This window comes from Arvicola amphibius, chromosome 7 (genome assembly GCF_903992535.2).
Source record: "Arvicola amphibius chromosome 7, mArvAmp1.2, whole genome shotgun sequence".
NCBI classification, from domain to species: Eukaryota; Metazoa; Chordata; class Mammalia; order Rodentia; family Cricetidae; genus Arvicola; species Arvicola amphibius.
In genome coordinates this window covers 112,131,130-112,360,572 of record NC_052053.1, presented here as the reverse complement: position 1 = coordinate 112,360,572, position 229,443 = coordinate 112,131,130, and the positions used below count along the sequence as shown (strand labels likewise).

The 229,443-nt window shown below is 40.1% G+C and overlaps 4 protein-coding genes and 2 non-coding genes across 10 annotated transcripts; 4 read left to right on the top strand and 2 right to left on the bottom strand.

Moving 5' to 3' along the window:
• The first annotated feature begins 3,676 nt into the window (after positions 1-3,676).
• Positions 3,677-26,562, top strand: Prpf39 (pre-mRNA processing factor 39). 5 transcript variants are annotated; one of them, XM_038338286.2, is made up of 14 exons: positions 3,677-3,809; positions 7,916-8,259; positions 8,718-8,843; positions 9,491-9,609; positions 11,983-12,150; positions 16,778-16,943; positions 17,574-17,681; positions 19,312-19,476; positions 19,790-19,916; positions 20,477-20,745; positions 21,778-21,962; positions 24,215-24,289; positions 25,586-25,700; positions 25,838-26,562. In XM_038338286.2, exons 2-14 carry the CDS (start codon positions 7,945-7,947, stop codon positions 25,892-25,894), a joined length of 1,995 nt encoding a protein of 664 aa, XP_038194214.1. In that variant the 5' UTR covers positions 3,677-3,809; positions 7,916-7,944; the 3' UTR covers positions 25,895-26,562. The 5 variants fall into 5 exon arrangements, with proteins under 5 accessions (XP_038194214.1, XP_038194217.1, XP_038194215.1 ...); XM_038338289.2 differs by lacking the exon at positions 3,677-3,809 and adding an exon at positions 9,200-9,362 and having other exon boundaries at positions 8,237-8,259; positions 8,718-9,096; XM_038338290.2 differs by lacking the exons at positions 3,677-3,809; positions 7,916-8,259 and adding exons at positions 9,028-9,096; positions 9,200-9,362.
• On the top strand, positions 20,795-20,881 carry LOC119820150. The gene has a single exon (XR_005286415.1). It is a non-coding gene; the product is annotated as a small nucleolar RNA SNORD127 (small nucleolar RNA).
• A 255-nt stretch (positions 26,563-26,817) lies between the features above and the next one.
• Fkbp3 (FKBP prolyl isomerase 3) lies at positions 26,818-39,734 on the bottom strand. The gene is made up of 7 exons (XM_038338293.1): positions 39,577-39,734; positions 36,476-36,577; positions 35,676-35,783; positions 32,400-32,535; positions 31,253-31,320; positions 28,672-28,769; positions 26,818-27,150 (listed from the first exon to the last, which is right to left on the bottom strand). The coding sequence occupies exons 1-7, from the start codon at positions 39,682-39,684 to the stop codon at positions 27,096-27,098; spliced, it is 675 nt and encodes a 224-aa protein (XP_038194221.1). The 5' UTR covers positions 39,685-39,734; the 3' UTR covers positions 26,818-27,095.
• Positions 39,735-41,091: 1,357 nt separating this feature from the next.
• Positions 41,092-94,314, top strand: Fancm (FA complementation group M). The gene is made up of 24 exons (XM_038336815.1): positions 41,092-41,569; positions 42,199-42,371; positions 44,221-44,298; positions 46,900-47,058; positions 50,346-50,477; positions 52,801-52,930; positions 54,575-54,700; positions 56,085-56,171; positions 56,986-57,170; positions 58,591-58,797; positions 60,389-60,593; positions 62,015-62,160; positions 62,939-63,094; positions 64,086-65,865; positions 70,785-70,870; positions 70,976-71,038; positions 72,240-72,368; positions 73,870-74,023; positions 76,378-76,484; positions 77,849-78,433; positions 79,495-79,867; positions 81,101-81,392; positions 84,349-84,576; positions 94,162-94,314. Exons 1-23 carry the CDS (start codon positions 41,092-41,094, stop codon positions 84,503-84,505), a joined length of 5,988 nt encoding a protein of 1,995 aa, XP_038192743.1. The 3' UTR covers positions 84,506-84,576; positions 94,162-94,314.
• Positions 72,694-72,855, top strand: LOC119820159. Its single transcript, XR_005286422.1, has one exon. It is a non-coding gene; the product is annotated as a U1 spliceosomal RNA (small nuclear RNA).
• On the bottom strand, positions 88,880-125,404 carry Mis18bp1 (MIS18 binding protein 1). The gene is made up of 16 exons (XM_038336814.1): positions 125,258-125,404; positions 121,290-121,910; positions 117,678-118,132; positions 114,375-114,448; positions 113,502-113,632; positions 110,767-110,854; positions 109,463-109,611; positions 106,390-106,493; positions 104,755-104,851; positions 101,065-101,857; positions 98,396-98,568; positions 96,391-96,551; positions 94,152-94,297; positions 91,878-91,971; positions 89,319-89,373; positions 88,880-89,156 (listed from the first exon to the last, which is right to left on the bottom strand). The coding sequence occupies exons 2-16, from the start codon at positions 121,819-121,821 to the stop codon at positions 89,062-89,064; spliced, it is 3,147 nt and encodes a 1,048-aa protein (XP_038192742.1). The 5' UTR covers positions 121,822-121,910; positions 125,258-125,404; the 3' UTR covers positions 88,880-89,061.
• Positions 125,405-229,443: the final 104,039 nt, after the last annotated feature.

Here is a 229,443-nt window from a genome sequence, read left to right as displayed (position 1 = left end):
TTTAAATTCTCACCAGTAGAATACAAGTTTGTTTTTTTATCCCTCCACCTCTCTTGTCTTTGGCAGAAAGAATGCCAACGGGATTGATGTAACAACTCATTGTGGTTTTGTTCGTTGTCTCCTTGTATGACTTTGAGATAGGATCTAGCCTTGAAGCCTTGATCCTTCTGCCAATTCCTCTCGGTGTTGAAATTACAAGTATGAGCCACTTCACCTGATTCTCCATGTGTTTAAAATGTATTTCTTTCATGACTAGTGATGTTGGCCAATTACTTGTTTAAAATTACACTTCGTGTGTGTGTGTGTGTGTGTGTGTGTGCATGTGTGTGTGTGTTGTATGTGTATATACAAACACAAGCTGCAGCATGCATGTAGGGGTTGGAGCATAACTTGCAGGATCCATCATTCTTTCACTCTGGGAGCTCAGACAATAGAACTCAGGTTGTCTGGATTAATGGCAAACGTCTTCTGACCCCTCTCGCCTTCCCACCTATTTTCTTCTGCTGTTGAGTTGTGTGCACATTTTAAAAAATAGTGTTCTTGTTTTCTTGCTAGATTTTTGAATTTCCTATCAAAGTTGGACCTTAATCCTTTATCAGCATTGTGATTTGGAAGTATTTATCTCATTTCATATGTTCTCTCTTTACTCTGTTCATTGTTTCCTTTTCTGTGTGGAAGTCTTTTGGGGTTTGGTTTGATTTGGTCTGGTCTGGTCTGGTCACAGGATCTTGATACCTAGCCCAGACCAGCCTGGAGCTCCCATGTTGCTCAGGCAATTCTAGAATGTATGGTGACCCTTCTGCCTTGGTCTCCAGAGGGTTGAGATTATGGGCACGTGCAGAAGCTTTTTAGTTTGATGCATGTTTATGTATTTGTTTTGAGATCTGTGATTTTGAGATCATATTTTCAAAAACCTCCAAGACTTTAATTTTTTAAAGATTATTTTTATTTTACCTGCATGAGTATTTTGCATTCATATATGCCTATGCACTGCGCGTGTATGGTGCTTGAAGGCCAGAAGAGAACCTCAGATCCCCTGGAACTGGAGTTAAAGATGGTTGCTAGCCACTGTGTGTGTGCTGGGAACAAAACCCAGGTCCTTTGCAAGGACAAGTGCTCTTAAACCCCTAGATAGCTCTCCAGCTCTCCAGCTCTCAAGCTCTCCAGCTCTCCAGCTCTCCAGCTCCCCAGCTCCTCAGCTCCTCAGCTCCCCAGCTCCCCAGCTCCCCAGCTCCCCAGCTCTCCAGCTCTCCAGCTCTCCAGCTCCACTTTCATGAGATTTTTCTCAAGAAAATGTGGAAATGGCTGAGCTTGGAACATCATGCTAAGTGAAAATAAGCCAGACCGAGAAAGGAAAATACTGCATGATCTCACACTGAAGGAGTAAGCCAAACCAAAATACCCGAAGACGTAATTATAGAAAATAGAGCAGGCAGGATGGGGGTTGGCAGTTAGAAAAACAGTGGTTATAGGGTTGAAAATATGAAATAGTGGATACAAATCATGAATAGATGTAGCTGGCTAATGTACAACAGGAGGACTGTAGTTAACAGGACTGCGTTAGTAGTTTATTAAAATCATTTCGGATTCCTGTTGAATGAATATGCTCCACCTGCTTCTGCTCCATACGTAGACACCAAGGAAACCCCGTGAGATAATGAGTGGTGAATTTGCCAGAGAACCACTTTCCTGTCTATGAAACCCATCATATACTAGAAGAAGAGGATGAAGAGGAGGAGGAAGAAATGGGGGTGGTGTTCACAAATGCTGAGATTACATGACTGTGCCACCACAGCTCGACAATGTTTTGTTTTGCTATGTTTTGAAAAGCATAAAAAATAAACCTTATCCTGAATAGTTCAGAAAGAACTACTTTTCTCTTTTACCAATCTAGATCTTAGAAAGAAGTAGAGAAAATACCAAAATCAGGATTTGAGAAGTTACTATTTCAAAGACGGGCTTTAGGAAAATCTGGGGTCTGGAAGCAGCAACAGCTGATGCGGAGACAGGCACGTTCATCAGACCTGAGACCCCTGAACAGATATGGAAAAATGAATATCCCGCTTCACTCCTCCAGGCCATTCAGGCAAGGACAAATGGCGGAATCCAACAGGAGCCAGGAGCAAGGGAATTCACCGATACAGTGTGTAAGAGTCAGTCTCTAGAGAACAGAGCAGGCCGGCTTAGAATTGGTCAGGAGGAGGAAATGTGTTATGGTAATAAATAACCCTTTCCTCTTTAGATCTTCTTGTTCTCAGAGTCTAAGATCAGTTGACTTTAAGCACTGTGTTAAAGATACCGGACTAGACTATAAACCAAAGTATTTGACCTAATGCTTCTTCTTTGTAATGCTCGTAATTGGGATACGCAATTTATTTTAAGGTAATCTATGGCTCAGTCTGTTTCGAAAGTGGCTTATGTGGTTTTTCCCCCTTTTTGCTGCTCCTGTTTTGAGTCTTGTGTAGTCTCTGCTCACCTCAAACTCATGCAGTTGAATATTACCTTGAACTCCTGGTTCTTCTGCCTCTACCTCACCAAGAGTGGTTATAGGCATATTCTACGATGCCTGGGTAATTTATGTTTTCAGTGGTGATAAACACATTTTAGGCTAACCATATGCAATGTTTTAGATACTTAAGAACTCCGGTGCTGTGAATTATTGGGACTTCGAGGAAAACAGTGTTTTTGTGACTGTTAAAGACTGCCCTCTTTTGGCCTCCCTAGGAACTGCAAGCATATAGGTCACATACAAACATGCAGGAAAGCAGTGTAAAATACATCTTAAGAAATATAGTGCCGGGTGGTGGTGGCACACACCTTTAATCCCAGTTTGCAGATTTCTGTGAGTTTGAGGCCATCCTGGTCTACAAGAGCTAGTTTTAGTACAGGCTCCAAAGCTACAGAGCAACTCTGTCTCGCAAAAAAAAAAAAAAAAAAACCAACCAAACAAATAAAAATAGTGCCTTCTCTTGAGTACTCCTTCAGATGTTAAACATTTAGTGAAAAACTGCTGATTTTTAGAGAATCCCAAACTGCACACCGCAGAAGCAAAGGGAATGTGTGACCATTCAATGGAATGGAGATGTAGAACGAAATAGCTTTAAAGCCATCTTAAAAAGAAACTTTTCCGGAGTCCGATTCCAGAGGGCGAGCTAAATCCAGTTGTGATTTTTATTGAACTCCAGACAGGAGACTGGCGATCACTCAGTAAACGTGTGCTCGCTCAATGGTTACAGTCTTACTGGGAGAAGACAGAATTTTCAAAAGATATTTAAAGGTGGGGACCAGAGTATATGCAACTGAAGACGGCTGCTAAGATCGTCGACACAAAGCTCCTCTCTTTACCCAGAGAGCATGGTACATAAACCCTTCAGCGCCTCAAACTCTCAAGTCCAGAGATTTCTACTTTCAGATTGCTTGAGTTAATTAGAGCCCATAGTGTCTTGAGGTTTGGAGCTTCTAGGCTGAATTTCTGCCCATTTCTTGATAGATTTTAATGGTCAAGGTTGGGCAGCTAGGAAAAGATATTTTAGAGGTTTTCTTGGAGGCTGAAGTTGGACAGCAAGTATTTGGGGGGTGGGGAACACACTCTGTGACCAGAGACCGCGGAGGGCGGGGCCTACGGTATGAGCACCACGTGACCGCTGCGCCTCTGGAGTCGCCAGCGCCTGCGCAGTGTGTCCCCGAAGAGGCGGCGGCGCTGGCGGTGGCGGCTTTGGGAGCTGCGCGGACTGAGGCGTTGGGAGGCCCATCTTTGGCGAGGTTGGCCCAGGCTTCGGCTCATGGCAGCGAGCGGCGTCCATCGTGAGGTAGCTGCGGCGGGGCGCCCCGAAGCGGGTGGCAGGGGAGGCGGCGGGCCGGGAAGGGCCGGCCTGCCTGCCCGCGCCGCCTCAGGCCGCACCGGGCCGCGGCCTCGCCTGCTCGTCCGGCTCGAGGCCTGCTGGCGTGCGCCTGGCGCCGGGCTTTCCTTCCCGGTCCCACCTGTTGGGAGGAGCCGGACCGGGGTCCGCGGCGGGCGAGCCTCCGGGCACCCGGCTTTGCGAGCCCGTTTAGCGTTGAGGCTCAAGCTCGTGCTGGCCTGGACCTGGGACCCTGCGTGGCCGGGGCGACGGGAAGCGGAGAGGTTCGGTCACTGCGAAACCGAATCCGTAGGCTGGCGTGGGTTTTTTTTTTTTTTTGGGGGGGGGGGGGCGGACGGATAGACACGTGAAAGAGCCAGCTAGAACCGTTTTTAACAATCTGCTTATGTGGAATTTTACGTTTCGTGGTCAGGAGCCCGCACTGACTTAACGTTCGTAAATACTGCTCGAAGCTCCCAGTGCTGTGTAAGGTGTTGGGTAGCGATGCAGAAATAAAAATAATAATACGATGTGTAGCCTTCTGCCGGTTCGAGTGTCCCTTTTTGGTTTGCTATTGATATGGCCGTCTGTTCACGAACTTACACTAGGCAGCTGATGTACTCAGAAATTCCTGAAAATTTTCAGCTGCCGGAAAGGATGACGCTAAGAATGCAGGGCTCATACGAGGAAGCAAGCTAAGGTTGGGGCTTCCGTGCTTTGGGCTCCATGGCAGCCTTTTAAGTCATTTGAGAAAAATAAGCAACGACTGTTCAGTCCCTCACGCCCCTCATGTTTATAACCCCGTTCTAGAGTTAAAAAAACTGGAACTTAGCACTGTTCCTCTGAGACATGGCTGTTAGTGCCTTTACCTGCTGAGCCATTTTGCAGGCCCCACAAGATTTGAAAGACTCCACACTTGGTGCTGTTTGTATTTTATACTTGAGTTGAGAAAAAAAATTTGTACATTAAGTTAATTTGATTCGTGGGATTTTTTTTTTTTTTTTTTTTTTTTTTGGTATTTTTTCAAGACAGGGTTTCTCTGTAGCTTTGGTGCTTGTCCTGGAACTAGCTCTTGTAGACCAGGCTGGCCTCGAACTCAGATCCGCCTGCCTCTGCCTCCCGAGTGCTGGGATTAAAGGCGTGCGCCGCCACCGCCCGGCTTGATTCGTGTATTTTCAAGGAGGGGCAGAATCTTGTGTTACGTGTTAATTATTCTGTGTAAGACTTGAGCTCTGAAGATTGTGCAGACGTTGTAAATATATAAACAAAGTTCAGTTTCTGGGACGTAATTGTTTAAAATGAGGAAACAAGGTCTGTCTGTGAACATCCTACTTACTTAGTCTCTAAAAACCGGTTGCCAAACCACTTGTTATAATAACCCCTTTTCTTCCCCCAGCCTAGGTGTTCAGATGACTCATCTGGGCTGAGACACAGGGTAATTTGTGGATTGTAAAGCTAGCTTGCTAGTTAACTAATGACTTCAGTTTATATATATTACTTAGGTGGTTTATGGTAACAATCCGTGATAAATAGTGTTTCATATGACTCCGTTGGCATAGGAGGCATGTAAAACATCAGGGAGAAAAAAATGTTTGGTCAAATGCACCATGTTTAATGAGTTTTCATCATTTAAGTTATTTTCTAAAATTCCTTTAACTTTTTAAAAAAATAACATGCTGAAATTACCTGTGTTTTCTGGTAATACATGCTTAGTTTTTTTACTTCACATATTTGGGCCTATCATCCTTATTATTTTATTTAAAAAATTGTCATAGCATCGAAAGTCTGCTTCGTAAACCATTAGTGCAGTGAGTTGTGGGGATGAAGAGTTTTGTTAGTCTGAGAAATGGCATATTGCCAAGTTAGGACTGGCTATGTCATCTGCTCAAGGGTTTCTAGGGATACAACATTGAGTAAAACAGTTTCTTTTTCCCTAAATTTAATAGTCTGTAAGATTTGCTCATCTGTATCAATAGTATAGCAGTATTTTAACTTTTTTTTTGACTGCACCCAAAATGAAGGAGTTAAATTGTGTGTATTTCAGCATATTCCCTTAGTGTATGTCTGTACTCTTCTTGTTCTGACTTTTTCCTCCGTATGTGTGTCTGTGTGGTGGTATGTGCATGTCAGTGAAGATGGGTATAGAGGCCAGAAGTGTGACCTGGAGATGGAATTGAAGGCACCATGAAAACAGTAAAAACTAAGCCACTTCTGCAGCCCAAATACTAGGTCTTCTATATAGCTCCAGCTCTCTGTATGAAACCCAATCTAATCTCTGAGTACTGAGATTACCCTTGATCCTGTTTCCCAGTTAGGGTCTTCCTGTGGAGCCTGCTGTAGAACACTTTCTTCCTACATCTGTTTCCCAGATGCTGAAGTTAGAGGCTTGTGATACCATACCTGCCTGACTTGGATATTTTTGGTTTGGTTTGGTTGCTTCCTTGTTTTTTTTCTGTTTAAAGAAATCAGAAGCTAGCTTGAAGCAGTATTTAGTTTGAAAAAACAAAGCTACTGATGTATAGGAGAGAAAGTGATTATTACAACAGCAGTATGAATGGAAGTGCTGCTCTGGTAAGGGAACCGAGTTTGGTTCCTAGCACCCATGTTGGATGTCTCGCTGCTGACTGTTAAGGTTCCAGGATACTCAGCGTCCTCTTGGATCTCAGGCACCAGCGCACTATGGTGCCTGTACGTGTACTCAGACAGACACATGCTTGTGTAAAAATATGGGCAAATATTGACTGGAACTTCTGGATCAAAGGTAAAACAAAGATCAGGGATTATGCTGAATTCTTCTTGAACAGTTGTGTGATATCTGGTGGACAAGAGTTACCTATTCACTACCCGTCTTACATCGTCTTTACTAATAGAATACTCATTTTGTCCAGAGCAGCAGTGTACCTAATTCCAGCTGAGGGATTAGGAGACTGTGAATGGTGTAGGGCTCTGGGAAAACTTTAGCTTTTCTCATTAAAAAAGGACAATATTAACTAGTGTACCTTTGCTGTTCATTTCTTTCCTGGTTGAATTTGAACATTACTTTAAACAACTTCAGTCTATGAAGTAGTCTCTAGGGATTAGCCAAGGATATTAGGTGCCAACATTGACAACTGCAAGCTGCTAACACAGTGGTTCTCAGCCCTCCTAATTCTGTGGCTGTTAAATACAGTTCTCATGTTGTGGTGACTCCCAACCGTAACGTTATTTTTGTTGCTACTTCATGACTAATTTTGCAAGAAGAGAAAAAAAATGTGAATATATTTGTGATAGAAGACCCCTGTGAAAGGGTCATTCAACCCCAGAAGGGGTCACAATCCACAGGTTGAGAACCACTGTGCTAACACAGTGTCTGCTACCTATTGCATAATGAAGTACCATGTGAGCATACACATTTCTTCTAGATAGATATGTGCAGGGTATGGTCTTTAGGACCATATGTGTCTGGGGATAGCTGTGAATGCTGTCTAACATAAAATAGTAGACTTAAAATATTATGTGATTTAAATTTGTAAATTTGAGGGGGGCAGTGATTAACTCAGTTGCAGAGTTCTCCAGCATTATCTTTGTAGATGATAACTTTGTGTTACGATTTCAAAAGGTTGGGCACACCTGAACTATTGGCCAGGTATATCTGGCCATTTGGCCTTTGTTTGCAATCTCAGGTACTTGGGAGACTATGGCAGGAGGATTGATAGTTACCATTATTTGTAGACAGATAATAAAATGTACTGATTTTCCTACATATGTTTTCATTAGGCAGACAAGGCTTTAAAAAGAGCTGGTAAGATGGGTCAGTGTTTGAGAATACTTGCCGCCCTTACAGAAGATCCAGATTCAGTTCCTGTCCTCCCATGTGGTGGCTCATAACCATTTATAATTCTAGCTCCAGGGAACCCAGCATTGTCTTCTGACCTTGGAGATTAGGCATGTACATGGTGCATATACATGCATGCACATACATGCATGCAGGTAGAACATTTGTACACATAAAATGAAAAAAAAATGTTTGGTCATGACAAAAAAGTTTACTAGCATTTGGAATCTGTTTCTCTTTGTGTGTGTATGTGTTTCTGCAGATCATTAACTGAAGACCAAATAAGTAGCTATGCAAAATTCTCACATGGATGAGTACAGAAACTCTGATAATGGCAGCACAGGCAGCAGTTCAGAGGTAGTAGTAGAGCATCCAGATTTTAGTACTGAGATTATGAACGTTACGGAGATGGAACAATCACCTGATGGTTCTCCCAGCGTGAACGCATCTGCAGAAGAAAATGAAATGACAAGTGCTGTGGACCTTCCAGTGACAGAAACAGAAGGAAACTTCCCTCCAGAATTTGAAAAGTTTTGGAAAACAGTAGAAACTAATCCTCAGGATTTTACGGGCTGGGTATATTTGCTTCAATACGTAGAACAGGAGGTTAGTAACTATTTAAATGGTGTATGTAGGGGGACAGAATAATCCAGTAGTATCAATTCAAGCCTTTCTGTTTTGTAATTAAAGTTTAATCTCTTAAATAATCTTCATATTAAGTTCAGTAATGCTAGAAGCATATATTTTAGTTTTGAAAATTACATAGCATTATGCGTTGTGGAAAGTATGTAATCACAATGCTGAATATTGTGTAATAATTGAGGCTTGTGTGTGGATATGTAAAATTAGTGAAATAGTTACCTTGGGGATAAGGGAGTACACTTAAGTAAGGTAGAGCACACTGGCCTAGTAGCTGTGAGAGACTGGGTTTGATCTCCAGCTCTAAAAAAACAATAAGCTACCCTGCTATTTGACCAAGTTAATACTTATTCTTTCTTTGTTTAAAAACTTAAGATAAAAACTTATTCTTTCTTTGATAAAACACCTTGTTTTATTTTCATCAGAATCACTTGATGGCTGCCAGGAAAGCATTTGACAAATTTTTCATACACTACCCGTATTGCTATGGTTACTGGAAAAAGTATGCAGACCTTGAAAAGCGACATGACAACATTAAACAATCAGATGAGGTGCGTACATCAGTGAATGCAGTTTTCTCTGTTAGGTACTGTAAGCCAATTGATAACAAGCAGACTCTTTTTTTCTGGCTGGCAGTACCTACCATTTATGATCAAACTTTTTTTATAGGGTATTTTATTTGCATTTGTCACTATTGTGGCATTTGTAGCTAATATTTTCTCTCTTTGTTGGCAGGTGCGTTAAACCTCTACAGTTTGTCAAGCTTTGCAGTGCAAGCCTCTGTATTACACTGCAGCTTAACAAGTAGGGCAGGGCTTTTCTCTCACTTACATTTATTTCTCAATTTCCAAACAATATAGTTGGTTTGCTAGTCACATTTGCTACGTCTTATTGCATTTTTGGTCAGACGCTGTCATTGATGCTCTAATGGGTCTGTGCCCTATGGTCTGTAACCCAAAGCCTGCCCACACAACCCGGTCAGAATGCAGGGACTGCTGCGCTTTGAAGATCAAGACTCTGCACGTGGGGATCAGAACATTGCCATGTTCTATCCAACCTCCACCCAAATGGTAATGGTAGATTATTTAAACAAAATTCCAGTAATTAGTATTTCTAAGGTTCACCGGATAACACAGTGTTGCCTCTCTTTTAAGAAATAATTAAATATTTGAGGTACAGTTTATTGTTTTCTTCTTAGGTTTATCGACGGGGGCTTCAGGCAATACCTCTTAGTGTTGATCTTTGGATACATTATATAAACTTCTTAAAAGAAACACTGGACCCTGGTGATCCTGAGACAAACAGTACAATAAGAGGGTATGTTAAATATTTTATTCTAAATATGTTTGAAGACTTAGATGAGTATTCAAATATTGATAAGAGAAGTATTCATGAATGCTAAATTGGAAGTTAATATTTATTTGCTTCATTCCTATTATTTAAAAAATAGCACATGACATAAACTTAAGCTTTATTGCTTCACAGATACAATCTTCCTCTTTTCCACACCCCCTTAGCTTATAAGTCTCTCTCTAGGTTACAAGTTTACATTTTGCTCACTTGTGGTCAGTGTCTAGTCTTGATTTTTTGAAATAGGATTTCTCTGTGTAGAAATCCTGGCTGTCTGGGAACTTGCTCAGTAGACCATACTGGCCACAGATTTAGAGATCCTCATGCCTCTGCCTCCTGAGTGCTGGCTAAGGTAGTTTGTTAGCTTTCTTTTTTTTTTTTTTTTAATTTTTTTATGTCTGCATGTATGCCTATATCGCCTGTGTGACTGGTGCCCCAGGAGGCCAGAGAGGTTATTGGATACCCTGGAACTGGAGTTATAGACAGCTGTAGGCTTCGATGTTGGTGCTGGTAATTGAACCTGGGTTCTCTGCAAGAGCAGCAAGTGCTTTAACAACTGAGCCATCTCTCCAGCCCCACAGTTACATGTCTTAATGTTGATGCTTCAGATATTATATATGTATAAATTTGTATGTGAATTTTAAATACTGTTTTTGTTTTTATTTAACAGGATGTTTTATATCTCCCATTCTATTAACTTGCAAAAATATAGTGTTAAAGTCCTATTTGACCAGACTTTTATTATAGGAATAGTGCTGCAGAAATGTTTCTGAACATATATTTTCATGGAGTGCACTAAAAATACGGCATCTGTTTGTAAAGACATTTTATCAAATGGTACCAATTTTACATTCCCACAAATGTATGAAAGTAGTAGTGTTTTTTTGTTTTTCGAGACAGGGTTTCTCTGTAGCTCTGGAGCCTGTCCTGGAACTAGCTCTTGTAGACCAGGCTGGTCTCGAACTCGCAGAGATCCACCTCACTCTGCTTCCATAGTACTGGGATTAAAGGCGTGCGCCACCACTGCCTGGTGATCCTTTTCTTTCTTGTTTATTCATATCTTGTAGAAGTATATAGCCAGTAGCTTCTTTATAGAGGATACTTGAAATAAAAAATAATTTAAAGGCCATTCAGGTTTTTTTGTTTTTTTGTTTGTTTGTTTGTTTGTTTTTTTTTTTTTTTGGAGTAATCCTGTTGGTCTAAGGCTTACGCTGAGCTATTATTACTTCAGAAGGGGAGCAGCTGATCTGTCTGATGAACCTAAACCTAAGTTCTGAAATCTCACAGCTGGCCAGAGTTAAAGATTCCCTACCATAGATTAAACGGACCTTCTTCTAAACCTTCTCTCTTTATTCTCTGGATTTATTGAGTTTGTTCTAGGGTAGTAACATCTCTATCTTTTTACATACAAACATGCATGTGTATACACACGCACACTTGGACACTTTCAATTTATCTTTGTATTGTAAACATTTCTTCCAGTATTAATATGTCTTTAAACTTTGTTTTGTGCATGGTAAAATGGCTCTTCCAAGGACAGACAACTTACTGACTGAAGTGGGATATCTCAGTTGAACCCAGAACTTGCTACTTAGGTTATTTAAGCTACCTATGTTGCTCTGGGGATTCCGCTGTGTCTCCTTTCTTCCTGCTGCTGGAATTATGCCCAGGCTACTATGCCAGTCGCCTAGAACAAGGGTTCTGGATATTTGAACTCTAATCCTTGCATTTATGTAGTTAGTACTACATAAATTATACCCCCATCGTGAAATTTGTTTATTAAATATCAAATCTAGTGATTAAACAGATAACTCTTTAAATTAGCTTAATATCATAAAAAAAATACTTGATTCCACAATCAGCTCTTAGAGTTGAAAGGTGCTTTTCAGGCTTATGAAGTCTTTGTGTACTTCTCATTCATTTATGTAAGAGTTTGAGTTTCTTGTTTGAGTCATTTTTGCTAGAGTATTCCTCAAATTGAGGTACAGTTTGTGTATAAATTCTTCAGTTTTATTCTCTGTCCTAAAAGAGTCATTACATTTGCATTCCAAATATATAACAAGTATTTCGTCTACCATTTCCTCTTCCATCTTTGGAATGTGTGTGTTTACATTGTACTTACGTATTGGGTAAACTGCGTTCATCCTTTCCCTTTGTTTTTTTCACTTCTTCTTCCCTTAAGCAACTCTCCTAAATTCCTTCTACTTTTTAATCCTTTCTTGCCCAGGAAGCAACTGTATATAACTTTGATTTCAATATTACTTTCTAAATTTAGTAGTAATATGTAGAAATGATTTTATTATTTGGGGAAGATAACTTAAGAGCAATTTAATTTTTCAGAACTTTTGAGCATGCTGTTCTAGCTGCAGGAACAGATTTCCGATCTGATAAACTATGGGAAATGTATATAAACTGGGAAAATGAACAGGGAAATCTGAGAGAAGTTACAGCTGTATATGACCGCATTCTTGGTATCCCAACGCAGCTGTACAGCCATCATTTTCAGAGGTATGGTGAAAGATCTTTTCTTTGAAGTAGCTGGCTATTTAGGTGATCAGTTCCTAATATTGAGCATTATAGTTTATTTTGAAATAGTATATAGGATCTTATTAGATGAAACCAATTTTTTAGAGACATTTTTCCCTGTATTTTATGAAATGTTCAAAAATTTACTAGTTTTATATGGAAAGCTTTTGTTGTCTATTTTATATCCAAGGTACTTTAGAGCAGTGAAGAAATGAGAAAGCAAGTTTTATAAATGATTATTTGTAATATTAAATTTATATGGTGCTTGACAAATATTAAGTGCTTTTTTTGTATTATTTAATTTTTTGAGATGGTGTGTTGCTATGTTTCCCATGCTGGCCTAGAGTCTTTAATCTTCTTACTCAGCATTCCAAGATCTGAAATTATAGACATACCTTACTTTGGGTGCTACTTTTTTTTTTTTTTTTTTTGCAACTTAATGATTTACAAAATGTACATTCCTGATGTTCAAAAACATATCCAGAACAGTAAAGATTATAGTTTAAGTGTTCACATCTTTCTGTCTCTGTTCAAATTATTAAATATTATTCTATTTAAATTTTACACCCTAGTTGTTTTGGTTATGTCATACAAATAACTATAACTTTTCAAAGTTGTAACTATTAAAAATTCTGTGTACTGTATTTTTTGTTTTTTGTTTTTGACATGGGTTCTTGCTAGGTAGCTCTAGCTATCCTAGAACTTAACTGTGTGGCAGTGGTATGCCTTGATCTTGCCTTACTTCCTCCCTGTGCTGCCTGAGTCCTGTGGTTGTAGGTGTGTGCCACCATGCTCAGCTCCGTGTGTCTTTTCCTGCTGCAAGGTATTCTACTCATCAAAACCCAGAAAGTGAAAAAGTATGAGATTGTCTCTTTGCTGTTTTTTTAAAAACTCCATAGTACATGTGTGTGGTGTACTTTGAGTGTGATTGCTTTATCTCAGCTGGCCTTAAAGTTTTGATTCTCCTGTCTCACCTTCTAACTGCTGAAATTACATCTGTATATTACCACACCCAGCTGTTTTGTGGATTTTTATTAATTGTTACGAGTAATATTGTATATTGAAAGTTTTACATGATACTATGAATTTCACAAGTAATGTAGTGAGATATTTGTAAGCTACTATGGATATATCTGCTAAAAATAGAAGTTACATGGACGTGTTGGAAATAGGAATTAGAGAAAAAATATAAATAGAAACATTGTAGGTCAGTTTCCTGTCTATTATTGATGAGCTAAAATAGGTAGACAGGTTTCTAGGATCTAATGAGCTAGGCACACATTTGCTGAAGTAAATTATTGACACAAGACGTGGTATTTGGCAATGCTTATTAAATATTCATGTTGTGAAAATGAAGGCCAAAGACAAGGCTTTTTCATAGACCAATTCTTGTCTAAAATGTGGTAACATTTATAAGACCTTTATTAAGGAAATGCTAGCTTTCTGTTGCTGGAACAGTTGGTTTTTAAATTTATTATTTTTTGAGAGCTTCATACATTGTATTTTAATCATATTTATTCTCTAGCCCTCCCAATGAGAGAGAAAGTTTTGTCTGTTTTGATTTGTTTTTCTTTCTTAATATATAATCCATACTCTCTTGGCATATGAAGTTATGCAGTTGTCTGTGGAGTCCAGAAGAAGGCATCAGATCTCTTGGAATTGGAATTAGAGGTGGTTGTGAGCCACATAGCATAGTTCTGGGGACTGAATTCTGATATTCTGTGACAATGGTATGTGCTGTTAGCTAGTGAGCCCGTTTTCCAGCCCTCTAACTCTTTTTTTAAAATGAGTGTCCTGCTAGTTCTATTTATTTTTTGTTTGTTTGTTTTTCGAGGTGGTTTCTTTGTGTAACCCTAGCTATCCTGGAACTCATTCTTTATAGCAGGCTGGACTTGAATTTACAGATCGACCTGCTTCTCTCTCCCAAGTGCTAGGTTTTTAAGCTTGAATATATGTGACCTGGCAAGATGGCTCAACGTATATAGGTTCTTACTACTAAGCCTGATGACCTGAGTTCAATCCTTAGTACCCACATTGTGGAAGGAAAACAGTGACTCTCAGTGTTGCTCCCTGACCTTCAGATTGATTCACTGCTCCCTCCCAAAATAAATGAATGTAATATTTTTGATTTTGTGTTTATTGTATGAATATTTTACCTACACATATGTATATATGCCATGTGTGTTAGGTACCTGTGGAGGTAAGAAGGTATCAGATCCCCTGGAATTTGAGAAATAGACAATTGTGAACTGCCATGTGGGTGCTAGGAAATGAACTTGGGTCCTCTGCAAGACCAGCAAGTGTTCATAACTGCTGAGCCATCTCTCCAGCCCAGTAAATTTTTGTTTGGTTGGTTGATTTTGTTTTGCTTTTTCATGAGATAAGGTCTCACTGTGTAGGCCTGGCTAGCCTGGATCTCGATCTGTAGACTAGACTAACTTTGAACTCACAGAGAATCTACCTGCTTCTGCCTTCCAAGGACTGGGATTAAAGATATACACTACCACCCTCAGAAAAATTGGTGTTTTTAAATTAATTACTTACAGATTGGTGGGAAAATATCTGTGTTTGTCAGAGTTTAAGAGGCTGAAGTCCTGTGTTTTTCTGTCTTTTAGAAATGATTTTTTATTTTATGTGTGTATTTTACCTGCATGTATGTCTATGTACCACATAGGTTCCTGATGCCTATGGAAGTGGAAGTAGAATTAGGATGTTGGGAGTTGAACCTGGGTTCTTTGGAAGAGCAAGCAGCCAGAGTTCCCCAGCCCTCCTGTGTTTTTCTTGATCACTCTTTACCCTACTCTTTGAGTCAGGTTCTCACTGATTTTGAGATCATCTTTTGGCTAGGCTAGCGGGCCAGCAAGCCCTGGGGAATCCTACTGCCTTCCCAGTATTGGAGTGCTGCCTCCGCAGTGCTGGGATTAAAAGGCATATGTCAGGACCACATTCTACTTATGTCACTTTTTTTTAAACATTTTTAGTAACTTTGAAGGAAGGGAGTTACATGATTTGAGGTTGAAAGACACCTTCATGTAGGTGAAAAGTTAGGTCAAAAAGTGTTATTTAGAAAATGGAATAATAGAATATTATCCCATGGAATGTGATTGATAAGCTAACTGGGAAAGACTGGAAGATAGCATGTGGTGGTGGGGAGAGGGAGATCATTTCATGAACGGCTTCAGGTGTTTAGTGAGTTCTGGGCAGACTGGGAGGCATTGTGAGACATGCCTTTAGCCCCAGTACTGGGGGAGTACAGACAGGCAAGTCAAGAGTTCCAAGCCAACCTATAGGCTATAGAATGAGACCTTGTCTCAAAAAAACAAAAACAAACAACCCCCCCAAAAAAAAACAAAAAGCCAATAAATAAATATTGTACAGGAGATTCCATATTAAAATCAAGATGGAAGATACTTTAGTTCTTTGGTGGTTCTAGTTAAAATTTGGGGGTGTATGTCATAGTCTGTTTAGATAAGGTAGTGAAATGACAGTTTATTGAAAATGTGTTAACTGGATGTGATGGTACGAGGCCTATAATCCATGATGGAAGTACAAAGATTTTAGGCCAGCTTCAGCTAGTGAGTCAGTTTATCAAAAGACAAAGTTTAAGTTTTTTATATATTAGTTCAAAACTAATTTACGTTCGTATGTAAAAATACATTTTCTATAGACTTTGCAATTGGATATAGTAATCTGCAGTTTTAAAGTTTTGGACTTGTGTTATAGTTTTTTTGTTTGTTTGTTTTTGTGTTGGTTTTTTTCAAGACCTGGCTTTTTCTGTGTGTAGCTCAGGCTGTCCTGGAACTTCCTCTGTTGACCTGGCTGGCCTGGAACTCATCTGCCTCTGCCTCTGCCTCCCGAGTGCTGGGATTAGAGGTGTGTGCCACTACTGTCCGGCTATAGTTTTGAGTTTTACTGATACAGTAATCACTTTACGCTCTGTTAATGACTTGAGCGAGAAAATACATAAAAGTATGAGACTAAAATAGAATTCTTGGGAACATAGCTTTAATGCAGGTATTAATGGAGACCCGAGAGATAACACAGAAATCAAAAAGTGGCTTGGATGAAAACTAAGAAAGTGGTACATCAGAAACCAAGCTGTGACGAAAATTCTAAAATTAGAAGTCATGGTTAGCAGCCTCAGAGGTTGAAGATAGAAGGTGTACTGGAGCGCAGATATCCACTTAATTTTGCATGTATGGTAACTGGTGGCCTTAATGAAACCAGTGTCGATAAGTTGTTAAACAGAACTATATGGAGGAATAATTGGTAGGATGATAATGCAAACATTTCATGATCACTTTACAATTTTAATGTGCATTGGCTATGGTTATTTAAATTTACAGAGAAAAATCACTGATCACAGAGAACACTAGCGTTGAAATTTATGTATCTGTTCTCTACATTCCACTGCAAAGACAGAGTGGAAGCTAAAGATTTTGTGTGTGTGTGTGTGTGTATATGTGTGTGTGTGTGTGTGTCATATCAAGTGGTAGGATTTTAATACAGAATAAGAAAAATGTTAGGATATTTTGATTTGTTTCTCTATTTATTTGAGGGAGTAATATGTAGGCACTACCTAATATGTGGTTTTAAATTCTTCCTGTAGATTTAAAGAACATGTACAGAATAACTTGCCTAGAGATCTTTTAACTGGTGAACAGTTCATTCAGCTCAGAAGGGAATTAGCTTCTGTAAATGGACACAGTGGTGATGATGGACCTCCTGGTGATGACCTTCCATCAGGAATTGAAGACATCACTGATCCAGCAAAGGTAACTTTTAAATCTTATGTTCAGTGCATGTGAAAAACTAGGTAGTATATGTGGAAAGGTGGGAAGTTCTGGGCATTTCGGTTAATATGATTTAAGTATGCATTTAAAGGACATAGTCTTACCATGAGACAAATGGAAGTAATTTAGAAAAATATTTTAATTGTAATCTACTATTCTTTTTTGTTTTGTTTTGTTTTGTTTTGTTTTGTTTTGTTTTTCGAGACAGGGTTTCCCTGTAGTTTCTAGAGCCTGTCCTGGAACTAGCTCTTGTAGACCAAGCTGGCCTCTCTTTTTTTAAAAAATACATGAAAAATTGGTTTTTTGAAGTACTTTTATAGATCATATTTAAAGCTGGGTGTGGTGGCAGTTGTGAGGCAGAGTCAGGTGGATCTCTGTTAGCTCTAGGACAGTCTGGTCTCCAAATGAGTTCTAGGATAGCCAGGATTATATGTTACAGAAACCCTGTCTCAAAAACCAAAGCAAGCAAACAAAGATTATACTTAAAATAGTAACATCTAACAATTATAAACTTCCCACTGAAGACTGAAATTTCTATAGAAGATACTTAAATGTGTGCTGTTGAGAATATTCATTATGTAACTTACAAGATTAATTTTGTTTTTTCCTAAGCTTATTACTGAAATAGAAAACATGAGGCATAGAATCATTGAAATTCATCAAGAAATGTTTAATTACAACGAGCATGAAGTTAGTAAGAGGTGGACATTTGAAGAAGGTGTAAGTGTTTTGTTTTATTAGTTTTCAAAAATATAAAAATAAGATTTCCTATAGCAGTGAAACGATTTTAAATTTTTGTATAAGTAATAACTCAAGGTGTGCATCTCAATTTAACATTTTCCATGATCAGTTTTAAAATCTTACTGCATTCAGATTTCAAATGCAAGATTCCTGATGAAAATGTGAATACTTTTAAAAGTCAGCTTTGTTGAGTTATACCTTATGGACAACAAAGCAGCTGTTCTAAGAACAGGGGATTAGGCTCAGTTTGTAGACTGCTTGCCCAACATGCGTGAATCTCTGGGCTTGATCCTAGTACCACATTCAAACCAGGTTTGGTGCCAAATCTTATAACTCAGCACTTGGAAGCTAGAGATAAAAGGTTCAGAAATTAAAGTCATCTTCAGTTATCTAGTAAGTTTTGTGCCAGCATGCACTACATCAAACCCCATCCCAAAAATTAAAAATAGAATACACCCATCCACTCTAGGTGAATAATTTCTTTTCTTAAAAATTTAACCATTTTCTGCCTGCTTTTGTAAAGTATATGTCACATGTCGAACAGTTGGCCCGTTTGAAGTACACAGGTTATTAGATCGTTGGTGTGTACCATCAGCATAGTCAACTTGATTATATTTTTCTCACCTTTCCTCTTTAGTTCTTCTTACCCTACTTAGTAATGTGCGGCTTAGCTTGCTTAGCCCTAGGCTTAGGGTTAATGTAGCTTTATTTTTGTAAATTACCTATCGTGGTCTATACTATACCTAGGTAATGAATGGAGTTATATATCTATTGTGCTGTGTCTTGACTGTAAAATAGTTTTGATAAATATACAATATAGTTTACCTTAGTAATCAAAATAATGATTCCTTTACCTTAAATGATCTTAAATGGGGAGGGAAGAAGGGGAGTGGGGAAAAAATGTATACCTCAATTAAAAACAAATAAAAGAAAAAAATGGTCTCTGTCCATTCTCATTCCTGTCCTTATATAACTATGTTAAAATGGTTTGATATACAAATATGTAATAAAGAATAAAATTCTCTTTACAGAAAATTTTCAATATTATAAAAATGACTAAATGGGACTGGTGTGATGTCTCATTGGTTAAGAATGCTTGCTGCTCTTGTAGAGGATCAAGTTTGGTTCTTAGCACACATGTTGTGGTGGCTCACAACTCTAAATCCAGTTCAGAGGATCCATACTCTGTGGACTCTGGATACCTGTAACTGCATGCAAGTAGTGCAAGTAAACTCATGTAGGTACACACTCATATACACATAAGTAAAAATAAATACAGATTGTTTGAAAATGGAAAATGTCTTCTTAAATGGAAAATTTGTTCTTTTCCATTGTCAAACTCATGGAGGTTGAATAATTTTAATTAAAATATTTTATGCCAGGTATAGTGGCATAAGCCTTTAATGCCATCAGTAGGAGACAGAGGCAAGCAGATCTCTGGGAGTTTCAGGCTAGCCTGGTCTTCAGAGACCCTGTATCAACCCCCTCCACTCTGAAAAATTAGTAATGAATTTAAAATTTTTTTCTTGTATTTGAAATTATTTATATCATTGTATTTAAAATATTTTGTTTTGACTTTTATTACCATGCATTAATTTTTTTCTTGCAGATTAAAAGACCTTATTTTCATGTGAAACCATTGGAAAAGGCCCAACTGAAAAACTGGAAAGAATACTTAGAATTTGAAATTGAAAATGGGACTCATGAAAGAGTTGTGGTTCTCTTTGAAAGATGTGTCATATCTTGTGCCCTCTATGAGGAGTTTTGGATTAAGGTAAGAAAATGATATAGTGTTTAACTTGAATATATTATAAACATTGATCTAGTGACTAACCTTTTTTGTACTTCTGTTGAATGTTGTTCATATAACTATATCTGTTGCATTAGGAGATGGTCTGCTTGCAACCAGATTTGACTGCTGCATTTGCCAACCTCGTTGCCTCTCTTCGTCCTTCCTTACAGAAACTAGTCTAGTGGTTCAATAAAGGTGCTGAATGGGTTTACAAATAGAATTTTATCGTTCTGTCACATATTTAATCACGTGTTCAACTGTAAATTATTCAGTATCTCCTCTTTTCTGTATGTAGTATGCCAAGTACATGGAAAACCATAGCATTGAAGGAGTGAGGCACGTCTTCAGCAGAGCTTGTACTGTTCACCTTCCAAAGAAACCCATGGCACATATGCTTTGGGCAGCTTTTGAGGAGCAGCAGGGTAAGAAGGAGAATGTTCAGTTCACTTATGTATTTATATGTGAATGGGTGTTTTGTCTGCATGCATATCTTTGCTTAAATGTTTGCAGAGACCAGAAGAGGATATAGGATCCTCTAGGAGTGCACTTAACAGATTGTTTTGAATACTGAGAAGTAAACCTGGGTCCTCTGCAACAGCAGCTAATGCTTCTAACTGCTGAATCTTACCTCCAACCTATCCCTCAATGATATTTTAGCACTTTATCAGTATGGAATTAAAGGAATTGAGTACTGAGGAATGTATAAAGAAGAATTGGAGTAATTACTTCTATAAAAACTATGTTTTTTTTTTTTTAACAATTCTATCTGCCATATCCTATGATCAGCCATAGACAATACAAAATAAGTAAGCATGGGTACTTAAAACCTCCCTAACCCCCTAAATAGAAAGCTAGATGTGGCCTATTGACTAATGCTTTTTTTAGTTTTGGTACCAAGTCTATTTCAGAAACTTAAACAAAAGTGATGTAAAGTCATTTTAGAAATTTAAAAAAAATTATAAATACTTAATTACTGTTTTAGGGAACATTAATGAAGCCAGGACTATCTTGAGAACATTTGAAGAATGTGTTCTAGGATTGGCAATGGTTCGATTGAGAAGAGTAAGTTTAGAACGACGGCATGGAAATATGGAAGAAGCTGAACATTTGCTTCAAGATGCTATAAAGAATGCCAAATCAAATAATGAGTCATCATTTTACGCTATTAAACTAGCCCGACATCTTTTCAAAATACAAAAAAATCTTCCAAAATCAAGAAAGGTACTTTTGGAAGCAATCGAAAGAGATAAGGTATGTGTATTTTAAATATCGTTCATAAAAAGCTAGTACTTTTTCACTTTGGCAACCGTGATGAATGATTTGGTCTATACAGTAATATATTTTATTACTAAATGAGGACAATAGTCCCTCTAAACTGATGTTGCCATCTTTAACATTTTTCTCTAATTACTTTGAATTTAAAACTTGAGAAAATTATTACTGAGTTAAAATTATAAATATTTTGGTTTTTGTCATTAACTTTAGAAAATTTAGAAACTTAAGATTGTTAAATAGGATAAAGAGCCTGGAGGAAGACTTTAGGAACAAAAGCATAACTGTATCAAACAAAGCACTACAGCGTGACTTTCCTTTTCAGAACAGTTACTTTTATGAGGTGGTGGTAGCACATACTTTTAATCCCAGCACTCAGGAGGCAGAGGCAGGTGGAACTCTGTGAATTCCAGGCCAGCCTGGTCTACAAAGTGAGTTACAGGAAAGCCAGAGCTGTTAGACAGAGAAATCATGTATCAAAAACCAGAACAAAACAAAACAAAATACCAACAACAAGAAAGAATCATCCTTTTATGTAACAGTTACTAAAAGCTAGTGTAGTGGAAGTGTTTCATTTTCAGCTTTATTGTACCTCTTGAAGATACAAGTTTATAATTAAGTATTTATCATCACAAGTAGAGATGTAACGTACTTTTTGTATTTTAATTTACAGTTTTCATGCTAGGCCAAGTCCAGTTAACTAACATAGGATTAAGAACTTTAATTGGTTAGCATGTAGCAACACAGTGCAGTTTCAGAAATAACAGAGTGGTGTTGCAACCCACTAGTATTGCTAAAGGAGCATTGTGATTGTGACCCAGTCATAGTGTACTTACTTGTCTACTGTTCCCAGTGCCACAGGACAGGGAAAAATACTTCCTGAAGAATATGTTTCACTTCATTATATACATGTTGAAATCTTTGACATGAGTTATATTTCAATCTTAAATATTTATGCTTTATTAAAATATTGTAGGAATATTATTAATTGATACTGCTTTTTATACTTAGGAGAACACAAAGTTATACCTCAATTTACTTGAAATGGAATACAGTTGTGACCTCAAACAAAATGAAGAAAATATCCTCAATTGCTTTGACAAGGCCATACATGGTTCATTGCCTATTAAAATGAGGATTACATTTTCCCAAAGAAAAGTGGAATTCCTTGAAGATTTTGGTTCAGATGTTAATAAGTAAGATATTAAATTCATCATATTTTTGACTGGAACATTGCATTGTTATTTTGTCATGGGACTTTGATGGTTACATTAACACACTGCTAAATTTATTTAAAAGTATTTTTTATTATGTTTATGATGGATATGTAATGGGAAAGGGTACATGTGTTCCAAGATGAGGTCAGACGACAACTTCATGGGATTTTCTCCTACCTTTTCATGGGCGCTAGAGATTAGACTCTGGTCTTCAGTCTTTCCCAGATGTGCATTATGTGCTGAACCACTTGTTCAAGGATCTAATGCTAAATTTAAAAGTGTTTGTTAAGGCTGCTTTTCTTTCAGAGATAAGTGGAGGTAAATTTCAGTTTTGTGTGTGTATACTTAATTGGACTTATTAAGCTTTATCATCCATTCAAAACTTTTCCTGTTTTAAGTTAATTTTATATGTATGTGCATATTCTGTGGTGCACAGTTCTCTCCTTCCACCATGTGGGCCACACAAAAGGAGAAAGGAAGTAAAAACTGAACCATGAGGCACATGAAGGTAGGTAGGTGGGGTGGCTGTAGCTGATGTTAAAGTTCAGTGGAGTATGTGTCTGTTGTGTACAAGGCCTGGAGTTCAGTTCTCAGCAACATGTTCAAAGCTAGGATAGGATTAATCTGGAAAAGGAATACCATTTTATCTCAGCTTGGAAAAGAAGGGAGATGTCGTCACACAGATCTTGCTTACTGGAATTGTCTTCCTGAATCATAAGACTCAAAATTGAGTATGATGTAAAGGTTTTCTGTAGATTGGGGGTCAAGATCTAAATTTAAGATTTAAATCTGATAATCCAGAAAGTAGAAATACTACCTAGAACATTATTTGGTAAAGTTCCTGTCTTTGTCTCTTGCTAGTAAGTAAATATCCCAGTACCTAATAGGTATGTTTGTGCCTTTGCTGATATGATTTACAGTGATTTCCACTGAAACCATTCTAAACTTGAGTGTTTATATATGTGTGCATGTTTTTGATAAGTTTTCAGCTTGACATATCAACTATTTCAGTTCTTGAAATCGTGCTAAGTATTTTATATTTATATAAAATTCATAGCTTTTAAATGAATACAGGTATTGTTATTTTAGTGGATAGAGAGAGGCTTACTCAGATACCTAAATTTTTTAAATCATATGAGTATGAAATTAGAGCCTAGTTCATAGTTTGCTTCTAACTCCCTTATATACTATATAGTTAGTGTTTTATACGGAAGTAGGTACACTGAAAAACTGACTTTATGTAATGCTGTCTTTTCATTGGGATAGTTTGCTTCTTGTGTTCTACAAAAGTATATGAACTGGCATATACTTCATCTGTATGGATTAAAATAGATTAGTTGTTCTTCCTAGAAGAGGTTGTTTCATTTAGCTCCTGCTGGATTCTGATGAAGAAGAGAAACACAGTGATGGAAACAGAATACATGTTAAAAGTAATGTGCATGAGTAGAATAGTATGTGATGTAGTCTTAAGTATTGAATCCAAGGCCTTGTACATGGTAGTTACGTACTTTACCCACTGACCCAGTGGTTCTCAACCCCTTTCATGGGGTCACAAGTCAAAATCCTGCATATCAGATATTTACATTATGAGTCATAACAGTAGCAAAATTAGTTATGAAGTAGTAATGAAAGTAATTTGATGGTTGGAGGATCACCATAACATGAGGAACTGTATTAAAGGGTCTATGCACTGGGAAGGTTGAGAACCACTGCACTGACCTATTGAACCTACTTCTCCAGAACAAAGTAGAGTTGTTTTGTTGTTGTTCGTGTGTGTGTGTGTGTGTGTGTGTGTGTGTGTTTGTTTAATTGTAGCCCTAGCTGGCTTTGAATTCAGAGATCTGTCTGCCTTGTGAGTGTTAGGGCTAACAGCATGCATAACACACCTGGCCAGAAGTAGCATCTTGATTGCATTGCACCCTGCAGTTCAGAGCCTGCACTATCAGCAGTAAACAACAAATCCTTAGAATTGGCACCTACAAAATTAAATAAACTTATCATTTTGATTTGGTAGATATATCCAAACAAATTACTGGTTCAATGAAAGGTACTACGTAAGTTCTTAAACATGGAGCATCTGGATATCAGAACTAAGATTTAAGCCTTAAAAGATAAGGCAAAGAGCCCAGTTAGAAATTTATATAAGCTGTTTTCATATTTGGAAGTAACTAAATCTTGTTTAAAAAAAAAATTTATGCATCCCAAAAGATTTTGTTTTCCTTTCCCTTCAGGCTTCTGAATGCATATGATGAACATCAAACACTCCTAAAAGAGCAGGATACCTTAAAAAGGAAAGCTGAAAATGGGTATGTAACTTCTTGATCAGGAAGAAATGCTTAAGAGAAAACATTTCAGTATGAAGATTCCCTTTAAAACATGTACTTTTGAGTGTTACTTCTATATTATGATGTATGTACGTATGTGTGCACGCATTATTTATTTATTTATTTATTTATTTGTTTATTTATTTATTTATTTATTTATTGTGTATGCAATAGTCTGTCTGTGTGCCTGCAGGCCAGAAGAGGGCACCAGACCGCATTACAGATGGTTGTGAGCCACCATGTGGTTGCTGGGAATTGAACTCAGGACCTTTGGAAGACCAGGCAATGCTCTTAACCTCTGAGCCATCTCTCCAGCCCCCTATGATGTACTTTTTTATGGCTTGAGAAAAACATGAATGGTTGAACTTAGAAGCAAGTATAAAGGCTGCCATTAGCCTACCACTCCAAGACCCAGAATGAAGATTCCATTGAAGCTGGAGATGAGACTGAGTGTTGGAAAGCCATGAGGATGACTAGAGTTATGTCACTGGCCCTAAGTTGAGAGTTGTAGTTAAGGAAATCCTCATAGATAGGATGACAGTTCAAGGCGATCTGATGGCAGTGAGTGGGCTTGTGTTGCTATAAGGAATTGGAGGTAAGTTTGTGCTGCCAAGTTTGTTCATCTACAGCATAACTGCTTAGCTTTAACAAGTTATGCTGAAACATGAATATTCTGTCCGTAGTTTTTACTTAGTCAGGATTAAAGGCATGTACCACCATGCCCGATTTACAAGTCTTTTAAACATCAAGGATAAATAAAACACAGGTCACATCCAGAACCTAGACCAGTTTGCCACATCTGGCATAAAGAAAGAACTGAGCATGTAATTTCTCACACTGTATAAATGGAAAGTTGTAGATTTGTGGAGAATAAGAAGGCCAAAAAGTAAAAGGCCAGATTGGAAAGGGGTTTTGTCTTGTTGAAAAATCTGAAATCTGTTACTTGGAGTGGCAGACTGCTACTTTTGGTCCTTTGGAGAAAGGGATCAGTACTATCTGTGCTCTTGGCAGCTAATCTAGAGGGAAACTCATAAATGTATTAGAGCTCACATTCCCCGGCAAAACAGAAGTTTCAGTACCATAATGAAAGGTAAACCAAGTTTAGCCTTCAGTGTGTTTACAATTTGTCTAGCTAGGCCTTTTTCCCCTACTTACTTCTTCTGAATAATACCTTGCTCCTAAAAGATGGTTGAAAGCATTAATTAAAACATAGTGTAGTCATCTAAGAAAGTTCCTATCTCTGGGAATTTTGAGTTTCTATTTTGACCTTTTATGCAGTTCAGAAGAACCAGAAGAAAAGAAGGCACATACGGAAGATATGTCATCAGCACAGATCATTGATGGGGATTTACAAGCAAATCAAGCTGCATATAATTACAGTGCCTGGTATCAGGTAAGTGTGCATAATTTATTCTTTGTAGTGGTTCTATATTGTATATTTCCTTTTCTGAGTTGGTGAAATTTTATCAGTTTATATGCAGGATATAACTTCAATTCTAGTGTGCTGACATATTACTTTTACCTTTTCAGTACAATTATCAGAATCCTTGGAATTATGGACAGTATTATCCTCCACCTCCAACGTGATGGAAAAACAAATTTCAGATTGAGTTATATGAAAAATGCGGAATTATTTTTTTTGAAGGATGTAAACATAGCATAAGCTTGTTGTATTTGATAATTTGTCTTCCCAGTTTCTGTGTAACATTTGTTTAGTTAATAGTAGAAAATGTCAATTAGTAGTGTACCATGAAAACTTTCCTACCACTTTTAAAATTTACTTTTTATTGGAGAACTATTTTTTTTATTTTTATTTTATCTTATATTCATTAAGTGGTCTAGAATTCTTTTGCAGCTCATGCAAGAGATTTGTAGCCTTAAGTGTAGAGAAAAAGACTGACTGCAAATCATGTCAGTTATAAAATTCTGGGAAAAAAAAATAAGGGCTGGTTATTGAGAATTTTATCCCCTTAAAAAAGACTTAAAAGATTTAAAAGATTTACCTAAGGTTGTCTATGTTTTAGTTACACTTGGAAATTTGGCTCTAACTGTAAGAAAGATGCACTATTAACATGCTCTGCCTTGGAATAGATTATAAATGAGAGAGTGTAACATCAGCATCCCCTTAAGAAATGAAGTGTCAAAGTATGTTTTGGGAGACTTTGTATCTAGAATATTCATGTAAAACTTGTGAGCAAGCTTACATTTTGATCATACTTATCGTCCTTTTTGTAATAAAAGTGAAGACTCATGCAGCAATTGTTTATGAATTCATTTGGGGGAGGTACACCTAATACAGATTAAATTTACTATCTTCCTACCAGGATGTTTTAGTTACTTTTAATTTTCTGCTTGAAGATCTATGCCTTTGACCTTCTACTATAGAGTAATATTTTTAAAATGTCCTGGACAAAGCTAGCCACTTTTATTAGCAGTTATACTATATTTGGATGAACTTCTGAGTCCTGTTAGTCTGAACATTAATACAGCAACAGAATAAGTCAGTCAAATCAAGACAATCCATGACATTTTTATTGAGCCTTTTAGTTTATAATGAGGTAAAAGAAAACTCAGTTCTTTTTAATACTTTACACAACTATAGTAAAATATCTGAGACTTAAAGGGTGTTCCAGGGGATAACATTTCTCATAAATTGAGACCAAGTAAACAAGCTTTAACTCCTTGAATTTTCCAGTTGACTCTTCCCTTAAAATAGTAACAATCTCTAATTAGTCACATTAAGTTTCAAGGCCAAGTTTTTATTATTGATGTCTTCGGAAAACTGGTTTCAGTCAATATCTACCAATTCCACTTCAAAAATGAGTTTGGCATTTGGTGGAATTCTGTGGGAAATGGTCAAGGTAAATTTGATGGTAAGTACCTTTCCCCCACCACTAAACCATAGCATTATACTAGAATTGTGAAATCTGACTGTTAATATAGTAATTTAAGCTGTGCTTGGAGACAGAATTAGTTCCAAGGTGATCCAAAGATTGTCCCAATAAATTTAAGAGGAAAAAATTTGTATTTGACTCAGAGGCTAGCTTGAGTTTCCTAAAAGTAACGTATCCTTACTGATTAATAGAAGCCATAAAGGTCTGTTTTTAACAAACATTCTTCTTAACCGAATGCCCGCGAATGCTACAGAATCAGCCAGTATCTTATGAAAACTGCTACATGAGAACACGGTACCTACTGTGAATTAAAAGCTAAGTTCAGGTTTGCTTGGTTTTCAGAACTTTAATGCCAGCACTGGGAGGCAGAGGCACTCCCGGATAGCCAGGGCTACACAGAAAAACCGTCTCCATAAAAAGAAAAAGGAAAATAGAAAAAAAGGTAACAGGGTTTCTTCATAAACATCAGATTAGGCTTGATGTTTTCACATTAGATGGAGCTGAAATGAATTAACACTACAGAGGACTTCCAACCTTAACCTCAATCCTTATCCCCTATAAATCCCAGTATCAAAAGCAATTTTGCAACAAGAATGCAATCAACAGCTAAAAATCACTTCCCACTTAAATACTGGATTAAAGTCTAAATGGTCTAGAATTATTGCCTTTCTGCTTTTTGTACATGTTGACAAACCAGTTTGTCATAGAGGTACTGTAATCATTAATAAATGCTTACAACATTATTTATCTTGTGGTCTCCTTCATTTTACTCGTGGTAACCATTGCTTATTCCATTTCTAAGCTCTGAATTCTCTTTCTTCAGTTAAATGATACAGCAGCAAAAAATTGTCCTGTAAATGTGCTTCCCCCCCCCCTCCCCGACACACACTGGCCAGCACAGAAGACCCTTTCTCCAAAAAGGGAGAGAGTTGTGTCTGAAAGATGAAAGCTTAATTAACTGTTAAGACTTCCTGGTACACACCTTTAATTCCCAGGACCTTTGGAGGCAGACACAGGATTCAGTACTTATCTACACAATTCCAACCTGGCAGGGAAACATAGTAAGACTTTCATCTCAAAAAAAAAAAAAAAAAAAAAAAAAAAAAAGCAGATCAAGGAAGATCAGTACAAAGTTTGACTACTTTGCATCAGCAGAAAGTATCAGCCAGGCAGTGTCACATTACTGTGGCCTCAGTAGCTATCTTATGATCATCTATCAGGAACACTTTCTCAAAATGATTCTTGATTGACAGCTTGCTTACACAGCATCTTTCACACCTTCAGGTAGCTTTTAAGAAAAGTTACTGTGCATGTGTGTCTGTAAGCACATGCTACACCGTGCAAATGGAGGCCCAAGAACAACTTGTGGGCATTCTCTCCTCCACCATGTTGGGTTCCAAGAGTCTAATTTAGGTTGAAAGGCTTGGTAGTTATCACACTGACCCAGATCTTAAAAACAAAAAAGGATACTTGGCATCAGGCTGTCCTTTCTTTCCATAGGCCCATTCTGGTTCAATCTCCAGTCTAGCCTTTTCTCCTTTACTCATAGTCAGGAGCGCTTCATCCCACTAAAAGCAAAAACAAAAGACATGGACTTACAGAGCAGCAAATATACATATTTTTTTTATTGGTGCTGGAGAGGTGGCTTAGAAGTTAAGGGACCTTAATGATTTTGCAGAGTTCAGTTCCAACACTCACATCAGGCTGTTCCTATCTGCCTGTAACACCAGCTCTTGAGAAACCCCTTTCTGGCCTCCATGGGTACTCATATGCACATAACATACAGAAGTCAATAATTTGTTGTTTGTTTGATACTGGTCTTTCTATGTGGCTGTGGATCATACATAACTTTGTATGCCAAACTGGTCTTGAACTCATACAGAACCACTTGCCTCTGCCTTTCAAATGCTGGATTGAATTGATTAAAAAATACATTAAAATACATGCCACCATGACTAACTATAAAAATAATTTTTAAAAAATTCTACTATTGCAGGGCAGTGGTGGCACACACCTTTAATCCCAGCACTTAGGAGGCAGAGGCAGGCAGATCTCTGTGAGTTCAAGGCCAGCTTGGTCTACAAAGCGAGTTCCAGGACACCCAAGACTGTTACACAGAGAAACCCTGTCTCAAAAAACAAAACAAAAAAATTCTATTATTGCTATAAGGTAATGTGTTTGGATGAATTCCTAAATCTGTCTTCAATTCCCTCAATATGAAGTCTCAAAAGCAAAGCTCCAGCCTTTTTGTTTTTTTCTCCTTTTAGGTTGGAGAGCACGCCTTGTACATGTCAGTCAAGCTACACCTTCTACTAAAACCTCTGACTTGCTATTTCACCTTGTTTTGAGTTCTACATATGAGTCTTTTTTAAAAAAATATTATGTATACAATATTCTGTCTGTGTGTATGCCTGCAGGCCAGAAGAGGGCACCAGACCCCATTACAGATGGTTGTGAGCCACCATGTGGATGCTGGGAATTGAACTCAGGACCTTTGGAAGAGCAGACAATGCTCTTAACCTCTGAGCCATCTCTCCAGCCCTACATAGGAGTCTTTAAGCCTCATCTTAGACTTACAGAAAGCAATACATCATATTTTTGTAGCTACACTAAGTAAACATTTTGGATGTCACCATTTGAGTTTCTTAAAAACTACAATTTAAACAGATAGTCCCTAACATGAAAACATATTTTGAGAAAATTATCAACCCGACTTCTAATCTCTTCTTAAGCCTAACTTCTTAAAGTTTACTTTGTTACTTCTCATATGCTTAGGCAAGTAAAAGCATGTTGATATCTCAGAGATATTTTAGAAGAAATAAATTCCTGTTTCTACAAGTGCTTCAGTAGAAGAGATTTCAGTATATATGACAAAAAAAGCTTGTACTATTTTTTTTTTAAATTTTAAATGTGAAAGGCTGTTTTCTGACAGTTAACTTTCAAACTAAGCTTATACACAAACTACTGTATGAGTTCCCATTACATTAAATTATACTTCCTGAAGCTTAGAGCTCTGGTCTTTGTCGTTATTTTCTGTTTATTTTTTGAGACAGTCTCTAGGTAAGCCTGGCTATGCTGGAATGTGATGTGGGTGGAGGAGCCTCCAACTCAGATCTAGCTGCATCTGCATGGAGTGCTGGGATGAAAGGTATGAACAAGCATGTCTAGCCCAGGATTTTTACCTTACAGATGGGAAAATTGACACCTAAAAAATTTGTATTGGGTCAGCCTGTAAGGATACTACAGTCTTGTCTAACTTCAAAGATTATTTTCATTACATCTCCTAATTCTTAGACTTTTATAAAATGTTTTTCATGTTTTGGTAGTTTGAATGATAATGCCCTCATAGGTTCATATATTTGTGAGCTTAGTCTCCAGTTGATAAACTGCTTTAGAGGATTAAGTAAGGCTTTACCATGTATGGTGGTGCTCACCTTTAATCCCAGCATTTGGTAGGCAGAGGCAGAAGGATCTCTGAGTTTGAGGCTGACCCGGTCTACAGAGTGAGTTCCAGGACAGCCAGGGCTGATAAAGAGAAACCCCATCTCGAAAAATAAAAGTGTGAGGGGGGGAGGAACTTGGAACCCTTACTGCACTCTGGATAGGAGAGGGAGGGGAAGTGGAGGGGGGTAAATGGGAGGCGGAAATTTTTAATAAAAAAAAAGAAAAAAGTGTGGCCTTAGAGGAGGTGTGTTGCTGGGGCTGGGCTTTGAGGTTTCAAATACCCATGCCAGGCCCAGTGTCTGCCTGGTGCCTGCAGATCAGGATGCAAAGCTCTCAACTACTTTCCCAGCACCATGCCTTCATGCTTCCTACCATGACATTAATGGACTAAGCCTCTGAAACTGTATGCAACCCTCCAAGTCACTTCACAGCAAAAGAATAACTAAGACGTCCACAATATAACCTAGCTAGGACCTTGCATATGCTAGTCAAGTATTCGATCACAAAGTACTCCCCACCCCACAATCCAAACTTTTTAAGAGCTTTTCACCACAAGCAACATCTGTTAGAATGTCTAGGGATTCATTTGCCATCTTTATTTACTTACTCCTCTGATAACCTTGCCTATTCCAACCTTGAAGCTTAAAGGCTTGGCATTTTTCTTCTTCTTTGAACCTGCAAAACAGAATTTATCTTTATATCACATACTGTAGTTTTTTGGTTTTTCAAGACACGGTTTCTCTTTAGCTTTGGAGCCTGTCTGGAACTTGCTCTGTAGACTAGGCTAGCCTCAAACTCACAGAGATCCACCTGTCTCTGCCTCCAATACTGTAATTTTAATTACCTTCTTCTAAATTATAGTATTACATATTTAAGAACTTCCCAACAAAGTTACAAAAGTAATCTTTAAATGTGTTTGAGGTATATGATTTACATCACATATATACATAGATAGCTACCTATAGCTGCATATAGCCTCAATATGAACACACCCCGGAAGAGGATCAAGATCACTAATAACGTGCTACATTGCCTTTTTTCTTCCTTTGAGGTAGAAGCTCACTATGTAGTTGTCCTAGAACTCACTACTTAGATCTTAAACTTGCAGTGAATTTCCTGCCTTTTGTCTTCAGAGCGCTGGGATTATTTTTATTTTCTCTTTTACATTAAAATCCTACAGCATTATGGGACATTGGTAGGTTCGAATATTACTTTTCCTTACTAACGTTGAGGCTTGATCCCCAATGTCGCAGCATTGCGAGATTAAGACAACTTGTAAGAGGTGATTAGATGCATAAGGGGTATGAATGCTTTTTTTTATAGGAACAAGCTCCTCACTCCTGTGGTGCTTAGCAGTTAAATGAAGAATGAACTATTAGCATAGCAAGCAGAGCACTGACCTCCCTCAATCATGGCCACAAAGGTACTTCTCTTCATGTGGTCCACTTTCTGAGGACAGACAGCACGTGATACCAGGAGCAGAGCAGATGCCACTTCCATTGTGTTCTGGAGTGCCACAACTAATAGCCAAGCTAAAACTCTTTAATAGTCTCAAGAGTTCTACAACAAACAAAGCTTTCCTCAAGTCCCACATTCTTTGCTTCCCAAAAGATCAAGATTAGCCAGCCAACAAGCCATGAATGGTAGACCACCACCAAAAACATCTTGGTACAAAAGACATCAGGGAAAAGGAACAGCAAAGAAAAAAGAATGGCCTTTTGCTCACTGTCTACTGCACAAAAGATAAGACTTACTTGTTTGAATATTAGTATCAAAAACAGTTCCATCCAGGAGTGTTCCTGTATACCAGCAGTGAACAACATCTCCCTTTTTGGGGAAGTTGGTTTTATCTCCCTTTTTTAGAACAGATTTTGTATATTTTGGTGGGCCCTAAAAATAAAATACATAGTTATTTATGTCCTTTTAAAAGGATGACATAACTTATAAATAATGGTTACCAAAGTTAGGTCAGGAACAAACTACTTGTAACCAACATGAGTTAAGAAACCATCTCAACCCAATAATGAGACTATTATTCATATATGAGGTCATAATTTAATGTCAAATAACTTACAGCATCTTTGGAAACTAAATTTATTAAGGCATGACTTTGTTAATCATTCAATACCATAAATTCTCAAAGTTAGAAAAACAATACTAAATTTCCAAGGTATTAATGACATCCCTACCCCCACATCAATTATGTTACTAGATTTTTTTTTAATCATAGCCAATGAAAATGAATACAGTGATGTTGCCTCCATCTACAGCCTGAATATGACTCCTTAAGAATCTTGGATGGAACCAGGAATGGTGGCATACAACTTTAATCCCAGCACTCAAAGAGGCAGAGTGAAGTCAAGGCCAGCCTAGTTCCAGGCCAGTCAGAGTTGCAAACTGAGATTCTGTCAACAACAAATTTTGGAGGGGAAAAATACTCATGAAAATAAGTGGTTTCTGTATTCAGAAATGTATTCATCACATTATCCAAATTGATTTTTGGTTTATAAACCTTTTAATGCAAGTAGCAAGGCTAGGAATCAATGATTTAAAATTTATTTTATTCCTGAGTTTGGAAATGAGAGAAATAGTATTTTTATTCTTCCTTCCTTACCTATTTGCAATTGGTCAAGTCATGCATTCAACTGTCTGCCTCCCTTGACTCTAGATTCCTGCACTTTCCACTGCTAATAGTCTCTTCCTTTGATAGAGAGTTATTGACCAAACTAGTTAAGGGTTTTATCCTCTCCTGGGCTAGGTCTGAATCTGCGAAGACTGGAGGCGCAGTAATAGTTTCCAATAGTTCAAGGGCCTTATTTGAGGCCAGTGCAAATCCCAGCACTTGGGAGCATGAGGAAGAAGGATCACCATGTGCTTGAGGGTAGCCTAGTTACACAGAATTCTGGGGACTCTGTCCCTGCTTCCCATCTCCTTGGAGCGCTAGAATTACAATCTACTACTCTATCTGCCTTAATATGGGATTCAAGAGTCCTCTCCTGTAATGCAAAAATTTTTACCAACTGAGCCACTGCACCAGTCCATCATTTTCTTACGAGAAATGTATCCTGTGAGCCACATGATTACCCAAAGAGCAATAAAGTGCATTCTGATTTTCAGAATATTGTCTTGTGACTTTGGCCACAAATTAGCCAAACTAATATGAATTCGGAACAGGCCTAATAACACTTCATGCTTGTTTCTTCACCATTTTCCCTCTGTAGTTCCAAAGTACAAGCATAGAAAAAATAACAACAGGGACAAGTACAGTATCACTAAGAGACTACAAGATCCAGGAAGAGAGCGTGGGCAATTGACTTCAGTGTTCCTGATTTAATAAAATAAATGAGAGCCTTAGTCCTAAAGGCCCAGGAAAAGTAAATGGAGAGTTGAGTATTCATAGGATTTCTAAGCCAAAAAATAATGGTCAAAGCTATAGGTCTACACAAAAATTACCATTTAAAATTCTAATTCTATGGATTATTTCTAGGTCTTAAGAAATTGTACTTTGTTGGGCAGTAGTGGTATACACCTTTTATCCCAGCACTCAGGAGGCAGAGGCAGGTGGATATCTGTGAATTCTAGGACAGCCAAGGCTACACTGAGAAACCTTGTCTCGAAAAACAAAACAAAAAAATGTTTTTACTAGAAATTCTTTTTCTTTTTTTAAAGAATTTATTTATTTGTCTGAGTGCTCTGTCTGCATGTTCCTTTGCTTGCCAGAGGAGGGTACTGGATCCCATTATAGATTGTGAGCCACCATGTGGTTTCTAGGAATTGAACTCAGGTCCTCTGGAAGAGCAGCCAGTGCTCTTAACAGCTTAGCCATCTCTCCAGCCCGAAATTCTTTTTCTTATTTTTTTAAGAAACAGGGTTGTACTACATAGCCCTCACTGACTTGGTACTCACTATGTAGCCCAGGCTGGCCTCGAAGTCACAGATCTGCCTTCCTCTGCCTCCTGAGGGTTAGGATTAAAGGTATACACATTACCACCACCGCCTTTCTTAACTTTTTAACATTGTATTATCTTGTCTTATAACGTGTAATTATTTTCATGAGGATACACTATGCTCACTGCTTTTGAAACCCTGTAATATAAATTTATTTACTATGTAGCTATTTAATATTTACTCAATAGATAAAAGTCATCAAATAGTTATGATAAAATTCCAAACTGTTCTGTGTGTATATACCCACAAACATTGATTTGTGCTTTATGAAAAATATTATGTAAAATTAACTGGCTTTAACCACATAACTGTCTGACTTCACTACACAATAATTTACAGTCTGAATACATACATACCCAAATGCTATAAAAGTTAATGTAGATTATCATCATTGATACTGACTGCTTGCAATAAATGAGCTTAAAGCTGGTCCTACAATTCCTCTCTTAGGTGGGTGAGGCAGAGAAAAAAAAAATCAAGAGTTTCAAGCCAACCTAGACAAAACGCAAAACCCTGTCTTCAAAACAAATAAACAAACCTCCAAATGATTTACCAGAGTCTTCAAACTTTTTATAAGAAAATAAAACCTAGGCTGGGAAAGGTGAGACATGAACCCGTACCCTGAAGCCAAGCATGGACTGTTTCCATAGCCAGGCACATCATGTTCATTAGAAAAAGCTAAAAATAACTTAAAAGGAAGTTTGTTTAATTCAGCCCAACTTGGCTACAGAATCAGATTCTTAAAATAGTTCAGAAAGCCGGGGAGCTCTGGCCAAAAGCTACTAACTCTTTGGTTTATTTCTATTCTAGGGAGTCAATACACCCCCAATCAAAGCTTCCCTCTGGAAAAGTAGCTGCATCAACCACGCCTAGTTTACTTAGAGATATAAAGCAATGTTAGCTGGGCTGCGGGTGAATCCCACGGTGATGGGGGCCAGCCTGCACAACTTAGTGAAGCCCTTCTGAAAACTAAAATAAATAATTGGAAGTAGTTTAGTGGTAGAGCACTTGCCTGGCCATGCATGAGGTCTTGAGTCATGCATGTACTAGAAGAAGAAAAGAGTAGAAACTGATTCACAAACCTCGTCCAGAGTCTCCTCAGACCTGCTTTCTCGGGGCTTCTCGTCATTAAGCTTCACATTCTTCACTTGCTCAGACACTTTACTCACAGTCTCTGTGCCTTTGAAACGCTGTAAACACATCTAACGTGAGTACTGATGGCAGCCCTACTTACTACCTAGGCAGTGTCAATAACCACCCTGCCAACTAATGAGCTCCTGCCCGATGAAGACAAGCGCATGTATCAACAACTCAAACAAAAGCAAATCACCCAAGGGAATCATCTAAACACAAAGATATTACTGATTTAAATATTTAAAGTAAATAAACTATAATCCCCAAACCATTTCATGATATAAATTCTAAACAAGCATCATGACCTTCAGATAAGGCTCCTTCAATAAAAATCCTTTTCTGTGGGTGGTGGTTACTTTGTAGTAAACAAATGTTATTAAAGAATTTCTTTAAATCTCTTCTTATCATCTAAACTAGTTTAAATTCTTTCATGACATAGAACTCACATAACATGTGATAACAGTATAGAGAATGTAAAGGGGTTTAACATTAAGATTTAGGACGTAAGATTTGTGTACTGTTTTATACGGCTAGGGGTTTTTCATCTGTTTTTAAAATCTGGTTCCTTTAAAAACAACCCGAAACACTACCAAGTTGTAAACTAGCCTTGCTTGATATGACAGAAAGTCCAATTATGATCACAGTGGGAAAAAAATGCAGGTGGGAAACCCCAACTTATTCTTCAAAAGAGGTGCATCGAAAATTTGTATGTGGAAATAAAATATTTCTAAATGATGTTGTCACTTACCTTACTTTCAAAAAGATGGTTATAGGCTGTAACCAAATGGTCCTTATTAGCAGTCTTAGCTACATTTTTAATGTTTCCCAACAGTTTATGCTCTGCAAGAAACTACAAAACAAAACAAAACAAAAAAACAAAAAAAGCTCATTAGTTAAAAACAATTTCCCTCCATTAGGAAGGATCTAAGAGTAGAAAATGGAGTCTGGAGCTGAGGATGTTGTCCTCTAGGTAGAGTGTGTCTGCCTGGTATGCACAAAACCCTGGGATCCGTTCCACACCCTACATAAACTGGGTTTGGTGAAGCACACCTGAAATCCCAGCATTGAGAAGTATCAAGGCCATGGCCAGACTAATGAGTTCAAGCCTAGGCTGAGATACATGAGACCCTGTCTCCAAAAAGAAAACAGAAAATGGAACTTGGTGTGATGGAACTGTAGTCTGAGGCGAGAGGATCCCTTAAGCTCAGGAATTCAAGACCAGTCTGTACAACAGTAAGATCCTGTCTCAAAACCAAGAAACAATCTTTTTGTGCTAACTGCTACGTTTTCAATAGTAATAATGAACAAATAAACACTGTATTTTATATCCCATTCTTAAAAGGCACCTTTTAAACAGTAGGTATTAAAGGGTTAGAACTACAGTATGTATGGGAGGCAGTCACTCTAGCCCCTCTCCCACTACAGAATACACAGAAGACTGTCGAGACACGAGCATACTCTAAGCGGCTGCTCCTGGGAGAACGCCACTGGCACACCTTTAGCAGCCTACCAGTTGTCCTGACTTCCACTACTGTCATGGCCCTCAAGCCTACACACAGTAAGCCAATAAATAAATAATGTAAAATAACAAAGCACCTGCAAGGCTAAGCCAGAATGGAGTACTAGGCCATCTTATGCTACCCCACAGTAAGACTATCTCAAGAAATAAAAAAAGCAGTAATAATAATAATAAAATCAATTCATAGTACGTTTACCTTAAAATCAGGTGAGGGTTAAAAATCTTGTGTAAAAATTTAAAAAATAATTGTGTTTGTGTGTCTATTGTGTGTGTGTGTGCTGTGTGTGAACACACAAAAAGCATGCATGGTGTGCTCAAGGCCCTTTCTTTCCACCTTGTTTGGGACAGGGTCTCTCTTAGCGGCCAGGAGGTCTAAGAGCTGCCAGGGATTCTCTAGGATCCTCTTCTCGTGCAGCACTGTGCTCTAAGTACCACTACCTCTTGTCCTACCTCATGGCGTCACACTGTGTGGCAAACACTATACCCACTGAGCCATTTCTCCAGCCCCTTATTCTAGTCTGCTTCCTTTACTGTATTTGGAAATTACTGGTCTCCAAACTTTCTTAAAGTTGATTTCAGCACCTAAGAGTTTTATTTTTAACTACCTTTTATCACTACTGCATTTTTCCCTTTGCTTCCCTACCCCCTTTTTGAGACAGGGTCTCAATATGTAACCCTGGCCGGCCTAGAATTTATTATGTAGGCCAGGCTGATCTGGAATTAACAGAGATCTACCTACTTATACCTCTGGGATTAAAGGTATGCACCACCACCTGTGCTATAAGTGGGTGACAAGGCTGAAAACTGCATTAAAAGAGGTATTTTAAATGATAAAAGACTGGCAAAAGCAAAAAGACATACAAGTTGGCTATGTAGAAGTAATCAGTTATTTCAGCACTCTTATGATTTCTTTGAATGAGTCTAGAAAGATCTAAAATACAACTATCTAATATTTTAATTAACAATAATAACCATCAACTAACTAAGGTAAGAAAATGATCACTGGGGTCCATGCATTATTACAAAATATTATGATGTTCTATCTGCAAGGTGTCTTTTCCTTTTCATCCTCGTATATTCAAAGATGGAGCATTGTTCTTCCTACTACAGATGTTATATAAATACTGGCTGAACTATATCCTGATGCCAGATTAAGCATATGCGAGGAACTGGGAGTATAAGAGTTCTTTGAATCTCCCCGTCAAGATCCTAAGTGAAAATACAATCCTTTCATAGGAACCCAGAAACTTTTTAAGTTATGGTGATAGCACGACTGGAAAAACACAGGCCTGAGTGTGTACGTGAGTGATCACTGGAAAATATGCACTGAAATGGCGTCACCAAAGGCACGTTCATACTTTGGAATACACAACACTCGCTACTTGACATTTTAGAATTTGAAAAACTAAGAAAATCAAATTTAGCTGCACCTTCTGATTTTAAGTGGTAGACATACGAACAACGTGTACCATCATTCAGCAATTTAGAGATAAGGAACACGACGACGACATGGTGGCGCAGGCCTGCATCCCTAGCACTTGGGAGGTGAAGGGAAGGGAATCGGGTTTGTAGGTAGAATGGGCTTCGTCAGACGTTGACCCCCAAAAACATTAAAAAGGGGGTGATGGTGGTGGCTAGAACGAGTGACCATTTCTGGAGGACAAAATGTCAGGTGTCTGACGAAAATAACCTGTGACTTAAAAAAAAAATGGATGGCTGAGATGGAGACAAGGCCGAAAACTGCATGAGAAAACAAATTTTCAAATATGTGTTTATAACCATAGGAGACAACAGTAATACATTTCACATTTAATTCTCCTAAGTATAAGGGCAAAAGGATTTTGTAACAAAAGTTAAACCGTAGTATTATGCGTTTTTGAAAAATCACGGACTAGTATAGTTCGGTATTTAGTAGATTGCAAGACAGGTAAGACGCACACACGACTCCCCACATCTTCACATCCCTCCCATTTCCCAGCGGCCAGCACTGCGCCCGGGAAGCCCGCATTCCCGATTCCTCGCCCCCGCCTCAGACACCAACATCTCCGGTTCCTTTCTCTCAGTCCTCGGCCCTCACAGGTCCCGACTGAGATTGAAATCTAGGGCTGCGCTTCGCTCGCCTGCCCCGGGAAACGAGGCCGATCCCCTCGGAAGCAGGGGCGGCCCAAGGGGCGGGAGGGTGGGAGCTCACGCAGGCCGCTCAGGCCTGGCCAGCACCGGCCACAGCAGGCGAGGGCGGGGGCACCGAGGAATCCGGGATGTAAGGCATCTCCGGGGGGGTGGAGCGGCCCTGGGTCGCCCCGGCCCGGCCGCCCAGCTGCCTCTGGTACCGAATCTGAACCGTGATCCTGCAGAAACTTGATAATGTCCTTCTTGGGCAGCTGCTCGCTCCGCAGCTGCTCCACCGTCCATGCACGCTGGGGAACAGCCGCCGCCATCTTCCCCCGCTGCCGCCGCCGCACTGAGCCAGCCCGCCTCAGCCCAGCGAGGCCCCGCCCCCGGGGCGTGGCCTGAGTTTGCGCCACTCACTAGGGGTGGGACCTCCGCCTTTCTGAGCCAGCCCGCCAGTCCTGCGAAGCCCCGCCCCAGGGGCGTGGCCAGGGCATGCGCTGTGCGCGAGGGGGCGGGGTCTCCGTTTTCCCTAGCGAGCGACCCTAGGTCCAAGCCTGGCCCAGGGACCTGAAAGCACTCAGGGGGCGGGGCCGCCGTGATCCTTAAAGGACTCACGTGATATCAAGGCTACCCTGTGAGGACTCTGTTGAGTAGAATGAGAAATCTCTGGAGCTGGCTTCGCCAACTGGTTGCAGTGATGGTATCAAACCTCCTTAGTTTGATGCTTTGTGAGGCATTCTCTGGGAAGTCATTACCCACGCTTGTTTACAGCCTACCACGTCTTTAGAGGTACAGATAGCAAACCGTTTAAAGAAAATAACTGCATTCGGGTTTGCATCTCATTTTAGCTAGTTCTACCCTCATCTCATCGGAACTGACTTAGTCCTGCCCATCAAAACATTATTTACACAAAGGTTAATGCAAACCGCCCCCAAACCAAATGGCAGATGTTTGTGTACAAACGAAATTTAGAAACCTGAATAAAACACGGTAATGAAGCTCCAGCTCCACTTAAAATACCTCTTTCTGATAGTGAGGGTGGCGTACAGCAGTATGATGTGCTTGTGCTTTGCCTCAGTAATTGACTGGCCCTATTTGTACCGGTAACCCAAGTCTGAAGTAGAAAGCTATAGCCACCAATACTGCACAGGGATGCTTACTGCTCTAAAGCCTGTAATTATTATGTAATAGTGTGGATGCATAATGCATGCCTGTAGCACTTGGCAGCCCCTAAAACCCCTTCCAAGGTGAGGCAGGACATGGCCAGTTCAGTCATTTTGATCTACACGGTGAGTTCCAGGCTAGAACGGGCCTCAGAGCAAGCGTGTGTGAAACAAAAACATGAAAGAAGAAAATAAAATCCCAAGACAAAAATCATATTTGTTTTAGTTTTCCAATAAATACAGGGCCAGAGCACCTTCGCTTTCTTTAGACAGGCAACATCCAAAAAACACGCAAAAGGAGACCAAATTCGACACCGGACATCGCCCTTCCCCCTCCATCCCCCCCCCCCCGCGCACAATACGCATGCGTTTCATCAGGTTTCCGGACTGGCAGCCAATCACATCCCCGCCGCAAACTAGACGGCGGCGTTTTCAACCCGACGGGCTGCGGCCAGTCCCGCCCTCGGGTTCCGCTGTGTCGCCGGCGGAGCTTGATGGGTGTCCGAGCGGCGGCGGTTGCGCTGTCAGCTGGGCGGGTGGGACAGCGGAGCCCCGCTGCGGGTGGGCACCATGAGCGGACGGCAGAGAACGCTCTTTCAGACATGGGGCTCGAGTCTCGTGCGCGGCGCCGGCGCTGCGGGCTGCGGCCAGGCTCGCTCGCCCGCCGTGGCGGAGGCGCTGCAGGAGGAGGAGGACGATGACGACGTGATGCTGGTGGCGGCGTACGAGGCCGAGCAGCAGCTGGATCCCGAGGACGGCGGCTTCTGCGCGGCTGCGGGCGGCCTGTGGATTTACCCCACCAATTGCCCGGTGCGCGACTACCAGCTGCACATCTCCCAGACCGCGCTCTTCTGCAACACCCTGGTGTGCCTGCCCACCGGGCTGGGGAAGACCTTCATTGCTGCGGTGGTCATGTATAATTTCTACCGCTGGTTTCCTTCCGGCAAGGTAGTTTTCATGGCACCCACGAAACCCCTGGTGACACAGCAGATGGAGGCCTGCTTCCACGTGATGGGTATCCCGCAGTCTCATATGGCTGAAATGACAGGTATCTGAGAAAAACTCGGCTCCGGGGGTAACGCTGGCTCTCGTGGTGATAACTATCCAGGCAGAAGAATTCCCCAATGCAGATATGTTCAGCTTACGTTCTTGCCCATAAAAACGCCGTCTGTTGGTAGCAAAGACAAATCTGATGCATTGACTTGCTTCGTTACTTTCAGAGATATCTTGTAAATTGCCAGAGTTTTTAAACAATTTTGTGAGTTTTGAAACAATTATGTCTAAAGACATTATAATTACAATCTTAGATAAGAACCTGCTTCCACCTCTGGGTTGCATCAGAGCTCCAAAATGCAACAGTATAGCGAATTGTCCCGTTGTTTTCATCTTAAGTGGAGTGCCAGAGCATGAATGTATTCAGAGAAGAGGCCAGATTATTTTTATTTACAGTTTACCAGTGAAAGTCTGAAGTTTCTGGATAGTCACTATCTTGGTGTGTGTTTTCTTCTGTTTTGTTGTGAGGCAAGGTCTTGCTGTATAGCCCTGGCTGGCCTGGAACTCGATGTGTGGAACAGGCTAGCCTTGATCTTAAGAGCTGTCCCTCTACCTCACTCTCCAGAGCGATGGGGTTACCCAGGGCTGCCCCCACGCCCTGCTCCACTGTCACTTTCTTCATAGGTTCAACCCAAGCTGTCAACAGGAAGGAGGTGTGGTGCAGCAAGAGGGTCCTTTTCCTTACACCTCAGGTCATGGTGAATGACCTGACTAGAGGAGCTTGTCCTGCTGCCCTCGTCAAGTGTCTAGTGGTTGATGAGGCTCATAAGGCTCTTGGGAACTACGCTTACTGCCAGGTAATCCGTTTGTTAAATGCTGTTCTGTAGAGGAGGCTATATCGTTAAGGAGCCTTTGGAGGAGTAAGTCTGAGTGATAGAAAGTATTGCTAGTGTAATTATGACAACTCGACACATGTAACGGTTTGGTAGATGTCTTGGGGGCTGTGATTCAGAAGGTTACTTGATGCCAGACTTCATTGTCTGAAAGAACTACAAACCCTGGTTCTCCTAAGGCAATTTCTTTCTTACTGGAGGTACTAGGGAAAGCGCTCTGGGCCTCAGCGTGCCGGACAGGTGGCTCTCTACTGACCTTCATCTCCACCCTGAATAACTTGTTTAAATTTTTTTGTTGTTATTCTTATTAGAGATTAGGACTTGCTGTGTGGTCCGACTATCCTTGAACTTGCTGTAATCCTCAGTTTCCTGAGAGCTGATGTTGAAGGCTCCCGCCACATTTATCCTAGAAAGAATTTTTTTTTTTTTTTTTAGACAGAGTTTCTCTGTGGAACAGCTCTGTAGATCAGGCTGGCCTCAAACTCACAGAGATCCGCCTGCCTCTTCCTCCCGAGTGTTGGGATTCTCTGCCCGCCTAGGAAGGATTTTTTTTTTAAAGCCCTAAGTATGGTATGCTTACATCTCCCTTGCTGTGGCCACACCTTTGCTTTTAATCCTTCAGCAATGTCTGGGGGCTTCAGCATCCCTTCTAGCACCCTGCTGGCTAGTTTTTGCCAGCTTGACGCAAAGTAAACTCACCTGGAAAGGGACCTTCGATTGAGGAATTGCCTCCATCAGATGGGCCTATGGACATGTCTGTGGGTCGTTTTCTTGATTGATGATTATTGTGTGGTGGCTAGGCCCCCCAGAGTGCTGCCACCCCTGGCAGGTAGTTCTAAGTTGTATGAAAAAGCAAACCCCACAGGCTCCTAAACTGCATTCCTCCACGGTCTCTGCTTCAGTTGCTGCCCCGACTGCTGTCGTTTTTCATCTGTAATGAAATGGACCTCCATCATTCCAACCATCAACGGAAGCTTGTAAAGATGAAATAAATCCTTTTGCTCCCTAAAGTTGCTGTTAATCAATATTTCATCACAGCAACAAAAACCAAACTGAGATAAACAGTAAGACAGAATCGGTAATTGAGGATATTTTATCCTCCATAAAAGTCTTTGTTTCTGTCCTCCTGGGGACGAGCCTTAGGGCCTCCCTTGTGCATGCTAGGCAAGCACTCCTCCTCTAAGTTCCATCCCCAGGCCTTTTATCAGTGCTGGTTTTCCCTCCATTTTCTGGACCTCCATCTGAAGCCCAGGCTGGCCTAGAACTCATTATGTAGCCCATCCTAATCTTGAGTTTTGGCAGTTCTATATCAGCCTCCTGAGTTCTGTGATTATAGGTGTGTCCCACCCTGTCCAGCTTCATTGGTTCTTGGCTTTGTTTGTTTTTGTTTTGTTTTCGAGACTGGATTTCTCTGTGTAACAGCCCTGGCTGTCCCAGAACTCACTTTGTAGACCAGGCTGGCTCTGAACTCACTGAGATCTGCCTGCCTTTGCCTCCCAAATGCTGGGATTAAAGGCATGCGCCACCACCGCCCGGCTAATGTTACACCTTTATATGTGATGTCTAGGATCTTTTTTTAAAAGGATTTATTTATTATGTGTTGGTGACCACAAGCATTACAGACTAAAAGTACAACTAGCAAATCATTAAACCTAATCAGTTGTTGGTGGGTTGGAATGATTAATGTTAGCTCCATGCACCAGAATATCAGTGGAGGAATAACCATAATAGACCATAAAGACCTTGATTAACTGAACCATTGTTATTTTCACTTTGAGCAGATGATATTAAAGTATTTTTTTTGTTTTTTAAGGTTGTAAGGGAACTGGTCAAATACACAACTCACTTCCGAATCTTGGCTCTTAGTGCCACACCAGGTAGTGATGTCAAGGTGAGTACCACGAGTTTCTGTTGTTACATGTAAGAAAATACAGATTTTTATATGGGGACAGATCAGCTTTCCATTGTGGTGTTGACCTGGTTTGATGTGAGCATTTCTGTGGCATTTCTGCAACTCTAGAAGTTTCTTTGTATCAATAGCATCTGCCCCTTGCCCTTCTTTTATTTCAATCTCTGTAAGACAGCTTCTGGCCATGTTGCCAGGCAAGCCTTCAGCTTCCTGCTCAAGGGATCGTTCTGCCTCAACCTCTAGCTTAGTAGCCACTGCCAGCTTGAGTCTGAGCTATGACGGATGGGCTGGACCTTGAACCCAGAGCCATAAGCATGCTTTGTCAATGCTTTTCCTGCCCCCCGTGTTCCTATTTTAATCTCTAGTGAGTCGTGCTCTTGCTAAGTAAGTAGCCAAGCATGCCCCATCCTTGTTTTAGCCTCCTGGGGATTGTAGGCCCATTCCGCCTTGCCAAGCTAGGTTTCTTTTATAAGTTCTATTTTCCAATTTTCTTGGCATTTTACACAACATCCGTTGATGCTTCCTAAGATTGTTTTGCCTCTTCTAAGCTGCAAGGCTCTTTTTTTTCTCTGCCCATAATCTTCTTGTGCTTATTCTTTGAAAATTCCATACTTTATACATAGTCTTCAAGATAGGTAGAAACTTCTCTCGTCTCTTGTTTTCCTCTTATTTTTTTTTATTTAAGCATGCTTAATTTTTCTGTCAGATATTAAATCACTGCTTAAATATCTCCTTAAAAAGGATCTATTCTAACTAAATTATCAAAAGTCAGCTTTCCTTATGTTAGTTTTTATTGTGTGTGTGTGTGTGTATTCGTACGTACATGTGCATGCATGTCTGTATGTGTGTGTTTCTTCTTGTGCTCAAACATGGAGCCCAGGGGAGGATGGCAAGCATCTCCTTCTACCAATCTCCTCCTTATTCCTTGAATCAGTACCTGTCACTGAACCTGCTGGACTATAGTGGCTCTGCGGCCCCAGGGCTCCTCTGGTCTCCCCACTGAGTTGTAATAATGTACATAGAGTCACACCCAGCTTGTAATTTTAATAAGATACTGGGGTCCAGATGGAGGCCCTTGGGCTTTTATAGCAAGCGCTCTTAGCCACTGTATCATCTGTCCAGCTTCAGGCTCATTGTAATCAGCCTGGTTTTTTGTTTTGTTTTGTTTTATCTTTCTGCCCCCACTAAACTATAAACTATGTGCCTGCAGTGCCTAGGCCTATTATCGCCATAGTTGATCACTGAATGCCTGGCCTCTGGAATTTACTCAGCTGTCTGTTGATCTGGTATGGTAGGTAGCTCACAGTCATGATCCCAGCACTTACAGGGCTACCATAGGAATAGTGCCTCTAGTTTGAGGCTACCCTGCGTTTTTTAGTGAGATCCAGGCTAATCCGAGCTACAATGAAACTGTCTCAAAAAATGAGAGAGAGGGCTGGAGAGATGGCTCAGTGGTTAAGAGCATTGCCTGCTATTCCAAAGGTCCTGAGTTCAATTCCCAGCAACCATATGGTGGCTCACAACCATCTGTAATGAGGTCGGGTGCCTTCTTCTGGCTTGAAGGCATATATTGTATGCTAAATAAATAAATAATTTAAAAAATGAGAGAGAGAGAGAGAGAGAGAGAGAGAGAGAGAGAGAGAGAGAGAGAGATTATGGGACAACAACAAGAAAATTCTTGAATGAATGAAATATAAATATTGCTGGGTTTTGTACATGCCTTTAGTGCCAGCACTGAGGAAGTAGAAGCAGGCAGATCTCCATGAGTCTGAGGCAAATCTGGTCTATGTAATAAGTTCCAGGCCAGCCAGAGCTACACAGTAAGACCCTGACTCTAATAAATGAAAGCCTTGGTTTTATTAAATGGTTGCAGATTGTAGTGCTTTGATCCATGGACCTTACAGTAAGTAGAGCGGGTGTATTTGGCACTATGCCAGGATGTAGGTACAAAGGTGATGGAGATGTGGTTCTTGCTTTGCAAAATTATTTTATCATTTTATATGTGTGAATGCTTTGCCTCCTTTTATGCCTGTGCCCCGGAACTGTCATCACTAGCCAATTGTGAGCTGTCCTGTTAGTGCTGGGACCTGAACCTGGGTCCTTTGGAAGAACAGACAAAACTCTTAACCACTGAGCTATCTCTCCAGACCCTAAGCTGTGCTTCTTACTCCAGAGTATTTTTTGAGTTAAACTAAGTCAGAATTCCTTTCATTTTGTTTTATGTTTGTGAGACAGAGTCTCACTTTGTAGCTCAAGGCTTGGTTGAAGGTTGTTACAAAGGCCAGGCGGACCTTAGCCTTGAGACGCTGTCAAGCACACAGTTGCATCCCTCAGGGCCAGGCTTTTGTCTTCTCTTTAGCTGCTGATCATAGTATCAGTGCTACGGTCTTCGATACAGCAGTTTTAAGTTCCTCTGTAAGCTTTAAGTGGGGGAAATTTACCCCAGAAAGGTATTACATCATCTATGTATTTAATATCATTGTATCATTATGTTTTTGAGGCAGGGTCTTGTGAGCAGGCTAGCTTCAGATTTAAAACTCAGTGTGCTATCTAACTTACATCCATACTTCTGATTTCACATAGGCCGTGCAACAGGTGATTACCAACCTCCTTATCGGGAAGGTGGAGCTTCGTTCTGAAGACTCTCCGGATATTTTGCCTTACTCTCATGAAAGGAGAGTAGAGAAGCTCGTCGTTCCCCTGGGGGAAGAACTTGGAGCCATCCAAAAGACATACATTCGGGTAAGCCGTTTTCTTCAGTTTGGAGTTCTGATAAATGAACCGGGAATGGAATTATTTCAGTTAGAATATAGCAGGGTGTATATACAGTATTTCATTTTGTATAATTATGAAATTGGAAAACATCTCTGAAATTGAAAGTTGGGGTCAATCAGCCCTATTTTTATATGCACTAAACCATTTTTTAATTTGCAAAATGGACCATTTGTAAAACAGATTAATAGCATTCAGCTGGATGTCGTGGTGCTGGGTGACACTGTCTGCCTAATGAACATATATTTAAATGGCTCTGGGCCTTTTTGTTTCCCCTTTAGTGAGACAGGGACTGTGTAGCCTAGGCTGGACTTATGAGCCTCTTGCCTCATCTTCTTGAATATTAAGATTACAGGAATTGCCGGGCAGTGTTGGCGCACGCCTTTAATCCCAGCACTCAGGAGGCAGAGGCAGGTGGATCTCTGTGAGTTCGAGGCCAGCCTGATCTACAAGGGCTACAGGACAGGCACCAAAAACTACAAAGAAACCCTGTCTTGAAAATCTTTAAAAAAAAAAATTAAGATTACAGGAATTGTGGGAAGTTCCTGCAGGTTGTATAGCCTACAGGGTAATGATCCAGATGATGAAAGAATAAAACATGGTTCAGCCTGATTTTAGGTTAACTGGTTCTAGGCTAAGACTTCTAGAGTCTGACATCAGCTCGTTTACTTTTGCCATCTTTAAGCACAGCACAGTCTTGGAATAAAGTTTCCAGGTAACAACGCAGTCCCATGAGTACAACAATGCATGTTTGCATTGAAGCTCTTTGCAAAGTCCATATGGCTGCATCTGTAAGATGGGCTCTTGTTGACGGAGAAGCAGTGCTCAAGAGAAGGGTCCATGGCATCCATTCTCAGCCTGTAGGTTTGACCCCTTGGGGTTGCAGATCAGATTATATACATTCCAGTTCATAAGAGTAGCAACATTACAGTTATGAAGTAGCAACAAGATAATTTTATGGTTGCAGAGTCACCAACATGAAGAACCGTGTTGAAGGTTGCAGCGTTAGAAAGGTTGAGAACCACTGCTCTAGGGAGAGTGACTGACTTACCGTATTCTCTGTGGGAGTCAGTCAGTCCTGGCCCCAAGACGACATACAGGCTACTTAGGCTGTTTTAAAGTACAAATGACGTCTCTCGCGAGGATGAGTTTTATGGACTAGAAGTAATGCTCAAGGTTTTAGGGGGGAAAGGTCTGAGGAAAGTAAAACATAAATTCTCGGAGATTGGGGCTCATCATACAGCAAAGGATCAGGCTTTTCCCAGCTTTATTGGAGGACAGCCAGGTATCTTCCCCCTTTGGAGGGATCAGCTGTGTGTTTAACTTCTCCTGGCTTCTCTAGTGTTTTTCTATGTGACAAGGACCTTTTTGTCCTCTACAAAGAATGTGGTAGAGAGAGAGGAGATAAATACATAAATACGCCCTGCTCAATTTGTATAGTGTTACTTATGTGTGTGTGTTTTCATGGCTGACCATTTTGTGTTAGATAACCAGTTGGTGTGCTCTTCCCTGGGGAAGATTATTTCTGTTGCTCTCAGCATTCCTTAGTTGCCTGTAGTTCTTTGTCTAGGGTTGGGGCCTAGTGAGATGAATATTTGTATACTGATTTTTCTTTCTTTTTTTTCTTATTATGCATACAATATTCTGTCTTTGTGTATGTCTGCAGGCCAGAAGAGGGCACCAGACCTCATTACAGATGGTTGTGAGCCACCATGTGGTTGCCGGGAATTGAACTCAGGACCTTTGGAAGAGCAGGCAATGCTCTTATCCACTGAGCCATCTCTCCAGCTCTTATATACTGAGTTTTCAAGACAAGAGTTTCACTATGTAGCCTTAAGTGTCCTGGAACTTGGTCTGTAGTCCAGGCTAGCCTTGAACTCAGAGATTTGCCTGCCTCTGCTAGGACTAATGGCGCTGGGATTAAAGGCATGTGCCACTACACCTGGCTTGATTGTATATTTTTTTGAGTGAATCTTTGAACTTCAGTATGAGATACACACATGCATTAGTGTATGTTAGCACACAGTATGAAATGCACACATGCATTAGTGTATATAAGCACACAGTATGAAATGCACACATGTGTTGGTGTATATAAGCACACAGTATGAAATGCACACATGCATCGGTGTATATAAGAGCATTGCCCACAAACTATGGCTCTGAGTTTTCACAAAATGAACTTATCCACTATTCAGCCAGACGTTTCTTTTTGTGTTTGAGACAAGGTCTCTTCATGTAGCCCTAGCTGTCCTAGAACTTGATGTGTAGACCAGGCTTGCCTGGAACTCACCGAGATCTGCCTGCTTCTGCCTCTGGGTGCTGGCAGAAGTTCGTTTATAATATTCTTATAATATGGTTCTCAAATGGAAGTGATTTTTCTTACCAGATGTTGTCTGGCAATATCTTGACACATCGTTGTTTTAACTGGGAGGGGGACAGAGGAGAAAGGGTATCGAGTGCTGCGCCGAGTGTATAGGGACCAGAAAGTGACTAGCATCCTGCAGCGGACACCTGAGCCACCTCAGGTGTCTGGCCCCGTTCCATGTACCAGTACTGTAGCCACTGAGAGACTGCTAGAGTTTGGTTTGAGGCAGTTTTGTTTGTCTTCATAATCAGTCTCACAGGCGAGAACTGTTTTCAAACTTTTCATCCTCATGGATTAACATGGTTTCTGTGTTTTTCCCACTTTGGGGTAAAATTTCCCTTTCCTCAAATTTGGGCTAGCCCTGATTTAGAAAGAAGCTAGTAGGCCAGGCGTGGTCGCACGTAATCTTAGTCCCAGCACTTGGGAGGCAAAAGCAGGCAGACCTCTGTGAGTCTGAGGCCAACTTAGTCTATATAACATGTTTGGAGCCACCAGGGCTATGCAGTGAGAATTTTGTCTAAGAGGGAGGGAGGGGAGAAAGGAAGGAAAACAAAGAAATAGGGTTGGGGGTATTGTTCAGTGGTAGAGCACTTGCCTGTCTGGCTTGTGCAAGACTTTGAATTCAACTCCAAGTGCTGAAAAGGAAATGAAAAGAAATAAATATAGTGTGAAATTATAGTTGAATATAGTTGAATATATGCTTCTGCTAACTCTTAGGTGGATGGTGCCTAGATACAAATGCCAGTGCTATGGAATTTTGATATTTCGTGCTTATTTAAAAGTTACTTTCATGGTATATTAAATAAAAAACTTAATTTATGACAAAGTCATTGCATTTGAAAAAGGATTTAAAAGTTAGCTTGAACAAACTTTCTTTTTAAATTTGCAGATTTTGGAAACATTTGCCAGTTGTTTGATTCAGAGAAATGTTTTGATGAAAAGAGACATCCCCAATCTAACAAAATACCAGATAATTCTCGCAAGAGATCAATTTAGGAAGAACCCATCCCCAAATATTGTGGTACGTATTTTAAAATAAATTTTGTGACTGATTAAATCTTTACTGAGTGCCTGATAAATGTAAATGATAAATTCTTAGGTTTATAGTAATTAGTTCAATAAGAATTTGCATATCATTTATTGCAAGTATGCTGGTGGTTCACATTTGTAATTCTTATACTTGGGAAGCTGAGGTGAGAGAATTGCTGAGATCAAGAACAGCTTTAAAAAATAAAGGAGCAGAGGCAAGGAGATGGCTCAGCAGAGGTTAGCGGCACTTGCCACCAAGCCTGAGACCCAGGTTCAGTCGTGGAGACCCATTTGAGGGAAGCAGGGCTGTTGTCTCGCCTCCTATGTGTGCCACAAATAGTCTTTGTATTTATTTCTCATTAAAACTTTAGGCCACAACATTTAGTCCAATTCTTTTCGTGTTGTTGGTTTGTTTTGTTTGTTTTCAAGACAGAGTTTCCTTGTTTAGAATTAGCTCTGTAGACGAGGCTGGCAGACTCACAGAGATCCTCCTGCCTCAGCATCCTGGGTGCTGGGATTAAAGGTGTGCGCCACCACTGCCTGGAAATTTAGTCCAATTCCTGATTTATTTGTTTGTTTTTTTCAAGACAGGCTTTGTTTTCTCTGTAGCTTTGGAGCCTGTCCTGGAATTAGCTCTTGTAGACAAGGTTGGTCTCGAACTCACAGAGATCCTCCTGCCTCTCCTGAGTGTGTTGGGATTAAAAGCATGCACCACCACCACATGGCTAGTCCAATTCTTGATACCAGAAGTCATGGGAAGCATTCTAACAAGCTTCTTTAAAAAAAAAAAAAAAAAAAAAAGAAAGAAAGAAAGAAAGAAAGAAAGAAAGAAAGAAAAGAAAAGAAAAAAGAAAATACAATTACACTTATTTATTTGTTTGCTTATATGTTTGTTTATTAATTGATTGATTTTTGTGTGTATGTGTACCTGTATGTGTGTGTGTGTGTGTGTGTGTGTGTGTGTATACGCACGTGTATGTCAGGGCGTGTGTGGAGACCAAAGGACAACATGTGAGAGTAAGTTCTCTTCTACTGTGTAGGCTTAGGGTTTGAACTCAGGCATTAGTCTTTATGGCAAGTGCCTTTAGCTTCTGGGCCATAATGCTGCTGGTCCACATGCTTCTTGTTTAATCTTACTAGGAAAATGATGGATAGGAAGATTTCTGTCAGACTATGTCTAAAGTCAGAAGAGACGTTCACCATACAAACAGGCTGAGTCCTTTGAACTGAGAATAAATTGGTATACAAAGTCCAGAGGCGATTGAAAGAGGACAGAAACTGATGTGGCCAAGAAGGGTTGGAGGTCATTAATCTAAATGTGACCACATGGGACTGGTTTGTAATGTTATGGCAAGAAGCAAGGGGGAAAAGGTGGATTGAGTTGGATGTGGTAACTGACGCTCATAATTTCATCACTGGGGAGGTTGAGGCAGGAAGATTGCGGGGTTGCTCAGAGTTCTGAGACAGCCTAGGCTGCAGTTGGGGAGCCTGGGCTCAAACAAAGTAGGTAAGTGGAAGGAAGAAAGGGAAGAATGGTGGGAAAGAGGAAGGAAGAAATAATGTCTTGGTCAGCTATAGGAAAGTAAGTCTCAGTGAGCTTTCAACACTCACTGATGTCCCTCTTCATTTCTGTAAAGTGGCCATAGCAGGACCTGTCACTGCGGTGCTAAGATTAAACAAGTTTGTATAGGAAGAGACTTAGAGCACTGCCTGACATCCAGTGTGACCGTGATGACATGTTTTCTTGGCATTAAACACTCTGAATACCTGTCCTATCTGGGTGGCACATATCTGCAATCCCAGTACTTCGTAGACAAAGGCAGGAGGATTGCCTTGAGTTTGAAGCCAGATTGGCCTATATACTGAGTTCCAGGCCAGTTTGAGCAAGAACCTGTGATACACTCATGTGCACGTGCGGGCGTGCACACACACACAGATTAATAAAACAAAATATTCGTCTTTCGTGAAGCTTAGTCTATCCAGTCGGTCTCCATTCCCATCATATCTCATATATATTTGCCTCAGTGCTTGACCTATGATAGGTAATTATTGATGGCTTTGAAAGAACACATGAACCTCTATATTACAAATAATTTATCTATGAAGATAAGTGATAAATACCAATTTTCTTTTTTTAAGGGACAACCTTACTTCCACAGCCCCATCCTGAAACATGACCCTCAGCAGAACCATCTAGTTATAACCAGTGTAAAGGGCTGGTTATTCCTGTCTTTTGAACCTGTGTGACAGTAACAGTGGCATGGAGGGTGTATCTTCATTTTCTTCTCTGGTTAAATTTGACATGTTTCTTCCAGGGAATTCAAGGCGTAATTGAGGGGGAGTTTGCCACGTGTATCAGTTTGTATCATGGGTATGAGTTACTGCAGCAAATGGGAATGCGATCCTTATATTTCTTCCTTTCTGGAATCATGGATGGGACCAAAGGTAAGTTAAAAGAAATTATTTTAAAGAAACAGTGAAATGTGTTACTCTGGTTTTAGGCAGTGAGTAGTTTGACTCAACTTAAACTTGAGTTAACTTTTTTTTTTAATTGAAAATAACTTTTTTCATGCAATATATTCTGATCACTGTTTCCTCTCCTTCATTTTCTCCTAGATCCTCCCCACTGATCCAACTCCATTCGTTCTTTCTCTTTCTCTTTAGAAAACAAACAGGCAAAAAAAAAAAACAAAGAATAAAATTAAATTAAAAAAATACAAAAAGGATGAGAAACACATATACACACAAAAACAAAACCCCTAAAAATACAAAATCAGAAGCTATAAACAAACAAAAGACCAGTAAGGCAAAAAATACCCTAACAAAACAATTTGAGACAAAAATCTCCAAAAAATGCTTTTGAGTTCATTTTGTGATGTTATCTATCAGTAGGCATGGGGTCTTGCAAGTGTGGTTTGTATATATCCACTGAGACTACACTGGAGAAAATCAATTTTTTCTTTGCAAGCTGTTGTCAGTTAGCGGTAGCTTCTAGGCTAGGGGTGGGAACTGTGTCCACTTCTCCCCTCAGCACTGCGTGAGTTCGTGTCTGTCAGTCCTGTGTGTCCAGAGGCCTTGTGTTCTTGGTGTCCTCCCTCCTCTCAGGCTCTTACACTCTTTCTGCCTCTTCCTCATAGTTCCCCGCTCCCTGGGGGGAGGGTTTTGATGACGACATCTCATTTAGGACTGACTATTATAAGGTCTTTGATTCTCCTCACATTGTCTGGTTGTGGGTCTCAGTGTTAGTTCCCATCTACTGCAAGAGGAAGCTTCTCTGATGAAGGCTGAGCAATGTTCTGACTCTGGGTATACCAAGTGTTCTTAGGGGTCATTATATCACTATGTAACTTGAGCTAACTTTAAATACTTTGTTTTTAAAAGCAATGGTGTAGTCTGTCCCACCCGGTCCCACAGCATTCAGTCCCAAAGAAACACACAGAGGCTTATATTAAACTGTTTGGCCTATTAGCTCAGGCTTATTATTAACTAGCTCTTACAGTTAAATTAACCCAGAATTCTTCTCTATGTTTAGCCACGTGACTTGGTACCTTTGCTCAGTAAGGCATTCTCATTTTGCTTCCTTTGTGTCTGGCTGGTGGCTACAGACTGAACCTTTCCTCTTCCCAGTGTTCTCCTAGTCTGGTTGGCCTGCATATACTATCAGCATTTATTAAACCTATATGAGTGACAGATCTTTACAGTGTACAAGAACATTATCCCACAGCACAATGGACTAATGTAATGAAGTTCATATTTCATTATTTTGCCACCTTGCTAGAAAATAGTACATTATAAATGTGGAACTAGGCCAGGCAGTGGTGACACACACTTTTAATCCCAGCACCTGAGGCAGAGGCAGGTGGATCTCAGAACTTAAGGCTGACCTGGTCCAGAATAGCTAGGGCTATACAGAGAAACCCTGTCTCAAACAAACAAACAAAAATGTTGAACTAGAGCAAATTGTTGACTTTCATGTTAAAATTTGGTAATTTTTCCTTCATAGTTAAAATTTAATTTCTTTTTAATAAGCAATATATGTCGACACCTTCGCTCTTGTTTATTTGTTAAACTTTTTCATGCTTTCTAAAGGAATGACACGGGCAAAAAATGAGCTTGGCCGCAATGAGGACTTCATGCAGCTCTACAGTCGCCTGGAGAGTATGTTTGCCCACATGCAAGATCCTGCAGCCAGCAATGCTCTGGCCTTCCAGAAAGGTGCGGTGCGTCCCTGGGAAGTTGGTATTTAACTGAGTACAGTGATGGCTGCTTGGGAGGCCGAGGTAGGATCACGGTAGGCTCACGGCAGCCCAAGATTTTAGGCCACCCTAGGCAGCATAGCAAGACCCCTTCAGAAAAAAATAAGCACTGTTTATATTTTTCCTCAGTTAAGATTAGTGTTGAAACTTACCTATGTACACTCGTCTATGCTTCCTTCCTGTGCAGCAGCGGCCTGCCTATTAAGTGCAGCAGTTCTTCTGTTAAGGAAGTTAGGATATTAAGATTGATGAATATAAGTTTGTATAAGACTAATACACTAAGTAAGTAATAAACATCCGTAGTAGTTACTGGTCGTGAAAATTCTCAGAACTACTTAACATTGAAATATGGTTTAATATTTTTAATATTTTTCCCCTTTTACTTTGCCGAGTCCATTTTAATTCTCTCTCAGAGTGAAATTTTCATGAAAATTGAAGTTGTTGTTTTTTTTTTTTTTTTTTTGGTTTTTCGAGACAGGGTTTCTCTGTAGCTTTTTTAGAGCCTGTCCTGGAACTAGCTCTTGTAGACCAGGCTGGCCTCGAACTCACAGAGATCCGCCTGCCTCTGCCTCCCTAGTGCTGGGATTAAAGGCATGCGCCACCACCGCCCGGCTTTGAAGTTGTTGTTTACACTTACGTGCTGTCAAGAGGGCACTCATATATGACAGGCAAGAAATAAGGATTGTGTTTGGGGCCTTTTTTGAGGCAGGGTTCACTGAGGCTAATCTCAAAGTTCTAATTCTCCTGTTACCTTCCAAGTGCTGAGATTACAACTGCGCACCACCACACCGCCATTTATTTATTTAGTTTTGCTTTTCAAGACAGGGTTTCTCTGTGTAGTCCCGGCTGTCCTGGAACTCGCTCTGTAGACCAGGCTGGCCTCGAACTCACAGAAGATCCGCCTGCCTCTAGTACTATGTGCTTTTGTCTTTGTTTTAGATTTATTTTTATTACTTTTAATTGTGTGTGCGCACGCATGTGCACGTGTGTGCGTGCATGTGCCTATACCTGTGGAGGCCAGAGATGTAGGACCCACCTAGAGCTGGAGTTACAGGTGATGTGGGTGCTGGGAACTAATCTTAGGTCTGCAAGAGCAGTATATTCTCTTACCTACTGAGCCACCTCGCCAGCCCTAATGTGTGTTTTCAAAAAGATGTTACTCCACAGTAAGATAATTACTATGAGTTGTTCACGGTGGCCTACACTTTTATTCCCAATACTCCAGAACAGAAGCAGGCAGATCTTCAGGAGTTAAAGACCATAACTGATAAAGAAAAACATACAAAAAAAGTTTTTCTTTTGTTTTTTTTTTTTTGTTTGTTTGTTTTTTTGTCCCTTTTCAGGAAATAAAGAGAAAACATTTTTCTATAGTCATCCAAAGTTAAAGAAACTGGAAGAAGTTATAATTGAACACTTCAGGTCATGGAATGGTGAGTAAGTTTCAGAGCAAAGTAGTTACTGAAAAAAACCAAAACTTGAGGGAGAAGAGGGGGTTCTGATTACTCTGGATAAAGGTATTTAGAATTTCTGAGAAAGTTTGGATGGTTAGGATGTCGAGAAATGATGGAATTTGAAAAATAAGGTTTTACATGAAAAGTTTAGTTTGGGAGCAGCACAGGGGAAATAGAGAATCAAACAGCGTCAGTAGATTTATTAAGTGCTGTGGTTCTGGGTCACTGGGAGACACCAGGAGAGCAAGTGGCACGGCCAGGAAGTGTTGCTCTTCCCAGTTCATTCCACCCCTCCCAAGCACCAAGACACTGCGGTGGTGCCCTAATGAACATCAGCTGCAGCCTACGGTCATCCCTGGTGAAGCTGGAGGACTAGCAGGTTTGGAGCGCCCTGGCCGCCTTTGCCAGGGCCTGTAGTGAAGATGGGGAAGGTTGATGCAGTCTGCTGGAGCTCTCCAGTGCTTCTGTCTGCGGGGTTTGTAAAGGGAGGTTGCGTGCATGTTCTGGAATTGACAGACTAGTCAGGTATTGGCCCAGGTATAGAGTTGATTTCTTGATCATTATTTTATGATAACTAATGAGAAATAGGGAGTTCAAACTGTCCTAAATACTTTTTGAGATGACACGTGAGTATGTCAGTTTAGGCTTTTGATTGCTAGAGGTTCCTCCCCAATGCTGTTTTGCTTTGTTTGGCTGTGGTCCTGGGGGTTGAACACAAGGCCCTGTACATGCTAGGAGATCTACACTGAAGTGTTTTCTTAGCTTTAAATACTGTGTATTTCCTGTTGCACAGCTAAAAGCACCGCTGAAACAAAGTGCCCTGAGACCCGAGTTATGATCTTCTCCTCATTCCGAGACAGTGTGGAGGAAATTGCGGAAATGCTTTCTCAGCACCAGCCGCTCATCAGAGTGATGACTTTTGTTGGCCACGCTTCGGGGAAAAACACAAAAGGCTTTACCCAGAAGGAGCAACTAGAGGTAATTAATTATGTAGTTTGTAGGTAATAAAACAGAAATAGAATGGATTAGCAGTGTTAGAACCCATCTTATAATCGGTTACTTAAAGATAATTTTATAAGCAGGTCCTGGTGGTGCATGTCTTTAATCACAACACGGGGGAGGCAAAGACAGGCATTCTCTGAGTTCAGGGCCAGCCTGTTTTACATAGTGTGTTCCAGGCCAGCTAGAGTTACGTAACAAGATTGTCTCAAAAACAAAACAAAGCAAAACAAAGACAAAAAAAAAACCCCAGCAACAACAAAAAGATAACTTTAAAATTAATATGCAGATAAAAATAAGCATGTTTGAAAAGATCAGGTAATGAGTTTTATATAGTTTTGAAACATTTATTCATTCATTTAATTATTTTTGGTGTTTTTACGTAGGAGTTCATATAGTTGAGGTTTGCCTTGGCCTGCTATGCTCCTGTCTCTAACCCCCAAGTGTTAGGACTTCAGATGTATTCCTTACACCTGGCTAATGTTGAATGAGTCTTTTCTTGTATCTCTAGCATGTGGCCCGTGTTTGCCCCTGGGGTGGTAGAGTTCTAGGAGTAATAAAACATTATTTTAAATTTTTTACAAAGATTTTTATTTTAAAGTGTGTGGAGGGTAGCAGGGGGTTGAGCATATGATCAAAGTAGAGGGCAAAAGTTGTCAGATACCTTGGAGTTGCAAGTGGCTTTGAGCCAGCTTGATGGGGGTGCTGGGAACCAAACCTGCAGGTGCTTTTTGTTGCTGGACCGTTTCTCCAGCCCTTATTTTAAACCTTTTATTCCATTTCGTTATTTCCTGTGTTGCGGGAGTGGGGGTGGCACATTCATGTCACAGCATTGTATAGAAGTCGGAGGACAAGTTGAGGATGCCAGGGCTTTCCATCCACCGTCCCAGAGATGACACTCGGGTCATGTGCCTTGCTGGCGAGTATCCTTACATGCTGAGCCATCTTTCAGGCCTGCGACATTCTTTCTGATGTGCATATTTATGTAGAGACAGGCTTTTACTTGGTAGCCCTAGCTGGCCTGCAGCTCATAGATCCCTCAGCTTCCTGAGTGCTGGGAGTAAAGGTGAGCACTGCGATGCTGGGACCAAATACCTTGGTTTAGATACAGCTAACAACACTTTTAGTTCTGAGATATGACGGACAGGAGTAATTGCCTCAGACTTTTTACCTGCCCTCTTCTCCTTTCAGCGATGCTAAAAGTGAAACCTGTTCATCCTCACAGACTGAGAAACAGAGCTATTAACAGGGATAGTAATTATTAAAACAAAGGCATTGAACCTGTGCTTTCTGTTTCGTCGCTGCTCTTGTCGTCCTTGGCTTATTTTGTCATTTTATGACTCCTCCCCCCACTCCCATTTTAATGATTTAAAATCTAATTGAGTTGCTTGTGTTTGAGGTCGTGAGGCGGTTCCGTGACGGCGGGTATAACACGCTGGTTTCCACCTGTGTTGGAGAAGAAGGCTTGGATATAGGGGAAGTCGATCTTATCATATGCTTTGATGCCCAGAAGAGCCCAATCCGCCTCATACAGCGCATGGGCAGAACTGGCCGCAAGCGGCAAGGAAGGATCGTTGTTATCCTCGCGGAGGGGCGGGAAGAGCGCGTAAGTGGACATTTGAGAGGTGACACAAAGACAGCTGTCCTTTAGCATTCAAACTTCAGGCATTGTAGGTAAATGTGGCCATTTTGTCCCATTTTTATTAGATTCTTCATGTTTTTGCCTGATTATAAGAGGTTTTTTTTTTTTTTTTTTTTTTTTTTTTAGCAGAATTCACTTTCCTAATTTTTACTCATTTGAAGAAATACATTTTGTTTTTTAGTGTAGCTCAAAGACACCTTCATTTCAACATCTTCTATCTACTACTTTGTATTACTGGTTCCCTACAGCACTTCTCTCTTCCTTCTTTCCTTCCTTCCTTCCATCCTTCCTTCCTTTCTTTTGTTTTTTTGAGGCAGGGTTTCTCTGTATAACAGCTCTGGGTGTCCTGGAAGTTGCTTTGTAGACCAGGATGGCCTCAACACACAGAGCTCTGCCTGCCTCTGCCTCCCGAGTACCAGGGTTAAAGGCGTGTGCCACCACCCCTCGACTTCAGACTTGTTTTGAATTCCCCTTATAGCCTGGGATGGCAAGGATGATCTTCCTGCCTACACCTCTTGAGCACCACAGTGCCGCTGCCACAGTCTGTACGGTGCCTGGCGGTGCCTGGCTCCTGTTTGCGAGGCAAGCACTCTACCAGCTGAGCTGTACATCAGCTCCTCCCTGGCTTCCTACGTGTCTGTGTGCTTAGATTATTTTCCTTTAGCCATAGAATACAGTAAGCTTTGCATTTTACATAATTAGCTAACAACTCAGGTGACAGAGCTTCTTAAATATTACAGTAAGATATCGACATAAAAGGTTAGGACCAATTCAGTGAGCAAATGTGCAGATCCACACTACAGATTCTCTCATCTATGATAGTTTTTAGAGACTGATTTAAAACGTTTTATTTACCCTTCAATTTAACCTGAAAAGTTAGTTCCATTCGGTAGGACGGCTCGTGTGGTTATAATGTGTGTGAGGCCCAGAAAATGATCCTAATGGACGTGATGTTGGTGTGTCAGGTCATAGCGGTCTGTGGTCTGATTTTATCAGGTGGTTGAGCCACTGAGCGCCGTCCTCTAGGTGCGTGTTTTCCTAGCGGTGAGGTAGCACTTCCTTGTTCTGCACAGCGCTCAGGTGTCCTACACTAGCTGTAGTATCTGTCCCGGCCATGCCTGGGAGCAAAGTAGAGACGGTGAAGAAAGGGGAAATGTGGACGGGTGAACACGGTGAAGTAACGCGGCATTTCCTCTCTCTAAATCCTCTCCCTTGCACTGGATATAACCATACTCATAGGTCCAAATGTCAGCCATATCAGAAGCAAAAAGCCAATCAAAATAAATAGGTCTATGAAATTCTCACGGACATGCATAGATATTTCCTTTTTGCCAATAGTTGTTAAGCTTATCTAATAATAGTGTAAGATGGGTTTTTTTCTTAAGTATCTAACCGTTTACTGGTTTTCACACTCGAGACCATAGGAGTTCTGTTCTCTAGTACTTAAGTGAATCAAAGTTTAATTTTATGTTTAATCTCAAACAAAGTCATTGCTGATATAGCTAAATGATTATTATAAAACAATGAAAATTTCTACTGTGTATTTGTTTTGCAGACATATAATCAGAGCCAGTCCAACAAAAGAAGCATTTATAAAGCCATTTCAGGTGATAGACAAGTGCTTCATTTTTACCAAGGAAGTCCACGAATGGTTCCTGAGAATGTCAATCCCGAGTTGCACAAGATGTTCATCACACATGGTGCCTTTGAGCCCGAGAAGGCTCGGGACGTGCGGCGGAAGCCCGCCTCCTCCAGGACTGGTACGTAAACTTCTGCACTCCCTCCTCCCTCTCCTCTCTTCTTAGTATGCCCTGTTTTTGTTTACCCTCTAGGTCTTTCGTTCCCATTGGTACATTTCCTACACCAGGAATTCATGGGGCACCGGCTCCAGCAGCTCAGGCTCCTTTCTGTTACTCCTCAGAGTGCTTCTCTCGATGAGCAGACCTGGCGCCTCGGTTGAACACACATGCCTTCCCTGGCTTTGTTTCTGTTCTGGTCCTTTCCTTCATCCTTCCCAGAAGGCCATGTTTGGCTCTTACCATACTGCGCTCACTGTGCTCGGGACTCTCTTGGCAGGAACCTTGCCCTTAGCATGCTTGTTTACAGGACAGCCAACAGCGTGCTGAGTGGTGGTGTAGATGCTCCCAGTTGTTGTGGCAACAATCATGAGGCATTCCTTTGTGAATACTATCTAACCCCCATAATAGTATGGTATGTAGTTTACGATAGATACAGTACATAGGTAACTGTTTTCTAAAGGCTTGGAGAACACGCGTCAGCACCTCTCCTCTGTCCTGTCACATGTCATTTTGGAGGACACCACCTGAAGGGAGCAGAGCATTCCTAGTCTTTTTTGTTGTTTGTTTTGTTTGTTCTTGTTTGTGTGTTTTTTCAAGACAGGGTTTCTCTGTGTAACAGTCCTGGCTGTCCTAGAACTCACTCTCGTAGACCATACTGGCCTTGAACTCTGAGATCCGCCTGTCTCTGCCTTCCTAGCCCTGGGATTAAAGGTGTGCTCACCACCACCTGGCCTATCCCCAATCTTGATAGAGTATTTCTTCTTTGAAAAGCTGAGTGTCTGTTCTGAGATGTTTCGAGTATTCTCTTGGGAAAGATCGATATTGATGTGACGGGAAAGACATGGTGGTGTGGAGTGACAGAAGCGGAAAGAGCCAGAGAGAAAACAGCTGCAGAGTAAACATTGAGTTAGAGCTCCATGATCATTTCCCACCGTCTATGGCCTGACAAGGGGAGAAGGAAATTCTCCCCTCTCTGTACATGTGGGTACAGCCCTTCCGGGCACATCCCCAGGAGTAATGGCAACTCGCCTTCATACCAAGGACTAGGTATAAGTTTTAAATAGGGAACAGATGGGAGGAGAAAAAGGCAAGGGGACAGAGAGTGTGAAGCAGAACTCAGGCAGAAAAAAGTTCAAAGGTTACTAACCTAGGAACTCAAAATCTTCGGTCTGCTTTATTCCTCAAGACTGGTAGGAAGTTATATACAATGCAGTTTTCTGAAAATATAAAGTTAACAGCTTGAGCCAAATGATCTTAGGGCGTCTCTGACTTTTTTTGCTTACATGTAAGTTTTTACATAGAGTTCAGTTGGTATTGTATGTGTGTTGTTTGTCTTGCCAGTCACTTTAAAACTCCTTTTGACTCATTGTCTCGACTTCCAGGAGTGAAAGCTATTAATAAAGACGGGTTCTTATCAGAAGAGGAGTTTAACCTCTGGAAGAGACTCTACAGGTTGGGCGACGGTGACCAGGTGAAGGGAGTGGTGCTGCCTGAGCCTCACTTCCCGTCTTTACAGGAGGACGCCATGGTGAGTGGGCTGGGCCCATGCAGTGGGTGGCAGCAGCAACAGGCATGCGATTGGAAAGCCAGTCCCTAGTGTAACGATCAACCTCGAGCCGTGAAGAACTACTCTTCCTCTTGTTTGCTTTCACGTGACTGCTTTTGATGTAGGTTGTGCTCTGATGTCATGTGACTTGGTTATCATCATCCCACAGGGTAGCGCAGTGTGTGTGCGCGTGACCGTTTCCCTGAGGAGCTTAGGAGTCTCAATATTTGACCTCCATAAATGGTACTGTCCCATGTGCCTCTGTGCACCTGGTTTTATTTATTGGTCTATTTATTTGAAATTGTCTTCAAGACTTTAAGTTGGATGCTCTTGCCTCCATGAGTAGACCCAGTGAGCTTGGTTACGATGGAGAACTGCCCCAGTTGCGTGCTCTGAGAGCTGGAAGAGGCTCGGGGTGACTTCCTCATCTGGCTGTGATGTGTTCTCATCACTAGCGTGGAGAATGACGAGCGGCAGTAGGCCGTTATGGATGCCGCCTCATTATATTCTGGGATTTATATACAGCAGAATATAGTAAACCGCAACTCAAAGGACAGTTAGTTTTAAGTGTATTTAAAAGAGCAACTTTATATTTTATAAAATCATCTTCCTTTTTTCCCCTTGAGAATTTTAGTTGGCAGCGCCTATGTGAATTTAAATGATTTACATTAACCTTATTCTTTGCAACTAAGCGTATTTTTTTAAAATCAGCTTGTGAAATTTCCTTTTTTGTTACTTTTTTTTTTAAATCCTAATTAAGCCTAAAGAACCAACTGCTGGAATTCGTCAACTCTCACTCTCTGAATGGAGGCTGTGGCAAGACCATCCGCTTCCTACACATCAAGTTGACCATTCGGATCGTTGCCACCATTTTATAAGCGTCATGCAAATGATAGAAGAAATGAGACAAGAAGAGGTAGCGCTTTCTCCTTCTCCCCCTTCTCTTTTCTTCCTGCCTCTGTCTCCATTTCTCTTTCCCTCCCTCTCTCTGTCATTTTTTGGAGACAGGGTCTTGCTCCCTCGCTTCAACTCCAGACTAACTGTCTCTTTCTTCTGAGTACTGGGGTTACAAACATGTACGGCCTGCAATCCTCCTGACTTGGGCTTTCTCTCGCTAGTGTGGATAAGACTAGAAAACTGGAATACTAAACACTTCCTCAGTTCTTCTTTCTCTTCCTGCTCTTTTTTGTCTGTTTGATGTGTGTGGGGATAGGGTAGGGGTATCATGTGCTCCAGACTGCTTTGACTTCCCTATGTAGCCAAGGATGACCTAGAACTTCTGAAGCTCCTGCTTCAGTCTTGGGGTCCTGGAACTAGAGCCCAGGCTTCTTGTATGCTAGGTAAGCACTCTACTACCTGAGCTACAGTCTCAGTCCTTGACCTTCATAATGAATGTGAAGTCACTGTTATAAGAAACAATAGTGCTTGTTATAATTAATTATAGATAGAATATTTGTCAAAAAACAGCTGGGCAGTGGTAGTGCATGCCTTTAATCCCAGCACTCGGGAGGCAGAGGCAGGGGAATCTCTATGAGTTCGAGGTCAGCCTGGTCTACAAGAGCTAGTTCCAGGACAGGCTCCAAAGCCACAGAGAAACCCTGTCTCGAAAAAAACAAACAAACAAAGAATATTTGTTTTGTGCAGCCTCTTTCATCTCAATAGAAACTAATTTTCTGCCTTAAAGGAAGTATATTTCTGTGTCTTGAGTACTGATATTAAAATATTAACCAATGATTTCACAGTGATGTGATTTAGATTTTTTTCTTGATTGGTTAGAATTTGGGTAATTTAAAACAAAATCAATTGAGTGATATTGTTTTTTAGAAAAGTAATACAGAGTGAAACTCATTTCTTAGAGTCAACTTAACTTTGGTTTTTGTGACTTTTTCTTGTTTCTTATTTTACAGGATGAATGCAGCTATGAGCGGAAAATTAAGCCTTTTCTACGAATGGAAGATGTCAGATCAACATGTAATACCCCTAGGAATGCATATAAGAATCTAGCCAGTGTCACCACGAATACTCACAAGACATCAGTTAGACTGAGTGGAGGCGAAGGCTGCTCCTCCTCGGTGACCGTGTCTGATGACGAGACTCCTCCCAAGTATACGGAGGCTGCTCTCAGGGACAAGGCTTCTGGAGCAATGGGGAAAGACCTGACTCGGGAAGAAAGTACAGAGGCTGTGGCTTCTCCCAACCCCTGCGGACATTCCCCTGCAGAAGCTGTGTCCTGCATAGACCCAGCGAATGGGGAAGGCATGGCAGGTGCAGGTGGCTTCACCGCCGTGGGTACTGCTGGTGATGATGATAACCACCTTGGAACATTACTAACGGAGCGTCAGGCTACCGATAAATCCCGCTCATTTGCCAGGTATTCCTTAGATTCTGGTTATAGTAGTTTCAGTGATGAGAAATCTATTTCGTCAAATTTGTTCCTTCCTCTGGAGGAGGAGCTGTACCCAGATAAAGCAGCTGATCAGTTTTCTAATTGTCATCCGGTGACAGAAGAAGTACGAGCCAATGTGGAGAGATTTCTCTCCTATTCTCCTCCTTCTCTCAGTGGACTCTCAGGCATGGAGTGGGAAGTCACTCAGGATTTTGAACCTGACTGTATGTCCTGCTCACCCAACTCTGAGCGTGAACACAGTCATAAACCTGCTTCTCTGACATCACACTCGGCTGTGAATTCTCAACAAAACTTAGAAAAGAATTCAGTTAAACATGTTAGTCATCCTCCTGAAAATTATTGTGCCTTTGGCAAAACTGATAATAAGATTTCTGATCAGCTCTCCTGTGGCTCTGACAGTAAAGCCTATAATAATATTAAAGATAAAAACTTAGTATCTAACAATTATGCAAATCTTGCAAAGGATTTGGTTGACGAAAATAGCCATGAAGATGATAGTGACCCCCCAGTATTCGCCAATGAGGGTGAAAGCTTACTATTATTTGAAGATAGTATTGGAGAATTGGATGATATGGGCCTTTCTCCCTGCAAGAGTAATAGTCAGCCCCCATATGTGTCAGATGAAACTCTTATAAGTGAAATGCCTCCAATCTCTCGCTTCTTAATTTCGGATGAGCTTTTGTTAGATGATGATTCTGATTCTGAGCCCGAAGACCCGATCACGTGTGATACCAAGAGCTGGAAATCTCATGAAGGTTTGAAAGACAAACATGAAGGACCGAAGAGTGAGGGGCAGACTTTCGATTGCTCTGCGGATTTATTTTCCATTACCTTCAATTTAGGATTTTGTAGTTCAGGTTCTGAAGATGAACTCCCAGGCCATGTGTCTGGTAGGAGTAGCAGGCAGGAAGCAGCTCTCTCTGGAAGGCATTCTGATAAGGAAATCAGGGGTGCCAGTGACACTGCAGATCCGCCAGGTGGAGCCCTATCACCAATCCGGGCAGAAAACCTGCAGTGCCCACACTCTGGGGTGAATCAGGAACCCGCCTCTCCCTGCTTTTCCCCATGCTTGCCAGTGAGGGAGAGAGTTATGAGTACGCCACTTTCTAAAGCAAACGTGTGGACAAGAGCAGGCGTGCGGAAGACAGCAGGTTCTACCGAGGAGAAAGCCGATGTACAGAGGCCCAAAGTGACATTGAATCCAAGAGTTGATGATTTAGGAGAAGAGCTCAAAAGCAGTGATCATCTCTTTTGGCTTCAGTCCCCTCAGCGTACTGAAGGTAAGAACCCATGCTGTGAAATCTGTAAGGTTCTGGAAAACACTCCAGAAATAAGTTTGTACTATTCCCAAACTAGCTTTTCTCAGTGTATTTGTGTGTGTGTGTGTGTATACTGAGAAAAAGTATATATATTGGTATCCCTCCTTAAGGTGATGCAACCAGAATGCTTTATGCTCTTTACTGTCAAGTGTACAAAGAAGTATAATTTGGCACAATTATTTGATTGTAAAACTCAAACGATCCGGTCGGTGGTAAAACACGTCTTTAATCCCAGGCAGAGGCAGGTGGATCTCTGTGAGTTCAAGGCCAGCCTGGTCTACAGAATGAGTTCCAGGACAGCCAGAGCTACACAGAAAAGAAGCCCTGTCTTGAAAAAAAAATAAAACCCATAAACAATTACATATATGACATTTGAAAAATGCCAGTAAAACATAGCTCTAATTACCAAATGGCCACACAGTGGCCATTTAAGAAGTTCAGAAAAAAATGTTTAGTGAAAAGATGTTGAGTTAGATTAGATTGGAAAATATTCACAGGTGTTGTTAACTTTCGGTTTCTTTCAGTTTTTTATATATATTCTTGGGAATATATGTTATATATATAGATGTAATTCAGATGTTGAGAATAATAAAGAATTGGGATGTTAAAAGTAATAAAGCAAAGGAAGGAAATGATAAGCCTCTGTGGGGGGAGAATTTGAAATGTCTAACATATTTAGAAGGCTAATATCAGACCATGAGATCAAGAGAAATGTCTGGATTCTATGGCCTAACGTTACAGTCACAGAAAAACTAGATTAGGAGGATAAATATTAGGTATTAGATAACTTAAGCTGGAGCCAGGGTGGTGCTGCACGCCTTTCGTCATAGCCCTCTGGAAGCAGAGGCGGGTGGATCTCTGAGTTGGAGGATGGCCTGGTCTACATGATGGCTTACAGGTCAGCCAGGGCTATACAGTGAGACCCTCTCTCAAAATGACTTAAGATGTTTGTGGAGATGTGTACTTAACAGTCCCGGCATTCAGGAGATCAAGGCGGAAGAGTTGTGAGTTGAAGACCAGCCTGGGCTGCATAGCTGATGAGACCCTGTGATATTTAGTGTCTTTTAAGTCCTAGTGTGACTGTCAACTCTAATTTACTTATAGACTGTTTTATCGGATTGTTTATGACCTTCCCCCATGATCATAAAAACAAGAGTAGGTGTAAGAAAAAATGGATTTCCTCTAATCTTGCCTTTATGTTATTCAAGGTAAGAGCATGTTTGAAGGAACAAACTAAGTTCTTTGTTTGAAAAACAAAGTTTTTCTTTGTTTTGTTTTGGGAACTGTGTCTCACTGTGTAGCTTAGGATAGCTTAAATTTGAGTTCCTCGTGTGTGTATCTACCCCTCAAATGCTGGGGTTGCAGGCATATTTCACCACATCAGTAAAACCTACCTTCAGGAACTCTGCTCTATCTGCTCACTAGTCCCTCTGAGCCTTCAGTTCTTTAATAGCGTCTTTATTGCTTCTCATTGATGGTTACCACCCTTTTTCCATTTTGTATGAGATCTAAATTAAAACTTCTCCTTGCCTTGTACTTAACTCTTCCTGATGTGTAATGTGATGAACAGTATGTGGATAAAAGAATTAATAAGGGAATCTGAAGCTAGTCCTGTTTGCTTCACCTAATTGAAAGAGGATTTAGCATTATTTACCATACTGTATGTTTGGGGGGGGTCCTTAAAAACTCCACTGAGGCAGTTAAAAAGTAAGCTTCCTGAAATGATTATTGCTAGAGCCTAACAGTGTATTTAACTCTGGCTTCATTAGAAGATAATGAAAGTGCCAGGCATGGTGGCTCACACCTTTAATCCCAGCACTTGGGCGGTAGAGGCAGGTGGTTCTCTGTGAGTTCGAGGCCAGCCTGGTCTACAGAGTAGTGAGTTCCAGGACATTCAGGGCTGTTATGTAGAGATACTCTTTCTTTAAAAACAAAACAAAACAAAACAAAAAATTAAAAACCAACAACAACAACAATAAAGAAAAAGATAATGGAAGAGAAAGCAATCAGAATATGCAGTGTTTGGTGTCTCGCTCCATTTTAGTAGTTCAGCAAATCTGCAGCTTTTGAGCGGATTGGTGTTAGAGTCAGAATTTTGATTAGAGTTGGGTTTATCTGGAAGCTCTTTCGAAGCAGAGACACTCCTCCTTCCAACAGGGTGCTTCAGGAGGTTCAGCCACGAATGTGCAGTAATCATCCACTCATGCCTAACCTGCTGGTGGAAGGTACTAGATCTGGGATCGGGGCCTGTGACTGTTTCCATGTTTCCTAGTACTGTCTCATTTATGTAGACCCTGTGAGGTTTCTAAGCCTGATTCCTCTTGATACAGTCTTGGGGCTCCAGGGCCAGGGATGTAGTTCACTGATAGTCCATGTAACGGGGCTATCGGTTCATCCCTAGCCCTGCAGATATACCCATATGAGCAAGCTGACCATATGAAGGCCTCAGTTATTACTGTCAGTTTTTCCCCTGACCTGTGCAATCTTGTCAGCTGGACCTGGGATCTGAGGACCTGAAAGAACGGACAGACTACAGTCTGTGCTGTGGACAGGCAACCTTAGTCCAGTTTCAGCGCACTTTCTACAGGAATTGAAACAAAGACATCAGTGATCCAAGGAAAGTTGTGTGAGTTCAGAAAACCTTGTAAATAAATGTCAGTAAACATGTACTAAATATTAACAGAACAGCCCATTCCCAGAACTTAGGACAGACCAATTTAAACACGATTGCCTGTCACAGTCTTTAGATTCTATCTGGGAAAGCACAAAAGCAAGGCAGACGGCCATATCCAGATTCAGGGTCCACTGACCAGATGGATTCTACAGCTGTGATCTGCCATCCAGTAAGCATGTCTTACAAAGTGAATGTTGAACACAGGATAAGTGTTGAACTCACATCCAGGGAACAGAGTGCACCTGAGGCGGAAGGCCCTCTGCCCTTTCTCCTGAGGGTCTTTCCCACAGTGCCATGTGTCTTCGTCCGTTACCCTCTGCTTAGTGTTTGAGGCAAGTGCTCGCTGGGCTGTTTGAGCTAGGCAGACTGGTTCTTGGGGTCTGCTTTCCTCCTTCCCTAGTGTTGGGGTTACTTGTACACACAACCATGCTTGACTGTTTACTTGGGTGTTGGGAATTCAAAGTCAGGTCCTCAAACCTGAGCCATCTCCCCAGCACCCTGGAAGATGTGCTTTCCTTATTTTTTTCATGTGCATTGTTTGTTTTGTCTGTGCGAGGGTGCCAGGTCCCCTGGGACTGTAGTTAGACAGTTGTGTGCTGCCGTGTGGGTGCTGGGAATTGAACCCAGTTCTCTTAACCACTGAGCCATCTCCCCAGCCCCTGGGGGATGTGCTTTCTTAAGACATCTTGCTCATAGTACCTCTACTGGTGGGAGACTTGGGTTTCTTGCTTGTAAACCTCTTCGTAGGGCCTTAGCATTTAGCATAGTTGTGAATGGCTGTGGTGCCATCTACTCAGGAGGCTGGCGCGAAAGTGGGCCTCACATGACTTTGACTTCTAAATAACCCGCATTCACTTCTAATATATTCCTTTTTAAATTTCTGTAAGTGTGTTTGTCTTACTTTTCTCCTTTTCAATTGTGCGAAGACTTGCCAAGGCAACGTATAGGAGAAAGAGTGTATGGAGCTTACCGTTTGAGAAGTGAGTCCATGACCATCATGGCGGGGAGCATGGCAGCAGGCAGGCATCTTGCTGGAGAGGGAGCTGGAAGTTCTACATCCGGGGCCGCAGGCAGCAGGAAGATTTAGGATACTAGGCCTGGCTTGAGCTTCTGAGACCTCAAAGCCTACTCACAATGACACACTTCCTCCCACAAGGCTACACCTACTCCAAGACCACACCTTCTAATAATGCCGCTCCCTGATGGCTGAGCATTCAAATGTATAAGCCTATGGGGTCGTTCTTATTCATATCACCACACTTGGACACATGCTTACTCTGCATAAACACACACATGTGCGCTTATATGCATACTTAAAATCCAGCAAATCCATCTGGGGAGACGGGGTTCAAAACAGGGTTTCCTTGTGTAGTGCTAGCTGTCCTGGAACTAGCTCTGAGACCAGGCTGCCCTTGAACTCACAGAGAAGCATCTGTCTCTGTGCTGGGATTAAAGGCATATGCCACCACTGCCCAGCCCAGAAGAACCTTTTAATGTATTTGTTACCTATATTTTCATGATGTAATTGTTTTGGCTGGAGTTATGTAAATCATGGGCACACAGGGCCTATGAGATGGCTCAGTGGGTAAAAGCTCTTCCAGCCAAGCACTGTGACCTGAGATTACCCCCAAGAAACCACATGAAGAAAAGAGAGAATAGATGCCCACAAGTGTCCTCTGATCGCCACGTGTGTTCTCTACCATGTGAATGTCCCCTACACACACTGTAAATGTTTTTAAAAAATGAACATGGACTAGTTATATATTATAATACAATATAATTATATTTGCCTTTTTCTCTTTATATTTAATTTTTTTAATTTTGAACCTCATCTAAATATATATTTTTAAAGATGTGTTTTTATTCCATGTATATGAGCTGTCTTATAGAACTGTGTCTGGATGTTGATTATGCTGACTCAACTTCTGACTATCTTCTGTTTATTTTGTTCTGTTGAGACAGGGTCTCGCTATGCAGCCCTGACTGGCCTTAAACTTATTTATGTAGGTAGACCAGACTGGTATCAAACTCACAGAGATCTGATTGCCTCTGCCTCCCAAGTGCTAGGATTAAAGATGTGCGCCAGCATGCCTGGCCTGACCACCTGTTACAAAAGTAAATAATGAGATTGTCATTAGGAAATTTTATTGTAGTCATCGATGAAACGGTTTCTGATTGACCAGATTTACTTTTCAATTAATTGTAGTTGAACACTTAACTAGTGAAAGTGAAGATGATGTTTTCCTGAGAAAAACTAAAAAACCCAAGACGAATGTCCTGAAGTCCCCTGAGGTGAGTCATTCGTGTCTCACAGTGATGTAATCAAGTGAAGGCCATGCTCTCCCTTTCCAGACTCTGTGTCACATTTTAATTAGACTGTTCATCTGTTCTATCCAGGATCAGAAAAACAGCGACATTGATTCTCCTGTTCATGCTGTGAAAAAGTCCAGGGTTCTTAGGGTACGTAAACTACTGGCAGTATTTAATACCTCAGTTCTTTTTACAAAAAGGTTTGGTTTTTATTATTTCTGGGTTTATTCTCTCTCTCTCTCTCTCTCTCTCTCTCTCTCTCTCTCTCTCTCTCTCTCTCTCTCTGTGTGTGTGTGTGTGTGTGTGTGTGTGTCTGTGAGAGATACTTAACAGATAAATTGATATTATATCTTATGCAATTAGCATTTCTACTTCTGCTAAAGAAAAGCATTAATTATAAACTTTCCTAACTATAACAAGCGTAAATAAGGCAGAAATGGAAATAATAGAGAAGAAAGTAGGTCACTGAGGTGGGAATTTTGAAGTTGTGATGAGAAAAGGCAGCCTTTGGCCTAGGCTTGCTGAGAGAGGAAGGGACCCGTGTCACAGCAGATAAGGGGGCGGTGCAGCAGCAGAGTGAGCAGCTCACACAGCGGCCCACGAAGAATACTGCGCCTCTGCACTACGAGGCTTTGCACTGGAGAGTTTGTCCTGCCTACCCCAACGCAGGAACTTGTCACTGCTTCGTGTTTAAAGTGGTTCATTCATGTTTTACTGTAGCGGCAGACCCCACAGATGATGCGTTACGGATCTTGTGTCTATCCTAGGGTCATTTGGAGAGTTAAGTAAAAACTCAGCCAATCCATCCTAACCTGGTGAACTCATACCATAAAAATTGCTTTGATATTGTGCTGAATCTAAGATGACTGGTGGCTTATGAAAAGTAAACTAAAATCCCGACAAAGCTGATTGTTATGCCGGGTGCAACAAAAATTATTTCGATTCCTTGAAGTACTGATAAGCTTTTCATTCTTTTACTGACTTCATATTAAGAAGAGGTTGTAGGTCTCAGGTATTTTTAAATTTGTTACTGCTATGTTATTTTCGTGGTTGCAGAGGTTTTCTTTGTGTTTGGATGGACTTTATCTTTTGTGAAATCCTTGGAAATCTAAAGAAAACACTGTAGGTTTTCATCAAATGCTTTTGGTGAAATACTAAGTGGGGTGAACACATACACTAACATTCGTGTTACCTGATCTGACATTTGTGGGTCTAACTAGTGAGAACCATTTGATTCTAAGAGAATGTTGAATCAAATACTTAAATAAAATAAATCCCTCTTAAGAAATGCAATCAGTTAAATCATTACAGTTGGTTTTTTTTCCTTCTGTGTTGTGTTAACTCTTTGTAGTCAGAATTGTCATCCAGTGACGAGAGTGAGCATTCTCTCATGCCATGTTCACAATTGGAAGACTTCAAGGATTGTGAGAGGAATGCCAGGAAAGGCTCCAAAGTACGAAAGAAAAAGAATCACGTAAAGGTAACCTTTCCTTAGTCTCTTTAATGTATATAATATTTATTATATATACACATACGCATGTGTATTAGTATACATGTATATGTTGAATATCCATTAGATGCATGGATGGAAGGAAGGTAGATGTTTTGCTTGTACGTGTCTATGCACCATATATGTGCCTGGTACCCACACAGGCTAGAAAAACCTATTGTTATAAACTATTGTCATCTACCATGTGGGTGCTGGGAGGTGAACCTGTGTTCTCTGGGAAAAGCAGACAGTGCTCTTAAGTGCTGAGCCATCTCTCCAACCCCTCAAAGCACAGTTTGTAAAAAAGTATTTTCCCATCCTGACCTGGCAGGAGAGATGCCATGATTTCAAAGGTGGTTTTCCCAGGACGAGGCTTATCCGTGGCACTCCGGATCTGCTGACTCCTGCCATTTCCCCAAATGCAGGAAACTTGACTGCAGAATTTATGGTAGTGGGGGACTGTGTTTGCTCTCCCCTGGAAAAAGGGAAAAAGAGAAGTATTTTCCCACCAATTTTTTTTTTCTGGAATTAAAAAATCTCAAAGTGCAAAGTGCATTGCTTCTTTCCTTTGTGTGTATTTTTTTTTATCTTGTTAGTGGTATGTTATTTTGAATGATTAAATGAAAAAATTGAAGTATATTGAGAACATATTGTTCAAATTGAAGGAAATGTAAAGACAGACCTGAGTTTTAGAAAATTTGCTTTTATAGTGTTTGCGATTTCTTAAAGCAAAGAAAAAAAAAGAAATTCTTGCATCATTTACTTTGTATGTGAGGCCGGAGTTGATGCACGCAGCCACCACGAGAGAGTGGAAGTCAGAGAACAAACTGCAGGAGTCAGCCTCTCCTCCAGTGTGCGGGTCCCAGGGATGGGCTGCAGGTTGTCAGTGTTGGTCACGTTTGCCTGGTGAGCTGTCTCACTGATGATCCCATTTTTTCCCTCATCTTTATTCATTATTTTAAATATTCGCCAAGAGTTCTCGGCACCTTTCCCTCCCGTCAGTGCTTCTGATACTCTGTCTTTCCATGCCAGAGCTTAACTTTTGGAATCTCTGTAGACGGTCTGTTGGAAACATCCAGCAAGACGACTAGTGTCTTAAATGTTGTTTGAAATTATTATCAGGAGAAATTTTATATAGGACCCTCCCCCTTTTTTTTTTTAAAATCTTATTTTGGCTCTTTGCTCTTGAAAGCATCGACAAGAAAGCCGCTACCTTCTTAAGAGTATAGAGTGGCCCTGGCTCATGTAAACTGTGTTGTCGAATTTTGTTCCCCACATCAAGAATGCATAAGGTGCTGGACATGCCTTGATCTCAACATTACACACTGTACACATGTATTGAAATGTCACACTTTACCCCATAAATATGTACAGTTACATGCCAGTTCAATTTTGAAATAAAAACCTCAAAATATGATTTCCAGAACAAAAACTGTGAGAGAGAATTATTTTCATTTTCTGGGATGCCTTCTTGTTCCTTGTTTCTTCATAGAATATAGCTCGGATGTTTCTAGATGACGAGGCAGAGGTTTCAGAAGAGGATGCAGGGAGTGTCTCATCAGATGAAGATGAGTTGGAAAATGAGCAGAATTCGTCTCTTCTCGGCTTTGTAAATGACCAGACCCAGCTTTCACAGGCTATAAATGGTAAATGCTGTCTGTCATGGCAATTCATAATTATTTCCAGTGTGTCTAATGTCATATTTAAATATGGTCTCTTTATTAAAAGAAACTTGGCTCTACAGGGATTAAATTCAGTATGTGCACAATCTTTGTTCATTTTTATTTAAATTCTGCAGTACTTGGCTTCTGGTTTACCTAGGCAGCTCAAACACCAAATGTTCATTTAGCTGGCGTTCAGTGCCTTCCTTTGCTGTTAACGTAGAACAGCTAAGAAAGAGATGCTAGAGAGCACAAACAATCTATAAAGTCATATATATATATATATATATATATATATATATATATATCAACTAAAGTGTGCAGTGTTTTATATGATGAAACAGTTACTGAGAAGTAAGCGAAGTGGGGAGGGAGAGGGAGACTTGAACTTGCTAAGGTGGGAGGCTTTGAACGCAGGCCACTCGCTGTTATAGTTCAGATGTTGTGAGACTAGGTCTTAACTACGTAGCCCAGGATGACATGGACTCTATAAGCCCCCTTCCTGAGCCTTCTGATTGCTGTAATTATAGAAGAGTGTATTCCTGTGCCAGGTAATCAAGTTGCCCTTGTGAGGCGTACGCCTCACTGAGAATGTGGCATCTGATCGGTGATTAGAGGAAAGTCGTTCAGCACTGTGGATGAATCAGACCAGCTGAGGAAAACACTAACCCTGCTAAATGTATCCGCTAAGGGAGATCTGCATGAGCATGCCCAGTACATTCAGAGCCCATGATTCAGATTGCCTACCACCTAAGTGAGAAATGTTCTGATTGACTCATCAGTATTCTGGCCTTTTTGAGATCAGGTTTTGTCAGTCTTTCTGTTTCTGTAGATTGTGATATAATTTAGAGCTGCAAAGTTTCCGAAGGACCATGAGTTTAAAGAAAAAGAAATGTGTTTATGAACAAACTTCTCCATACCGTAACCCTGAATGCACAGTGTCTAGAATCCAGTGTAGTGCCCTCAGTGGTTGGTAATGGGTGTGTCTTTTGCAGATTTTAGTAAAGTCTGGTAACATTCAAAGATACCAGCAAATTCAGAGGCCCTCGGGCAGCAGCGCTCTAGTCTTTTGAAGGACGAGCGTCATTGCAGAAGGGAAGCAGAGACAGCAGTTAGGCCGCAGTCTGAAGTAGAGCTGCTGCCGTAACACAGAGAGTGGCGGCTACTGTAGGGATGGTACTGATGAGAGGAGAAAGGTCAGATTCTGGACAGCTAAGGTGACGGGGCTCTCTGTGGGCCGGAGTCGCAGAGGGCACAGGTGGACTTCTGCTCGGCCAAGAAGATGGAGTGGTCTGAACAGAGAGACATCCAGTCTCCACTTAGACACAGCACCTTTGAAAGAAAAGACTTCAGAGCTATTTTAAAAGTACAAAGAAATTCTTATTTTCATGTATTAAGTATCCTTTGCTATGATTTTTTTAAATGATAAGCATCAATAAATAAAAACCCATGTTTTCCCACTTTGTCCTTTACTAGAAATTATGACCACTTTAGTCTCATAGAAGTTTTTCAGTACATTTTCCTTTCTGAGAGACTGGATCCTTCTGCTGTCGGAGGTTTTCTTTAGTACTTGTGTAAGTCAGGTGCAGTCCTGAGAACGTTATGTGCTTTTGTTTGGAGTAGAAAGCTGTGGTCCTACAGCAAGTCCTGGTCCTCTTCCTCCTTCTCAGAACAGAGTTAGAGAAAGCTGTCCACAGTCACCCAATAGGTGATGATTCTCAAAGACAAAACTTCTGGCGTTGCCGTCATTGTTATCTTTAGGTTTGGTTTTTGAAAAGACAGGCTCTCCCTACGTAGTTCTGGCTTGACTGGAATTCACTTTGTAGGGCAAGCTGGCCCCAAACGCAGAGATCTGCTCACCTCTGCCTACTGACTATAGGATTAGAGCCGCACGCCACCACATCTGGCCTCTGACAACATTTTAAATAATTGTTTTTAGGTTTCTCTCCACGTTTCTTTTAAATTTTAATTTTTTCATAAAACATTTTAGTCTAAAAATTATAGATGGATCTTTAATTTCTTCATTGGAGTTTTGCAATAGGATTTCAACATGTATCCCAGAAGGGCTTCACGCTTGCTATCTATCCAAAGCACCATATGTAACCAGAGATTCCCCTGCCTCTATTTCTGGAGTGCTGAGATGTATTTGGGTTTTGGGTGAGATCTTGCTATGTTGCCTAAGCCGATCTATACATACAAACGTGTATGTATGTGTCTGTCTGTCTGTCTCTCTGTCTTCTCCTAATGGTGAGCCATGCAAATTTGGAGTAGTCAAACTTAAATGAAGACTTTCATGTAAGTGATTTTGTACCTGTTTTTCACCTCTCATCCTTACACAGATTCTGAAATGAGAGCTATTTACATGAGATCCGTGCGGAGTCCACTGACGGGCACTAAGTACAGAATGGCCCGTGAGAAGCATAACAACATGAACATTTTCTCTCAGGTACTTACTACAGAAGTAACCATGGAGGATTTCCTGTCACGATTTGAAATGCTGTAATATTAATAAAGCTTCTGTTGTGTTTTTAAACTTAGAAAGTCAGAGCTGGCTCGGATAATTGTACTGTGGAATTTTTTTCCCAACTATGAGAATTAGTTTAAAGGAGATGAATAGAATTTGATCGTCTATTAGTTAATTTTTTATATGTCATACTTGTTTTAAAATGTTTTATTTTTTATAAAAATGTTTCTAGAGATTACAGATGGAACTTTTATTTCTTTGTTTACTGATGCTTTCTGGTAGGATTTCAGTATGTAGCCAAACTTGCTACGTATCTAAGGTGCCACGTGTAACTAGACATTCTCCTGCCCCACTCTCATCCCTCTGGGGTGCTGGGATGTTGTTGAGTTTTGAATGAGATCTTACTGTGCCCATGCTGGTCTCCGGCAGATCTTTTATTTACTTACTTACTGATTGTGGTACTGGCGTTGAACCCAGTGACTCCCATATACGAGGCAAGTGCTGCAAAATGCTGCAACCCTGTAACACAGTTCCTCATATTGTGGTGACCACCCCCTGCCCTGCAATCATAAAATTACTTTCATTTCTACTTCAGAATTGTAATTGTGCTACTGTTATAAATCGTGATGTAAATATTTTTTGGAGATAGAGGTTTTCCAGAGGGGTCATGACAGGTTGATAACCACTGTTTTAAGCTACTACCCCCCCCCCCCACATTGGCTTTGAACTCAGAAGATCCCTCTGCCTCAGTCTTCCATGTGCCTAGGATTATAAGCACACCATTGGACATGGCTAGGATGGCTTTCATTTAAGGTAATATTTTCTCTGTCCATAAATTGCCTTGTTCAGCTTAATAATAGGGCTATTCAGATCTGTATTTAACATTGTGAGTATTCTTATAGCACTTGCCACAAGTTTTTCTTACTTTTCTGGCTGCCTGCATTTGACTGTAAATTTCTAGAGGGCAAATTGTTTCCTTTTTTTCTTCCTTCCTTCCTTCTTTCCTTCATTCCTTCCTTCACTTCTCTTTTCTTTTGTTTGTTTGTTTGTTGTTTCAGACAGAGCTTCTCTATGCGTAGCCTTAGCTGTCCCGGAACTCGCTCTGTAGAGCAGGCTGGCCTCAGACTCAAAGAGATCCACCTACCTCTGCCTCCCAGTGTTAGGATTTAAGGCGTGTGCTACCACCTAGCTCTTCTGTTTTGTTTTTTAATCTCTCAGTCCTCATTTTTCCCCATGGATGGCTAAGATGGCTTTCATTTATAAGGTACTGAGTAGACGTTCATGAAATAGAATAAAGATTCAAACTAGTTATAAGATAAATTTAAATATTTCTATTTTTATTATAGATTCCTGAGCAAGATGAAAGCTATTTAGAGGACAGTTTTTGTGTTGATGAAGAGGAGTCTTGCAAAAGCCAATCATGTGACGAAGAAGTCTGTGTTGATTTTAACTTAAGTAAAGATTCCTTTACTGAGGGGAACGTAAGATATAAAACCCGGTATGCAGTAAAGCTGAAGCAAATGAGCATGAAACAAAACTGTCCACAGCCAAAAAAGAAGCTGTCTCGTATCATCTTACTAGACGATGACTCGGAGGAGGAGGTTAGCACCGTGAGTGACAGAGAAGACCCCAGTGCCCATGGTGGCACTGCAGACAAGCACACACAGCAGGGCCAGCAGGGCCAGCAGGGCCAGCAGGGCCAGCAGGGCCAGCAGGGCGGTTCCGGGCTCCCTGGGTCTTCAGCGCAGCCCCAGGTCCTTCCTAATCCACCAGCTCATCAGAAACCCACGCAGAGACATCAGGTGGTGCAGAGTCGAATGGCTGCCGTCCCTGAAGTCGTGAACCTCGAGGCTCTACACCATCATACAGTCCCATCTACTTCGTCTCCATGTGCGAGAGCTGAGTCATGGAAACGTCCAGCAGAGTTGAAGGTGTGTATGAAAATGAAGAAAAACGAGTTGTTGGGGGCAGGGGTGCTTTCTTTTTTGTTTTTTATCCTAAATAACTCAAAGACAAAAGTAGTGTTTTGTTTTGATTTTTTGAAATGGTCTGGAGATTAACTGGCCTGGGGTTAACTGGCCACCAGCCTCACTCGAGGTCCCGTGAGAGATGCTGTCATGACAAAGAGTGGTAGAGCGGAACCCTTGAAGGCGGTCTGGCTTCTGCAAGTTTACAGACCCGCTTATGTCCACAGATGTGCATATACCACACATGCATAGCACATACACAGAGCGCTCATACCCAAAGATTTCTTACTCATTGAATTAATCACAAATAACTGCTCCTGTCTGTTGATTTAACATAGGGTCTTGCTATGTAGCCCAGACTTGCCTCCAACTCTTTAGCCTGCGTTGACCTTGAACTTCCTACCTCAGTTTCCCTGGTGCTAGGATTACAGGTGGGTGCCACTGCACACACATGGCTCCGATTTGCCAGTAGTTTTTGAAGGATTTTTACATTTAACTCATAACGGATATTGGTTGTAGCTGTCTTAAGAGTGTTTGTCTGGCTTCATAGATCTGATCTTGTAGAAAAATTAAGAAATCCTATCCTCAATTTTTGAGTAAAGTTTGCAAATTATCAGCATTACTTGTATAAATGAAGCCGTCTCTTCCTAGGCTCTGTAGGAGGTTTTTAATTATTGCCTCTCTCTCTCTCTCTCTCTCTCTCTCTCCCTCTCCCTCCCTCCCTCCCTCCCTCCCTCCCTCTCTCTCTCTCTCTCTCTCTCTCTCTCTCCTTCCTCTCTCTCTCTCTCACAGGTTTTCTTTGTGTAACAGCCCTGGCTGTCCTGGAACTCGCTTTGTAAACCAGGTTGGTCTCGAACTCACAGAGATCTGCCTGCCTATGCCTCTTGAGTGCTGGGATTAAAGTCGTCCACCACCACTGCCCGGCTACATCTCTCTTTTCCGGTCAGATTGCCTGTTTATCACTTGTGACATTCACGGCCCTGATGCATGTTCAGCTGGGCAGTGACCGGTGCTTTCTCTTTTAGGTTGATGACCCGGAGGAAGGCAAGACCTCAGCAGCACCCTGTTCTAATTCACCCCTACATGTGACTGAGGTACATCCGACCACGAGCCTTCCACACGAAGGAAATAGAGCTTGCATCCTTGTGGACAGTCGTGAAATCACTTCTGGTTTAGAAGTAATTTCTTCACTAAGAACCGTCCATGGCTTACAAGTAGAGGTTTGTCCTCTTAATGGCTGTGATTACATCGTCAGCAACCGCATGGTGGTAGAAAGGAGGTCTCAGGCCGAGATGTTGAATAACGGCAGTAAGAACAAGTTTATCGAGCAGATCCAGCGCCTGCAGGGCATGTTCCAAAGAATATGTGTGATTGTGGAAAAAGACAGAGAAAAAACAGGTTTGGATTTTCAAATGTTTATATGGCTGTAAACAAAATTGACTATTATTTAATTCATTCTTTGCTGCCCGGGTGGATCATTTCATACTTAATATCAGGATGTTTTTCATTAGTCATTGTGTTTTAATGAGGTTTATGAAAACTGACCAGGGAGAAACCAAAGGCAAAGCACACTTGTCCTAAGACCTTTCCAGGAACATCAAGCAGGAACACTGCAGCCTCAGGGAGAGATAGGAACCTGGTGCGTAGGAGCCAGGGCTCACAGGGTCGGTGGGAAGAGCTGAGAGTTACCCCACCTCAACAGCTTCTTTGTTACGGGTCAGTAAGGGAATGGTATTGCTTGTTGTCATTCTGAGTGTCATTGAAGACGTACGTGAGGGGCAAGGAGGGTTCATTCTGAACATGGTAAGATGGGGTTTACTTAAGTCACTGAAATGGTGTCTAGGTTGCTCCTAGAAATGCAAGATTGGAATTTTTGCTAGAAGAGTGAACAGATTATGACGTGTAGAGCCAGCAGATGCATTGGCTTCTGGTTTCTCTACAGCTCTGTGGGTGTTTATTTGACAAGCCACTGCCTCTGAATAACAAGTTGTTGGCAAGATGCTTGCCCTGCTCATCTCATGGTGCTGTAAGAATGAAATAGAACCATGTTGTGGAAAGCCATTATGGAAGTACTGAAAAAATTAAGTAAAGGAAATAGTGGTTTGTATAAAACATTGGTTTGGAAACTGGGCAGTATTTTTCCTTCCTCATTCTGTCCTTAGTGAATGATAATGAACCTAGGTAAGTCACTTTATTTATTTTCCTAACTGGAAAAGTGAGGAGTAGAGTTTAAAACAAAGTGGAAATCTGGTAGAAGTGATGAGGAGGCGTGTATAATGGGGAATGCCACAAAAGAAGAGTAGAGTTTAGAAAGCAGTGAGCAGGAGCGGTAAGGACTGATGAGGTAGCATTAGAAGGCCCTCCCGATACTTATTCACCCACTCATTGGGATCAATGCACAGCTTTATTATATCAACTAATCCGGTATTTAATGCGCTTCTTCATAGGTTAATTTCATTTGAAAACACAGATGTCTGTCGGATGTTGGAGAATCACTTTACAGCTTAATTGTAGTTTCTCGTTGGTAGAAGGCACCACTTCTTAACTCAGTGATGAGAGGCTAGAATTTAAAGTTATTCTCCCTGATTTTAGTCAGTAAAATCTTATTTTCACTGAATATGAAAATTTCAGGAGACATATCACGAATGTTTAGAAGAACGAAGTGTTACGACAGTCTGCTAACCGCCTTAGTTGGGGCCGGAATCCGAATCCTTTTCAGCTCTGGACAAGAAGAAACAGCAGATTTACTAAAGGAGCTGTCATTGGTGGAGCGAAGAAAGAATGTTGGTATTCATGTTCCAGCAGTGCTGAGTCCTAGTAAATGTGAGGCCCTGCAGTTCTATCTGAGCATTCCCGGTATAAGTTATATAACTGCCTTAAATATGTGTCACCGGATGTCATCTGTGAAAAAGATGGCTAACAGGTATGTCTGTTTTACTGGTATTTTTAAATGGTCACTATTATTTTTTTTTAAAGTCTTTGAATTATTTAGTATGTGTGTCTGTGTGTGTGTTTGTGCATGCACGCACCCGTGGGCACATGCATCCATCCCCCTGCCTGCCACAGTGGGCCCATCAGAGTCACAGGATAGCTTTTGGGAGTTGGTTCTCTCCCACCATTGAAGTCTCAGGGGTCAAACCTAAGTGGTCAGACTTGGTGGCACACACCTTTAGCTATCTTGCCAGCTACTCTGTTATGATTGTTGTAAAATTATTTTCTATGCCTTTACAGCTAGATTCTTCTTTCTATATGCTTATTATCTGTGGAGCTCATATTTTAAAAGTTTCTAGAATTGCTACTAGTACCTTAGTATCTTTTATATCACTTTCTCCCTTATAACCCTTCCCAGCTACCTTCCCTCGTCTACCCCAGGAACTCCCCAAGCCGATAGCCTCTTTTTCTCATTGTTACGTACATACGTTATGTGTATGCACAAATAGATGTAAGCATCACGTGCTGAGTCCATTTTTATGTGCATATGGTTTCAAGGCTGACCATTCTACACTGGACAAGTAAGGGGGCTCACCCCTGGGAGAGGCTAATTCTCCTTCTCCCAGGAGCCATTAGCTGCCTGTAGTTCTTTATCTGCAGATGGGACCCTGGGAAATTTTCCCCTTCCACATTGACATGTCCGCTGGTGCTGCCTTGTTCGGGTCCTATTTATGTAGTCATTTCTGCTTTATTTCTGTCTCGGTTGAACTGTTCCGGTTTTTCCGTCTTGTCCTTGTGATCACTGTCCTGGCCCTTCCAGAAATATTAGTAGTCTGTTGGTATGACTTCTTTAGGTCTTATTTAACAATGTTTTTGAGATATCATGGGTGTAGCCTCCCTATCATTTTTGGATACACAATCTCACAACAGATTTCCTGGTCCTCTGGCTCTTTTAATCTTTTCACCACCTCTTCCCTAAGCCTTCAGTGCAGTTGTATTGTAGATGTATCAACTGGGTCTGGTCATCACAATTAGGTGATCTCTGCACTTTGACCTGTTGTGATTTTCTGTAATGATCTGCTACAAAGAGGAGCGCTCTCTCTCTCTCTCTCTCTCTCTCTCTCTCTCTATCTCTCTCTCTATATATATTTGATATTTAATATACTTTGTTGTTATAATTGTAGCATGAATAATAAAAACCCAAAGATAGATATTAGGGTTCAAACTGAAGATCAGAAAAGCAAAGCAGCCAAACCACTAGAGAGATCTTAACCCCTACCAAGGCTCAAACAAAGGAGCGGTCCTATAATGCCCTCCACCAACCTTGTTCCTGTCTCTTCCCCTTTATCTTCCTCTCTCTGCCCAGTCATATCGCTCCTGGCTCCACCCCCCTAGTGCTGGGATCACCTTTGTGTGAGCTCTGTTTCTCTTTTAGACAGTCAATCTTGTGTAGCCCAGGGTGGCCTTGAATTCCCAGAGATCTGTCTGCCTCTGTCTACTGGGATTAAAGGTGTGTGCCACCACCTCCTGGCCTGTGTGTCTGACTAGTGTGGCTGCTTTGCCCTCTGATCTTCAGACAAGCTTCAATTATTAAAACACAAATAATATACCAGTATATGTGTGTCTGTGTGTGCACACGCATATGTATATGCTTTGCTTGCATGTATGTTCAAAAGAGGATGTCACATCCCTGGCCATTGGAATTAAAGACAGTTGATCCACCATGTTGGGTACTGGGAATTGATCTTGGTTCTTCTGGAAAGAGTAGCCAGTATTCTAAATCATCTCCCCATTCCCTAAAAGCAGCTTCTTTGTTGAAGACTGAGAGTTATATTTATCTGTGGGTATAGGTTAAGTTTTAGAATGTAGTTAGGAAATATGCCTTCCTAATAAGGTGGTGGGATCTCCGCTGAGATCCATGACCAAACTAGCCACAAGTAACTGACTGGGTTTAAAGCATCCTGTTGAGTATGTAGGTAAACAGCTATTTGTGTCACAAATAGGTAGAGCTACTGATTGTTTCCCTCCCCCAGCCGCTTACAAAGCACTGTCTGAGCCCTAATTGTGTGGTGCCTTCAGCATCAGAGGCTTACCTTAAACCTCTGAGAGGCAGTCAAATGCCTTCAGCATGAAGGGCTTACCTTAAACCTCTGAGGCAATCAAGGACCTCTATTGTTATGGGAGTCTCTTGTCTATCCTTAACTACTCAAAAGCTTGTCATGCTTGCTACTGGGGGGTTCTGTTAGTCTATAGGTCTGTGGGAAGCATTGCCAGCCAAAAGTAGCATAACTTTATTAAGTTTTATTTATAAATATATTCAGATATATGTATTTATGTCATGTTAGGTAAATATTAAAAATAGTTAATTCCTTAAGGCTTTTTGCAAGCATCCTTCAATTTATAATATGTTCCCTTGTCCTAAATTATGTGAAGTTGACAGCAAAAACTGGCCTGTGTGCCTTCTCAGTCACCTAAGGACTTCCCCAGAGGCCCACCTTTTAAAGATCCAGTCTTCCAACACTGCCACACAGCTTCAGGTCCCTACAAATGAATGTCTTGGGGAAGATTTCATAGATACTTGTTCCATTGCAGATCTGAAGTTTTAAGGTACCGTAGGTGGTTGTTTGAACGGTCCTACTACACACCCGAGGACCTAGGACTAGGCTTTTTCCAGACTCGAGAGCTGGCTTTCCTCTGCCTGAATACTAGAACTAACTGAAGAGTGCCATGCCCAGGATTCTGTCGGTTTAGAGAAAACAGGTTTTGTTCTGTTTATGCTAAGGACATACTAGCGAGAGGCACAATGGAAGAGGTTTCGTGTACTGGGAACTGAGTGCAGTGCCCGTGCCTGCTAGGCAGCTGCTCTAACCACTGAGTTACAGCTCTATCCCGAGGCATGATAAAAACAGTAAATTTCATGAAAGCCAGATTCACTGTTTCTTTTTCAGCTCACCTGAAGAAATCTCCGCGTGTGCTGAAGTAACTCACCAAAAGGCTGAGGAGATCTACAGGTATATTCGCTGTACATTTGACATTCAAATGTTACCAAATGATCTCACCCAGGATAGACCGAAACTTGACTCATGCTCAGCTCTCCAAGTGTGATGATGAAAGAACTCTCGAGTACTAAACATACTTCACTAATCATTGTAGTTCGTGATTACCAGTTTAAATAGGTAAATATTTCATCTTTATATATTGTATACTGTTATTTATAGACTATAATTTATTTTTAAAAGGAAACCTTTGATGTTTCATAATCATTTTGATGAAACTGAAACAATTTTTTATTGAATAAATCAAGGCTGATGAAACGTTGTTCAGCCTGGTTTAAGCATCTAAGAAGGCAAGCCAAGGGGCTGGGAGACGACCAGCTCCCTAAGTGTTTGCTGCACGGAACTGAGGACCTGAGTTCATCCCAGTACCCACGCACAGGCCAGATACAGTGGTGTGCACCTGGAGTCACAGTGCCGGGGATGCTAGAGACAGGAGATCGGGAGCTTGCTAACCAGTATGGCAGAACTGGTGAACTAACGCCAGGTTCAGTGGAAGGAAGACTGTCTTAAAAATAAGGTGGCCCAGTGGTGGTGGCCATGCCTTTAATTCCAGCACTCTGGAGGGCAGAGGCAGGCGGATCTCTGTGAGTTCAAGGCCAGGCTGGTTTACAGATTGAGTTTTAGGACAGCTAGGGCTACACAGAAAAAGCCTGTCTCGAAAAAGGAAAAACAAAACAGAAAAATTCAGTAACAAAAAATATCCTGTGGCCATCTCTGGCCACCACACATCTCCATGCTTACCTGTGTGTACAAATCTGCATACACAGAGAAGATGCATAGGACTCTGACAGTACACACCTAGAACACCAGCACACCGTAACCCATGGCAGCAGGCACATGAGTTTGAGACTAGCCTCAGCTACAAACAAGATCTTGTCTCAGAAATCTAAAAGCCAATAAAAGCAAAGTGTATTTTGGGATTTTTCCAAGAGTACTATGATTTGTTGGCATATCTATATAACTGGTAAAAAAAACTTTATAAATAGCTTTTACTGTTTATGAATTGTAATATTTAACATTTTAAGTGTACTAAGTCTAGGACCTCAAAGAGATGGCTCAGAGGTTAAGAGCACACACCACTCTTGCAGACTCAGCATCACCATCGGGTGGCTCACCAACTGCCTAACTCCAGCTTTGGTGTATCCAATTCTCTGGCCTCCTTGAGCAATGTACTCACATGTATACATACACACACACACGCAAAAAATAAATGTGTTTAGTCTAAATAATATATACTGAGTAAAATGTGATATGTTTTTAGACAAATGATCTAATTAAGGTCAAATATTTAAGTAACTATATAATTTCCACCAAATGTATCCAAGTAAGATCCAATATTGTCTTATGCCATAAATATTTTTAAATGGATCTACATTTATATCTGCATTGTGAGTCTGTTTCTCCTGTCGGTGGCTTTCCTCACCCCCATTCATTCTCCTGCTGAGTAGCTGAACCAGTCACAAGAGAGCTTTCCTAACCTGATACATGACAGGAACTTCAGGCCGGGCGGTGGTGGTGCACGCCTTTAATCCCAGCACTCGGGAGGCAGAGGCAGGCAGATCTCTGAGTTCGAGGCCAGCCTGGTCTACAAGAGCTAGTTCCAGGACAGGCTCTAGAAACTACAGGGAAACCCTGTCTCGAAAAACCAAAAAAAAAAAAAAAAAAGACAGGAACTTCAGAATGCATCTAAGTCAACCTGGTTTTTATTGCCTATCAGATCATAAAAATGAGCTCTTGAAACAAGTAGCTTATTCATATTTACACTGGCAAATTTAGAAACAAAACCCAGGAAGAAGTTTTTTTTAACAAAAAATTACTTAATTCTGAATTTCAGTCATCTGAAATAATTTTAAAACCCAATATCCTAAAATCCCACAGATGTACTTGCTGTTCAGAATTATGATAAAACCAGAGAAAAAGTATCCAAAAATATGGGCCAGTATGCAATTAGCAATTACTTCATTCCACACATTCTGATTATCTCTTCAGTGTAGGCTTAAAAAAATACTGCTAGGTGTAAAGCAGATTTAGTGGCCACCTTCTAAAATACTGCCTATTAACCTCAGCCAGCTTCACATTAAAGATTGACAACTCATTCCATTCTGTCGCACCAACCAATACCTGCTGATTATTGCCGACCATTTCGGGGAGGGTGTTACTGGGATTGAACCTGGCACCTTCTGAATTGAACCTGGCTGTACCTGCTACCTCCACCATGTTAGGAACTTTATTTTGAAAACATCTTTTTATTAGTTTTTTAAATTATGTATATGTGTGTATATGTGCACATTTGAGTACAGGTTCTTGTGGCATCCAGATGAGAGTATTCCATCTCCAGAGCCGGAATTACAGGAATTACTGTGTATTGTCTAACAGGTGCAGGGCACAAAATTCATGTCCTCAAAAGGAGCTGCAAGTACTCTTTAACTGCTGAGCCATCGGTTGACCCCCTTAATTTTGTTTTTGAGATGGGTCTTTCTTAATAAACTGCCTAGGCTGGCCTTGAACTTGCAGATGTTCCTCCTGTCTGTTTCCCGAGTAGCTGAACCATAACTGAAACACCAGGCCTAGCAACTGCTTAATAAAAAGGCCCACTCTACAAACTGAGTTCCAGGGCAGTCAGGACACACCGTGAGACTGACTGGGGGAGAAGAGACAGAAATAAAGAGAAGGAATAAAGGAATGATTTTTGTACTATGTGTTCCAATGTGTTTTAGGAAACTTAAGAGGGAGCAGTAACTTTAAAGCCCTCTAGGCTCAAGAGTGTCCAGGTCCGTCCCAAGGACCTCCATGTCTGCCTACAGAACAATCTTAAGAGCTATATAAGGCTGGACCCAGCCCCTCTTGATGTAGACAACCAAGCTCCACCCAACAGAGTAAAAACCCAGTGGCACATGCCTTTAATCACAGTGTCATGGTCCATTTGGGTGCTGGCCTGGACCATAAATTATTTCTTTCCGGACCAGCATGGAGGCGCAGGAATAAAGACACAACTCACGTGGCTTTATCGGGAGGGAGATTCTTCGTGATCCCTCATGAAATCCTGAGTTCACATCCTGAAAATTCCTCTGCATTTATTCTCCAAACAGCCTTTATACCAAAACATAAACTGAGGGGGAAATACATTAACATTCTGTTTCCTAGGTAACCAGGTGAATGGCTTTTAGTCACCTCCACATTTACCTATGTCTCCTCTGTCATGTCTTCCTGGTCTGCATGTTAGCTCAGTCACATAGGCTTGAATTAGCATCTCTATTCAGGCATACTCCAAATTACAAAGAAAGGAGCAAAACATCCCGACCTTTTGTTATATTAGAGACAGCCTGTCTGGAAGGGTGAGTGACCACTTCAGGTATGAACTATGGCCTGAGAGCCTGGGTGCCACACCATATAGAAATATTGGGTCTACATCACAGCACTCAGGAGGCAGAAGCAAGTGGACCTCTGTGAGTTCGAGGCCAGCCTAGTATAAAGAGTAAGCTCCAGGACAGGCTCCAAAGCTACACAGGGAAACCAAAAACCACAAAACAACAAACACAACTTGAAATCCCACTAGTTGATCCCGAAGAAATCCTATAAAAACCATTATTTCTCAGTTCTCTGCTGCTTGCCCAAGCAGAGGCAGCCACCTTCCTAAGTTTTTCCCTCCCACTAAACCTTATGTGAGGTTTGTTGTGTGGTGTGACTATGCAGTATTCCTTGGCTCCAGCTGCTTGGATATCTTTATCCAAGCTTTAAAGTTTGCATTGGGAAAACCTTCCTCCTCAGAGCTGTAACACAACAACAAAATGTATTATTTTTCTATTAAATAGTTTAAAAAGGAAAAAAAGAATCCAGAAACACATACTACACAAATCTAAAACTTTATTTGAACAGTCTAATTGGATGTAAAAGGTAAATGAATACGTAATGTAACCAGAGGACAAATAACTTACATTAAAACAACGGCAAAATAAATGTTACTTTCTAAAGGGGCTGTCAGAGAGGGAAAACCTGTTTATTGTGGCATAGTAACACCTCATCAACTATACACAACACAGTTGTAAAATACAATAGCACCTGTCCTCTGGTTCTGGTTAGAAAAGAGCAAAGAGCAATTTCACAAACAAACCAAATTATGATAAATTTTAAGTAAAACTATCAGAAGATAAAAACATGTAAAACATAAAAAAATAAAGCAATTTGAGTAACATAATTTAAACAGTCTGTGATACCAGGTGGCAAGATTTCATTCTAGTATCCACCAATGCAAACTCCTTAACTCCAGCCCCTTTACCTCTCCTCACTTCAGGGTTTTAAAATTTATTAAGACACCTTTTTGAGACATGATTACTAAAGTAAACAGACTTGTGTAGTCAAGAAACTTAAGCTTTATGTATATTAATATTACAAATAAAACTTACAAGTATATACAAAGACAAAGTACTTTTACTTGTATTTTATTGCAACACTGAGGAATGCTCTATAGGATGTTAACCTTGCATACAGACATATCTTTTGGAAACAAATTCGTATTCCCTTATTACAAAGAAAATACCCATTCATCAAATGAGAATATAAGTCTGCTCTGCTTGAGGGTAAAAATCCTGCAAATCATATTTACTATCAGTCAGAATTTGAAAAATAATAATCTTTCTCTTCTTCGTCTGATTCTACAGCATCATTGAAATACTTTGTGATAGCAGTGTTTTCACCTAAATCTGTAAAGACAAATTTAATGAAAAGGATTAATATATTTCCAGTAATTTTAGCAAAACTAAAACCAACAAACTAAAGTAGTCTGCTACTTGAGAACCAGTTAATCTTACACCAGCAAATAGAGACTGTATTGTAATGGAATTAAGCTACAAGAAATGCAATACCTTTGTTAAACAGGGCTTTTCGTATTGATGTTGTAGGTGAGACATCATTTTCAACCTATAAAAGAGTGTGTGTTAGTAGCATATCTGAATCTCCTGTGATACCTCCTAGATGAAATCAAGAATGTTTTTATTCCCAGAATACTTTAAACATAGGCCTGTTACATCATTTTTAGTTAATAAAGGAACCAAATTCTTGAGTTTATCCAGAGCAAAATTTGTAATTTGTTATATGTATACATACATGCATATATATGTGTGTGCATATATATATATATATATATATATATATATATATATATATATATATATATACTAATGCTACAGTGTCTATATCCTATAAAAGTTGCCAAATGTACTCAGTACATATCTTGGTTTAGAATACTTTATTACTATTCTTGTGAGATGACATAAAGACATAATTTACTTTTCATAACCACTCAGGAACAAGCCATTTGCATTGTTTACTTCTAACACATTAAGAAAACCAACCAACTGGATGGTGGTGGTGGTGCAAGCCTTTAATCCCAGCACTTGGGAACCAGAAGCAGGAGGATTTCTGTGAGTTCGAGGCCAGCCAAGACAGCCAAGGCTGTTACAGGAGAAACCCTGTCTCAAAAAACGAGAGAGGAGAGAGAGAGAGAGAGAGAGAGAGAGAGAGAGAGAGAGAGAGAGAGAGGGAGAGAGAGGGAGGGAGGGGGGGAGGGAGGGAGGGAGGGAGGGAGGGGGAGAGAGAGGGAGGGAGGGAGAGAGAGAGGGGGAGAGGGAGAGAGAGGGAGGGGGGGGTGCCTTTAATCCCAACACTTTGTTCCCAGAGGCAGGCAGATCTCTTGAGTTCTGAGTGTGAGGTCACCCTGGTCTACAATGGGAGTTTCTGGACAGCCTAGGCTACACAGAGCCACAGCCCTACCTACAACAACAACAACAACAACAAAAACTAAAAAAGACAGGGAAAAATGTATATCTAATAGAAGGACCCAATGATATATCAAAACTGACCTCTCTTCATTTAGTAGAGAAAACAATCAAGTGTATTAATTTACTGTGCTGATCCATGGTCGACCATGGATCAAAAGAATGGACATCACCTGAGGAACATTAGAAATGTAAATTTCTCAAGTGTGCTGCATCAGAATCTTGACTGAACCAGATCCTCAAGTGACTTCTATGAACATTTCAACTAAGAAAACACTTAGAACTTTATTAACACACACACAAAGACTATTTCAAGGCTTCCTAAGGATGTTAATTTCAGGTTGTTTTAACAGAATCAAAGTTTCATTCTCATTCAGAAATGCGGAGATGGAAAACCCAAGTTTACTAAGAAGCAGTCTGCCTACATGTATGAAACATTTTGATTTCTTTTTAAGAAATGAACCAACCACTAGATTAATTTTATTACAATATATCTAATTCCCACTAGATTAATTTTAAGCCAAGCTATTTCTTGTGGCTAAGCCCATGAAGGCAGAATGATTATAAAACTCCAGTCTAAGGAGAATGTTACATAAGCAAGTCTCAAGTGTAAAAGTTTTAAAGAGAAGAAGTGACCATATCTAGCCTGAAGAATTATATTCCTAAATAGGTAATCTCACAGTTCATCTATGAAAGTTATTCTCCAAAATTACTATTTTGAAAACAATCTTAGGTGAATTACCTTTTCTAGAATCTAAGTATTTGGTTATGTTTTATTCAAACATTCAGAACTTAATCGTTTAAAAATTTGAAAGTAAAAAATTTAAAGGCAATATAAAGAGGGAAGAGAAAAAAAGGCCCTGAATTTGAAAAAGGGTATAGTAGGTTTTGAGGGAAGGAAGAAGGTGAAATAGTTACATTATAATATCAAAAAAATAAGTTTTTTTAAAACTTGTTTTTTGAGACTAAAGACTCCTGACTTCAACTCCTGGTCCTCTAGCCTCCACCTCCCAGATGCTGGGACTGTAGGTCTATGCCAGCTAAGGTTATTTTCTAAATAGTACTGCGGACTGAACCTACTGCCTAAGGGCATACTAGACAGATGCTCTACCACTGAGTCATGCTTCCAACACTAATAAAAAAGATGTTGCTTTTGTCCAGGCTATAATCCATTATGAAGGCGATCTTCAAGTAAAGTTTATCTGTGTTTGGATTTTAAATACTGGAATGTTAAAACAAAAATGGAGTCACTAAATCTAAAAGAATCTCAATCCATTTCAAAGTTGTAAGAAATTAGATGAAATGCTTATTCTATAAAGGCCATACATAAATTAGTCTAGACTAACAGCTGTTGAATAGATAGAATATTTTTGTATATTGCTTAAAATGTCCTTACTGAACTGCTATTAATTTCCAAATGAGAATTCTTAGCCATTCTCACCTTGGTTAAATTGATTCAGTTAAGAGCTGTCATCTATAATTCTACAGGCTTATGTATTTATTTCACTAATAGCTTCATATTATAATCATATTAGGTTGTAAGTTCCTAGAGGGTAGAGACTGTTATACAATTTATAACTACCACAGTTTATCAAGTATTATAACTGTTCTACATAAAAGCGTCGAATAAATAATAAACATACTTACTGTTTTTTTCCTAACGTTGCCCCACACAAGACCACACTTGCCATACTTTTTAGCATTTTTTTGCATATGGAAAACATATTTATCATAATCATCACTGTATGAATACAAAATAATATCAAGATGTCAAGTCAGCATTATCATAATTTTATCCATATACTGAATAGCAATTAATCAAATCTAAAATTTACTTTTCTCAAACATCCTAGGAAATTATGGTTTGCTTATTGGTTGCTTTCCCACTGTGGTGGCTTGAATGAGAATGGCCCCACAGGCTCATATATTTGAATGTTTAGTCATCAGGGAGTGGTACTACATGATAAGGATTAGGAGGTGTAGCTTTGGTGGAGGAAGTAGGTCACTGGATATAGGCTTTGAGGTTTCAAAAGCCTAAGCCAGGTCCAGTGTACTCTTTTTGCTGCCCATAGAACACACAGTTAATTTTATGCACTATGTCTGTCTGCATGCTCCCACCATGATGATAATGGAATAAATCTCTGGAACCATAAGCAAGCCCCAGCTAAATGCTTTCTTCTATAAGAGTTGTAGTCACAAAGTCTCTTCACAATAAAACAGTAACTAAGCACCCATATAGGTTTATTTCTAAAACTCTTGTCTTCCTGCCTTTGGTATTTTTCCTGTTCACTTCCATTAATCTAAATCAGATATTACAGTTGATCAATTTCAGGCTATGATGTACAAAAACTATCAATTTACATCTTCCAATTATATCAACCTTTCAATCCAACTTACCAAGTTATGTCTTTCTAGATAATAGTGTTTCTTGTGTTCCCTATAGTCACTATGAAGAGTTTAGTTTAGCAAAGATTGACCTGCATTGTATACACAGAAGCTAAAGTCAAACAGATGGCTATTTGCATCCTCTTCCTTGGCTTGAAGATCTTATCTGTATGGTCTATTATTTTTTTCCTTATTAACTATTTTAGATCAGCTTCAAAGATATAACATGTAAATGTTTATAATCTATGATTCTAAATTAAGATATTTTATCGTAAATGTTGCTGTGCAAATAAACCCACCAGCTGCTAATATACTGCTTAGTGAATGATAGGTCTACTCTCCACAAGATTATTTTTTACAACATAGATTAAGTTTTTCACTTTAGAAGAGCTGGGATTAAAGGCATGATCAACATGATCATGCAAACTAATTTCTAGCCACCTTCAACCCTGCAACACTAAAGTTGGACTCCTAGGTCAAAGTTCATAGTAATATTAACAGTTGCCAACAAATGCAGCTGCACTGATAATACTGATGTGTATTTTTTCACTAGATTGCCATAAAAAGGTTACTGATTTATTGTTAATTGGCAGTCATGCTTAATAATTAGAGAAATGAACATTTTTGTGTTTTATAGTATTAGTTTTAATTATTTGTGCATGTTGAAGTGGTGTAGAAGTTCTTCTGTTCATCTGTTGCTTTGGTTAATGAATAAAGAAACTGTTTTGGGTCTGATAGAGCAGAACTTAGGTAGGTGGAGAAGACAGAAAGGAATGCTGGGAAGAAAGGCAGAGTGAGAGATGCCATGGATCTTCTGCTTGAGACGGATGCTGGTTAGAATCTTGCCGATAAACCACAGTCACGTGGCGATACACAGATTAATAGAAATGGGTTAAATTAAGATGTAATAATTAGCCAATAAGAAACTAGAGCTAATGGGCCAAGCAGTGTTTTGATGCATACAGTTTCTGTGTGGTTATTTCTGGTGTAAGCTAGCTGGGCAGCCGGGACAAAGAAAGGGCTCCCTCCTCATGTAACAGGAAGTGGGGAGGTTATACACATGCATGCACTGCTCATGGAAACCAGAAGTAGTCAGAACTCTGAAGCCACAGTTAATAAGTTAGTTGAGAACTGCGAGACCTGGGTGCTAGGACCTAATCCAGGTCCTATGTAAGAACACTAAGTGCTCTTTGACACTGAGCCATTTCTCCAGACCCAGTAGAACATTCTTTTCTCTGTTTTTATATTGTTTACAGTGATTGATAGCAAGTAAAACATAGTGATTTCTGGATTAGCAAATTACAAAGACTGTTAACCTGCATGCATAACACGACTCACTAGTTTTTTTCTCACTAGTCCTAATATTATGTACTGAGTATAATCCCTGACTTGCTGAAACTTAACTTTTTGAAGTATCTATTCTTCAATTTTTTAAAATGATAACTCTTCCCCTTGATGCATCTGTGTTTATCATGTCACAAAACGTTTCAATGTTCTTAAATGAATCAGAAAAAGTAACATCACATTCACATTTACCTTTTTATAGAGGCTAGCATACCAGGACTGACATGCTGACACTGTGGAGTGTCTGTCAATGGCAAAGTAACTGATGATGGAGATGCTGGATTCCTGTCAACATCGAGCTGAAAATCATCATCTTGACTGTATTGAAAACTTGGCAGCTAGGAAACAAATATTTTCACCACGCATACTCAAAATTTTCTCATCACAAAATAATTGTGGATTAAATTGTTTTCCTCTATAATTTTTTCAAGTTTTAAAATTAAAAATAATAAGGCACAGAATATTCACTACAAAAACAATTTTCTCTTGTGAAAAATACAAGTACACCTATTTCCAAAGGCCACGGCGAGCAGAGATAGTCAAGTATTTTCTAAGCACCTTTCAAGCTTTAGGCTTTATATCTATACAGTCTTTCCCAAATACTTGAGCTTCTTATTTAAGTACGAAAGCTGTGATATACAATATGAAAGCAAATGATTATAGTTGTATTCCAATAAAACTTTGTTTATAAAAAGAGGTAAAAGGGGAAAAAAAGGTAAAAGAGTTAACAAGATGGCCCAGCCAGGAAAGGTCCTCTCGAAGCCAAGTATAATCCCTGGACCCATGTAAAGTTAGTCACTGAGAAGTGATGGAGATGGAGCCTAGGGCCTGGCACACTGTGGTTACAACTGCAGAGCGACATCCCTAGCCCCATACATTGGTGGAAGGAGAGAACTGACTCCATGAAATTGTCCCTACCTCCACAAGGCACACACAATTTTTTTCATTAATTTTTTTTTAAATAGGTGAGAAGCTGAATTTGGCTCATATGTTGCTAAATTTAGATGTTACTAGAACAAAACCTAAATTCATTCACTATTGTTTTGGCACTTACTGGCAAAAGTTTTACACTTTTTGTGTATATTTCCAATAACCAATTCAATGCTTAAGGTTTTATTTACCTTTACAGTAAAATCATAAAGTGAACAGTCATGGCTATAATCACCCAGGAGATTGAAGCAGAGGATGTGAATTCAAGGCAAGCCTGGCAGTATACAGCAAGAGCATGTCTCAAAAATGGAGGGGGGACATATAGAAAGTGGAATTATGGTATAGAAAAGGAAATTAATTAACTGCTATCTATGTCTCTTTGGTTATTTGGAGTTGGGATTCTCTCGGATATTCTGGGTCTTTTGTTTTTCTATGAACTTTGTGATCTTTTTTTCCTAATTCAATGAAGAATGTCATTGGAACAGTATGGATATTTTAACAATATCAAAAAATATCAACTCTTCCACTGTATACATATCTTTCCACTTATTAGTGTCCTCAATGTTTTTTATCAGATTTGTTTTCTAAAATCACTTTCATTGTGGAGACTTTACCCACTTGATTAAATTTCTTTCAGTGCCATTTTTCCTGAATATTGCAAATGGAAATGCTTTTTCCTTTTCTTCAGCCGGTTCACTGAGGGTGTATATAAATCCTACTACTTTTGCAAATGCAGGTTTTGTGATGATAAAAGATAAAACACTGGGCTTGACGTGTGTAACCAGTGAGTGACATCCCTAGCCCCATATGTTGGCTCTAGATCCTGCCATTCTGCTTAATTTATTCATGTAAATTTTTCTACATATAAAATCACTTTTGTACCACTCATCCCATCTAGCCTATAGATTCTTCATGAGAATTAAGTGGGCTAATTATATTATACAGATCCCGTAAGCACAACAATTCATTTGTTATATGGGAATCACTTAAACTCCCACAGCTGCACCATCTGTCTGCTGTAGTGCAGACACTGAGTACTGAGCGAGTGGCACTGCTGGGGCTACTCGGTGAGTGAGATGAGCCCTGTTCTAATAGTGACATCTGTGAGGACCCAGGGATGGAGATTCGGAGGCCTGTATCCCCTAGAGCGGTATGAAATCCAATTGGTCTACAAATGTTCAACTTGTAACTCTAAGATTTGACAGTGCAGCTGTCTACCCCATTGCTTTGGGTGTCATCTATCTTGTACTGCCCTTGGCCCGTCTCTTCATTTTGTATTCAGTTAAAGCGATATAACTGAATAACACCCAAGAGCAGACCCTAGAAACTGACAAGACAGCATAGATCAGCAGATCTCTTCCTATATGTATGCATGTATGTTCTTGGATGTAGACTACAGATCCTTGACTTAAATATTAGTGATAAACACTAACAATGCATAAAAATGAAAAATATCAAGATCAGTCTAAGAATGCAGCTTTCATGCATTCAGCACTCTTACCATTATTCTTTGTTTCTGCATGGGTGTTGCAGTGAAAAAGTCATCATGGTTGTCTTGTGGCAACTGTTCCAGATAATCCCTCATTTGTCGTTTCCTTTTTAGAGTTCCCGCTCTGGCAGTTATCTTAATAGTATTTTTCTCAAGAGCATTTTCTTTCTCACCTAAGAGTTAATAAAACATTTTGATAACGATCTGGTAATTTTACCTGCTTTATAAAACTTAAAACCCTCTCATTTTGTTTCGCACAGAACAAATACATTTTTAAGAGTTCTTTTATGTGTACATGTGTTTTGCCTCATGTACATATGTGCATTGCATGCATACATGAAGCATGTGAAGGTCAGAGGAGAGCACTGGAGCCCCTGAAACTGGCATTATGAATGGTATGAGCCACCATGTGAGTTGCTGAGAACCAAACCTTGGTCTTCTGCAAATGTAACAAATGCTTTTAACCTCTGAGTCATCTCTCCAGAACCACTCTCACTTTTTAAAAAACTGTTTTAAGAATGACTTAATTCCTACAGACCAAGGGTGGACTAGCAAGATGACTCAGCAGGTAAAGGGACCTTTCTCCAAGCCTAACCACCTGAGTTCAATCCCTGGGACCTGCATGGTGGAAGAGAACAAACTCCCTAAAGCTGTCCTCTGACCTTCATTCTCATGCCTTGGCGCGCACGCGCACGCACACACACACACACACACACACACACACACCAACAAGCATAGACATGCACACATAAACAGTGAAAATTTAAATTAAAAGACCAAAGGAAGGAGGCAGCTTCCCATCTAAAACTTTTAGTCCTGAAGCCAAACTCCTAACAAAGCCCACTAGGCACGGCTCAGACCAAAAACAAACAAACAAACAAAACAAAACAAAACAAAACTTGGGGGCTACAAAGTTCAGTCTGGGCAACAAACTGAGACCTTTGTCCCTAAAACAAATAAATAAATGCTACAAGGTGCTCTGTGGTGCTTTTAATTATGTCTCAGGCTCTTGACCTCTTCAGACTTATTGCTGGGCACAGGCAGATAAAAAAGTTCTTGGTCATATATAGGCTGAGTCTGGTAATGGAGGCATCACAAATAATTCTTCCCACATTGAGATAAATGCTATTAGTTCCTGTAATACTCCTAGTGAGTAGGATGTATGAGCTAAGGTGGTCTACGTAGTGTGTTACCACCAGGGCAGTGGTGACAGCCAGTTAGTGGTGGCTCACACCTTTAATTTTATCACTAGGGAGGCAGAAGCAGGTGGTTCAAGGCCAGCCTCCTCTATGGAGTGAGTTCCAGGACGGCCAATGCTAGACAGGAAAATCCTGTAGTGTGAAACGGCAGGGCTGCGTCCCGCCACCCAGCCACCGGCTAGCTTTACACCCGAAATAATTATATGGAAACTGTATTTTTTTAAAACACTGTCTGGCCCATAGTTTTAGCCTCTTATTGGTTAATTTTCACATCTTTTTTTAACCCATATTTAGTAATCTGGGTAGCACCACGAGGTGTGGCTTACCAGGAGAGATCTTAACCTGCGTCCATCTCGGAGAGGAGCAGCAAAATCCTGCCTCAAAAACCAAACAAACAAACCAACCAACCCACATACGATAAAGTTATTCTGTGAGATTATTTATTAATTGCTATTATGTATGGACATTAGGTACTCTATGGGACCTCTCTGACATATAGGATTGAGTCTCAGATTACAAAAACAAAACTTACTAGTTTTTTTTTTTTTTATAAAAGGACTGTATACAAAACACTCAAGTTAAATTATGTCCTCAGATATTAAAATATTTATCCAATTTCAAATTTATCTGAGCAAAAAGCCTATTAAACTATTATTGGTAAAATTAGCTACATTGGTTAAGACTTAAAATATTATCTTCAGTTCTAGATTTTATAATTTGAAGGAAACAACTGATACAAGATTCATGAATAAATATAAAAATAATTCATAAGCATTTAAAAGTATACACTAAGCACTCAGAAAACAATGATAAGTTACCATTTTTGACCTTGAAACTGGCTTGCTTTTTCTTAGAGACTTGTTTTTGGGATCGTTTGCCTTGGGAATCTTCTATGTATTTCCTCTGGCATTCATCAGCAGTTCGAGAGCCTACTGCCATAGCTACATCTGACCAAAAACCAGGCTTGTGCTTTGGAAGAGATGTAAAAGCACTATGGGAGATCAAAATCAGTTAAGAACAAAACATTCAAGTCAATAAAAAAAAAAAAGACCTTCTGAGGGCAAACTGAATCAGTGATATTTACACAGCTGGATGAGTATTTTGAAACCAAAATCATTCTGAATAACTGTTCATAAAAAAGATATCAATCTCTCTCTATTCCATAACTTTCTTATTATAATCTAAATACTATATGAAAAAGACATAACTGTACATGGCTAGTAAAATGCTTTCAAACTTTCTACTAAATATGAAAGCTTTTCCAATCTTTTAACATTTTTCTCCTTGAAGCTCAACTATTCAATGACTTGATATTTGAGGGAATTCTGGCATTAATATAACTTTTATAAATTGTTTACCCCGTATTACTAGTTCTAAATCTGCCAGATGAACTCCTAGTTCTTATGTAGTTTTATGGTATGGGGTGAACGGACAAGGTCATGTACAATCAATGCATGATATGTGCATATATAGAAATATGATACATTAATACATACAAATGATGTTTTAATACTTCTACCAATAAAAATGAAGCTGGAACACACCTGTAATTCCATCACTAGAGAAAATGAGATAAAAGAATCAAAAGGAAAGTAATACTAACAAGATATAAATACAAGGTGGTTCCAATTCACCTATAAAGTTCATTTGCAAATAACTGTATAATGCCTACCCTACTATTTCCACCTCCATATATAGTTTCATAAACACATATTCTCATATGTGTTACTTGTTACAATGATTACTATATATGCTAAATATCTGCCTTCTTGGCTATAAACACAAAAAAATTACAAAGCAATAGGCTGAATATTAATAATCACTTGAAGAATTCAATTCACGAAGTCAGACTGGGAAGTAATTTGCATTTTCCAGATAATCATCAATCATTGGGGAGGACTAGAATAGGTTTTTGTGTGGGATCACAAGGGGACTGAACTACAGAGAAAAGAGAAAAGCAAGAGAACTGAGACTTAGAATGGGGAAACTTAATTTGCTTGAGGGCCCATTACTTCTAACCTTAAGTCTACCTTAGGTGGGGACACAAAAGGGGTCAAAATGGACATTCACCCCGGTTTGGGGGATATGTGACATTCCCGACTTTTCCAATTGAGCCACCACTGTTTACTTTCCTAAATTGACAAATGCTGCCAAGCATTTTGTCTAGGTTTTAACTGTAGAGCTCAAACACCTAACACACTGAATCTGCCTTATTGAAAATCAAGTCTTTACAGTCCAGCAGTGCAGAGATGTGACTGTCTTGAGTGGTGCAGATTTAGCTGAGTGCTAGAATGCTTGCCTAACAAAAGGAAGGCACTGACTCTGATCCTCAACATGGCGAGGTGAGGGGGGGAGTTAAAGAAAAATTTTAAATTCTTTAGCTGTTTGAAATATAAAACAAAGGCTAAGAAACTATATTATAAGGAAATAATGAGATACAGCTAGAAAGGGTAAAACTACTAACATGGTCTGCTTTTGATGTAAAGCAGAATATAAAAATATGAAGCTATATTATTAAATGCAATGGAATTTCTGATTTTTTTGATATGTCTACATATGTTGTCCTATCTCTTTATTCTTTCCATTTAGGCTTCATAACACAATTATGATTTAGTTTCCATACTAACACACTATTGAAACTCTTAGTCTCTGTAGTCAAACTCAATTTTTTTTTAATAAAAATTTTTATGAGTATGTGTTGGGAGCAGTGAGACCCCAGATCCTGAATTTCTTGTAATCCCCTGATCTGAGTGCCTACAGCTGCTCTGAGCACGAGACCTTCAGGAGTTCCTGATGGCAGAGTGGTTTCTGGTGGGTTTGGCTGGGGCGTGGCTATCTCTATATAATCTGCCCCTGAACACAATAAAGGGGGCATTCTTGGGGAATTCAAGGATGACCCGTGTCGCTGTCTCTCTGTGTGTGTTTGTGTATATTAACCTCCTGCCCCTTGCCTGAATCTCGTGAACTGGGTGCCAGCGCATCGAACACAGACACAGGGGTGTGGTGCGCGGAAAGTATGAGTGTTTTGGCTGCATCTACATATGTGCATAGAGGCCAGAAAAGCAGATTCCCTACAGTTACAGAAGGCTGTGTGAATCACTACAGGGTGTCAGCTATCAAACCCAGGTCCTGTGGAAAAGCCTGTAACTGCAGGCCAGGAGGACACCAGATGGCATCACAGATGGTTGTAAGCCACCATGTGGTTGCTGGGAATTGAACTCACGACCTCTGGAAGAACAGCCAGTGGTCTTAACCTGAGTCATCTCTCCAGCGCTCAAATTCAATTCTTAAAGAATGTGATTTTTTAACACACAGAATGTGTGTTAAAATTAAAGAATGTGATTTTGTAACAGACAGAATAATTGCTCATTTCTTCTGAATAGATCACTAACATCATTATACTAAGACTGATGAGGAGTCATTAAGTCAGGCCTTTCCTGCTGTTCTGTAACCAGTCTGCAGATATTCCAGAGACAAAAGTACTTACCAATGAAGCTTCTGCAATTCTTGCTCATTCCATTCTTCATTATCAATGAAACCAGGTGGACAACGGCCTAACAGTTGCCTGTTTGTTGTATCAAATCGCTTAACTTCAATTGGGAACTTCCTGCTAACACCAGATTTTGGAAAAATTTCCTTAGCAGATCTAGATTTCGGTGATGTGATATGAGAACCATTCTCACCTTCAGATTGTGAAACCAGCAGGATATCTTTTGTGATAGTGCATGTGCTTTTTCTCTGGTCCATCAGCCTTTCTTTGCAGTTTCTTGTTCTGGCTTTCCTTCTAATCTCTGTTTCATTCTCTTCACTTGACATAAGAGATGAGGACTGACTGAACGATGATACGGCTACTCGATTTTCAGTTTTCTCCAACTTTGAGGGCAACTTGATATTCTTAAAATCGTTGGTGACCATTGCAGGACAAGGTATCTGAATGCTCTCTCTGACAGTGAGTATATCACATTCACTGAAATCTTCCTTGGGGCTACTTTCATAACCCACACTATGTTCAAAGATCTCTGAGGACTTATGGGTAGAACTTACATGCACATCTGACTCACTTTCTTCTTGATGCCTTGGTTTGAAAATCTCTGTTACTCCTTTGATAGAGAGATTGAACTCTTTACATCTTTTCTCTACCCGCTTTATAGTTTTAAGTGGTGTTACTAAAACACAAACTTCCTTCTGATTCAGAGGCAGGTGTTCTCTTTCTTTGTCAGAGGTAGGCTGCTCCAGTGAGTTCGGGGTACCAATCAGTACATTTGACACTTCAGTTCTCTCTTTATTTCATTGGACAAAACCAAAACCAAAATCTCTTAAGTATAGAAATAAAACAATCCCCCCCCCAGGTTACACAAAGCACTGATCTACTAGATCAGTGTCACTTCGAATGTAAGCATACAGTTATTTATACAATCCTGCCAACGGCTTCCCAGTTTACTGGCATACATGTAAGCTTTCCCACAAAGCCTCCAATATAGCTTCAGTCTTTCACTGACCTCAAATTAGATCCATTCTTTATGGGTATTATAACATATTTCTCAAATCTGCTTGGGCCTGAACTTTCGATGTTTACTCTCCCTGAAAAATTTCCTTTACTTACCTGTAAGAAGAACTACTGCTTGATAGAGCCTATTCTTTAACCCACGGTGAACTGAAAGCTCTCCATCCTTTAAATTTTCAGAATACTTTTTAAAACGCCACTTTGGTGTCCTGTTTTAATTACTACCAGTCATCTTTTAGATAAAGAAAATAACGTCAAAACTTTATTTTCATAAACCCCGTTATACTGATATTATAATAGACTCTCAAATATTAGTAGACACTAAATAAATGTTTTAGTAATCAATTATCAGCCGGAAGATGGTGGTACACACCTTTAATCCCAGCACTCGGAAGGCAGAGGAAGGAAGATCTCTGTGAGTTCGAGGCCAGTGTGGTCTACAAGAGATAGTTCCAGAACAAGCTCCAAAAACCAGAGAAACAGAGAAAACCCTGTCTCCAAAAACAAAAACAAACAAAACCAAAACCAACAACAACAAGAAAATCTCTTCTCAGAATGTAAAACAGAAGACATAAGGAATCTATTAGGGTCACTAACCTAAACCAAACCTAAGCAGGCATATAAGATTAAAAAAAGAAGTTGCATTAGTTAAGGATGCAATCAGGAAAACATGGGACTCTATGCATACTGGCAGCTCTACTTTCATCTCCAATGTAGCCAAAGCAGGACCTTTTTACAAATCTCTCCTGATCTCCAAGAATTATCATGGGAGATAACAAAAATTGCAGAACTTAGTATCTTTATCATCTTATAGGGGAAGAAAGCAAATGAGACCAGCTGTCTAATCTAAAAATTGAGAATCCAGAAGCAAATCTACCTGAAATTTCTAACTTTATTAAATTATGCTTATTGTGGTGGTTTGACCCAGAATGGCCACCATAGGCTACATGTTTGAATGTTTGGTCTTCTAGTTAGTGGAACTATTTCAAAGGATTAGTAGGTTTAGCTGTGTTGGAGGAGATGTATTATTGAGGAACAGGGTTTGAGGTTTCAAAATCCCATGCCATGACCAGGGAGCTCTCTGTCTCATGCCTGGGAGTCAGACTGAACTCTCAACTACTGTTCCAGCACCATGCCTACCTAATGCCATGGTGGCCATGGACTAACTCTTTGAAAATATAAGCAAGCCCCCCAATTACATGCTTCTTTCTAGAAGCTGACTTGGTCATGGTATTTCTTCGCAACAATAGAACAGTAACTAAGACACTATTAAGAATCACAGTTGGGCGGTGGTGGAACACGCCTTTAATCCCAGCACTTGGGAGAGGCGGGCGGGGGGGGGGGGGGGGGGGGGTAATCTCTGTGAGTTCAAGGCCAGCCTGGTCTACAGAGTTAGTTCTTGGAGAGCAAGGGATACACAGAGAAACCCTGTCTCAAAAACAAAACAAAACAACAAAAAAGAATTGTAAATCATACCATGATAACAAAATAGTAGACTAACTAGACTATGTACATATATCATGCCATAAAAGGTAAGTAACAAAATAAATAGTTAACAGTTAATAATGGTGGGGAAACTTCAAAATTATAATTTGTGGATAATTTATTTGATTAGTACCACTATCCTCATGAAAAGAAACCAAAAATGTTTCCACAAGATTTTTCATGAATGTCATAGATTTACAAAGTGTCTTCCAATTCCTTACATAAATCAAATAAAAAATATTCAGGTAGAAATTTTTATTTTTCTTTGTTTCTTTTTATTGTTTTTGTTTCTCAAGACAGTTTCTCTTTGTAGGCTTGGCTGCCCTGGAACACAGAGATACACCTGCCTCAGCCTTCTGTGTTCTGGGATTAAAGTGCACTGCCACCACTGCCCAGCTCAGAAAGTTTTTGAAACCTGAATATTCTCATTTTGAACAAAATATTTCTAGTGAGAGTATTTTTTTTTTTTTTTTTTGGTTTTTTCGAGACAGGGTTTCTCTGCAGCTTTTAGAGCCTGTCCTGGAGCTAGCTCTTGTAGACCAGGCTGGCCTCGAACTCACAGAGATCCGCCTGCCTCTGCCTCCCGAGTGCTGGGATTAAAGGCGTGCGCCACCACCGCCCGGCTAGTGAGAGTATTTTTATCATTTCATTTTATTTAATAATCTCAAAAATATTCAGCCTCTTTCAGGTACTTGTTTGACTCTAGTAACCTAGACAGTACTATATTCCTCCGCACTTTTATGAATTTTGATAGTTGTTCTTCATTTTCACTTTTCAGTTATAGTAAAAAAAATACCACTAGGACCAAGGATTTATCATAACATGAAATCTTGAACTTGTTAGTATTTACATAAAGGGCACTTTAAATTTAGCCTATAATTACTCTGAGAATTAACACTTATCAAACCTTAATTATGGCATTAATTTCAAAAAGGAAACATTCATATGAGCACATTTAAAGCAATATATAACTTTATAAAATAAAGTTACTTAGAAATCATATTAACCTATAAATAGTATTATTTAAATATGTTATTTCATTAAATGATCATTTTATGCACAAATAACTACTTTAAACCACCAATATATTTACCATTTTATATCAAAAAACTTAAAAAGATAATTCACTATGTTAAAATTATCTTAAAATTACTATCCTAGTCATTGCACAACCACCAAAGAGATTACCTTGCTTCTGACTTCGAATTTTCCTTTTATTTATTCCTTCAAAATTCTCAAAGTTTTTTGAAGGAAGTTTTCTGCAATCCCCTTTTCCAGATAATTCCTTCAAAATAAACAATGTACTTTTAAAAACTGTAATTTATAGAAATGATCTTGAGCATTTCCAGAAAAGCATCACACATTAAAAAATTCTAGGTATTCCAGGTGGAGGTGGCGCACACCTTTAATCCCAGCACTTGGGAGGCAGAGGCAGGAGAATTTCTATGAGTTTGGGGCCAGCCTGGTCAAGGCTACACAGAAAAACCCCGTCTTAGGGCGGAGGATGGGGTGGGGTTGGGGGGGTGATGATGATGATGATTTAGTTACTTGCTACTCTACTAATTTCATGAATAGAACATTCAGGATGTCCTGTTGGAGCTGTAACTTTAGAAGTAGGACACAGGGTAATAGGATCCGTCAAAAGTCTTATTTGCAGTTTTACTTTTTAATTTATGGGTATGTGTCTGAGTATATGCCAGGTGTATAAAAGTGCCCAAAGAAGGCCAGAAGAGAGCATCAGACCCCTGGAGCTAGAGGTAAATAAAACCTAACTGATCCAGGTTCAGGGAAACGAACTATGGTCCAATGCAATACAGGAAGCACTTACAATCACTAAGACCATTTTGTACTTTTTAAAGTACTTTTTTATATGTTTTATTTAAGCCTTTACTTTTGTTATTATTGCATGTACTTTTCAAAAGAAAAGCAGAGAACCAATAAAAATCTCAAAGGGCTAAAGAGAAGGCTCAGCAAGTGAGAAGGCTGATCCGCAAAGCTCAAGATGGAAGAAGAAAATTGCCTTGTGTAAGCGGTCTTCTGAGGCCCGCCTGCTTGAGGGAGCACACGTGTGCCCCGCCCCACCAAATAAATAAATAAATGTACATTTTAAAACATAATAAAACACTATGGGAATTAAAGTTAAAATTAACAGATTTTTTTTTCCAAAATGCAGTGGAGGCCTTCAAAGGAGAAAGACTTATACAAATTTTTTCTGCTTTCTATAGATGTTAACTATGGTTAGTTGACTGCAGGCAGTTATAACAGAAAATTATATAGTATCCAGACATTTAAGACGCATAAATACATCAATAAAATTTTATCCTATGGACATTTTTGAAAGCTAAATACTTAAAAAAAAATTAGGAGTACTGGGATCAAACTAAGGGTGTATCTCTCATACATCACAAATACTCTACCAATGGAAGTATATCCCATCCTATGTTCTTTTGTTCTTTCTCATTTATTAAACATTATCTCTGTCACAAACAGTTGTTTAACTTTAACAGCAGTTCCATCAAAAAGTAATTTGTACTGCTCAATGTAAGCTTCTTCTTTTCTAACCTTCTCTTAAACACTGACTTAAAGATATCTATCGAAGTCTATTTTCCTGAAACAATTCTTCCAATTCTTAAGCTATTAAATAGTCGTTCGACTTTTGCAGTTTCTGAGTTAGGACTGATCAATATAAATGATACTCATCAAAAAGAAAATTGTATCTTTTGATGCAGCCCTTAAACTTCTCAGGTACCACATTATGTTCTTAAACGTACCTCAACTAACTGACTAAATCATATATGCCACTATTTGAATACTATCACTTACTTGGTTATGGAGGAGTCTTAACTGTGGCTTATTTTGACAATTATTACATCCAATGTTTATTTCTGTAGCTCCTGAGAACCCATTGTGCTTATTTTTCTTCATTTCTGTGAATTCAAAGATAGAGGATTAGATAAAGATTCTGTGTTTTTCCAGGAGATTATGGTGGTTTGTGCCTGTATTCCCATTACCCTGGAGATTAAGATGGAGTGTTGGCAACATAAGAGACTGTCTCAGGGAAAGGAGGCAGGGAAAGAGGAGGAAAAAAAGAAGAAAAGAAAAGTGGAAGAAGGACAAGAAGATAAGTTGCTTTTCCACATTAAAAAGCTAACTGTGGGAAGAAAAATCTGTGTAATGAAATGTCAGGTATATTCACTAATTTGATTATAAATAACATTTTTGTAGGACAGAAAACTCAATACAGGATATGGCTTAGTTCAAATCACTTTTATTTTCCTTAAAAAATATTAAAAATGAACAAGCATATTGCTTATACCTGCTTTGAATAGCTTATTATATCTAAAAACAGAATAGTATAGTTAATTTTGTGAGTTTATACATCCTATACATTCAAACTGCACATCAACTAAATATAAAACTAGTGTTTATTTTTCTTATGTGTACGAAATTATGTTTCAATTAATTTATATACTTCAATGCATAATTAAATCACATTATTTTTGGCAAAATTTTGTGGAGTTTTATTTTTTCCTCCACAGGAGTGTCCTGGCTCATGGGCACCCACACTGACACACAAACACTAATTTAAAAATTAATTAATTAAAATAAGAACTTTTGTTTTAACTGCTACTATTGCTTTTGCAATACCAGATATTCCTGATTTAGTCTCCTAAGTGCTGGGGTTACAAGTATATGCCATAACATCTGGCCTAAAAGGTATTTTGTTATCCCTTTAGAAACTGTAAAGATACACAATGGATGGGTATAACCCTTGAGATTACTATATAGTATAGGAGGCTGACACTACAGCAAGTCCTTCATAAGATGCTTATTAAGTGTTATAAAGAGTTTTTTAAAGTACAATACTATGATATAATGGTTATAGCACTAAATATGAAAAATTATATTAGGTAAATATAATAATCATGTCATCTTAAATTATCATGGACTGAGCCATTTACATCACCTTAGTTGTTTAATGTTAGGCACATTTAAGGTTTTTTTCCCCATTTAATTTTTAATTGTGTATATAATATGTGTTGTGGGTTTATGCGCATGCAGTGGCTCCTGAAGCCAGAAGAGGGTATTGGAGTCCCTAGAGCTGGTGATACAGGCAGCTGTGAGCTGCTTGATGTGGGTACTGGGAATTGAACTCAGGTTCTCAGCAGGAGTTATGTTCTTAACCACTGAGTCACCTCTCTGACCATGGTTTTTCATTATTTTCTCATAGAAAATGTAGTGATATATTGGTAACAATAAAAACAACCAATAAGAGAATAGAATCATCAATCAAAACAATTTATGAAAGATAATTTGTAAGTAATAATAAAGATATCATAAAATAATTAACATAACTATATTGGTATATTATTTATGTTTTAATAATAAAGCTTGCCTGAAGGTTAGTCAGTGCAAAGCAGTCACACTAGTTAGTCTTACAGGCCAGGCAGTGGTTGCACACACCTTTAATCCCAGCAGACACACTAGTTTGTCAAAGACTTGTGGTGGTGGTGCACACCTTTAATCTCTGCACTAGTGAGGAATATAAAATGGGAGGAGACATGTCTGACGCTCAGACTCATTCTGAGGATTCATGGAGGCAGGACTGCCATTTTGGTTTGAGGTAGAGGTAAGAGCCAGTGGTTGGCTGCTTTGATTTTCTGATCTTCAGGTTGAACCCCAATATCTGTCTCTGGGTTTTTATTATTCATGCTACATAAATTTTCATAAAACAAAAGACACAGCAAATCATTTTAGAAAAATAATGAAATCATAATAACTTAGTATGTGCCCTTAAACTGCACTTGCTAAAAAGAGAAACCAAGCCATATTCATCCATAAATTTCTAATTTGAAGCAAAGTCCATGAAGATGCTTTAAAGCTGTTTGGTTTTTCATAAGTGCACAGACAGCATTTTAAATAGTTTACCAAACTTTGGTGTTTTAAATTTGTATTCCATTCCACTTGCCACATGTCTAAAACATTTGCAACAATCATATTTACAATTCAGCTCTCTTTCCTAAAAAAAGTTATTCAAGGTTATTTTTCATTTAGGAGTTAAAAGTGGGGAGGGCTGGCAAGTGCAAGTAATAGCCCCACAACTCCTGAAGTTCTAATAAAGTCAATAACCAACCTGCCAATCTTAAGAATGGATGACTTTTGTAAAAAGAAAGGGTTGAGAAAGATGTAAAGCTTTAGTAAATGAAATTTTTGAAATCATTTACATATTTAAATATTGCTTTTTGTGAACTAAAAATGATACAGAAAATTTCAAGGAGAAAGTTCAAATGACATACCAACATTAGACTGAGATGTATTATTTATATCTAATATGGTAGGTAATACATACCTTTAGCAAAAACAATTTGCAGTTCTCACAAGTTTTAAGATTATATAAAGCCCTTAGCTACAGAGTTAAGGTAAAATTCCAAGAAATGTACACAAGAGATTTCAATAACTTTTATCATGTACATAATTGAGAAGACTGTAAGTTAATCTTCATACATTATTTGTGAGAGTGGGGTGGTGTGAGATGTAGAGTATATTGTTAGAAAAGAGTGGATATAGAGCAGTTCTGTCAACCATCAGTCAAGAATATATGCCAGTTCTTCCACGAACACAAATATAGATATTTATCTCTACTACATGATTGCTGGTAGCCTCAATATAATCCTTTATTGGAATACTCATTGGGGTTTTGGCATTGTGATTAAAGGTTTATTCCATGAAATAAAAGGAATAATGATGATGAGCAGCAGTCTCTAGAGTAGTGGAAAGGCAGGAATTTCAAGGTATTATTTACTCAAAGAGCACCAGTCTACATTATATACAACAAGCAGTGTTAAGCTCATGTAAGACTCTACCACTGTTGCAACAAAGAAAAATTCAAACATACCCAAGGTATCATCAGTAAGGTCATAAGTGTTGCTGGCTTTTAGGAGGACATCTGCTTGTGTATCTTCTGCATCATTTTTCATTGATTTTTGTTTTTCATGAACTCTTGCAGTTTTCTGTCTGGTCTTATTCCTGTCCTTTTCTCCAGCCCTAAAACAATTGCATTATTTTTTTTTCTCTAATATTGCTTCTCAAAAAAACTGAAAAGCTCAACCCATAAATAATAGGATAATCAAGGAGTTCAAGTACAGTCTGGGCTACATATTGAAGCTAACCTGTTACACGAGTCCCTTATCAAAACAAACGAGCACTCAAAAAAACAAACGAGCACTCAAAAAACAAAACAATTATTTAAGCAGACTTAAGAAAACCACAGGACAAAGAGCTACCAGTGGTAGAGCACTTACCTAGCAAGTGTGAGGCCAGAATTAAACACTGTTGGGCATTTTTGTAAATAATGTTCACTGAAACACAGCCATGCTCATTCAATTTACACTACCTATAGTTGCTTCTCTTTTGAAAATACAGAGCTGAGTGGTTGAGAAAAGTAACATGTCTGGAAAAATACCATCTGGGGGGCTGGAGAGATGGCTCAGAGGTTAAAAGCATTGCCTGCTCTTCCAAAGGTCCTGAGTTCAATTTCCAGCAATCACATGGTGGCTCACAACCATCTGTAATGAGGTCTGGTGCCCTCTTCTGGCCTGCAGGCATACATGCAGACAGAATATTTTTTTAATATTTATTAAATATAAATAAATATTAAAAAATATTTAAAGAAAAAACCATCTGGCACTTTCCAGAAAAAAACAGTCTCAATTCCTACTATAAATTACTTTGACTTGGATAAAATTTAAAGCTCTGTATCTCCTACTGGCTCCCAAAGAACAATTAATAAATTTTTTCTCTCAATGTCTGCTAACAGCATGTGACACTCAAAAACTACTAAAAATTAATGGAGAAAAATTAATCAAGAACTTCAAACCAATATTTGACAACTATGTGCCATCCAAGGGCAGGTGATTGAAGAATTCTTGAAAAAATGGCTAGGATTTTATTTTCTTTCTGAACTCACTCAACATGTCAGAAATTCTAATAAAGCGTTATGATTTCTAAAACACCTAAGATCATAAAAAACTTCAACACTAGAAATAAACACAAAACCCCAACAAACCAGTTTACATTGATTACAGAAGCACATACATCTGAAAAGGACCATTATGTTCTGTATCTAAAGTGAGTACATTTTAGGGAACATAACTTATACCTTGATAAAGCTGATTTTAAAAAACATTAAGGACACTTTACCTTAATTGTTCTAGAAAATTATCAATGTGTTCCTTCCAATTTTGAGGGAATCCAAACATAAATTTTCTTGTGAGATGACAGGGATATCCTATTTAACAAAAAGCAAAATAAATACATAAATATTTTAATTTACAAAAGAAAAAAAAGATCCAAAAGCCTAAAATTTTGAGGAGGCATCTCCAGGCCAGTGTCAGTCAAGAAATGCATACTTGCTCTACTATATGTTAAGCACTGCTGGAGACACTGAGGACCCATCAGTAAAGCAAATGAAAGTCCCGCCACTACATAGCTGATGTCTAGCGTGTAAGAAAAAGTGAAGCCATGAGGTAAAAACTCCTTGCTGGACTATTGTTACAAAAAAACTGGGTAAGAATTTTCATGGGAGAAAAGGAGAGGACAACAATTTAAAAGGATGTAGCTGAGAAATTCTACTGAACTAGGAAGCCAAGTTCTGGGAACCTGGGGGAATGAGTCATGGCAATATGGAATTTGAATATTCAAATTAACAAATTTGAATATTCAAAATAACAAAGAAAAATATCCATAATCCATTTTTTGGGAATGTCAGCATAGTGTTCCAGGCTACTTCCTGCTGATTGAGGGTGCTGATAATCTTATGGGGACGTAAAGAAAATTTAGGATTATGGTCAAGTCCTGACTGAAATATTTTGTGAGGCTTGATTTTCTTAGCCAGCAGTGTTGAGGCTGTTCTGAATGTAGAACTCAGAAGACACTCCAACAGAAGTGCTCTGAAATGTTGAATCATCTGGGCCATCAGCTCCTATCAAAGATTTTTTAGGGGGTTTTCTTTGATCAAACCTGATTTTTCTTAAACCAGAATTAATCCACAGCTTCTCATTTCCTGCGGAAACAAAAGCAAAACCTCTCCTTCAAAGTAGCATATCTTTTGACTCAAATTTTGAAGTCAAGGCATTTTCAAAATATATGTTAGATTAATCCAGCAGCATTTATAATCAAATGTCTTTTAGCAGCTTTTGCTCCTTCCTCAGCCATCAAACAATTCAAAGTTAACACAATAACATACAGTATCCAGACTACGTATTTTCCATCTTTATGTGGCTTTAAATTGTTGTGTCTTTTAATTTTATTTTTAACTTTTTGTTTTTTGAGTTAGGTTTCTCTGTGTATCTTTGGCTGACCTGGAACTCTCTGTAGACTAGGCTGTCCTTGAACTCCCAGAGATCCACCTGCCTCTGCCTCTCAAGTGCTGGGATTAAAGGTGTGTGTTACTACACCCAACTACTCTTTTTCTTTTTCCTTTTTTTAAAGAACTTTATTCTTTTTTTTCTCTCCCAAACCTACATATATTTATTTTTAAAGACAATGTAAACTGTTTAAGTTTTTTTTTTCATCTGAATCTATCTTTACTGTATATCTCTCTTTTTCTGATCACATGACTCTAATTTGCTAAGTGATGCGGCTAGGATTAAAGCCGTGGCTTTGACAGTATTTTCCCCCCAATTCCTTAGATTTCTGAGTCTAGCTTCATGGCGGAGGTACTGGTAGGAGCCATGTTTACTGCCACAACTCTATAGAGTTTCAAGATCCCTGCCACTATCAAGAAGCATGCTGTCAGCTATTCACAAACACCATTTAAATGTTTGGTGGTAGGGCCTCTTAAAATAGCTGCAAGGTTTTTACAGCTAAAGCTAAGTCAGGAAGCCTCTCTTAGATGAGAGGCACTTGCCTCTAGAAAACAGAGCTCACCTGAAAAAAAGGCTCTTACTAAGAAGCCATGCTTAACCCTGTTCTTTTGTGTCTACAATTACTTTGCAAGTTCTCTCATGTTTTATGTGGATGTAGTTGTCCACATTAGCACCATTTGTTGGCAGACGGTTTCTGTCCCGCCCAGTCCCACAGTCGTTCAGTCCCAAATAAATACACACAGGTCTACATTAATTATAAACTGATTGGCCTATTAGCTCAGGCTTTCTTATTAACTAACTCTTACATCTTACATTGACCTATAATTCTTATCTGTGAAAGCCACATGACTTGGTACCTTTATCAGTGAGGTATTCTCATCTTGCTTGCTCTGTAGCTCGGTGACCACTGCAGACTGAGCCCTTCCTCTCCCCAGAATTCTCCTGTTCTGGTTGTCCTGCCTATACTTCCTGCCTATACTAGCCAATCAGCATTTTATTAAACCAATACAAGTGACAAATCTTTAAGGTTATAAGACCATTGTCCCACAGCATGCCAGGAAAAGTTAGCACTAGGCATTTACTGAAAAGGATAATAAAGGTATGAGGTATATGGGACATTACAAGGGTTAGGGTCAGTTCATTAGCTTGGGTGTTTTGGTGAGGGAGGACCTTCTGACTATGTGTTGTTAATGAATAAAGCTGTTTCAGCCAGTGAATTAGCAGAATAGGGCAAGGCAGGAGTTCCAAGCAGATAGAAGAAGAGAGAGTAGGTAGAGCCAAAAGAAGCCATGTAGCCATTGCAGGAGACAGGCACCTCCACCGGAGCCCACTGAAGTAAGCCATGATCTCGTGGTGATGCACAGATTAATGGAGATAGATTAGTTTAGGATATAAGAACTAGTTGGAAATAAGCTTAAGCTATTGGCCAACCAATATTGTAAATGATATAGTTTCTGAGTGATTATTTCAGGTCTGAGCAGCTGGGAATGAACAAGCAGCCTCCATCAACAGGTATTTATTTAAGAAAAAGGAGAAGCTATGGAAAGATTAACTAAGGAACCTATTTACCTGCTTCTTTCATGGAAATCCGGTCTATTAATCCTTTTAATATATAAATGTTCCCCGATAATGTCCTAAGTTCATTGTGTTTAATTCGCTCTACAATTACATTACTATGCCAATAAACGTCAGTCATATCCCTAGGAAAAAAGAATAAGTTTATTAAGGTCAACATATTTACACTTAACCAGGAGCTGTATAAACATATAGAACACAAAAAATTATAATAAAGTAATGATTTTGAGCCATAAGTTGAAAGTCTTGCTCAAGCACATAGTAGTGTAAGGCCAACCTCAGCTATATGAGATACTCTCAAACCAGGAAAAGTCATCCCACAATATTGGGCCATATTATTATTATTGCACTAATGAAGAAATTGAGCCTCACAGAGTATAAGTAACTTCTTCAAGTAACATTGGCAGTAAGCAGCATTAACTGGATTCACAAAGGCAATCTATATTGCATCTTGAACATTATGGAAAAGGGAATAAGATAGGCAACAAGACTCTACATATTCAATCTTAGAAACCAGGATACTTTATATTATTTTACCACAGTCGTTTTACTTTGAAGGAGCTGATTCTCAAAAGTAGAACAGTAGCTGAGTTAGCCTACTTGTCTAACAATGCTTTCACTTTTGGGAAAACCAAAAAGTATCAGTTACTTAATATGCAACTACTTGACAGCTTTAAATAATTTTGATCCTTTGATGGATCAATAATTTACATCAGATAACTAGCAAGGAATTGGCATCATGTTGTGCTTTTGCCTTCAGTTTACAACCTCATGAGAATATGTTTGTAGGAATATGCTATTTGTCACTGACCACATACATAAAACCAACTTAAATGTTAGAAAAGAACAATGAAATGTTATACTTACACCAGCTTTCCTTCTATGCATATAGCTGTATTATTATTGATGACTTTAATCATCCATTCCTGTAGCTGGACAACCTAATCAAGCATAAAACAAAGAACACATTTCTTATGCTACTTGCATGCAGAATGATAAAATTAGCATTAAACATTAGAAAAATCTGAACTCCAAGAAAAACCCGAAGTAATCCTAGTTTTTTCTTAGTACCTATCATTATCTAAGAACCAGCCCATTTTAAACAGTAATTCTTAAAACTACTGTACTGAATGAAATAAAAAATAGACATGTACATGAAGTTGTACTATACTGTTTGCCTATAATGCAGAAAGATCTGCATTTCAAATACTCATACAAAATGACTTAACCTAAGGGGGAGAATCGTAACATATACACTAAACCATCAAATCTTTTAGAAAACACAGTAATTTTGAAGGAACAACAACAACAAAAAATGCCAAATATATTATATAACTCGCCCCCCCATTAACTACATATTTGCTAAACTGACTTAGAGCTATATTTTCAGTTTCTATACACCATGAAGGTCACAGCCAGTAATAAACATGCAATACCATTCTATTCCAAAGCAAACAGCTGAAGAGCTCAGAAAATGATTTTAGTGTAAGCAAAATGTCATTAAAATATAAAATTTTCTATGAACACTGACAATAAAAACATTTATAGTTTGGCTGGGCAGTGGTGGCACACGCCTTTAATCCCAGCACTCGTAGAGGCAAGCTGATTTCTGTCAGTTCGAGGCCAGCCTGGTCTACAGAATGAGTTCCAGGACTGGCTCCATAGCTACTGGGAAACCCTGTCTCAAAAAGGGAAAAAAAAGAAGAAAAAAAAACCTTTAAGTTCATAACAATTTAGTAACATACATAATTAAAGTGTTTCTGAAGAGAACTAAAGCAAAATTAATACAACTAACGAGTGTCATTCACTTTAAATGAAAGTATGCATTTATATTTAAAGACAAGTTCCTTGGTGACTTTAAACTGAACCAGGAAAAGATGCTAAAATGGACGGACGGTGTTTGGTAAGGCATTTCTTAATTACTCTTTTAAAATATAGGTATTTTGGGCATGTAGCTCAGTGGTATAGCACAAGTCCCTTGGTTTGACCTCCAGAACTGAAAAAGAGGTTAGAAGACTAGGATCAATGCTATTTTCATCACATGTGCATAATACCAGCAGGCTACAGGAAACATGAGAAAGTGTTCCGTAGTGCACCTTAGGCTCACTAGTTCATGTTATCTTTACAACTCGAGGAAGCAAGCACCATCTCCATTTTACAGAAAAAGAAATTATAAAATAAATCTAAATAACTTTCCTGTAATATATGACTAGAGAAACTGAGGGGTTACTAGTCAAATTCTAGAATCTTGCGCTGTTCTACTTACTTAAAATATGCTGTCATCAAACATTTAAGCTATAGGCACTGTTCTAGACATTTGAGATTTGACAAGAAATAAACTGGACACAATTATAAACACTGCCTGTATGTGAGAGCTTACTGGGAAGAAATAGATGCAAGAAGAAAGGAGATGGTACCCAAACAAATATATACATAGTTACTATGAATAATAAAGGTATATAGTGGTGCCTTATAAGATTTTTCTAGTCAAAGAACAGGCTAAAAAGCCCTAAGCAGGTAGCAGAAAAGCACGATTCCTTGAAAGGGGTAAGCAAGAGGAAATGTAAGCAAGTAAGCCAAGACCACTCCATGATTAATGATGTGGAGAGGGTAAACTAGAATAAAGGCATGGATCTGAGAGTTAACATATAATGGTTATAATGGTGGACCACAGGAATCTGCAGGGGATGAAAAGAGCAATGAGCACATGGGAATGTAATGAACTAATGGCTGTCCTAGTGGTGTCAGAATATGGAGCATGAGGTAGGTATAAAGATTAGTGAAAGGGAATGACAGTAATATGTGATTCATCGGCATTGAGAATCTGGTACATGTAGTAGCAATAATGAGATTCAATAGGCCTTGAGTAGACGATGAATGAAAAAAAGATCATTAAAGAAATTGCTGGGTGGTGATAACAATCACACCAGCTCTAATCCCAGCACTAGGTAGGCAGAAGCAAGGGATCTCTGTGAGTTCGAGACCAGCCAGATGGCCTACAAAGGGAGTTCCAGAACAGCCAAGACTGTTAGAAACAGAAAAAAACAAAGAAAAAAAGAAAAAGAAATCAAGGAGGTTGTTTGTATAAGGCCCATTTCAGTTAGCACAAGTTAAAAAATGTTCCAAGAACATAGCAGAATACTGATGATATCTATCTCTGAAGTTGAAGACCTAAGAATGAGTGAGAGATTATGTCAGAGTTATGGAAGAGACAAAAGTACCTATGAGTATGAGTCCTGGAAGGCTTGAAGTTCTTATGGTAACTGGTATAAACAATATGGTAGAGATGAAGTATTAGGAAATCTAGAATACTTTTTCAAACTTTCTTCTATAAGTCAATAGTAATTAAATTTAAATATTTGTAAATGAAACAATTTCTAGCAAACACACTGAGATATAAAACAGCAACTACTTCATTTTTAAAATTTAAGATAGAATTAAATACCTTCTCAATTTGATACTCACTATCATCTACTTAAAAGTTAATAGACATACTTTTAACAGTTGGGAATTTTACATTGTCCTTTTCCTTTTTTTCAGTGCTGGAAGATTAAGTCTGGGGTTTATACATGCTTTTATTTTTTTTTCTTGAACTGATATTACATCTTAATGTAACTTAATTTGATGCTTTAAAATTTTTAATTACTCATCCCATATAACTTTTTATCAGGAAAATTCTCAATTCTATTTTTTTATTTTTTTAAAAAGATTTATTTATTATATATACAGTGTTCTGTGTGTGTACATCTGCATACCATAAGAGGGCACCAGGTCTCATTATAGATGGTTGTAAGCCACCATGCTGGGAATTGAACTCAGGACCTCCGGAAGAACAAGTGCTTCTAACTTCTGGGCCCTTTGTCCAGCCTGAAAATTCTCAACTCTTTAGCTGTAAAAATTCCTTTCTATTTCAAATGTTGTTAATAATACCTCAAAAGTCATGAGAACAGAAGTAGTAGCAATGTCAGCATTCATATATGACAGTAAGTAAATAGTTGAAATTTATAACTAGTAATAGAGAAGACAAGAATTAATGACTGAGTTACCTTACTTTCAGCTCATTCATCTTTTCACTAGGCTCATAGTTGAGTAAAATGAGAAATTATAACAAGGGTTTAGATAAGGGGACAATTAAAATAGAAATAAGCAGCGCCTTAAATGTCTTCCTACCTGGTATTTTTTAGCTTCACTTGCAACAGCTTCAAGCTTTGTAACGTTTCTTTGAGACCGGCCAGGTATTGTTAGATTAAGTCTTGGACTTGCAAGTATGATTTCACATGTATTTTCCATGGAATGACGAGTCGTTCCTCTAGAACCCGATTTTTTATTTTGTTCTAAAATATCCTCTTTTGCAGTCCCTTCTGTTGACACATCACTCCCAGAAGTCATCGAGTCCAGAACAGGAACACAGTCAGAACTCACAGTCTTAATGCCAGTATTTCCAAGCTTTTCATAAGTAGAATTAACACCTTTCAAAACAAATGTGTCCTTTTTGGACACAGTGGTTTTAACAGTTTTCTCTTTTGAATGAAGAACTTGTCTAGCAAACTGAGCTCTAGTTAATGCCTTGCTTGAGATGTTTGAAGCTGTAACACTTTTTTGTTCTTGCTTCAGAATTGGAAGCTCTGTCAAAAATACAAAAAACAAAATTTATATAAACATCCTATGGAAAAAAATTGTTTTAAACTATATTAAAAATACTTATATTAAAAATTGAGATTAGGAATGCCCCACCCCCCATGCTCAATTTAAGTGTCTCTAGTTTTTGTTTTGTTTTGCTTCCCAAGACAGGGTTTCTCTGTCTAACATTCCTGGCTGTCCTGGAACTTGCTCTGTAGTCTAGGCTTGCCTCAGAGATCAACCTGCCTCTGCCCAAGTGCTGAGATTAAAGGTGTGCTCCACCACACCCAACCTGGTTTTTTTGTTGTTGTTTTTGTTTTATTTTTTTTTTTTGTTTTTCTTTTTAAGAAAGACAGGGTCTTTCTATGTAGGTATGATTATTCTGGAACTTACCATGATATAGGCCAGGCTAGCACCAAACCTACCTCTGAGAGCTGAGATTAAAAGCATGCATCACCACACCCACTTATTACAAGTGAAGGTTCAGAGTTCTTACTGCCCACTGGTAACTATCTAGAACATTTAACAATACTTCGATGTAACTAGAAAAAAAAAAGAAGCTGGGCAGAGGTGGCTCAAGCCTTTAATCTCAGCACTCAGGAGGCAGACGCAGGTGGATCTCTGTGATTTTGGGGCCAGCCAGCTGGTCTACAAGAGCTAGTTCCAAGACAGGCACAAAAACTACAAAGAGAAACCCTGTCTAGAAAAACCAAAAAGAAAAAAGGACAAAACTGCAAACATATAAAACAATCAAATAAGTCACAAGTGTTTACCATAACTTAAATTGTGCCTTTCTGCTTTCTTTCCCTACTGGTGTTAAATCTTTTGTTTTTGAGTGTAGTGATTTGAATAAGAATGCCCCTTACCCCTAAAAGCTCAGAGAGTCCAGTGCTTAGTCACCAAGGAGAGGCCCTATTTGAAAGGATTAGAGGAGAATAAGAGTGTCCCACTCTGCCCGTGCACTAGGATGTAGACCTCAGTTACTGACGACCACTCCAGAGCCTGCCTGTATGCCACCGTGCTTTACCACCATGATGAGAATGGACTAATTCTCTGAAACTGTAAGCAAGTTCCCACTTAAATGCTTTCTTTTATAAAAGTCGCTGTGCCTTTTCACAACAACAGAACAATGACTAAGACAGTGAACGCTTTATGATTCCAGAGGAACTTCTTGTAGGCTGGCATATTAGAGACAGAGAGAGAGAGACAGAGAGAGAGAGAGAGAGAGACAGAGAGAGAGAGAGACAGAGAGAGAGACAGAGAGAGAGAGAGGGAGAGAGCGCCTTCACTTCACTCTCTATACTTACATTATGCTGAGGGAGAAAAAAAAAATCAAGTATCTCCAAACTACAATTCTCCTTTTCAAGATAAAAGCAACTATTACGTTTTCTGTAAGCGTCTTTGACCTGATTCCTCCTTTTTTACAAGCAGCACCAAGGACTGGGTGTAGTCCATCAAAAGCCATGGCAGCTATCTGGGCAGGCTTTACTCAAAATTCCAGATTAGCAACACATTCCAGACTGCTGTGTACAACAGGATGCAGGTCCTTCTCAGGTGGTCCTGACAAAGGCCATGAACAATTAATGACTTCCTACCTACCATTTAAAATTCAAAAATATTGAGACCTAACTGCAAATCCTTTTGACTTCTGTTTGTGGTCTCATGTAGTCTAAATTGGCCTCAAGTATGAAAGCCTTGTGAATACTGGCACTACAGGAATCTATCACCATGCCCAGCTTTTAACATAATTTTTAGGCCTTCAAAGAAATGAAAGTTTGTCAACTAGACAAATATGGACTAGTCATACTATTTCCATCTTATTCTGGTTTATATTTTAAATCTTTACATTTAATACATTTTTGAATACAGATGTGAGCTTTTCTTCATACATAAAAGGAATAATACTTAAAATTTGTGCCAGAGAAGAGAAATATTTTTTTAATGTGTGCATATTTGGATAAACAGTCATAGAATCTCAGACAAGAACTTCATCTGCTTTCAAATCCTATTACTGACTCATGTACTCATACATACATGCATATACACAGTGTATATATAACATATATAACATATACATGATATACACACACATGCACATATATCATGCTGAATTATTTCATTTGTTCTTTTACCCTCCTACTTCATATAAGAAACACTGTTTTGTGTACTCTTTGATCTGTACCCCAAATTCTCTTACATCTCTTAGGCCTTGTGGCAATACCTGCAATTTAGCACTTAAAAGACTAAGGCAAGAATCTCTCAAATTCAGGTTGGCCTGTGTTACACAGCAAGCCCTTGTCAAAAACAAAACCTCCACAAGGCTAGTGACAGTATTTACATAAAGTAGGTGGGGCCTCAGATTTAATCCCCAGGGAAAGGGAGGAGGTTCCAGTTTTCACTTCTCTGTTTTTCTAGACCACGCTATCAAATCAACAATTATTCCTATCATAAGACATACTCTCTTTCCCTTCCTCCACCCCTCACCTCTCTCTAGATAGGTTTCTCTTGGGCTCATTTTCCTCAGTGACTTTCTTATCTATCACACCCCCTGAGCCGCCTCTTCACTCAGCATGCACTAAACTCATTAGTCCCTGGACTTCGGTTAGTTGTTCTGATATGCATGTATTACCTCACACACCCGTGCACCTAAAATCTCATCTTCTCATTGAAGCTTATTCGGACTATAGCACAGCTTTCACTTATACCCATTGTTTTTACTACACCTTTCAATGTTTTTTGAGACAAAATTTCATTATATAGCTCAGTAGTCCAGGTTAGTCCACTATATAGCCCAATAATCCAGGCTAGTACTAAACAACACAAAGCAATGCTCCTGACACCCTCTTCAGAGCTGGAATTTGCCACTATGCCTGCCCCCCCCCATGTTTTTTCTCTTCTATTGGACCAAAAAAATTACTTTTAAAGTCAGAATGAGAGAAGCAGATCTGTGAGTTCGAGGCCAGCCTGGTCTACGAGAGCTAGTTCCAGGACAGCCAGGACTGTTATACAGAGAAACAATGTCTCAAAACACACAAAAAAAAGTTCTCTAGAATGTGAGCAGATATTTTGGTACTCCCTTCATTATGCTATCCCAAGAACTTAAAAGTGTTTAATACATTAAACAGTGAAAAAGACATTGTTTTTAAATCCACACGTACTAACCTCCTAATGAACTATTATTGGATTGGGATGATTTTTCTTTTTCCTCACAGAGGTAGGTTTGTTGCAACTGAATTTTCTTATCTCTGTTAGAAGTGAAGACTTTCTTATGTTCACACTGTGGTGGTCCCAACATGCTACTGCTGCTTGATGCTTGTTCTTTGTCATGCTGTATTTTTTCTTTCATTCTTTGAAAGATTTTTCTTGGTGTTTCATAGTTCATTTCATTTCTTAATCCATTCATGTTGCACTTTATAACACTGATATCAGGATAGCTGTTTGAAAGGGTAGCCTCTGATAGCATGGTGGAGTGACATTTCTTTTTATTGTTAGAAGCTGCCATTTCTATTAACTGATTCTTGTCATGACCATTCAGTTTTAGAGAGGACTTCTGATATTTTGCCAATTCTTTCACAGGAGTAAGTGTGTTTGAAGGAATGTTGTCAATAAAGACTGCGTCTTCAGGCATATTTCTTCTTTGAGATTTCCCAGAAGACAAATGAATTCCTGAATGGTTCAAATATGTTACATTCATCTTGATAAGGCAGTGGCAACAAAATTCTTCTTATAGAAGTCAATGAATACAAATTTCCAGGCAGAACTTCAACAGGAGTCCAGAGAAACCTGTAATAAAATCAACTTTTTATATTATCTGGTAATTTTTAAATACACTGATTTTCTGTAACAACATTATACCACTAACAAAGTTTAATTGGTTCTTATCAACCCTGGATAATTTATAGCTCACAAATCAGACTAATTGTTAATGTTTTTATTAAATTACAATTTTCATCATTTTTTTCATGAGAAAAGCAGTTTAGCATTTAAAACTGCCTGCTTACAAAAAAAAAAAAAGGAAAAAAGGCACCATTCAACAAATAACTTAGTTAATATCCCTAAGTTCTGACTTATAAATATCAAATATCTGTTTTTGAAATTTACCTGACAGCTGTGGGACTGTGTTTCTTTAAGGGATTTTAGAGTCACCCAGGAAGAGGTTCTCTGTCCATTTTTAATTCTGATGCTAGAAAACAAACTCAGGACCTTGAGCATGCTCTACAAGCATTCTACTGCAGCAGTGAAATGTATTCAAACATCAAGTCTTTAAGATTCCAATCCAGTATTCGCATAAAAAGGGAATGACATCTGCATTAGGGACTACATAAATTAACTAGCCAGTCGGTGGTGGCAGGTGGTGGTGCAAGCCTTTAATCCCAGCACTGGGGAGTAGGATGGGGGGCGGGGGAAGGCCGTCAGATCTTTGCAAGTTCAAGGCCAACCTCATCCACAAGAGCTACTTCCTGGAGAGGCTCCAAAGCTACAGAAAAACCCTGTCTCGAAAAACCAAAAAAAAAAAAAAAAAAAAAAAGTTAACTGATACTTCCCTTTATGCACTTACAATTTTCAGACAGCAGCTACAATGCTCCTAATGAATACTGATATATCCATGTCATCATATAAATAATCTGGCTCTATCATATTTTAGAATATTTAAATTGTAAGATTTTAGTTAAAAACTTTTAATAAAGGAATTTTAATTTATCATAATTCCTTAAATGTACTACTATTTAGAATTTTTAGAAAAATTATTTATTTAAATATTTATGGTCTTAAACTTGTTTTGTCTTTCTTTTTCGAAACACATTCTTGCTTTATAGTCCAGGCTGGCATCAACCTTGAGTTCTCCCTGCCCTCACCATCTCAGTGTAGGAATTACGAGCACTTTATTACCACGCCTGGCTTTCTTCTTACGTGGAAATTGTATGTTCCATAAATAGAAATAAAAATTCCAAGTGTAGTACTATGCATTGTGGAAAATTAATATTTCAATCCTAGGTACCTGGAACTTACTAGTCAAGATTTATAGCATCTCTTACTACTGAATTTATTCTATTAACTTTTTACATCATCTAAATGGCAAAGAGCTATCATGGGAAATACCAATACATATGAGGCATGGTGGTGCATATACCATATCCTAGCACTCAGGAGGCTCAAACAAAACAGAAACTTCATGGCCAGCCTGGGCTATGAAACATTGTCTCAAAACTAGTCTGCTAGTCAAAAGTATTTTCAACAGCTGACAAACCTATCTTGTAAGTCTGGCCCTGTGACAGAAAAGCCATTGTAATTTTCTCACAAATGTTTGCTCAACAACTATGTATTAATATGCTTTATTCATTAAGGTATCTATTTTAGCGTTGCTAGAGACTGAACCTAGGGCCTCAGGCATGCTAGGCATATGACCTCGGAGCTACAGCCCTAGAGGGGTTAATAATATCCACTAACAATATCAGTGAAACGACACGCTCAGAAAGAAAAACGAATAGACTGTACAGTCGCAGGGGAAACTGGCAGAGTCTGGTCAAGGTGACCTAACCTGATCATCTGCCTGATGAACGGCCTCAAATAAAAATTGCAAGTAAGCTGAAAACAAGCCCAATCTATGCCAACAGAAAGACATTTCCAGGACGGATAAAAGTTGGCCTGAAACACAGGCCCAAAGTCCTCGCTAAATATTTACACAGCAGAAGGATCTTAAGTCCCAGTCCTCAAAGGGGGTTACAGAGCCAGGTCAACAACAGATCCTCAACTTTTCAAACAAAAGGTAAAACAGGAGGCTACAGGGCAGCCACAGATGCTAGCAGCCTGCCTAGCCTGGAGGGCACTAGGTTCAAACACTTAGCCTGCAGTAACAATTAGCAAACCACGAGTCAAGGTGAAGGTAAGCCTATTTGTGCACTTTGAAATAGTGGTGGCAAAAAGAAAACAACGCCACCGGAAGTTCAGATGCCCAGTTCAGGACAGGGCAGATATGCTAATGAACCCCAAGATGCTACTGACCTGCTAGTGAATCAACCCCAAGCTTGAGCCCTAAGAGAGCTAGCTCCAGCACGCACACTTCCGAAGCTTCCCCACCAGAGGAGATTCCCCAGTAGACCCCTGCAGTTGCATTTCTGCCCAAACTGTTGCCCGCTTGAGGAAATGTCTGTTTAATTTTTATATTAGCACGATATCAAAAGAAATGTTTGCGTGTGGATAAAACGAGCGTATTCGAAAGACAAATCTTGCGGGGACATCCTAATTGGCTGGGCCGTGCTCTCCCCGTGACAGCTCATTTATAAAACTCAATTCAATGTACTCAACAACAAAAACGACTTTCAATGTTTCCAGCATTAAAAGGCACGTTATAGCACGTTTAAAAAAAAAATCGAAGGCATGCGCTTAGGAGAATAAACACTTAAGAAACCCGTAAAACAACAACAAAAACAAAATAGGTCGGCCCTGAAAACACACACACACACACACACACACACACACACACACACACACACAGATAACATTACAAGGACTCGGCAGGTTGCATCTAGGGATATAAAAGTATATACATATATGTATACAACTGTGACTGCCCTAAAAGGAACCACTTAATTTCAAGGAGAGTAGGGAGGTGCGTAAAGGAGGGTTTGGGGGAGGAAGGGGAAGGGAGAAATGCAATTAAATTATAACCTCAAAAATACAAACAAGCGGGGCGGTGGCGGCGCACGCTTTTAATCCCAGGACTCGGGGAGGCAGAGGCAGGCGGGTCTCTGGGTTCGAGGCCAGCCTGGTCTAGAGAGCGAGTTCCAGGACAGCCAGGGCTACAGAGAAACCCCGTCCCGAAACAGCAAACCCGAAACAAAACGACGACACCAGTGCACCTGACGGTAAACAGCCCTATCCTTTCAGGGCAGGATGGGGGACTTCCTTCCCTTCCTCACAGTTTTTCTCACATCTATGCCTGCAGCAAGCACGGAATTTAATGCTAAGTCAGCACAAGCGGCCCGCAGACGACGAGACGGCCTCCCGGCTACTCCTGCGTTTCGAACCCTCGTCCACAGCACCGAGGGCGGCGCGCGGCTGTGCGAACCCTGCGTGATCGTGGCCTCGGCGGGGGCGGGGAGCTGACGGCGGGGACCCAGCCGACCTACCTGGGCGAAGGCAGCAGCACCAGGCTGTGGCGACCGCTCGGCCACCCCCCGAGCCCAGGGAGGAAGCCCCCGCAGGGGCGACACGCGTGACCGCAGGGACACGGACGCGTGCGAGCTACGCTGCCCTGCGGGGCTCGCTTCCGCGGCACAGACAGCAGCAGCGCTGGAATTCAAATCACAGAGCCCGCCCCCCGGCGCCCGGGATTGGCGCGCTCGGGAGTGACGTCAGCGAGCGTCTTCCGCGCCTCCAGGACACGGCGGAGCGCACGCCGGCGTCGCCGGGACTGGGCGGTGTGAGCGGACGGCGAGTGGACCGGGCGGCGCGGGGTGACACGTGGAGTTTGTTTCTCTCCTCAGAGGGAGGCTGCCCAGCAGCGCCTCGCCACTCCTCCCGTAATGCTCTGCGTGGGAAGACCGGCGACAGTTGACGCCGGAGTTCTCTCAGAGCGGCGGAGTTGACTAAGTTTGACCCTTCCCGGCCACACTCCTGAGGCTCGGGCTGCGCTCGCCGAGAGGAGCTTTCCTTCTTCCTCAAGTCCGCTTCTGAGGAGAAAAGATGCCTAGTGATTTTGAAGGAGTTTCTCGTTCAGTTCACCATCCAGGTTTTGGTTTTGGTTTTGTTTTGTTTTGTTTTAAACCAGAAAAAAAATTGTTCCCTGGAAGTACACTGAACATAAAGTTATATTCGCATTTTAGCGTTTAATTTGAATTATCCCGGCCGGAAATGTAATTCTCTTTCAAAGAATCTAAGCCCCGTGGTAGAATAAAACACTTTTCCCAGTGGACGTCGGTAGCAGTGGCCGGAGTCCCTAAGTGCGCCTTACCAGCTGGAAGCCTGTTCCCCCAACGCTGGAAGGCTGAGGCAGGGGAATGAAGAATTGGAGGGCAGCCTGCAATACACAGCGTTTCACTTCCTAATTTGGGGAGGAGACGGGAGATCAGGAACACAGGGGTGAGCCGGGACGATAATGTAGCTTTGTTCCCAGTGGCTTTTTCGATTTTTTTTGAAGATTTATTAATTTTTTTCTGTATGAATTCCTGCATATAGGTATGCGTACTGCTCCCATGGAAGTCAGAAAAAAGTGTTGACTGCCCTGGAACTGGAGTAACTGATGGCTGTGAGCCACCATGTCAGTGCTGGCAATTGAACTCAAGTCCTGCAGGAGCAGCCGGTTAACACTCTTAACCAGTGAACCAGTTTTCCAGCCAGAGGGTTTTTTCTTGCCTTCTGTCTGATTTTGGAACTCATGGATGAGGGTAAGACTCTGCCCCTGAGCAGTGCCCTAGGGCAGTGGTTCTCAACCTTCCCGATGCTAAGACCCTTTAACAGAGTTTCTCATATATGGTGACTTCCAACCGTAAAATTATTTTCCCTGCTACTTCTTAACTGTAATTTTGCTAAGTGTTCCTGATGGTTTTAGGTCACCCCTGTGAAAGGGTCATTTGACCCTGGGGCTCACGGCCCACGTTGAGAACCGCTGCCCTGGAAGTTAAGGGAAAGAATAGGGCCTTAAGTAAGGTCACAAACGTCCAGTCCTTAAGCCTGCGTCATTGTTATTTTAATATTACTATCTGCAGGTGGGGCTGGAGATGGCTCTGGTGCCCTCTTCTGGCCTGCAGGGATGCATGCAGGCAGAGCACTGTAAACGTAACAAATAAATAAATCTTTAAAAAAAACCAACAAAGCCACCTACATGTGAAAGGAAAAGTGACTCTGTCTGCAGACTCCACAGCAAAGAGCAGTTATTGCTTCTCAGCTGCTACAGGCTTTACCCAGACTCCAGGATAAGGGGCTCCTTTGCTCTCCAAGCTTTCTTAACTCAAATGGTCTTTTTCCTTCTTTCCTCCCTCTTTCTCTGGGCAACTGCTCAGATTTACAATTTGCTTACCCTGAGGTTTCTTTCTTTTATAGGCTAATAAAAATTGTCCTTGAAAGATTATATTATTCCCCCCTTCCCTTCCTCTCCTCCAAACCTTCCCATAAACCTCCCCTTCCTTGCTCTCTTACAAGTGGCCTCCTTTCCATTGTTATTACAAGTATACATGTATGTCTGTGTGTGTTGAAGAGTCCAAGAATAAGAAAATAAAAATGCAGATTCCAGAAATAAGAATGTAGAAGTAAAGAAATGTAGAGTTATAAGTCTAGGAGAAGGAGAACAGACTGTCAGCAGCTTTCTCAGCAGATCAAGGATCAGTTATTCACAGTGAGCTATTTTCTTGGATGCTTGGGAAGCCTCCATCAGCTTACAACTGGCTGTTCTGTTTACAAGGCCAGAGCTTCTCCCTGCAAACTGAGATTAGTGTCCTAGCCATCCTTGATAAAAGACAGATGTGAACTGAGTTAACCTTTAGAAGACAGAGATATGTGACCTCTGGGTTAGACACTGTCTCTGTTATGGAAAACTGGCACCACCAAAGGGGAGGCATGGGACACCAGTGTACACTGCCTGGAGGTACTAGGACAGACAGTGGACAAGGTACAAACACCATCTAACTAATGAGCTCCAATAATGGAGGTTGTAAAGTATGGCAGTCAGTATCTGAGTTTTACCTTGAGATAGTGTGAAAAGCTTTCTGCTATCTCCTAAATTCTCAGCCTAAGAACAAATTAATTCTAATTTATTAGCCTTCTAATATTACTACAAGTCCCTTTTTTGACTATTGCTAAAGACATCTGTTTTCTTGCAGTAAGTGACTTTCTGTAATCTACTCTGAAACATATTTCATGATAGCTGCCTAGTTACCCATTGACATTAAAACTCACTCCCCTCCTTAGGGTCAGGGTAAGATTGTAAACATTCCTTTGTTCAGACCTAATGCTTGGTGCCCTAACTATAAAAGATGTGTTCAGAAACCGGCCGTTTGCCACAGCCTGACAAACACCATCTCTGGCTGTGATCTCAGCTAGCTGATAAGCTTCTGTGTCCCGGAGTGTTTTTTTTATTTTTACTTTTTATTTTTAAGTTTGCCTCTGGTTTTCCTAGGATTTGGATTCTGGAATAAAGTTTGCTTCTGGTTTATTAGACTTGGTGGTGTTCTCATCTTTGCGCGACCCAACAGTGTGAATATACATACATTTCTAAATGTAACCTGTTCAAAGTAGTTTTGATTTATATTCTCTGATGGCTCAGGATGTTAAACACTTTTTTTAATTTTAAAAATTTATCTATTTTATATATATATATATATATATATATATATATATATATATATATATATACAGTGTTCTGCCTGCTCTCCAGAAGAGAACACTAGATATTATAGATGGTTGTGAGCCACCACGTGGTTGTTAGAATTTGAACTCGGGACCTCTGGAAGAGCAGCCAGTGCTCTGAACCTCTGAGCCATCTCTCCAGCCCTGAACTTCTGTTTCTTGGCTATTTGAGTTTCCTCTTTTGAGAACTCTCTTTTTAAATCTATACCTTTGTTTGATTGGTTTGTTGTTTTGTTTGTTTGTTTTTTCAAGACAGGGTTTCCTGTGTAGCCCTGGCTTGTTCTGGAACTTGCTCTGTAGACCAGGCTGGCTTCGAACTCACAGAGACCTGCCTGCCACTGCCTTCTGAGTGTTGGGATTAAAGCCTGGTTTCACCATGGTTCTATTTTATGAAATGGTATGAGGAGAAGTGGCATTAACTTTTCTGTGACAGTCTGGTAGAATGCTTCACTAAAGCCATCTGGCCCTGGGCTTTGGTGATGGTGGGGGGAGACTTTTAGTTACTGCTTATATTCACTAGAGGTTATGGGTCTGTTAAAATTGCTTATCTTGATTTAACCTTGGAAAGTGGTATTTATCTGGAAAATTATATTTTACAATATGCTGGAGCACAGATTTTTAAAGTACGTATGTCCTCATGATTCTCTGGATTTCCTGGTGTCTATTGTTATGTCCCCCTTTCTGTTTCTAGTTTTGTTAATTTGTATATTCTCTCTCCACCTTCTAGTTAAGTTTGGGTGAGAGTTTGTTAGTCTTACAGATTTTCTCAAAGAAACAACTCTGCTTTATTGATTCTTAGGTCCATTTGGTTTATTACCATCGGTGAGTTGCAACATTTCTGTTTAGTTTTTGTCTGTATGACCTGTCTGTTGGTAAAGTGTGGTATTGTAGCCTCCCACTGTCAGTGTGTGAGAGGCAATATGTGATTTAAACTGTAGTGGTATTTCTTTTACAGAGGTGGGTGCCCTTGGTTTTGGAACACTGAATTGAAATACCCTTGTGGTGAATTTTTCCCTTGATAAGTATGCAGTGTCCTTTGCTATGTTTTCTTTTGATTTGCTAGTCTGGGATTATTTATTCCCTATGTTTTCTTGGGTGTAGTTAATTTCATTAGATTGGAGTTGTTTTGGTTTTGGAGTTTTTTGTTTGTTTGTTTTTCCTACTGCCTTCTGTATGGCTGGATTTGTAGTTAGAAATAGCTTAAACTCATCAGCAGTGACAAACCTGGATTCTATTATCTTTAACAAAATAGATTATTTTTTTTTGTTTTTTTTTTTTTTTTTTTTTTTGGTTTTTCGAGACAGGGTTTCTCTGTGGCTTTGGAGCCTGTCCTGGAACTAGCTCTTGTAGACCAGGCTGGTCTCGAACTCACAGAGATCCGCCTGCCTCTGCCTCCCGAGTGCTGGGATTAAAGGCGTGCGCCACCACCGCCCGGCCAAAATAAATTATTTTAATGCATTATGCATAGCATGCTCTGAGTACTGCAACATAGGTGAAGCCCAAGAAAAAGACCCTAAAACAGCCTTTGTGAATATGATAGCGGTCCTTCAGGAGGAAATGAGTTAATCCCTTAAGTAAATCTATGAAAACACAACGGAAGGAAATAAAGAAAAAGTTCTCTGGTCAGTGGTGGTGTATTGACTCCCAGCAGTTGGGAGGTAGAGGTAGGTAAATTTCTTTGAGTTCAAGTCCAGCCTGTAGTGATATTTCATTTGTATGTTGATAAATAAAGCTTGCCTGAAGATCAGAGAGTAAAACAGACACACTGGACAGCCATATAGACAGACCAGGCAGTGGTGATACACATTTAATCCCAGTAGCCACACTAGTTAGCCATAGAGGCTGGGCAGAAGTGGTATATGCTTTTAATCCCAGCACTAGGGGAAACATAAGAGGGGAGGAGACAGGTCTTAGCTCAGTCTCATTCTGAGGATTTGTGGCAGCAGGATCACCATTTCAGTCTGAGGGTAAAGATAAGAGTCATTGGCTGGCTGTTCTGATTTTCTGATCTTAAGGTTGAACCCCAATATCTGTCTCTGGGTTTTTGCTATTCATGCTATAGTTGGCCCCACATGGTCTACAAAGCGAGTTCCAGAACAGCTAGAGCTAGGCTATACAGAGAAACTCTGTCATGAAAAACAAAAAACAAAAAACAAAAAAAAAAAACAAAGAAAAAAAAGTCAAGACCTGAAAGTAGTGGAAATAGAATCAATAGAGAAAACCCAAACTCATATTTATATGTATGTATGTATGTATGTATTAAATATTCCTGTATTTAACCACCCTGATATTCACCACCATCATCTCCTTCCTTGAACAGAATCCCGATTTGCCACCTTTATGCCTCACCACTCATTCCTGGTTCATTTTCACACCATGTAAAGCCCAGTTCACCCTGGCTCTTACACACTCTGCTGGGCAACCCCTCTATGCAGACAGCCTTCTGTTGTGGAACATCTGATCACCCTGTGAAACCCCAAGAATGTGTTCATAAAATCAACCTTGGATCAGCGGGTAGAACCAGTGCTTAGTTGACAAAAATTAGCCATAGAGATTATGCTAGGAAGGACCCAGGAAGGAATGCAGGACCCATATAGAGGACCCAGGAAGGTGGATGAAGAGACTCACAGGAAGGAGTAGGGAAGGACTTAGAGGTTTGATGTCCTTTGGGTTTGGGGCAAATGGAGCAATGTTGGGTCCCTAGTCAAGAGGAAGGTCAGTTGGTTGCTTCTCGGCCCCTTCTGAGCTATTGAATTTTCATCCCAACCTCTGACCCTCAAGTCTTTATTGGTAGAATGATACTTAGTTTAAAAACTGCATTTGGCAGTAGTGACAGAGCCGGTGCTGGTAGGACCGGAAATGCTGCCAGACCACAGCCTGAGTGGCAGAGCGCTGACTGGGCAGCAAGGGGCCACAAGGGTAGTTAAAATATCAATAGATTCAGGTGTAGCTGCTAAGCCAATGGAAAAACAGTATTCTTCTTGGTCTCCTTATGCTTTGTGATAGTACTTTTAGGAGCATGGCTAGAGTAAGTAGAGTAAGGGATACCTGGATAATTGGTAAAATATGATCTCTGGATATGCCAGTGAAGGCCCTTTAAAACTCAGTTTACCTTTTTCCTTCAGAACTGGGAATTGAATTTAGGCATTGTGCAGGCTAGTGAGTGTTCTACCCCTGAGTCCACTCCTACCCTCTTAAAACAAACAAACAAACAAACAAAACCTTATTTTGGAACATTATTTCACTAAATTCCACAGACTGACCTTCAACTTGTAGGCCCTGTGTCTCACACTAAGAGGGGATGTTTGATTGAGAGCCCGAGTAAAGGAGACGCAACCTTATTCAGTGGAGGTAGGACTAAGCAATTGGTTGAGGGGCCAAAGGGAACTAAAGGACAGAGTAGAGGAAAGATGGACATTCATTTCCTCCTCCATTCCTGTAGCTAAGACACCCTTGCCTGTCTTGGAACAACAGAACTCCAAATTCTCTGACTTCTGCACACAAGTACTGCTAGAAGTACTTCCTAGTCCTCAGGTTTGCAGCTTCAGAGAAAAGTTACACACTGGATTTCCTGGTTGTGAGGTCTTTGGCTTTCTAGACAGCCTACTATGGGGGCTTCACAACCTTAATGTTTGAATGGACCAGTTAAAATTACCCTAATAATCCTTCTCCCATTATTATTCTACCTACCTACCTACCTACCTACCATCAATCTATTCAATTGGTTAATTTTCCTAGAGACATTCACTAATACGGATGTTGGTGCTAGGAGTGATTCTAGAGAAATGTAGTCTTAATGATGACATTTCTTCATTGTTTTGTAGTTCCCAGGATGGGTTTCACAACATCCTTTGACTTAAAAAATACTGACAGCTCTGCTTTGAAAGGTCCAGATAGTATTGATGGTGTATGGCTTGGGCTGTTTACGGAGATACATGAATTATCTGTATTGGAAATTTTTAAGCAGCTGCTGGTAAGGAACTCAGTGACATTATGGCCATTCTGAACATTTGTGGAAACTGGGGAATAGCACAATGTCAGTTCCACGATGCTGCTGTGGCTGGACAAAGTGATGAAAGAAAAAGATGAGCTGGAAGATTCCATTCCCAGTTCAAGCTCCACATACAGGATTTAAGAGTTTCAGAATACCCTGAAGCACAATAATCTCTCTGAATCTCGTTATAGTCACAGGGCTACATTTTTGTATGTGCTTGGTGACCTTAAAGTAAGACACTCTTCTCACCTTCCTTTGGCTCTGACATTCCTTGTCATGCTATCCTGCCATGGGGTGCTTGGTGCATCCAATGAGATTCTGAGTCATTATCAGACAAGCGCTCTTATATACTTCCTCATTGTTCTACTCTGCCCAATCTCAGACAGCCTGCACCAGGGGCTCTGCTCTCTCAAATAGCTTAAGAGTCTCAGTATTCAGGAAGGGAAGCTAAAGAAACAAAAGGCTCGACAGGAAGCTTGCATCATCTTGTTTCAGGGATTGTCTGTAGTGCAAGAAAAGATATCTATCTATCTATCTATCTATATATATCTATATATATCTATCTATCTATCTATCTATCTATCTATCTATATATATATATATATATATATATATATATATATTGTCTGTTCCTTCTCTTAAAAGGGAGACCAGTGCAATCAAATTAGGGCTCTACCCTTATGATTCCATTTATCCTTAATTGCCATATTAAAGGTTCTGTGCATGTAGTATTTTGTTACAGTAGTTCTAGTAATACAGGTCTCCTACATATGAACTATAAATGGGAGGTGGACACAATTCAGTTCTTAGACTGTCTGAGATCTAACAGATGAAAAGTAAGATTCCAGGAGATTCTCTTGTCGTGTCCTCTCATCTTGCCATTAGAGTGCTGAGATTGCAGATGCTAACCACATTAAGCTTTGAAGCTGGGTTCCATGGGTTGAACTTAGATTGCCAGGCCTATGGAGCAATCACTTGTACTCACTGAACCATTTCTTCTGCCTGACCCTGACTTCATGATCCCCCTGTCACTGCCTCTTGGGTGCTGGGGTCCCCATCTCTGGCTGTTTTCTTAATGACTGCCATTTTGATTGGAGTGTTATAGAATCTCAGGGCGGTAGTTCTGGTTTGCATTTGTGTGTTTGTTCTTTTTCCTGCTGCTATGATAGATACCATGGCAAAAGTCACTTAAGGGAGAAAGGGCTCATTTTAGCTTACAGTTCAAGGGATGTTCATCATGGCCAGGAAAGCATAGCATTTTATGGGTCCATTGACAGTAGTGTATCTGAATGTCTCTGTGATTGTTAACATTAGTGTCAACTTGACAAAGTTCAGAGTCACCTGAGAAGGTAGTCTCAATGAGGAATTGCCTAGATTGGGTTGGCCTATGGGCATGCAGAAAGGATCCTCTTGAATATGTTAATTAATATGAGAAGACCTATCGTAATTCTGGGTGGACTGGTGATCTTGGACTGTATAAAATAGAGAAAGTAAGTTGGGCTCAGATACTAGTTGCTCTATTCTATATTAAAAACACTTTTACCAGCTTTTCATCCTATAAGCAACAAACTTTGGGATACTTCTACAACTCATATACTGGGTCATATAAAGACTGAAAATTTTAAATGGGATCCAAAGTAAGAGAACTCAGATAGGTGTGGGATAAGGTGCAGGTGAACTTACCACTTGACTTGTGCAATGTGTAGAGTATCATATATGATACTAGAGCTTTTATTTTTGTGAGACAGGACGCTGTGTAGACTTTGTGGCAAGTACTGGTAAGACGCGTAGAATGTTAGCTCCCTCAGATCTGCAGGAAGGCAGTGCCATCTTCAGTAGAGATGCATGTTTCGTTGTCGTCGTCTTCTTTTTTCCTTTTTTGTTTCCAAGCCCCAGGGAAGACAGGAGGCCTTGCCATGAATCCTCAAGTGACTGTGTATAAGAAATCTCATTTTGAAGTAATCCTGTCAGGATCCTTGCCTGGGTACATCTTGTGCACTACGAGGTGCACTGGTATGTTTGGGAGTCAATACGAGCACAGTCAGACAGCACAGCACAGCTTCATGGCATAGTGGAACTTGAGACTTCGTTGGTGCCTTTCCCTCTAACATCTGTGGGTCCGTGGAACATCCCACCGGAAAGACAGAAGCCATTAAGCTTAGTTATAGAGCTGCCCACTGTACAGACTGACGTCAAAGCAGCTTCATTCAAGCTGCCTTTTCTCTCTGCACAAATATGTTCACACCTTGCTTCACTGGCATATTTTTCCCGGCCGACCTCGGCTTCTGGCTCATTATATTTTAAAGCCATTAACCTTTCAAATAATTTTTATGGAATCTACTTCCTTGCCTCTTTTGAGAGTTATTGCCTATAACTTTGTCAAGTCCCCTTCTTTTGCAAGCAGGAATCTTATTCAGTGTTAGATTAGTGACCATTCTGACCCAAGAACTGTACATCATCGCCAGAGTTCTCAACCCTGCCTTTATAATTTGTTTCTTGAGATATAGGATGTCTCACAAGACTTAGCCACTTTAGACTTTTACTGCTATGGTGATTAAAAGTTCAAACTAAGCAAGGCTTACTAGAGGGAATACTCTGCTAGGAGGGAAAATTGTTTAGAAATTTTAAAAAACTGTTTTAAATGAAACAGAATCTGACTATGTAGCTCAAGTTGGCCTCAAACTTACTACATTGCCCAGGCTGGCCTGAACTTGTAATGCTCTTGCTTCATCTTCCAGAGTGCTATTGTAGCTATGTACAAATACCTGGCTAGTATTGTGTGTGTGTGTGTGTGTGTGTGTGTGTGTGTGTGTGTGTGTTAGTCAAGGTTGTCTAGAGGAACAGAATTTATAGAATGAATATTGTAGTGGTATTCCATTTTTATTTTAATAAATAAAACCTGCCTGAAGTTCAGATAGTAGAACAGCCACACTGGCAGGCCTTACAGACCAGGCCGCGATAACACACACCTTTAATCTCAGTAGCCACACTAGTTGCCATAGAAACTGGGTAGTGCATGCCTTTAATCCCAGGGATGCATACCTTTAATCTGAGCCCTGGAGGGGATTATAAAATGGGAGGAGACAGCTCTCATTCTGAGGCTTCCTGGAGACAGGATGGCCATTTCGGACTGAGTTAAAGGTAAGAGCCAGTGGCTGGCTGTTTTGATTTTTGGACCCTCAGGTTGAACCCCAATTTATCTCTCCGAGTTTTTATTAATTGTGCTTCCGAATATATATTATATATTAATATCATATGTATAGTGTATTTATTATAGTGTAAAATATATTACAGGCTGCAATCCACCTAGTCTGAAATAGCTGGATGTTTCAGTTAGTCTTCAGTATGTACCAGAATTCCAAGGACTTTTTTTTTTTATTTCTTGAGACAGGGCTTCTCTGTATAAAAGCCCTGGTTGTCCTGGAACTCACTTTGTAGACCAGGCTGACCTTGAACTCACAGAGATCCGTTTGCCTCTGCCTTTGCCTCCTGAGTGCTGAGATTAAAGGCATGCACTGCCTGCCTGGCCAAGAAGTAGGTTCTACTGCCAGTGAAAAAAATGATGGCTCAGAGGTTAAGAGCACTGACTGCTCTTCCAGAGGCCCTGAGTTCCATTCCCAGCAACCACATGGTGGCTCACAGCCATCTATAATGAGATCTGGTGCCCTCTTCTGGCATGCAAGCATTCATAGAAGGAATGTTCTATACATAATAAATAAATAAATCTTTTAAAAAATGAAAAGTGAGAGCAAGCAAACAAAGAGAGTGAGATTCAGTCATCTATGTCCTCCATGTAGGCTGATGGCAGGAGGTATGGTCTAGATTACAGGTGGATCTTCCTTTCTCAAAAAGTCTGGCTTAAAGGTACATTTTCTACTGGATGTTGTGGCTTTCATCTTTAGTCCCAGCTCTTGGGAGGGGGAGGCAGGTGGGTCTCTGTAATTTTTTTTTTTGAGACAGGTTTCTCTGTGTAATAGTCGTAGCTGTCCTAGAACTAGCTCTTGTAGACCAGGCTGGCCTCAAACTCACAAAAATTCACCTGCCTCTGCCTCCCAAGTGCTGGGATTAAAGGTGTGCTCCACCACCACCCGGCCGGGTCTCTGTAAATTTAAGGACAGCCAGGTCTACAGAGTGAGTTATAGGACAGCCAGAGATGATACATAGTGAGAATCTATTTTGTAAAAATCAATCAAACAAACTAATAAATAAATGTGCATATCCCACTGCAAAAGATCCAGAGTAAAAGTGGATTTTCCCACTTCAAATTAATTAAGAAAAAAATCCCTCACTAGTGTATGCAGCTATTTGGGTTTTAGTTAATTTCAGGTGTAGAGTAGCCATCAGAAGTTTACCCCTAAGCCAGGCAGTGGTGGTGCACGCCTTTAATCCCAGCACTCGGGAGGCAGAGGCAGGCGGATCTCTGTGAGTTCGAGGCCAGCCTGGTCTACAAGAGCTAGTTCCAGGACAGGCTCTAAAAAAGCTGCAGAGAAACCCTGTCTCGAAAAAAAAAAAAAGAAGTTTACCCCTTGTCAGTTTGCGACACAATCATATCTTCTTATGTCATGCATAATTTCCAAATGAAAACATTGACAAGGTCATAATTACACCTAACATGTTATAACTATCCCTTAGATAATGGTATAATTATGAGAGAAAGACAGAGAGAGAGAGAGAGAGAGAGAGAGAGAGAGAGAGAGAGAGAGAGAGAGAGAGAGAGAGTGTATATATATGTATGTATGCCTATATGGGAGGCCAGAAGTTGATCTCACAGAATCTCTACCTCAGTTGCTTCTCTGTCTTATTTTATTTATTTTTATTACTGGGGAGACACTCCATCCTTTTTTTTTTCAGGCAGGGTTTCTCTGCATAGCCCTGGCTGTCCTAGAACTCACTCTGTAGACCAGGCTGTTCTCTGACTCAGGGATTCAGAGATTCTTCTGCCTCTGCCTCCCAAGTGCTGGGATTAGAGGTGTGCACCACAACTGTCAGGCTATTTTTTTAAAAAAAGATTTATTTTATTTTATTTTATGTGTATAAAGCGTTTCACCCAAATGTATGTAAATGTACTGTGTGTGAGCTGGATGCCCACAGAGTCCATAAAAGGCTGTTAGAGCCCCTGGAACTGGAGTTACAGATGGTTGTGAGCTGCCATGTTGGTGGTGCTGGCTATTGAACCCAGGTCCTCTGTAAGAGCAGCAAGTACTCTTAGCCGGGTGGTGGTGGCGCACGCCTTTAATCCCAGCACTCAGGAGGCAGGCAGATGTATATCTGTGAGTTCGAGGCCAGCCTGGTCTACAAGAGCTAGTTCCAGGACAGGCTCCAAAGCCACAGAGAAACTCTGCCTTGAAAAACCAAAAAAAAAAAAAAAAAAAAAGAGTAGCAAGTACTCTTAACCTCTGAGCCATCTCTCCAGCCCAGCCTTCACTTTATAGCTTAAGAGATTCTTTTCCACTTTGTTTAGCTTTTTTGTTTTTTGTTTTTAGAGACAAGGTTTCTCTGTAGCTTTGGAGCCTGTCCTGAAACTAGTTCTTGTAGACCAGGCTGGCCTCGAACTCACAGAGATCTGCCTGCCTCTGCCTCCCAAGTGCTGGGATTAAAGATGTTTGCCACCACCACCCGGTGACTTTGTCTAGACTTGTTGCAAGGAGAGAGCCGTTTATTCGTCCCAGCTGCCCTGAACAAAAATATCCACACAAAAACTATTAATTATTTTATTATTAATTAAAACCCTGCTTGGTGTATTAGCTTTAACTTCTTATTGGCTAACTCTTACATCTTAATTTAACCCATCTCCATTAATCTGTGCATCACCACGGGGTCGTGGCCTACCAGCAACATTTCAGCATGTCTGTTAGTGGCTCCATTGCTTCTCCCTGACTCCGCTTTTCTTCCTCCCAGCATTCAGCTTAGCTTTCCCTGCCTACCTACATTCTGCCTTGCTATAGGTCCAAAGCCGTTTCTTTATTCATTAACCAATAAAAGCAACACATAGACAGAAGGACCTCCCACACCATAGACTGGCTGGCCAGCTAGCCCCCAGGTCTATCTGCTTTCACCTTCTTGTACTGAGGATGCACACATGTGCTACTTGGGTGCTGTGTGTCAGGAATTCAACTTTTGGTGCTTGAACAACAATCACTTTATCACACTGAGCCATCTCCCCAGCCACAGGATGGTTTGGACAATAAAAATGAAAGGTTTTTTTCGAGAGATAATTTAGGACAGAACTTTATGAAAAGACTTTTATCTACAAATAAAATACAAATGCAAAGAAAAAGGAGGTAGTTTGTAGAAACAAAGAAATGAGTTTTTGAATCAGAAAGCAACCTGGATGCAGGATTCTATTCATATTCTTGGACGTCCAACAATTCTTAAACAAGTAGATGTCTTTATAATTGTTTAATTTTCAGGAATTGATTTTCAAGCTTGGCTTGTGGATGGCATGATAGATATATCCTTTTATAAAGCAGATACCCTTTAATCAGAGGAAAATTCAAGTTTATTATTATTGTTGTTTTTCTCTGATAAATACACAAAAAATACATGAAGGAAGCATAGTCAAAGGATATTACAATGTGAACAGTTCATTTCAATCCAAGAGTTTGTATTTGTATTAATTCAAGAACTCTGTCAGAGACCAGCCTTGACAGAAATACCATTTACCAGGGTAGGACCATGGGGCTCAGAAAAGTTAGTAACGAGTGTAAAGACACGAGTAAAACTAGTAAAACAGAAACAGGGATACAACTGGGAGGGGGTTCTAGTCAATACTGAAATTGCCCACATTTAATTTTTCATATACTTTGATACCCTCGTGCAAAAGGGGGGAAGAAGGCAACAAAAGACTTCTTTAGCATGATACAAAGGGCAACTCGACAGTTAATTGCTTCAATACTTTGAGATATCAAGTCATTCTGTTGTTTAGGCAATGAACCCACCCTAAACCAAGTATCCTGAAAGCAGCCACTACCCAGGTGACCTCCTATTACAAAAAAGGAGCAGAAGTATGCTTGTATACCTGACCATCTGTCAGGGTGGAGTGGATCTACCTGTATGGGCCATCTTAATGTCAAAAGAACCAAGTAACCACATTTTGGGTCAGGATCTGTATTCCTGGTTGTTGTCAACAATTTTTAGCAACCTCTGACCATCAGACAAGGTGGAAATAGGCTCACATTTTTGGACCTCCACAGAACTCAATGGAGGTACTGAAATTTAACAGGTTTCCACTAGATGGCAAGCGTAGTCTTCCAATTTCTCTGTGGAGTCTGAGCTAAATAATTGTTGCCGTTTAAAAGTTACATCTTTGCATGCAACAGCTGCATTTGTTTAAAAAAATGACAAAGGCACCAATCTGCAAATTTAGCCAAATTTAGAGTCAAGTCAATTGAAACTGAAAATACATTGTGATATTTAAAAAAGTTTCATTTTGAGAACATTCATTCATTCATCTGATACACTATTCATACTGTTTTACTCACTATTGTAGAAAAGATTAAATGTTTATTTACTGTCATTTTAGAGATTATAAAACTGATGTTGCTGGGCAGTGGTAGCACATATTTTTTAGTTCCAGCACTCAGGAGGCAGAGGCAGGCGGAGTTTGAGGTCAGCCTGTTTTCCAAAGTGAGTTTCAGGACACCAAGGACTAAACAGAGAAACCCTGTCTTAAAAAACAAAAAACAAACAACAAAAAACAAAAACAAAAACCTGATGTCTGGAGAGATTAAATAATTTATTGACCAAATACACAGGTTAAAACTCTCAGTTCATCCCAGAGCCTGTTTACCTATCCACAGCATGGTGGTGCCTACCATGACTAAATTACAGTGAACCAACTTACTTGCTTAATACAGTATATACATACATAGCAATATTTGAAAGTATCATTTATTAATTTCTTCTTCTAGACTTTAGCAGGGTTAAATCTTCTGGCATTACCTTTATGGAAGTGTGTAATTTTGAGTTCACTGTGTTAAAGAACATAATGCTTGAACAAGATTGCCTGTTTTAAGCACATACAAGATGCAAAGAAATGGCATAGAATCTGCAAATGGACTACAGACAGAGGCACTGGTCAGGGAAGTAGAGAGTCAGAATAGGCAATACACACATGAAAACATGTGAAAAAAATCTGTAAAAATCCATAATTTCAATAATGAAAATTTCCTGAGTGCTCCTTGCTGTGGAAAAATTTTTATATAAATAAAAAATCAATGAAGTAAATGTTAAGAGGCAACTTCAGATGAAGAATGGCTCAAATCAGATGGTCATGTGGCCACTGTAATGTTCTGTCCCATCCCTTTAAGAGACAAACCCTTCCTCTTCCTCCCCTGTCCACCTCTGAGGCAGGAGGATCTTCCTTCTGCTTCCAGTCTGAGCTCTTCTTTTCCATCTCTCTCCCAAAGAGGTAGCTGCTGCCGTGGCTCCTCTCCCCTCCTTCTCCCTCCCTCCCTCCCTCTCTCTCTCTTTCTCTCTCTCTCTGCCTCTCTGCTCTTCTCTCCTCTCCCCTTTCCCTTGCATAACCCACTAAATAAATATCCAACCTCACTCTGCATGGTGTGCCTATCTGTCTCGGTCTCTCACTCGCCATGTGGCCCCCTATCTGGGACTGGCTGCCTTCGTGGCCCACCATGATCTCATGCCCACTGCTGCCACTTGGGGAACAGCACCGTTTTACTTTTACCATTACAACCATGCCTGTGAGAGGCATCTTCTTAATTACTGCTTGATGTAGGCAAGCCCAACCCACTGTGGCTCTAGCTGTCGCTTGGCAGCTGAGCAAGCCAAAGGGAAATATGTCAGTAAATAGCATATCTCCTGTGGCCTCTGCCATGACCCTGGAGTATAACAGTACACAAAACCCTTTCCTCACCAAGTTGCTTTAGGTCCTGGTGTTTTTCACAGCAATAGAAAAGCTAACTAGGACAACCCTGTTATAAAATAAAACACTACAAGTCACCATTCCCTGCCCTACAAAGACACTAGTTCAAGGCAGCATAAGCAGATGTGAGACAGCATTTTTTCTTTTCTTTTCTTTTTTTTTTTTTTTTTTTGGTTTTTCGAGACAGGGTTTCTCTGTGGCTTTGGAGCCTGTCCTGGAACTAGCTCTTGTAGTCCAGGCTGGTCTCGAACTCACAGAGATCCGCCAGCCTCTGCCTCCCGAGTGCTGGGATTAAAGGCGTGCGCCACCACCGCCCGGCTTCTTTTCTTTTTTTTAAAGATTTATTTAGTTATGATGTAGACATTGTTCAGCCTTCACATATGCCTGCAGGCCAGAAGAGGGTACCAGATCTCATTACAGATGGTTGTGAGCCACCGTGTGGTTACTGGGAATTGAACTCAGGACCTCTGGAAGAGCAGTCAGTGCTCTTTACCTCTGAGCCATCTCTCCAGCCCTCCTTTTCTTTCCTTTCCTTTCCTTTCCTTTCCTTTCCTTTCCTTTCCTTTCCTTTCCTTTCCTTTCCTTTCCTTTCTTCTTCCTTCCTTCCCTTCCCTTCCCTTCCCTTCCCTTCCCTTCCCTTCCCTTCCCTTCCCTTTCCCTTCCTTCCTTCCTTCCTTCCTTCCTTCCTTCCTTCCTTTCTTTCTGGTTTCTTTTTGAGACAAAGTTTCTCTGTAGCTTTGGAGCCTGTCTTGGAACTAGCTCTTGTAGACCAGGATGGCCTCAAAATCACAGAGATCTGCCTGCCTCTGCCTCCCGAATCCTGAGATTAAAGGCATGTGCCATCACTGCCCAGCTGAGACAGGATTTTCAATCTAGTACGTATACTGGAAAATAGAGAAAAGATGAGACATAGTTAACTTCAAATTAATGTGGTGGGCAAAATTAGTAATATCATACTAAATGACAGTGACGTGTGGATGGAAGCAATTAGAAGAGGTTGATAGACGTGGATAATTGCCAAAACATTGGCATCTCAAAGAAGACAACAGATGGAAAGGAAAGGTTTTCAAAGATATATAATAGAAAATTTCTTTAGTAAGAAAGTACATGACTCAAATAGGAAATATTGATAGTAGATTGTCAACATTTCAATGTGCTCTTGAGTATTAATGAGAGAGAATTGTTTAGGTATCAAGTAGGAAAAATTACTTTAAAACATGAAAAAATCTGGCTTGCATCAGATCTTTTTGTTTTGTTTTGTCTTTGAGGCAGGATTTCTCTGTAGCTTCTCTGTAGCTTTGGAGCTGGTCCTGGAACTAGCTCTTGCAGAGTAGGCTGGCCTTGAACTCACACAGATCCACCTGCCTCTTCCTCCTGAGTGCTAATATTAAAGGTGTGTGCCTCCACCGCCCAGATGCATCAGATCATTTTTATTTGTCTTGTGAGGTAGGATCTCAATGTGTAGCACAGGATGACTTTGAACTCTATCTTCCTGCCTATGCAGGTATTCCATCAGACTTTTGCAGAAACAGTTCTGGAAAAAATACAGATGCCTACTATATTCATATATATGAATATATATAATTTTTCCCATTCAAAAATTTCCATTTCCTCCCCTCCTCCCATTCCACTCCCGCTCCCCCACTCACCCTGCCTACTATAGTCTTAGACAAAGTACTATGCCCACTGTTGTGGTTTGAATGGGAAATGCCTTTATAAGGGCCATGTTTCTGGACATTTGACCACCAGCTGATTGCATTATTTTGGAAGATATGGAACCCTTAGGAAGTGGAGCCTCCCTGGGGAAATGAGTCACTACAAGTAAGCCTTGATGTTTTACAGCATGGCTCCCCTTCCTAAGCATTCTCTGCTCCAGTCCATAGAGTCAATATGACTAAAACACTATATGCCCTTGTACAAGGAGACAAAATAAACTCTTCCTACCATAACTTGCCTCTTGTCAGGTATTTGGTCCTAGCAATAAGAAAAATACATTCCTGTTATTCAAATACAAAGGATTTGAGAGTGGGAAGGGGAAGGAAGAAGAGGAGAAAGGAGAGAGGCACTAAGTTCTTGTCAAGTGAAGTTTTACTAATCAAGTAATCAATTTAAAAAATTAGAGAATAAAGAAATGCGGAAATTATGGTAATTGTCTGGTAGTGTAGTAGGTGCTAAGATTGCAGAGAGAAAACACTTCTTTCCTCAAGGAACTTAGTGCAGTAGTGATCTAGGAGCTATTAATCAGAGTACACCCAGTAAATGCTATTTTCCATGAGCGAAAATGAACCACAAGATATACAACAAAACTCACTTTAATAGTTTTTATGGTAAAGAGTGGGGAAAGGGAAAAGGAGGGAGTACACAGGCCTGTCTGGAAGAAACATGGTGGAGGGAGGGAGTGGAGCAAGTATGTCTATGTCTACTATTAAAGGTAGTTCAGGGCATGCAAATAGATATGTAGCCACACTGTGCATGCACATAGATTATGTAAGGTGTAAGGCCCAGTAAATGACTAGGCATTTTGCCTAAATGTTAATGATACATGCACGACTGTGTGAAGGTATAAGTCACAAAACAATTCCACACCAGTTTGGAATTATGATTAATAAAAGGGTTATTTATTTAAGGGGAAAAACAGATCACTGTCCTAGACAACAGCCCTAGGCACGACCAGGAACAGAGTCTAGCAGCTGGAAGCAGGAGCCAGAAGCAAGAGAGCAAGCACATGGCTACCACTGCTTTTTAAAGCAAAAGAGATCATGCCCTAGTGGGCTGGTATCTTAAAGGCTATTTGGCTGAAAGAGCAGAATGTGCTTCCACAGCACCTCCCCCTTTTGTTTAAATAAGAGAGTTCCAAACCCAATACAAAACTATATACATTAGGAACAGAGCCGTGTTTCCTGAGTGCCTAGCAATAGGCACTGTCAGAGGCCCTGACTGTGTTTATAGCCTGGGGGGGGGGGGAGGGGGGGCGCGACCAAGTAGTGTTTCCTGAGTGCCTAAAAACAGGCGCCTTCAGAGATCCTGATTGTGCCTAGCCTAAGACGGATGACCATGCAATGTCAACTGTCAATGGATCAGAAGGCCTGGGTGTGGGGAGGGTTTATAAGTTTTTCCCTAATGTTAAATAAACGAGTCTTCTGTGTGCCTTCTCCCTGACTCTCGGAGTCTGAGACGTTGACACTGAGCCTTCTCTCCCCTCCCCCTGAGGAAGATGTTAGGGTCCAGCAACAGTGATGGTTGTTTGTGCTGGTACACACCCGCCATGGGATGCATGTTGAGGCCAGGAGACCACTTTTGTGGGCCAGTTCTGTCCTAACACCTTGAGTTTCAGGAATTGAACTCAGGTCATCAAGCTTGCACTAAAAGTGTTGCTAAATCAGCTTTCGGGACCCTTTCCTTTCTTTCTGCTACTGTATTAACTATTCTGCAGCATAGCTGTTAAAAACCCTCTCTGGTGACATCTTGGAGAGATTGAAGACTTTTGTACAAAATGTAGATGGGGATAATTGTGTGAATTTGCTTAGGAGCAGTTTTGTCCAGAGACAAGGCATGCAGCCAGGGTGAGGCAGAAGGACAGAATGCCTCCATGTTCTGAACAAGTCTGTTTCCAAGTTCAAATGAGACTTTGCTTTGACAATGATCTTCTTGTCTTTTTCTCTTCCTTTATTTCTGCGTGGTCATTTCATTTTGTCTTGTTTAGTAGCTAGCATGTTTCTCAGTTTTAGAAGAGAGAAAATGTGTTCTCATATCTCTGACACTTCTTTCCTCTCATCAATTCCTTTTATGTAACTTCCATTCCTGCCACCACAGCCAGTTATTTGTTCATTATTTGACAACTCTCCCATTTTTTTAAAAATTACAGTTAATTTAAACAGAGCACAAACCTAAATACTGTATCTATTATTAATGCGCTTAGGTATTTGAACAGGACTAAGGGATTCTGCCTATGGAAGGTTGGAGCTAGAAAACACTTCCAGTCTACAGTGATCATATTTCTCAAACTTTAGTGTGAATATGAGCCACCTGGGGTTCTGTTAAGAATGCAGATGTTGAGTTAGATGGTGGTGGTGCACACCTTTAATCCCAGCACTCAGGAGGCTGAGGCAGGTGGATCTCTGTGAGTTCAAGGCCAGCCTGGTCTACAGAGTGAGATCCTGAACAGCTTGGATCACAGAGAAACCCTGTTTCAAAAAGCAAACAAACAAGTAAGATTCTGAATTTTAATTAATTTATTTACCTCATCTGTTTTGGCACTGGGGATTGTACATACTAGATCAGCATACTACCACTGAGCTATCCCCTGTCCAAGAGAGGCCAATGCCACTGACTTAGAAACTACACTCTGGTAGCAAAATACTATGATACAATTCAAAATACTCAAATGCCCTTTGATTATATGTAGCCAATGCAAGCACTGAAATGTAGTGTGTATATGACTTAGACACGCACGCACACACACACACACACACACACACACACACACACACACACACAGAAACAGAGCGAGAGACAGAGAGATTGAAAGAGGTTGAAAAATAGAATTAATTACTGACACACTTTTTTTTGTTGTTTTTAACCCAAGTGGGGTAGCTACACTTGAACAAGAGGCATTTAGAATCCATTTTTTGAGATGTTTATGGTTTAGCATAATTGGAGCACAGTGTCCTCATCTCTGATTTAATAGCTAAATAAATAAACAAACAAATACGTGGTTTGTTTGAGCCAGCAAAGTGCTACTTCCAGTTTTTCTTTCTCTTGTGAATCAGTCTCCCTCCACAGCCTTCGGGTTAACAGTAGCTGTATGGTAGGTTGGTGACCTGGCTCACTGATGGGATGGGCGCAGTATCTTCCCTTGCATGTGTGGCTTTTGTCACATTTCAAAAGGCCTCAGGAAAAGTGCTGAGTGTACATGGTTTCTCCAGGATGTGCCATGTGCCTTGATGCCATGCATTAAGATTCAGGCAGAAAGCAGCATTCTCTTTAAAGTCCAGAGGACTGTTATTTTGGTCTTACTAGTTCTTCTTTTTCTTTTTTTTTTGTCTCTAAACATCTGTGACTCTCTCAGGATTGTGCTGTGCACTAAAAATATAACTACAGCTTATGAGTCACGGTGTTTTCACTGAGGCAAGGCTGTAGATTTTAGGGGAGAATCAGTGGCAGGGGAGGTGTTGCAAGAATGGTAATAAAATGGCTCAATCTGAAATGAATTCTGAGCAGGATCATAGAGATGAGTGCATGCTGAAATAACAAACCTACAAGTAGGAGGCTCAGACTTCTTCCTGATGCTATACATCCAGAGGTGATACTGCTTGGATGATGGCTGCTGCTGTGGTTGCTGGGACCAGTTTCCACTAGATAAGCCCATGTAGTCACTTAATTTCTTACTGCAAAGAAAATCCAGTAACGTTGTAGACATAAGAGTGAACAATCAGTGTATAAAATCATTATATCACATGATTTCACTGTTTTAAATTCATTCAGAAGAAAAACAGTTGTATCATACAACCATGTTCTAAGTTCAGGATTAATTTACCTTTATCGATATTTAGGCTGTGTAGTAATTTGAATGTAACTGGCCTCCAAAAGCTCATAGGGAGTGAAACTATCAGTAGGTGTGGCTTTGTTGGTGGAGGTGTGGCCTTGTTGGAGGAAGTGGGTACTGAGCATCAGGACAGGATACTATGGTTCAAGAGTTCTCTGAAATGGGTGCACTTCCTTAGGGATAGTCCAATATCATGGAATGTTCAGGTCCTCATAATACTTGCCAACTACTTATCTAGGATCTTGTGGATCATAGGAAATGTAGGATGTTTATGCTTTTTCCTGTTGTTAGTAATCATTCTTTTGTTTTTGTTTTTGTTTCTCAAGACAGGTTTCTCTGTAGCTTTGGAGCCTGTCCTGGAACTTGGTCTGTAGACCAGGCTGGCCTTGAATTCAGAGATCCCCCTGCCTCTGCCTCCCAAGTGCTGGGGTTAAAAGTGTGCATCATCACCGCTTGGCATTAGTAATCATCTTTGAGGACATCATGGTACACTCAACAGTGGATACAAGATAAGTACTGGGAGTCAGGGAGGGGTAATGTGAAGGAGAGGAATCATCTCAGTAAGGGAACTGAACAGAACTTGGCTATGTACTTGTTGATAAGCATCAACTTGCATGGCAGCTAGGTTGATTTTTTTTTCAGGGATTTTGCCACAGCAATGAGAAAAGCAGCCAGTACAGTAAGCTTTTGCAGTAGAAGAATATTCATTGGAATGCATTAATGAGGAGAAAAGTGGGTCAGTTATACTGAAAATCTAATGGTGGGAAATAGATTCTCTCTCTCTCTCTCTCTCTCTCTCTCTCTCTCTCTCTCTCTCTCTCTCTCTCCTCTCTCTGAAAATGTGGTTACAGCTTAATCATGTAAATCCAAGCTTTACCGGTTTCTTAACATTCCCATTTTCACATCCATTTACAGCAGAACACTCAGCAAATTTCATTAAAAAAATCCTCCTGTTTCCCCAAAGACTGTGCCCACAGTCTGGAGATGAGAGAATAAATTTAAGATCATAAAAAATTACCACTGTTTTCTTCTTATTCACACATATTTGTTGTTGTATCTATTTATAGATGAATATTCCCTTCTTCAAAAATATTATTTTTACTGTCTTGCAGCGGCTTATGCCTGTATTCCCACTTGGGATATTGAGTTAGGAGAACAGAAGGAGCTTGAGTCTAGTACTACACAGCTGTATAGTAAGTTCCAGACCAGCCTGGAATACAGAATGAGACAGCTTCTCTGTCTCTGTCTCTCTCTCTCTGTCTCTCTCTCTCTCCCTCCCTCTCTCCCTGCCTCCCTCCCTCCCCCCCTCCCTCCCTCCCTCTCTCTCTCTCTCCTTTCCTCTCTCTCTTTCTCCCTCTCTTTCTCTCTTGCACACACACACATTAATTGTTAATAATTTCTTCTTTGCTTCATCATGAAATATACTATTTCCTCTAATACCATAGCTAACCAGGGGTAGAGTAAATGCATAATCTCAGCTCTTAAGAAACAGAGGCAGAGGCAGCCTGAACTACCTAGCAACTCCTAGGCCAGCCGGGGATGTAAGATCTTGTATCTGAAAAAAATAATGACCTAAAACAGTGAAATAAGTGCTGGATAGGGCTGGAAGTTCTGATCTCAGTGGCATCTAACTGGCTCTTCCTCATATTACTCTACAGCAACAAAAATAGCTGTCTGTAGAGGTTTGCTTCTTTCTAGCACACAGTTTTATTTAGTGGGCAAGCAAGGGTTTTCAGAACTACTACTATTTTGTGCTATACTACAAGATTAAAGAATAAGTCCCCCAAATCAACTGAATCCAGTTTATTTTGGTCAATTGCTCTTGACTGTGGGGCTTGCCCTAAGTATAAACCAGAGGTCATACCATTAAAGGAAACTGGTTCCCTCTCTCCTAGTAGCTATTATATGCCTAGTTCTCTACATAGGTCTGAGGCTTCATGCTTTCCCCTCCATTCTCATCCTGGTTGGTCTGGCTAGAGTTTATGCAGGTCTTATGTATGTTGTCACGGTGTCCGTGAGTTTATATGAGTGATTGCCCATTGTGTTCAGAAAACATCACTGTTTTGAAGATATCATCACATCTGGCTTTTAAGCTCTCCCCCCACCCCCCTGTGATTTCTTGAAGATCCCTGAGCTTTGAGGGGAAGGGTATGATGTAGACATCCCATTTAGGGTTAAGCACATTGAAGTCTCTTATTCTCTGCATGTTTACTTATTGTGGGTCTTTGTGCTAATTGCCACATATTGAAAGAAGCTTCCTTGATGAGGGTTGAGAGATGGACTGATCTGTGAGTAAAGCAATAGGAGCAGTTTTAAATATTATGTTAATTTAGTGAGATAAAATTAGTAGGCTTCCCCCCAGGGCCTATGAACTATCTAGCCATGTGTTCTTGGCCTCATTAACAGCGCCAGGTAGGGATCCATCTCATGGAGTGGGCCTTAAAGCATAAAGTGGTTAGCTACTCCCATAACAGTTGTGCCATCATTTTGTAGCTTGCAAGATTCACAACTGGGTGAGATTGAGATTGATAGTTATTTTTCTCTGGTAGCATGCCTAGCTCCTTCCAGTCCTATGAAATCTAACCAGTAGGGATGAAGCTTCCAGGTTAGGATCAGTTTGATTTATCTATGTTCTATGATTTAAGTATGTGTCATCTTCAGCAATAAAGTCTTACTGCCAACTTCTGGTGGGTAAGCAAGAACAATGGCAATAGGCTGTAATGTTTATGTATCAATGGGGCCTTACTGTCCAACAATTCAAAAAGAGGTAACCCATTATTGGTAATGGGGTTTTTATTTGGTAGAAAGTGGTATCTAGTTTGGTATTGTCCCCCTCTTTTGTGGTTTGGATGAGAACCATCCCTATAGGTTCATATATTTGAACAGTTGGTAGAACTGTTTGGGAAGGATTAGGAGGTATGGTCTTGTTAGAGGAGATTTATCACTGGGGGTGAGTTTTGAGATCTCAAAAGCCCAAGTCATCCCCAGTTAGCTTTCTCTGCCTCATGCTGAAGCTCTCAGAGACTACCCCAGCACCATGGCTGCTTGAAAGCTATCTGCCATGATGATAATGGACTAACTCTCTGATATGCAAGCCTTCAATAAACTCTTTCTTCTGAGAGTTGCTGTCTTAGTTAGGGCTTCCACTGCTGTGAAGTGACACCATGACCATAACACCTCTTATAGAAAAGTATTTAATTGGGAATTTGCTTACAGTTTCAGAGGGTGAGTCTATTTTCATCATGGCAGGGATCTTGGCAGCATGCAGGCAGGTATAGTGCTGCAGCAGTAGTTGAAAGCTTTACATCCTGATCCACAGGCAGCAGGCAGAGAGAGGGGCACTGAGACCAGTATGGGCTTTTGAAATTTCAAAGTCACCCCCAGTGACATACCTCTTCCAACAAGGATGCACCTCCTAATCCTTCTAATCCTTCTCAGACAGTTCATCATCAACTGGGAACTAAGCATACACACATGCGAGCCTATGGGGGTCATTTTCAACCAAGCCGCCATAGTTGTCCTTGATCATTTCTATATTAGGAGTGAGAAAATGAGTGACCCATAACTTTGTAAAATGCAGGTAATTAAATACAGGAAAACATTAAAATCATGAGTTATATTGGATCCAGTTTAAAAGATTCTCCAGTGATTAAATTTAGTAATCCCTGTTTTAAGTGGTAGGTGACTGTTAGCAGTCTATGATTCATAGACACTCTTATCCCAATACTAATACACAGGTTTTTCATTTCTTTGAAGCAGTATACTAAGAAGCATTATATGCAAATTGCATTAGACCACTTTCTTTACAGTTAGTATTTCATGTGACAATTCATGAAGAAAGTATAAATTTGTAGATAAAAGTGGAATATTCTGCTCATTTGCTAAAAATGAAGTTTAATAACCTAAAATAATTAAAAATTAAACTCATCTTATTAGCTACCATTAGTGGTAGCATTGCTTTGCAATAAAATTGCTTGTTATAATAGATGTGTGGAATGAAATTAAAAATAACTGTAATCTGATAATACATTGGCTATGTTGATATCTTGGGAACATAGCTTAGTATTTTGTGTCTTTCTAGATTCTATAAATACACAATTGTATTGCAACAAAGTCTATATTTGATAAATTTTCTTTAGTAGAAGGTAAATGTTGAATAGATTTAATTTGAACTGTTGAAAAACATCTTTGATAGGCCTAATGGATGTATATAATACAAATTTAGCAAAAGAACACTGCTTTCAAAATTGTGTTAAGGATTATATTTTCTTTGGCATTGCTTGTTTTTCTAAATCTAATCTATTTCTAAATGAAGAAATTGTCAGCTTCACAGTAAGATGTGGATTTGTTACTAGTATCTTTTGAATGTTTATTTCATTAAAAATGATTACTTTTGTTCAAAACTCATTACGAAAGCACCCTCTGTTATCCCTTATGCATTTCAAAAAAGAATGTATTATTTTTAGCATTTGGCCTAGTATTGATGCATAATGTACTTTAAAATACATACTTTTTATGCGATGATCTCTCAGTTGGTGGGATGTTCTTGGCAGTATGGTGCTGGCAGGCTAAATTGGAGTATTCTGGACCAAAGCTAATTTAGTAATTTTCTGTGGATTTGCTCAGTGTTGCCCTTTCATAACTGTGGGAGGATTTTCTTATTCCCACAAAAGTTAAACTAAATGTAAAGCTAAACAAGACAAAACAAAGTAGATTTTTAGAAGATACTTCTTAAATCCTGAGATGCCTATTAGGTATGAAAGCTGGAGAGCACTAATTCCTCTGTTTCCCCTTTGAGTCAGGCTTAGATATGAATAATCTTATGGTTCTCTATGCAATAAATTGTTCTAATATATTAACACATCATGCCTTTGTTAAGAAAATAGTGTTTCCTTGGTTTTAGAGGATTCCACATTGATTATTAAATTTCGTTTTGTGGTGTTGTAGAACAAATTCACAAATTCTTGAATACTGGTTAAACACTTTACCATTGAGCTGTATCTCCCTACTCCATGTGTTAGTTTTTTTTTCCTTTTTTTTTTTTGGTTTTTCGAGACAGGGTTTCTCTGCAGCTTTTTTAGAGCCTGTCCTGGAACTAGCTCTTGTAGACTAGGCTGGCCTCGAACTCACAGAGATCCGCCTGCCTCTGCCCCCCAAGTGCTGGGATAAAAGGCGTGCGCCACCACCGCCTGGCTTCCATGTGTTAGTTTTAATATGGAATTGCAGACAGCCAATGCCAGTCAGTAGGAACTTCATACCAGTTCCAACCTCTCTGCTATCTTGGAGTGTCAGTGAATTTAGGAATCCTCAGCAGATTACCCAGACTTTTATCAGAATGAAAGAAGTTAGATATCTGGTTAGTTTCTAGTTATCAGGTACCAAATTCAGCGTTATCACTGCATTAATGTAATTCTCATAGCATTTGTATACATCAGGTTATTCCCATTTACAGATAAGGAAACCTTAGGCTCAAAAGAGTTAAAGGGGTGCTGGAGAGATGGCTCAGAGTGTAAGAACACTGGCTGCTCTTCCAGAGGTCCTGAGTTCAATTCTCAGCAACTACATGGTGGCTCACAACCATCTGTGATGAGATCTGGTGCCCTCTTCTGCTGGGCAAGCATACATGCAGACAGGACAATGTATACAATAAAAAAATAAAAGAGTTAAAGATAAACCGGCCCAAAGTTGAAGAGTTAGTAAGTTGGTGATTCCAATATTTAGACTATGCCTGGCTACCAGAGGTCTGAATCATTGTTCGGCATAATGGTTTGTTTGTTTGTTTGTGCTTGTTTGTTTTTTCCACACGTCTGATGACATGTCAGAACAACTGTCTGTCTCTATCTTGTGCCCAAGGTATTCTTTTTTTCTTTTTTTTTTTAAAATTGTTTATAATTGAGCTATATATTTTTCTTTACTCCCCTCTGTTCTTCTCCCTTCCCCTTCTACCCTCTCCCATGATCCCCACACTCCCAATTTAGTCAGAAAAAACATATTGTCTTTTTCTACTTCCTATGTACATTAGATCCATGTATGCTTCTCTTAGGGTCCTCTTTGTTGTCTAGGTTCTCTGGGGTTGTGAATTGTAGGCTCTTTTTTTTTTTTTTGCTTCATGTCTAAAAGCCACTAATGAGTGAGTAATATGATACGCCCAGGTATTCTTATATAGAAATAACTTGTTATGTGGTAAAAGTGGAATGGACAATCTCACTTTTTTTGTCTTGTTTCTGTGAAATAAAGAAGCTAACTAGAAAACACATTAAGATGATAACTTCTGGTAGCCCAGCACTGGGAACTTGGTCTATCTTGTTTTAGAAATTATGCAGTTTTTTTCTAAAATATGAGAACACAGTTGCCTTTAAGCAATTATAATATTTCCTCACTTTAAAATGTATCTCTATTGGCTATTTCAGGAGAGAACAAGAGAGAGCGCTTAATCAGCATTAAACACTACCTTTTAACGTGGCTTGAGAACTACAACAGAAAATGCTGTTATAGAACTGATAATGTATATTAGTGTGAATAGGTTTGGAAAATATTAATGCATGAAGAGTAACAGTTGTTCAGCCTAATATTTCATTGTCACAATTAAACATTCTACAGGATAGTCAATGGATTATTTTACCTTCCTAGAAAAGGACTGAATGCTCAGACTTGCTTACCAGTTCTCGAATTTATATTACATAATGAATAATTCTTTTAAAGATTTAAAAACTCATTTATATTTCAAATGAGGGTATTAGATATTTTTAAAATTGAAAATTTCTCTTAAATTATTGTTAACTGAAGTTTTGGGGTTTAGCCTTGTAAAATTTAAGATATCCATGCAAAGTATCATAATTCTATTTAATTCTTTTATGAACTAATATTGTTACTTTCCTTCCTTCCCTCCCTCCCTCCTTCCTTCCTTCCTTCCTTCCTTCCTTCCTTCCTTCCTTCCTTCTTTTTTTTTTTCTTTTTCTTTTTCTTTTTTTTGAGATTGAGTTTCTCTCTAGCTTTGGAGCCTGTCTGGGGACTTGCTCTATAGACCAGGCTGGCCTCAAACACACAGAAATCTGCCTGTCTCTGCCTTCTGAGTGCTGGGATTAAAGGCGTGTGCCACCACCGCCCAGTGTTATTTCTTTCCTAAGTGTGATATTACTGAGTGGTCCATATGAGAACGGAAAAACATCACATGACCCAATTTTTGCCTATTAATAACTGTTTGGCTCTTTCCCTTTTATGTTTTGTAAGTTTTGATTTTTTTCAATCTAGCCTTTATTTTTCTCTTGATGCTAATTAATGAAACTTTGGTACCAGTGGTAAAACTGCAGGGACCCCTAACTGCTGATGAAAATCTCAGCAAGACGGCTAGAACACCACTCTTTATTTCTGCAGAAACACCGGCACAACTTTATGTTTGTCATAAAACCATCTTTGGAAATTTTATTTCTAACAAAGGACTTTTATAAGATGCACAGATTCTGATCATTGTTGCTCTGCTCTGCGAAAGCAACCTGCAACCTCCAAACATTTGTGATTCACTTGCTCATCTGACTTAGAAATTTGTGTTCTGGGAATATTACTTAAGCTAACTTTTTTTCTCTGAAAGGTAAAAAAACATGCTCAAATGTTAAAAAGCTTAATGCATAAGTCATGGGAGATTTAGTGACATTTCTCTTAACTCTTGCATGCTGAGGGCAGGGGAAATAAAATATGTTGAATCGTTTATTTGAATAAAAAGCTTGAAAGCCTAACCTATTTGATTGGAACTGTGTGCTAAATTCATTGAAGGGCATATACCATTCCTGAAGAATACAGAGAAAAGATATTTGTCATTTAGTTGGTCTGTGGGACTGAGGCATAATTTGCTAGAAATTACTTCTTTGAGTAAGTTGGGCTGCCACTTAGCAAAACCCCTTATTACATGTCAGGCCAGTCGGACTGTGAAGCAACTGTGAGGCAGAGATAGGTACAAGACTGGAAGGCAGGGGTCCTTGTGTAGATGGGGTGGGTCCTGAATGTTGAACCATAGCTGACCCAAGAGGCTCTACAACTTCTATAAGCCTTGGGTATAGTTGGCATTTGGGAGACTACTGTTGTTTAAAATTATTGTTTCTGATTTTCTTCTTCCCTCCTCTAGCACCAACTATCTTCTTTTTTATATGTAGAGTGACTATATTATCCAACCTTGACCTTTGAGGACTTCTTAATTCTTTTAAAGAAACATCTTTTATTCTGATTGTATGTTTTTAATTGAGACTTGTCTGACTTTGGGCTTGCTTTGGAGCAACAAGAACCCATTTCTTCTTGAGTACTGGGATTACTGGCATGTGCCACCATGCCTAATTACCATTCAGATTAGTAGCTTCCCTCCGCACTCCCCATAAACCACTGGGAAAGCAAAATTTAAAGCATGAAAGCTATATTGAGACTCTTCCCTTAGGGAATGATTGATAACCAATTCCCCCTTTTTCCTTGAGATTTTAATGAGTTGTGAATTCACAGATTTCATTGCATGTGAGCCTAATGTGGGTAACTGTAGGTGGGGCATTCTAAAGTAGGAAACACTGAATGCACCGTATTTTGTCATGTACTATTCGATCTGTGTATCAGTTTTGCTCCACACATTTTCCTATTGGATAATAGAAATCAGAAAGAAAGACCATAATTTTAGATCCTGACATTGTGCTTTTTTTTGTGACAACTCAGGTTACCATCTTTATTTTTTTAATTATAAAAGAAAATGAACCAGAGTTATGGTCTATAACACAATATGGCCTCAAACTCACAAACCTTCAGCCTCCACATCACCACTACTAAGTGATGTGGGCCCCCCACACAGCTAAATGGTCTTTTCAGTCATTTCACATTCAGTGTTGCTGAGCACACATCCCTATTCCTATTACATCACTTGGCTGTGGAAATAGAAACTCAAAATTGTTAGGTGCAAAGCAGTAGCTAAAAATGGCAGTGCTGCTGACATTGTCCTAAGCAGGACTGTTATCAGACAAACAAACCTCAAGGTTTCAGTTTACTTACTTTCCCACCAGTTTGTTCTTCTCTCTGTCCCCACCCCAGAGTCTTGGCACTCTGATCCCCAATAAACCTTTCTATCTGTCCATGGAACAGTCAAGTTCAATGGTTTCACTGTGTCCTCACTTACAAAAATGATCCATATATACATGGCCAACATGAAACTCAACATGCAATTTCAACATTATTTATTGGCACAAATACTTTACAAAAGGTTTACCACAGGGTAACTTGAAGTGTTCTGTTCTTAATTTACTTTAACTTCTTAAAATAGAAAACATATTTAGAATATAAAACAAAACCCCTTTCAAATAAAAGTAGTATTTCTATCCTGAAGACTAAATCATTTCATAAAGTGACTAATCACTGATATAGTAAAGAACCGTCAATATGAAGCTTGGGGATATAGCTTACTGGTGGCTTCCCTCCCTACCATGCCCAAACCTGGGTTGCATTGACAGCTACCCTCTTCCAATAAATATGCTAAAAAATGAAAGATAAAGCCTATGCTGATTGCTATTGTAAAAATATTTTACCCACTGATATTTTCCTTATAGATCATGATCACTGTAAATTTAGGTTGAAATTATGGAATGTTAGTGTGTATGTTGTGTGCAATTTAGATGTATTATTCCTGGGAATTTGCTTATATTACTAAACCACATTGTATGGATTTATAATTGCTTGGAGTCAACAACAGTAAAAATAGTGAAACAAAAATAAAAAGCAATGAATCAAAGAACCCAAAATCTAAGTAGAACAGCAATAACAAACACCATGGGAGAACTGGACGGCACTTTAAACATTCTGGGAGATATTACACATTATTAAATTAGACAAAGGGATAACTCAAAGTTGCTATTTCTGTGACAATATGTGGCCATGAGTGATTTCAGCTTTAGTTGTTAGTCTGGGGAAAGAATGCAGGAGGGGAGAAAAAGAAGAGATATTGAGAAACAATTGTTGCTCATTTGTTAGCGGTCTGGATCACCGGGACTCTGAAATTCTTCCCAAATAACTACATCAGGTGGTTGTGGCAAGCATAGCCTTGCACATTGTAAATGTTTGATAATTTACTTTTTTAAATCTAATGCTGTATTCACCAAAGTGACCCCTTTCCTCTCAATAACTTAGAATCTTTTCCAATACTTTCTTGAATATAGGAGATTGGAGAAGATTGAGTTATTGGAAAAACTATTTCACATTTACACAATATTTTCCCAACAAATACACATATACACAAAGGGGGAGAACTATTTAAGACTGGCTTTGAGTTCTTTGTTCTGGTTTTTGTTTTTTGTTTGTGCTGATGCAGGATCTAGGCTACTCTCTGATTCATTATGTAGTCCAGGCTGACCTTGAATTTGTGGCTACCATTGTGTCTCAGTCTCTTAAGTGCTGGGATTACAGGACAAGCCACCAAGCTCAGCTCTTTGGTTACTATTCAGCTATATTTTACACTTAGAATAAACAGAAACTCATTTCCTAATTTTGATCCAGAATTAAAAATATATTTAATTAACTGTTAGGTTAAGATACACACATTAGCTTTGCTCTGAGAGGATGGGCACAGATGGAGTGTTTACTCTGCTCTAGCTGGACAGTGCCATTGTTTTGGTTGGCTTTGTGCCATAACAGTAGGGACAGTATCAGAGAACTATGACCAAAGCAAGCACTTGTGAGATCCATGCAATGTTGTGGAGAATTACAGACCTAGGTGACCCCAGAAGGGACTGAGCTATATGCCACCTCAAAGTTTGGTTTTACTTTAGTGTTTAGCTCTTTTTTTAAAACAAATTTTAGTTATTTGGGGTTAACAGAGGAACAGTGCAGTAAACAAGAGCATCAGGTAGACTGTAGTTTGTCTTGGTGTTGTTTTTATCTTTCTGCACCTCCATTCCTTATTTGAAAAATGGAGATGAATGTCTTCTGTACCATAGTGCATCTGGATTAAGTATTTTAATGTAAGTGCCATTGTCAAATTGCTAAGAGTTATGAAAATGGCATTTAATAGTGCATCCACCCAGGTTCTCCTCGCTCAGGCATTTTCAGCCCCCACTTATGTCAATTCTAAGTAGTATAATGACCATGTTTGGAAATAAAGAGGTGAGACTAAAGTGAAATTGATTTATTCGGCTCCGTGGGAAGTTCTATATGTTTTTCTTTGCTTCTCAACTTCTTTTAGATTTTTGAGGGAAAAATGATTTTCTCAGAAATATGTTGCTTGAATAACTTTAAACACACAGCCTAGATGTATGGCAAACAACCAACCTTGTCAGCTGATGACTGGAATATAGACCAAATAATACCATCTGAGAATGCTGGTAAGAGAAATGATAAAATAATGAGCAGTAATGATGAAGGCAAAGGCTCCCCTTGTTCCTAGGTTAATATTCAAGGCAGTCTGTTATCAGCGGAGCTGACCTTCCTAGGGTGCATCAGTAGGAAACGGCAAGTTGGATACGGGCAAAGTAGTCATTGCACACACACACACATACACACACACACACACACACACACACACACACACACATACACTAGTTTATCTTCCTTGTGAACTGTACTTTGCCACTTGTAGGCTTTTACTAGGTGTTTACAAATATCCCATCATAACTGGCTGCTAGTTTCTTTAGGGTATTCTCTTTTATACACTAGGAAGTAATGGCCTATGCCATCTGTTGTCTAACAGCTAGTGTCCTTAACAGACTTATTATATGCTCCAGTATGACTTTACATTTATTTTATGTATTCTATAGATAGACACATAATTTAAAATTCTAGATTCTTTACATACATTCCCTTTTTCACAACCATAGACTTGGATAAATGAGATCTATTATATAATAAATGTTCAAGGGAAGTGATTATAACATGCACAATTGGAGTATTCTTTGGGTTCTTCTGTTATAAGAACAAGCTGAGCCACCATAGGAATAACTGACACTGCTTTGTTATTAACTATGAGGTGTGTGTACAAGCATAGCTTATTTCCTCCCTTTATTTGCTAAAAATTATCTCAGTGTAGCTTTGTGTGGCTAGACGTCCATATGGTAGATTTTCTACGTTTGCTCCATTCCCTACTAATAGATGAGTGCTCTTCAAACATTTTGGTTTGTAGTAAGGGACTGAAGATATAGTCTGGTGGTGGAGTGCTTGCCTATCATATATAGGGTGTGGAAGGTCCTTCTGTCTATGTGTTGCTTTCATTACTGAAAAAAGAAACTGCCTTGGCCTGTTGATAGGGCAGAACTTAGGTAGGCAGGGAAGATGGAACTGAATTCTGGGAGGAAGAAAGCAGAGTCAGAGAGACACCATGGAGCTGCTGGAGTCAGACATGCCCACTCTTTGCTAGTAGGCCACAACCTCGTGGTAATATACAGATTAATAGAAATGGGTTAAATTAAGGTGTAAGAGTTAGCCAGTAAGAAGTTAGAGCTAATGGGCTAAGCAATGATTTAATTAATACAGTATCTGTGTGGTTATTTCGGTTCTGGGCAGCTGGGACAAATGAGCAGGCCCTCCTCCTACATATATAATCTCCAGAATCCTAAAACCCTCTTTTTGATTCATATCAGTAGTAAAAAAATGAATTTAATACCTTGGTCCAACACATGTATACTTATATACAAATACATAATTCAAAAATCAATTTCATGAGTCACTAAACAGTTGTAAAGCATAAGTTGAAAAAAACTTAATTTTTAAAGAACAAGTTAGCTGAGGATGTGGGAGCTCATTTTCTGAATGTCAGTTACACAAAGCTGAAATCAAGCGGTGGAGACTAATTTCTTTTATTCTACAGATGTTAAAGAGTTCTGAGGTCTATTTTTTTTAAAGCAAGGATTGTTGGTATGTCTTATTGGAAAGATGAGAGGAGGCGTTAAACTACTAGATTTGGAATTATTTTAGATTAAATAGCATTAATCTAATGCTATTTCAGCCAGCGATTGCCACCCCTCAGTTAGCAGCCTGCTCTGAGCAGCAATCCTGATCCCACAGACACCAGCTCTGTCGCTGTCACTAAAGGTAGCTTTAACTAAATCTCTGTCACTCTATTTATAAATAAGACTCAAGATTCAAAGGCTGGGGTGAAAACCTGCTAAATTGGAGAGGCTGGATAGCAACTAGCTAACCTTCCCTCTTTGCTGGCTTCTCTGAAAAAGACCCATGCTTCTGTTTCTCCAACCTAGAAAAAACTATGTCACTCCAAACCCAACCCTACTACCTCCTGTGTCTATTTTTCTACCATTTCAAAATACACCTAGTAATCCCATGTTTTCTGATAGCTGCCCCCCTGCTTGTTTCTCTCCCAGTTTTCCTTCAGCTCTCTGGTGAGGAGGAATTTGAAACCAAGCAATTCAGCTTGAACTTTCACACTGCCCAAACACCTTAATTCCACCTAGATTATCACTTAGGTACTTCTTTAAATATTGATTATTTAAAGATCTATGAAATCAAATGCCAATTCAAAGCAAACACTTTCACTGCTGTGCAATCCACTGGAGTTCCCTGCTTTATGTCATTTTGGGCTGAGCATGTGGACTTTGAAAACAACAGTAAGGACATTCTTCCTGGTAGAAGTTTTAGTTGATTAGTGAAAAACATCTTAAGCCATTGCTTTTCAACTCTGAACTGACCCTATGATTGGTATTGCCGGGGCAGAACTCTTTGAACCATTCTTTGTTGGTGCCTGCTTTCCTGTCGGCATCGGCCAGAAGTAGAGGGAGACTGTTTCATGTTGCCACCAGCATCACACTAGCAATGCAGTTTCAGCTGCGTGTTCAAAATATTGTCTTGGGCACAAAATTTAAGACAATTGCTCGTGTACTTGGAGGGGATGAGAGAGTTCTGTTAAATTTTGTCTCCTGTCAGATACACTATTAACAAGATGCTAAGTTTCAGTGTAGTCTTTTCTAAAATGCATTTTTGTGACTGCATTAATCAGAATTCTCTGGGGTTGCAGAACTTATGGAATGAATCTCTCTCTCTCTCTCTCTCTCTATATATATATATATATATGTGTGTGTGTGTGTGTGTGTGTGTGTGTGTAAATATATATACATCTATATATGGGGATACACACACACACACACACACACACACACACACACACACACACACACGGGATTTTATTGGAATGACTTACAGGCTGCAGCCCAGCTAACACAACAATGGCCAGCTGTGAACAGAAAGTCCACAAATCTAGTAGCTGCTCACTTCCACAAGGTTGGCTGTCTCAGCTGGTCTTCTGTAGATGCTGGGATCCTGAAGAAGTAGGCTCTAATGTCAGTGAAGGAATGGATGTGCTAGCAAGGCAAGGGCAAACAGGCAAAGGGCAAAAGTTTAGTTCTTCCATGTCCTTATACAGACTTCTAGCAGAAGGAACCCAGATAAGCCTCTCTGTCAACACAGCAATCCAAATCAGATCAAATCAAATCAAATTGGATAGAGTCCAGTATAATGGATAGAACACTCCAGATGATTTTGAAGTCCCCCCAGAAAGGAGATGGGGAGAGACCGAAAAACCACGTCTCTTTTTCTGGGGGAGGCAGTTTAAATACCCTGTGGGAGTGGTCTTGAGCATCTCCGGGGGAGGGGTCATTGTTGGGAGCAGTGAACCCCTAAATCCTGAATTTCTTGTAAACAACTTGTTTTCCCCTGATCTGAGTGCCTACAGCTGCTCTGAGCACAAGATCCTCAGGAGTTCCTGATGGCAGGAGAGTGGTTGCTGGTGTGTTTGGCTTGGGGCGTGGCTATCCCTATATAAGCTGCCCCTGGACACAATAAAGGGGGCATTTTTGGGGGTATTCCTGTTTCAAGGATGACCCGTGTCTCTGTCTCTCTGTCTCTGTGTGTTTGTGTGGTTCAGTCTCCAGTCCCTTGCCTGGCTCATGAACTGTATGGTGGTGCATAGAGTGTAAATGGGCTTCGTGTGCCGCAGGTCATCACTGGGTGGGCTTTCTGAGATGCTGCAGGGTTTGGAGAAAGATGGGGTTTGAGGTGGAACTTCCACCAGAACATTCCAGACTCTTTGGGTATATGGATGCAGGGATTAGGGTGGGGCTTCCACCAGAACAGGTATGGCCTAGAAAAAAGTTATGTCTTCCTGCCTCAAGATTTGAATTAAAGGAATGTATCTTCCACCTTAAGATCCAGATCAAAGGCGTGTGTCTTCCCACCTCAAGATCCAAATGAAGGTGTGTGTCTTCTTGCCTCAAAGGTCCAGACTAGAAGTAGATCCACTCACTTCAAACCAAGCAGAAAATCTCTTAAATGTATGCTCTCCATGTCGGGATTGTAGTTTATTCCAGATAGAGTGAAGTGGACAACCAAGAACAGCCATCACAGTGATCATGGTCATACTGTTGGATAATTATGCATTCTCTGTTCATTGATGTTATAAGCATTTTGGGGGTACTCTTAATTATTTATATGGGTATATTAAAAGCATTCTGAGTATCTTTTATTTTTGGTTTATTCAAAACAGCATTTCTCTGTGTAGCTTTGGAGCCTGTCCTGGCACTCACTCTGCAGATCAGGCTGGCCTTGTACTCACAGAGACCTACCCATCTCTGCCTCCCAAGTACTGGGATTAAAGGCATGCACTACCATGCCCGGCTGCATCCTGAGTATTTTTATAAAAGGCAGACTTCAAGTTACAATGATTTGTCTTTTATATATATATATATATATATATATATATAATTTTTGACTTTCTAATGTTGTAGAAGCAACACAGTTAGTCAGTAGAAAGCCTTTCAGATTTGAAATTTTCATAATTTTCTCCCTTAGCGATCTGACTGCCCTAGTCTGTTGATCTGGCCTTTAGCAGCGAGTAGTAGCTTTCAGCCAGGTATGAGAGCACAAGGGTGAACAACCAATTTCCTACAGGTGCTATGATGCTGAGCTGTGATGTTTGGTAAGTCAAGCACGTTAAACGCTGTTTTCAACTTCTCTGTTGAAGAACCTGTGGGTTTATCAGGCTGCAACTTCATAAGCTGAGGAATAGCTGCACTCATTACAAACACTATTACCCTTGTCCTTTTTCAATTCCTGCAAGTCTGTGAGGTGAGCGGGACACATGTATTTATATTACAGACAGGCAACTGTTTACTTGAGAGTGTCATTGGGCTTCCCATGCCTGGATCCCACCTCTATGGCCATGGGAGCCAGCACAGGACTTAGCTTCACGTGTGTCAACAGTGTGGTCTCAAACTCAGTTATCTTTGTAGATGGTGGCAGAAGAGGCTAAACCTGGTGCTTAAATGCATTTTATACTAGTACTTAATAATTGTTTGCTGTGCTACTAATAAAAATAGTTACTGTATTGGGTGTTTTTTCTGTTCCTGTGATATTTAAAAAAAAACTGACAAAAGCAACTTAACAGAGAAAGGATCTATTTGAGCTCACAGTTCAAATTACAACTCATCATAACAGGGAAGCAGAGAGATAGGGAATTTGAAGCAGCTATTTGCCTTATGCCCACAGTCAGAAGTACCCAGAAACAAAAGCATCCACTCAAGTGCTCTGTTTGCTTCCTCCACTTTTCTACAGTTCAGAACCCCCTGCCTGGGGTAGGTCTTACATCTCAGTTCACACGAATAAGATAACCCTACAGACATTCCCAGAGTCTCATCTTAACCTAGGCAGTCCCTCACAGGTGTGCTCAGAGGTGTCTAAGTTCGACTATCAGTACTAACCACCCCAGCAATTTTTTTTTTTAAAATCAAGAATCTGCTATACAGCAACTGACTCAACGAACAGCAGAGTCTGGCTTTAATGGCTAAGCCCTTCATCATACCACTGTGCCTCATTAGTCAGAAAATGGAATTATCCTGTGTAGACTTTCCTATATATCAGGGAGGCTTCTAGAAGGTCACACCTGAATTTGGCCTGAGATGATGAGTGAGCCCTGGCAAGGAAAGCAGAATGGAAGACAAAATACAAGGGGGTAGGGTAGTGATATTTTGTTTGTGTTTTAACAAATAAAGCTTGCCTGAAGGTCAGAGTGCAGAGCTAAGCCACTAAAGGCTAAACGGTGGTGGATCACATCTTTAATCCCAGTACTTGGGCATACCATGCCTTTAATTCCAGCAGTAGGGAGGTGGAGACAGGAAGGAATATGGCTGGGCAGAGAGAGGAATATAAGGCGGGAGGAGACAGAAGCTCAGAAGCAGTTTGAGAGTTGGTGGAGACAGTTGAAGTCTGAGGACACAGCCTGAGGGCAGGATCGCCCTTTTGGTCTGAGCTTTGACAGAGGTTAAAGGTCTCTCTAGTGGCTGGCTGCACTGCTTCTCTGATCTGTCAGTTTTCAACCCCTAAGATCTGACTCCAGGTTTTATTTATTAAGGACATATAGAATTCGTGTACAGGGCCGGGGGGCGGGGGGAGCAGAGGAAAGCAAAGATGGAGGGAGTGTGGGGGCAATGGAACCCTCCCCCACAAGTGTTAACAGGAGGAATAAGATGATTGCAAAAAGCCGTGATGCCCAGTGACTGCAGCATGGCCTGTGTGTTAGACGGTGAGGCAAGCCAGACAACTGAGGCCCTTTCTGTGGACCTCATAACCGATAAATCCGTTAAAATGTTCAGTATACCACTGGAAACTGTCTGCCCCAGGCTGCATTTCATACCTCTGTTGATTTTCCAGTTTATTCTTGAGCATTTGTCCTTTCCCAGTTCTCTGTACTTTGAAATTATCACCCTGTATTAGACCAGGAGTCTTACAGGCTAGGATGAAATCCCTCAGTAATTAACCGGATCATATTTGTAGTACTGTTCTTTGGGGGGAGGAGTCACATTTCAGTTCTAGCTCGAAGGCATCTTGTGCACTAAGAACCTCAAGCTCAAGACCCTTTGTGTAATGCCAACAAGGAAATAGGTTGTAGGAAGCTAATACCTTGACAAAAGTGCAAACAAGTCCCTTTCCCTCTCCTACTTTCTGTAAAGTGACATCCTGACACAAAAGTTTTATTCCTAAAGTGCCTTTAATGTTTAATCTTTTGGTTTGTAAATAATTAAACAAACAAAAGCCCAGGTAAATCAAATAGAAACCCCTGCCCAGTGTATTGTGTGCCTCAAATGAGCCACTATGTGCTTGTTTAATATTGCATGTGGCTGAACTCTCCACAGGTTTCCTGTTACTTATAAAATGTTTGCTGTAGAGGTCATTTTAAGAGTTAAATTTTATGCACATATAAAATTATGTAGTAGATGGAATCTACAAATAAATAATTACATATACCAGGTAGTAGTCTTTGGCCTACAAGTAACAGAAGCCCTAACTTAACTAAGTCAAGACAGAGAATTTTCTCACCAGCAAGCTGGAAGGAAAGTAGTCTGTGGGCTTAACTAAACTAGTGGTTTATTAATGACATCATAGCCTATACCCATTCTGCTGTTCCATTATGCCTCTGGTGGCAGCAGGCTTTGGGCAAAGGTTGATTCCCTTTACTATTTTAATTAATTAATTTAGGCTTAGAAAACCATTATTTAAGAAAATCTCTGCCAAGTTTATTCTTGCAGTCGAGTGGACTATGGCTGGAAGCTTGAGTGGTTTGGTGCTAATGCAGATGGCTGAATGTGAGAACTGGAGGAGTCTCATAGTTATTCTGGTCCTCAGCTCATGTAATGGAGTTAGAGAGGAAAGTCCAGACAAGTTTGGCTTAGGTCAAATCGAGTCAATGGAAGATCCAGAAATAGAACCATCTCTCAGCTTTCCTAACTAGCAGGATCATCTTGTTGCCACTAGGCTCCTCCACGTGGCCAAGATGAAGCAGGAGGAATGTGACTTGACATCTCCGAGAGTCACAGGGTATGCCTCCTCATGCCCTGGTTCACCTCGAAATCAGCTTTCGTGTGTGAAGCAGACGTTGTGTGGACACCGCCTCATTTCAAAACTCCAACAAGGTACATTTGCATTACATTATCTCAGAGATGCTAACACTGAGAATGCAAAGTAGCCACAGATGATGATTATTTAAATAAATGAGCCGGTTTAATAGATCAGGCATACACCCTAGCAGCGGAGGCGATGCGTCTTTGTAATCATTCTGCATTGTTTCAGCTGGCTGTGAGAGAACTGCCAAGTAACTGGAGGAATTAGACTCCATGAATTATGCATTGGGCTTGGTTTAACACTCTCATTACTTACAGTGCTCCAGGTTAGCTTGTGTGTGGCTATTTGCTTTAATAGGGATGGGAATAATGAGTTGGCAGAGGGTCTGTTCATATTAGTGTGTGTTATTCTTTGCTGAAATAAAACCCAAGGTGTTTGCAGAAATATACCCCTTTAAAAATAGTCATAGCTGAGAATTATTTCATCCCATACTTTAGCCTAAAAACTTTATTTATATGAAATAATTTATCCTTTAACGAGTATGATTTATACAAAAGAGATCTATTCATACTTAAAGTATCACTGTTTATTGGTCAGAAAAAATATGGTGGTACTAGGCAAGTCTTTCTAAGCTTTTATTTTTGCTGCTGAAGCTTGCATGGCCAGCCTGTATATGGCAGTTCTGTTGAACTCTTCCATATTGAGTTTCATGGTCTAAGTTGGCGAGGATGACTGACCAGGTCTCTTAAGAAGACACCAGATCTCATTACAGATGGCTGTGAGCCACCATGTGGTTGCTGGGAATTGAACATGGGACATGTCTGCATATCTGTATGTGTGTATATGTGTTTGTATAAATTTGTATGTGTATTATACATACCTTTAATATGTATGTATGTGTATATATATGCGTTTGTATAGGCATGTGTATGTGTGTGTGTGTGTGTGTGTATGTCCCTTCTCCTACACCATGGGTAAATGTGGTAATAATGTGATACCCATGGAGATTTCAGCAACAGGGATTTAACATAAATCACACACACACACAGACACACACACTTATTTTAAAACTTGAGTATCATTCCCATAACATGATAGCTCATGACCATCTGTAACTCTAGTTCCAGGGGTCCTGACACCTGTTTCTGGCCTCCATTGGCATGAGGCATACACATTGTATACTTATATAAATGCAGGTAGAACACTTAAACACATAAAATAAAATTAAATTTAAAAAATTATCTTTATTTTTTTCAAACATAATATTTTTATTATTTGGGAATTTCATACAATGAAGTATACAATGTACCCTGATCATACTTGCTTCCCATTCCTCTGAGGTTCACCCTCCCACCCTTGTGTTCCCCCCAAAAGGAAAAAAAGTCCAATTTGTGTTGCCCATATACTCACTGGATCATGGTCAAGCTCCCAGTGGACAACCCTGTAAAGATAACAGTGTCCTTTCCCATGCCCCTGCCAGAAGCCATCAATTGTGAAGAGCTACATACACTTCAGCATGTTTATCACAGTTTTTAAGGCCTCTCTTCAATGGCTTCCTGTCTTGACTGTTTCTTGTGTGTGTGTGTATGTGTGTGTGTGTGTGTGTGTGTGTGTGGGTGGGTGGTGGGGTTGACACAGAAGCCTTCCATGTCTCATTTGCACCTATGAAACTGCAGTCATAAAGTCCATGATCCATGCTGCTGCGGGCTGTTACATTTATTTTTTAAAATGATCAAACAGTGTAACAGGTTTCCATATAGAATTTTCATACCCAGTTCATTTTGGTTGATTCTTTCTCCCATCTCCTGCTGTTTGGCTCTATTCCTGGGGAGACATGACCAAATGTCTACTCAACCCAGATAGGAAACCAACAACAAGGAAAAGTAAGGATATCACCAAAGACCAGTTTGGTAAACCAATGACTTTTATTGGTGTTTCTTACAGGATTATGACTGAGGGATTACTCATGGGGCAGAAATGAGTCAAAGCAGCCGCATCACCAAAGCCCACTTCAGCATGGGTGACTGCTCACAGAAGCTGGGAACTTGCACCATACTACACAAACTGCAGAAAACTCAGTAGGCTGGAAAGTGTCTGTATCAGACAGCTCAGTTGATCTGATCATCTTCCAGGTAGTTCGGCTGGTTTCTGCTCCCTCTGGGCAATTGGTCTTTGCTGCCTTCAGGTTGCTTAACTTGTCTTGGTCTTCTTGACAGTTTGGCTTGTCTGAGAGTGTCTCTAAGTTGTACTACTTATATACTCTTGGGGAAGGAAGGGCATAGTAAATCTGGTCAGTTCCAGGGACTTCCCTAAACTACTTTGAATGGTTTACTTGGTGTCTTCAGGAACTTCTCTGCGGGATGGAATGTCTCACCTCCCCTAGAACATCATCTTGTTTCTCCTCCCTGTACACGGCCTGTCATAAAACAGCCCCTTGTCTCACTTCTTGTTTTACATCCTGTGTCCTAAGAAGTTTCTCTTCAAGATGGAAGGATTTAACCTCTAATTTTCAAATGTTCATACTTTTCTTGTTCTAAGTTTTCTTTTTATCATTTATTATGCTAATTATTTTCTCTAATCTGAAATGACCAGAATTTATATTGGCACCTTTCAGGTTGTATTATTATTTTTTCTTTACTTCCTTCCCTTCTACCCTCCCTCCCTCCTTCCTTTCTTTCTCTTATTCTTAATAAGGATATTATATATTTTTTGAATTTTTAAAAAACTTATTTATTTATTTGACATACTGACTGCAGTTTCCCCTCCCTCCTCTCCTCCCAGTCCCTCCCCCGCCTCCCCTCTACACTCTCACCGCACCCCACCCTCTTCTCAATTTCTATTCTGTAAAGGGCAGGCCTCCCATGGGTATCAACAAAACCTGGCATATCAAGTTGCAGTAAGACTAAGCTCCTCCCCTTGTATTAAGGCTGGGCAAGGTGACCCAATATGAGGAATAGGGTCCCAAAAAACCAGCAAAAGAGTCAAAGACACCCTCTGCTCCCACTATTAGGAGTCTCACAAGAAGACCAAGCTATACAACTGTCACATAATTGTAAAGGGCCTAGGTCAGTCTCATGTAGACTCTGGTTGTTTATTCAGTTTCTGTGAGCCCCTGTGAGCCCAGGTTAGTTGATTCTATGGATTTTCTTGTTATATTCTTTTTTTTTGTTGTTTTTGTTTTTGTTTTTCGAGACAGGGTTTCTCTGTAGCTTTTTTAAAGCCTGTCCTGGAACTAGCTCTTGTAGACCACGCTGGCCTCGAACTCACAGAGATCCGCCTGCCTCTGTCTCCCGAGTCTTGTTATATTCTTGACCCCTCAGGATCCTACAGTCCTTCTTCCCTCTCTTCATCAGGATTACCAGAGCTTGGTAACATTTGACTGTGGGCTTCTGTATCTGCTTCTATCAGTTGCTGGATGAAACCTCTCTTATGACAATTGGGATAGGCACCACTCTGAGTATAGCTGGATATTGTTAGGTATCGTTACATTGATGTTTTTTTCTCCAGTTATGTTTGGTTCTATCTTAGGTCTCTGAGTCATCCAGCTTCTGGGTCCTGGCACTCAAGGTAGTATCAGGTGTAGGCTCACTCTTGTGGTGTAGGTCTGAGGCTGGACCAATCATTGGTTGGTTACTTCCCAATCTTTGCACCACCAGAGATTTATATTGGCATCTTTCAGGTTGTGTTATTTTTTTCTTTACCAGACAGACTTGAATCTCCTTCATGGAGGGACCTTGGTCAAATAAAGTGCCTGGAAAGTATTTTACATAAACCTATACCATTATGGGTTTATAAACTTTATACTTTTTAAGCCATGCTTAGTAGAATAAGAAAATTTTGTTGTGGGTAGTGCTTGATTTAATCATCTTTTAAAAATACCTAACAGCTCTTATAACACAGAACAAGATGGCTTTGTTTTCTGCTACTAAAAGCACTTAAAAAAATCAAGTTGGAACATGGATAGAGCACAGCTGTTTTAAATGAACAAATATGTACAAGGAAGCTATTACAGGAAGGTCAAGTCTGCACAGGACAGAACATGACCACAAGGCTTGTGTGCCACAGCCATGACCCAGAAGAATGCTCATTGATGACAGCATGAGCGCAAAACTCAGCTTTTAAAAATGAATGGCAATCACAGTACAGATGTGGTACCCTCAGACCCATCATGTTCCTTTTCCCACAGTACCTACTGGCACCTCCATGCCAAGGCAGAGTCTTTTGGCCCCACTCCAATGCCCCCGGCTGCTACCTGTTGCCCGACAGTCCTTATCCTTCATCCTGGGGAAGAGCAGATGATAGATAGTCATTTAGGGTATTGGGGCTGTGGTTGGTCACCGAACCAGTTCCTGGTCCTGAAGAAAAGGAATGGCGAAAGCTTGTACTCAGTGTCCCCTGTGGACAGAAGTTTCTGTCCCACCCAGTCCTGTAGCTATTCAGTCCCAAAGAAACACACAAAGGCTTATATTAATTATAAACTGTGGCATATTAGCTCAGCCATTATTAACTAACTCTTACTACTTAAATTAACCTATAATTCTCATCTATGTTTAACAATGTGACTCGGTACCTTTTCTCAGTAAGGCATACTCATCTCCTTTCCTTGCATATGGCTTGTGATTGCATCTCTATCTTTCCTCTTCCCAGAATTCTCCTAGTCTGGTCACCCTACCTATACATCCTGCCTGGTTACTGGTCAATCAGTGTTTTATTAAACCAAATCAAGTGACAAATCTTTACAGTGTGCAAGCATTATCCCACAAGCAGTCCCCAGATGGACTTCACCGTCACCACTGGCCAAGGTGTCATGGACTAAGGTAGCTCATGCCTGCATTATTCTCTCACAGACACCTCAAGAACCAGACAATCAAGACACACAGGTACACACAGGTAGACTTGTCTTTTAGAGCTATGACTGAAAACAAAATGAAAAGAGCTTTATTTAGATGTGAGTATCCGCCACTCACTGGACAGGATTGGGCACTAAATTACCATCCAGGCTCAGGTGAACTACAGAACTAATGGTGGAGTACCACATGCAGTAGGGGATGGTCATTCTTTTGCAATCAACTCCCAATACATCATTTTAGTGCTCCTGAGGTGGGCAGCTGCCAAAGTCCCTCACTTGAACATCGGGACCTGCAAATGGCCAGGCAGGACTGGCTTCAGTCTCTGACACATACACATGAACCATAGAGAACTGCCATTAGCAGTACCCTGCCAAGTCACACACATCCTCTTCAATATTTCTGATTTTATGTCGTTTTATTTTATGAGTATTAGTGTTTTTCACATGTGTGAAATGTACCACATGTGTGTCTAATGCCTGTGGAGGCTGGAAAAGAGCAACTGAAGTTCCAGGCTGTTGTATGCTATCCAGTATGGAAATTTGAGCCCTCAGCAAGAGTAGCAAGCACTCCTAACTTCAGAAGCCATCTCTTCAGATCCATTTTCCCAGAGTATTTACTTTTTTTTTTTTTTTTTTTGGAACAGGGTTTCTCTGTAGCTTTTAGACCCTGTCCTGGAACTCACTCTGTAGACCAGAGATCCACCTGTCTCTGCCTCCCAGTTGCTGGAATTAAAGGCATGCACCACCACCGCCTGGCCCCCAAAGTATTTCTTATAGCCCTTAAAATTACAAAAAAGCTATGAAAACCATATTTATACATCTGTTAACTAAAATTGTCATGTGAGGCTAGTGTACTTAAATGCATGGCTACTAGAGAGGGCTCCAGGTTTTGTTCAGTAAGATACCAAGATTCTCCATTCAGACACATGTTTTTTCCTACAGATCCGTTGATGACTGATGAATCCATCATCCAGTGATGATCCATTCCCGCAGAGTGGGATAACTGTCATGAACTGAGGACTGTCCTACTGTCCTCTACATAAGGGTTTCTGGATGCATTGACTTTGCTACCCAAGGCTTCCTGGTCCTGGGCATCCTCCGATAATAGCTCAGGTTCAGGATGCTGTTCTTGGAGCCCAAGCTCCTCCCTTGTATATACAGATGGATCCTTTCCTGCCCCGAGCCTTCTTTCTCAGTCAGTACCCACTGTGGAATGTAAGGAGTTTTACCCATCTTATTGATAACCTTGTTTCTGATACTCATTTAAAAAGAGAAGACACAGTAGCGGCTAAATATGCAAAGTTAGTTAAATTAGATCATAAATCATCTTTCCCCCTGGAAATAGCATCTGGTTTAAAATGTGTAATGAAAATAAATATATCAGCATACTAGAATCTCCTCTTTTAGTTGAAAAGTGAAAAATGAGACATCATCTTTGAGTTCTTTTTTTTTTTTTTTTGAAATAGATAAACTACTGCGTGGTAGAAAGTCTTTAAAAGATTGGAGAGTGTCCAATTCTAATAAAGCGATGTTCAGACTGTTTAATTAAAAAGCAGATGCGTCATCTGGCCTGCGGATGGCTAGGAGTCTTGTGATTATGGCGGCGCTTTTCACTCAGAAGGAAATGGAAGACTTCTTGTTCAGTAAGCTTTGTGTTTTTATCGCCCTCCTCAGAGTCTGTTCTCAGCACGATGCTATTTTTTTTTTTAAAAGACCGGCTAGAAATAGGAGAGGATTAAGGGCAAGCCACCTAAAATATGGTAAAACCTGGATGCATTTCTAATGACACTGTTGAAAGTGTGCCATTAAGAGCTTAATTCCAACTTTATCTCATGCAGATTTGTTTGTTTGCATGTGGTTAATTTGGGGTATTGTGCTGGTATAGTAAACACTTTGGTGTTTCTTGCTGCTGTTTCAGAACAGCCTGTTTCTATTGGATCTACAGGACTGCCCCCCCCCCCCATTCTATATACCTATAGCATAGGTAGTCCCTGTGATACCAGGCAGCCACCTTTTCTGGAACTGCTGCTGGATACGACAATTTTTCTATTCTCTAACGTCTTTACTTTCTGTTTTGCTGTTTTGTTTCAGTAAGCATGCTATTTATTCATCCACTGATTAAACAATTAACTTGGATATAAATGTATTTCCTGCTCACATTGAACTTATACCCAAGGAGAGAGGGGCTGGAGAGATGGCTCAGCAGTTAAGCACACTTTAATTGCTTTTGCAGTGGACTTCTACAGGGTTCATTTTCCAGCATCCACTTCAGGCTGTTCACGACTGTCTGTAACCCTGCTCCAGGGCCTCCGACACCCTCTCCTGGCCATTGTGGGCATCTGCATTTATGTGACATGTACATACAGACATATACCCCCTACATGTAAATAAAAACACTAAATACTAAATATACATCTTCAGAAAAGAAGGGAAACAGATTTTATTCAGATAATCTTACAGATAAAATTTTAATTCCAGGCACTGCTAGTGGCACAAAGGACAGTGCACACAGCGTTCGGAGGGCGCACACCTAGATGCACACCTAGATGCACACCTAGAGACTGAGTAGAGACCAACTAAACTAAGTGTGACAGCAGTGCTGGTGTGATTAGTGTGATACTACATACTGGAGGAGAGTTCTGGAAGCTGTGAGAGCATCATGGGTTCAGGACGCATGGTGAAGACATGTCGATTCAAATTACGGAGAGCAATCAATCTACTGTGACTGTACCTCATGGGCACATCACAAATATGATGTTCAGATATGACCCCGAGGAATCTTGAAGACCAGCTAAAGATTGGTGTTTATTGTAATAGTAGAGAAATGTCACTGAGGTACTCTGAAGGGGAGGGTTGAGTCAGTGCGAGCTGCATTGTATCCCCTGCCTCCAGCACACACAGCACATATACTGTCATGGACTTTTTGTTTCTTACCTTATTAATAGAATTATGTTGTAGCTTTTATTAGGTCAGATTTCATTGCTTACATTATTGTGATGTTGAATATGCTCTTAGGAAGCAGAATCCATGAGGCCCATATGTGCAGCTTTGCTTTTCTCGAGGTCAGTGATTGTCCTTTTAGTTTGTTTTGTTTCCTATGCATTTATTATCTCCGTTCAATATGTTTAAACACATAATATATTCATTCAATTTCATGTTCTTAAAAAGATTCACAAAATTTTTCATATTCTCACACCTGGTACTTTCTTTCCTAGAGGAGTTTACCTAAAAAATAATACATTCTAGGGAAGAGATTTGAAAGCACCATCCCAAAAGCTATAGCTTCCAGTACTGCATTTTGAGAACTCTGACTGTATCTGACTTGAATTTTAATCGCTTTTTTATCCACTACTTTTGTAATTTTACATATGTACGCTTTGCATACTGACCACTCTAGCCTCCCACCTCCCTGCCACCACTATTCATCTTCCCCCACTCCTGTACATTTCTCTCAAGGGTTCGTGTCTGTTCTGTGACACACACCAAGGCTAACCAGGGACATCCCTGTGACCATGGCTTTACATCTGTCTGCTGGCATCTGGTGGGCTCAGTAGTTGTGGTTGCCTGACTGGTCATCAATTGCCATTTGAATGGAGTCAAGACTTTCTTCCCTGGTGTGTGTGTGGGGGGAGGGGGAGTAACACATAGCTTTGCTTTGGATTCTTAAAACTTTGAAACTTCTTTGTTTGGACACTCCATGAACAAGGAGTCTATAGAAAATGACTTAATATTGAATTTCCTGGGAGGGTTCCCAGGATTCCTTGCAACACTGGTTTTGCTCTCAGTGAAGGCATCACCAGCAACAATGGGTAAATTAACTTGGTAGCAAGAGGAAAAATCAAGTGAGCGAGAGGTGAAGTAATCTTCCTTGTGTCCTGTTCTTTTTAGATGAGAAAAAAAAATGAACAGATTTAATTAAGTTTCTTTTTCTGGTGGTAGCCATAGCTGGAGCCTGGGTCCTCTGAACCAGACTCTGTTGTAGGGGTTTTCCACAAGATGATCGGTGAATTCCTGATAGGGAGACCTGGTGAACAGTCTCCTTCCAGCTGTGGGTCAAGTAGCTATAGGTCTTGGAGATGGCATCAAAGGTGAAGTTGCCCAGGGTGGCATGCAGCCCCTGGCTGATGTACAACAGTCACCAGTACTGGCCAGCAGCAGCAGCTTCTTGGGCACAGGAGCAGAGATGATGCCAGGTTCTCTGGGAACAGGGATGAAGCACACCAGCACAGAACAACAGTGACCTGTCACCTCTCATGAGATGGTGTGGGGTTTGCCTGTCTTGTGCCCCCAGTACATATTACATAAGAACAATAGTTTTCCCTCTGTCCCTTCTTCCCTCCCCCACCCCACCATCTCCCTCCAACCCACCCCCTATCCACTTCTGAGAAAGTGTAAGACCTCCCATGGGAAGTCAACAAAGCCTGATACATTAAGTTAAGGCAGGACCAAGCCCCTCCCCACTGCATCAAGGCTGAGTGGGTCATCCCATTATAAAGAATGGGCTCCAAAAAGCCAGCTCATGTACCAGGGATAGATCCTGATCCCATTGCCAGGGGTCTCACAAACAGGCCAAGCTACACAACTGTTGCCCACATGTAGAGAGCCTAGTTAGGTCCTATGCAGGCTCCCAAGCTGTTGGTCTAGAGTCCATGAGCTCTCATGTGCTAGGGTCAACTGTCTCTGTGGGTTTCCCCATCATGATCTTGCCCCCTCCCCCTTGCTCATATGATCATTCCTCCCTCTCTTTGACTGGGCTCCTGGAGTTCAGCCTGGTGCTTGGCTGTGGATCTCTGCATCTGGTTCCATCAGTTACTGGATGAAGGTTCTGTGATGACAGTTATGGTAGTTACCAATCTGATTACAGGGGAAGGCCAGTTCAGGCATCCTCTCCACTATTGCTAGAAGCCTTAAGTGGGGTCATCTTTGTGGGTTCCTGGGAATTTCTCTAGCATCAGGTTTCTCCCTAAGCCTCTATCAAGATACCTTTTTCATTGCTCTCCCACTCCATTCCTCCTCAACTCAACCATTCAGTTCCCTCATATTCTCATCCCCATTCCTTCCCTTCTACTGCCCCTGCCCGCAGTTAACCCAGGAAATCTTATCTATTTTCCCTTCCCAGGGTAATCCCTGTGTACTTCTTAGGGTCCTCCTTGTTACCTGTTACAGCTTCTCTTGGGCTGTGGAGTGTAGTTTGGTTGTCCTTTGCTTTATATCTAGTATCCTTTTATAAGTGAGTACATTCTGTGTTTGTCTTTCTGGGCCTGGGTTACCTCACTCAGAATGATTTTTTTTCTAGTTCCATCCATTTGTATGCAAATTTCATGATGTTATTGTTTTTTCACAGCTGAATAATACTCTATTGTGTAAATGTGCCATATTTTTTTTTATCCATTCTTCAGTTGAGGGGCATCTACGTTGTTTTCAGGTTCTGGCTTTGACAAACAATGCTGCTATGAACATAGTTGAGCAAATGTTCTTGTAGTATGATTGAGCATCCTTAGGATATATGTCCAAGAGTCGTAATGCTGGGTTTTTATGTAGATTGATTCCCAATTTTCTGGGATACCGCCATACTGATTTCTGAAATGGTTGTACAAGTTTGTATTCCCACCAGCAGTGGAGGAGTGTTTTGCTTATTCCACATCCTCTCCAACATAGGATATCATCAGCGTTTTTGATCTTAGCCATTCTGAGAGGTGTAAGGTGGTATCTCAGAGTTGTTTTAATTTGTATTTCCCTTATGACTAAAAAATTTGAGCAATTCCTTAAATGTCTTTCAGCCATTTGAGATTCTTCTGTTGATAATTCTCTGTTTAGATTTGTATCCCACCTTGTAATTGGACTGTTTGGTATTTTAATGTCTAGTTTCTTGAGTTTTTTTATGTATATATATTTTGGAGATCAGTTCTCTGTCAGATGTGGGACTGGTGGAGATTTTTCCCATTCTGTAGGCTGCTGTTTTGTCTCATTTACCATTAGACCTGATTTCTTACAAGAGACGTTAAGAGCCAGAAGGGCTCTACAAACTCTATTCTTCAGACTCTAAGAGACCACAGTTGCCAGACAAGACTAATATACTCAGCCAAATTTTAAATATGATAGAAGAAAAAGACATTCCATGATAAAAGCAGTATCAATTTACAAATCTAGCCCTACAGAAGATGCTAGAAGGAAAATCCCAACCTAAAAAAAATTAACCACCCCCAAGAAGACACAGGGAATAAATAATACTGGACCAGCAAATCAAAAAAGGAAAATCACACACATACACACAACAACCACCACCATCACAACAACAACAACAAATTAAAAGAAATCAAAAATGACTGCTCATTGACATTTCTCAACATTAATGGTCTCAATTCCAATAAAAAGACACAGACTAACATAATAAATGCAAAAATAGGATCTATCCTTCTGCCACATCCAAGGATCACATCTCAACATACCTCAAGGTAAAGGGTTGGAAAAAATATTACAAGCAAATGGACCGAAGCAAGCTGGTATAGCCATTTTAATAGCTAACAAAATAGATTTCAAACAAAAACAAATCAAACAAGATGGGAATGGAAGCTACATACCCATCAAATGAAAAATCCACTAAGAAGACACGACAATTTTTAACACCTATGTATCAAACACAAGGGTACCAAAGTTTATAAAAGAAACGCTACTACAGCTTAAATCACATATTGATTCTCATTCTCACACACTGAGATTGTAAGACTTCAATATCCCAATTTCACCAACGGACAGGTCATTCAGAGGAAAACCAAATAGAGAAATGCTGGAGCTAACTGATATTATAAACCAAATGGACACAAAAGATATTTGCAGAATATTAGACACAAAGTAAGTCTCAACAGATACAAGAAAATTGAAATAACATGCTGCATCCTATCTGACAATCATGGATTAAACCTGGACATCAACAATAGAAGCGACAAAAAGCCACAAACTAATGGAAATTGAACAACTTTCTGTGAATAAAAAATGGACTGAGAGAAATTAAGACTTTCTAGTATTTAAATGAAAAGGAATACATAACATACCCAAACCTTTGGGACATAATAAAGACTATTCTAACAGGCAAATTCATAGCCCTTATGTAAGTAAGTGCCTACATAAAAAAAATTGTAGAGATCCCGTTTTGGAATATTCCTTTATACTGTGTAATGATGTGTCACTGTAATTGGTTTAATAAAAATTTAAATGGCCAATAGCTAGATAGGAAATATAGCAGGACTTTTGGACAGAGAGAACTCTGGGAAGAAAAATGGTAGAGTTGTCAGTCAGAGGCAGGAGAAGTAGGATGGGCAGAACAGAGATGGTAGGAAGTGCATGGAAGAACATAGACTAAAAAATACGGGTTAATGTAAGTTGTAAGAGCTAGTTAGAAATAAGCCTAAGCTAAGGCTGAGCTTTCATAATCAATAAGAAGTCTCTGTGTCATTATTTGGGAGCTGGCTGGTGGAACAGAGAAAGACTCATTACAAGATCCCATACTAGTAACTTAAGAACACACCTGAAAGCTCTAAAACAAAAGAAGTCGCAACAAAAAGGAACAGACTACAAGAAATCATCAAATTCAAGGTTGAAATAAATTAAGATTGAATCAAACAAAACCCAAACAGAGCCTCAGTGAAACACAATTGATTCTTTATGAAAATCACTAAGATTAACAAACGCTTATCCAAATTAACTAAAAGGCAGAGATCCAAATTAACAAAACTAGATATAAAATGGGTTGTAAAAACAGACCCTGAGAAGAATCATAAGGATATACTTTAAAAACCTCTACTGCACTAAAATGGAAAAATAGAAAAGAAATAGATATTTTAAGGCACTTTATTTTAATGTTTATTAAACCAATCCAAACACTTTTGCAGTGCCTTGCTGGAGCGTTGCCTCATAACTGAACCATCTTTTCTGATGAGGAAGAAACTAGGGCTTCAGGTACCTAGCTTAAGTTTGGCCATGTGCCATCATAAATGTGTCGACATCTCCAGGTGGCTGAGCTGATGTAGGGCTGGGGCGGTGATGGAATAAGATGTTGACAAGTACCCAGAGAGATGAACCAGCAGCCTAGCATCGCAGTTGCCAAGTCCAAACTTCACAACAAAGGGAAGCTGGATAATTTTCTTGATACATAGCACTTACCAAAGTAAAATCAAGATCAGATAAGCAATTTAAGCAGACCTATAACCCCTAGTGAAATAGAAGTGGTCATTAAAAGTTCCCCCCCACCAAAAACAAAGAAAAAGCTTAGGGCCAGGTCAGACTTTGAAAGAAGAGTTAATGACAATATTCTTCAAATTATTGCACAAAAGAGAATCATAAAGAACATGGTCTAATTTATTTTACAAGGCCACAGTTATCCTGATACCCAAACCATGTAAAGATTCAACAAAGAAAAATAAGTGACCCCAAAAATTCCACCAGGGAACTCCTATAGCTGATAAATACTTTCACCAAAGTAGCTGGGAAAAAGTTAACTCACAGAAATCAGTAGCCCGCCTATATACAAATGTCTAAGAAACTAATTAAAATAAGAAAGAAATTAGGGAAAAATATCTTTCATAGTAGTCTCAAATAATATAAAATATTTTGGGTCATTCTAACCAAGCAAGTGAAAGTCTTATATGATAAAATTTTCAAGACATTGAAGAAAATACCAGAAGATGGGAAGATCTCACATGATCATGGATTGGTAGGATTAACATAGTAAATATAGCCAGCTACCAAAAGCAGATACCAGATTCAATGCAATCCCCATCAAAATTCTAACACAGTTCTTTACAAATCTTGAAAAGACAATTCTCAGCTTCATATGGAAAAACAAAAACCCAGGATAGAGTGAACAATCCTGAACAATGCAAGAATTGCTGGTGGTCTCATCATCCACAGTTTCCATGTGTACTATAGAGCTCTAGTAATAAAAACCACGTAGTATTGATATAAAAAGAGACATGTTGTTCAGTGGAGTCAAACTGAAGATCCAGGCATAAATTCACACACCTATGGGTCCCTAGTTTTTGATAAAGAGCCCAGAAAGAAACAATGGAAAAAGGACAGCATCTTCAACAAATGGTTCTGGTCAAACGGGAAGGCTGCATGTAGAAGAATTGTAATAGATCGATATTTATCACTCTGTAAAAAACTCAAGTCTAAGCAGATTAAAGACCACATAAGACCAGATATATTGAACCTGATGGGAGAGAACATGGGGAATATTGTCATTAACTCTTCTTTCAAAGTCTGGCCTGACCCTAAGCTTTTTTTTTGGGGGGGGGGGGTAGTTGGGAAACTCAAGGAAATAGAAGCATACCTTACACTGCTTGGGTGATGCACTGCTTGGGTGATGAAGAACCAGAGATTAGATAACCCAGGAACCTAGGGTAAAACCAAATACTACTGTTCTAAACAAAACAAGCAAAAACAACACAAAAATGAAGCAATAAAATGACTCCTCATGACATTTTGCTATACTCTGCTATACTCATAGACCACTACCTATTTTCTTCGCTACTTCATACTGTAATTTTGCTACTATTATGAATTGTAATGTAAATGTTTTGGGAGATAGAGCTTTGGCAAAGGGGTTGTGACCCACAGGTTGAGAACCACTGCTCTCAATTAACATGATCTGAGTTCATTTGAATCCACAGAGATGAGGTAGCATGCACAAGGCCTCCACAGGTCTGCACCAGATCTTTTGCATATATATGCCTTCCAGCTTAGTGTTTTTATGGGCTTTCTGAGTGTGCAAATGAGTCCTTTGTCTTCTCTTGGGTTCTTTTCCTTCCATTGGTTTGTCTTGTCCAACTTTGATGCAATGGTTTTGTTTTATCTTATTATATATTTTTGTATTATATTTAGTTATTCTCCCTTAGAAGTCTGTTTGTCTCTAATGAGAGAAAGAAATAGAGTGGACTGGAGGGGAGTTGGAAAGGACTGGGAGGAGTAGATGAAGGAAAACCGTAATTGGTGTATTATGTGAGAAAAATCTACTTTCAATAAAAGGAAAAAATTAAAGTAATCATTTTATAACATAAAGAGATAAACAAACAAACCAGAAACAGTGAAACTGTTAAAGAGAAACATTTCAGAATAGGTAGTAGGTCAGGACTTTCTAAACATAACCCAACAGCCAGGCAACCACCCCAAGAACTGATACGAAGCATTCCAGGACACTTAAACACATCTGCATATAAGAGAAGCTGCCAGTTGAATGGATGGACAACCTGTGTAACTGCAGGAAATCTTCACCAGGTGTCCACCAGAAAAGGGGTTAAAATCTAGAATATATAAAGTTGTACAAACGTAGGCTGAGTTGTTTTTTTTTTCCTGTAGCCACTTTCAAGTAATCAGACAGAGGCTCAATATTAATTACAAATGCTTGGTCGATAGCTCTTTCTTGTTACTAGATAATTCTTTTTTTTTTTTGTTTTTTGTTTTTTGTTTTTTGTTTTTTGTTTTTCGAGACAGGGTTTCTCTGTAGCTTTTTTTAGAGCCTGTCCTGGAACTAGCTCTTGTAGACCAGGCTGGCCTCGAACTCACAGAGATCCGCCTGCCTCTGCCTCCCGAGTGCTGGGATTAAAGGCGTGTGCCACCACCGCCCGGCTAGATAATTCTTTTAATTGAACACAAATTTCTTATTTACGTTCTGCCATGTGGTGGTAGCATGCATGGCATATTCATCTCCTGCTATCTCTGCCTCTGGCCGGTGACTCCTCTGACTCCTCCCTTCCTCATCCCATCATTCTCAGTTTGACTTTCCTGCCTACCTTTATCCTGTTCAGTTATTGGGCAGTCGGCTCGTTTATTAAACCAATCATAGTGACATTTATTCACATAGTGTGCAGAAGAATTATTTCACAGCAGACAATTAAATACTTGAGCCCACAAAACTGCCAAGGAAGTGTACAGCTAACAAAAGAGGAGTTATAAATGACTAATGTATATCTTTACAGTGTTTAAAATCCTTAGCTATCACAGAGACAAAAATTAAAACTGATTTGAGCTTTTAACTTATCCCAATCAAAATGGCTGTGCTCAAGAGAAGAATGAATAACAAATCCTGGGGAAATAACTCTTTTTAAAGTGTGAGCAAAGAGATGTTGGTAGGAATAAATGCTTGGTATATTCACTATCAGAAGAGTGTGACTGGTTTCTCAAAAAGCTAGACATGCCATTCCTGGGAAAATATGAAAAGGATTCCACATTCTACCATGGGCTTCTCTACACACTCATGTTTGTTGCTGCTATTTTCACAAGAAATGAATCAGTTTTGTTGTCTATCGGCAGATGAATAGATAATAATGTGGTGTATTCACACAATGGAATTCTACTCAGCCACAAAGAAAAGTAAAACTATGGAATTTTCAGGAAAATGAATGGAGCTGAGCAATATTAAGCAAGGTAACCTAGAAAGACAAATACCATATGTTCTTGCATATATGTAGATCCCAGCTTCCAATTTTTATATAGATATATTCATGTGAGGGTAAGTGTAAGAAGAGGCCAGAAAACCAGCAAGGAGTTCATGGATGGATAAAAACAGGCTTAAAGGGAGGATGGCACAACACACATGATATGAAAGTGGAAGGGAGGATTCTGAGTGTGGGAGAGCACAGAAGGAACGGGGGTGGATGGGTGGGACAGAAACAACCAAAATTAAGTATGTCTGACATGTGACAAGGAAATTTGTTACTTTGTATGTTCATTAAAGAAACTGGGTTTTACCTATACAGTGTTGCTTAGCCTTGAGTTCCCCAAATTTAGTGAAAGAAATTAGGTCATTAGTAGGGCTTGCAGAGCCTTTTAAGAACGTTTAAGTTTCCCTTTTACAATGCTGATGCTGTTCTGTACCCAGTGCTCAACCTAGCTCATAAACTATTGGCCATGTGTCTTGGCAAAGCCCAATTCAAGCAACATGAATGAGAGTTCATGTAATTTTGTGTTATATTACCACAATTATATGATACTATGTATTTTTGAATTTATATTAGATTGAGAGTTCATTATAGTGGTTTAAAAGCTTTCTTAGGGCTGGAGAGGTGGCTCAGTGGTTCAGAGCACTGGCTTCTCTTCCAGAGGTCCTGAGTTCAATTCCCAGGAACCACGTGATGGATGGTTCACAACCATCTGTATTGGGATCTGGTGCCCTCTTCTGGCATGCAGGCAGAACACTATATACATAATGAATAAATAAAATCTTAAAAGAGAAAAAAAAAACAAAAGCTTTTTTAGGTTAATTTATTTTATGTGCATTAGTGTTTTGCCTCCATGTTACATATATGTACCTGTGTATGTGTGGTGCTTGTAGAGTCCGAAGAGGGTACTGGGTCTTTTGGAATTGGCATAATGGATGGTTGTTAAATCTCCTATGGTTTCTGGGAACCTAACTCAGTCTTCCATGCTGCTAACCACTGACACATCTCTCCAGCCTTTCATTATAATAGTTTTATAAATGACTCCATATTTTTTTTACAGAATTAAGAATCTGAAATGCCTAAATTTTCCAGGTTTAAGTCATCGAATTTGGCAGAATAAGTGATGTATTTAGTATAGTCATAAATTTGGAGTTCACGAAGTTCTCATTGTAACTTTTTAAAAATCAATTTTTTAAAAAAGTGCTCGAATGGTTCTATGTTCTTTCTGCTTCTTTCTGCTTATCATAAGGCAATTTTATATTATATAGATAATATAGACAGGTATATTTTGATTTTTTTAACCGTAAACATTTTATATTATATACACACATACTACACACACACACACACACACACACACACTTGTTGTTAGGCTTGTATAACCAGCACTTTACTAGTTGAACTATCTCACAAGACCCTCATTTGATATCTTTTTTTTTTTTTTTTGGTTATTCAATGACATTTAAAAAATATTTATTTATTTATTTATTTATTTATTTATTTATTATGTATACAATATTCTGTCTGTGTGTATGCCTGCAGGCCAGAAGAGGGCACCAGACCCCATTACAGATGGTTGTGAGCCACCATGTTGTTGCTGGGAATTGAACTTAGGACCTTTGGAAGAGCAGGCAATGCTCTTAACCTCTGAGCCATCTCTCCAGCCCTTCAATGACATTTATACATTGCTGACTATTCTTCATCAAGCTCAAGCACAAAAATATGACCTTATGTAGATTTCTGAATAAATATTTTGAATGCTTTTTTCTCTTATTAATATTTACATGAGTTACTTTCCTGACGAAGGCAGCTTACAGAAGAGAGAGCTCATCTGTGCTTATGGTTCCAGAAAGAAGTTTAGGGTCCATAAGGGCAGGAGCAGTGTGTCAGCAGGTAGCATATATGAGGGCTAGTGCTGAAAGCCAATGGCAGAAAGCTCACATCTGGATTTGCAGGCGGGAAGTGGAGAGGGCGAACTAGGAATGGCACAAGACTTTGAAGCACACCCTCAGTGACACACAGCCTTCAGCAAGATCACACCTCCTAAAGTTACACAAACAGCATGGCCAAATGAAGGCCAAGTGTTCAAACACCCCCAAGGGATGTCCTCCTCCAGTTCCCCACAGTGTTTTGGTGTTGTTATGAAGATGCCAGTCTTGGACTCTGAGATAGGGAAGGGAAAGGTTTTATAGTTGTTGACCTCTACCCTAATGCGAAGCTTGGCTGTTTATTAAAGAAAAACGATATGCTGTTTCAGGGAATTGCAGATTAAAACCAAAAAAAAAAAAAAAAAAAAACCCAAATAATTATTCTGGAAGTTGTTTGGCCTCTTTAAAGAGTATACATGGTAGTAATTATATAATTAAGGAATTTCATGCAGGTGAGTTGTAAACTAATTTAGCTATCAACATCAACATCTTGAACCACAACTATGGGAAATGCTTTTTAAATTAAGCACTTTTTAGTGCCAACTGCCTTGGCAATTCATTATTCTTTACTCTTTTTATTTTTTTTTAATCTTTAAAGCTGACTGCATGCTGGGATGCCATAAGATTTCTGTTTTTCAATCAGTCTGTAATGATAAGGGTCACATTTCAATATCTGTGCTATAAAAGCGGTATACCTTAGGAGCTTGGTTTTAATGGTTTACCAGCACAGCATGGGGTAGCAGTTAATGTTTTTATTTTTAGATAAAGGATTGGAATTAACTTTTTTTAAAAAAGTGCTAGGCTCCTGATAATGAATATCTCCTAACTGATGAGGTAAGAAAGGGCATTATGATTCACAGCGAGAGATGGCGCCAGGTCAGTTTAGCATCAGCTGCGGTTAACACACACATATAGTAGTGAGAATGATGAGTGTTAATACTGCGGAAGGTGTTGCTTGTGTTCCCATCGCAGTATCCCAGATGCAGCAGATGCAGTATCCCATCTTCAGCAGAGGGGATGTGTCGTGACTAGTAGAGCAATGAACAAAGATTGGGGGGGGGGGTCATGACCTCCCTCCAGGTGTTATAAGGAACATCTGGAGTCAACAGTGCAAAAGACAAACCAATAGGATACACAGCCTGGGAAGGGTGATGGCCTTGACATGCAACAGGTTTTATGCCTTATTTTTTTTTATTATCCTCGACAGAAGACAGATTTCGTTTTTCTAGAGTTATTAGCAAAAGGAGTTTGTAAAGTCCATTTTCCCCCCTCTGAGCCATAGTGGTTGGTTCTAACTTGTGAAGACCGATAAATCCCCCTTTTCACATTCATTTGCTTCATGGAAAAGGTAAGGCTTACAGAAAAACTTCTGATGTTACATCACACATACAAAATTCAAGAAGTTTTTCCTTTCTTCTAAGATGTAAACAAATCTATTTTGAGAATTTTAGAAACTAGATTGCATGTGTATGTGTGTGTGTGTGTGTAAAAATACATCTACAGAGCCTAAAAAGTAGATATTTACAAGCACAGATACTTTTGAAACAGAACATCAAACTACTCCAACTAGTGGTTATCATTCTCTGAAAAAAGAGAGCCCGAGTGTCAAGAGGCATGGAAACTCTGAACATGTCTGTTGTTGGGTAATGACTTTAGGGAGTGTGTGTGTGTGTGTGTGTGTGTGTGTGTTTACAATCAGGCAGTGGCTCTAATTGATGGTTTATTTACCTGAAAGATAAATAGACTGGTGAGTCCATAGTTGGAAAGGTGATGTATGATGTGGCAAGGTTCTCAGCTGGTATCTCCTGTCTACCTTGGAGCCTGAGTATCAGGGCTCCAGATGGCTGCTTTTCACTGATCTGTGTCTCAGCGATTTTCAACTTGCTTTTGTCATATATATGTTAAGCAAGAATATGTTGAAGAAATAGTCATCAAGCCAACAGTTAATATTAAAAAATAAAATTAAGCAAAATTTTCAGAAATTCTATTTACCTGGAGAAAAAAATACACTATCTTCTTAGTATTTATTTAATAATCACAGATATCTTTATATGTTTGTTCTGTGAACTGCAAAAATTAAACACTTCAAACCTCAAATTTTCCAATCAATAAATGGGTTAATGAACTTCACAGGCAGTTTTCAAGAGAAGAAACCAAATATTTTCTTAAATGTTCAATATATTTTGCCATCAGAGAAATCCAAGTAAAAATTATTTTGAGAGTTTTTTTAATCCCAGTCAGGGTGACTGTCATGCCCCCCCCCCCCAAAAAAAAAACCAAAACCAAAGGCAACAAAGCTGGTGATGATGTAAGGGGAAAAAAAAGTCTCACCCCATGCCCATGGAAAGTCCAGGCAGAGAGCTGTTGGTTCCATCTGTACTGTATGCCAATACTGTACCCTTAGGGTTATTGTGGCTTATTGACGTAGTTCATGGGCGCCATAGCTGGGTAGGACTGTTGGTTGCCTCCCTTCTTTGAAAGCTTGTGTGGTGCCTTCTGATACCATGAAAGCTAGTTGTCAGGGGAGGTGTAGTCAATTCAGTCCCACCTCTAAGGACTCTGGATCCTGTTAATAAAGCGCATGTTGTCTTCAACAATAGCGACTTACCTTTCACCTCTTGGGGACAACCAAAGGCAAAAGCAATAAGCTATATGTTCCGGGAGTCTCTTGGATAGCCCTCGCTACCAACTCAAAATAGAACTTCTCATGTGTGTATTGAGGTTTAGTTGGCAATGCTTTCAGATAGGACTAAACACACTTTCATATTGCTTATAAATAAGAAAAAATTTCTTTACCTAGGAATCAATTCATGCCCTGGCTAAGGAAAATTCTTTGAAACTGACTCAGTAAACAACATTTTGTGCTTATTTATCAAAACCAGAAAGACGTGACGACAGCTCTAGGTCACGTGGAAAGGTTCAAGACTGGTGAGGCAATAGAAATGCGATTCTGTGCGCTTGATTAAATATTCCAAATAACAACTCGAAAAAAAAAAATGGAGCCAATTGACTTAAGTTTTGGCAAATCAATTCCAGTTCCTAAACTGGAGGGAGGAAAGTTGGACGACAGGACTGCGCCAGGGAAACTGTATTCAGGCGACCGATGAAGGACTGCACCAGGGAAACTGTATTCAGGCGACCGATGAAGACTTGTACTCCGGGAAGAATCTCTCAGCCTTTGGCAAGGTGAAGTCAGCTTCAGATGGCATCAACTTTGTTTTCAAGCTGAGATGAAAATAAGTATCTGGGTATAAACATGATAGATTATAAATGGGGAAACCTCCAGAAGATGGCACACTTGCTTCTTCAGCACAATGGGAAGGAAGAGGAAGGGCCAGCTACTGTATCCCGGCCACGCAATTCTCTCTCTTATTCTTACTAACAGGACGTGTCAAGATGTTGTTAGAAACTGGGTGAAAGTGAGCAGTGAATCATGGATGAGATTAGTGAAGTGCTTTGTTTTTATTTCCTCATGGTTCGTGTGTTTTCTTGTTTGATGTTTATTGGAAGTTTATAGTCGTTTTCATTCTTCAGAGAGTCAGTTCCCAACTTCCTTTGGTCAGGGGGTTGAACAAACAATTAGAGGGAAGTGATTTAGTCAGACTCAGTGTCTTTCTCCCTTTTCCTCCCTTCCTCTCTCCACTTCTCTCTCCAGCACATCAATATAGCAATAGCACCAAATCGTGCTTAGACTCAGGTTTTAAACTTAGCTCACAAATGACCTCTCTATGATATAATGGTTGCTATTGCTATATTTGAGGCAGCTACTCCATTCTCCTGCTGAGCATAGAGCAATGTATAATATGCACATGGCAAAAAAAAAACATGTTCAGAGAACCAAATAATTTAAAGCCAACTGTTTTGCTTTTGTTTCTTTGACCTCAATGATTCTGAAAAGAAAGGGACGTTTTCAGACATATTTAGCTTATTATAATAAACCATGAGCCAGTACCATTTCTCAATTTTTCTTTGTCTCTTGTCAAGGGGTAGGTAGGTATTCATAATACTTAGCATTTATTTAACAAAGGAGAGCTAATTATCCTGAAAACCAAATCCCTTATCTCAGCTACATTATTTATGCTTTATTTTTTTCCCTCCAAATACTCAGAGAGTGGGTTAGAGTTATCATTAGCCAGGCCCAAATTCACCTGGAACTTATTAAGAAAACTCATGAAAAAATTAACTGTTGAGGAGAAAATGCCTAAGGTTGAGAGAACCTGTTACCATATGGCGCACGCCTTTAATCCCAGCCCTCGGGAGGCAGAGGCAGGCGAATCTCTGTGAGTTCGAGACCAGCCTGGTCTACAAGAGCTAGCTCCAGGACAGGCTCTAAAGCTGCAGAGAAACCCTGTCTCGAAAAACCAAAAAAAAAAAAAAAAAAAAAAAACCAATTTATGCTTGCTAACAACTTATGTTTAGATTTTCATGCGTTCTTCTCTCAGCAGATTGATAGATATGCTACAGAAAATACCATGTTTACAACTTGGTAATTTATTTTAAGAAGAAACATCTTAAATTTTAAAGAAATGAGACTTCAATATTTATCAATGTTTTACAAGGTCCTCAAACCTTTTACAACCATTTATAAAACTAAATTGCCAAGAAGACCTGTATGATGTTTAGGGGGCTCAATGAAATTGTAAGGCACACAGAGAAGCAGCTGTTTAATGTGTGCTGTGGAAGGATAGAGAGATGGCTGCTGGGAGCTTCCACATCAACAGCAGGAGAAGAATTCTATGGGTAAGAAAAAGGCAGTTATTGCAGCTACCCATACTATGGATTATCAGGAAATATGGATTATCAGGGACTTAGTTACAGAATTAAATAATTTCAAAAGTAGAAAATTGCTAACATAAATATATGTAATCCAGATATAGGGGAAAGGTGGAGCAATGCACCTGGACTATTTTTATGTAAAATCCTGATGCCCTTGAATAACTATTATTAACACATGAGTGGCCTGCTTTCAAGATGGGTCTGTTATTCAGGTGTGTTGGAACATGCCTTTAATTTCAGCACTCAGAAGGTAGAGGCAGGCAGATCTCTGGGAGTTCAAGACCAGCCTGATCTACGGGTAGCCAGATCTACACAGAGTGAGATTCTGCCTCACCCTTTGCACCTCCCCAAACTGGTGCTTGATGATCTGTTGTGGTGATAGCTTATATGTACAAATAAAGCTTGCCTGAAGAGGGCAGAGCTAGCCACTAGGTTTGGAGGTCTATACAGACAGACAGGAAGTGATGTGGCTGGGTCAAGAGAGGAAGTGATAGGTGGGAGGAAAACAGGAACTGTCTCTTTTTGGTTGGGAAATGGAGAGGTAAGGTGACTATAGATTTGCTCCTTCGTCTCTGATCTATCAGCATTTTCTCCTATATCTGACTTCAGATTTTTATTATTAAGACCTATTAGAATTCATGCTACAATTGATCACATAGTACACTCATCATAGGATCCCTCCTATAACATCATACCAAGTCCACGTAACAGTGAAATAAGGAAGAAAAAGGATAATATGCTAGAACTCGGATTAGACTGGAAAACCGCCCCCTTCTGTCTCCTTCTCCCTTCCTTCCTCCCTCCCTCCCTCCCTCCCTCCCTCCCTCCCTCCCTCCCTCCCTCTCTCCCTTCCTTCTTTTCTTTTTTTTTGTCTCCCCCACCTTCCACCAGCATTCACTCTAGGGAGAACCAGATTCCTTCTCAAGAGCAGCCTGGTGTGTATGTGGGGTAGAGTTGAAACCTTCCAGCAGCTGCTGAATTAAGAAGAGAATGGCCTCCAGCCTTGTGTCATCACCTCAGGTGGGGACTATATCTTGACTACAAATTCAAGAATCTCTGAGGCAGAATCATGAACTAACTAAATGTCTCCCAGATTCATGACCCTGCGGCGGGTGAGATAATATGTTTGCCTCTTGAAGTAGCTAAAATGTGGAGGTAATTTGTTATGCAGCAATAAACAAGAGACACAGCACCCATTCCATTCCCAATGGTGCCTTGATTTGGCTGAAAAATTATAAGGTCACTCTGATAAAAGATGCCAACAGAAGTCTTACTCATGAACTTATTAGGAGTTTTGATTTACAGTTAAAGATGTAATATATAGTTACTTAAGAAAGTTATCAGGACAGAGGCAGTCAATAGTGTCTGAGGTCTAGATCTGGAGATTCAGAATCATGAATAGAATGATAAAGTAGATAATATCTTTTGATTTAGAATCAAGCCTAGTTGGATTTGAATTACGATACCATTATTTACTGTCTTTGACTACTTACTTTGCTTTTAGATGCTTCAATTTTAAAATATGAAAAATGGGGGATTATAATAGTACCTCCTTCACAGGAAATTTGAGGTTAAATGTGTGTAAAGGACTTAAATGATGGCCAGAACACAAAGTGTTCAATAAAAGTTATCCTTTATTATTGCAGGGAGGAACTGAGTTGACATTTTATCTTTGCTCTATTTATGGATGAATAAATAATCCTCTTCTAATGGATTTCTCGCTGATTCATTCCCAAAGTAATTTTATATTCTTGCTGTGTGTCTTGAGATTTAAGGTAGAAATATGTTATCCCTTAAGGAACTTACAAAATAGTTGGAAAATTTTCAATTTGCTTTTATGCATATTATTTATATTGAATAATACACATAATAAAAACCACAGATAGTTGCTTGCTTAGTTGTGGCTTGCCTTGTAGGTTTTTCGGTTTCACAATAATGAAAAAGCATGCACAGTATGAAGCACACATAGAATCCTGAACTTTGTTCTTTTGACAGGATGGATATATGCAGCTGCATAGTCTCCAGATATGCTGGGCACCGGAAGTGACCTATGGCTTTCAGTCCACAGCGTCATCACCAGGAAATACAACTGATATTCTCATGTACTATGTTGCTAAGCTGTAGTCTTCTATAGGCTAGATGTGTTAAATACATTATTAGCTTGAAAAAATTTCATTTAAGGTGGGTTATTGGAACATAACTGTATCACAAACCAATCATAAGTATCTCATATACTTCTATATGAATGACCTGAGCACGCGTGCATTCACTGTAAAAATTACTAATGTCAAGGATGAGATGAAGTGCAGATTGATTCAAGGAAAAGTGGGAGTGGATTAAAAAGCAGGCTGTGGGAGTGTAGAGCTAGAATTCGATACATTTATGGAAATGATGAGACACTTTCAAAGAAATATTGGGACTTTCTTTAAGGTTCCAGTTGATGGCTGCATCAGCTGTTTCCTGAGCATTTCTTAGGATAGAGTGAATATCAGAAGAGTAGTTGTCAGACGGATATGTCAAAGAGGAAGGGCAATTATTTAACAGGTAGAGAGCAGTGGGGATTGGGGCACGTGGAAATGGCAACCAAGGACTGGATGGATGGTGGCTAATTTTGTTGGAAAAACCAGAGAGGAGAGGAGATATTTTGGTGACATGAGGGTGAAGATAAGTTGCAGACAGTGAGGAAGAGTCATGTTTGAAGGTTTTCACACTGTGGAAAGCTGAAGACACATGGAAACAGATGGGTTCTTCTTGAAAGTGTGTGTGAAGAGCTACTGATGAGATGGTGTGGGAGGTAAGTTGTAAGGTACACGGAGGAGCAAGATGGGAAGGTAAAGGAGCAAGTTTTGGTGCGAGTTTCAGAGCCGGCAGTGGGGAGTTAGAATTTGGGAGAAAGGGGAGCGAAGCCAATACAGAAGGAGGAGGGAGAAAGTAACAACAAGGTTCTTTGAAAAAAATAAACCACAAGGAATTATCTAAAGTATGTATATACTTTAAATGAAGTTATACCACTTGGGCTCACAATGCTGCCTGTAACAGACTAACAAAAAATCCCCAGTACTAGGCATGTTTGTGTTTTGTTTTTTGTCCCCCCCCCCCCATTGCCAGTTGTTGGTTAGGGAGCCCAAGAGACTCCTAAGACAGTATCAGCTATTGCTGTTGCTCTTGGTTGCCTCCCAGTGGTTAAAGGTAAGTCCCTATTGCTGAAGACACTCTATTGTGTTAACAGCCTTTTCATAGAGACATTTATAGACGATGCAGTCAGTTCAATAAATAAGCTTCTTGAGGTCATTGCCCCCTAAAGCTGTACTTTGTACAAAATCATTGCCTCCCATGACTGTACTTGGCTTCTAGAGATTTAGCTGTAAAACTCAGAGGTGTAAGTTATGCATTGTATTAGCAGGAGAAGAAATTGAATGGATTTTTCATCTGTTACAGATCTTGTGCTAAGGAAAATGTTGCCAGGTTACCGAGGTCTGTGCTACTCAACATCCTAGAATGATTAATGACTGATATCAATCCTCTAACGATCATGCATCTTTGTATTCATTCCTTTCCCCTACTGAATTAATTTTTGCCTTTTTTTATTGCACCAAAGAAGCTTTACATTATTAAGAGATAGCTGAGTCACATCATCAAGTAATCTTAACATAGAAAAGAAATGTAGGAAAAAAATTCCAATGACTATCAGTGCATTCTCTGAAACTGTTTTATTTTCCATGAATAAAGACCTCCTGTGGTATTCTTTTTTGAATCTATCATAAACACATATCAACCATGTAAAATTAAACTCATTATTTCCCTTCAAGAAGAAGAAAAGAGAATTCAAATGACATAATCCCCATCTAGAATGAAGTAAACTTCAGAGGACAGGTACTTTCTACTTAAATTATTTGACTCATCAAAACTATCGTTTGTGATTGTTTCACTAGCTAGAGTTGCTTAGTTTATTGAGGGAAAGAGGTTGGCAGAGCAAGCGCCTGCACTTGTCTTATGGAGTTCCTTCACCTGTTCTTCAATTTTAGTAACTCTTATTTCCTGTCATCTTCTGAGTCATACATCACACCAATTCCCTCCATTTCAGGTGGTGTGACACAATAGTTACACCAGTTTCAAACTGAGTGTGTCAATAGGAGTTACGGAGAACACATTTGGAGCAAATCCTTTCAGGCAGCAGTATCATCAGGATGCTTCCCTGCTGGGACTCCCTTTGGCTGCTATTCACTATGTTATGGCTTTATCCTAAAGGCCTGGAGAAGCAGGGAAGCCTTGGGATTTGGCTGACCCAGCTAGGGAGAACCTGATACTTGAGGCATAACATGTCTGTCTTTCTGAGTGCAGCCTTGAAAGCAAATGGATATCAAGTAAAAGCCTCTGGACTCTACAGCAATTGATTCATCTTTGGCCTTTGTGTTGGAGATCAAACCAGGTATTGGAAAAGGTTTTAGGTTCTTATTTACTCTATCCATAGAGAAAGACTAATTCTTTCAGTATAAGTTTTACAGTGGTTTTATAGTTTGTGGTCAACATTTGTGATTATTCTACTTTTGAGTAAAGATGGAAGGCTTCATCTTGTTCACTTCAGGTAGTAGAAGTCTACCAAATTTTATGTAATTTGGGTGGTAGAACTTGAAATTTGTCTTTAAGACTATGCAAGGCCATGTGCTTAACTATGTTCAGAGCAGCATTATTTGTCATAGCCAGAATATGGAAACAACCTTAATGCCTCCCGACTGAAGAATGGATAAGGAAAATATGGTACATTTACACAATGGAGTACTACACAGCATAAAAAGATAATGACATCTTGAAATTCTCGGGCAAATGTATGGATCTAGAAAACATCATATTTAGTGAGGTAACCCAGACCCAGAAAGACAAATATAATATGTACTCAGTCATAAGTGACTTTTAGACATAAAAGAAAACCCAGCCTAAAATTCACAATCTTGGAGAACCTAGACAACAAAGAGGACCCTAAGAGAGATGTATATGGATCTAATCTACATGGGAGGTAAAAAAAGATAAGATTTCCTGAGTAAATTGGGAGCATGGGGAACATGGGAGAGGGTAGAAGGGGAGAAGGAAGGAAAGGAGGGGACCAGAGAAAAATATGTAGCTCAATAAAAGCAATTAAAAACTAAACAAACAACAGAAAAAAGAATATGAAAGGCTTTGCTACACAGAGAAACCCTGTCTTGAAAAACCAAGAAAAAAAAAGCATGCAAGGCTTCAACAATCTTTCCATCCATTGATATTTTCTTTCTCTTTTTAATATTTTCTAGTCACTAGAAATTAAAATGCAAAGAGATTTCTAAATTCTAAGATTTAAATTTGCATTGGATAAAAACGAACCATTACTGAATTTATTTGACTCGAAGGAAGCACTATTAGAGCCACAGTCACAAGTTAAGCAGGAAGAATAGAATGTCATTTTTTGATGAAAGAAAAATTGCTTGTGATGAGATGTTTATTTTGTAAGCAATGGATATGTCTATTTAAATGAGCGGAGGGCTTCACCTGTAAGTGTCTTTCATACTAACAAAATGACATGATGTATAATCGTCTGTCGATGTGTTCTGTGTGCAGGTTATGATGTTCACTTGAAGAACACCCCACTTACAGCATTCATAAGACAGTGCATGAAGAAACTTGGTGCCTCAGAGTTTTAAAAGCCATTAATCATACTGAATTAAGACAGTTAATCAAGCCTTAGACACTGACAAAAGATCGTCCCTCTGGGTTTTTTACCTTGAAAAATCTTTAGAAAATGATGGTTTCAGCTTTCTTCTTGATTGCCTTAGTAAGCCAATTCATTTTGTGTAAAAGAAGCTCAAGGTAAATGACATGGCTATGTCAGCTTAAAGTCATACTTTCCCTCACCCATAAACAGACTTCCATTGTATATATATATAGAATATATATAAAGATATATAAAGAAGCACTGTCAAGAAGCCAGCAGATCATCCAGGGGCAGACCAAGTAGAGAGAGGGACCAAGAACAGATTCCAATTGGTCTTCAAATGAAAATAGTTAATATTTAATTGAGTAGTTGAACTTGTATATATATATATATATATATATATATATATATATGTCTCAAATGGTGAGCGGTGCTCTGTGGGTATTGAGGAGACATGGACCAGGATGTGGTATAGTCCTCTGAGGCAAACAATTGGAGGAAAATATATGATTGGGTTAATTTCTATAAATGATATAATTTCTGTAATTAATTTAAAACAAAATCTCTCTCTCCCTCTCTCCCTTCCCCTCTCCTCTCCCTCTCTCTCTCCCTCCCTCCCTCCCTCCCTCCCTCTTTCTCTCTCTCTCTCCTGCCCTCCCTCCCTTTCTCCCCCCTCTCTCCAGGGTTTCACTGTGTAGCCCTGGCTGTTCTAGTTTTCTAGATCTCACTCTGTAGACCAGGCTGGCCTCAAACTCAGAGACCTGATCTGCCTTTGCCTCATGAGTGTTGGGCTTAAAGGTGTGTACCACCACTACCCAGCTCAAATAAAATATCGTAATTGGTGTTTTTCTGTTTGTTTCTCCAGGGCTCTCCTCGGTAGCACATTATTTCAGCATTGAGTCAAGGGATCTGGGTTCTTGAAGTCTGACAGTGGCAAATGGCTCGTTAATGCTGATCTGAGAGGCCTCTGTGAGGAGTCTTCACAGCGGCAGACACTCAGAACTGACTAGAGGTTGACAGGTGGTTTTGAAGTTAGGCAGACTGGGAGTATTGAGTTTACTGCAAAAATAACTTAGAAACTCAAGACTTGTAGGTTGAGTTTCTCCAGGCTTAACTGTCCAAGTTGTCCCAATATATTACTTCCTACAATCTGAAAGATGGAGAAGGGCACTTTGCTCTGAAACCCATTTTTGCCTCAGATCTACTAGAGTTCAGGTAAATCTGAAACTTAGTTTTTTTTAGCCTTTTAATTAATTGGTGGAGACTTCCTGGCCACTGATGTGATAATGGAAGAATCATCTTTCCTAAATGCCTTCTCCACTTCTTTCCCCTTTAATTGTCTAAAAGGAAGAAGAATGCTAGGATTTGAGGCAAAAATCAAACTGAAAGAACTTAAAATAGTCATCTTTTTCCAACAATAGGTGTCTGGCTTAAAGCTTATTTCTGCTCTTTACAGCAAGTGGCAAAGTAATAAGGGAAAAGAGCAATTGGAAGTTGGTGACATTAAAAATAGTTATAATTTGCTCTCAAGGCCTCCCTTCCAAAAGTGAAATGATGGTTAAAGGAAAAATATGCCGCTTTCAAATGAACTTTAAACAGTAAGCTGAAAAATACAAGCAAGGAATTTTTAGAGTAGTACAAAATGTACTTTGTTCTAAAAAAATTGAAATCAACTTTGAAGCACCTTTTCAGCCACTAGCTTGTTTGGTTCTCCAACGGTATTTCTCTGTCATTGCCACTCAAGCTCCCCAGACCTTAGGCATAAATCCATAATGCTGATTTCTGTTCCTACCAATGGCAAGGACAGCAAGTATCGAGAATTGTTTGCAATAGATTAGGGGGTAAGAGAGATGGTTCTGTCAAGAAAGTACGTGCTCTACGGGCCTGAGGATAATGTGATTTTTGATGCCCAGACCTGACTTAAAAAGCCAAGTCCAACAGTATGCAACTCTAATCTCAGTGCAGGGGAAGAAAGACACAAGAGGCTCCTTGGTGCCTGAGGGACAGGAGTCTTGCCAAATGGGTGAGCTCCACATTCAGGGAGGGACATTGCCTCAAAAAATGATGAGTTTTTAATTAATTATTTTTCTGAGTCAGGGTTTCTCTGTGTATCCATGGCTGTCCTGGAACTTACTCTGTAGACCAGGTTGGCCTTGAACTCAGAGACTCATCTGCTTCTGCCTCCCAAATGCCACCACTGCCCACCTGACTAATTAATTTGTATGCGTATGAGTGTTTCACCTGCATGTGTGCAGGAGTGCCTGCTGTTCATGGAGGCTGGATGAGGGTTTCAGAATCCCTGGAACTGGAGTTACAAATGGTTGTGAGCTGCCATGTGGGTGTTGGCTTTTGAACCCAGGTCCTTCGCAAGAGCCGCAAGTGTTCTTAACCACTGAGCCTTCTCTTTGGCCCTGAATGAAATCAATTTTAAGAATTGGTGGCTAACAGATCCTGGAAACAACCTAGATGCCCTTCAGTGGAAGAATGGATGAAGAAACTGTGGAATATATACATGCTAGAATACTACTCAGCGGTAAAAAACAATGACATCTTGAATTTTGCATGCAAATGGATGGAAATAGAAAACACTATTCTGAGTGAGAACCTCCCTGGCGATAGATAAAGAAAATGACAGAGCCCCACATTGGAGCACCGGACTGAGCTCCCAAGGTCCTGATGAGGAGCAGAAGGAGAGAGAACATGAGAAAGTCAGGACCATGAGGGGTGCATTCACCCATGGAGACGGTGGGACAGAACTAACGGGAGATCACCAACTCCAGTTGGATTGGGACTGATGGAACATGAGACCAAACCAGACTCTCTGAATGTGGCCGACGGTGGAGGCTGACGGAGAAGCCAAGGACAAAGGCGCTGATCTTTGACTATTCTGCATGGACAGGCTCTGTGGAAGCCTTCTCAGCTTGGTTGATCACCTTCCTGGACCAGGGGGGAGTTGGGAGGACCTTGGTCTTAACATAGAGTAGGGAACCCCGATGGCTCCTTGGCCTGAAAAAGGAGGGAGGGAGGGAGGGTATGGGGGGAGGGGAGGGGAGGGAAGGGGGAGGAAGAGGGGAGGAGATGGAAATTTTTTAAATAAAAAAAAATTAAAAAAAATAATAAAAAAAGAGAAAAAAAGAATTGGTGGCTAAATTATGAAAGCTCATTCTTAATAAATTGATGTAAAATAAAATGAGTAAAAATGATCTTTTTTCATGGGTTCCTACTTTCAGGTTTGAGATCTTAAAATTAATATGTAGAGAAAGAATTTCAAAGTTAATGTTTAGTTATTGATGTACAGGATCCAGAAGAATAATTTAAATCAAGAATCCATTCACTAATGTATAGAACTCCTTTTATTTTGAAAACTGAAGCATGACAATTCATCATGTAAATTAGTAATTTATTACAAGGGTGCTAATTATACTTACATTGCTATAATTAAACTATAGCATGATTAAGACTCTGCCTGTCTTTTCCAATTACTAATAAATATTTTAAACCATTATCTTATGATACCATGCTGTCTTCAAGGAAGAAGTTTTCTTCACTGAATACAAGTAAAATATTAAACCACATAAACCAAAATGTGTTATCTTCTGTGGATTTTGTTAATGTGATAGGTGGAAATTAAGAAGACATCAGAGTCTTAGTTCCCTCGTATTAAATAGAATGAAGGCTAAAGCAATAAACATTTAAAATAACAATAAAAGAATGCCTGGGAAGAAATAGCTTTGGGGATCAAAAGAAGTTACTACCAAGTTTTATTTTATTTCATGTGGAACTAACCCACTGTCTTATCTGTAAGAGCCACAAATATACTCAAACAAGAGATTGTTCATCAGAGATCTGTTGACATGGACTTTGCATGATCCTTCCATGTAGATCAAGTTGAAGTACCATAGCTGACCACATAATGCCTTTGTGTTCTAGTTGGCACCCTTTACCCAATCTGGAGTTTATTTAATCTATTCCAGATAGCAACATAAAGCACAATAGGTCACCCTTATGATCCCTCCATTCCCGTTTAAACAGTTTAATGTCAGAACATGGGAAAAAGAGATGTTGGCTCTGTATAGCACATGCTATAGGAGACATAGTAAGGTACTTTGGGAAAGAGTGAACAGGAAGAATATCAACTGCAAGGTGGAGAAGAGGTAACTCCTAGACAATATGCAGTCTGCTTAAAAAGACCTGTTAATATCTCATAGGGAACTTTGTGTGTGTGTGTGTGTGTGTGTGTGTGTGTGTGTTTGTGCTGGGGTGTATATATGTTAATTTTCATATATTGTGCATGCCAGAGAAATCAGAATTGTCTTCTTCCTATCTATCTATCTATCTATCTATCTATCTATCTATCTATCTATCTATCTATCTATCTATCTACAAGGTCTCTCACTGGGGTGTGTATGTGTTCATTTGTGATATTTTGTGTGCATGTGTGAATGTGAAGGCCACAAATTAGAATTGAATGTCTTTCTCTATTGTCCTCTAATGAATTAATTTATAGACAGGGTCTGTCACTGAATTTGGAACTCAATTCAGCTAGACTATCTAATCAGTGAACATAAAGAATTTTCTATTTCTGGTACTATCTCCTCCAGTACTGAGGTTTCAAAAGTGCACAGTCAAGCCTTGCTTTCTTTGTGGGTGCTTGGGATCTGAATTTGGGTCTTCACGCTTCTGTGACAAGTGCCTTGCACACCAAACCATCTCTCTGGTTGCCTAGGGGTATCTTTGAGTTTAACAGGATAGATAAAGCCAATAAATAATGACATAAATAAAAAGCATATTACCAGCTATCTTTAAGTATATCGTGTAAAGAACTGAGTAGGGAAGCTAAATTTTGGTGGATGTGAGAAGTCAGCAGAGGGGCCAAGGAAAGATTAATTTGTCAGGCGAAATAGAGTCCTGGAAACATGAATGCGGGAAAAGAAATGACATCCCAGATAATTAAACTGTGAAAACCACAAGCATATAAACTTGCCTGGGTTTTGAAATAATATTCAGAAATTCTGTTTGATTAGGGGAGGAACAGTGACATGATCAGAATTTGAGCGAATGGATAAGGGACCATGGGAGTGAAATAAATATCTGTTCATTATCCTTGACTGTGGGGACGAAGGAAGGAGGAACATCCAATAAGTCCCGGCCGAACCTTGCTGCTTGAGTGATGGATAACTGCAAATTACAGAGTGAATATGGCCAAAAGACAGAGCAGGAATTAGATTGAGAAAAATAATAAGAATAGTAAGTTTAGTTGAACCAGGCAAAGATATTTGTGGACCTTTAACCTGGAGTATAGGGCAATGCTTTTGTTGAAAAACTAGTTATAGCCTTGAGATAACAGAAGTTCCTAGCTGAAGTTATTAAAGTAGCAGTCTTTTAGTGGCGTGTCAAAGTAAGAGAGACGACAATAAAACTGGAAACACTGGTATTTAGGAATGACTGCAGGGTCAGCATTTGAATCATGAATAGCATTTAAGTGATGTGGAAGGATTAAGAGGGGACGTAGAGAACTAAGAGAGAGGGATATCATGGAGGTAAAAGCAAAGCAAAGTTGAAGGAAGTCGGCAAGTTTGGGGACCCAAGTTTCTAAGGTCTCCAGAGAGGGAGAGGAAACTCAAAAAGCATCCATAGGATTTACTATGCGTATGAGGGCAGCATTGATGAGACAGTGACCTTTTTTTAAAAAAATTTATTGATTATGTATACAATATTTTTTGTGTGTATGCCTGAAGGCCAGAAGAGGGCACCAGACCTCATTACAGATGGTTGTGAGCCACCATGTGGTTGCTGGGAATTGAACTCAGGACCTTTGGAAGAGCAGGCAGTGATCTTAACCGCTGAGCCATCTCTCCAACCCCAAGACAGTGACCTTTGAGAAGAGGAGGACATATTGGAATGCATGGGTTTGGAACTAGCGAGAAAATGACAAGGATAAGGGGCCTGATGGAGTTCAGAAATCTAAAGTACACTGTTAGCAGTCTGCACAGTCATATGGCTTTCTCCAGAAACTCTCTGCAGCCTGGGTGTAAGTTCAGAGAAGGCTGGTTGTTATTTTATCCAAGATCTAAAATGAGCAGAGTGGAGAAAAGAAGCGAGCTAGCATCAGTAAGTGAAGACTAGGAAGAGAGTAGGCGGAGACATAACATGGGCCATAGGCTGGTGAGGGAAGGAGGCAAAGGCATGGGAGACAGGTGGTGAATGAAGGTGAGATGAAGTCTTGCTGAGTGCCTTTTATAGACATTGCTTCCTGAGAAGCTGTGTGTGGGGTTCCTCTTGTCTTTTCCCCCACTATCATAGTTATTTTTTTAGTATGTTGTGATTTGGGTCTTAGCTGTACAACAAAAATTTCTGTGTAGAAGGGTGGTCCCTAATACAGCAATGTTCAGATGGGTCTGGAGGAGGTAGCTGGAACATGAGGATTCTGCCATTTGTTAATTGATAAATTGATTAATTTCATTTGTGCATTCACAACTAAAGGGCTTTGGGGAGGCTGTTGTTGTTGTTCCCTAAAAATGCCATTATTGTTAAATTTCTTCAAGCCCTCTTAATGGATTTTTAATTTTTAGTGATGGAAGAAATGGGCCTATTCAAACCTTAACTTCTTGGCGAGGATATTTTAGCCTATATACTCTCTTGAGGTTTTAATTGATGGAGTAGTTGTCTCTAGTGTAGAAGGCTTGATAAAATATTCCTCAGGAGATGATGTAATGACATTGTTAAGTGGGGGGTCTCCTTAATGACAATGTCCATGGATTGGTAAAGGGCCTAGAGAGGTACCACTCTGGAGACTGTTTCAGCGTACAGCATCTGTTTTAACACATATGAGCAGCCACTTATACGCTGTGAGTATTGACTGTGAGTGGTTGGCACATTACCTTGGACTGGATAGTGAGTACTAATAGCACCAGGGTCTCTGAGTGGAAGAAGCACATCAAAGTTGGAAAGTGCAGTCCTTCCCACAGGCCAGCTACTGGCTACTCATGCTACTTTAGAATTCAGCATTTCGACTTGAGGAGCATGGTGTGCAATGCTCCTTATTGCTCCTTATTTAGAAGTGTAGTGTTCCAGGTCATGCTTGCATTTTCTCCTACAATATAATGTCCAAGATTTACCTTCTGTTCTTCCCAATGAGCTTGAAGAAATCCTTTTGGATTTAATCTCTTGGTGCTTTGCTCCCACCTATGATATTTTCCTAAAAAAAAAAAACAAAGCATGTTCTTCACCCAAAACTGTTCTACAATAATTTCAACATACAAGTTTTTTTCGGGTGGGTGTCAAGAAGTGCATTTTTGGGGGCTGTCATGAAGTGCAGTGTATGGCAGAGGAGATAGAAGGAAAGGGAATTATCTTTTGCCCATTTCCCCACATCATTCAGTGTTTGTCCCCTCCAGCCAGACCTGTGTGCTACACTGCTGATGTCCTATCCACGGCTGTCTAAGCTGGAACTGAGCCACCGTCACTGTTTTACAAAGTTTAGCTAAGTTTCTATCTTTGGTAGCTACTGTTTATGTAGCGTCCTCTCAGGAATCTGGAGGTGACCTTTGAGAACTGGTCCCCATTCCCGTGCTGTCCATACCCACCGATCCCCACTTTCTTTCAATTATACTTTCAACCTACTTGTCGACTCTCCGTCACATTAGGTTTAACTTCACAGTTTCTCTTGTCTGCTCTCCACCACGTTAGGTTTAAGTTCACAGTTTCTCTTGTCTGCTGTCCACCACGTTAGGTTTAAGTTCAGTTTCTCTTGTCTGCTCTCCACCACGTTAGGTTTAACTTCACAGTTTCTCTTGTCTATTCTCCCTCACGTTAGGTTTAAGTTCACAGTTTCTCTTGTCTGCTCTCCACCATGTTAGGTTTAACTTCACAGTTTCTCTTGTCTATTCTCCCTCACGTTAGGTTTAAGTTCACAGTTTCTCTCTTGGATTCTGGAAGTCACTTCCACGTTGGGCTCACATTCTTCTTCCACTTTTCACAAGCAGTGTAAATGATTCTTCAAAGCCCAGCTGATTGTCTCAGTTGCTGGTTTAAAATCTCCACAATAAGCTGGAGTGCCCAGTACGTTGGTTGCACATCTTTAATCCCACGATTTGAGCAGCAGAGGCAGGTGGACATCTGTGAGTAAGAGTCTCTCATGGTCTATGTAGTAAATCTCAAGTCACCCAGGGCTACATAACGGGAGCCTGACTCTAAAAATAAAAAATTTCTGTAGTAGTTCTCCCTCCAGGTAACAGAAAACACTTCACGATCTCACATCTGATTTTTTTCACCGTCCTCCATTGATACTCCTCAGTCTGCATTCTAAGCGACATCTCTGCTGCCTTACTTTCAGTTTCCCAAGCAGGTTAGCCCTCAAGCATCCTATAGGGATTTTATTTAAAGTGATGTGGCATGGGTACCACAGCCAAAACAGAGAACATCGCCTCAGAATAGGTTTATATTGTAAACAGATAGCTAAATATCTGATCTAAGAAGCCACTGTGCACATTTGCACCATACTTATTACAGTGTTTACTGTCTTGCTTCTTAGAATAGATGCCTCCTGGACACAGAGGAAGCATCCTGTGTTCATTGTATTTCTGACTTTGTTGTAGAAGCAGTCATGCTTTTTGAGTTAGTTTTTTTTATTAATTACAAGTTTCCATCAACAATTTCATAAATGTCTAAAATATATACTGATTACTCTCAAACCACCATTTGTTAAAAATCTCTCTCACCTCTGCATGCTCCTCCTCCCTCTTTTCAAACTTCTCTCTCACATTCCTGTCTTTTTGTATTGTTTTGTACCTGCTGAATTCTTGGGCTATGTGACCACGGGTTTAGAGCTGTCCATTGGAGCCTGATGGGCTTGACAGTGGGTATATAGCTGAAGACAGCAATTCTGCCTTCTTCATACTCTATCATTAACTAACAGTTCAGCAGGGAGGGGTAGGATCCAATGAGCCCTTCCCCATCCCAGAGTGATTGTTGACAGAGCCAGTGTTTTGCAGGACTAAGGAAAGTAGCCACAGCTGTTATGAGTTCATGATTGCAATGGTTGGGTTATGCTCAGAATATTACACAGCTCCTTTAATGCTTGCTTTCTTTTCTTCTGCAATGTTCCCCGAGCTTTAGAGGGGTTTGCATAAATGCCTTGTTTAGGGCTGGACCATCAGTTGTCACTTTTTCTCAGCATCTTGGGTAGCCACGAGTCTGTGTGTCCACTGTTGTTCTCTACAAAGAGGAGCTTCTCTGAACATGACTGAGAGTAGTTTTTATCTATGGTTATAAACATTGATATTTAGAAGGCAGTTTGTGTTGGGAATATTATTTTAAGGTGTGTTACTTTTGTTTATGTTGTATTTGTTTAACTCTGTGAAGCTGTGATATTTTGCCTGTCTTGACCACCTGATGATTTCATAAAGATCCGGATGGCCAGTAGTGAGCCAGGAGAAAGGATAGGTAGGGCTGGCAGGCAGAGAGAATATACAGAAGGAGAAAACTGGGAGGAGGGGTTCTGGAGTAGCATCCTGAGAAGGAGAAGGACACCAGGGACCAGACATCCAGCTACACAGCAATCCATAGAGTAAGCGTAAGATTTAAGTAATAAGGGAATGGGAAAAATGCAGAGGCCAAAGGGTAGATTGGATAATATGTTAAGGAAAGTGGGCAAGAAAGAAGCCAAGCGAAGGCTGGATGTTGATAAATAAGAATAAGACTCTGTGTGTGATTCATTTGGAGCTGGATGGTGCAAGCCCTCAAAAGAGTTCAAAGAGCATAACATCATAATATTACTACAATTTTGTGTACCAACTTGGTGCTCATATTTCTATCTAGAGCCTGAAAGAGCTTAAAAAAATGGGATGCGGCTCCTTTAATAGTTTCAGCTGGTTGATTTCTGACAGTCAGTGAGTTCTTGAACACCCAGGATATATTAAGTAGGAACAAAAGACAAAGATGCCTGCCACAGTGTAAGCGCTGGCCTTCAGCAGGTAGAAACAGCCAAGAGCCATGCAGAGTATCTGGGTGTGGCTTATCAGTTTAAAGTTTGCTCCTAGCCGGGCAGTGGTGGCGCATGCCTTTAATCCCAGCACTCGGGAGGCAGAGGCAGACGGATCTCTGTGAGCCTGGTCTACAAGAGCTAGTTCCAGGACAGGCTCCAAAGCCACAGAGAAACCCTGTCTTGAAAAATAAAAAAATAAAATAAAATAAAGTTTGCTCCTGCAGTCAGAAAATGCTAAACATACACAATAAAAAGGTCCATATGGAAAAACCTCTAAACAGGTTCTATTATGTTTAACAATGTGCATAGGTTTAAGGAAAGGAATAAGGGTATAGTCATAGAAAAAATGAATAGTTCAAACATAAAATGAAGTCTTTAATGCGAGCGTAAAAGTAGAAGCTGCACGAGATTGGAAATACACAGGGAGTCTGGAGCCTGTGTTATCTGTATGCTATTGTGTTGATTTTGAATTTTTTGATTACTGAAAAGCAAAGGACAGCTGCTAAAGGACTCGGAATTGAAAGAGGTCTGTGGAAATAAACAAGACTAGATATTTTAAGAATTCCTTAACTTCAAAAAAGTAAAAAATATATTTGTCAAATAGGAATCAAAAATGCTTTGGGGAAGCAATTTTGTTTTTGTTTCCACTGGAAACAAGAGGCTGTGGACTCAGTTCAGGTTGACTTGGATTTGGTTTGGTCAAGGAAGACCACCTAAAACTTGATAGGTGATATCCATCAACAAAGGTTCCTGATGTCTTCCCAGAACTTGGTCATTATTTCAAATATTTCTTCTTGGAACCCTAAAAATAGCTTCACCCACAGCCAGCCAGAAGCAATTTAGAGACGACTACGTCCACATTCTTAAGGGCTGGGCTGTGGGAGGTTGTTGGTTAATTGGATGTTTGTTAAATGTATACGAATATGGGATAAAAAGACAACTATTATTCTAATATATTGTGCATTAGCATGAATTTTGGCATATTGATACAAATTCAAAGTCAATTTTGTTACACTATATACATGTTTTATTTCATTTAAAGGATTTTATATATTGGTACAAATTTTAGATCATTTTTGTTATGCTGTATATGTTTCTATTTTTGTTTGGGATATTTTGCTTATGCAGTTCATTGGAAATGCAATGTATAAATAAGAAATGAGGTTAGTAGTTAATATATAACAGTCAGACTTGTAACATTAGGTATGTTAGTTAGGTTAAATAGGTATATCTAAGAAACATGATCTTCAAACCATTCACAGATCTACAGAAGATGGCATTTAAAATGATTTGTTAACCTAAAGTTTTCATAACAATGATACATATCTGCTCCTGAAAGTGTCAAATTTACTTCAGAGATGATGGGCTTCGGAAAAATTCCATAGGAGTTTGCTTTCACTTTGGCGAGATTAGCCATTTTATAAATAAGAATAAGACTATGTGTGTGTGATTTATTTGGGAGCTGGATGGCAGCCCCTCAAAAGAGTTCAAAGAGCTTAATATCATAATATTACTACAAATTTGATATTGTGTCAATTTAAATAACAGTACCAAGTTCCCCTTGAGCTCATGACCTCCTCAGGCATGATTTCCCTTCTGTGCAGCTGGTCTCAAATCCAGAGGGCAGTTGGTTACGCCCATAAACAGGCATTTTCACAGGTGGGTACATTACCCAGCAGATTGGTTTTGTAGCTCACAAGCTTTACAACTGGATAAGACCATTGCTATCTTTGCTCCTGCTGCTGTCTGCATCCCATTTCCCCATCATTTGAAAGCTAGCTTCAGGGAGGAAGATTTCCCCACAGTTCCGGCTTGCTTTCTCTATATCTTTGATCTATGGTGAGGTAGAGGGGGCAAGGGGTACAGCATATGGAAAATCAAGTCCTAGGCAACAGCCAGAATCAACTTCCAGACTTGGGAATGTATGAGATTTCCATTTTCCTGGTTCCAGCTGTTCAAATCACCTCTTCAGGATCAATGTCCTTCCAGATGAGGCCCCAGACATCTTGAAACAGCTCCTGGGTGAACCCTTTGTGAATGGAGGACCTACACATCTCAAAGCATGCTATAAAGATTATTGGTTTCTTCACTGAGTTTGAGTTGGATGATTTGTTATGGAAAAGAGATGACTGGTGTAAATAGTTACTCTTTCATCTCAAAGGTAGCAAATTTTGTAAAGGTAATGATTGTAGCCTAAACATTTTGAAAGCTTAAAATAGCACTTCACTTTTTCTTAACAATCCATTTTATAGTCACAGTCACATCAATATCATCATCATCATTATCATCATCATTTTTTATTTTTAGAGACAGGATTTCTCTGTGTAGCCCTGGCTGTCCTGGAACTCACTTTGTGTACCAGGCTGGCCTGAATTCACAGATCTCTGCCTCTTCTGTCTCCCAGGTGCTGGGGTTGAAAGCATGCATCACCACCACCTGACCATGTTAATATTATATCTGTGTGGATTTACATTCTTTTTTTTTTTTTTTTTTTGGTTTTTCGAGACAGGGTTTCCCTGTAGTTTCTAGAGCCTGTCCTGGAACTAGCTCTTGTAGACCAGGCTGGCCTTGAACTCAGAGATCCGCCTGCCTCTGCCTCCCGAGTGCTGGGATTAAAGGCGTGCGCCACCACCGCCCGGCTGGATTTACATTTCTAATGATAATTTTATGCATTAAAATGCAAATAAGGATGAACAGAAACAGCCATGTATTTTCTGCTCTTTTTCTCCATTCTCCTGGTGAGAATGGCCCAACATTCTGTCCATGCAAACCTTGGAGTTAGAGTCATGTGACTTTCTGGTGCATAGACTATGAAAGGAAGTGATGGGGACAACTCTGAGTGGTGACCACGGAAGCTGTGCATCAGCAGGAAGGAACTGCAATCTGGAAAGCAGCCTGAACAGCTGTGCTACCATATAGAGTACAGCTGTTCTGCAAAGCCATCTGAGTTTCCGTAGGAACAAGTATGTTGAATGGCTGAATGATCTTTTTTTAGGCATAGAACATTTTGATTAACACAGAGCCTAGCAGTTGGAATGATCATGGCTGTGGCTAATGACCACTAGATTGTGTCCTATGTAGTTGCCAAATAAAAAAAAAACAATTATTTTTTTAAATGTTAAGTGGGCATGTAAGTGTAGCATTTGTGTATACTTCCTGTGAGGGCGGAAAAGGATGTTGAATCTGTAGGACCTGGGATATTTGATGGATGTGAACCACCATGCTGGTGCTGAGAACTGATCCTGTGTCTCCTGTAAGAGCAGCGAATGTTCATAACCAATGAACTCCTAGTCATTAGATGTTTTAAGGTAGGGATTCACTAAGTAGCCCTGGCTGGCCTTGAGCTCACTCTGTAGTTCAGACTGGCCTCAGACTCTCAATCCTTGTGCCTTAGTCTCACAAATACTTGGATTATAGGCATGTGTAGTGTCTTGGTTAGATAAAAACTTAGATAATATACTATGTGTTCCTACTGTTTCTAATTTTATATTTTTTTGTTCCTTGAGTCATATTTCTCATGGTACTCTATAGCTTGCACAGGAATGTTGTATCTTGATGTTAGACACAATAAAACAAAAAATGAGGGTTATGTTGATTATTATTTATTTATTTGTTTGTTTTTTAGTGCTGGGTATTGAGTTTAGAGCATTTTGCATGTCAGGGTGTTCTCCACCACCACATTCCTTTTTTTTTTTTTTTTTTTTTTTTTGGTTTTTTGAGACAGGGTTTCTCTGTGTAATAGTTCTGGCTATCCTGGAACTTGCTTTGTAGGCCAGGCTGGCCTTGAATTCATTGAGATCCACCTGCCTCTGCCTCCCAAGTGCTGAGATTAACGATGTGCACCTGGCTACCACCTTCTCTTGAAACTGCCTTTATTCTGTAGTCCATGCTAGACTTGATTTTATAATCCCTCTCCCTCAACCTTTTAAAAATAAATTATCTTATTTCTCAGATTAAGAGAGAAGTTTGTACAAATGTTGAAAGCTGAGAACTATGAATTTTTGATTAAAATGAATTGAATATGGAAAATATCTGCTCTCCGGTTTTTGTATATTTATAATTTACTTAAGGAAAGGCTACATTTACAGATATTTAGCAAACAGAAAAAGGATATTGGATTTACTGTATTTACTTCTGCTTTAGATAATAGAATATTTGCTTCTTCAGTGCAGTACAAATACTTGGGTTTGAATTTGTAACATTGTTTATTCTTTGGATCTAAATAGCTTATCAGCACAAATGTTAACTTAAAACCACCTTATTTCTCTTACCCTATAAACTTGATTTTTCTCTTTAACAGTCCTAATGATACCTTGGACCAAATGACTCTTTTGTGGGACTTCCTGTGCTTGGAGGGATGTTTAGCAGTATCCCTGGTCAATGCCAGTTTTTCCGTGAGCCATGACAACCAAAAGTATATTCAGACATTGTCAAATAACACTGGGAGATGAAATTGATCTTTGACAGAGAGTTACTGTTCTAGATCTTCTCAATGCTGATGTTAAACAAAAGCCAAAGTTATAAGACCGTCCCAAATGTCCATCAACAGCGTGTCAAAACCTTTAGCCTTCACTTTCTACGGCACAGGTTCCTAAGGGACCCCAGGCTGTGAAATGTAAGTTCTCAGCCTCTGTGCATTCAAATGTGTGATTTATTGTGTTCTGTGGGTAATGCTGCCTGCCCACTGTGCACCCTCACTTCCCTTTTGGCTACAGTGAATTGATTTGCAAGTCTAACCTGGGAGGCATTGAGAGCTCTCTTGACTCGCAGCTGGATGGTGGGCACACCCCTCTTGTTCAGAAGTTGCTGAATAATAATCCACTTTTCCAAAGAGAGGCCAAACTATAGAGGGGATAGAATTAAAAATAGCAAGTTACATATTCCGGCAACCGCAGTAGCAAATTTGACTCTGTGTCTGGGCTTTTTGGAGAAAGAACCTGCAGTTTTAACAAACCCCTCTTGTGTTTGTATTAATCAATGCTCTTGTGGTCAATCAGAGGTTTGACTGATACTTTCATGCTGGTAGAGCAACTTTGCTGGCTAAGAATAGAATAATAACACACAGGAGGGATAATAATAGACAGATGCGATTCTAATGGCCACAGCCTTCAGCATGGAGAGCTTGTCAACCTTGGTTAGGGAGTCAGCAGGCTGATTTCTTTTTAATTTGGGTATGTGCCACCTAGGATTTCACTTCTGCTTTGCATGGTGTAATGACCTGGCTGAGGAACTCCATATCAAGCAAGAGACTCATAGAAAATTTGAATATAAGGTTTTCTCACTGTTGGGGGTCAATATCCTTGGTCTACTTGCAGAGACTCTCATGAAATTGGATTTAACAGTCCACTAAGGGAAAGGTCTTTAAAAAGACCACTTCCTAGTGATTAACTTGGTTTAGAGTTTTTTTTTCTCATTACATACCAAAAATCTTGCATTTATTCAACCTTAGATGATAGCACATTGTCCCGAATAATCATGGATCACACAACTGCAGTCTTTATAGAGGGGGTTGTCAAACACAGTTCTTTAGCTATAATTATCCAATCATATTATTTATTTTCTGTGTTTTCCTAACACCATTCATATTTATAATGTTTCTAGTCATATGTATTTTAAACTTTCTACTTAAGTTTTAAGTATAAATATATGTTCAAATAGTAAGTTTTAAGTGTCTGAATGATACTATTATTTGCAGTAGCATTTTAAGTTCCAATTAATAATGACTGTTAAAAATATTTCTGGTCAAAACATTCTTTTCAGAACTTGTAATTGCTTTGTTCTTTTTTCCTTCTTGTTTCCCCAAATGTATCCTCCTGTGTCTGGGCAACCGACCCTCCCTGTTTTATGGAAACACTAAAGGGTTTTACCTTTCCCTGTGACAGCTAGACTCAGTTTAATTTGCTTCAGGCCTTTAAACAAAGAAATTTCCTATCTCTTCTTCCCTTTTTCTTTTCTTAGGCCAGGAACATCTCAGTGCTGTGTATAGTTAGCCGCTCCTTCCGCTTGTGAGCTGCTTTCTTTAGTGATTCACACTGGAGACCAAAGGGTTGCATTATGTTTGAAAGAAAAACACATCAAGATCTAACCCTCCAAAGTTGCCAGCTTTTTATAAAGGTTTATAAAGCCAACACATTCCTTCTCTTCCATTAAAGAAGTAAGGGAGTAAAACTCTTACTTGGGAGCTGGCAGAAAGATTGTCTTGTGTTCATGAGTGTAGATTTATGTTACATGGAGGTCACATCTGTGAGGGGTGTGTTGTGGGGCCTGTCTAACATAGATACACATGCTTGTTGTTGGGCCTCATGAGGCCTGGGCATGAGGCCCAGTGTAACTTCCTAAGCCTAACTTGAGTTTGGTGAGGCGTAGTGTAACTTCCTGAGCCTAGCTCGAGTTTGGAGACCTGTCTCTGGCTACCCAGCCTAGGCCCAACTCTGCCCAGCCACCACTAACATGGCAGAATATTATTGGCCCTTGTTCCTTGCTCTACCTTGGCCCATCCCAGGCTTCCCACCCACATCTCAGCTTATATAAGTTCCTGCCTATATGAGATCCTGCTTTGACAGACTTCGGAATCAATGGGTGTGTTTCTCCCTGGTGGCGGGGGTGTGGGTGGGCTAGGATGGGGGTGGGGGGTGGGCTAGGTCACCAGACACTCACCATCCTGCTCAGACCCAGGGAAAGTCCTGCATGGCTCTACCCCTGCTCTTTCTGCCAGAGAACCCGGCAGGTTGTGACCTATGCTCTAAGGTTATATCCTTCTTGGGAGTCTTTCTTTTGTGTTAAAACCAGATTTTATTTTATTTATATTTTGATTTATTTTATAAAATGCAGTACAATAGCAAATGATATTATTTGAAACCTAGTATGGCAGTAGGGCAAACTGACATAGAAAGAATCACAAAACTAGTGTGGTGGTTTTTGGCCCCATAGACTCGTGTTTGAACGCTCTGGATGGTCCTATTAGAAGGTGTGTCACTGTGGGGGCTTTGAGGTCTAGAAGCTCAAGTCTTGCCAATGTTTTCTTAGTCTCCTGCTGCCTGTGGCTCAAGATATAGGACTCTCAGCTCCTTCTCCAGCACCACGTCGGCCGGCATGCCACCATTTTTCTCATTATTACAATAATGGACTAAATCTCTGAAGCTGTAAGCCAACCCCAATTAAACATTTTCCTTTTAAGAGCTGCCATGGTGACCCTTCACAGCAATAAGAACCCAGACTAAGACAACTAGTTTACCTAATGGAACTACCATAAAGATGGATTACTATTGGGCATAGTTGAATCTGGGAGTTAATTGCTGCTTGCTTATTTATTGGAAAATGATATTTAATGTTCTCAGAAACTAAGTTCAGGTGTGGTTTCTAGTTGGTTTTCAATCATGGGGTGGTGAGAACAGATCTAGGCCTTCAAAATATGAAGCACTTTGGCTTTGTTTGGATTGCAATACTATTATGGGCTAAATAGATTCCAAACTAACCTTGGAAGAGCCACATTCTGAATTACCTGCCTGAGAGCTATGTGCAAAAGCAGCTGTTGAAGCTTTTCATCCCTAAGCTTTTGTAATTTAAAGAATGATAGGAATGACATTTTATTTTTTTTTTTTTTATTTTTTTTATTTTTTTTTTTTCCTCATGGTTTATTTTTTTTTATATTTAAAAATTTCCATCTCCTTCCCTCCTCCTCCCCCCTCCCTCCCCTCCTTCTCCCCTTTCTCTCCCCTCCTTCTCCCCCTTCCCTCCCCTCCCCTCCACCCATACCTCCCCTCCCTCCCTCTCAAGGCCAAGGAGCCATCAGGGTTCCCCACTCTATGCTAAGACCAAGGTCCTCCCAACTCCCCCCAGGTCCAGGAAGGTGATCGACCAAGCTGAGAAGGCTCCCACAGAGCCCGTCCATGAAGAAGAATCAGAGCCCAGAGCCATTGTCCTTTGCTTCTCAGTCAGCCCCCGCTGTTGGCCACACTCAGAGAGACGGGTTTGGTCGCATGATCCATCAGTCCCATTCCAACTGGAGTTGGTGATCTCCCATTAGTTCTGTCCCACCGTCTCCATGAGTGAACGCACCCCTCTCGTTCCTGACTTTCTCCCTCATGTTCTCGCTCCTTCTGCTCCTCATCGGGACCTTGGGAGCTCAGTCCAGTGCTCCAATGTGGGGCTCAGTCACCTTCCCCATCTGTCGCCAGCTGGAGGTTCCCTCACGGTCCTGACTTTCTTTCTCATGTTCTCTCTCCTTCTGCTCCTCATCAGGACCTTGGGAGCTCAGTCCGGTGCTCCAAGGTGGGGCTCTGTCATTTTCTTCATCTATCGTCAGGTGGAGGTTCTATGGTGATATGCAAGAAATTCATCAGTATGGCTATAGGAACTGGCCTTTTCAGGCTCCCTCTCCTCAGCTGCCCAAGGAACTAACTGGGGGCGTCTCCCTGGAAACCTGGGAACCCCTCTAGGGTCAAGTCTCTTGACAACCCTCAGGTAGCTCCTTAAATTCAGATATATGCTTCCCTGCTCTCATATCCACCCTTCCTATATCCCAAGCACCCCATTCCTCCGAGCTCCCCCCGCTCTCCCCTTCACACTTTTCTCTCCCCATCTTCCCTTGGCCCAGACTTGCCCAACCCTCAAGTTCCCAATTTTGCCTGGCGATCGTGTCTACTTCCAATATCCAGGAGGATTACTATATCTTTTTTGGGAGTTCACCTTCTTATTATCTTCTCAAGGATCCCAAACTTATAGGCTCGATGTCCTATAATCATGGCTAGAAACCGAATATGAGTGAGTACATCCCATGTTCATCTTTATGGGTCTGGGTTACCTCACTCAGAATAGTGTTTTCTATTTCCATCCATTTGCCTGCAAAATTCAAGATGTCATTGTTTTTTACCGCTGAGTAGTATTCTAGCATGTATATATTCCACAGTTTCTTCATCCATTCTTCCACTGAAGGGCATCTAGGCTGTCTCCAGGATCTGGCTATTACAAATAATGCTGCTATGAACATAGATGAGCATATGCTTTTGTTGTATGATTGGGCATCTCTTGGGTAGATTCCCAATAGTGGAATTGCTGGGTCCTGGGGTAGGTTGATCCCGAATTTCCTGAGAAACCGCCACACTGCTTTCCAAAGTGGTTGCACAAGTTTGCATTCCCACCAGCAATGGATGAGTGTGCCCCTTACCCCACAACCTCTCCAGCAAAGGTTATTATTGGTGTTTTGGATTTTAGCCAATCTGACAGGTGTGAGATGATATCTCAAAGTTGTTTTGATTTGCATTTCCCTGATAGCTAGGGAGGTTGAGCATGACCTTAAGTGTCTTTTGGCCATTCGAACTTCTTCTGTTGAGAATTCTCTGTTCAGTTCATCGCCCCATTTTTTAATTGGGTTAATTGGCATTTTACCGTCTAGTCTCTTGAGTTCCTTATATATTTTAGAGATCAGACCTTTGTCAGTTGCAGGGTTGGTGAAGATCTTTTCCCAGTCAGTAGGCTGCCTTTGTGTCTTAGTGACAATGTCCTTTGCTTTACAGAAGCTGCTCAACTTCAGGAGGTCCCATTTATTCAATGTTGCCCTTAAAGTCTGTGCAGCTGGGGTTATGCATAGGAAATGGTTCCCTGTGCCCATTTGTTGTAGAGTACTTCCCACTTTCTCCTCTATCAATCTCAATGTGTTCAAATTAATATTGAGGTCTTTAATCCATTTGGACTTGAGTTTTGTGCATGGTGATAGATATGGATCTACTTTCATTCTTCTACAGGTTGACATCCAGTTATGCCAGCACCATTTGTTGAAGATGCCCTCTTTTTTCCATTGTGTACTTTTGGCTCCTTTATCAAAAATCAGGTGTTCATAGGTTTGTGGTTTAAGATCCGGGTCTTCTATACGATTCCATTGGTCAACTTCTCTGTTCTTATGCCAATACCAAGCCGTTTTCAATACTGTAGCTCTGTAATAGAGTTTGAAGTCAGGGATGGTAATGCCTCCAGAAGTACCTTTATTGTATAAGATTTTTTTGGCTATCCTGGGTTTCTTGTTTTTCCATATAAAGTTGATTATTGTCTTCTCAATCTCTGTGAAGAATTTTAATGGGACCTTGATTGGGATTGCATTGAATCTATAGATTGCTTTTGGTAGAATTGCCATTTTTACTATGTTGATCCTCCCAATCCACGAGCAGGGGAGATCCTTCCATTTTCTGGTATCCTCTTCAATTTCTTTCTTCAAAGACTTAAAGTTCTTGTCATATAAATCCTTCACTTCCTTGGTTAGCGATATTCCCAGATATCTTATGCTATTTGTGGCTATTGTGAAAGGTGATACTTCTCTGATTTCCCTCTCTGCTTCCTTATCCTTTGTGTATAGGAGGGCGACTGATTTTTTGGAGTTGATCTTGTATCCTGCCACGTTACTGAAGGAGTTTATCAGCTGTAGGAGTTCTTTGGTGGAGTTTTTGGGGTCGCTTATGTATACTATCATATCATCTGCAAATAATGAAAGTTTAACTTCTTCCTTTCCAAATTGGATCCCCTTGATTCCCTTATGTTGTCTTATTGCTATTGCTAGAACTTCAAGCACTATATTGAAGAGATAAGGAGAGAGTGGACAGCCTTGTCGTGTTCCTGAATTTAGTGGGATAGCCTTGAGTTTCTCTCCGTTTAATTTGATGTTAGCTGTCGGTTTGCTGTAAATAGCTTTTATTATATTTAGGAATGACCCTTGTATCCCTAATCTCTCCAAGACCTTTATCATAAAAGGGTGCTGAATTTTGTCAAATGCTTTTTCAGCATCTAATGAGATGACCATATGGTTTTTTTCCTTCAGTTTGTTTATATGATGGATTACATTAATAGATTTTCGTATGTTGAACCAGCCCTGCATCTCTGGGATGAAGCCTACTTGATCGTAATGGATAATTTTTCTAATGTGTTCTTGGATTCGGTTTGCCAGTATTTTATTGAGAATTTTTGCGTCCATGTTCATGAGTGAGATTGGCCTGTAATTCTCTTTCTTGGTTGAGTCTTTGTGTGGTTTAGGTATCAGGGTAACTGTAGCTTCATAGAAGGAATTTGGCAGTGACTCTTGTGTTTCTATATTATGAAATACCTTAAGGAGTATAGGTATTAGGTCTTCTTGGAAGTTCTGGTAGAATTCCGCATTGAAACCATCTGGTCCTGGGCTCTTTTTGGTAGGGAGGTTTCTGATAACAGTTTCTAATTCTTCGCGACTAACAGGACGATTTAGAGCATTTACCTGGTCCTGGTTTAACTTTGGTATATGGTATTTATCTAAAAAACTGTCCATTTCTTTTACATTTTCCAATTTTGTGGCATACAGGCTTTTGTAGTAAGATCTAATGATTTTCTGAATTTCCTCTGTGTCTGTGGTTATGTCCCCCTTTTCATTTCTGATCTTGTTAATTTGCGTGTTCTCCCTCTGCCGTTTGATTAGATTGGCTAAGGGTTTGTCAATCTTGTTGATTTTCTCCAAGAACCAGCTTCTTGTTTCATTGATTCTTTGGATTGTTTTCTGTGTTTCTATTTTGTTGATTTCTGCCCTCAGTTTGATTATTTCCAGTCTTCTACTTCTCCTAGGTGAGTCTGCTTCTTTTTTTTTCCAGAGCTTTCAGGTGTGCTGTTAAGTCACCAATGAGTGCTTTCTCCGTTTTCTTTAAGTGGGCACTTAGTGCTATGAACTTTCCTCTTAGCACTGCTTTCATTGTGTCCCATAGGTTTGAGTATGTTGTGTCTTTGTTTTCATTAAATTCAAGAAAGACTTTAATTTCTTTCTTTATTTCTTCCTTGACCCAGGTGTGGGTCAGTAGTTGACTGTTCAGTTTCCATGAGTTTGTGGGCCTTCTGGGGGTAGCATTGTTGTTGAATTCTAATTTTAATCCATGGTGATCCGATAAGACACAGGTGGTTACTAATATTTTTTTGTAACTGTGGAAGTTTGCTTTGTTACCAAGTATATGGTCAATTTTCGAAAAGGTTCCATGAGCCGCAGAGAAGAAGGTATATTCTTTCCTATTTGGGTGGAATGTTCTATAGATGTCTGTTAAGTCCATTTGGTTCATTACCTCCATTAAGTCTTTCAATTCTCTGTTAGGTTTCTGTCTGATTGACCTGTCCATTGGTGAGAGAGGAGTGTTGAAGTCTCCAACTATTAGTGTGTGTGGTTTGATGGCTGCCTTGAGTTCTAGAAGTGTTTCTTTTACATAAGTGGGAGCTTTTATATTAGGGGCATAGATATTCAGGATTGAGACTTCATTCTGAAGGATTTTTCCTGTTATGAGTATAAAGTGTCCCTTTCCATCTCTTCTGATTGATTTTAGTTTGAAGTCAACTTTGTTGGAAATTAGTATGGCCACACCCGCTTGTTTCTTAGGGCCATTTGCTTGATAAACCTTTTCCCAACCCTTTACTCTGAGTAGGTGCCTGTCTTTGTGGTTGAGGTGTGTTTCTTGTAAACAGCAAAATGTTGGATTCTGTTTTCGTATCCAGTCTCTTAGCCTGTGCCTTTTTATAGGTGAATTGAGTCCATTGATATTAAGTGATATTAATGACCAGTGGTTGTTAACTTCAGTCATTTTTAGTAGTAGAGTTTGTGTGTTTCCCTTCTTCTAGTTGTGCTGGTGAAGGGTCGCTAGATGCCTGAGTTATTGTCGGCGTTGTTGGACTCCTTGGTTTGTGATTTTCCTTCTATTACTTTCTGCAAGGCTGGATTTGTGGCTGCGTATTGTTTAAATCTGTTTTTGTCCTGGAATATCTTGTTTTCTCCATCAATGGTGAATGCAAGCTTTGCTGGGTATAATAGTCTAGGCTTGCATCCATGTTCCCTAAGTGTCTGTAGCACATCTATCCAAGCTCTTCTGGCTTTCATGGTTTCCATTGAGAAATCAGGTGTAATTCTGATAGGTTTCCCTTTATATGTTACTTGACCTTTTTCCTTTGCAGCTCTTAATATCTGTTCTTTATTCTGTATGTTTTGTGTTTTGATTATTATATGGCGTGGGGATGCTTTCTTTTGATCCAGTCTATTTGGTGTTCTGTAGGCTTCTTGTACCTTCATAGGAACATCCTTCTTTAGGTTGGGGAAGTTTTCTTCTATAATTTTGTTGAATATGTTTTCTGGGCCTTTGAGTTGTAATTCTTCTCCTTCTTCTACCCCAATTATTCTTAGGTTTGGTCTTTTCATGGTGTCCCAGATTTCCTGAATGTTTTGTGTTAAGAATTTGTTAGATTTGTTTAGTTCTTTAATCTGTGAGTTTATTTCTTCTATAGTATCTTCAGAGTCCGAGATTCTTTCTTCCATCTCTTGTATTCGGTTGGAAATACTTGTCTCTGAAGTTTCTGTTCGTTTACTCAGAGTTTCCATTTCCAGTCGTCCCTCAGATTGTGTTTTCTTCAATACCTCCATTTCATTTATCAGGTCTTGTACTGTTTCCCTTACCTGTTTGATTGCTTTTTCTTGTTTTTCTTGTTTTTCTTGGGTATCTTTGAGAGATTTATTTATTTCGTCTACCTTTTTGTTTGTCATCTCCATTTCTTTATGGCAGTTTTTTACCTCCTGTTTAAGGTCCTCTATTATTTTTATAAAGTACTGTTTAATGTCGGTTTCTTCTATATCTTCTGGGGTAGGGTGTTCAATTCTTGTTGTTTCGGGATGTCTGGCTTGTGGTGATGTCATGTTGCCTTTCATGTTGTTGGAGGAGCTCCTGCATTGGCGCCTGCCCATCTCTTCCCCAAAGAATGATGGATCCTTCTGCAGACTGTGAGGTCCCCTTGCAGGCCAAGCAGCTCTCAGACAAAGGCCTACCTTGCTCCGGGCAGTCAAATGAAGGAGGGGACCTCCCACCGGCCTGGGAGCACTCAATTCCAGGTCCCCAGAGCCCAAACAGGCTGAGCTGTGGGATTTTGTGGCCCCAAAGACGGGAGGATGAGGAAGGGGGAGGGGGGGAGGATTCTGGGTGCAAGCTGGGAAGGGACAGGGAGAGAGAGGCAGTATCCGGGGAGAATAACCCCTGCAGGAAGAGCAGGAAGTGTGCTGGTGGCAGGGGGGGTTGTGGAGAGTCGGTGGTCCCTCACCGGGCAGCTGCCGCGGTTCGGGCACTCACTCCTCACTCACCCCAAAGAACGATGGATCCTCCTGCAGATTTTCAGGTCCCCTTGCAGGCCAAGCAGCTCTCGGACAAAGGCCTACCTTGCTCCGGGCAGTCAAATGAAGGAGGGGACCTCCCACCGGCCTGGGTGCACTCAATTCCAGGTCCCCAGAGCCCAAACAGGCTGAGCTGTGGGATTTTGTGGCCCCAAAGACGGGAGGATGAGGCAGGGGGAGGGGGGGAGGATTCTGGGTGCGAGCTGGGAAGGGACAGGAAGAGAGAGGCAGTATCCGGGGAGAATAACCCCTGCAGGAAGAGCAGGAAGTGTGCTGGTGGCAGGGGGAGTTGTGGAGAGTCGGTGGTCCCTCACCGGGCAGCTGCCGCGGTTCGGGCACTCACTCCTCACTCACCCCAAAGAACGATGGATCCTCCTGCAGACTTTCAGGTCCCCTTGCAGGCCAAGCAGCTCTCAGACAAAGGCCTACCTTGCTCCGGGCAGTCAAATGAAGGAGGGGACCTCCCACCGGCCTGGGTGCACTCAATTCCAGGTCCCCAGAGCCCAACCAGGCTGAGCTGTGGGATTTTGTGGCCCCAAAGACGGGAGGATGAGGAAGGGGGAGGGGGGGAGGATTCTGGGTGCAAGCTGGGAAGGGACAGGGAGAGAGAGGCGGTATCCGGGGAGAATAACCCCTGCAGGAAGAGCAGGAAGTGTGCTGGTGGCAGGGGGGGTTGTGGAGAGTCGGTGGTCCCTCTCCGGGCAGCTGCCGCGGTTCGGGCACTCACTCCTCACTCACCCCAAAGAACGATGGATCCTCCTGCAGATTTTCAGGTCCCCTTGCAGGCCAAGCAGCTCTCGGACAAAGGCCTACCTTGCTCCGGGCAGTCAAATGAAGGAGGGGACCTCCCACCGGCCTGGGTGCACTCAGGAATGACATTTTAAATGGTAGAGTAAGAATTTGTTTTGACTAAGTCAGGCAGTGGTGGTGCTCACCTTTATCCCAGTACTTGGGAGGCAGAGGCAGATGAACCTCTGTGAGTTTGAGACCAACCTGGTCTACAGAGTGAGTTCCAGGACAGCTAGGACTGTTTCACAGAGACGCACTGTCTTGAGAAACAACAACAACAACAACAACAACAACAACAACAACAATGGCAAAGAATTTGTTTTGACGAAAGTTAACTTATAATTCTAGTACAGGTCTGGGGCAAGTGTTTAGTGACGAGACACTTGCCTGGCAAACTCTAGGCCAGGTCTCAACTTCTAGCCCTGTCAAAAATGGTTCTCAGCACAAAAATAAGAACACATTCATTGAGTTTTCCCTCCACTGTAGGACGCAACCTTGTCACGAAGCTAAGAGAGAGTCTTTCAGACCACGGCCTATAATTCCATTAGATGTTAAGAGTTTGTCAACTCTGAGCTTACACTCACTACAGAGCCACCATACACAGGACCACCAGATGCCCTTTTCATTCACTGTGGTCTGTGGAACTGGCTGGAGGCAGATCTTCTGGATTAATAAAATTCCAGTCATTATCTGCAAACCATTTCCTCAGACTTGGCTTCCTCCGTGGCTCCTTTGCCTGCCCCCACCCACTCCACCACATTTGCCAATGAGAACCTCACTCAGGCTGCAGAGAGATAGAGAAAGACTGGTTCTCTCATAAGGAAAAATTGCTCTATTGATGGACCTAGGAAAAGGGCTCTGGACTTCAGTGTGCTCCTTAACTCAGAAACTAAAGATGGGCTTTAAGATGAGTGACTTAATGCTAAGCGTAAAGGACCTGAGGGATCTTCACTTACCATCCCTCTAGACTACAGAATGCTGGGTTCTGCTGTGAATCACCTTGGGCTCCGGCCTATAAATTCTTCTCTGTGTCGGGACAATCCAGTGGAAATCCAGTGTGCTTTAATTCTGGAATGTGGCTCTCGCCACATTGTGTTACCTTTTAAAAGGTGTCTCATTTGTGAAAGGCCAATTTTGGAGGGCAGACAGTAAGCTGGGATTTGGCTCTTATCCATTCCCTCCAGTGGCTGCTATTGCGGTTGCCTGGCTGGGGTTTGAACAAAGGTTCGTGAACTAAAGCTTCCATGTTAGCAGAAGTTTATCCACTAAAAGTCCTTCCTCTAGACCCTGACATTTTAAGTACAAGTCACATGCCTGCTAATTTCCTCTCTATTTTACTCTAGGTCTAGTACAAAGATCAGCTTAATAAGCATTTGATCTATAGTTTTGACTGATTAGCTGACTCTGACAAACAAGCTACAAGAATAGCTACCTGGTCAAATCTTCCCCTGAACTCTTAAGGGACAGGGATGCCTCAGACGTTATAAGGCGATCAGGATGCCTGTAAATCTGGGTTGACAATGTTATTCATTGTCTAGTTTTAGGAAAATGTCCCTCATTAACATGGTTGGCTTGCTCTCCAACAACGGCCTCCTTTATCAGAAAAAGCTGTATTAAGTATTCCAGTCTTATTCTTAATCACAGGACAGCCAAATCACCATGGAGGCACATGAATATTCATTGACCATCCAGAGAGATGACACAATGTAGAGGCACAGAGGGGTACTGAGACACAGACAACAAGGAAAGAATCATCTGCAGGGTAGAGTCAAAGGTAAGCGGCAGGTGAGGATGCTTTTCCTCTGCTCACGTTCTTTTCCTTTACTATCCTCAGGGGAGCATCTTTTCAGAGCACGCACAAAGCTTTCTTGCCCTATTTTCAGCAAAGATGTTTCCTGCCAGCTCAGTACCAGGGTCATCAGAACAGAGACGTGTCTGATGAAACAGGACTCTGCTGTTTGGATAGATTATATTAACTACAAACATATGCTACCTGCGAAGTTTCTTAGATGACAAAAAAAAAAGCATCTTTCCTTTGAACATTTTTACTCTGCATTCAAACTGATTTCTGATCTGATTTTTCTTTTCTTTTCTTTTTAATATCTTTCAATTCCCTTATTATTGGAGGCCAGAGACAGCAGCCTCAATCTGGGACTGTGTGTGTCCTTTCTCTTGCTTCTGGTTATCAGTGTGAATAGCTGCACAGCTTCTCCGTGTGCTCAGCTTCCTCCTCCTCCACTGATTCTGAAACCACTCAGTTTTCCACAGGGGCAGAGAGAAGGAACGCTGGCAACATTTTCCATTTCTTCCACAATTTACCTCTGTTTCTAGAAAATTTCTAAAACGTAATTTCTGAAGTTTGTTCCTTCCTGGCAGTTATTTTTGTCCATGGAGGAAATGAACGGGAACTAGGAAGTTAGCAAATTGCAAATTGCAGAGTATTTTTTCATAAGGACCCGAATTGGAATTTTTTTTTTCCAGAGTTTTACATTGTCAAGGTGGTGGTGATGGTGGCGGTGAGAGAGGTGGCAGGAAAATGCCTTTAAAATTGCTTTGGGTCTGTATGATTTTAATGAAAATAAAGCCCTGGGTAGGTATAAAAGAATTGTGTGTGTGTGTGTGTGTGTGTGTGTGTGTGTGTATTCATGATACATATGGATGAGTGTGTAGGGGCATATGCATAGGACATGTGTGTAGAGGTCAGAGCACAATGTTAGTGTTGGTTCTTGGAAATCTTCCATTTTTGTTTGAGATAGTGTCTCTCTTGGCCTAGAACTTTCCATACAGACCAGGTTAGCTGGACTGAGAGCTTTCAGGGCTCTGTCCTTCTCTCTCTGCCTTCCATCTTGCCATGACTGAGGTTACAGGCACATGTTGTCATACCTAGCTTTTTTTGTGGAGCCTGGAGATCCAAATTCACATCGCCATGCTTGTGGGGCAAGTGTTTTCCCAATAGGCTGCCTTTCGACCTCTCCACCCCCTGAAAACTATATAAAACTGCATCTAAACTGAACTTGTGATGACTATTTTCTTTTCAGCCTCCCCTAAACAGTCTAGCATGATAAATGCACAGTATTTATATTTTATTAGATGTTGTGAGTAATCTAGAAATGTCTAGAAGTGTAAGGGGGTGTGATGGCCAATCTGCCTATTCAACTCAAGTAGATTTAGAATCACCCAGAAGACATAGCTTTGGGGTAGCTGGGAGGGTATTTCCAGAGAGTTTTAACAAAGCAGAGAAGACCCACTCTGAATGTAGGTGGCACCATGCCAGAGGCTGGGGTCCCAGATTAAAAAAGGGAAGAAAGGAAAAGTGAGCTGAATCTTGACTTTTTATTTCTCTGCTCCTGGTTGGTACCATGAACCAAGCAGGTCCTGTGGCTGTGCCTTCCTTTGCCATATTGACAGCATTCTTTGGAACTATGGGCAAAACAACCCTTTCTTCTGTAAATTCCTTTAGTTACTAACACAGAAAACTGGCGCTGAGAGTGGGGTTGTTTCTGTAACCACTTGAATGTGACCTTTGGAATTGCTTGTCAGGAGACGTTTATGAGAGCTTATTTTCTAAACTCTAGACTGATGAGAAGACCTTGATGGACCTTTGCTCAACTTTGTTCCTAGCAGTTTTATTTGGAAAGCTGGTACAATGGAATCTATGAGGGGGGACCCTGGTGAAGACTCCCAGTAATGGGAGATACAGAACTGGGACCAGTCATCTCCTGCAACTAGGAAAGGCTTCCAGTGGTGGGACACAAAACCTTTGACCTACAACTGATCTGGCTTTTAAGATGTGCTGGGGTAAAGGTGGCACGGTACTTGTGGGAGTAGCCAACCAATGATTGGTTCAACTTGAGACTCACACCACAAGAGGGATCCCATGCCTGCTATTGTGTTGATGGCCAAGAACCAGAGTTTGGGTAGCCCAGAGTCCCTGGATAGAACCAAACAAGACTGGCAATAAACAAACAAAGAAACAAACAAACAAACAAATAAATAAATAAATGTCAGTGTAATGGTTCTTAATGATGTTGTCTAAAGAAGGTGAGACTGTCCTTCAGAGTTCCTGTTTCATGAAAGAGTCTGCAGACATTCTGCAGGACACAGCCATTATAAGGCTCAACAGATCTTCAAATTTCTTGCCTCATGGAAAAGTTTGCTGGATACCTATGGGCCTGTAAGTTTAAGATGGGTGCCTAGAAGAATGTTACAGGAGAACTTTGGATGATGTTCAGGCAGCGAGATGTCTCTGTCAATTCTAGAGTTTTGGGAATTGCTTACAATGCACTTCCTGTTAATCTATGTAACATTATATTCCTTTGGGGGTCTTTGGACAAGAAACTGGTCTTGCCTGGACTGCTTGATGTTATGCTGTATGAAGTGGACATGCAGGACCCACAGAAAAATGACCGCTGAACTTGCCTAAAGGTGGGATGGTCCTTTAGGATTCCTGCTTCAAGAAAGAGTCTGCCAGACATTCTGCAGGACACAGAAGAAAGTGACTGACAAACTGCCAATATAGGCAGAACTGTCTTTCAAATTTCCTGTTTCATGGAAAAGACTGCCAGATACTATGGGCCTGTAGGCTGAAGATTGGATGCTGCAAAGTTGCAGAGAAGGAAACTGAGTTTCCTCTTGCCAGTTGGTATCAATCAAATAGCTTCTTGATTGGGGTGAGAACTCCTGTCCTCCTCCTCTCAGGATGCCAGTGCTCAGAACTGCTGAGCCATCTCTCTCTGAGGTATCAACCCGGGGCAGCTAAGGATTCTGATGTTCCACCTTGCTGTACACTGTAACACATCACTAGAATGCCTATGCTACGAAGTACAACGGAGATGCTACACAAATGGTTGTTATGTTGTATCATTCAGGGATTAACTAGAAGGAAAAAGTCTCTTCAGTATTAATGTAATTAAAATATTTTTGACCCACAATTTTTGAGCCTGTAGACGTGGAACTGGTGAGTACAGACTGTAATTATCCAGTACAAGTGTATAGTTAAAAGAAAAGAGTCTAAAGAAACATGGTTAGTTTTCTTACACAGTGTCTCACTTTTACTGTGACCTCAGTTACAGAAGAGTTAACAATTGAATTCCTCTCTCAGCCTGTCATCGTCCCCTTTTCAGGGTGTGGGATGATGGAGGTGACATCTTGCTAGAGAGAATTCATGTCCAGAAAACATTTGAGAGGTAAGTGGCTCATAGCCCGAAAGCCATATTTACCAGACCAGTGAAGACAGGCTTCATTCTCATTTGGTTAATCAGCAATTTTTCTCTGCAGCAGAGGTAATTATAGCAAACAGTATTTAGGCAAGAAATAAAAATGGCTTGAGGTGAGGCTGTTAAGGCTCTGGCAATATCATTTAAGATTTAATAATGACTTTTGGCGCTTTATTACAGGGAAGTACCATGCTGACCAGCTGACATCAGCATGGATGCTTGTCTTCATTAGCTTTATGGCTGTCAGGGCTGTGACTTTTAATTTTTGCCCTTCACCTTCCTGTGAAAGTCCGCACACTCACGGTTACATGGAGTGTAGAAAAGCATTAACTTTCCAGAGGATTTAAGTGATTGGAATATTGGTCTCATAGTTTTTCTTTTGAAGCTAGATGCAGAAAAATAACAGGAGAGCTTTGAGGAGTCATAAGTGTGGCAGGGATGACATTTGAGTATTATCTTAGGAAAGAGTGATTAGAACTCATAAAAAATAAATCATGCACTAAAGGATAGTGCATGGATCCTAAAGCCATAACCATGAGACTAGTTTTGTTTTTGTATACTAGAAGTATATTCGTATTTTTGAAAAGTTGGTTTAAACTATGTAAGAATAGCATTTTCCTTTAGAGTAAGGAATTTCACTTTTAAGTACTGAGGTATTTCTGAAATGTTGCCTAAGTTCCGAGTGTGTAAATGCTGGTGATTTAACCAAGTTTTATTCTTCTTTTTTGGGGGGGGAGGAGGGTACTTTTCTTACTTTAGGAGAGAATATTGTTGTGCCATCTGTAAGATGCCAGTCAATAGTCTGGAAATGTGTTTGGCACTTTTTGTCCCCTAAATGGAAAACATAACTTATTGGGGAAATCACATCCATGATAATAGGAGAACCACAACAAAATGATTGAGCACACCAATCAGGGATGTGTTGGGAAGAGGACAGAAAAGAGAATGCATGTGGCCACATTCTGCAGAGCAGAACACTCCAAAAGATGAACGACACAATAGCAAACAGTATTCAGCAGCGCATGGTCCGATGACCCGAGGGCTGAAAAACAGCGCAACACTGTTCAATGATGAACACTTCTCTTTAAGAGCCATGCTTTGTTGATTGCAGATTAAATGGTACTGCCGAGATTAAGTGGCATCGCATTCTACGAACTTGAGTTCATGGCCTGGGCAAAAATCACAGCCATTTTCCTTGAACCGTGGTCTAACCCCGCTGAATGCCGACAGCATTCATTCTGATGCCGACAGTATTCTGGAGGGAAGTTAAGCATTGTGAACAGGAGGCAGGGCTGCAGATTCACAGCTTGGCTTCTAGGTTCCAATGTGTGGTGTGACTAGTTAGATGTGTCTAACCGGACTTAGAGAAACTCATTGGGTTTCAGTGTCCTCGCTGGTGGGGTGATGCGTGTTCCACCAGCAGCTGAAGTTCTGTGAGCAGTGCACTATCTGCTGCACTAATGTTGGTGTTACCAACACATATCTAAGGTCAGATAGCACAGAACTTTGCCTCCACTTCTGGTTTAATGTCCAGTGTGCTTCTTCATTTTAGGACTTGTAATGCTAAGCCTGGCAATGGTGGTGCACACCTTTAATCTCAGGATTTGGGAGTTTGAGGCTAGGCCAGCCTATAGAGCAAGTTCCAGGATAGCCAGGGAGGGCTTCACAGAGAAACTCTGTCTTGAAAGTGTTAGACGTCAAAGAGACTTAATGGAGGGGTAGACTTTGAAGGCTAAATAGATGAAAACCAAGCTTGCTGCTACTTTCATGTCAACAAGATCTAGCATTTTCCAACATTCAGCAGATCTTGTTTTTGAGGTTGGAATGTGAAGTGAAAACCTAAAGTCTGACAGCCCCAAATGGCATGTTTTTTCAATGTGACCAGTAGGTGGCACTAACAGCACATCTTAAGCTGCTTTTGACTCTGGTAATGAGTGTCTTGCTGAGGAATTTGCTCAGGGGCCACAAATGGAGAACCTGCTTTCAGGCTAATCCCTTAGGGAAACATTCCTGATACATAGTTGAAGCTGTTGCTTTTAAAAGAAAAATGGTTATATTTCTACATTTTAATCTCAAAGATATAAACTAGAAATATTTATGATTGATAAATATCAGCATTTATAATTGATTAATAGCAACATATTAATGGGGTAGTAGATTAAGTTTCTCTACATGTATATACTATACAATGTTTAAGTCAGGGAAGACTTTCCTCATGTACTCATCATTTCTCTGTGTTAAGCACTATCAAAATTCTTTTAGCTTTTTGAAATGTATAGAACTTTACTATTATCTATAGTTGCCCTATGGGGCATGATACACCAGAGTTTCTTGGTCCTAACTCTAACTTAGTGCCCTCTGAGGAACCTCTCATCTTTCCACACTCTCCCTTGCTGTTGGCAGCTCTCATTCCATTCAGTGACTGAGTTGAAATGTTGTTTTGATGGTAGGTCTATTTGATTTAGCTGACAAATTGATAGTCATAGAAAAACCATACTGATTTATGTACAATTTTTACATATAGGTGTTGCTCTTTGTAGACGCCTCCCCTCCGCTACAAACAGGAGGGTTGTAGCCGAATTTTTAAATTGCTTTTCTTTCCATTGTTGACATAGTAGGTACATTAGAGTTCTCCAGAGAAGTAGAACCAAAGTAGAACATTCTATTTATTTCAACCTGTCTATCTACCTATCTATTGATCTGTGTGTCTGTCTATCTATCTGCTTATCTATCTATCTATCTATCTATCTATCTATCTATCTATCTATCTATCTATCATCTATCTTGTATCTTCAATCTAACTATTCTGTCATCTATTTATCTGTTTATATCTATCTACCTTTCATCTTTCATCTACTTGCCTATCATTTATCATCAATCTGTCACCTATATATTTGTGTAACTATCATCCATTTATCTTCTATAATATTCTATGCATATTAATTCTTTCATGCAGGCTTCAAATCCAGGCAAACCAGTGGTGGATTTGAGGGGCTAAGGACAAGACAGATCATAATGTAATTTCTAGTCTGCATAGTACAAAGACTTGAGGGCCAGGATCCAAGAAGTCAGGAGAAAAGTGATGTCCAAGCAAAGGCAATCAAGGAGAAAATCCAACTTTTGTTCACTTTTCTATTCAAACCCCCAATGCACTGGATAATGGCCACTTACACTGTCTGGGGCCATCTGCTCTACTTTGACCACCAATTCAAACTTTAATCGGTTCCAGGAACACTGCACAGATTAAACCAGAAATAGTGTTTTATCAGATGTTTAGGCATTTCCATTAACCAATTAAGTTGACATATAAAATATCTGGAACACAATAAATATGTGCTGGTGAACTTTATTATTGGAAGGCCATCCTCTACTCTGTAAAGTTTATGTAATATCTGTTCGTAAGTAAAATAAGCATTTCTGTAATATTATTTAGTGTGGAAAAAGAACTTCATCTCTCTTCTACTGAACTACATCTCCAGGTTTTTTTTTTACTTTTTAAAAGGGTTTATTAATTATTTACTAATTTAATAATATTATTAATAATCTAATAATTATAAGTAATTACACATGATAGTGGGTTTCATTATGACATTTTCCTATGTGTACATATGTATTTTGATCATATTCGCACATATATGTTGCCCTCTAATGCGTCTCTCCCACACCTGCTAAACTCCTTCCTTTTTCTAACTAGCCCTCTCCTCCCGTATGTGACAACGAGTGCTCGAATGAACATCTTCCCTTCCTCCAGAAAGTGTTACCTGCTTATAAATTCTCATGTAGGGCTTCATGATTCCTCCTACTATGAGGGTTTCTGACTGCTCAGTCTAGTAAAGATCTCGTGCGGGTAGTCACAGTCGTGAATTCAAGAGTGCGGCAACCATATCATGTCAAGTGGGACACAGCTTCTTTCTCCTTCCTCTGGCTCTTACATTCTTTCCTCTCCCTTTGTGATGTTCCCTGAGCCTTGGAGGGGGTGGTATAGATGTCTTATTTATGACTGGAAATTCTGAAGTCATTTACGCTCATTATTTTGAGTAGTTATGAATCTGTGCAGTCTTCACTGTCACTTAAGAAATTTTCTTGTAATATTTTCACGTTTTCAGTGTGTATATGAGAGTGTGTCCATATATGCACTTATACATGTACCTGTGTATCATACATGCATACAGACATGTGCCTTTATTTCATATGTATGTGAATAAAGATATTTCTTATATAATAAGAGCACCTTTATCAGATTTAGGAAATTCAGTATTGACCAATCCCATTACCTAATTGAATGACCATTTTCAAGATTCACTGACTCTTCCATAAATGTTCTTTATTGCTTTTACCCCAGTCTCAGACCCAATCACAAGGCTCACATGTTTCATTTCGGTATCACATCTCTTTCATCTTTTTTCCTTCTTTTTCTTTTATTGAAAATAAATTCTTTTCTCATACAATATATCCTGATTATAGTTTCCTCTCCTTTTACTCCTTTCAGTTCCTCCCCATCTCCCCACTTTCCCATCTCCTCCTGACTCAATTCCTTCCTGTCTCTTATTAGAAAAGATCAGGCTTAGAAATAATAACCAAACATAACAAAAATAGCAAGATGTAGCAAAAAATTTCATTTTGAAGTTAGTCATGACAACTCAACAGGGGGAAGAGTCCCAAGAACAGGCACAAGAATTCGATACCTACTTGTTCTCACGGTCAGGAGTCTCATAAAAAAACTAAGCTAATAGCTATGATTATATACATAGAGGACCTGGTACAGGTACATGTAAGCCCTGTGCTTGCTGCTAAATTCTCTATGCATTCATATGTGCCTTGCTTAGTTGATTCAGAGGCCTTGTTCTATTGTTCTCTATCCCCTCTGGCTTTTACAATCTTTCTGCCTCTTCTTCCATG

Coding starts and splice junctions, on each gene's coding strand:
- Mis18bp1 (XM_038336814.1), bottom strand. CDS start 121,821: ATGAATGTAACATATTTGAACCATTCAGGAATTCATTTGTCTTCTGGG. Junction 113,633..114,374: donor TGCATAGAAGGAAAGCTGGT/GTAAGTATAACA, acceptor CTTTTTTCCTAG/GGATATGACTGACGTTTATT. Junction 94,298..96,390: donor TGCAGAAACAAAGAATAATG/GTAAGAGTGCTG, acceptor TTTGTTTCCTAG/CTGCCAAGTTTTCAATACAG.
- Fancm (XM_038336815.1), top strand. CDS start 41,092: ATGAGCGGACGGCAGAGAACGCTCTTTCAGACATGGGGCTCGAGTCTC. Junction 50,478..52,800: donor ACCCATCCCCAAATATTGTG/GTACGTATTTTA, acceptor TGTTTCTTCCAG/GGAATTCAAGGCGTAATTGA. Junction 57,171..58,590: donor CCCAGAAGGAGCAACTAGAG/GTAATTAATTAT, acceptor CTTGTGTTTGAG/GTCGTGAGGCGGTTCCGTGA.
- Prpf39 (XM_038338286.2), top strand. CDS start 7,945: ATGCAAAATTCTCACATGGATGAGTACAGAAACTCTGATAATGGCAGC. Junction 19,477..19,789: donor ATGAGGAGTTTTGGATTAAG/GTAAGAAAATGA, acceptor TTCTGTATGTAG/TATGCCAAGTACATGGAAAA. Junction 25,701..25,837: donor ATTACAGTGCCTGGTATCAG/GTAAGTGTGCAT, acceptor TTACCTTTTCAG/TACAATTATCAGAATCCTTG.
- Fkbp3 (XM_038338293.1), bottom strand. CDS start 39,684: ATGGCGGCGGCTGTTCCCCAGCGTGCATGGACGGTGGAGCAGCTGCGG. Junction 32,536..35,675: donor CTGAGGAGACTCTGGACGAG/GTTTGTGAATCA, acceptor TTTTATTTTTAG/GGCCCACCAAAATATACAAA. Junction 28,770..31,252: donor TAGGCAAGGTTATCAGAGGA/GTAAGTAAATAA, acceptor TTTTGCTTTTAG/TGGGATGAAGCGCTCCTGAC.